Source organism: Mus caroli, unplaced genomic scaffold (genome assembly GCF_978045245.1).
Source record: "Mus caroli unplaced genomic scaffold, Mus_caroli_1 scaffold_3, whole genome shotgun sequence".
Taxonomy (NCBI): Eukaryota; Metazoa; Chordata; class Mammalia; order Rodentia; family Muridae; genus Mus; species Mus caroli.
Genome location: NW_028227258.1, coordinates 17566244 through 17827500, shown reverse-complemented (window position 1 = coordinate 17827500; position 261257 = coordinate 17566244). Strand labels below are relative to the sequence as shown.

The following is a 261257-nucleotide window of genomic DNA, read 5'->3' as shown; positions in this document are numbered from 1 at the left end:
CTCTGTGAATAGATTGGACTGAGAGCATTCTGAAACGTTCCTTTATGAAAACTGTAACTTTCAAGTCAATATCAAAATCTTTGTGAAGAAAAACTGATGCAGGAAAACTCTGAAAACCGTCCAGAACTTAAGGAGTGCAAGCTTTGGTCAAGGCTTCCTGCTCAAGGCGAGGCATCAACAACGGCTATATCTATTATCTGAAACGATTCACCAGGTACAAGCAGCGACATATTGCTGTCTATAAACTTCAAAACTCCGTGACGTGTGGAATAGTATCTTTGTCCGACAGATCATAAAAGTAAGGCTTCCGTGCATCAACCTTGCTAAGGTTGTATTTTTAGCGAGTGTAGATGGAACTAGAATTGGCTCTGAATCAATTCCCAAGGCCGCAATGGTCTTAAAAAACAAATGGGGTACATACCCTGGATAGTAGCTGGGCTACCTAACCATGAGTTTCCACAAGGTCAGCTTCCAAGTTCACAACCTTGAATGTGATATTGACCTAACAAGTTGGGTTTTGAAGATGTGATTACACTAAGGATCTTTTTTTCTTTTTTAAGTTGTGGCTTGATTTGGTCGGGCTTTTGGGTCTCAGTTTCATATTCTCCATGTTAGTCTCAAACTCACTGTGTAACCACGGATGACATGGGGCACCCGTTCTTGCTTGCAGCTCTCCATGTAGGTCCATGGTGTGGGACTGCAGACCATGCCTGGGTACACTAAGGCTCTTGAGACAGAGGGAATCTCCTTACTTCTCCCGGTAGCCCAGATCATCACAAGAGTCGTTTAAGAAGGAGGTGTAAGAGAGTCAGAGAAGCAGAGGGGTCAGTGCTGTCCTCGTTGGGAAAAGATCATGAACCAAGGGATGGTGCTCTGCTCCTGGAGCTGGAGAAGTACTAAATCCTTCCCTCAGAGCCCCAGAAGCATCAAGGAGCCCCACCAACACTTTGTTTCTAGTGATGAAAATTCTCTTTGGACTCCTGCTCTGATCACTAGGGCTAGAAGATAATGACATTTTTGTCCCTCAAATACGGAGTGACTGGATGGAGGTGGGGGTCTTGTCCTGCCCACTAGGGATGTCAGTGTCTATGTATTTATGTGGGGTGGGTCAAGGCCATTGTGGTAGGAAGAAAAAGAAACACTGTTATGGTCCTGTGGATGGATGTGAGAAATGGGGGTGGGGGGGGAGGTGTCTGCTTCACTGTGTTCATGAAAGAGTGGAAGGCCTTGCCTGTGGATCCCTGCTCTCCTAAATGGATAGCGTTGTCTGGCCTGAGCGGGAGAGGATGCACCTAGTCCTGCAGTGAACTGATGTTACAGAGTGTGTGTGGGGGGGCGGGGGGAGGTAAAGGGAGGGGTAGTGGAGGGTGATATCTAGAGGGAGGGAGGGATGGGGAGGTTCTGCAGGAGGGGGTACTGGAAGGATCAGGGCTGATATTAGAATGTAAAGTGAAGAAGGAAAGAAAGGAAGAAGCAAGGGAGGAAGAAAAGAAAGAGGAATGTCTGGGAGGTCACAGTCACAGCAGGGTCACATAGACCTTTACCACTGCATGGAGTTAGACTGCTAGCTCTCACTGACAGAGACTGGCCAAGGGCAGCTGGCACATCAAAGAGTGCTGTGAGTGGAAGATGCCTCTATATTCCTGCACTGACACCCTAACTCTCAGTATGGTCATAGTTCAAGGTATGATGTCTCATGGAGATGATCATGTCATGAACGACTGCATGGAAGGGTTCTTCATAAGACATGAGCTGATGCTCCTGTCCCAAGTGAAGACATCACCAGGAACAGTCCTTCAACGGGAACTAGATGGTGCATTGACCTTGACCTCTCTGACTCCAGGCCTGTGAGAAATAACTATGTGTTGTTTCAGCCATGTGTTGTATTTTTTGCTATCACGTCGTGAAAGAAGACAAATAAGAATCGGTGCTGAAACTCGGTCCACAACTTACCAAGCCTACAAGGACAGCTTCTGCCTCCAGGGAAAGACTGCTTTATCACTCTTCTTTTCTTACTATATTTGGGGTGTGTGTGTGTGTGTGTGTGTGTGTACATGCACAAACATGTGTATGCACACATGCCACAGTATGTGAAGATCAGAGAACAAGTTGCAGGAATAGATTCCCTTTTTCCACAGTGTGAGCTGAGCTCTAAGACTGGACTCACTCATTAGTCTTGGCAGCATGTGACCTGACCCATGCAGACACATCACCTGCCTATTTTTCTCTACATTTTACTCTGCACCACAGAGTTGTCATAAATCCTCCCCACCCACTCTATGGGGTGTCCACAACTATGTCCACAGAGAGGTCTTCACCTTTATAAGCATTATGAGCAGAGGATAACATCTGTAATTAGTCTACTCTTAGTAGGGAATATCTTTTTAAAATTGTATCATTTCCCTTTTTCCTCCTCCTCCTCCCCACTCTTCCTACCCACCACATGGCCTCCTTTTCTTTAATTTTTTTTCTTAAAAGGTGTGTGTGTGTAAATAAATCTATAAATGCAACCTGCTGTGTGTCTCTTTAGTATTGCTTGTATCGTATGTTCCTCGGGCTGACCTGAGCACTTGGTATTAGGTAAGCTTGTAGAGAGCACATCCACGGAGAAGACTGAGTCTCCCTCTCTCAGTAATTGTTGATTACCTGTAGCTCTTTATCTAGGGGTGGACCCACAAGACTTCCCCTTTCCATTTTGGTGTGCCACCTGGTATTGTCATCGCTCAGGATACACTTAGCCAAGCCTTCTGTCTGAGTCACTGGGTGAGTTCCCTAGCCAGTGTCTGCATCTTACAGGGCTCTTCTCAAGCTGACACATAGGATGACCCACACAGCCTACACAGAGAAAACACCCAAACCCAGGAGTAGTTCTGGGCTTAAAGCATTCAGGACCACACAACACCATTTTGTTTCTCAGAAAACAATCTGCCTTGGGAACCATGTCTGAGCCTCCCAGGAGGCGCCAGGAGGCGCCAAGATGCCTTTCTTTCTGCAGACCTGTTCTGCTCCCACCTCTGTTCATACTGGCCCTTTGTGCATTATGCCCTTCTACAGCCCACTTGTAAAACCACAGGATGCTGATTTCCTTGCACGTAATATAATTCTCACAATGGATATTTAAAATTTATGGCCAAATCTCCCACATGAAGGTGGTCTGGCAGGCATAATTTTTTCCTTCTGTACATAAATGACTGTGAACTTGTTGGCTTTTTTGCAGACAGGTTTGATGAACTATGATATTTTGCTTAAAATCCTTCCAAGAATAATGTCAGACTTCATAATTGCCTTACCCATGATTATGGGCACAAGTCACCTCCACTCATGCTAAGCAGAATCCATGGTGGCCAGAGATTGGGGGGCAGGCAGCCCCTCTCTGGAAGGCTTTGGGGATGGGCTTAAAGGTAGGCAGATCAGACTATAATAAATATTTCAAGTTGATTTCTGAAAGTGTAGAAAAATGCTGTGAGAATGGCTTTCAAAGTCTCTTTGAGATTTGGAAAATCTCTGTACAAAATTTACCATGAAAACAAAGGAACAGTCAAAGCCGGGTCAAGGTGAGAATAAAAATACATCAATTTGGATCCAGTGGGCGCTGTTTAAGAGCACAGGTAGCCAAATGCTAGACTGTTAAAATGTCCCTTCAGTCAGCACAAAGTCAGACACATCCCCAGCGTTTATGCATGCATGCATTTGTGTCCTGGTTAGATGGCCAACATTCCCACTCAGGAAACACTGTCATTCTGAGATGCTATGTTTCCGGGTGGTTTGGTGTTAGCATGTTCTTCCTTGTGAGTACATGCGTGTTATACGCATGTGGTTGGAGGTACATGAACTCATGCCTGTGTGCAGAAGTCAGAGGAGGATGCCCTGTGTTTTCCTTTATTACTCTCTACCTTATTTCTCTGAGACAGTGAACCTGAAGCTAAGCCAGTACCCAGCAATCCCTCGTCTCTGCCTCCCACATCATATTGGAGATAAAGGTACACAGTACCACATGCAGCTTTTATCATGTGGATGTGACATCAAGTCCCCATGCTTTCTCAGTCCTTATATCCCTGAGTCATCTCCCTAGACCTAAAGTGTCCTTTATGGAACGATTCCCACAGAAATGACAGCAATCAATGTGTGGGATCCTAAAAACTGTTCAACCTTTGAGTGTAGAGGTGTAGCACAAAGGAAAGACTTGTGCCACACAGGTGTGAGGCCCTGGATCTGAGCCCCAACACTGCAGACTTTTGTAAACTTGGGAACAAAAGCTAGTTGTATGTTCTAGGCCATTGTCCTGCGCTCCTGTCTACTACCCTGCCAAGGAGCGTGGAGAAAGCAATGCAAGGAGGAAGAAATTCAGACATGTTCCCAGCTCCAAGCTCAGTCAGTGCAAACTAACAGGTTTGTGTGGAGAACTGTGGGCCACTACAGAAAGGTTATTGTCCTTTCAAGAATCATTTTTAAAACGGAGCAAGAGAGGGAGAGAGGAAGGCAGAAAAGCATGGAGAGAGACAGACAGAGTCACAAAGACAGAGATGAGAATCAGCCATCATGCCTTTATCCCAAACCCTTCTGCTGCTCTGAATTCTTGGGTACCATCACGTATGGATGATTTATGACACATATTTGAAAGAGAGCAGACCTCCGGCTTTGCAACCTCGGGTGAAAATGCTTTTCCTAGATGGGTTTTCTGTCTTCAACTATAAAAACAAGTGTTGGCCTGAGCTGCTGCAGTACCTCCCAACACTAACATTACACACTTACTGGATGCTTTGGCTTACAAGGAATACTTTGCTCCCTAGAACAGCTTGTTAAGTGAGGAGACACGCATGGAGGTTGGTGAACACCAAGGAGCTCCAGCCGTAGACTGGGCTGTCATTATGTACTAGGTGTGAGGTCTGCTTCCGTTATTGCTTTTATTTTTCTTCCTTCTTAAAGCTCACATTTCATTCTGCTCCTTTTCTGTCACTCCTGAGCACCAACACACATACACACACACACACACACACACACACACACACACACACAAATACACACATACACACACACACTGACACACACAGACACAAACACATACATACATACATACACACACACAGACATGGACACACATGGACACAAACACACATACACACACACACAAGGACATGGACACACACCACACACATTCCATGAGTAAATCAAATCAAGGTGCTGACACAATAACAGTTACCTTAACCACAGAATAGGCCAGGAACTGAAACAGAGTGGAAAGGCCAGGGGCCCATAACAAACAGATCAGCGGTTTCTACCCACAATCAGGCAGAGTGGGGATTCTGCCTTGGACCCCTAAAGCCAAGCACAACAGTGCAAAGCTGTCAAGTCTGTCTATCCCCAGAAAAGATAGAACTCTGATCTTTGGAGGATTTAATCTTTAGCTGCTGCTATTTGTGTTTAAATAGTCTTGATGCGGAAGCCACAGGAACTCACATTGGTCGGACATGTGAACAGTTGGCTGGTTGTCATTTCTGAGATGATATATTGGCATTCTGAGAAATAAGGCACTATAATAGAGCCCTGACTTACTTGAAGGCCCAAATCACACATTCTGAGCCCCCCTTCCCCAATACTTTCCTGGAGTTGGCTGCAGAGCCTAACGATGCCTACAGAAAGGAGACAGAACATGGGTTTGGAAGTCGGAGCTCGATGGACCCAGTCCTGCCATTTGCTACTTTTGAAAGATTTGATGATTTGGGACCTCCATCTTTCAAATCCAAAAATAGTAATTCTGAGTTCCTGAGTGATCATTGGCTTCTCTCTGTCTTCAGGCTGGAGGCCGCACGGCCACACTTCTGCTTCTTACCTTCACTGTGCTCCCTCTTTTTTCTGCAGCCTTCCAGCAACTTCCCCATATCTAGAGCCGACTCCTGCCTACCCTGCCTTCCAGGCATACCCACCAGGGGTCACATCTTTAACTCATTTTTTCCCTGGAGCATTCATTCTTGTCCTTATCCAAACTCCTTTTCATCTACCATGCCTCTGTGTCATCCTGCCCTGCAAGTGACCAATTCTCATCACTAGAAGCTAATGTCAGTTAGAAAGAGTGAAATTATTCAGACAACTCTCTGAGAAATTGTGTACATTTCAAGTTATGCTTGGGTCCCAGATCATCTGACACATAAAGCCATATGGTCTCCCTGCAGGGAGATCAAATGTCCGTGCAAAATAATACAGACTTAGGAAAGGATATATACTTGATGGTCGCCAGTTTCAATAGACACAACCAGGAGTCTCTTCTACTCTGCGGTTTAAATATAACAGCTTCAATAATTAAGATATCACTAGATATCATATTACTGCTGCTTCCTCTTGTACCCAAAATATGGCCCCAGTTCCAGCTGCTAATTTGATTCTGCTCTAACTCTGCTTGAGGCGACATCTAGACTTGATTTTGAGGCACAAGGTACAAGGAAGGCTCAGGAGTGTTTCTTGTCAAAGCCTGCTTAAGTGACAAAGCCTGCTTTTGGAGGAGATAAGGAATGCCCTTCTGGGGCAATCCATTTCAATATCTGTCCAGCACAGGCTTCTCTAGAGATTATTCGCACTGAGTTCCCATGATGTCACTTAAAGGTGGTGATCTGGAGAGAAAATTGGAGGGAAGTGTGTGGGGGAATTAGCCTGACAAATGACTGGCCAAAGGATGGGGCTGGTATCTGGGAGACAGAGCTCTGGCCATCCTTTCTTCCATGGGATGACCTATCACCAATTGTTCATAACCCTTCAGGGCTCATAAATACTAGTCACACAAAGGCACAAGTGTACCTGATGTACCTGGACTCCAAAAGGAACAAACATTATCCTGAGTATAAAACGTCTTTGTGTGCTTAAAGAGCACTGTCTGTAAAGCTTTGAAAACTTTGTTATGTGGCCAGAAAGTAGTTTGAAGAACAACATGAGTGTTGTCTGCCTGGTCAAGACAACAAAAGCCAAGAGCAGGATGCAGGAGAGACACCATTTTGTCAGCCGGGTTAAACAAAGGCCAACAATCCCAGGCAGGCCTTCAGTCCACAGTCTTTATCTCTTTCCATAGGACAGCAAAACTGAGGGCAAAACCTTTACTATGCCCACTCTTATCAACAAAGGCATTCAAGATCCCCTCAGAGACAGTCTTTTGCCTTGAATCTGCTTTTGGAGAGTTATTTTTCTAAGGGAAAATAGTAGAAATGGGAATTAGGGTGTGATTTCCCCCAAACTTTACTGAACTCTGAAACAGGTGGGGTTGACTTCAACAAACAGAACACATGATTCACTTCAAGTTCACAATGGTTTTCTGGTAGGCAGCTCTGGGAGGAAGGCTGAGGCTATTCCCTTTACCTGCCTCTGAGCTCTCCTGTTCCCTTCCTTCAGTAAGGGGACATCTCATCCATTCTCCCACCTCCTAGCTAGCTTTCCCCCTTGCCCCGGGAGCCTCTTTCACCCACCTAAGAGCTGATTTTAGCAAGGGATCACCCAAGCCCATGTAGTAGCCTTGCCCTCCCTGGGAGAAACAGTTCCCTTCCATCAGCGAGACAGAAGAAACAAGCAAAGGAAAATTAAAGGCTCCTAAAATTTATATTACGGAAATTATCGAGAGTCCAGACTTGTGAAATTTCGTCAGGATGAGAACTACATAATTTTTCTTACAAGCCAAAAATAGAGTGTTCAGGAAGCCCTGCCCTGTGAGCAAATCACAGTAAAAGTCAGAGATGGTTAGTAATGCTACCCACACACTCAGGCCTCCGCTCATTCAGACATAGGAATGCGGTCTACCAGTTGCCAAAGACCTGCCTCAAAAATAAGAGGAGAAACAGACAGCATGGACGATGGGTACCGACATCATCAACCTTACTGTTCGTCATCACAGTCAAAGCCAGTCTGTATTCGACCTACAAGCCCCCATCGGTGGCCTCTCTAAGGCCTCCCTTTCCCAGTCTCCTCCCACTCTTGTAGCCTCTAGCTAACCTGGCTTTAGCTGTTCCTTGGCCATGCCAAGCTTTAATCTGGAATAACCTTCTCCCCAAAGCTCTTGTGGCTCACTTCCTCTGGCTCTGCAAGGCTTGTAGAGTCTGCCCCACACCCTTATTAGCCTTATACCTGAACTTTCTTTTTTGGATTCAGGTTCTTCTCCTGAATTGTGTTTCTGCTAACCCAGAAAGCAAGTGTCAGTGGCATATTAGTTGTTAATGTTCTTCTGACAGAGTGACGGGAACAGCAATCTGGGTGAATCCTAGGCTTTCTCCTCCCTTGCAGACATGCATTCTGGGATAAGAGCTGGTGACATTGTGCAAACGGTAGCCTTTCCTACCCATTCTGAGTGGGAAATCAAGTGAAGTGGTTTTGTTACCAGGCATTGCTCATGTAGGATGGATACAACTTTTACAGGATCCCAGGGTGTGGGGATTTCTCTGGGGGAACAATTATACATACACCATGTCTTAAACTGACGGCAGAACATGTAACACTTTTTCTCTCAGCTGCCTAGAACTAGAACCAGTGTAGTTCCCTAACCATGGGAACTGAATGCATACAAGCAAATGTGTGTGCTAGAGAGTTCTGCTGAGAATTACCTGTGTGGAACTCAATGGTTACACTTTGACTCAGCGGCGTGTATGAATTCTCTACCTCTTTAGCATGCTGTGTGAATTAAGGATAATTCCACTCTATCATTTTCTAGAAGACCTTTTAGGCCTTAAAATTGCTTTGAGTTCTCAATGATGAAGGGGGCCTCAAAAGCCAGGTGCTGATATCATTGCATTGGAAGAAACCAAGTAGACAGTCACCTCCCAGAATGGGGGTGGTCTCAGAGGGAAGTGGGAAATTATAGATTCAAGAGAGAAGCAATTTTGGAGTCCGTGGCTCAGCACTGAACAGCATCCTGGGATCTCCATCACTCTGCTGAATGCAGCATTCATGCTGGCCACCATCCAAGCAGGTTTAGTGGGAAAAGTATTAACGCCTGCAAGGTGGTCCCACAGCAAGGTCCCTGAGGACAGAGGCCCCAGTATAGCCAGGGAAGGCAGGAGGAACAGGGCTGATTCAACCTTGCCAGAGCTTGCTGCTAAGTGACAAGGCACTATATCATATAACAAGCTGCAGCGTTAGAATGGGACCTGGTGCGGGAATGACTGAAACCCAGAGGTCCCACAGACGGACATGGAATAAGTGAGCAGGCACGGGCTGTCCTCGGAGAACATAATCTACATACCAGAACAGGCATGGGTTTGTTTGGGTCTAAGCCCATGGCAACAAATTTTTAGCGTTTCTGGTCTCAGAACAGCTGTACTGAAGAGGCCTAGAGTAAGAGTGGCCATAGGGTTCCCAGACACCCCATTCTGAGCTCTGCTGCGTTACCTCTTCAAACAGTACCTAAGTGTTAAACCTTCAATTCATTTGCACAACGCAGCTAAGAAAACAAAAGCAACTCCGGGGGCACCCCCCCCCCCGCCCCCTACACACACACACACACACACACACACACACACACACACATTATGGCTGTGGTCAACTTTTCCTTTCACTGGGAGTAAATCAAGTTTCAGCAGTTTGGAGGTGGGGCAAGGGGAATCGGTTTTTTTAGCTTTAAGGCAGGGAAAGGCCAAAGATATACATATACATAACAATTCAAAGCAAAACCTAGCCACTTTTGGACCCACAACAAAGCCAGGGTCATTGTGGGGATTTGATTGGCCATGTATTGTACTGCCACTTGTCACGAAGACTCCACTGGAGTGGGTGTGGCATTGTACACCACAGACATGTGATTTTCATATTGGAATGGGAGACATTCACAAGGCCTCCTAGCAAAGTAAGCAGCCAGCTTTGGTTGTGAGGATCGGAGGAATTTGATGTTCATTCCATCGTTTTCCAAGTTAAAGCTACCTTTACCGAAAACAGTGGTTCTCTACCTGTGAGTCGTGACCCCTTTGGTGGCTGCATTTCAAATCTCTTCCATGTCAGATATTTACATTATGACTCATAATAGCAGCAAAATTACAGTTATAAAGTAGCAGTGAAATAACTTATGGTTGAGGGGGTCAACACAACATGGGAAACTGTATTAAAGGGTCTAACAGTTAGGACGGGTGAGAACCACTGAGCTAGACGATCAAAAAGTCCATGGCAGGTCCTCTCTGCCTGCCTCATCAGATGTTGGATTCTGAAAAGGATATTTCAAGAGTTCCTAAGCGGTGTGGGGACCACTGAGGGAGTTTATAGAGAGGCACCTTTGTTAGGGTATCTATTGCCATGATAAAATACCATGACCAAAAGCAACTTAGGGAGGAAAAGGGCTTATTGTAGTTTACAGTTTCAGGTCACAGTCCATCACTGAGGGAAGTCAAGGCAGGAACCCGCGTACAAGAACTGACACAGAGGCCATGGTGGAAAGCTACTTCCTGTCTTGCTTCTCATGGCTTGCCCAGTCTGCTTTCCTATGGTGTCCAGATATACTAACCCAGGGGTGGCACTAGCCATAGTGTGCTGGGCTTTTCCACATTGATCATCAATCAAGAAAAGTCACCACAGGTTTGCCCAGGAGCCAAACTCGTGGGGGCATTTTCTCAACTGAGATTCCCTCTTCCAAAATGACTCTGGTTTAGGTAGAATTAACATAAAATTAGCTGGCATAAGAAGAAAGCACTGGTGGGAACTGGTAGAGACACTTCTAGAGCAGCCTGAAGAATCCATCCCTTTGACTTTCACTAAAGATGCTGATATATGGTCCATGAAGTTTAAGAATAGGGTCCACCTAAAAATGGTGGGAAGAAACAATGTCATTTGAAATTTAACCAGATTCCAAACTCTTCTTTGGCTCATGGCATTGCAGGCATTTGGACTTCTGGTACAGGCACTCCTGATCTGCCAACCCTGTTCCACTCCCTGCTGCCCACATCGCCATTAAACTCTTCAAAGAAAACTGGTAGAATTTGCAATGTAGATTATATTTTTCTAAGCATCTAATTTTCAGAACTCTATGTATGATTTCTCTGATTTTAGAAAACACAGAGGAGAGAAATAGTAGTCATGACCAGTTGGCTAGGGAGGGACTCGTTGGGTTATTTCATGACGCCCAAGCCTTCTGTGCTTGTCAGAGCAGGTCACCTGGGCATTGTTAGAAATGCATATTCCCCCTTTGCTCCACACCCCATATCTACTGAAACAGGCTGTGTGGAGAGGTGCCTAGGCCTCTCACAAACAAGAGCTGCAAGGCACTTGCTGTTTTGGGCAGGGCTGGTCTGCCTGAAAGTGCTGGAGGCCTTCTCAAAAAACTAGTTGGCTGCTGACTGGCAGGATCTGCTTCACAAGGGAAGAGGCAGATCCTGTCTTGCTCCAGAACTCCTACTTCAGAAACTCTGGGGTTAAAGGCAGCAGTGTAGTGCATAGCCAAGCCTCTCAGCAGCTTTGAGTACTCTCCAGCTTGAGAACCACTCATCTAAAACACCAAGCTCGGCACAGCAAGGATCCGCTGCCTTACGAGAGAGGAAGGACCCCCGCTTTCCCCAGCTGCATTATGTAGAATAGGATTTCTTGAGGTTGTGTGATGAGTCACCCAGCAAAGAAACAATTTTAGACAGGACTGACAACTTGGGTGAAATTGAGATTCTCAGATCCGTAAGGTGGCAGGAGAGAAAGGACTCCAAAGAGTTGTCCTCTGACCTATACAATTGCACCATGGCACACACACACACACCAGACATACATACATACATACGAATACTCACTCATACATGCACATGTGCACTTGCACACACACTTACTTAACTAATTAAAGAAAAAGAAGAAAAGGTGTTCGTAGGGTAAAGTAACGCATGGTCAGATGTCTTTGGAAAATCCATATTACAACTATGATTTTAACCTAGAGGCAAAGCTGTGCAGCTAATGTGTGCACTGTAGATCTCTGTGATAGATGGTTGATGGTAACATGAAAGTTATGCAGGAATCACTAAAAGGAGTTACAGTGCTTTCATATACTCCATAACAAGTCGTATTTCCTGAATATAGGGTTAGATCTTTTGTTTTATGCGTGATGCCTCTTTGTCTCCCGAGTAGACAGGCTGTGTGGGTTCTTGGTGTTTCTGAGACACACTATGTCACTTAAATGTCATAACCTTTGTTGAACACTCAAGATCTCGCTTCCAAGAGCATCAAGGGAATGCAGGCTCAGCCACCTGTCAGTTTTCCAAGGTTCCAAGTTTCCTAAACACCAGCTTAAAAACAACAACAACAACTAACCAACCAACCAACCAACCAACCAACCAAAAACCAAAACCTCAACCAACTGTCGTTAGTCCTTGGGAAATCTCGACCAGCACTGGAAATGTTAGAGTGTAGAAATACTGATTATTTACTAGAGGAATCTAGGCTGAGCACTTCATGAGTTTGAACTAGAGACACCCTGAAGCAATTTGGTTGGGGTTGTCACTCCAAGGAAGACTGGAGAGGCCAGCAGGTAGTACTGGCTCAAAGGCTCTGTTGCTGAGGGCAGGACAGGGCCAATGTACAAGAACATTTGAAGAGGCCAATCTCTGCAGGCAGTTTTCTTCCACTGTGACCTTTCTATTCCCCATCTCCTTCCAAAGTGCTCAGCATCTCTGTCATGTAAAATTTGATTGGTAATTAAAAAAAATAATTGGTTTATATGTGATTCAAATTGTTAGTCAGCCTGTGGGAGACCTATGCATAAGTTTCACCTGAGTGTAGTCAACATTCACAATGCCCAGTCTCAAGTGCCAGGGCTGTGTTCTTCTAAATAAGACCTTCCAATAAGCATATGGCTTGTATATTTAGGTACCATTGCTGTATTCCATTATTACTAATGATTCCACTTTGGCAGTAGTTTAAGCTGATCTTGATCATATTCCTGTGATTCTCCATCATATGCAGTTTATTAGTTGAAAGAGTAAATGTTATTACAATCATTACCAAGAGACTCTTCAATGATTTTTATTTCATATAAAAAGGGAAAGGGGAAAGATAGCCCACAGTAGAATTGCTACTGAGAATTGTCCTTGTTCAAGTAAACCCACACATGATCATGTAGCACCTGAACTAAATGCAGTGGGCCATGCACACACACACACACACACACACACACACACACACACACACACACACACACACACACATGTGTGCACACATGCGCAGGATGTAAAAGTAGGAGGTGGTTATTGTGGGCGGGAAGGGAAAGGAATGAGAAGACAACAGGGGAATATTATCAAAGTACAGTGTGTGTGTGTGTGTGTGTGTGTGTATGTGAACTTTTGAAAAAACAACTTACAAAACAACTGATTTTGGCATAGGTTGGGGACACCTATAATCCCAGAACCCAGGAGGTAGAGGTAAGAGGATCAGATATTCAAGGCTATGTTTGTCTATATAACAAGTCTGAGACCAGGTGGAGCTACACAAATTCCTGTCTCAAAAGCCAAACTGAAAATATTACTTTGGAGCAAGTAACTAAACAGAATGCTTCATCACCACTTGGAGCTCAAGCAGGCACTCTCACCAAGTTGTAGATCTCAGGGCGAGCCGTTAAGGTCTCTAAAGCATAATGAACGCAATAGAAGTAAGACCCAACTGCACTTGATTCCAACAGTGTTATTTTAGCCCCAGCCAGATTAAGAGCCTAAACACTTAAGATTTAAGTCATAGCAGCCCGTTCACATATTTCACAATGTCTCATTTTCTGATTAACAAGTTGAATGTAAGAAGCAGGTGTGAGCATACTCAATAGGTCAAATCCTTAACACCACCCAGACAAGTCTATAATTTCTGGGCACGGGACACGGCATGCGTGAATTTTGTTTCAATGTCTTCCGGCGTGCTTGCTTAGAAAGTCACATAGCCAGCCATATCCTACCCAGGCATCCACTCGTATGGCAGAAGTGTCTACTGATGATTGAGGGCTCATGCAAAACAGATGTGTGGGCAGCTGGATTTTCCAGCTATGCCTCTGTGGACTTAGCAAGAGTGTAAGCTATTACTATGCAGCAGAGATTTCATTTCAGTTGAATAAAATCAGGATCTGTGCAACCTTGTCAGTGTAACTGCACATACATGTGGCTCCCCCACCCCCACCCCCCACTATTCTCCTCTCTCTGCCACCTTTTATTCTTCAGTCTCACACTGGGATCTAAATTCATCTCACACAGAAGGTAACATTAGTGGGTGTCAGCCATGCTGACTTGTTTCCTAACCATCTTACACTCAGCATTACAGACTTCAATGTGGCGAAGCAACATTCACTGCATCTCCTGTGGTTTTCTAATTAGTTAATAATCACATTTGGTGTTTCAAATGTGATTATTAAAAAACTTCAAACCAAGCCTCTCATGAGTCCTGTGAATTTTTAGCACCACACTGTGTGGACTGTGAAATGCCGTGACAATACAAAGGACAGCAACTGGCACATTGCAGAGAGGACTGTCGCATCACAAATACTCCTGAAGAACAGATGGTCCAATGCAAGACTCCCAAATATTGACATCTGTGCAGCAGGCAACTGCACGTCCGGTGGATACAGCATTCGTGGCTGCGTCTTCCATAAAAGCCGTGGCTTTCTTGACATAACATTACTACTAGCATAGAAATAACTCTCCTTATTAGTAAGAGGAACTCAAAGTAAATATATTTTCTCCCCAGTCTAGTAAAAGGTTTGACTCTCAGATTTTCCTCGTAACAGGTATATATTTTTAGAAAATAACTTCTCAGGGCTATTTCATTTCCTTATTTCTAAAAAATGGATTAAAAACACATGACTATCGGTGTTTTGGACTATAACATAAACTGGCCTTCAGAGAAAGTGTGTCTCCATCATATTTAGCTTACCATCCATCATATTGGTATGATAAAATTTATTGGTAAAGAAAGTGAACTTTATTAAAGGTAGTGAGTGCTTTTAACCACTAGTGTTCCCGAAGGTGACAGATAAGACATTTCACAAATTACAATGTGTCTACAGAAAAAAATCCAAATCCTGCCTAGACAAGGCTGCTACAGAGGGAAACTGTAAACCTCCCTTCTGGGAGAGGATTCTGTAAGTGATTTGTGTGCACATATAAAGTGAACTGAGGTTCACGGAGGTTAACTTCAGTACACTCAAATCCCAATTACGTAACAAATGTTTCACCCCTTCCCATACCTGAAAAGCATCATGGTAAAATATGAATGTGTGCAAAAAAAATCCTTTGGTAATGACCTAGTACATATCTAACTAGTTCCTTTTCTTTTTTAAAAAATACTTATTCATTTTATGTATGTGAGTACACTGTCACTGTCTTCAGACACACCAGAAGAGGGCATCAGATCCCATTCAGATGGTTGTGAGCACCATGTGGTTGCTGGGAATTGAACTTAGGACTTTTGGAAGAGCAGTCAGTGCTCTTAACTGCTGAGCCATCTCTCCAGCCCCTAACTAGTTTCTTAATATTTAGAACCATTCAGTTCTGCTAGACATTTGGCAATTACTCTGTACATTGAACATATATTTTCAAGACTTTTGGCAATAAAGAACAAGGTATTTTCCCTTTCGCTTCCCTTTCCCCCTCCTTTCTCTTTACGGTCCCTTCATTTTTCCTCATGAGACCCAGGCTGATCCCAGGCTATCTTATATAAGACAAAAGGTGACTTTGAGCCCCAGATTCCACTTCCCCAGTGTTGAGATTATACACATATGTACTACTATGCTGGGGTTTGAACCTAGGGTTTCAGAAAATTCTAGGCAGGTATTCTACCAATTGAGCCACATCTCTACCCCCATCCACTACTTTTTCTTAAATAAGGTCTTAATTCATAGCCCTGATTGGCCAAGAATAAGGACACACTATTATTTCAAGGCTGTCTCCTCTGTCAGTCTCCTGAGTGTATTACAAGTGTGAGCTCCCACACCATGCTGGAATTTCTTTTTCAAAACTGTTTGTTCTGTGATGTTAAGCCCAGGCCTTTAATATGCTTGGTAAGAGACTGAGTTTCAGCCTCAGTTTGCAGCTTTGCAATTCAACTGTATGCACGATTTTCCGTGTTACGGAAGTCAGTTTAGTAGAGAGAATTTGGTTTTCCTTTGAATCCAGTGTCAGTTACTAACTTTATTGACTTCCAGTTCCAAATTCCCCCTTCAGTGTTTGCTCTAGGATACTGGCCTGGACTCAAGGGAGTTAGTTCTCTTTTGTCAGAGCAAGTGTTAAGCTTTGTTATCTAAGAAACAAAGCTTATGCTGCTGCAGCTAGGGACACCTCTTTGGTTGGGGTGCTGCCTGTGGGGAGTCTGAAGGTGCACTGCTCAGCCTCGAGTCCAGGGTGCAGGCCTTTCAAGATGTCGCATCCCTGGCTTGGATTCCATCACAACCTGCAATGGCCTCTTGTCATTTCAGGCCTGGGTGCAAAGTAGCACGTCACTCCTCGTGCAGCCACCCAGTAACTTTGTGCTTGGAATCTGGCTTCAGCCACTCATTTGGTGGGCTGAAACCAGTGTCATCAACAAGGTGTGAGGTCATGGGGACTGAGCTGCCCCGAGAAGTCTCAAGCTACACGCTACTTGTTTGTTTATATTTACTTATTACGTCTGTTATATTCCTGCATGCATAATTTCAGACAGGGTCTCCCACTGGCCTGGAACTCATAGATTAGGCCAGGCTGTCTGGCCGGCAAGCCCCAGGATTTTTTTTTTTTGTCTTTCTCCTTGGTGTTAAGAGTTACACTGTCCCGACACTGTTTTGTTTTTTAACATGGATTTGGGGACTGAACTCGGGTCTTCCTTTAGTGCCAAGTTCTTGCTGAACTCTCCAGCCCTTTATGTTATCCTGTAGACTTGTCTGTACCTCCATCTTTATTTTGCTATCATGTATCTGCTTAATAATTCCTTAAGCCAAATTCTGTAAGTTCTATTAAATTACTATGTGACTTCTGTTTTGATTGGACGCAGACTAATGTAAGACAAGTAAGCAAAAGCACTTTGCTTTTAGCTTTAATTTACCCTATTATACTCTATGTTGGATTTGTTGAAGACATCAGTGTTTGCAAGATCAGGACTAAACAGTCTATGGTAGATGTGCATGGGTTGGAACCCTCTCAAGAACAAACCGCCTTTCAACTTCCTAATTCATTTTCTTAAAACTTCAAAAGACTTTTCAAGTGGTAGGAGCAAGCTTTTACACAGTAGCATAACACTTTAACAGAGAAGAATGAATTCCAAGTGTCAGGTGGATGAATCAGTTTAACTCAGTGAAGTTCATACTTGGAGTCTCTGCTCTCTACCTCAATCAGGTCAGGCACTGAGAACTCTCAAGCAAACAGGGACAATGCTTCTAGAGTCAAGGCGGTGCCAACACAGGGCCTCACATAAGAAAATTTCTATTTCTGCAAAACTAATACGCTATGACATCACTGGAGAGCCTTCCACTTTTCTCATTGACCTAGAGAAAAGTTAGGTTGTTGTTGATCTATTAGTCAGAAGCAAAAGGCACACACTGAAGGTAGAAGAGCTCATTTCAATACCAGAAACAAAGAGACTTTGGAGTAAATTAGGAGGGCACCAGGTGTGTAGAGACAAGCAAAGAGAAAAGCAGGGGAACGGGTGAGAGAAGAAAAATCTAAATTATATTTGAATTAGGGAACAAATGGAGTATGAAATGAAACACTAACTTGGAATCCAACTGGAATACATTGGACACAGAGACAAAAACTGTCTTTACAAACATGGATCCCGAAGAGAGGGTGTCAATCAACCCCTGGGCCTGGCACAGAAGTTGTTTTCCTTGGGTACTGCATCTACCATAACTGTGAAATTGAAAAATTAGACCCTCTGTGAATTCTAAATTGTTTTATTTTCCTCCCTGAGGTCAGTAATCAGCGGTTTTCTGACATGGAAATGTTTTATTCTTCTACACTAAACAACAGCTCCAAGCTTTATTGTGAGTAATTACATGTAGTTATAGACAGGGAAAAAGATTGCTTTCTTGGCAAGCTGTAATTTAAGGGGGCTTCCCCCTGCTCTGCCACTAGTGCCAATCATAATTAGACGTACCTCCTCCTCTTCCTACATGTTCAAGGGCAAAAACCACCCCTTTCCTGTTAAGCACCCACTACCTATACAGACAGCTTCTAAATCATGGAGCCAAGAGTAAGAACTCAATAACATAGAGTACAATAACATATAATATGGTGAGTGTCAAATCCTCTTTATAAAATGGTTAGGAAGCAGATACTCATCACATTAAAAATAATAATATACGTGAGTTTGGCATTATGATACAAGCAAGGACTCACAGGACTCAGGAGACTGAGAAGGGATTTTTAAGTTTCAGGCTTGTTTGGGCTACATAGTGAGATCTGGCCATGAAACAAAAAAGTGTATAAGCTTGTCTTACTCGCTGGTCACTGTGAAACTCGGCACTTACTGAGTTAAGCTCTTCCCCATTCATAGAGCCCAATGCTCCTGCAGCCTGCTATTCTGTTAGGTAGCCATGTGTCCGGTTCCTTTCCTCTGTTAAATTTTAAGTACTGCACAGGAACCATTTTCCCTGGGAGGCTCCCACACTTGGGATGAAACCTTCTCTGCGGAATTTTGGCACCCTATTAATTAGTGGTTATTGGTGGGAGCTGCTCTCTCTCAGCAACTCCTATTCTGCCATCAGTCAAGTGTGATTCTGTAATAAATTTCCACAAGGCAAACTATTTCTGGTAATTCTCCCTAATTAACACCAGGCCTGCTAATAATACATCAGCGCCTACGTGTTTCTGATATAACCAAGATCTTGTCTGAGAGGACTCAAAAAGGGAAACTGCCAACCTAAATTAAGCTTTGGCTGGCAAAAGGATTTTATATGTGGTTCAGTTAGAAAACCTTTGATAATCTTATATTGGGGACATGCAAGTAGAAAACACTGACTGGCGGGGAGGCTTGCTCTGGTTCCTGCACAGAAGGGGGGTTTATTGTGAACACACAGTTGAGACGTAAGCCTATAAATCTCGGACTGGATTACTGTTTCTTAACGAAGGAATGACAGATCTCTTATTCTGTCGGTGCATTTTAATGTGCAATGACGTGATTGACAGAAACCAAACAGCAGCTATTAAAATGTCAGATGCAGACTCGATGCCCTTAAAAGTTTGGCTTCTGGAGTTTAATATACTGTGAGCAAAATAGACTTGAGTTTCTTTCCCATTCCCAATGTGCAGTCTGAAACAGAGACATCCCTCTAAATTTACACAGTTAGAAAAATAAAGTTCCCCCAAGCCGAAAGACAAAAGAGTAAGAGATGAGTGAGCCTACCTAGTAATGCCCAGTCAGCTCATGAGACTGAGCTGAGACAAGATAGCCTGGTTAATGCCAAATGTGAAGAGCAAGAAATATGTCCTTTGATTATGACACTAATCATATGACACAACAAGGCATGATACTATGCCATTCCAATAACTAGTTTTAGCAATGAACATATTTAAAGACAGGTTATCCACTAATTTGCAAACAAGTTTTATACATATTGTACATGCAAAGAGTAGAAGGTAGATAGTACAGTAAAAGCAGTATTTTCAAATGTTTAGGGCACCAGGATTGGCTAACACCATGGCAGAGACTTGTCAGGGGTTGTTTCCAGGCCTGTGATGATGAAACACGACTTTTCCCCATGCTCACTTAAGTGAAAGCACAGAGCACCCAGAGAGGAAAAAAAAAAGGCCAGGCGTGCTGTCGACATCATTGCAGTTGTTTATTGAGTATGTGCTTATTAAAGTATCACTATACAGATTACATTTCTCATGTGATTTTTTTAATTAAAAATATATCCAAAAGCAAAAGAGCAGCTATACACAAACTTTAAAATGTGAAGAAGGAAAAAGACAGCAACTGACAGGTTCAACATATTACACATAAGCATCTACGTCCAATACCTTAGACAATGGAGGTGAGGGACAGACTGGAGTAAGGGTACATTTGTGTGAGTTGCCTCTGCTCCAATGGAGATGACTGAACTGCAAATGCACAAAAGCATTAACGTTACACTGAACTCGAACTGCGGTAATTACCTTTCCGTGGAAGTGCTTCTAACCTGGAGTTCCTTGGAAAGAGTACATTTTGTTGTAGATAATTTAAAACATAGTTTTATATCAATATTCAAAGGATTTTGTTTACAAATCTCTTGTAAACAAATGGTTACTTTTGTTTTAATACGATGGCCAAATAATTGGGCTTTAGTTTTACATGGGGAAGGTAACCTGACCCCTGGAAAACATGGAATCACAAGGAACAGAAGCACATTACTACTTCAACAGGCAGCAGTCAGACCGAACAATTAGAGAAACAGTATCAATCTAGGACCATCCAAGCCTGAACAATGAGAAATTGGAGGAGGGACTTAAAGTCATGCACTACGGTTTCCATCTGGGCTTTATCGAGTGCAGCATTCTAAACATACATCTAGCAGGAGGAAAGCTCAGGGTTCTATGGTGAAAACTTACTAGTGAAAAAACAATGCTACCGACACAGAAGACTTCTAATAAATACCCAGGGAGCTCGCCAGAAGGGTAAAGTGCCAGGTATCTTCAGACCCATGCTGGTAAACAAAACATAGCAATCCCCACTGCAGACAGAGCTTCTGGCTATGGTTAGAACTCATCTCCCAGAGGTACTGTTTTAGGTATGGATATACAACTTGCCATAAAACAGGCAAAGAATACAGGCACAACGCCAAATTACCAAGCCACACTAGCTCTTACAGATTAAATTTAGAGAAATCCAGCATTATAGAATTCAGCGTTATGCTCTACAAATAACACATAGAAGTAAAGGCTTAATAAAATTGATATCCTTGATAAAAGAAAATTTTATAAGAACTCCAAGTCAAAGAATAGCCTTTGAGTATGCAAATGCCAATGAGTTTTCAAATATTATCTTTGTACATCATCTAAAAGACAAAACAAAACTACCACATCAAAACAAAACCCCAACTTATTTTGTCGCATAAGCCAAAGCCTGACATTCAGATCTGAAATAACACTATAACTAACTTGATAACATGACTTATCAAGTCTGATACTGATCACTGCAGCAGCACAAAGACCTAATGTAAAAAGCCCCAGCACTGACTTCAGAAGACATTTCCTGCCTCCCTACAAGCACAGGTGAGGAGGCAACCTGGGCTGCAACTGGAGAAGCCTCCATTTTGCAATGTGGTATCACCCTTGCTGTTCACTGATCTCCCAGTTCATTACTATCTGCATATAATATAAATTCACTAGACCATAGATTAGCAGCTTTCAGGACAGATGCCTTGAAAGTTCTTAGGGAGGTTAAACAAATACTGTAGTTTAAGACGTCTTCTTTAACAGGCACGTGCACATGCACACATGCACTCGAGCTCGCACACACATACACAGACATACACACACATGATGCACAAGTACACTTGGGTGATGGGGCAGCAGGAAACCTGGGAACTCTATCTGGAATTTGAAAGCACCTTGTCCCCACAGATTTAAGCTGTAACTCAGCAGGATCACACGCTTTTATTCACTGTAGAAACGAAGAAAACATGAAACACCATCATTTCTTTTCTCCCTAGGTAGTGAGGCAAACTACACGGCTGTCCTGTCTCACAGTCACTTTCCTGACTACAGGCGGTGCCTGCATGACGCTGTGCTCACTCAGGAGGAACAGATGCTGGGACCATGGTAGAACTGCATTATGGTTCTCCCTTACTACCAAAGGCCCGAGACCCAAAGTTGTCTAAGGCAGCGATCACACAGCTGGAGGGGATTTACTTACTGATAGAAAAGAATCCCAAACAAAAAACAAGAAACAAAATCCCCAAACTCCAAATAAGCAAAAACACAGTAACAATATACAGTTGGCTCTTATCACAATCCTCAATCCAAAAGGAACCAAAAAAAAAAAAAAAAAAAAGAAAAGAAAGAAAAGAAAAAAGAACTGGGCAAGGAGGTTTTGAACCTTCAGTTAGAGACATAGATGTAAAAATCAGTCAGTTCATTATCTGAAAGTGGGAAGTGGTCCTTTTAACTTTCTACTTACAATTACTTTATTTCCATAATTCCTTTATCTTCTACCTACTCTTTTCTAAAAGGGAGACAAAACTATTAGAGTCTAACGCTATTGAAATATCTTCATGTCAGCATAAGAGATGAAAAGCATGGCAGTCTGGACCAGGCAGCCATACACAACCCAAACAAACTGCTCCATCTGAAGGCGGCCAGCATCTGGGAGAACGTAAGAAGAGATCACAACAATCTCTTACTGGCACGACACACTTTGATCAAGAATTTCCATGGCCCATCTTACTGAAAGGTAAGACCAATGATAAGACCAAAGCAAGCACACCCACTAAACAGAAAAGTTACCGCCTACTCATAAAATTTATTTAAATTTCTACTTACTATTTTAAAGATAAAATGGTTTTATTAAACAATTATTCTTATTAATAAGGTTTAAGGCACTTTTATTGCCTTCTGTGGATTCTCATAGCTACTACCCGCCCCACAAAGTATTATTTCAGCATAGAGGCTAGGGATTTTAATTCTAAAATGTAATACTTTGCTAATTTATTCTAAGATGAACTTAACAGCCAGGAAATTGATTTTTATAAAAGCTATTTCATGTGCAGAAAATACTGGCAATTCATAATAAACGCCAAACTGTCTGTGGCTTTCTAAACCAAACGTTTTCTCAGATTTGATTTTTAATGTTGGAGTCTGTGCCTTCAAGGGCTATTATTATTTGAGAACTCCATATAAATATTAAACTAAAAATTAAATGGTAATTTTAGTTTTCCTTTTTCTTCAAATTTCTTCTCTTTCCTGGAGCCAGTGATTTTCAAAAATTCACAGAATGAGCATGTTTTTTGCAAAGTGGCTTGTCCTTTTTGGAGAAAAATGTCTGCCCTTCCAAACTTTCACAACACACCTGGAAAAAAAAAAGAAGCATTAGTTAAAAGAATAACATTATTTAAATCAAATCTCCCAACAGGAAGTGACTGCTCCCAATGAGCAACATTACAAGTTCTTTAGATAGTTGTGTGAGACAAGCTGACACTTCATGATTACCATGACATTTTATGTCATTTTTGAAAAACCAAGATTGATTTTTTTCCTAGAACAGTCTGATTTATTTAAATAACAGATGATTGCTTTTCTTTACTAAGAAGAAAACACTTAGTCCCAATGAAAATTTTAGTACACTAAAAGTCACATTAAGAATACAAATTCTAACCAATTTTTTAAAAATCTGTTTCCTTTTATAGAGCATTCAAAAAGAAACATAGCTTAATTCCTTTGCCAAACCCAATGTCAGTCTGTCCTATAAAACACAAGCCATAGATTCTTGCTATTATTATTTGTTCATCTTTTATTATGTGTATGTATCTGAATATGGTATGTGCATGAGTCAGGTGTCTTCGGCACCCAGAGAGCCCTGGTGGTCAGCCACCTGATATGGATACGGAGCAATCCTGGATCCTCTGCAAGAGCAGTAAGTGTTCTTAATCACTGAGCCATCTCTCCAGCCCCAGTAGGCTGGTTTTTAATTTACTTCCTGAACAAACTATCCATTCATGAAGGAACTGATTTGACTTGACTTTCAGTGAGCGCCTTGGGCAGTGCCTGCCTGGTGAGTGGTTCTGTGGTCAGGTTACCCACACTTTCGCCTTCGTGTTCTTTCTGCTGTCTTGCAAGTGACAATGCTCATGAGAAGACCTTCTTGAGAAGGGAAATATGCAAAAGCTGCTTTTTATAAACTTTATGAAGTCTAAAAGATGAATGAAATAAAAATAAGAATGATCTGAAAGGTAATAGTTGGAGAAATCATTTGACTTCATCTTTTCCTAATTCTTTTATGTGCTGGGTATCAAATACTGTTAGATAAGGTTAAATCTAACAGAAATCAAATACTGGCATGGAACAGCTTTACTGAATATTATTTTTCTAAATTATAAAAATTATCTTATGCTAATGTTAATCTTAATCACTAAAAAACCCAGAACACTAGGTACAGTGATGCACGCCTTCCATTCCAGATCTTTGTAGGCAGAGGCAGGTGGATCTCTATGAGTTCAAGATCAACCTCATCCATATAGCAAGTTCAACGTCAGCCAGGGTACAAAGTGAGACCATGTCTCTACAAAAAGCTGTTGGGGATAGCTAAGTCAATAAAACACTTGAGTGTTATCCCCCAGAAACCATGTACACATGCTGGGCTTGGTGGTACATGCATGCTTGTAATCCCAGGACTGAGAAAGCGAGGAAAGGAGGGTCCCGGGATCTCTCGCCAGAAGCTCTAGCCTAACTGGGGGGTTCCAGGCCCATGAGAAACTCTGTCTCAAAGAACGTGGCCAGTGTGGTCAGAGTGACACTTGAGGTTGTCTTTCAGTCTCCACAAACATGTAAACATATGAACATAGGCATAAGCATTCAAACACATAAAAATAAATAAAATCAAACCCCAAAGCACTAAAAAAAAAGCAAGTGAATAGGGAATTTTTTCCATGTTCATAGTTTCAAAAAGAAAAGAAAATCCATGAGCTATCTCTCAGTCAGGAAGAAAACTGAGCCATCTTGCTGGCTCTCTAGTTTTTTTTTTGTTGTTGTTGTTTTTTGTTTTTTTTTTGTAATTTCTCTTTTATTTAAGAAATATCTAATATGTAAAAAAAATCCTTAAACTGTTTAATAAAAGAATTTAGGAAATTAACTCATATTAAAAAAAGAAAAAATATCTTCTCCTTAGAGACAAGAATGCATTAAAGGGTAAAATCCTATTATATGCCAAATAATTTCAAATCAACTTTTAAGAACATCAAAAACCACTGTTCCTTAGCTTTGAGGAATGGAAAAACCAAAGTGCTGATTATTCCCATTAAGCACTAAGCTTTTTAAAAAAAAAAAAAAATTAGTTATTTATTTACATCCCAAATGTTGCGCCCCCTTCCAGGCACCCCTTAACAGAGTTCTTCTCTCCCCTCACCTGAGAGCTGGCCCTGGTGTTCCCCCGACCCTGGCGTATCAAGCATTAAGCTTTGACCAGGACAGTGCAGTTTACTTACAGAGCACACAAAGCAAGTATCATGCCAAGTGTATCCCAGAGCTTCCAGGAACATGTCACCAGCCTCTATGGGGAATTCACATCCACGACATATTGTTCCAAAAAGGGCATAGTAGTCTGCATCAAGTAAAGAGAGAGATGTAATTTAAACACGGTGAGGCTTTGGAACTGCAGGTCACAGGAAACAGTGGTATGATGGAAGTTAAATGAGCTACAAAGGTTAAGACTGAGATGGATGTGAGGAACGCATTATCTCCCAGGGGTTGGGCAGCTTGGTCAGGATTTCCTCACTGGGTTGGATGGGAGACAGGACAACCTCTGCAGAGGGTCCTTGTCTTTTCTTTATTACTAAATAATAATGCTTAAGATGTATGGATTTTCTTTCCCACATTTTTATTCTCTTTGATGAAATTCCATCACTGTTGTGTTGGCCTTTGATCCAAGTTTTGGCCTTTAGTACTGTCAATATAGCTGAAGTTAGAGGGGAGGGATTCTATAATGTACAGCGTGATGCTAACATGCTTCAGCACCAAGTGTTGAAGTCACATCCACACACTCTACTGGGTAGTGCTGCAGGCCCCACAGAGGTACACTGGCAGAAAGGACAGGTATGGATGCTCATCTCAGGGGACTTCGGCTAAGACTGTGATCAGTGCGATGAGGCAAAACAAACAAACAAACAAGTGCTGTGATAGAGACTGATTAGGGAGTATATACTATATAAGAAGGTTAGGGAAATCTAACAGTCATGATGAAAGTGGGAGAATCACACTGAGATTAGTCAGGAGAAACTGTAAGCATGGAGGCACTGGAATCAGAAATAAAATCTTAGCCATGTTCAGAAATAACAAAGGGATAAAGTGTGGGTTAAATCTGAGGTCAAGATGAAAGGGGACAGCAGATGAAAGCCCACAAAGCAGGTTCTAGCAAGGAGGACGGTGTCATGCTCAGGTCACAAGCACAGTCTGACTGGCACTGTTCACAGCACCCTGATTTCTCCCCAGCTGCCAGTGGGAAGTCCAGGCACAGAGCAAGAGCAAGCTGGACATGGTGGTGACACTGCAGATGGATGGAGATGCTTGTCTGATACCCTCTGGAGGTGGAATGCCAGAGATTACTTGTTAGATTGGGTTCTGGAAGAACTGAGAAAGAGAAAAATCCTAGGCCTTTGGACAGTGGACTGCAGCCATCTACTGAGATGGGAACGTTGCTAAGACCGGTTGAAGGTTAAGGAAAAAGAGTAAAGATTAGATCATAATTCCCTCTCTGCAGGAAAGGCATTAGTTTTATGTCATGATTGCTTCTAAACTATATTAAACATCACAAGCTAGGTAGAGGCTTATGCTTTGGTACACCTACAGTTCTTACAAAGCTGCTAAAACTCATGATCAACTAAACAAAACCAAGTCTCTCTTCAGAAAAAAAAAAAAGTAACTGCAAAACATGGTATATTCTGAGAACGCTAAGCAGTTTACAGGCAACTTTACTGCTAACAACCCACGGGGTATTTTATTGGAGGTTCTGGGGTTTCCTGGTGGACAGCCTGGAGTAGAGCCAAACCCTCCCGAGCTAAGAGGCTGAAGGGAAGGTGAGAAACGGTAGCGTGAGCACACAGGCAAGTGATGCTGAAGCAGCTTCAGTCAAGAGCTGATGGCTTCCTGAGCTTCACCACTGTGCAAACGGCCCTTCTTCTAGGACCACACTTGTGATTTCAGTCTAAAATATCATTAAAACTCAACAGTGGGAATGCAGTGGATGGTAGTTAATAGAGGCAGAATAAAGGAACACACACTTCCTATTTTCAAATATGCACTGTGGAATCAATATCTGACTAAAGAGTAAAAGGTAAGAAAGCTCACTGCACATGTGCAAAGGAAAAGGAAGTGCTGGGTGTTGAGATGAGAAAACAAACAGAAGAGACAGGTGCTTGGAACCAAAATTATTAAGAACAGCTTTACCAGGGAGCAATCTAAGCCGGGATCACTCTTCTATTCGGTAAAGGTAGGAAAGGATTTCACATTTATTTTCACGGTTGTGGCTTTAGAAAGCGAAGCAGTAGCATCCGAATGTTGAACGTTACTTATGTTTACAAGCACTTGGTATTTATTACTATAGTTTGGGTATATTTTGGGTAGAACTTATATCTATAAACAATTGGAGATTTCAAACATAATATTTTTCCTACTAAGAAACGCTAAACTTCTTAATGTTCATAAGAAGTTGAAAATGTTTGTCTTGACAAAGTCACAAACAGTTGTTATTATTGTTGTTGTTTTGCTATATATTTAGAGTAATATGTAATACCTCTAGAAGAATTATGAAAGCTTGTTGGTCCCAACTTTTCTTCCATATTTTACAGCAACGGAAGTGTCTCAGCCTCATTCTTAACTGAGACGCTCACAGCTTACTGTCTCACCTGTCTCACAGTAGGGCTCGCCATCTTCCAAGTGGAAAACATTATTACGAATGGGTTTTCCACAGGCCACACACACAAAACAGGATACATGCCAGGTCTGCTTCAAAGCATTGATGACTTCCTGTTATAGAAAGGTGGGTGGATTTAAAGAAAGAGCACAATACACATACCAACATCCACTCTAATTGGTGTGACATGCTAACTCAAAGTAGACATACGGATTTCATAGTTGTCTTGAACTTTTCATCAAAGAATCAAGAGACGCCCAGTGGCAGATTTAGACGTCACTAGAAGCTATTATAATATGTGTGCTTTTCATAAATACAAACCCATAAACTTAAAGACTCATAATTATTACTAACCTTCATACACAGAGTGAATAGGGAAGTATCCCACAAGTAGTTGCTATAACACATTCTGCAGGCAGTGGTGGCGCACACCTTTAGTCCCAGCACTTGGGAAGCAGAGGCAGGCAGATTTCTGAGTTCGAGGCCAGCCTGGTCTACAAAGTGAGTTCCAGGACAGCCAGGGCTATACCGAAAAACCCTGTCTCGAAAAAAACCGAAAAAAAAAAAAACAAAAAAAAAACATATTCTGCTTTCTTTCAAAGGGTGTCTAGACGTAGTAACTCAAAAAATGTGCATGGAATTATCTTGAAAATGCCATGGAGGAGGGGGACACATTTAAAAACTAAAACAAACCTCAACTGCAGTGCATTATGGAAGCAATAATGTAATCAGTATAATCCAATCAGCTCACTGAGTGTTTAGCTTTGGGACTCAGCCATGACTGTACTACTTGCTTACTCCACTGAGTAACATGCGCATCACAAAAGCAAGGGTCCTAGTCCACAATGGCTTTCTGGCTAAATACTCCAAGATGCAAGATTTGGGGGGGGGGCAATTTTAATCATTAAGAGGTTTGGGGGTGTTAGCTTTCCAAGAATTGTTCCTTTGAGTCGAGAAGAGGTAAAGCAATTAAAAAAATAATTTCCAAAGAATCCTTAATACCATAGGATTTTTTTTCTTTTTCCTCCTAGAGTCTTATGGCTTTTAACTATTACAGACTTTTAGTAATTATTCTCTGATACAAAGAATGTTTTTATTCACTAACATGGTATATGAACATATCGTTTACTAACTGATTATCTGTAAGCATTTATGAAGAAACAGGTAGCTCTATACTACTTTATGACCAACAGTGTATAAAATGATACCATAGAAATAGGTCAGTCTTACAAGTGAAGCTATCTTTAAAGTTTCAGACCTACTTAAGCATGTCCTCAGTAAATCACATTTTTCTAGAGTTTCATTATTATATTTCACATTAAGAGGAATAGGTAGAATTAAAGCCAAGAACATTGGTTTCTTGTAAAAATCAAGTTCCCACTACTACCTACAATAGGTGCCCGACTCTAACAATGTCATTGATAACTGGATGTTACATGCAGGATGCATTAACTCAAAAAATATGCATGGTATTATCTTGAAAATGCCATGGAGGAGGGGAACACATTTAAAAACTAAAACAAATCTCAACTCCATTGCATTAAGGAAGCAATACTGTATACATTATTTATCATTATTTATTTATTATATACATTAATTACATACATTCATACATCATTATTTATTAAGTTCTTTTACCAAGGAAAGTACAGCATGAAATGCTTTTCCTATCACATTTTCACTTCTATAACTGAAGTCACACTTTAAACATTATATTCATTCAAATAAAAACATTATAAGGTTCACATTTAACATATTTTGTATATTTCATGAGATCAGTGTCCGGTGCTTGAACTCTGACAAGGAGGGAAAGCTGCTCTTATAAAAGCTATGGAATTTAAGCCAGCAAAGGTGTTGGTTCTCAGAGCTCCTGTGTGTGGTCCTGAGTGACCTCTTGATTCCTGAGCAAACATTGTCCTGCTGAGGTAGCACACCCACAGTCATTTTTTTTTTCCCATAGAGGTAGACTTTCAGCAGACAAGCCAGCGCTCGGTAAGACAAAACCAAGGACAACTAACCCACGAGTCTGATATATTTCGCTAGACGTCTGTTTAGTTTAGGTTTGTTTTTTTTTCAATAATAAACACTACTAATGAAAGCAAAGAGGGCTGATAAAGCAAGAAGAAAAAGTAAAAATAATGAAAAGGTTTTATGACAAGATCTGCATGGCTTTAAGAGGTACTAAAAAGAAAGAAGTAGTTTCAAATACTCACTCCAAGGATCTTCCTCTGGCACCGGCCACATTCAGGAGCAAAGAACTTCTCATAGCATAGCTCGCAGTACAGGGCTCCTTTCTCCTCTACAAAGCCTATGTAGGCCATTGTGTTTTTGCAATGAGCACAGTTAAATTCTTCTGGATGCCAGGACTTCCCCAGAGCCACAAGAAAAGGTCCCCTGCCAAAAAGAAAGAGACCAGTTTGACTCAAATATGAAAGCTTCTGGTGTTGCCCTGGGAGGAACCCCTTTTCACATATGTCTAGTTAGCTGTCTGCTCCATTTCCTTCTTAGGACCTAATGTGGTGGTACTGTTGACTGCATAGGACTGAATGTGGTGGCCCTCAGGGCCTGTCTGACTGAGCTGCAGTGAGTCCTTCTGTCTGTGTCACTATGACTGACAGGAAAATGCTGACTGGGATAGAGAAGAGGCCATCACAACAACATGTTATAAGACACAAGGAAAATGGAAATAAAATTCTCAATTTGGCAATGTTAGATCCTTAAAAATAATGATTTCCTGAGAAGAGTTAGTCTTTCCTCCTTACATACGATGCAATATACTTATTTCACAACTTTATTAAATGTTTCAAATTCACCTTCTAAATTGACCACAGAAACTGAGCTGTACATTATCAGTTGTTTGATGCCAGTTGGAAGGGTTTTATTTCATTCCATATTGACTAATTTAAAATTCATTGCATTAAGAACATTTAAAATGAGATCTACCCTCAAACTGTATTTAACTATGCATGCCAATGCTGCTATACACGCATGCTGTTCTACAGAAATCATTTTTAGCTTGCATAATTCAAGATTTATACCTAATGTCTACCAATCCCTCCTTCCCCTTCTCTAAATGGGACAGATTTTGGGGGTGGGGTAGGCGACAAGAGCCTATTTTGAATCCTAAGCTAGCCTGAAAATTAATTAATTGCCCTAGGTAGCTTCAAATTCATGATCCTCCTGCCTCAGTCTACCAAATGCTTGGGATTATAGGTATAAATGTCACCATGCACAGCTATGACTGATTTTAATGTGTATTTTTTTTTTATCAAGGTAACAAATGTTTGTATAGAGATCTTTCCCCCTAACTACTACAGTCATGAAATGATAAGGCATGTTTGGTTTACTTAAGAGGAACCCATTTTGAAGCCTTATCTAGTTAGAAGCCTTTGGAGATGAAGCAGACTAGCCTCCATAACACACATTTTGGTAGCTACATCATATTCATCGAATGGCTTTACCTCCAAGGCACTTTTACACTTATCTAATTTGTTCATACAACATTCTTGTGAGATACACCAGGGCAATTATTATAACTCAGTTCAACAGATGGAGTGGCAAGGCCACACAGTATTCAAAAGATACAGCAAACATCAAAAAATTACTGACTGAGCTAGGGGCTGATGCTTCTATTTCCCAGCGTTCTAGTCAACGGAGACTCTGCTTTCAATTTGACTACTGTAAACCAGCATCACAGAATGACCATAGACAATTATCGGCAATCATGTAGCACTGGACTTCTAGGCCAACTCCCAACAGTACTTCATGGCGAAAAGCATCATGCAGAACAGCTTCTAACCTGTGACAACACAAATCTGCTATTTAATAGCTATCTCACAGGGCATGGCTGCAGGTGCCCGTGACACCACATCTGGAGCTGCAAAGAGGGAACCTGAGAGTACCACAGCATGTCAGAGACGGGAGCTTCTGGTCCAATGAGAGATCGGGTCTCAAGGCAATAAAGCAGAGATTGGTTTAGCACATACAGTGCCTTTCTCTGGCCTCTGCATACGCACACATGGGTACATGCACTCATGTACTCACGTGCACTCTATAGAACACACACACACACACACACACACAAAGAAAAAACTCTCTCTGCTTGTTTGTTTTGGTAATTGCTCCCCACAAACAACAGTCTGGTGCCACCATATCCAAACCCACACACTAAGCTTCTTAACAAAAACACATTTACTCAGATTTAGCTCTCAATTCTGTGAAAGTCAGGCAGCAGAAAACCCTGATGGAAATGAAATTTTTTCTGTGAAGCATGTGAAGTATTTTCTAGTATTACTTTTTCTTAACCTGTTTATTAGAAGTTTGATGGTATTTTTGTTCATGTGACTTTGCTATATTAGACGTAAGTAGTGTATTATTACTAAAGCTTAAGGGCAGGCAGGGTTGTATTTCATGACTAGTTTTGCCATGACTAACAAGGAGTTAACTAACTCTTTCTAAAAACAAAAGAAATGGCTGCATTGTGTCACCTACTGGAAATACATCTATTACCTCCAGTAAGCTATCCCCCACCCCATTTTTAACTGCTTTATAAACAGTCTCACTACACAAGTTATTTCATTAATTTTTCTCAGTATATATTTGGCAAGTACTTTACCAAAGATACATCAAGAAGCTACATTCTCAAAGCTGAACGAAATATCCTAAGTGTTCTAAGCTTTTCCACTAGCTAGATATCTGAATGTGTAAGTCTTAAAAGTTATAATGTAGAGTACAATAGGACTTTGGGGTTTACATTACATTCCATATGGCCTCTAGGACACATTCCAACATTGTTGCAATGCTAGGTTGAGTTCTTCATTAGGAAACATCCCCACAAACTGAACGGCCTTGAGGCCAGGGTCCTTAGTGGTTAATCAGTTTTCAAAACAAGTCAGTTCAGCTGCAGACTGCATTCTGTTCAAATGTGAATGCTGTGCAGGCTTGGATTAAAACTGAAGGCCCCTGGAGCATAACCCTAATCCCAAATAGCTGATGAGTTCCTCTGGGAGGAGAGGGTGGCAGACATCTAATACCTGGGACACTCTGTTTCCTAGATTTTCTTAAGTATGTCTTAGGGTTAATTCAGACCACTAAAGAATTAGGCTCTATGAATCACAGCACTGGACCAGACCTAACCCTCAGAGAGTCATTCCTTCTATGAGTCATGTTTGGTGTGATACATCAGCCAGTATCGACAGTCACTATAGGAAACAGCCTCATGACATGCATCCTTCTGGAAGTTTATGATGGTCTTACAGCACACAGGGTCAGGCTCACATGGGATACTTAAAAACAATCCCACCACATTTCTGCAGCAAGCACAGTTTAGACTCCCCTATTATTTATCACAATGAACAGTAGATTGCCAAACCAAACAAAAACAAACAAACAAACAAACAAACAACCCATAATCCGAATGGGGAGGCTACTTACAGGCCGCTGTGGGTCATGTCTCGACACTAGCTTCACTCTGAGTGGCCTTACCCATGATTTTACTTCTGTGTCCTCTTTGTAATTCAGAAGGCTAGCATTGCCGGTTTCCTTTTGTGTGTGTGTGTGTGTTTGTGCATGTGTGATCTCATGTGTTTTGATGCAGCTCTATGTGGTAACTGCACACTTATGCATACATGTGCAAAGCACAAAACTGATATTGCTATCTTCCTTGATCACTCTCCACTTTATTTATTGAGGCAGGCCCTCCTCCTGAGTTCTCAAGCAAGCCTCTACCAGCCAGTCCAGCTAGTTAGCTTATCGTGGGGATCCTGAGCTTTCACTTGGTTCTGGGAATCTGAACTCAGGCCTTCATGCTTTTGTGGCAAGTGTTTTATCCACTGAACCACATTGTATAGATTCTTAAAAAGCCATTTAAAAAAAACCTTTTAGACACAAAGATTTTCACTAACAATTAAAAATGTAGTCTAGTCTATTAAGAGAACTACTTCAAAATATTTCATTGTTTCTTTTATTTTTCAAACATGAACAGTAAAGGACATCCAGGACTGTAACGAACTTGACTCTGTACCTTTAAAACAGGAGGAGAAAATGAGTGTTGCTCTTGTCAGAGCTCCTTGCTCTAAAGCAGCACGAGAGGGAACATGCCCGCCTAACTGGCTCCTCTGTGCTGCACTGGAAGAACTCTTTCTCCAATGCCCCTGAGGTTATGTCTAGATTAAAGAGCAGCCTCCTAGGTAGAAGGAAGCACACTTTCTTCTGTGTGTCAGTAAAGTTAAATTATTAACAAATTCATTAACAGCAGATTAACACTGAAGGTGGCACTGGGTTTCCACCTGTGACCTGGGAAGACAAGCTTGGATAACTGCACGGTGGAAGTAAATATTCATCTCTGCTTATAGCACCCACCCTCAGCCCTTATGCAATGCATGCTGACTGGCAAAGGAAAGGAAGGGAAGAGGTAAGGCACCTGACTAGTTGAGATGAAAGACTACTTCATACAACTTTTAACTCTGCCTAGTTTCTGTCCAATGCCACCCCTGACCTCCAAAGAAAGAAATAAGCTGAGTTCAGAGAAAAAGAAAAACTTATAGACAGAAAGGGGAAAGAAACTGCTGTCTTCAAAGGGGCACAACCTAGCAGGGAGCAGTAGCTTAAATACAGGTGCTTGTTGCTTTTTCCCCTTATTTAATCCCCGATAGCAGCCTCAGCAACAGAAATGAACTTCATCACACAGAGAAAGAAAACATTAGATTCTGCCAACTCTGCCAAGATCATGTAGATAACAAACTACAATGCTAGAATCTTCCAAAGCCCAGATGGTACAGCTGGACCTATGGATGGCTGAATAACATTTATGTAACTATTACTTACACTATCTTGGTGGATTAAACATTTTGCAATTATAAAATGTATCTTCAAGTGCTGAAGACGATGTGTAGATACTCTGACACACACTAATAGTATATTTCAGTGAATGAAGAAAATATACTGCCATAACTGTTAGAGTAAGCCACACTTGTTTAAGCTATTTTTCTCCCGACTCAATAAAGATATATAATTGTATATTTATCTATTTACAGCATACATGTGTAATAACTTAGAAAGCTCAGAATGCTGTACAAAAGAAACTGAGCATTCATTACACTGAGTCAACTGAGTCAGGAATCTTAACTGTTAACTTTGGCCATGTTCCCTTTTGGTCTTTTCGTGAAGAGATCTGACTATAAGAGCTATTTACTATTATGTTTTCAGAAAAAGAAAACAGTGGTTAAGTAAACGTTTAACGAATTAATTAATAAATGTAGTTCATAACCAAACAGACATGGATTCTAGTCCCAGCACTCCCACCAGCTTTGTGAGTGTGTTCGTAAGACTCTGAGAGCCAGTTTGCTCAGCTAAAGTCTTCCTAGGAAAGTCTTTCATGGAGTCACTCTGAAGCCACTTTAGAGTTTTCCAATAATGCTTTCAATCATATTTACCACACAGCTGGCTTTATTATTATCTTGCTTAGCTTCCTTTGATTTTTATTTTATAGTTCTATATTCCTTTTGTCATTTTAATAATTGTAAGCATTCTCCTACATAGTGGTTGTTACAGATACAGAGCAAATGGAGTTAGATGGATCTGAACTAAACTCCCGTACTATTATTTACAATCTAAACAATTCTGACAATGGTGAGTCGTTTGTTCTTCAGTTTCTATACCTATATACTGATATGTAGCATCAATGTATCTATATATTGATATATATTTTACACAACATCTGGAATATTTAAGAATCCACTACATACTGTCATCCAACCAGGATCTCAATGGTGACATTGTATTGCAAATATAGATGTTAGACTCTTCTGTTCTCATTTTTTTCCCCTCTATCACAAACAGTAAAATCTTGGTTTGTATCTTACCTATAAATCTTAACCAATGTATTTAGTTGTTTTCTTACATTCAGCAGCTGATACATTAAGCCAGGAAACCTTTTATTTTCAAATAAAATCTGAACCAGAAGGGACAATAAAAAAGCCCTATAAATGCAGGAGTTGAAAGGAGTTCAGAAGCTGACAAGGGTGGTGCAGTAGGCAAAAGCTCTGCATGCTTTTCCTTGGGGCAACCCAGGACAGCTCTCCTTTTGAAAATCACCAAGCAAAGCATCGCAGTAATACAAAAATCTCTTTTCTCAGTGGAATAAACAATGAATTGCCTGAATGTTGTTCTCATGTGTTGCAGGCAAAGATAGAATGAATGACAGAAACATGACTACGGTCCAAACATTCTATACTTAGGAAGAAATCCAAGCACCGCAAATTCTTTCCTCTTTCAGAAAGATGCTAAGATCTTAAACATAAACAATTCTGTTAACCCTGTGCAATACAGATAGCAATTGATTTTAATGAGATGCTCAAGAAGCTGGCTCCTTCATATGCCTATTGCTCCACAAAGAAACAGCCTGGTCTGAATTACATTAGTCACCTTCTGTATGTGTTCCTACTGCACTTGCACTCAAACAGTAAAGCATTCACAACATCAAAGAAGGCAAAATGTTAGGTCCACTTTAGTTGAATTCAAAATATTTTATCACAGACTGAAAGCTTCAGGAAAAGTTTCTAAATATATAGCTTATGCATTTGTAACTAGTCAAAGAATTGCCTTTGAATATAAGTTAGGGGTAATAGTCATAAACTTCTCAAGATTCAAATAAACATGAAAAATTTAAACATTACGACAAAATGAAATCATCAATAATGTATGGGCAAGTATGCCCTATGAAGACAAAAACTTCAGTTGCTGTTATCACATATTTTACATTTCCTGAAAATAAGCAACTCTTCTAAAAATAAATAAATAAATAAATAACCTAATGGAAAAGTAACAACATAAACTCAACTTTACATTTCTCAGTTTGCCAGGGTATAATATTCTGTTGAAAGTAGCATGCCCACAACTGCAGCTCATTTTAAAAACAGGTGTCCCAGATAATGTCACTTGATCTAACACCTTCTTGCTTTGGTAAGTAATACTGTCACCGAGGGCAAGAACTGGATTTATGCTTTGAGCAGGGCTCTGAGCCGACTGCAGGACTTGCAAGCTGCTGGAGAACTTGAGCACCAGGCAAATGTGCTCTGCTAATTACTGTTACATGATCTTGACGTGAGCTGATCCTCATTCCTGCTAACTTCCTTCGTAAATGAAGCTTTAATGCTTCAATGATAACGCGAGCTGCATAATGCAAAACAATATAAAATTCAACAGCTGAGGGGACAGTTAGTGACAGCCATTCATCTCCTTAGCTGAATACGCATTTATTTCATAAGGCAGAAAGTGTGTACATCGAAGCATCTCAGTCTACGATTAAATCTGGAAATAAGGCCAGGAGAAATGGTGCATGTTTTTTCTGTTTTGAGCTTCCTATTTTCAAGCAAAATCAACTAAAGGTTGTGATTACAGGAGAGTACCAAAGTTGACAGTCAAAATGAGTTAGCAGCACACATGCTTTGATACTAACTTACCAAGCAGCAGCTTATAACAACACACAAAGCAATGATTCCATTTCCATGAAGAACATTATAATTCAGAATACAGTATCAGCACCCGTATGGGTAAACGGTAAGATAACTTACAGAAACCATGTTTATTTATTTGTATTCATTAAAGCTTATTTATAAATATTAAATCAAGAGATTTAACATATATAATAGTAATTAAAGTAGTATTTTACTAGCAAAGATAAAACAGTGCTACATTACATTTTATATCAGATTATTTATATAAAAATATAGCCCTATAGAAGTACTTGTAGAAAAATAACTAATGAATCAAAACCAGTTGACTGACCTAGGTCATGCCTCAGTTCACTGAACACTCACTCAATGCCTTCTGCTCAGTTTACACTGCTCTAGACTTGAGATCACAGCTACCAACATGGCTACTGGATAATTCTTTTTACAAGAAAATTAATTAAAATACAATTACATCATCTACCCACATCTCTTACCTAACTCTAATTGCTATACCCTGTCCCCTCTTGCGACACACACACACACACACACACACACACACACACACACCATGCTGAGCCCATTTAGTGTTGCTTACATGTACATGATTTCAGGGTTTAACACTTGGTATTGATAATCAATTAGGGGCTCATCTCTTAGCACTAATTCTCCCTCTTTCAGCAGTAATTAGTTTGCCACAATTCTTTGTCTAGGGTAGGGCCTTGCGAAATTTCCCTCTTGTATGTTAGCATGTCTATTGGTGTTGTCATTGATCAAATAATGTTTAGGCAGCCATATTCTTACGAAGAAGATATAATTAAGTTTACAAGAAAAATAATGATTAAAAATCTATTCCACTTCTATAAGACAATATTTGTTTTTCATGTACAAGTTTTAAACTTGTGAACTAGGCTGAGCAAGGTGGTTCACAGCGTCTGAGGCAGAAGGATCAGAGTGAGTCTAAGGATAGTCTAGAGTACATAATGAGTTCTTGGGTAAAGTGAAACCCTGCATGAACCCTTCGTCCCCTTGCCTTCCCCCAAGAATTATAAACTAGAAAACTAATAGTGGGTAACTTGGGGGGGGGGGGAGGATGTGTATAAATATGGGCTTTTGGCATATTTTTTCTACATTTTTAAATGGTCACATATGAACTCTTTAAAATAAAAATGCTAATCTATTTTTATCTTGTACTGTGCACCCTTGTTCTTGTCATGGTATCCAATTACTGGTAGGTTAAGAAGGGTATTTATTTATACTTGGTGTTTAAAGCATTGACTCACTGCACTCTCCATATTAATTGTGTAGAAATATCATGCTAAATAATATTAATGTAACAGAAAAAAGGGATATGCTAGTCTTAAGCTTATTTGCTTTATAGCCCCATTTCAACTGTTTCAAAACAGGACAGTTTAAAAAAGAAGACAGTATAAGGATTTCAAGCAACTGCTTTTACTGCCAACAAGGCAGCTCACAAAGGTCTCTCTGCTGAGATGTCTGCAACTAGCAGTCACATGCACACCTTATAACATTGAAAAGCCACTGAGAAGGATGCTGAGCTTCAGTAAGCTGTAGTACAATATGCTTAAAACTTCTCTGGGCACTTTCCCTTTTGGGAATTTAAGAGACAATAAAATAATTTTTGAAGAAAATGCTTGAAAGATGCATTCTAATACTTAAGGCACTTATGAACAGATACAAAGGCCTACTTTTATGGATTGAATGTTTAAAATCTAATCTTTTCTCCAGGGCTCAAAGTTCTTTCTTTTATGTTACAAGTTATTTTTCAAATAAATGAAACTCCTCAATTTGTATAATTTGTAAAATAATAACATTGAGATAAATGATCTCAGGTTCCCTTCAAGCCTCAAATTTTTAATATTTCTGAAGGGCTACTACATTAATGATTATTTTTCTATTTTTCTGGTAGAAATGAATTAACTGGCAATATTTTAGGGAATCCAGGGTTACTTTTCATCAAAATAGTTGGTTATGCATGGTAATCCTATTACACAGAGGATAGCAAGAGCATTTTTTACTAACAAAATTTTATATGTTACAGAACATTAAAAAGATCCACATTAGTATAAAGTACTTTGAAGAAAAATTCAAAACAAACCCACTGACCTGATAACTTGGTTGCAGTGGGCACACATGGGGGTCCGCTTGCCCGCTGGAATGTGTTCAGCTCTCTGCACAAGTGTGTCTTGGTCACTTGGCTGGGGAGGCCCCACAGATGCCCCTGTACCTGAAGAACGTGCATTGTTTGAAATTCTCCCAGTAGAAGGTGCTAGGAGTTAAATGCAAGAGAATCAGAATGAGACAAAGCCAAATATGAACTTTTCCTAATAGCAAAAGCACTGGTTAACTTATTCACATTCCCACTGACATTGTGGCAACATTACGATGCAAACACTAGGCAGTAGTTAAACAAGTGAGCAGAGAATAAACCAAGGATTAGCCACAATATGAGTGACAACAATGGCGTACAGCCACTCCTTTCTTACTTTCACAAGGAGATGTACTTAGGTGACTGTCATAGGTGATGTATTTCTTTCCATCCACTTATCTCTGCTCGTTTTATTTAACTAAACTCAGTTCCAAGCATATCACAGGCATGTAGGAAACTTAAGTGTATTGCTCTACTGTCTTCCAGTTTGTATTTTCCAAGGTGACGTCATCAGACGCCAGGCAGGTCAGCGCCATCCCTGCTCCTTCCTGAGCAGCTCTGGGAAGAGCAGGTTCAGGTTTCCACATATCTGCCTATCTACTCCATTCCCACAATGCTTCCTATTGAGGTCCTACATGTTTTCTTTCTGGACTAGCTGCCAAAATGTCTCCTCTCCCTTATAGTTATTCTCCCAGTGAGCAGATTGAGATGCTAGCATACCAGACTCTTTAGAGTGGATCTGGAGTCTCCCTGCTCTGACCAGGGAATGCAGCTCATGTGCACTGTGCATGAATCTGTCCAGTCATCTCCTGGTCAATGCCGTTTTTCACCTCTCTGCCTTCACTGGTGTGCTTTCATTTAAACTGTCCCCTTTACACCATGAAAATGTGCAGCTTTTCTATTCTGGTAGATTTGAATTGTTTGTGGGCTAAGAGAAGTCCTCTGCTGGATTCAGACCCATTTGTGTTTATGTTTATTCAGACTCATTTATGTTTCTGTTTATTGCTATGGCAATACCATACTGCCTCATTTTTAATTGCACACAGAATCTCCTATGCACATGCTGCCTTTGCTACCAGCAACATCATTTTTCTACCCTCTGTATGCATAGCAACCACCATGTATTATTTAAGACTCAACTCCTCAGTGAACTATTTCAGACCTTCTCCCTGACCTACACCTACCATGGTTCCTTCCACATAACAGGGATCAAATGTTTGTCTCCTATGCTACCAAAATTTTCCATGAATGTCTTACGTATTCCACTAATACCTCTGTGTATTTTCTTCTTCAACATAGCATGTTCCTGAGAACTCTTAATCCTATGCTCTGACAAATACAATCTCTGAGATGAATGAATATAACAGTATACTGGTGAGTAAACACAGATGGGTCTGAAACCAGCAAAGCCCACAAGCAATTCAAATCTACCAGAATAGAAAAGCTGAACATTTACATGGTGTAAAGGGGACAGTTTAAATGAAAGCACACACATGTAACACAGAGCAATAACATGCGGTACATACATTCTTCTATGCCCACCCAAGCGGACAGTGTCTATTAAAGGTGTGACTAGAACTGTATATAATTAATTAAGATAGCTACCGGGACACTTTATCAGAATAAAATATGTTCATAAGGATGTGCAATTACAGAGCCAGTATCCCTGCCCCTCTATGGTGCCGTGGGTGGTGTTCACTCTATGAAATGGGGCTTTCAACACCAGGGAACTTAACTGGGTTGGGAATGTGTTTCCACGCTCTTTGGTTCATATTCTCTTTAACAAGTGGGAAAGGATATTAGTGCCAGATCCACTTGGCATATCTCCCTTGGTGCTTGGTTTACTCTCACAATATGACCCTACCACAGCTCTTCAGCTCCTAAGCTCATGTGGGCTTTCTCCTGAAGTACTGGAAAGCATTTTCCATGCTCAATCTAGAAGGCTTTACATTTAAAGCATGTGAATAGGTCTCTTCTTGGACACACTACAGCTTCTCCCAAGATCCTCCCTTTTTAAGTTCTACCATGCATGATGGCACTCTGCCTCCCATATTCCTAATACTTCACGACTCCAGCAACTACATCATAACAAGTGTTCTTACGTCAACCCCTCCTTTCTTATCCAAACCTTACCCTACCTAGCATTTGACTCTTAGGACAGTTTCATCACTATCCCAGATGCAATCTGTGACTTCTCCCATTTCCCCATTTCTTGTGGGCACATGCAGCACGTGCATGGGCCCATGTACACACACACACACACACACACACACACGATTTTGTTCAGGATCCCTTTAGAAAATCCTAACGGACCCTCACCTCTGTGACCTTCAGCCAATGCAATGTCCAGTGCACGCTACTTACTTACTTACCCTTGCCCTATTCTGCAAGGACCATTCAAGTTTTGCTTTCTTCTCCAAAGTCTGCACTGACCATAGGATAAGTGATCTCTTTCTCTTTTAACATCTATAGCGTGCTGCCTGGATAATTTACATGGTACTTATCAAACTCCTATCAATATCTTTTCTTCTCCAAGTCAATTAATTCTTAAAATGGGTACAAAATATGTACTCCTTTTTGCCACTGGAGAACTACCTTAAGACTAGAAAGTGAAAGGCACTTAATCAAACATGAAAAAGAAGGTCCATTCACTTTGTTGTCTCTGCCCTTAGACTATACAGAAAGCCATTTCTTCAATGTGGATTAGGGTTAGGGTTTCAAATGCGAAAGTTACTAATTGGAAAGTCTGGAAATCAGACCTCAAAGAGAATGAAACCCTTTCATCTACCATATCACATTATCTATGCATAAGCCCTAAAGTACTGAGTCATCCAGACATTTCTAAGCAATAAATGAGTACAAAAATCCTTAAACAGTCACTGTAGAATAGGACATAATCCATCTGGCACAGGCCTCAAGAAGGTGCATGAGGAACTAACTTATTTATGTGAAGAGTTTTTAATCACAAACTGTGTGGCCGTATCTTAAACACAAATAAGAAGGCTCTAAGTGCCACCACACTTAGCTTCCTGTTAGCCTTACATGCCACCTTGGATGTGAAGGAAATTCTCACACTTGTTTGATGCTGTGCGCTAGCACACTGGCCAGCACACAAAGCTATGCAGTCCTGGTAACAACTGGGCCCTGAACAGTCACAAGACACGGTTACATATGATATGGTTTCTTTGGATGGAGTCTCATTCTTTTTTAGTATAGGAACGGCTAACATGTGAGTAGCTATGTCCCGCCCTAAAGCTCTTGGCAAGATGAGGTGTAAGAAAGTGAGGCACTGGGTGAATGAATAAAGTGAGTTCTGTTTCCATGATAATTACTGCACCATCTCAGAAAAAAACTCACCATGGAGACTAGATGCTTCAAATATATTGAACCCACTGTAAAAATTGACCGTCTTGATGACAATTTATTTATTGATAGCACTGTTTTTCTTTCCCTTTATTTTCTAGTAAGACCATCACATAAGAACACAGAATCACCCTACTTCATGCTGTGGAAATTTAAGCCACAAAACACTGTCATGAGTCAGTACAGTGGGAAGTGAGCCCCACTTGAGATTAGATTTCTTCTTCAACCTTAATCCTGAACAATTTTCATTAAACTTGGATTCTTCTGTGGATGATCTGTACTGGACGGGAACTTTGAAATGTTTTCCTTTTGTAATAAACCTATTTCAGCACCACAAAGCTCTCTAGAAATTCAAAGCCATTAGCTACTATTCAATAGACCGTGGGAATGTCCCTTTCATTAACTAATATTGTAGAGTTTTTCAATGGTTTTAATGACACCCATCTATACCTGGTCATTCCATTTGCTTTTCAACATTTAGTGTTTACAAACATTAACATCAAATAATTTAAACACGGATTAAACACTTTTATCAGTATACTAGATTGCTCAGCAAATAAAAAATTATTAAATTAATCAAGTAAAATGCACAGAATGGCGAACGGTTTAGTTACTAGTTTTAAAAATATGTGTCATGATGACATATCAAATCTGTTATGTCTTACATCTCTCCATTTCTTGCCACATGAGGTCTTGCTCACAGACACACACCCACACCCACACACATAAAAGCACACATACATCTACAAAACAACACATTCGAAGCCACCCACACATCTATGGATTAGTTGTTATACTAGAAATGAAAGGAAATAGAGAAGAAGGGATATGTTGCATCATTACAAGAATGCTCTTGCTACCACTGAACAGATGAAAAAATGCACGGCCAGAAAAGCACGGCCATGGACATGAAGCGACAACTGCTTTACGAACTACTCAGCACTGAGCTATGAGCTCAGCTCTACCTCTATGAATAAGAACGATTTATGCCTTCATGAAGTTTAAAAAAAGTTACAGACCAACAAATAATTGATTTTCTTACAGTACAATACAGTTCAGATATAAAATGTTTCTGAGAAGTACATAAGACATGGCTTTGTGTCCCCATCCAAGGTGCTAGGAGTTGGTGGAAGACCCTTTTAAAAAGTGGGGTCTAGTAGGAGTTTACACCCCAGCATGATCTCTTGATATGGGCTGTGAGGTGGATGGGCTTCCTCTGCCACACACTCCTGTCATGAGACTTCATTACAGATTCACAAGCCAAAAGGGACAAGGGACTAAAATCTATGTATTCACAGTGTGTCTTAGTCAAGGTTTCTATTCCTGCATAAAACATCATGACCAAGAAGCAAGTTGGGGAGGAAAAGGTCTATTCAGCTTACACTTCCTCATGGCTGTTCATCACCAAAGGTAGTCAAGACAGGAACTAATATAGGGTTAGGAACTTGGAGGCAGGACTGGATGCAGAGGCCATGGAGAAATGCCGCTTACTGGCTTGTTTCCCCTGGCTTGCTCAGTTTGCTTTCTTATAGAATCCAGGGCTACCAGCCCAGGGATGGTCGCACTCACAAGGGGTCTCCCACCCTTGATCACTGAGAAGATGCCTTACAGCTGGATCTCGTGGAGGCATTTCCCAGAGAGAGGCTCCTTTTTCTGTGATATCCCCAGCTTGTGTCAAGTTGACACACAAAACCAGCCAGTACATAGTGTGACTGTTGCTTTAAACATAGCTATCTATTCTTTAATCTTTAATAGGTGTAAAATTCTTCGAATAAGGCATATGTAAGATTGGATATATTATGTTTTGAAAAATAGTTAAAAGGAGTTATGTGTTTGTGTTTGTATAGTTTTTAAAAAGTAAGTAACAAAGAAAATTATGGGAATTAACCTAGAAATAACTATAAAAATTCTGATTCCTTATAAAAATCATGTATTACTTTACTTTCATTGTTAGAAGAATGAGCCGATATTTAAAATGTTAATGAATATGAATGCTACCAGAAAGATAAAAGACAAGTGTCCACTGCTCTAGCTCGGCTTTCAGAAGTCATATATGAGTTTATGATGTGAAAAACAACTGTCTGAACTGAGAGAGGTGCTCCTTTTGAAACACTGAAGCTAATCTTGGGCTTGTATAAATAACTGGTCCATATCAATGTGACACTTTTGAGTTGTAATTCAACAGCCGAGTATGTTCTTGAAGGTATGGTAGAAATTTTACACACACTAAATCGAGTAGCAGTATGACCACACGCACATAGTATTGTGGACAGTGAGTGCTTTCTTCTCTGCCCTTTCCCAACCATCTTAAACAGATGGTGGCCAAGAGAAAAACAGGGTCTGTGCATTTTTCTATCAAGCTCCTTATGTTGAAAGCATAAGCAACAGTCTACTTTTCATAATCCAGGCGTGAAATTATATGCAGCAAAAAATGGAAAGAGTTAAGCCAAGATCTAAGATCAGAGGACACTCTGAGGTTTGTGCAATTTTTATTAAGTGGCATCAAGGACTTGCTTAATTCAGTGATTAAAAGCAAAATTGGACAGATTAAACTATTATCATTTATGTAAGCAGTGGGGAATGCTGGCATGTCCGCCATGAAGAATTGGAACAGGTGCATCTAAGGCTAAGAATCAAATATCACTGCCACCTCACGAGAACAGTCTCTTCCATTAGCAGCCATCCTTTCAACATTAAGAACTCAGATTAAACTGGATCTAGAAAGTCTTAATTAAAGTGAATACAGGAACTTGCATTAAGCACCATTCTCTTTAATTTTTTTATATTGCATCTTACCAAATATTACTCAGTACCCAGACTTGTCTTTTTCTCCCTATCAACCTCACACAAAAATTTTCTTTGGGTTATAGTTGCAATTACATAGCAGATAAAAAAACACAAGATCTTAACACATAGGGTTTTGCTACGATTAATTAAAATCAGCAAATGATTTCATTTATCATAAATACGTACAGCGTCTTTTGAATAATGTCATTATTGTTCCTATGTATGACATAAAGTTCATGCTTTTATTGTGGAACGCCAGCATTATTCATAAAAATGAAAAAGAATAAAAAGCAAAAGAAACAAAAAAGGACTGAAACAAAATATTTATTTTTGAAAATCTAAAAATCTTATTTAACATGCATCTACATGTTTGTGTGTGTGCCACAGCACCAAGAAGGTCAGAGTACACTAGGCAGGAGTCAGTCCTCTCCTCATTTCATGAGGGTTCTAGGTATCAAATGAGGTGCAGCAAGGTTGATGGCAGGCACCTGTAACTGCTTAGATATTTTACCCAAACATTATATTAAAAAACAAAACTGAGGTGTAATTATAACCTGAGGAATATTGAAAAGGATTGTTAGCTTTATCTGCAGCCTGGGGAGGCAGCTCAGTTGTAAAATGCTGGCCATGCAAACATGAGGGCTGGAGCTTGGATCCCCAGTACCCACATAAAAGCTAGGCATGGGCACAAGCATGTAAACTCTCAGGCATGGGGACGGAAAGAGAATCCTTAAGGCTTGCTGGCCAGCCAGTCTAGATAAACTGTGAGGATTATCTAGACTTGACTACATCTGGAATTAACTAAAACCCAAGAGGCTGGGAACACTTGTGAAGAGTCTTTTTCTCCATTAAATCACTTGAAATGTGAAGACTCACTTTTAATCCAGATCTTTTGATGTGGGAAGATACACCTTTAGTCTGAGCCACACCAGATTTAACTTTAAATATTAAAATTAAAATTAATGGACATGGAAGAAGGCAGCTCTTTCTCTTTGCTTGCTTGTCCTCACTCTTGGGGACAAGTCCACTTCTTTATGGGCATTAGGGCCTACTTTTTCAGGATTCTGGCATATACTGTACTGAAGACCAGCTGAGAAACGCAGCCTTATGGACTGAACAACTACTGGGGTTTTGGACAGTCAGTTGGCAGACAGCCTGTAAGCCGTTCTAATAAATCATATATGTATTTCATTATATAAGTTCTGTTCCTCTAGAGAACCCGGACTAATACATCGAGTCTAAAAAATTAAAATGGACAGCAATTGAGGAAGACAGGACATTGACCTCCATCCTCAACACATAAAAACATGTACATATATACATGCATACAAAAATGGATATTAAATTTCTAGCTAGGCATGGTAGTTCTCTGCTCCAACTCTACTATGAGATGTTGAGGGTGGAGGGTCATGAGTTCAAGATCAACTTTAGCTACACAGTGAGTTTGAAAACAGATTGTACTATATGACTATAAAAATAATTGTAATTTTGAGTGTATTTGCAAAAGAAAACATGTAAATATATACATTATTTCATATTTTTCAAGATGAAATAAAAATAACTAGTTTACCACCTTAACAAAAACAAACAAACACAAACAGCCTAATCTTTAGAGAAAAGGAAGGAAGAGAAATAGGTCTCAAAGTACCCACATAAATAGAATCCTCATTAGGCAAAGACTGATATAGAAAGGGAAAAAATAAAAGACTTTATCATGTTAAGTGATACTGTTTTCTAAGCTGCAGCATTAGAAACGCCATCATTTGTGCTCAGCTTCCCAATATGGAAAACATAAGCACCACCAAGCGTAAAGAAAGAAAATGAAGCAGTGTGAAGAAGATGTACCTACATTCCAGAATGTGCACAGAATACCTCAGAAATGTCAGGGGTCAAACTCAACATGAGATCTGATCTGATTAACAAAGCATCTCATTATTAAACCACCCCTTATAGATTAGACTCATTATTTACACCAAAAACTTGACTTGAAAGATATACCCAGGGGAATAAGCCGATAGGTAATCACACGTGAAACAGGGTTAATACTACAACAAAAGGTGCTTCCAGCTCCCCAGTAAAGTTTGCATCTACTGTGCAGAATTAGGAAGTATGCTATCTTCCTTGTTCATCCAGCTTGACTCCAGAGTTTGGGTTTTCCTGTAAGGAAGCATGAAATTACTATTTCAGACTTTGTATGACTTTTTGCTTCTTTTGAAAATGTCTTTTGAATGAAAATGACCCCTATTGGGTCATAGGAAGTTGCACTCTTAAGAGATACGGGTTTGTTGGGGTAGGTGTGCCACTATGGTGGGCTTTGCGTTTCAGAAGCCCAGGCCAGGGCCAGTGGCTCACTCTTTTTTTCAGCATCAAGTCTGCCTGCCACCATGCTTTTTGGCCATGGTGATAATGGACTAAACCACTAAACTGTAAGTAACCTCCAATTAAATGTTTTCTGTAGTCATGGTGTCTCTTTGCAGCAATAAAACCCCAACTAAGACAGCAAATATTTAAATATATCACTGAAGCCTGAAAATAGCCATGGGTAATACATAAAGAAATGAGCATGGCCACGCTTCAACAAAACCTTATTTTAAAAAAGAAATTGACAGCAGGTAGGCCAGGTGTGACCAAATGTGTGAAATAAGAGTAGAAACTCTTTAAGGAAAGCATTTATAACAGATCTAGATACTTTTTCTATATGGAGGGTGAGTGTGCCAGCATGAGATGGCAAGTGGAAGAGCGGAGGGCTTCTACAGATGGGCCCCACAACACTAAACAGACTCCAACACCAAAGCAAAGCTCCCAAGGAAAACATTCGCAAGAAGAGAAAGTGGATACTTAAGGGCATCACTATTTCTTCCCTAAGAACCATGGTTTTACATTTGAATGGATTTGCTATATGAAGACTGCAAGCACAATCTCTGCATCACACCCCAATCCTGACAGTGGGCAGCTCCACGCAGGACTTTGCAGCGAGTGAACTATTTAATGATGTTAAAATGCAGGGACCAGATGGCAATAAAATATTATTAGAAGAGATGAAATACATGCAACTGGTTGCAATTTACTTACTCATACAAAAATTTAAAATAGAACCAATAAATCCATCCATCTAAGCTGAGCAAATCTAGTTACCTAGATTTATTAGCGTAGCACAAAGCCTACAATGAAATTTGGGGTGGCTGTAGTATCAGTAATTTCCTTTCTCACCCCTATCTACTTTAGCCTTCAAATAAAGATAGAATTTATATCCACTTATAACTGAGATGAACATCATTCAGGCTTGGATCTAATCAAATCTCACAAATAAATGAGTCTTTCTTGGAAACAAAAATAACATATCATATCTCTCCCTAGCTCTGTCTAACTCATAATAAAGCAAAAGGCTGTATTTTACTTCAGAACTGTACTCCACACAATAAGATATGCTCAGGCATCACACAATACAGTGGTGAAATAGCTAAATCATAGCTAAATGATCTGAATTTCAAATGGGAAGTTTAGATGCAAATAATACGCCACCCAAAACAGATTTAGCAGCTACCAGGCCCATGGAATCCTCTCCATGCTGTCCCTTTGAGATCTGGGCCTCCTGATGTAATCACTAATGCCATCTAGGGTCAAAGTATTGGGTCACGGTACTATAAACTGGATAGCTCCTTTTACTTTTCTCAGAGCCTGTTAACTTGTTAGTAATAGTCAACTTAACTGTAATGACTTGTGTAGTCTTGATAAAGGTATTTTTAAAGCTGAAATACCAATGAAATGATTACTGCTAATGAGCAATATCTACCATGTTACTGTTAGGAGATGCGGTTTGGTCCTTTCTAGGCTGCCTCTGTATTCAAGTAGGGGTGATGAGTCCTCCTTCAACAAAGAGTGTAAGAGGCACTACAGTCAACTAAGTGCTTTGTAAACTATGTTTGTCACTTTCCTTTACCTCTGACCCCCTCACATGTACTATTCCCTAAAATATTCCTAACTGATCACTCTTTTATGTAATATAATATAAATAAGCTTATTTATATTGTGCTTCTCCAAATCACAACTTATATTCTTTAGAAAGCACCAATTTTATACTTTGACATCACCATCAACTAAGAATCCCTGCTTTTATTAAAACACATTTGTGTCTAAAAGGAAAACCAAGTGGAGGCTGGGGACATAGCATAGAGAGTAAATACTTGCTGTGCAAACAGCAAGCAGGAGAGCTTAGCACATATGTGACAATAAAGCACGTGGCATGCTCCCCTAACACCAGCAGTGGGGAGAAGTGAGGAGACAATCTAGTTAAAATCGTGACCTTCAGGTTCAGTGAAAGACCCTGTCACAGAACCAAACTGGAGAATGTCAGGAAGACACTGGCAACCTCTGGTCCTAAAGGGGCATACGGAGGCAAGCATACCCACACGTGGGTGCACACACTCCTGAAACACATATACTCACATACCAAAAATGAAAAAAGCAAGTGATTAGTAAAACCTGTGTGTGTCACCTGATTTTTATAACGAGAACAATGACTTAGCAGGAATGCTGGGAAAGCTGGGTGTACAGGCACCTGTCTGTCTGTAATCTCAGCACCTGGGAGAAGAGCCATGCGGTGAGTTTGAGGCTAATAAAGGTTATAGAGCAAGTCTCTACCTAACTAGCATGGAAATTGGTGATTCTTTAATATAGAGTATCAGAAGTTAGGTATGCTAAACACTAAATGGCATGTGCTTACTGTGTTTAAGTATGCCACCATAATATCAGGTAGAATAGCTTATACTTGCATGGGAGCTTTTAATAGCCCAAAACTTAGGATACCCAAGATATAAGATACAATTTGCTAAACGCATGAAACTCAAGAAGAATGAAGACCAAAGTGTGGACACTGTGCACCTTCTTAGAATTGGGAACAAAACACCCAGGGAAGGAGTTACAGAGACAAAGTTCGTAGCTGTGATGAAAGGATGGACCATTTAGAGACTGCCGTATCCAGGGATCCATCCCATAATCAGCTTCTAAACGCTGACACCATTGCATACACTAGCAAGATTTTGCTGAAAGGACCCAAATATAGCTGTCTCTTGTGAGTCTATGCTGGGGCCTAGCAAACACAGGAGTGGATGTTCACAGACAGCTATTGGATGTATCACAGGGCTCCCAATGGAGAAGCTAGAGAAAGTACCCAAGGAGCTAAAGGGATCTGCAACCCTATTGTTGGAACAACATGATGTACTAACCAGAACCCCGGAGCTCTTGTCTTTAGCTGCATATGTATCGAAAGATGACCCAATGGAAAGAGAGGCCCATTGGACTTGCAAACTTTATATGCCCCAATATAGGGGAATGCCAGGGCCAAAAGAATGGGAATGGGTGGGTAGGGAAGTGGGGGGCGCTATGGGGGACTTTTGGGATAGCATTGGAAATGTAATTGAGGAAAATATGTAATAAAAATATTAAAAATTAAAAAAAAAAAAAGAAAACACTTTTTTAAAAAAATCCATTTATCTCTTACCACTGTCAGCCAGCACGACAGTAAACAAGGCTCACCTGGGAGCTCTGTGCACACACAATTAAAGAAGGCACGCAGGTGATGCTTCCTCACACTAAGAACTGTAAATGAAAACAGCTAACTGTAAAGATGCAACAAATCGAGCATTACGGTGAAAGAAGATGTGCTGGACAGTTTGATGTCAACTTGACACAAGCTAACGTCATCTGAGAGGACAGAACATATGAGGAAAATGCCTCCATAAGATTCCTGGATATGGGGTGTGGGGTCGGGAATAAGCTGAATGTCTGTTTTCTCTAAGCTACACACTTGACCATATACTTGATCTCTCTGACAGTGTTTTAGAGTGTGATGTCTAAGTTCTCTATCACAATTCCTTCCTTCCCTGGGAAAACAATGGTTAAGCAGCACCCGACTCAGGTTAAAGATGCTAAGGTCACAGGTCTGTTCTCCCCAGAACTATCTCCATTCCTATCACCAGTGCCTAAGGTGAGTGGTATCTGCCATCACTACCTCTATGGTAGAACACCTCTGGACTCCAGTCTCACTACAGAGAAATCAGCATGGTCTGTTTAAACACATTAAAGATATATTGATCTTTCAATAGAGCCAATCCAACTCTGCTACTACACAGATTACAGATCTATTAATAGCTTCTTTTCAGAAGCAAGCCCACACTATGAAATGCTCTAAGCACTCACTGGCCAGGCCCCCACTACTCCATTAATCCTACTTCCTCTCTGGTCACTAAAACATCCCGAACAACTTGCACTTCCTTTAAGAAATTAAAGTCTTGAGGTCCTTTGAGTGTTTTTATTTTTTGGTACATATGTGTGCATAAACATTAAAATCTCATTCCTGAGCAAAATAAAACTCCACCATAAACAAGTATGTTTTCTACCTCCAAGTTGTATTCTTTATTCAAGTGTTTTCTACTCCCTTTCTGCTGCTGCAGAGCTCCACATTTTCTGACCTGGGCCCTGTAATCAGAGGTAACTTTTCTTTGCACATCTGTTGCTGATTTCTATGCAATGTACTGGTGCTTTGTGCTCAAATTTACTATCCAAAGTAAGATGAGCCACATCCCTAATATTCCCACTGTGCTCCACTGTTTGGTCCCTTGGTTACAATGATTTCCTTATTTTTTTAGAGAAAGAAAATCAGGCCATGGTTACAGAATTGCTAATATTTTGAATTACTGGCTATAGAGAGCAGCAAGTAATTACAGTATTGCTTACATTCACCTCCTTTAACTCTTAATTTGATGCTTCAGGGGGCTGGTAGCATGGCCTTGTCCTCAGCGCTTTGGGATTTTTAAATAGCTGCTTTGTCAGATACTGCTTTCACCTTTGTTCAGTAACACTTAAAGAAACCTGAAGCCCAAGAAGACTGAACATCCTGATGACAAATGAATGTTGTTTCCCCCAAATTACATGAAAGGCTTCAAAATAAGGCATTTGGTCTATGGACTAACATTTACCAAAGAAACTGCCGCATACCAGGCAGGTGCTCTAAAGCAAGGTTGGTATGGTAAACCTTGGCCACACCCTTCAAGGTCTATAAAAACAATTAAAATGAACATAATGAATTCTATGGTAAAGACACTGCCACAGTTGTATGGACCATGGAGAAAAAATAGGTGCCCAGCCAGAGGCTCGGTGAAACTGTACTAAGCAGGTGATAAATGGTGTCTGACTAGAGGAGTTACAGGGTGGGAGAGCAAGTGAAGAAGTGCACTCAAGAGCAGCCTGTACAAGGCATGGAACTGTGTGAATAATGGATGCTGGCAATTTTGGCAGGACTGAACTAGAAACACAGGGAAAAACCTTATGAAATGAGGCTGCAGAAGATAGTGGAGGAGAGGAGGAAACTTACTGAAGGCCCCAGGAAGAAGGTACACTGCCTGCAGCAGGGAGCTCCAAACAGCTGCACACAGGGAAGTTCTGTGACATCCACTTTGCTGGTTCAAAACAGTATAAGTTCTTGATACTGTTATGACAGGGTCAAGGATGGACTCTGAACCCTTCCTGCTCTATCTTCTAAGCATGTCAATATGCCAGCTCATATGTTCACAACAGTGCTGCAGAGGCACTTTAAGATCCTTATTTTAACAAAGAAATTGTAGACTCAAAAGGTTAGCCTCAGAGTTGGGCACAGTGGGACAAACCCATCATCATAGCTGCTAGGGAGGTGGAAACAGAAGCATCATTAGTTTGAAGTCCTCCAGAGTCATACAGGACCCTTCTTGCAAAAAGCAGAAGCATATGACTGAAAAGGGTAGCCCCGTAGAACTCATACCTGGTGGGGGACACATTACATACACCAGAGCCACCCACACCACACCACACAACTAAGTACAATGGACAATACAGCCTGATGTAGCAAAGCACTGCTTATATTCCAGCAAATTCATCGTTTGCATTCTGTGTTTGATTAGGCTAATTAATGTATTTCAACACAAAATGGCCCTCTGTGCCTTCATGAAAAATATGTTTTACTATATTTGGTAAGACAGTAATATTTTTATACCCATGTTTGCATCTAGTGATTTACGTTTACCTAATCTGGTGATCATAACTTACTAGGAATGTAGAAAAACCATTACATAGCAAATTAGGTCACCTACAAAAACACAGGTATATATTTTTAAACTATTACTATTAAATTTACAAAGGTTTAAAAATACTCATCTAGCTACTTATTATTTATATATAATATGAAGCTTTCACGAATAAAATTTTAATACATAAATATTGAGGCTGTACGATGTAGCTCAGTGGTACGGCACATGCCTGGAATGTATGACACCCAGGGACTCATCCCTAGCTCTTCAAACAAACAAAAGTGAATTCAATACAGGTTTAAAAAAAATCCCAATTCTGATAAATAACAAGAAAAAACTCCATTTTTAAGTATGGCCCTAGGTTGTAGTCACTGTTTCTATTTGTGACAGTTATGTGACACAGGCATGAGGAAGTAGGCAGTAACACTGCTGACTTGTTCAAAACTCAACTTGAATTCTTACTACTTTTCTATCTTAGTATTTTCATCTAGTCTATGAATTTTAAACATTTTACATCTCAAAAGAGTTATCTTTTTAGATAACTGGCAAGTTATCTAAACCAGCTGGCAAGTGTTTAATGATAAAAGGAAGTGGCACTGACGATGCCTCATGAAAACAGTCCAGTCTAAACTCTAATGCTGCTACATGCACACTCAACCCCTGGTTGTCATCTATTCTAGCATCACTGTACTCTGAAAGGTACCGCAGTACTATACACCACTATATACTATACACTATGGTAAATACTCTATACAAGTTCTGCAACACCACAAGAGAAACATCTAATAAAGGCAGAACTTTAGGAGACTTACATAAGTGAAGCACAGGCTTAGAATACACTAGAATGTCTTATAATTTCAAAAAACCTTTTTGGTAAAGTCCTCCCTTTGTTTTCTTTTGAGCTTTTAAGCCTTTCATTTAAAAATACAATTACCAATTCAATTAACAAAAAGTACAATATATGTTTTTAAAATCAAGTCTTCTCACACTATTTTCTAAACTATACAGCATAGTAAACACACTTCCTCACCTTTTGTGTCAAAGCATATCTGTGTGCTAGCCTTTGAACATTCCCACTTTTTGTTATGTAGGTATATCATGAAACATGTTTATAAAAATCACAGTTCTCATAGTATTTTTAAATAGCACATCAAAATACTCTGAAATGTTCTGCACCATTCTATTTCATTTGGGGGAATGCTGGCTACATGCAAGAGTACCAAGTTCCCACACAGTGAAACAGTTTTTGTTTTTGGAAGAAAAGGAAGTACTAACTATTGACTCTATCATCAAACAATGTATACATGTGCCAAGTTATCAGAATGTACCCCATAAAGATTTACAAATATGCCCCAACAAAATAAAGCTAGATAAATGCCATCTCCCAGCTATTACACTGATTTCAGAATCAACTATGTTAATCACAGACTGGAACTTGCTCATTCTGACCATCTTTCTCAGACAACCACTGGAGTTATTTTAAAATACTTAGATCAAGTCTGTTTTTCTTTCCTTTGTGGATAGCAGAGCAAATATATGAACTAACTAGGAAATCAAGCTCTTAGTGGGACAGCAGCCACGTCCCTGGCTTTCATGCCATGTGAGTCATCATGGCCCACTGACCTGTGCTGTCAGGTTCTGCTGCCCTTTGACCTGCACCGCTGCTTTCACAGGTGAACTAAGAAGCCATCAAGAACCACCAACCATGCCCTAATTCCAAAGGACTTGAAAGTCTTCATCAGAAATCTCTTAGAAATGTCAAATACTAATACTATGTTCTAAAGGCGTGTCATTTTGCTCTTTTAAATGACATACTTCCAGGTACTGTATAATAGAAACATGAGAGCCTGGAAATTAAGTTTTATTTTTAAATTCTACAAAGTAATATAAACTATTAGAATCTGTCTAGTAAGAAAGCATTAAATACGTATTTTTGTGTCCTCAGACTAAAGTGATAGCATTGTCTCAAATGTATTTTTGATTTTGAGTGAAGTGTCATGATGTAATTGAATTACAATCTCACAATAGAAAAAAATTTTGTTTGACAATACTGTTTTATTATATGTATGCTACTAGGTTATAATATTTCTCATATTAAATTATCTATAGTTTCTACAAACATATCATGTTTTAAATGCTAGGTATAAGGGTCATGACTACAGTTGCTGCTTGTCTGATTTGATTAGTCTCTTAAGAATCAGAGAAGAAAGGACTCTATCACCCTCTTGTGGTGGTTTTAATGTAGTGTTTTTCCCGGGAATTATTTTACTTAGAAAAGAATATTTTATTATGAGTTTTTGAATTATCTAATCATCAGCTACATTTTCTGTCCGGATTTCAGCTTTGACCTTAGAAATTAAGCGCTTTGTATCTTGTAAGACACTGTCCTGTCACATTCCAATGACATCAAAGCCATTTTTTTTCTTAAAATTATTTTGGTACTAAAAACACATGCAAGATAACTACAGCGAGTCCCTGTCACAATATACGGGCTTGAAGTGAATGGAAATAGCTCAATACGGCTATGCTTGATCACTACTTTCCTCCCAAAGAAATAGGTCGTGCTATGGCAATGACCAACAAGTGTCAGAGGCTAGTCTGAACATTTTGTTTTTAGAAATAATTTAGCAGTCTAATTCTTGTAAAGATCTCTATATTATATATAATGGCCGATCTTCTTTCCCTGAAAACACAGATACAGTCAGCCGTCCATTCTGAAGTTTCTATATTGGATAAAAAGTATCTGAGGGGAAAAAGAAGTACTAACCATCTACACACTTCTATTTCACATCATATCTCCTAAACAATGCAGCATAGCAGTATGTCCACATCCCTTACATTATATTGAGTAGGTAGATAACCTCTGGACAGTTTAAAGTCAGCAGAGGATGTGCACATGCTTTGGTGACTCGCTGAGTGTTAACAATTGGCTGCATAAGCACGGATAGAGGACTAGCCACTGGATTTTGGTCCACTTCCTTAGATAGTATGCCCATCCCTGGTGGCCTGCTAAACAGCTTCCCAGTGGGGCTTCCTGAGCCTCTTTCAAAACCAGTATGGAATAGTAAAGGGCCCAGTCTAGCGTTAGTGCATGAAACTGTGGATACTGCTCTTGGTTAACTGGAAAAGGAGGGAGTACACTAAAGACAGGCATAGGTAAAGACTTTCTGAATAGGATCCTGGCTATTTAGAAAAGAAGGCAAACGAATGACAAGCATGACCCTAGGAACTTAAAATGGGTTTGCACAATAAAGAAAATGGTCGATCAAAAAAAGAGGTCCCTACAGAATTAAAAAACAAACAAAACAAAACCTTTTACCAGGATGCATCTAACAAGAGAACTCATATCTAGAGTAGACAATTCAAAAAGTGAACATCAAGAAAACAAAAGACCTAACCCCCCAAATGTGCTATGGAACTGATCAGGGTTCTTCATGAGAAGAAATACAAATGGCTAATAAGGTATTCAACATCTCTCAATCATCAGGGAACACAAATATTATGTCCTTTTCAATAAGGGATTTGTGCCTCTGCAAGTGAGCCTGAGTCAATCTTCCATGCATACTGAGGGACAACTGTTCTTGGAGCTTCTCCACAGAATCAACAGCATGTACAAACATCACTATGACATAAAATAAGCAACAACACACTGATGAGGGCCTGAGCCAAAGCAATGGTGCAAAGGAGAGAAGAGGCGTGATACATACTGTATCGGAGCGCCTGCTGGTATTGGATACTGTGAGAATGAGGAGTCTAGTCTAAAGTTCATAATCTGCTGCTGATCAGAGGGCATATACCCCAGGGTAGGAAATCACATTTTCAGGCACACTGCATTTGAAATGTTACCAGGACACAGCAAGCATTTCAAAGGCCTTGAGGATACTGGAGATCATCAGACAAGATAGCAAATAATCAATGGTTAGGTACTGTAAGGAACTTAATGACACAGTACCCAGGAGAAGGGAAAAGCTGAACTTGGGGTTGGAAAGTCTCAAGGTATAATCCCATCATTTTAACAGAGGTAGTGTGTGTGTGTGTGTGTGTGTATACATGTTCTGTGAAAGCCCAAGGCCAACCTTGTGGTTGATTCCCAGGTGCTATCTGTGTAGTTCTATGAGCCAGGGTCTCCCACTGGCCTGGGACTTGCTGAGTAGGCCAGGTTGGCAGGCTGTGGAGCACTAGGGATCCTCCTATTTCCGTCTCCCTGTGCTTGGATTACAAGCACGTACAGACGGCTATGCAGGCTTTTTAACATGAGTTCTGGGGACTGAACTCAGACCTTCTGGCTAATGTGTTAGGAATTGACCAACTAAGCTACCTCCCTACTCCTAGCACAGCTATTTCTGTCGTTTACCCATAGACATTGCTTATGTTGGAGAAACAGTAGATGGTTTAGAATTCCTGACTTTTATATATCAGAAGATGGAGGGTCAGAGCGATGAATATTTGTATCTGAAGGTCTTATCTAGAGAGGTGACTGAGAATTCAGCTTTCTTCACTGAGCCTGAAGTGTTACGTGTCAGTATTTAAATACCTCCTTTCCAGTACTGTGTGCTCTTTCCCCTCTTGATTGATATGTCTCCAGAACAAGCAAAGGGCACGCGTGAGGCACAGAGGATGCTGCTGAGACATTCTGAAGAGCAAAGCAGCTGCTGAGATTCTGTATAGTTGTTCCTAGATCTTAAATAGTTGAGAATGGCTTTCACTAGCACAGTACTATTGTACCTGCTAGAACACATTTCAAACTTTCGCTCTAGAAAAGTCAAGAGTGCGGGATTTCTTTGGAATACCTGCTTGGTTTGGACGCTGCCAGCTAGGTGACTTGCCGCCGGTGGATCCTACAGGCTTGAAAGCAGCAGCGGAGCGGAGGCCAGCCACCGCGGGTCTGCTGGAACCTGGGCTCTCTGGGCCCTCAGACGCACTCAGAGGTGAAGCTCCAGATGACACCGATTGCTGAGAAGGCTCCTGGGTGCTACTGTAAGGAAGGAAGGGAACAGCTGTGGTGAGGGGGATCTATCTAGTTCAGCCATGAGCCTGGCTTCTCCAAACCCATTAAAGCTTTAAGGAAAACAAGATACCGGTGGACTTTTATTTTTTAAAAAAGAAAACTCTGAAAGTGGGTTGGGAGAATAGAACACATGTGACATTAAGTCGGAAGTGGAACACTGGCGAGGAGAGGAGAGGTGGTGAGTTAGAGAAGTGCAAAGAAGGAAATCAGCAAAACAATTATAATTATAACAATTATAAGGAAGTCTGCTTCCTTACAGGCAAATAATACACAAATAATTCTGAAATCATGAAGGACTTCCCTTTGTTAAGAAGAAAAAGCAGTTAACTTTTTTTTCTGTATGATGGAAGTTATTTTCAAATAGTCTACAATATGTTATGTAACCAATCCTCAAATTGAATTTTCCTTCTCTATCCCTAGTTAACATTTCAAAAGAATCATCAGATCAAGGACATTAGTTGCTGGAGTATCCGTAATAACCTGTATGAAATAGCATCAATGTTGCTCTTTTTATATATTATAGTACATCACAAACTGTTTTCCTGACACCTTGCCAGTCACCATTTTCCACTGTATAGTCACTCACCCATTCTGTAGTATTTAGACATCACATATACCAGACAGTGTAACAAAGAGACAATATCTCCTGCCTTGTAGAATGTCCAGTGTTTTAGGTTTCATAACACCAGGAAAAAAGAGATTCAACTACCATTATCTTTTCTCAATTCCAATAGGCAATTATTTTGCTTCTAGAGCCTATTATCTAAACTTTAAATAAGGTCATTAATACTTTGATGATTAAAAACTCCACATAGTTTAAGCAGAATAATTAAATATAAGATGCTTAGTCTATTTAGGGTATAGAATGTGAGCTTAACATATGAAAGGCTAGTAAACATACTGAAATAATAAAATATCTATATTCAACATATTTATCCATTACAAATAAATTAGTTTTAACTCACAATATACAGGAACTTCTTATTCTGAGATTAAATTACTCATGTATATTACACAAAACAATGAGCTACATAATCATAACTCTAAAGTCCAAATCATTGCCATTTAATCATCTGAAGGAATTAAAATTGACTTCCAGGATATCTTCCAAATGTATGAGTCAGTAAACTGGATGACAGGAATCCAGTGCTAAGACCAGTGAATCTGGGTGCTGGAAGGAGCAGTAATAGATGACCAAGGTATGAAAAACGTTGGGTGGCCTTGGCAGCCTTGCACATCTACATGGCCTGGTTCTATATGGTTACCTGCTGTGTACTACTCATCAACCCAATCTGCAGCAAGATGGATGTGGTTCAGTAAAGAATGCAATCCCAATACGGAAAACCATTCAAAGGAAAAATCGTGTGCCCTACCCTCTGAAAATCCTGTCTCAACTGAGAGGCACTTAGGCAGAAGAGGGGAACTCTAAATGGGAGTGACCAATGAGAGAGAGCAAAACTGAGTTACAGTCCAGCATGTCGGCCAAAGCCTGTAATCTATAGGGCTAAGTCAGCTCTCCTGCTGTGTCAAAGAAACTATGGCTTCTGGACATCCTTATTCTCGGCGCTACATTTTACTGTTCTTTCCAGGCAGACTTTGTATGACAGGTACCCTTCAACACCTTCCTTTTGCAAGCATCCAAGTTCTACCTGTGCTTAACAGAAGAACTGAAAGTACCCACTTAGTGCTGTGCTCAGATAGGCAGTTATCACACACTGTTCTATTTAACTCCTCAAGCTGCTACAAATTAATTACTTGTAATTAGTTTATCTATTTATCATCACTTATTTAATATCTGGCATATAAATGTACATTCACTTGTGATGGCTGTACCTTGTCTTCAGTACATTAAGATTACTTAAGGTTGGGAACTCTGCCATGCTAGGAGTATATTACTTAACCTTAGTAAAGTTCTTTATCTTCAAACAGTACAAATATATTGCCTTTCTCCCAGGGTTATAACAAGCATGAACTAAAGTACTTATACAATCCTCAACACTGAGTTAAGTGTTGAAAATGGCACTAATAATTGTGTCTATATTCTAAGTGTGTAGTTCAATGGTAATGATATTATTAGTGAATATGGTTACTAAATTAAAATTTCATATAACAATTTACTTATAAGTATAGTTTCAGTCCTGGATTTTAATCTGAGGTACAATTTTAAATTACAATTATTTCAATTAAGTTAAAAGTCCTATGAAGATTATTGCAAGCTAACATGTTTTAATTTAGGTTGTATTTTTTTATACAAGGGTTTATATAAATTCTCTCCCCACTAACACATAATACTTAAATTTTAAACTTACTTTTCAAACATTAAGGATCTGAGGCACACAATAAAGAAGCTATAAAAACCTAAGTCATGTGTACTTATGTACATTATGGTTATTTTTCCAGTGATAGAAACAGAACCCAGATCCTCAGCTCTTAGACAAGCATTCCACTGAGGCATACTCCTAACTCTACACCCTGTCTCAAATATCAAAATATGTGCAAAGCACGGACTACTAATGTTCCCTCTCACAGGGCTCCCAGAGAGCTTCTTTCAGGCTGGAGCTGCAGGTATTACCTATGTGATGCTGACCAAGGAACTCTGAAGGAGTAGATTCACATAACATTCCATCCAGTTCTTAAAGTGTGGTCCAACTAGACTCAAGAACCCAAAATTTAAACAACTTCAGTGTTTCCCCTTAGAAATGGTCTGCTCTCCCTGACGCCAACTTTACTAACTACTGTAGAACTGCAGTGTAGCATAATGAGAAGCTCTGTAATGCTGGGTAGCCAGAGACTGACAGCTCATTATAGCCGACCACCACTAGCTACAGTGGTAGACATTTACTTTACTACTGATTTTACACTTGACACAACATATGTTCTCTGGCTGACTCACTGAGATTACACATTTAGCCAACCATGGGCTATTTTTATCTCTGTATTATGCTTAGTAACTTCTGGGTTAACCATTAATTTTCTGTAATTGTTTCTGATTTTCTATAATTTGGCTCTGGAAAGGCTTAAGTGGTTGCCTATGGCACTATGGGAAGTGGTGAACCCTTGAGGAGGTGACCCTTGAGGAGGTGAGCACCATTGGGAGGCAGTCAGGTGATAAGCAGTGTGCCCTTACAGATAGCATGGGGACCCAGCCCCTCCCCTTTCCTTCCTTTCCTGCCACTGTGAGGTTAAACAGCTCAGCTCTAACACATGGTCCTGATCACAGGCACAAAAGCAATGGAGCCAGGCAAGCACACACCGAAACCCCAAACCACAAGCCACAATAATCCTTACCTCTGCACAAACTGCTTATCCCATGTATATTATCACAGCAATATAAAGCTGAACACATGCATTTAGCACATACAGTAAAAATTAAATAACTTTTCAAGTAAAATTCTCATGCATATGGACCATAAGATAGTAGTCAGCCATAATAACTATACTGCTTTCCATCTTTTAAAAATGCATGGATTATTAATCATTTGACTATGCTACTGCAGCTGTAGCCATGTAATAAAAGCCCAGATTCCACTACAGTTTAAATATTGGCAAAATTATTCATGACTTCATACCAAACATCAAAAGTGCTATTAAAGACATCGTAATGGATTAGAAGGTGAGCGGACAGGCAAATGAGAGAGCATACATGGGCTTGGGCACTGCATTGAACCTGCAGCTAATTCAACACCGCTTAGTTCTGCAACCTTTTCATCTGGCCTGTTACATCATAGTATGCTGTTAGAGGAAACAAACTTCCACACGCCATGATCCCTCCCATAGTACCTGCTCTTCTTAACATGGACAGAGCCACTTGACTCCTCAGAGGACTGAAGACAGGAAAGAGCTAGAGGCTTGGGAACAGTGCTGATGCAGAGTGCATCCAGAAGAGACTGGGAGTTTTCAGGGCTGAAGAGCCTGGCAAGCATTCAGAGAGGAGCGTCAGTGAAAACTTGCAGTGTCCACAAAAGAATGCCTGTCTTCAGTCTATGATCTGAGACATTTCCTTTAGGAGTGAGAAGGAGATAGGGAGGAGGAAGACAAAGACAAGTGCAAAGCAGTGGGGAGGGTGAATAGAAGCACAGAGGTTTCACTGTATTATTTGGCTTGGCCGGATGGCACACACCTTTAACCCCAGTACTTGAGAGACAGAGTCAGGCCAATCTTTCTTTCTGTGAGTTTGATTTAAAACAGTCTGGTCTACAAAGTGAGTTCCTTGGACAGCTAGGGCTATGCAGAGAGACCTTTTCTCAAATAAAAAAACAACTAAGGAAATTTTTATTACAGTCATGCAAGGCTAGCTTTCAAAAGCATTTAAGCCAGGCATGGTGGTGCACACCTTTAATCCCAGCACTCAGGAGGCAGAGGCAGGTGGATTTCTGAGTTCGAGGCCAGTCTGGTCTACAAAGTGAGTTCCAGGACAGCCAGGGCTATACAGAGGAATCCTGTCTCGAAAAAGCAAAAAAAAAAAAAAAAAAAAAAAAAAAAAAAAGCAAGCATTTACACCTATAAATGTGATAGAAATAATATAGAAACAAGGCACATAGAAGGACTGTTTCAGGGAATAACTAGGCTTTAATTCACCAATGTTGTGGAATACGATAGCATCATCAGAAATTTAATTTCTACCTGACTCAGCCTCAGCGACAACTGAAAGCTATAAACTCTAAAGTCTGTAGGAACGTAATACATGATAGTGAGCACAACTGAGAGATACGAATAGTGGGAGCTGTGAAAATGGAGCCATGGCTGCTTTTCAAGAACATTTTCCAATCCTGTGGACTTACTCACAGCCTGTGTGACACACATACAACACAAGGGGGAGCTCACTAAAGAACCCAGCCTCTGAACACTGGAAGACACTGGGACCACAGACATATACTGCACACATAATTCTACCTGGTTTTCGCAGCAAGAGCAGCAGACACAGTGGCAGCCGCATCACTGAGAACTACAGCACTGTATCTAGTAGGAGGGGAGAAGGCAGGAAAGTTTCCAAAACCTTCCAAAGCACCTTCTACAGTTCTTATAGAGCTGCTTACACTTGATAGGGAAAAAAAGACAGGGGGAAGAAAAAAATGAAAGTAAGAAAAGACAGCAGAATAAACACAAGTCGGCACCTATTCTAGATCAGTATTTAGACATGACGGTGAGCCACGTAAAGTGATGACAGTTATTTACGTCACTTACTAATTATATCCGAAATTTCAGACATTTAAATTTAATGCGTAAGCCTATGACTGTTTTTCATCAAGCACAATGTAATGTCAACCAAATCATATATCCCATATCATATATATACATAGACAACCAAGAAGAAAATGAATCTGAAAATAAAAGCTGCGTTTCTGTAAGCAGGGATAAGGGAATTTTCCTTAAAAAGTTTGTTTTTACATAAGACGTGCTGTCTGGGAGTAGACATATACCTAGTTCATGGCATTTTCATGAGATGTTTTAGAAGCAGAACTGCCTACATGTTTAGAAGCAACAGCGTTTATTAACATGAACAGGAAATAACTTTAAGATAATATAGGGTTGAGCTATTCTGGATGGTAAGAATCTATGGAAAAGTTAAACAGCATTCAAGAATATAAATAATCAAATCATCTTCTCGGCAAAATCCCACAGTTCTATTTTGACTTAGCTGTGTAAGGTTTTTAAATGAGATAAAATTTCATATTCAGAAGTGTCCTTATGACTTAAAAATAATTATTTTTTTCTTTCTTTACAAATAGTAAACTATCTGGGAAATAATTTACAGTCCATCATTATGAATGCAAGACTCTCAAAACTGGTGGTCAAGATTTATTGAATTTTTTTTCTAATTAAATAGGATAGTCTAAAAAACATGGTGTGGGATTTTCTTCTTATCTTCCTCTATGGGTTTAAGTTACTAATAATAACATGGCTATAGCACTGTAACTACTTTTTGGTTTAAAAAGTTGTGACAATGGCCACCTCCAACCCGTGATGAGGCCAAGTCCACAAAGGTTAAGAACTTGACTCCACTGATGTGATTACATGAATCACAGGAAAGAAAACTGAAGAAACTACAGGAAGTCACTTTTAACATATCTAGAAACAAAGGTGATCTGCATATCTGTAATCGGAACGGTATGGCTATGTATGCCGCTTTCAGTGCAGTGAGGACATGTGAGTGAGCGCTAGGGTGAAGAGCAGGTACCAAGAGAGTCAATGTGTGGGTCTCTCAGTCTCTCCTGTCTTTGAGTCAACGGTTACTATTGAGGGAAAGTGAATAAGAAATAGAAACAAGGTTTAAAATAATCAGCTAAAAATGTAACAGTAAGCCATTCTGTAGTCCAGGAAAAGAGGAAATTAATAAAGTTCTTCCCTCCAATGGTTAAAAAACTAATAATAAATATGAAAGAACTATCAATGCCGTGCAGGTCCTTCTCTACCATCTAAGAGCATGTCTGTCTGCAGCATGAGCTTGCTCTCTGCTTCTCTTCTTTCAGAGGTGAATGACTGAACTGAAGAGACTTAAGGCAAACTCGGGAAGTTAATTTAACATCTCAAAGTGAATAAACAAAAGACACAGGCTTCTTCATTCTGTATAAGAAGTTAAAAAGTAAACCAAAGCATACATAGAATATAAAAGCAGACTAAAGCAGTGTTCTGAGGCTAAGCATGTTTGTTAATGACATTAGCTCCTCAATCCACAACTGTGCTCCCATTTTCAGTGAGTTTAGTAGTTAGATTCATCACCGCATTGAAATGGAAAGAGAACTCTACCTAGAGCAAGTGGCTGCTTCCTTAGAAACTATGGCTACTTGACTATGAACTGTTAACAGCTGGGAAGCTGCAGGTGGGTGTGGTCCATTCTTAAGGAGGTCTTCCAGAGAACTGTAAAACCTAAGTTTTCAGAAGTAAAAAACAAGGCAAAGGTAAGATTAATGTAAAGTTGAGACTATGTTCACCATGCATACTGTCATTTAAGTGTCAGTAATTCACATCTAGGAATACTCTAATTGGTTCTTATTTCTAATTGGTAGCTACAAACTTAACCCTCAGCACCAAATATAGGCTATTCTCCCAAATCACTCAACATGGCTAAACCCATGTGATAACAGATGATGCTTAAAGGGAAAGGTGGCTGGGAAGTCCCATTCACTGATTACATGGCTTTGAATAACTTTTGAAAAAAATGTAAACTCCAAGAACGTAATAAGGTGTCAACATTTCGCATATGATACAAGGAATACATGGAATACAATACATGGGATTTGGACCACCTCTGTCTCCTCTTACTGTGTGCACTGGTTTGGGTAGGTACTACATTGTTGTAGATCTGAAAGCATAGGGATGGTATACATTGTGATGTATATAAAGGAAGTAGTATGTCTAGTCATACAGCCAACAGTTGCAAGCAGCTGTGGGGAATTTTTTTATGTAATTAAATTTTTTATAATAACACTTGCATACAATGTATTGTATTGATATTCTCAATTGCTACACATCCCCTTTTAACACTCTACAATTTATATAATACTTGTTATAAAGATGTTCTTTGATCGAAGTCCCCCAAGTATCTCCTGTACTCCTCTTTCCCAAATCTCTCTCCTGTTTCCATGTTCTGTTGTCATTGACTTTTCATTCTTTTTAAAATATATCTATGCCAATTTTTCCTTAGCCTGCAACATTAAATTCAGAAGAAATATTAGCAGGTAAAGAAAAGATGAAAACACAAAATGTTGGTTTCAAAGCAAGCAAGCACCAAATATAACATTGGGAAGATTTACAAGAAAAATACAAAATTGCCCATTTTCTTAAAAAGCCCGTATATGGAAAAATAGAATTGGTCAGCCATATTTCACTGATTCTTATATGGAAAATGTAAATGTAAGGTAAATAAACAGAAGAGGGGCACTTGTATTGCTCCTTATTAAAAATTGATCATCTCAGTAAAAATTGCAACAACTTGAGAAACTGCCATATAAAGTACCATGAGAGGTACAGACAAAGCTAAACAAAATTATACAGCACAAGTTAGTTAACTAGAGCCCAACGACCATGACCAGCCACCAACTTATTTTACAAAGATTACAAACTAAAAATACTTTCCATATTTTTACAAAACTAAGAATATTTCCCATGATTTCCCTCATGCAAAGTACATAGCATATTTCGGTACATATGCATAAAGTTTTATTGGGACACTATTAAGCTCATTCATTTATGTATGTATGTCTATTAATAGTATGTGGAGAGTTGAGTAATTATGGCACACTAAATTACCCACAAAATTCAATGTGTTTGTGATCTAGACATTTAGTAAGCCAGAAAGGAATAAAAGAAAAAGAAAAAGAAAAAAGAAAAAAAGAAAGAAAAGGGGTGTAAAGGTGTTGAGTTGGTGAGCTTTGTCCCAAAGAAAGAGAATAGTGCATACCTTTTGTACTGTTTGGTTTTGTGTGTCATCTAGACACAGCTGGAGTTATCAGAAAGAAAGGAGCCTCCTTTGAGGAAATGCCTCCATGAGATCCAACTGTAAGGCATTTTCTCAGTGATCAAGGGTGAGAGGGCCCATTGTGGGCAGTGCCATCTCTGGGCTGGAAGTCTTGGGTTCTATAAGAAGCAGGCTGAGCAAGCCAGGGGAAGCAAGCCAGTAAGTAACATCCCTCCATGGCCTCTGCATCAGCTCCTGCTTCCTGACCTGCTTGAGTTCCAGTCCTGACTTCTTTTGGTGATGAACAGAAATGTGGAAGTTTCCTCCCCAACTTGCTTCTTGGTCATGATGTTTGTGCAGGAATAGAACCCCTGCCTAAGACAGCTATCATACTGCTCTTTAAAGTACAAGCCTTGAGACATGTGTTGCTTAGTCCTTCCAGCACCAATGTATGGATAGCTGACTCTTCTAGCTGTTCCCCAGCATTCTCACTGAGTGCTTCCTCTCTCTAGCTTCTTGAAACAGATCAAACTCTGCTACTTCTGTGTTTCATTACATCTCTGTATCATACCTCACTTGATTGATTTCTAAGCATTCCTCTCACCTCAGTTTAAAGGAACCTCCTCTGTGATATTGTCACTGCTACATGTGTTCATAACACTTGTGTCTTCTCGCATGCAATGTGTTATTATTATAGTGTACTATTTGTGATTAATTTGTTTAAAGTCAAGACTTTCACTAAACAAAAAATTTCCTGAAATCAGAAACCATGATATAGATGGATACAAAATTAAATATAATACTTATCGTAAGTTAAACATTTACTGACTGAATTAGTGGAACTTCCTGTTTTCAAATACAGAGCTCATGATAATGTGTATACGTCTGTCTTAGAGCATTTGTAGCTAAGCAAACGTTATTATCTAGGAAAGGACACATGATCAAAGAAATTACTAGCGTTTAAAAACACATGCATAGAATGTGTTTTGTATTTAACAAGCCTTTGTATTTTAAGAGAACTATAGAGCATCTTAATTATTTACATGCTAACTAGTAATCAGAGTTTATTTGTAAACGACTGGGTTAAAGAAGTCTTCTGATGTGCCTAGAAGCTATGCTGACTGGAAATACTTGAGGATTAAAATTTAAATAACATATAATACTTTTAAAAGCTAGATTCCTCAAGTTTTGAACAATGCACTTGAGAAGTTTTCCACATGTCATACATGATTACCTATTTGTTATTTAGCCAGTTTGTAAAGACAGAAGGTTTATGACAGACTTTAGACTTCTAATATGGTGGAGACATCAACATGTATTCTCATCCTGGCAGTCCCTGATTCAATCCTCTTAGCGCTGAGAGTTCTGATTAACAGCACATCCAGAGCAGTCAAACTCTCTGCCTTGACTGCTGCTTAACTGTGCCTTCCATTTCCACAAGAAAGGTCGGAAGTCTTTGCTTGTCAGATATATCTGCAGAACCGGGCTTTCAGCCTTTGGCTGCTTTTCTCAGGAAAGATGAAGAAAGAGCAATTTGTGAACTGTGTGTTTCTCTGCAACTATGCCTAAGTGTTTTTTGCACCCATATTAATTATCTATCTAGGCAACTCAGTCACTATCCTCTTCACCATTCTGCAGGAGCAAATGAGAAGAATGCTTTCTGGCCTCCAGCCTGCACAGCTGTCGGGTATCCTTAAGCTGTCTCTCCAGCTCCTTCCTCAAGCACCTCAGAGCTCTCCTGCACCAGGCATTACAGATATGTGCCCTTCAAAATGCAGGAGTTCTTTTGAAAACATCATCAATAACAACAAAATACTTTCCACTTCTATTTCCTATGCCTCTTTCAGCCAAACTGAATAACAGTGTACTCACCACCTGTCACACTTCAGTCACAATATACTCATATTTTTGTCAAGGTCACTCATGACTTCTTATGATTAAATTGGATTGACAATTTGCATCTATCATGTTTTCACTGTGGTTAAAAACTACAAAACACAAAATGTGCTATCGATATTTTAATGTATAGTTAAATAACATTATGAACCAACTTTAAGTGTTTTCATTTTGCAAGTCCACAATACTCACCCACTCTACAATTCTACTCTGTTTACGTGAGTTTGGCACTGTTGATAGCTTACACGGGGAACCATCTATTCCCTGGTCTCAGTATCTGATTTAACTGACCATCTCTTGTTTTCAATACCACAACCCCACTACTTGTCAGATCAGTATTTCACTGCTATCCCTTCTTTCAGGTCACTGCCAGAGCAATATAATTTGTAGAAGGACATTATTCTCTTTTGTATCTTTAAGGAAAAATGTCTCACTGTCTCTCTCTCAGTGATCTGTCAACAACGGCCTATGCTGGGAATATACTTTTAGATTATTTTTTTCTGTGTGTCTCATATCAAAATTAACTTTATTTTAAAATGATCTCTTAATATTTTCCCCAAAGTATGTTATTCTATTTGATGACCATACTATTAACAGGAACTAGAAGAAACCCTTTACCTACATTACCTCTACCATGAATCTCCGATTCTATCACCATGCCCCTGAGTCCACCTTGAACCCATCATTTTTGCTCCATAACACAGTCACCATCCTTTGTCCACCTAGACTAAGTACTTTTACCAGTAGTGTGATAAGTATCTATTTTCTTTCTTACTTCACTATTACCAAATTTTGTCTAGTCTAGTCCTGTCTTCTTTTAATCAAAGTGCCTTAGAATATTTTTTCCATATCATCCTTTGTATTAAAAACTTCAGTGGGTATTTGCTGCACTTAGAACATCTAAAGTCCTTAGCAGGCTTTACAATTCACCAAGTGAACTATGAAACCTCTCAAGTTATCTCTGCAAACCACTTTTCTCTGTGAAAGCTCTCCTCAAAGGGTCACCTGCTAGAGCCTTTTTTCTTCAAGAAGCCTAAATGAAAAACTCCCTTGTGCTTCTCTTCTTGCCCATCCATCATTTCCTAGGCTCATACTCACCCTTTTCTGTCTTTCCTAATCCAGCTAACCCCCCTCACTGGCAGCACTCACAAATGCTATTCCTTCTGCTCTAACCCCCATGCCTTTTTGTTGTGGAGCTAGTGTTGTGCTTTAGAGAAGGAGTTGGACTGTAGAAATACTGGAGGATGAGAGAGAGATTGGAAATGATATTATATCTAGGAAGAATCCAAGTTCGTTCTGTGAAAAAGCTGATAGAAATCAGGAGGTAAGAGTGAGTAAGAGTGTTTAAAAAAAAATCTAGATTTTGTGCACATTACATGGAAATTTGGATTGCATGGCTGTCAAATTCCAAGACTTAAGCTTAGTTTTGGAAAAGCATATCCCAGAAGTGATATGAGTCAAAGAATTTAATCACCCAGTGCTACGCACACTCTAGTGAAGTCTGCTTGGCAGGCCAAGAGGCCTGGAAGTACTCATGAGGCAAAGAGTTTCAAGGAAACTCAACCTCCTGGAACCTTGGCATTCTCATAACCCGTATACTCATACCCTATCCCCACGTTCGTCTGGTGTATGGATCCACGTGCTCTCTTTTAGTATTATTTTATTTTAAGTGCCTTTAAAGATTGAATTCTGAAATAGCTAAGCTTTCACCAGTGTTGCAATGTCCTAGAAAATTCAGCAAGAATGATATCTATTCAGTAACATTCAAATTTACTTCTAGTAGAGATGTGAAACTAATTAGGGATTACAAAGAACGGAGCTATTCTAGCTCCGGCCTAGTCTGCAGTGGTTATTTAGGACAGTAGGCAGTCTCACCCAAACAAGGGAATACACAATGGCCTAGCTAATAGGTGGGTTTACCATGTAAGAGTTAGGGAATCCCACTGAGACAGGAATCTTCACTACAGCCAGGCATAGCAGGCTACATTGTATATTAGAAGTTGGTGAATTCTTCTGACAAATGGAGATTCTCCATAGATACTTAAAAGAACAGCCAAGTTACACTCATACAAGAATTTATCAAGGCCTAGGAAATAGGAGGTTTGAGGTATTGCAATTTTCATGAGAAGGTATGCTAGAGCAGAACCCCCTGGTGTTAGCTTTCACAAAGCTCAAAGGAGTAGCACAAATTGTGACTATATGTGTGAAATCCTTACCTGTCACTAGCTGACCTTAAGCAGAGCTGTTTTATCTTTACTATAAATATTACCTGGTTCCTGTAAGTTGTTTTGTGTCAGGTAACTTCAATGTACTTTGCCTGCCTTGACATCCTACCCCTTTGCTTTCTGTATTATATAAGACTGGTGTACACTTTGTGACAATACATTCAGGTATTTGGTGATTTGAAATACTGTCAGTGAGGTAACTGATAACAACTGTAGAATGAAGCAAAGAGGAGGCACTGAGACAGGTGACCCAGAGATGAGACTCTGAGACAGTCAGAAGACTGTTAACCATGAACCTTAGTGAGGAAAGAGATCGATGAATTGCCTTAAGTGGTTTATGCTCAGGAATTTAAATAAATGGGAATCCCTAACTAGTGTCTACTGACCTCAGCCTTCTCTTTCATATGGCACATCAGTAAAGTAAAACCCCCTTTGCATTTTTTGTCACACTGTATGTTCTTCTATGCTTCCCCAGCATTCTCGTTCTCCTATGATCTAGCCGCTGGAAAGTGAGTGGCACAAAGTAAGGACTTCATAGAGCTTTTGCTGGACTTTTTCTATTCCATGCCAAGGTCTTCTTCTGCCATCCAAGCTCACCCTGAACTATCCATTCTCCTCTCTCACCACCTTATGTAACTACAACTACAGGTGCACAGCATTGGTATTTGTTCTAGATTACTACTTATAAAGCCCAACACAATGTAAATGCTATAGAAATAGGTGTGATATTGTGTAGAGAATGGCTAGGAATAAAAGTCTATAGAATCTAGATGGAAAAAAGTTTAGATCCATAGTTGGGTGGATTTATGGATGAGGACCCACAGATATGGAGGGTCAAATAAACTAAGCGTGGGCTGGGGCCATTGCTAATCTATGAGGTCTGCAAGAAAAACAAAATGTTCAATGCATAATTTAACAATCTCCCATCCAAAAGTATATCAATGCACAGTAACTTCTTGGCTGCTTGTTTGTTTGTTTTTCAGGATTGTTATTTATGAAGCTCTTAGAAACCAATGTCAAGAACTAAAAGGTAATATATCCGGTGATATTTACTAGTACTGCACTTGTGTGCCATCAGATTTAGGAGCTACAAGAAATCCCAGTGGGGGCAGGGGGAGGTGATGGATGAGAAGTTCTATGAAACACTGTCTTTTGGGTATGACTGTATTTCATAAGGTTTACTTCCAAACATCTTGCTCTTAAAACACAAAGGAAGAATCTTCCTCTGGATCAGGTATTACAGAAGAGTCAAATATGTTGGTTTCAGCTGCACATAGATACATTAAACTTCGTATTTCTTATTCTCTAGAATTGGTCCAATTTCATAGATTCCCAATATATGTTTGAAGGATGGACTGGCAATAGATGCATATCTTCACAATACATGCTAAATTAGGGGGCAAGGTTGTGGAGCTCTCCACCCAGGTCAATGGTTGATCCTTTAAGCAGTATGATTTGCTTAAATTACAATAAATACAGGTCAATCGTTATTACTGTACAGAGGTCTTAAGACCTTTTCTTTGATGATTTGTTGAAATTACTATTCCCATCAACCATTTGAAATCCATGCTATGGTTAAATGTGATCTAACTCTTGAGAACTCATCCTGGGTCTTTTCAATTCTGCTCACTTGTCTTATCTCTCATTAGCCATGTGCTTAGGAATACCAGCTACAGGCTAAATAAATGGCTTAAAGGGTAAAAGTGCTCGCCACAGAAGTTTGAGTAACTATTAGAATCCCAAGACTGCAAAAGCTAACATGCCAAGAGTCATAGTCTCTGCTCTCTTTAGGGAGATGGGAGACAAAGACAGGGGAACTCCTAGAAACCCACAAGACCATTTGTAGTAAAAAAATAAGCAAAAGAAATTGTCTCAAACAAGATGTAAAGAAAAGAGCAGTACCAAAGGTTGTCACCTGATCTATGCACGTACACCATGGCACGAAAGTCACCAAATTCACACACATATGTGAACGTATACCTATACACACCACGTGCTCTTTCCTCCCCCACCTCCCACTATCAGAATGTCATCTAGATTTTCATGCCAAGTGCGCTCAAATTTAAACTAGTTTATTTAAAAGTAAACCTTTCCTTTAAAAAAAAAAGGGAAAAAGAATATTTTCCTCTTCTTATTCGTTTCTTTCCCATTCTTCAGCTAAAAAAAATGTAGACAATGCTTCTTAGCAATCACTGAGAAAAATATGAGTGGAGACAAAAATGAAACTGATTCAAAGAGTTTAGAATCGGTTTATATGTGAGCACCAGTTCCTTCCAGAGGCAAGTAAATCAAAACCCTTTCAGTGTGTGCTTCTGAAGTCCAGTTATTTTTGCTTCATTATATCTTTCAACAATAACAAAAAAAAAATCTCACAATAACCACTGAAAACACTGCTTCTTTCTTCCGCCTTTTTAACGCCCCAAATTAATGCTGCTTGGTAGTTTTATTTATTTAGATAGACGTGTGTTCTTGTTAGTCTGTATCAGAAACTTGACACAGCCACGTGTAACCTGGGAAGACAGAGCCTCAATTAAAGAAGCGGCCTGTGGCAATGCCTATGATGCACTATCTTTACTGAGATTCGTGGAGGACAGCCCAGTCAACTGTAGGCTGTATCAGCCCCGGGCAGGTGCATCTGTGCAGAGTTCCTCTTTGTTTTCTGCTTCAACTTCTTCCTTGACTTCCTGCCTAGAATTCCCTCAGAGATGCACTGAGCCCTGGAAAGCATAAGCCAAATCAACCCTTTCCTCCCCAAGTTGCCCTTGGTCAGGGTGTTTACCACAGCAACAGAAAGCAATCTAGATCAAGGTTCATTTTCTTAACATCATGTGATATGCTTACAATTTCCTTTATAGTTAAGAGCTACTAACATTTGCCTCCTTTCATGCGGCTTGATACCCTGATTTTTACTCTGTCTAACATGTTCCTTTTCCATAATAAAATTTCAAATTGCCTACTGTCTAACCAATGCATACAAGGATCTGAAGTTGTAAAATCTTCCAAAAGTTCACTCTCAGTTTCCTTCTTATGAATTGCTAGACACTACCGGGATAAAAAATCAAGTACATGAAAAAACAAAGTTACCTCAAATTTTCCCCAGGATTATCCACCTTTATTTAGTGTGTTCTGTCCAAAGCAGTAAGGTCAGCCACCAACAGAACAATTAATTACACACATGGGACCAGTGAGATGAGCGCCCAGCACTAAGGCAGACACGGGGGAGCTCAACAAACACCTTCCAATAGATACCGAAATGGAGGTACGGAAGAGAATGCTGGGACAAGGTGAGACAGGCTTTGAGATACTTGTAATTTATCAAGTTCTTTAAGAAAATAGAAATTAAGTTGTTATAATATCCTTCCCATCCTTTACTTTTAATCATGCAATGTATAAACTTTATTTCTTTGATAAGATTAAATAAGAAAAACATCTTTATATAAACATAAAAGCAGAATAACAGTTTTCTAAAATATCAATGTAGTTGAAATATATGAAATTAACTAGACTAAAAAGAGGTCAAACAAAACCTTCATCATGGTGAAACTGCCTATTATCAATGCTAAGTATTACAAGTTGTCATTTGTTTTATGGTAGAAAAAATTAGCCTGCAGGAGTCTTGTTTGATACTGCATTTTTGAACAGACAATAACAACATTGTGTTTATTCTGTGAAGGGAGGTGTGGAAGAAGTTAACTCGAGCAGCATCATAACATTTACCAATCTGACAAGTGTGCCCAAGTTCTAGGGCACTTGGCATATATTATGTGTGGACTCTATAAATAAATCGAGTCTACATATTAAAATGCTGATTCTTCTAATAAAGAACTTTATAAAATGTAATAAGCCACAAATAATTCGACAAAGTCATAAAGCAGTTTTTAAAGTATACAGAGAACAACGTACATATACATAAAAATACAGAGTAACTATGAACTGCCAGAACGACTCAAGTGTAATAATTACTTATGTTCAGTAGATGGCGACAGCTGCATTAGTCACAAACACACTGTTGATAAACCATAGAATAATGTACCAACAGAACTTTAAGGGAGGTCACGTACAAATACTCTGTATGCATTAGACACAAATGACTTGCTCATGTACTCGTATTTGACCTGTGACTCTTTTCCAGATTGTCATACGTACTACATAGGAATGCTTGAGGCAGTAGTAACTAGGGGATTCTAGCTATTTTCAGAACTATTTTATAAATTTAGACTGATGTTGGGGGTTCTGGTATTCTATCCTTTAGATTTAAGTGTGAGTGTCAACTGATCTCATAACAAATATCGGATGGGGAACAATCCTCACTTCCTCTGCAGAGCTTATGAAATAGCAGTTCAGGGTAACAAACATGCTTAACTAGCATGCACCCTTGTGTATGTGTAGGATGTGCACATATGCGTACATGCATGAGCATGTGGAGTCCAAAAGTCAGCAATGGTGTCTTGTTCTATCACCTTCCACTTTAATCTTAGGATGAGCTCTCCCTGAGCCCACAGCTCACCCACTGGGCAAGCCTAGCAGACCAGCAAGCAACTGGGACTCTTGTCTCCACCTCACTAGCACACTGGACGGGCTTGTTACATGTATTTGGAGTTAAACTCAGGTCCTCATGCTTGCAAGGGCAAGGACTTTATTGATAGAACCATCTCCCCAGGTCCTGTGTGTGTCTTGATAAATATGTTTCTGAAGTAGAACAATAAAAAAGACATGAAATCGGCCAGAAAGTTTTTTTCTAACTTTTATGGGCTCATATTTATTCGCCTATGAAAAATTTAAAAAAATAACATGCAAAAGAATATATTAGGGAAATCTCCTGCAGTTTGTCTCTAAATTGTTGATGAATATGTAAATATGACAGGTCTCTATTCAGAAGTAACTTAGATGCATTCTTCCAGTGGAAAATCCCACTCTTATAAGGCAGGAATCATATTGGCATCACTTGGTGCCACTGGCAGCCCTGAAGAGATTCTTCACTCCATGAGTATTTTACCTTCATGAGGTATAACTGGAGATTCCAGTTTGAAACTTCACAAACATTTTCATCTGCTAACCATTTTAATTCTTTGAAAACTAGAAAACCACATCTTGTGTTATAATTCTCTGTGTTTTTACGTGTGATATGTACATGTGTGTGTATGATTTCTGTGCATTGATTGCATCATGTAAATGTATGGGTATGTGCACCTATGCACATCATGTGAAGGCCCGAGGAGGATGCAGACTGTCTTCCACATACCACTCTCCTCACTGCCATGAGAAGCATCTCTCACTGAATTAGAAGTTCACCATTTTGTTAGCCCAGCTGTCCACGGAGCTCCCAGAATCCATCTTTCCTTGCCCCAGTGCTGGAGTTACAGGCATGGACAACCATGCCTGAATTTCTCTTTACTTTGAGTGCTGGAGACCAAGCTCAGGTCCTCACACTTACAGAGCAAGTGGTCTCACCTGCTGAGCCACCTTCTCAGCACCATGTTATAATTCTTCTCATCACAAAATACTAAAACTCCATCCTCTGCTGTGGACAAAGGATAAAAGACTGATGGACTATGCTTGATCCTAACAAGTTTAAGCAATTTCTCTTGCTCAAGTAAAATGCTAGATTATATTTATTTACATATAAACTGCATACTATTAATACTCCTTTTAGTAGAAAAAAATGATATCATGAAGAGCACCCCTTAATTTTAAATAAGTGGTATCATGTTTGCCAAAATTATATATTTTACATATAAATGTTTTAAGGAAGTAATTTTTAAAATGTTTCAATGGCTTGTCATAATTTTCTATCCTGGTACATACTCATTCACCACCATGATCATCACCATCACCATCATCACCATCCTTTCTGTTTATACTGTGTTACTAACATGATGGTTCTTAGTTTATTTTTGTATTTGTAGTTCTAGAGACCAAACCCAGGACTTAACACATACAAAACAAGGACTCTAAGTACATCTTGGCCCTGCTGTTGCCTTTTTAAGTCCATGATATAAAGTAGATTCTCTAACATGAATGGCAAATGATTTGTTTTTTTCCCAATCAGAGCTCTAAGTGTCTCATGTATTTGTTTCAAAGCTTAGTTGTTTTCTCGACCCATGAGACACCAGGATGCCTATAGAAGCATCTCACATACACACACACACACACACACACACACACACACACACACACACACATACACACACACACTAAAAAGCAAAGGCTGCTTTAATGACACAAACAAACAGAACACTTTCATACCTGTTTAGTGAACAGATAAATTTAGTAGAAAAGTATCAACTACAGACAAATGTGTGGTCGAAAGTACTGCAATTTTCCTTTCAAAAACTGGAAATAGATTTACCTGAAGACCCAGCAATATTACTCTTGGGAATATACCCAAAAGATGCCCCACCACGCCACAGGGGCTCATGTTTGACTATGTTCATAGTGGCCTTATTTGTGATAGCCAGAAGCTGAAACAACCCAGATGTCCCACAACAGAAGAATGGATACAGAAAATGTAGTTCATTTACACAATGGAATACTACTCAGCTATTAAGAATGAGGACACCCTGACTTTTGTAGGCAAATGGATGGAACTAGAAAATATCATCCTGAGTGAGGTAGCTCAGACCCAAAAGGACAAGCATAGTATGTACTCACTAATAAGTGGATATTAGCCTAAATAAATAAATAAGTAAAGAGAGAGAGAGAGAGAGAGAGAGAGAGAGAGAGAGAGAGAGAGAAGGAAAGGAAAGGAAAGGAAAGGAAAGGAAAGGAAAGGAAAGGAAAGGAAAGGAAAGGAAAGGAAAGGAAAGGAAAGGAAAGGAAAGGAAAGGAAAGGAAAGGAAAGGAAAGGAAAGGAAAGGAAAGGAAAGGAAAGGAAAGGAAAGATGGAGGGAGGTAGGGAGGGAGGGAGGGAGGGAGGGAAGGAAGAAAGGAAGAAAGAAAAGTACAGAATACCCAAGATACAGTCCACAGAACTCAAAAAAGTCAACAAGCTGAAGGGCCCATGTGAGGACGCCTCAGCCCCACTTGGGAGAAAGAAGAAAGCAATCACAAGTGGGGAGGGAGGGAGGGACTTGGGAAGGAAAGTGGACGCAAGGCGGGGGGGGGGGGGGCAGTGAGGGGTAGTGAAGAACCTGATCTGGTATTGGGTGAGGAAAAAGGACTGAAGCCCTGAGGGCCAGCAAAAAAAAAAAAAAAAAAGGAAACAGGCAACTTCGGGAGGTAGGAGTTTGGGGGTAACCTCCAGAATGCACCAGAGACCTGGGAGGTGAGAGACTCTCAGAACTCAAAGTGAGAGATCTTAAATAAAATGCCCCACAGTAGGGAGAGGGAACTTATAGAGCCCACCTCCAGCAGGAAGACAGGACATCAAGTGAGGGAGGGGGTTGCCATCCCACAGTCAATACTCTGGCCCATATTTGTTCCTGTCTGAAAGAACTGCAGGGATGAAAATGGAGAGGAACCTGAAGAAAAGAAGGTCCAGCCACAGACTCAAAATGGGATCCAGCTCAAGGGGAGACCCCAAGGCCAGACACTATTACTGAGGCTACAGAACACTCACAGAAAGGGACCTAGCATGACCACATTCCAGAAGACCCAAGAAGCAGCTGAAAGAAAGAAGCAGATGCAGATATTTGTACCCAACCAACTGACTGAAGCTGCTGAGCCCTGTGGTTGAATTAGGGAAAGGCTGGAAGAAGCTGAGGAGGAAGTCAACCCTGTAGGAGGACCAGCAGTCTCAATTGACCTGGACCCCCAAGAGCTCTCAAGCACTCGACCAGGCAGCATACACCAGCTGATATGAGGCCCCCAACACATATACAGCTGAGGATTGCCTGGTCTGGGTTCAATCAGAGAAGGTGTACCTTAACCCTCAAGAGACTGGAGGCCCCAGGAAATTTAGAGGTCTAGGATGGGTAGGGGCTGGGGTGGGGACAACCTTGTGGAGACAGGAGGGTGGGAAGGAGGTATGGGATGTGGAACAGTCAGAGGGTGAACAGGGGCAGGAGGAAAAATCTGGACTGTAAATACATAACCCAAAAAATAAAAAATAAAAAAAAAGGAAGCAGCTATCCAATGACTTCTCTGAGAAGCACCTCCTAACCCTGTGTGCCTGCATAGTACCCTACGCATCACTATGAGCCTGGGGACAGTAGCATCCTAAGAGATAGGAGGTAAGGGTAACAATGTACAGAGAACAGATGCACCAGATAAAATTTATTAAATGTCTCATCAAAAGACAAATACATAGAATTCTAAAATGCTCAATATTAAATTTACAACATTCAACATGTAATATTTTAGGTATGTTCTACACATACACAGTTATTTTCGTCTTCCTTCATTGCTTCATTGACATAGTTATCATTTACTTCTAAATACCTTTACCCATTCATTAAGTCTAGGTGGCCTATAATGTGATGAACAAAGAAATACTTTTGATTCAAGGCAAAGAAAAGTAAATGAATCTTCCTTTTAACTTCCATGCACTATAACTAATCTTTTACTTCAAAGACTTCCTTTAATCTTGTGGCTGTGGTCTGTGCTGAAGATCAAGGAGTAAGGATGGGAAACTGCAGACAAAAGTGATGAGAAGATTAGGAAGAGGACCACACTGCAGAACCTGTGTAACCAAGTCTGCTGACCAGGTTTCAGAGTTTAGCATGGAAGGTGCCTACTAGGAAGTGCTATGAGTCAGGAGCTATAAAAGAGAGCAGTCAGGTAGCAGGGCTGAACAGAGGTGAACTGCCATTCAGGACTGGAGCAGCCTCAGCTGACCTGTCATGGCAGTCCTAGGGATGCAGGAGATGTTATATGTCTCTAAGTGTGCTGAAATGATCAGGCCTTTTTACCTCCTCATCCCCATACCAAGATACTCAGCTCACTGGTGAATCACAGAGTAAGGCTTCCTGGCCAACATGCATCCAGAAACAGCTATCAGGTCCTTCACTGAAGTGTAAACTCAGTCGGCAACAAACCTGAGTGAAAACCCAGCATTGATGGCTCTGTTTCTCACTATTTCTAACAGCAATAAAAGCTGGGATGGACGTTTTTCAAGGAATCATCAAGGAAATACTTAGTCACATTATGAAATTGCATGAGAGGAACAAAAAGGATAAATCAAGCCAGCTTTTTCGGGAGAAGACAGAATCATTGACCCCACCAACTAATTATGGGTCCTGGATTATTGGCCAAGTTTTAGACATTCAAACTTTGTTGTTATATGTTATATGTGTTCCATAGCATATTTTGTTCCACACATATGACAAGGACAGTGCACTTAAGCCTTTTCCTTCTCTAAATCTTCACTGAATATCAATAGAAAAATATTACATTGACTGTCAGTGTTGAACACACTACTAGGTATGTATTTATATAAAAAGCTGTCAACACTCTAACATGCCCTGGTTCTTTACCTCGAATTTTAATAAAATAGTTAAATTTAGAATGAGCATTTTTGCTTACATACCTAAGAATTATGTTTTTATACCTGTTTGCTCTGTAGGTTTTCCTGAACTGTACTCCCTAATCCACAGACTGGCCACCTGATTTGTCACCTGTCTCCTTTTCCTTGGGGACTGTCTGGGATCACACAGCCTACCTACTCTCTCCAAAGAGTCAGCACTAGGCTGAGCCCACAGAGAGCCACATAATCTACAGCAATCTGCCTCAGCCAAGTCTGTTTCATATTAGCCTACTCTATGAGCTGGTAATAAAATGACCTTGAACCATCCTGTGTATTTATTTATCCATTATTTACTATGGTATCCACAGCAGAGATTGGTGCCTGATATTCAAATAATTACTCAACTGAAAGAATGAGCACAGAATGAATGAGTCAATAGGGGAATGGTCATAAATCATATCAAAAATTAAACAAGTATAAAATTACTTGTCTGGAGAAACTCAACCCATTGTATATTTTAAAAAAGGACTGTTATTCTGTATCCTAATTTAATGGCATTATTCATACAAGCTAGTGTACACACACAAACACACACACACACACACACACACACACACACACTCTTACACCCTTTCCTAAAGGGCATAACGATAACAAAGTAAGTATGTCTTTATTTGCAAAAGTAATATACTTGGGAGCACAGACTCTGACTAGTAAAACACTATATGAAAAATTTGTTGCAAATTATTTGAGAGTAACTTCCTAATTCATATTAAAAAGAAGCCCGTGATAAAATCTGCGTAACAGAGACAACAACAAGTCATAAATCAGGTGACTACCCTTACAAAATACTTTTTATAAACTTTTACAACGTCTGGCTAGAGTTTTAAACTAGGGATGTACACTGTCCCAGAAGAGTCACTGGGCTCAGGAACTCAAGTTCTGGTGAGAGGAAATGGAACATCTTCTTGCTGCTGCTGGGCACCATTCATGCTTCTATGCAGATTATTTGGTCATCTGCCCTTCTGATGATATATATTGAACACTACTGGAATTAGACAAGGCACTTTTTTTCAACACCATCTACTTCAAATTAAAAAAAAAATGTTCTACGCATGTTCTTCGTATTAGGGAAAATATTTATCTAAAATTTTAATAGTTCTTTGACCTCTATATTTTCTCAAGAAAACTGGGTTTTGCTGAGAGAAAAACCATCTTTACTTTGATATATCATTTTTAAGTGACTCTAATTCAATCTTCTTTCAGAGACTATTTTTTGTTTTTCCAAATCAGCAAAGAATTATTAGGCACAAAGAGACTGGCCAAAGAACGAGTTTCTTTCAGAGGACAGAGATGTAGTAAAAACTGGGAATAACATCAAGATCATAGAAACACAAGTAGGCAAGCGTTCATAGATCTGAGAAAATGCTTCAATAAAGAAAGACACCCTTAACATCATGGGGAACACACGTAAATCCTACAACCATTTTTAAATGCATCTGACAGCCAAATACGCATATTATCAAGTCTTTAATTGAAATCAATATTAGTTGCTTCATTATCTACAATAGCTCCAGTTTATGGTGACATAAAAATCAGGAACACAGGGAAAAGCAAAAACTGGTATCTGAATGTAGATAAGAACCTCAGTAATTACTGTTAAAGAAAGAAAGACTCTTGGCCTGTCACAGGATGACAGATCATATATTGTTCACATAAGAACTGCTTTAAACAATTAGCAACTCCAGAGGACAAAAGGGGAAAGTAGGTCTTTGTCATGTTTTACATTCACAGTTTGGAAATTTCATGAAGTATATGTTCCCAAATAAAAGACAAGGTAGTTACTTATTTTACTGGATAGCATTGTAACAAATCCTGGAGAGCAGGTCACTGTCCTCAAAGAAAGAAAACAAGTATAGCGCAACAGTACAGACAACTTTATTACAACTCTTTCCAAGCTTCAAAATGCATTTATTACTGAGGTTAGATCTAATATATAATAAGCTATATTAATTACAAGGCAGAAGGCATTTATAATCAGATATATTGCATTTCTCTGTACTGGTCAAATATATCTTTGTAAGAACAGGAGCAACAACATACAGTAGTTTATAACTCCAAGTATATTTCTCCAATATCAGAAACATTAAATTAAAACTTATTTTATGCCATTTCCCTCCAACATAAAGATGCAGCAAAGCTATCTTCTACATGTCTTAGTGTTGACACCTAAAAGTTATGTATTCCATGAAAACACCCACTGCCTTATATATATATTTCCTTTAGTAGGTAACAGGATCTTTAAAATTAACTAAAGTAAAAGAATACTGTTTCCCCCACTGCAAGCAAGGGTAAAATATCTCGTTTTGTTTTGTTTTGTTTTGTTTTGTAGCCACCTAAACAGTGCCAGCTTTTCAGGACACCTACATCTACAATGAGCTCTACTAGTCTCTGCTGAATCTGCCTCCTCATGTTTGCTCTATGGGAGAATTTACAATCAACTTTGAACATTCCTTAATGATGAACCTGAAAGTAAACTTAGGAACTGTGATAACATAAGGGGCTCACTTCCCTAATTAGACAGGGACATTATTTGTTCATCCACCTCTGCTTCAATCAATCAACCTTACAAAAAGACTTCCTGTACCACGACCATGACTAAAGCAGTGAGAATAGATGTAAATACTTTGAAGGGGTCAGGTCATTTCCTTTCCATCCTTTGGCTTTGCATTTGTGAGCTACCAATTAGGACACAACATGTTCAGTCTTCTCATGTTCACAACCGGAAATTGTTAGGAAAACACACCAATTGTTCTAGTTTTCACGAGTCAAATGTAAAACAGATTTTGCAATGGATGGAAGAAAGAAAACGTGAATGAAAGGTATGTGCTAGCTGCTTAGGTGGGGGAGCAAGGCTCAGAGTCACTGTACGTTAAGAGCACGTGCTGAAACTTCATGGTGCCAGTCACGTAATTTTGTGTATTTGGGACTAAAGACGTGAAGGGGTATCTTTTCCCTGTGGAAATAAAAAGAACAGTGATAGAAGAGTCATAAGAAGGTGGAAGGAAAAGGTTCTATACTCATTCCAACATGCAGAAAACATGCTTTTGTAAAAGCTTCATTTCAGACAGCTGTTTTGTTAAAAATAGCAAAAGTTTGGAAGTAGAGAACTTTTGGAAATACAGAAATTAGTCTGCAGAGTCCTCCTGGAAATATTCTTTTATGCACCAAATAAAGGAAATCCAAGACAACACAGAAACCCATTCACTGAGATCTGAACTGTTAGTAAAATACCCTTTGCCAACTCATTATTTCAATATTACAGAGAAAATGCTTTAGACATAAAAGCCAGACAATCTCAACTAATTTGCAAGTCTGTTGCTACACATTTAGGTCACACTAAAGGGACTATGGGTTAAACCCTTAGTTTCTATTTACAAAAACAACAAAACTGCAATATTACACTTGAAAGTTTGAAGACACCAAACCGAGACCATTCACGAAAAGAAAGCATTCAATTCGTAAAGAGAGAACTTACTTTGCCTTCTTCGTATTGTCATTTTCAGATTCTGTCACTGCAACATAAATAAGATCCAAAATTAACCTTTAAAATTTTTAACTTCAAAATCCCTTACATAATTATCTGTATGAATGTCAAATGTTATATCCTTATAGACAACTAAAACAAATCCATATCATCATTACACTGGCTAGTATGCCCCTCTTTTCAGTGCGATTCCCTGGACTGGAATCTACTTTTGTACAACATAATTTAAAAGCAGCCTTTGCCAGGACTGTTCTCTGTAACTGCTGATAAGTCTAAATATTACTTTGAGAGCCTAAGCGTTCCCCTCCAACAATCTCTAGAAGCTCACTCACGATGCTCAGTCCCAGTGATCTGGGCAAGGATCCGGAAAGAACGAGACTGAGTCGTTCCAGTCCGGGGGCGCCAGTCCTCAGTGTCCTCAATCAGCCGTTTCTTGCTGGCATCACTGTGAGTGGGTATGTGATAAAACTCCGTGTTGCGCTCCACAATATGTTTTCTTGGTGGGCTAAAAAAAAGGGGAAAACCGTAATTACAATTTAAGTTGCACTGATGATAAAACATATTCTTTGATAAACTATCAATTATATATTTTATTCTGAATATTTTATATACATAATTTGTTTGTGTAATATACTTAATTAAAATACCCTTCTAAATAAACATAGTAGTAAATACATGTATAGGTTAGAGTAAACTGTGCTAAAGGGTTATACTAAAAACAAAGATTACCGTTTAGGTGGAATTTTCCTTTTAAGTGACAGAAGGAGGCAGCAGAAGAAAGAATCCCAACATGAAGAAAAGGAAAGAAAAAGAATAAGGAAAACAGAAAATGGAAAGCCTACAGCAATAAAAATCCAACAATTTGAAATTACTTGTGATATTCACACTGGGTCATATAAAATAATATGAACTATGATTTAGCCATTATAAATGAATATTTCTTCTAGAATGTTATAATGGATTGGCTTTCACAAATTAGATTATTGTATATTTACTAGGCTCCAGAACCAAGAATGGTTTATATGGATAAACTAGTAATTTCAACTATAATTTTGAAAAGGGACATAAATGTTATTTCTACAACTTTCTCAGTTGTATTTACAGCATCTTCCGTCCTAAACAGAGCTGTGGTCTAGGTCAGCACAGTGAAGATGTACAATTTCTCTAAGGAACCAAGGTGGAAACACTGCCACCATCACTCGTTGGAACTGCAATTCTAGACAGGTCCATCTCACTGGGCAGCAGATTTTACATTAACAAAGAAAACCATACTACATAAAGTGGTACTGTGAGAATTAAGTTTGATCCTATATGCCAAAGACAAGAAAAGTATGACATTTAAATACTGAGTTTGCCAAGAACATTTATGTTTTTATTAATATAGCATAAAAATTAAGGGAGTGGTGAATAAGTATAAGTTCTTTTATTAGATAGGTTCTCAGGTTGCCCAGGCTGATCTCAATACTTGACAGGTGACTCAGGCTGATCCTCTAACCCTGATCCACTTGCTCCCATTTCTCCAGCACTAGAATTATACGTAGTGAATTATAGGTGTTTGCCATCATACCCAGCCTACGCACTGATGGGGATGGAATATAGAATCTTGTAAATATGACTTGCTATAGCCTCTGTATGAGTTCCATCTATAAAGACATGATACAATGGCTTCAAGGTAAGATACAAAGAATAATAACATAATACCATGAAGTCACCATGACATGTTTACAGAAACTAAATCACATATCATATATCACATGGCAATTACCACTGCAGCATCAAAGTCTCGGTCTAAATAACAAAGCATTTCTAAACATTTATCTAGTACTTCCTCACTATGAAAATTTAATAGGATGATTATGATAAAAATATTAATGATTTTACATTTAAAGAATTTTAAAATTAAGATACTTTAAATATTTGAAAATAGAAGAAAAATTGAACTTTACAGAGCAAGTAATTTATTTCAGAATATAGACCTTCAAAATTAGGAAGGTCATCCCTAGTTCTTTCTTAAAACAACACTAAAAAAGGGATGCCTAAATTACATCTCTAACTCTAGGGCATGCTGCTTGGAGTGCTGCCACTCCGCTCCCTTCAGTGAGTTTTACTAACATTTTCTACTGCGGGGATGAGGGCATCCCAAACATTACTATGGATTCACATAAAGGCTTCTAGTGTGAAAAGTTGCCCCCGCCAAATACTCCTCAACACATTTAAAAATTCTTGCAATGCAATGATCCTAAGAATATTTAGTGGGACGGTAAGTTGAGAGTTAGAGAGAAAATGGTAAAAATTACAAGACAAACCATCAGGTAGGTACTTACACAGTGCCAGGGTTACTGGAAGAGAGAGAGTACACACAATAAAGATGTGACAGGGAAGACACTCCCAGGGTGACGGAAAGCACAGATGAGGAGATAGGAAACAAACAAACAAAGGAGAGAAAGAAAGATAAAAAAAAATGAAACAGCAGAATCCAAAACAATTTAAGAGATAGCACACAAACACCATGCTTCAAAATAATTATGGAAACACAGACAAGTAGGCACCATGTTAGCCAAAACTCTTTCACTGCTACTAAAAGGACAACAGTTTAACAGATGTGTTTTTCCCCACAAAACACTGACAACAACTTTATGAATTAATGTTAGTTCAAGTCCTAATTCCTAAATACCAAGGAAGAACCATGTAATGTGTTTTTAATGCCTAGGTTTTTAGAAAAATTATTTTGGTTGGTATGAACTCACTCTTATTTTCTATAAACACACATAATAAAGTACAATCTGAAGTATCATTTAGAAATCAGCTAAAGAATGGATTTTAAAATCAGAAATGAAACTGTTCAGTGTCACATTATAGAAATAAACAATAGCAACTAAAATCTCTTTCCATAAATCATCCTGATTTCATAAGAGAATGTTACCCTAAAATTTTCTCACATAGCCATTGATGAAAATGTAAAAAGGACAGCAGACTAGGAGTAGTGGGTTCTTTATCAATGTTAACACTTCTCCCTTGTACACATGACCACCACCAGGAAGATCAGAAGTAATATGTGGGAATTACATAGTTCTGTATTACAGGGGATAGAATTACTGCTCAAAAAGAAATATCTGATTTGATGTGGTAAATGAACTCGGTTAATACCTGAAAAGGGAAAATGTTAAAATACAGTTTATTCACATAGCCTAACATGGGCAAAATTATGAAATACAAATGGATCTGTGTTCCATTAGAGATAGAGAACCAAGTGTAAATCCTATATTGCTATGTCAACGAACATGCTGGTTCTTCGACTATGCAATAACATTTAGTCAGAGTAGAAATGCATTATAAACAAACTACATAGCAGCTTTAATGTTAAAACTGGGCAGAGCTATGTATTTCTACATGCTGATTCAGCATAAACAGATTAGAGGGCTCCATCCCACTAAATGAGTGAACACAGCAATAAGGTGATCCCCTGTACTCGCCCTTCTTTTCTCACAGGGTTAGTAGTAGTTCTCAACCTTGCTAATGCTGTGACCCTATTAACACAGTTCCTCCTGTTGTGGTGACCCCAACCATAAAACTATTTTCATAGCTACTTCATAACTATAATTTATCCTCTGTTATGAACCATAATATAGGTATTTGTATTTTTCTATGGTCTTAGACAACCCTGGGGAAATGGTCGTTTGACCCCAGCCCACCCCCAAAAGTTGCAATCCACAGGTTGAGAACTGCTACAGTAAAGCATTCTCAGCACCACCCTGCAGCAGTATCACTTGCAACATCATCTCCTACACATAATTGTTTACTCCAACAGTTAAGAGTTAGAGGAAATGTTTTGTGTTAGCAGGAAGTTATGGAGGCAATGTTCTGTGGTGAAGGCCATGAGCAGGTAGTTGACTGATTTAAACCTAAAGAGATCAATTGGAATAGTCAACAAATACTTTTATATATTTTATAAAATGTGCTCAAACAGACATGCTTCATATGTAGCAATGACCATGGGAAAGTCAGATAACATGTATTAGCTAAGAGGTCCATTTCTAATGTTATGGGAAGCGTACGTCTACAAAAGGCTCATTTTCTTCAACAGTAAGATCTGCCTGCCCTTGAGACTTTTTACAAGTACTTATGTGTAAAGTATTTGAAAGCAGTACAAAAACTTTTTGGTAGGAGCAAATATTCCACAAGTACTCAAGAAGAGTGCTTTCGAAGTGTAGCCGAAGCATATTAACTCGCAGGTAGAATCACAACTTGAGTCTGCGGTCTCCAGAAGTAGACACCAAATCAAAATGACAGAAAGACATCTGAGTAACAACAGGTGACATAAGGTGTGTGTGTGGGGGTGGGGGGGCACAGCCAAAGTTGGCTCAGGATCAATCAAATCAAATCTTCTATGTCCCATAGAAGACATGTGACAAGAAAATATATTCCTGGTTACTCAGCTAAAATTGGATTGTTATCAAGTATTTAGAAACACTGTAAAATACAGAGTAATAGCCCACAACTTAATGGATCTGAATTGTGAGCTCTGAGCCTATCTATTTAATATAAATGTTTCCATTCTTTTTATTTCAAGTGACATGTTTCTTTTTTTTTTTCAAACAAATTATGTGCTACACTACAGCCTACTAACTAGCCAGTTTTTATGTATAATCAGTTAATTTAAAATTGACAATAATTCACCTTATCTGAGGAGCTTACTAATTAATATGCTGAGGTTAATAAGTAGATTATAGGCAATTAGAAAGAAGGTGTTCTAACAATTCAACAGCTAACTCTCTTTAATATGTCTTACGATAGACATTTTCTGTTTCCAAAGAGACTTTACTGTGGTGTATTAATAAAAGAAATTTCTCTATATATTCAGAATAATCACAGCACAATTAATACAAAAATACTAAGCTGTTGTTACAACAACTCAATTCTAATCTAGTTTTTAAGATAGTCATCACTAGTCAGTTTCCTGTCAGTATGAATTAAGAAAAACAAAAATGCCATGTTTTTCAATGTCTATACCTACTGACTGAAACATTTAGCAAATTGTTAACTATGTCTTTTGAGTAATTTTAAAATATATCAACCCTCCAAAACTGACATATAAACAAACACACTACACAGAGATATATAAACCTGACATAATACTCCAAAAAATCAAAAAGGTTTTTATTTTATATAGGAAATAACTGGCTTTTGATATCAATTTGGAAATACTTCCGCTTTAGTATACTATTTACTACTGGTAAAATTTTTGGTTTATCTTTGTCTTGTAACACTGTTGACTGACTGATCAGGATTAATTTCTCCAAGCATTTCAATGTTTAGCCACTGCACAGCAAGCCTAACCCATCTTACACAGCTTACAAAGCTTTAGCAATGCAACAACTACTATAAGGCAATTCACTAAAACAGCAATGCAAACCAAATTTACTGACAACACTGTTTTTCTAAATTACAAATCTTTTGCAAAATTAAGTTAATTTTTGCAAAAACTGAGCACTCATGCTGTTTATTCATATATAAATCACCATATCTGCTTTCCAGTAATGTAGATACTAACTTTGTCACGTGTGTTTTCTGTAAAGAGAAAAGCATTTTAAACCATTATTTGAATACACCATTAATGTTTGCATCTTTTGAGGCTGATTCTTCAAAACACCACATACAAACTGTTAATGTTGCAGCCAAAGAAAATTGAAATTAATGGAGGATACACAAAAGAACTTACCTCCTGAGAGCAGTGGCACATTATAATGCAGGACATGTGGACAGTGAATCGCAAATCAGTTAATCTATTTCGTGTAAGGCAGCTTGTTTCCAGTCAGGAATGTAAACCCTGTTCTGTTCTTCATGGAGTAAAAGTGTAGCAGAGAGGAGCAGCATGCCAAGGGCAATAATTTATCCACAGAAGGAATATTTAAATTTCTTTTAAAATGCCTTGATCATTGTTAGTTACAAGAACAGTTATGTAGCTGCTAACAGTTACTCTCACAACTATCACTATGCTAGCCAGACTTCTTACTATACAGGGAATAGCTAGTTTCTATCTTAATAATGATGCAATAAGCCCTTGCTTTTGTCTTTAGTTTGTTGATTCAACACAAATGTGGGTGGGATACTCAGAGAACTGGCAAATTAGCCAGTCATTTCAAATCACTTAAAAAATAGCAGTCTAGATGCTTTGAGGGAAAGACAACTCAGCCATTTACTAACTGTCTCCTCTTAAACTTTTAAACGTTTGGTCATTGGTGTGTGCTATTTTAAAAGTAATTAATAAAGAGTAATAGCTCTGAAGTTTACAAGAGGTTTGTTTTACTGATGTCATAAAAATCTGGGATACCTACCAGTAAAACATCTGACAGAAACAGGACAACACACGTGCTATGGAGAAAGTGCTCATCAATGCCACAAAACACTAACTCTTCAGGAAATCCCATGACTGACTAGTCAAGTATGTGGCTGTTTACTTCTCCAATCGAAATGCAGTAACAAAAAACCCCACTTCATGTCCACCTTAGAATTAGTCAGACACCAAACTGTGTTCTTACTGTCCTAACATCTGGACAGCATTTGAAATCAAGCTATTTTTAAACACTTTCAGTTTGCCAATGCAAAGCAGTAGCTTGCTTGTTAATGATGCAAAACATGTAATAATCCCCTTTATCCTCAGTTTTATACTGTGCTGAACACCAGGCATGTGCTGCATGAATACTTGCAGACTCATTAAGAAGCTGCCACCAAGGTCCTGGAACTATAGCACCGCCAGATCTGCCTGAAATAAGCTCTAATTCATCTCGACCTCAATTACTAAGGAAATGTCCAGCAAGCACAAATTGAAGCCCACTGTAAGCTCAATACTTTTCTAAAACTTCACTTTTCGTTTACCTCAAAAATACTGGGTTATAAAATTTCCAGAAGTATGAAAAGGTTTTAGTTAAGACATGTCAACTTCAATCAACTTTCTGTCTACTCAAACTAGAATTTAATAAATACAGTAAATGTGTGCTTCCATTTGCTGTGGAAAAGCATTCGAGAGGCAACATCTGATTGCCTAGTTTTATTATTCTAGTATCTATTGTCAAAAAACAGACATACAACAAAAATACAGCCAAACATACAAACATATTCTCTTCCTTGGATAAAGGAGACATAACATTCTTCAAAGGGCACTAATTAACTTCATTGTCTATATCAATACTTAAAAAGCAAACAAACAAAAAACTACAACCACAGAGCCACACATAACCGACCAGTGGCTCTTCTTGCTCCCTGTACAGCAGCCTGGAGCCTTGCCACCTCCTCTTTGAAAGCCCAGGAGCTGTCATGGCAACAACATTACAGAAAGCACATCCTCTTCATTACGAGAGTTAACATTCCAGAGGGGTTAGATCTCTCAGAATGGGTCTATACACAATTATTTTAATTATAAATATCCTGGAGACTTGCATTGGCAAAGCCCATCACAAGTGCATAGTATTTCCCTTTAAAAGTACATTTTGTCACAACAAATCCAACCAAAATTGTACATAGATCATTTTGCCTGCAAATAACTTCACCTAAAAGAAATAAATTAGCTACCTAGAAATAATGGCTACGAAAACATATATGCAACAATAAAACTTGGGGCTTTGAATAGTTTAATATGCTCAAAACAGTTTTTAAAATGTAATCCCTAAATGCTCTAAGCTGCCTTATACAGATACTTGAATCAGAAGTGATTTGTTTTCAGTTTTCTAGACTACTTCCTGGAGGGAAAAGATCAATACAAACTCATTTCCTCTCTCCTTAAGGAGGTGTGGGTATACTAAGAACAATTACAATCATACTGCTTAAACCTTTGGTGATAAAAAAAAAAAAAGGAAATTTTGAGAAACAAAAATAGAAGATTTGCCTTGCATTATAAGTGCCAACTGCTCAACACTGTAGGACCATGGAGGGCAGAGTTGTAGAGTATGTTACATGCTCAGAACATACCAAAATGCATAATCAAGTTCTGATTAACTTGTAACTGCTTTGTACAGTAATTTGTAAATAAATGAAAGCCACTGTTAGTGCAGCAAATAGAACTTCGTCTTCCTTCAAAGAAAGGCTGAAGAGAAAGGACATTGTTTCCTAAAAATTACCTGAAAGAAGAGTTTTGAAAAGAACAGAAACCACCCTGGACCACCTACCCATTTTGCTGCTTAATGTCACCCTGGGATCCTCTTCTCTGTCCCTCTGCTAGCTCCTGAGCAGACTCGGAACACACGCTGGTGACTGTGGGCTGCCGTGGGACATTAACTGCAGGTTTACCAGTGTTTGGTGGAGATGAACACTGGTCAGCACTAAGATTGGCACTAACATGCAGTCCGGATGCAGAGAGGTGGAGGGGAGTGGCAGTGGCCACGGGTGTGGGGGAAGCATGTGATGAAGTGGCGGCATGGGCTGGGGTGAACGCAGACGATGGTGATGGGATGGATGTGACTTTTGGTGAAGACACAGAACCAAAGGGCCGTGGTGCTTTATTGTAGGCCATGTTGGTAGTGGAAGTGACTTTGGATACAGCAGGAGATGTAATGGGCACAGGCTTAACTACTTCCTTAGGTTCACCCTATGTGAAATAAAAATAAAAATATACAAAAACACACCAAACACATGCAAATATATATTAAGTGCATAAACATATAGCCGATTTTAAAAGGACAAACACTATGTTAGCAGCTCAAATATGTCTTCAAGAAAAACAATGAGTTGAGATAGCATAGCATGCATTCTAACTGATCTCATCATGCATACACTACCTACTGCATACAAGAAACACATTTTCATTTATAAAAATTAACATTCCAAAATACTTAAAAACAGCAGAAAAAAAACAGCAAAAATATCCTACAGGCCTTCGTTAAATGTCAACTTAGATATATTTTAAATGAATAATTTTACTCCATATAAACAAACTACTACTAACTGAAAGATTTTATTTTTAAAATACCCAAAGCCTCAATTATAATTCCATCTTTCCAACATATTTTGTTTCTCTCCACAGTGTAATTACTTGAGTCATGAAATGTACTAAGTTTTAAACTCTTCAATTAAGAAAACTCACCTAACTCAAGAGTATGTGTCAGACAGCTATTATGAGTAAAACAGACAAGCAAAGAACAATCAACCTGTGTTGTTCCTACGATCCACTCTGTTTTCCTCCCTGGGTGTGTTAAGATATTATTCAGAGATAAAATAAAATTCTTTCCTCTTTTCCAAAATAAAATGTTTAAGCCTCATTAGAAAAAACATGATCTTATATATTTCCTCATTGCCAGGAGCCAAAGACTAATAGGAAAGACCAGTTCCTCTAAAAATCACCAGAATTAGTAAAACTATCTGGACTCATATTCAATGTTTGCTCCTTCAAAATAAGATTATATTTCTATAACACAAAACAAAAAAACCACTTTCACTCTACCATTCCAAAAGAAAATCAGATCAGATCTTTAAGAAAATATATGCTGGTAAGCCCAGTGCTTAATTACAAGAAAATAGGCGATAACAAGTTAGGACTGAAAGAAGTCAATCAAGTGAACAGCTGAATGCTCTGCCAAAAAATAAGAAAAAAAAAAAAAAAAACTTCAAAGAGTATGAATCAATCACTGAAAAACTGGCTTGCGATAATATGAGGATATAGGATGAAAAAGAGGGCATTTGCCAATAACCTAATCTAAGAACACAATGGAACAGGCTGATATTCATTTTGGGTACTTATAATGGTTTTTAGAAAATAGGTGGGTAAATATAAAAACATTAAAAATAAATACAAAAGGAATTTGGACATGCATCATTGACAGTGTAGGGGCTTGGAAATAATGTCTCATAAAAATTAAAATAGTAACGTGATGGGTACTCTTGGTTGTCAACTTGACTACATCTAGAGTTAACTAAAACAGAAGCAGAAGCGCTTTTAGTCCAGATCTTTTGAGGTGGAGAGAGCCCTTTATTCTGGGCCACACCTTCTGATGGTATAAAGAACATGGAAGAAGGAAACTTTTTCTCTTTGCCTGTTTTGCTTTGGCCTTGCTAGAAAGTCCATTCCTTTTCTGGCATTAGAGCCTCTTTCTTCCAGATTCTAGTGTACATTAAAGACGACTGAGAAATGCAGCCTTATGGACTGAACAACTACTGGATTCTTGGATCCACTATTTGGTAGCTACCTATTGCTGGACTAGCTGAGCTATAGCCTGTAAGCTATTCTAACAAATCTCCTTTGGAACATATGCATTTACATATACATATACATCTGTTCTGTAAGTACTATCCCTTTGAAGAACCCTGACTAATATTGTAACTTTGTAAGTTCTGGTTTCTACTTCCCTCTTTGTTCCTTATGGGAAAGAACAAGTAAAACTGTATTGAGACTGTAAACTAAACATTTTATGACCTGGGACAAGAACAGCAAGAACAATGGCTCCAGGTGTACTGAGTCTAGGGATGCTGAACGAAACATACCTTCTGGACGGTAACCGGCTCAGTCTTGGCTGCAGCTGAAGCTCTGGAGGGGAAAGAAGAAAAGAAATCCTGACCCTCTTGCAATTTACAAATGTCATCCTCAGAATTTTACTATTTACGTACTTTAAGATATTAAATAACCAGAATTAATACCTTTATAAATCAGTTTTCATTATTCACAATTTTTTGGCTCTTTTTTGAAACAGTGTTTCTCTGTGTAACCCTGGCTATCCTGGAGACCACTCTGTAGATCAGGCTGGCCTCTAACTCAGAGATCCTACCTCTGGAATGTTTGGATTGATCTAATTAGCTCATGTAATTAGAAGTCAGTGTTACAAAATCCAATATTTGTTCGTATACACTGAAAAGTTTACCACTCTTTCTAGTTCTACAAGCTCAGATGAAGAGAAAAAAAAAAAAAATACAAGTTCTGTTTGCTTTGTACCTATGCTTTTAACTTAAGTTAAGGCAATCCCACATTAAAAGTAAATGAGCACAACTTCCCGATCCTGAATCTTGATTTCCAGTAGTAGCTGTGTTTTTCTCCTAACATTCACGAGAACATCTACAGATGGTGGTCTCTCTCTGAAAGTTAACAATTATATTTAGACGGAACTAAGGCCCTTAATAAAGTAATTTACTTTATATTCGTAAACACCATACAAGTTGATGCCTATCACCTGTGAACTTTAGAGTAGAATCCCCTAGGAGACATGCCTCTGAGCACATCTGTGAGAGATTACCTAGCTTAGGACAAATGAGGGTGGGAAGAGACCTTGTGACTATGGGAAGCATCATCCCATGGGCAGAAGTCCTAGACCCAACAAAAACAGAAAATAAGCCAAGTGCAGGAAGCCATCACCTGTGATTCCTGGTTAGATGTAATGAGACCAGCTTTTCAAGCTCTGGCCACCTTACCTTCCCCTACCTTTAAACTGTGAGCCACAATACACTCTTCCTTCCTAAACTGGTTTTTGCTAATGTAGTGTGTCAGAGCACTGAGAAAAGTAACTACTATATCATACAAAAGTCTAAGTTCAATTAATTCACCAGGTTAACACTTTGACTAAAAGCAACACCGTGTCCTGTTTTCATCCATATGTCAGTGCAACACCATCAGGTAATACATTACTAGCAATGAATGTACAAGGGAAAGATCAAGGAAAGTCTGACAAAACTCCAGGCATGTGACGACTACTTGTATTTCAAGTGGATTGTTACTTTTAACCCGTTCTTATTTTTGTCTGGGTGCCTTTTTTGGTATGGTGCTCTATACAGTAACAATAATTGGTTTAGAGCAACTATCTCTTACAAAATAAAGCTATGATTATCTTTACCTTTCAAAACAGGAGCTACAGAGATCAAGTAAATTGCTTAGGATTAGAGCTGCGCTCCATGCTGTGATACTTTATAGTATGGTATCTGTCTCTACTGACAATTGAGAATTGTTATTTGGTATTGGTCTACGGTAGTTCCTTGATTTTCAGGTGTTCTTTTATGCGTTTAAAGGACCGGACCAGTTGAGAACAGTATCCATGTATAGAGTGTTTTGATCAAACTGACCTCCCTTTCCTCCCCTCCTACCCCTTCTCTATTTCTTCACTGTGTGTTATTTTTCAGTTTGCCAAGAGCTAGCTAATGCCTCATCAGAGTGGAATTTGAAGAATGTAAGAATGGTAGGTAAATAGTAATTTATAATAATTTTATTATATAAAACATGAAGTTGTTTTATATAGACAACAGATCACAAATAACCTAGGACAGTAGGTCTCTGAATAAACATATCCTAGCAATGAACCCTAATTAACATTTTAGCTGCAACTAAATTTTCCAGTAACAAATAATCTCACTACAAGCACCAACAGAATAGTTGACTAGCCTAAAGAAAGGCCACAGTGGATACTAACACTCAGCTACTCTAGTACAGGTTATACCCTGTAGCGTTGCATAACTTTCCATGTGTTCTCCCAAACAACTTCTCTTTAGCTTGCAGGGTTATTTCAACAAAGAACAAGTTCAAGTCCAGAGCAATGGAATCTTCCTTGGAATTTCATGGTCCACTTTAATCGCAAAGGATCTACTCATTAAAACCACCCAAGACATTACTGAAAGGTTGCCAAAATAGAGAAACCAATATCCTTTTTCATCCGGATGCATTAAGATTCCTGGAGCATGTCTAGCAATGTAAACAAAGGTCATGCTATATGACTGGGGTGTAGTTCAGCTCGCCCACCATGAGCAAGGGCCTGGGTCCAATCCTTAGCATCACAGTGAGCAAGCAAATATCTATGAACATATCTATGAACAGTTACCAGGCTGCCACACTCAAAATGAATATAGATACCCTACATATATGAAAGCAAATCCCTTCATTTTTATAGAGTTCCCTCTACTCTAAGTAGTGTTAGCAACACAAAGGCACAGAACTATATTTTCACTAATTTTGTTGTCCCACAACTTATTATGTTAACAATGAATCTAAACACTTTATTAAAGTATGTTCTATAAATGTAGTGTTTGAAAAAAATTGAACTTACAGAAAAAAATCAGAACACAGCCTATTTGCCTTGTGACAAGGCTTCACAAGAAGATAAGCATGTTAGGAAGGCTGGCAACATGTACTCAAAGATCCCAGGGTGGGTCCATTACACAAACATCTTACTGTGTGGAAAAATAGATCGGCATATAATTACCAGCCAAATGAAACAGCTGATACACCACAAAGTGCAATAAAAGTCAGCTCCCTTGTTTTAAACACAAAATGAACCACAGAATTATTATATTCCAAGGAAAGTTTTCTTATCTGCCAATATATTCTAATAGTGCTTATATCCTTAGCATCATGTGACAGCTGAGTATTTATTGACATTCAAATTTTCATCAAAAATTTGGAATATTCTGTTAAAATGGCTCTGTTAATATGCTTTACTTTGCCTTCCAAGTAAATTTGTAGGTTAGGTCAATAAAGTTTCCCTTTTTTACCCCTAAAATCCTTCTCAAAACAATTTTTCATTTTGGTACTGTATGATAAAATGCTTCCTATAATGTTAGTGATGTACCTAAAAAACACCAATACTGTTAGCAATATTTTAGGAAAGGTTCTATTTAAATGATACTTTTTTTTCTCTTTCCAGTACCTACTATATACAATGAATATGTGTTTTTTATAATAAGAAAAACTTTCTCAAAGCTTATTTCATAGAACTACCTTGTAGTAATTTAAATAAAGCCTTCTATTATAAAAGATATATGGAAAAACTTGAAGGTCCAAGTTATACATCATCTCAATCACAAGCCTTAAAATCCCTAAAGAAAATTCTATAGATTGCCATACGCACATATGTGAAAGGCAGATTGTTATTTGGGAATAATTCTCTAGAGCTGAGGGTAAGACTTGGGAATCATCACTTAAAATAAATATCTAAAGAATGAATAGATCTTTGCAATGTCTGAAATGTTTACTTAAATTTCCCAGGAGTAGCAGATAAAATTAAGGGAAAGAAATATAATATGCAACCATAAAACTTTATAGTGAATAATCTAAAAAAATTTGGTTATACAAATTATCTTTCTTGTCTCACTAGTACTCTCTTAAACTTTATGTTTAATAAGATACCCAGGGTGCCTTGTAAGAAGCATAATTTGATTACGCCAAAAGAAGGAAATTCTATTTCCTTTATCAAATATATCGATGAATATATGTATTCAGTATTGTCTGTGGAGAAAGCCCTAACATATGAATATGAAAAATAACTTTAAGTTTGACAAACAGTAAGCATTTCCTCTTTTAGCACTGTCACAGATTACCTGGAAAAGAGTAAATTTAAGGCATTTAAACAAATGACTATTTAGAAACTGTAGTATAAGGATTAAAAAACAAATCATAAAATACTGCCTCTCCCTTTGGACAGCAGGGCCCGTGAGTCCCTCCTGTGCAGGGTTAGTCTGCACAGTCTTCCAGTCTGCTGAGGCCCTGACAATGGCACAGTGCCATGGCCCAACAATTAGCTTATTGTTCTCTCTCCTTAGTGGGAAGGCCTGATGAGAGTGAGCCTGGATAGTGAGATACCACTGCCTTAGCTGAGTCTATCCCTGGTATATGGAATGCAAAGAACAAAGCTGTCCCTGTGGCTACAACAAGCTTTTGAAAGTTGTATTTATTAGGTTTTTTTTTTTTTTTTAAATAAAAGCAGTATCTGAAACAGAAATCCCTGAATCAGTATAACCAGTTTCAGAGCTTCCAGATTAACAGTTGAAAGGAGTTTGCAGTTATAAGAGACCTATTAAAAATCTAGAACTAAAAAAAATAAAATCTAGAACTGTGGTGTTCTAGTTAGAATAAAGAATATAAAGGAATGATCATAAACTAGCAATAGCTCAGTCATGGATTAGACTCAAAAGAATCTCACAAAACTGCAACTCTCAACACCCAATGGCAGATATTTAAGTCATATTTTTACCTAGAGCATTTTCCAATATTGCTTTTATCTTTAAAAAGTAGCCAATAAGCTAGGCATGGTGGCACACGCCTTTAATCCCAGCTCTCAGGAGGCAGAGGCAGGCAGATTTCTGAGTTCTTCGAGGCCAGCCTGGTCTACGGAGTGAGTTCCAGGATAGCCAGGGCTATACAGAGAAACCCTGTCTCGAAAAAAAAAAAAAAATAGCCAATAAACTTCCATGATAATTCCTTTAAGAACAAGGAATCAGGCAACAGAACTATGTGGATAAAGATTAATTTACATTACTTTTGATTGTTGTGTGTCTCCTTAACCCCATCTAACTAAATTTAACTCATAAAAACCATACAGAAAAGATGAGAGAGCTGGTTCATCTTCTATGAAGTAAGCTCTAAATTTCCCACAGTATGGCCATCTTTAGACCTCCTGACCTTAGGACCCATAAACACTAAGGCACATCATTAATCACTCTAATTACAAAGATGTCATTTTATAATAACAAAGCAAGTCCAAACTTGAAGAAAGCAAACATGCAAGAGTGAAAATGGCATCCACTCTTATAGAGTCATCTGTACTTCACTGTCCTCAGACCCTGAGCATTGAACACTTATGGTCATGCCTCCCTGGCCTTTTATAAATTACTTGAGATTATCTCCTATAAATAAAAGCACAACATAGTTATGTATCAACCATAAAAACTTCAGTTCGTCAAAAGCTCACCTTATATATGCTATGCAAATGCCTTCTCTCCCTCTTCACATCTTTCTTGACTACAGAAACTATTAAAACACATTGCGGGGGGCTAATGAGATGGCTCAGTGGTTAAGAGCACCGACTGCTCTTCCAAAGGTCCTGAGTTCAAATCCCAGAAACCACATGGCAGTTCACAACCATCCGTAACAAAAATCTGATGCCCTCTTCTGGTGTGTCTGAAGACAGCTACAGTGTACACACATATAACTAATTAATTAATTAATTAATCTTAAAAAAATTGCTTGGCCTAGAAGGAGCACAAACGTGGATGGACTACATTTATCATATAGGTATATGCACTGCTAAAGAAAGAGGGAACAGGGACAGCAGTTGCCATGTCCCTGTTGGAGAGCAGGGCCCATGAGTCCCTCCTGTAGTTGAAGTGTGTGGGTGTATGTAGAAGACAAGGGTATACAAAATGAACTGAGGTGCAGGATAGCAAGGTTGAAAGTAGACTGAAATTAAATGTATCTAGGGTCCTGTCCTTGTGCCTGCACATAGCTGGAAATAAGTATGGCTCTGAGATAGCAAGGACAGGAAGCTATAGCAGTTGATAAAAGATTTGAGACCAATTTTAGCCAACTAGTTATAAATCAGGCTAGAGAGCTGATGGGTGGGTAAGTGGATGGATGGATGGATGCATGGATGGGAGGAAGGTAAGGGCAAGGGAGGAAGGAAGTTAATTCAGCTAAGCTCTCAAGCCTAATGATTTTGTTATTTCAACAAGAATAAAAGAAGCCAGGGTTAGTGGTTAGCAGGTTACAATTTAAAAGGCTAAATGTGAATATTAAGGTCAGTATTACTGTGAGCTCAAGAGTGACTTAAGGACCTCTGACACACGGTAGCACTCAGATTTTCACAAAGAAAGCCTAGATATACCAAAATAATTTGGGCCAGTGATAACTTTATCACCAATGTTCTCATTTCCCGCCCTCTGATATGTCAGTCTCGGAACTACCTCTGGACCAAGCCTTTCTTCCTTTCTATATGTGAGGTTCAGTTTACACAATCTTGGGAAATTCAACCCTATTCGCGGATGAATTTAACTAGCTTCAGTAGCTTTTACATGTCACTTGATAACTCTTACTCTCACACCTTTTACTATTCATGTATATATTAAAGCTATTTTTAATTTATGTGCAAATTTTCACAATATTCTCTACTTCAGAGGAATAAAAATTATACTTCATATTTCTATAATATTTTCCAAAGGAAAAAGTTTACCTGCCCACTGTGCCATTGATCCACACTGAAAAACATCCTCAAGGTAACTTAAGGAAAAAGTGAAGTTTCCCAGTTGGGCTTTACAAAAATGTTTATATCTAAAGGAATATAAGATATATAGATGATAGATAGATAGATAGATAGATAGATCATAGATGTGCTAAAAGTTAAATAAGAAAATTTTAAAAGTTCATAATCATCCATTTTTCCTATGAAATTTCACCATGTAAAAGCACCATTTCAATAAATGGTTTTATCTAAAGGGTAAAATACAGGTCCAGTTGAATTAAGAAATAGAAAATTTTATTGACAAAGACAAGACAGCAAACAGTAGAGGCTCTGTTGGTCATATGCACTCTAATTCAACTATTTGTCATTATAGAAAGAAAAAACCTGGACCAATAAGAATAAGTATATTTCAATAAAACTTTATTCATACAAGCAGAGTGTGGACTATTCTCAGATTTTAAGGAACAGTCTGTCAGCTTCTATTTAGACTCGGTGTGTGTGTGTGTGTGTGTGTGTGTGTGTGTGTGTGTGTGTGTGTGTATGCAAACACATGTTTTACACATGGTTTCACAGGTTGACCTTAAATGCTCAATCTCCATGCTTCATGTTCTTAAGTTCTGGGATTACTGATGTGTGGCCACAGGTAGTTTACTTTGAAGTTTTGACTTTAACGAACATTTTTGGAGCTAGTCCTACATAACCATGGCTGTTGGGTTTCTAAGATCAGAATCATTCTGCAAATGATAAAAATCACTTTAGAAGGTCCAGTAACTGAAATGCATAGGAAATGATAAACTTTCATGATTCTTCTGTAGGTGGCAGGTACTAGCACGTTAATCCTCTTACCACTCTACTGCAAACTTTCACAGGGCTGGTAAATGAATCCATACTTGCAAACCACCATTCATGTGAAATGCACACAAGCAGGCAGTGACTCCAGAAGTCTGGTGAAAGGAAAGTTTAATTTCAGCCTACTTTCAACCTTGCTATCCTGCACCTCAGTTCATTTTGTATACCCTTGTCTTCTACATACACCCACACACTTCAACTACTAACAACAGTTTAAAGATATGCTCAGATAACAAATGGGAGAATGTACTGTGTTCTTTCATAGAAATGGTTGCCATCATGACTCCCATGCTTACCACCCAAGTCTACGCTTTATTTGGTATAGCCATAGGCAATAATGCCTTTATAGTTTATTAAAAACACAATGGAGAAAAACCCTCCCTTACAGTTTTACAAAGCAGAGAAAACAATTTTATCTTCACATGAAAATAATGTGAAAATAATATTCAACATTAAAAGAAAGAGCTTGCAAAGCAAACAATCTGCTTGTACCAAAGGAAGAGTTCAATTTGAGTTTCTCCATCTTCACATCTATTGTCATGTGCTAGAATACTCACATGAAGGGGATGGTTCATATTACAACAGAAAGCATCAATAAAAATATCCATAATGACTTTTACAGACTTAAGCAAGGGATAAAGTTAACTAGATGCTCAGAAAAACCTCGATGAAATCAGATGCTAGCTGAGGGTCATGAGGTGGCACAGGCAGTCACAATTATAACTTGAATTCTAGCTTGCTTTTTGTAGGAAAACTCAGCATCGCAAAAGGATACCAATATTAGTTCTTTGTCCAAACTCTTCTGCATTAAGGGCTCTTCTGAGAAGCAGAACAAATCATTAACCAAAGCTGCAAGTTAGATCAGCAACAAAGCTCCAGTCCGCTCATTGCTTTGCTAGTGTCTTGGTCACCTGGAGTGTGGCCAAGCTTGCTGGGAGCCTGTACGCCCTGCCCAGCACTAAGGTCAGGACTGTCTGCCGCTTGCTTTCTCCACACACATCCTCTTTGCTATTCTTATCCAGGCAAAACACATTCATTACAAACGTTCATAAAGAAGGTATTTTTAGGTATTTCAGTAATAATTTAAAGGGATAAGCATTCCAGTATTCAACATAGCCTTATTAGGTATACATTCGGTCTGCTGTTTTTGTAAAGAATATGCCAACATAAATTTTTTTTTATTTGTTAGAGCTCAGCTTTTTCTACTGAATTAACAGTTAAAAAATAATGGGTGAGTTAAAATTTTTGTTTTTAATCTAGAGGTAGACACTCCCATTAAAGGCACTTGAAATGGCAGAATGCAGTGTTTGTAGGCACAGGTAGGCAAGACCTATCTTTGCTTAAGTTTCAAGGTCAGTTCTTAATTTTCATTTATTGGTTAAGAAGTAGAATCTTGTCCAACAGCCTCATTATTGAATCTCAAATTAATCCAAGTGATAATAAAATCTAAACCAAACAAAAGAAAACTTAGCTGAAATAACAAACACTTTTGAAAATTACTTAGTCTTTTTTGTGACCTAGTCATAGTTCTTTGATTACAGAAAAAACTAAACTCATTTTGGTTTTTTACTTATTAGGAAACTTTCTGCTTATAAAAACAGGGTTGTTTGTAAAACAACATAGATCTGCTCATACATAATTTAAAATTTTTAGTTGTAAAATTTAGGACAAATCAAAATGCCAAAGCTTTTCAATATTAATGAAGTATTAAATTTTCTTTTTAACATAGCAACCATATGAAACACAAAATTTCTTCTTGACGCCCTTTCCACATTATAGAGAGAACGAGAGACAACTGCTAATTAATCACAAAGGACACAAATTAAATGACAAGGTCATCATCCAAATTAACTATGTTTCTCCATCTTGAGTCTACATTATCAGGAAGCAATCTAGACTAGTGCTCAACCAGACACTGCTTACAATATAACCATAGAAGCTCAAAACCCAAACTGGCCTATACCGGTTCAGAGAACAATTCCTTTCATCATACCTGAAAGCTCAGGCTATGAACAGTCACTCCAACTTCACCATCTATCAAGACCAGTGACAAAAATGTCCCAATGCAACTAATCCAGGGCTCACAAATAATTGAGTAGTCTGAATTAAACAACTATTTCCAATTTTATCACAATGTATATTCAAATGTATATTTAATGTCATGATCTACCCAGTGAAAGTAAAAACCAATAAAATACACATTTTCATGCGTGAACCACAGTGCAGGACTATTGGTTTTGGGCCTATGAACTGAATGATAAGCATTAATCCAGATACAAAGGCAGAGAGCTGAGAAAAGGCAGAGATCTGAGACAGCTTTATGAAACTGGAACTCTGGCTAACAGCAGTCACACACTGAGTTGTTCTGTGTACAGCAAGGTAGTTTTAACTTTACCCTGATACTCTTTAACAAGGTCACTACAATCTCTGAAAAGACTTGCAGAAGGATGAGACTAGGAGATGCCTACCATGTTAATTTCCTCTCCTTATGGACTCTCAAAGAGTGATGACAGAACAAGACAAACACAATGTGCTCCAACCTGTAATCTCTAATGAAGCATTTATAAAAACACCAACATGCTTATTTAACTTTACCAAAGTTCCCTACTTCTCTCAAGATAACCATTCTTTTTTCAAAACCATCTTGTTTTTTATTATTTTCACTATATTAAAAAAAAACAAGCAAAAATGTTCTTCTTAGGGCAAGACAGGTAGTTCCTAGGTTAAGAGCAGGGGCTGCTCTTGTTTTACGTTTTATACTTATTTTTAAGACAGGATAAGCAGGAAGAACTAGAACAGACTACTGAATAAACCAGACACTTACAATGTCCTCAAAGATAACCAACTATTCTTTTTTAATTATCCATCCATACCTGGTTGGTTTGAAAAAGAATTATCATAGCCCTTTAGCTGCTCAGGATAGCACCTGGTTTAAAAGCAGATTGCCTAGATTCTAACCCTAAATCCTTCATTTACTGATTGTTCAATCAGAATAGAATATTAACAATGGTAAATTAAAAGAAAACGACTCTGAAGTTATTTGTCACAAAGTAGACTGTCATAGTGTCAGCTGTATATATCATCTTTTATTATTTGAGAACTGAATACAAACGTCAACTACAACTTTATTTTAGAACCTTTTCTTTTATGAGAAAAGACTTTAACAATACAATCATGTAAAAGCCACCCCCCCACACACACACAAGTAGTACTATTTTAGAAAATACCAGTTCTTGCTGACATAACAATAAAAGAAGTATGGTAGTGATGGAAGATGACAGAGCTCAGTTCAAAAATCATCCAAACATGAAGAATGATCCCCAAGTTTCAGATAAAACTTACATCCTGTCTTCTAAGCAACCAGAGTTGTGGTGGCTGTGCTTCTGTCTATAGCACTATATAAGAGAAAACAGTTCTTCTGAACAATGTGAACTCACTGACTCTCTTCTATACTCTTGGGTCCATATAGACAAGAGACTCTTCCCAAGGAAGAGGACACCAATTGGTTAACAATTCAAAATGGCCAGCACTGAAAGCAACCTACAACATTATACAGACTAGGTAGGCTGTATTCATGTATTTAGGAGAGAGAGAGAGAGAGAGAGAGAGAGAGAGAGAGAGAGAGAGAGAGAGAGAGAGAGAGAGAGAGAAAGGAAGGTAGGTAGGTAGAAAGAAAGAAGACAGACACATGCAGAGAGAGAGAGAGAATGATCAAAGGGAAAAGAAGTCATGAACTTGAAAGAGAACAAGAAGGAAGGGTATATAGGAAAGTTTAGAGGGAGGAAAGGGGAGTAGGAATAATGTATTATATTATTATTTCAAAAAATAAAAGAAATAATAAAAAAGAAGCTACCACAGGACTGATGAGAAAACATGCACTACTACTGATCCCTACAAAGACAGCCACAAGGTTAAACCTTTCTCCAAAAGTACTTCCAACTGGTTTAAGTTTTATGAACAAAAAAGTTATGATGGCACAAACAACAAAAGCCAAAACCATCTATGTCTCTGTACACCAACATGCCCTTCTCTTTCATTTGCATAACTAGTAATAACCCAGAGGCCCCTTCATACATGGCAATAAAATGTAATAATTAGAGATCAAAGCAGCAGCTGTGTTCGTGGACCACACCCAGGGCTGTGGTGAGCTACATAACTCAATTAATGATGGAATCCATATTTACAGAAAACTGAACTTGCATTATAATCTTTGTTCCCGTTTTGACATGCACAACATCTAAGAGTTTGGCTGCTTTCACCCAGGGCCTTGTTTCCAGCTCTCTGTCAAATAAAACTGCACTTCAGCATCCCACTGATGTCTTGTTTTGAGGGAGAACTGCCCCAAAGCAAACACTGGCATATGCTTATACTCTGCGTCTCTATGAAAACAAGATGTTTTCATACTCACTGCTCTTGGGGAGCTGTATGAACTATGAAGGAGACCAGCAGTTCAGTGTATTAGGATATTCCTGAGTATATCTAAAAGCAGCTACTTACTTATAAGAGACATTTATGAAGATAGCATGGATAAACAGCAGTGGCAGATCTGGTTAAAAAAAATCACAATTTCAGAAGCACGCTCAATGATTTGTACTCTCAATACTGTCTGTGCCTGATAAAGCTAGACAGTAAGACAGATATGACAGTTTCTGAAATCTGAATAATTTCTTCAGCAATGGAGAGGGAAGCAAAAAATAACCCAGCCCTTGCTTAACAGGCCATCCAGACTTCCTTTACACAGTATAAACATCAAAATCAGAATTATCATTTTTATTTGGTTTTCATAATAGAAAAAAATTAAGGTGGTCTATACAAAACTAACACAGTTCACCACTACTAAATTAAAATCATAATTATATAGTAAGAATTATTTTATTTAATTTATAAAAACAACAGAAATTTAGACTCAAAATGTCACTGTGACAACTGAAATGCTCTAGACAAAAAGCAACTTATGAATCATAACTATTTGTGTAAGTTCTGAAGTAAACACCCACAATCACCATCCACTTATATAATAACTCCTTTTTTTTAACTATCCCTCAGAAAAATGATACATCATTTTATAGAAAACAATAGAAGTGAGAACTGACATTTCATAATCTTACCTAGAACAAAACTAAAAAGCAACAACCAAGACCCAAAACTATATCAAGGTTGATTACACTTGAAATATTTAAAGCCATGCTATAGAAAACAGATAAAATAACAGCATCTCTGGGTGGTATCCAAGGAAAGAGCAGAAAACCAACTAGCTCCTGGCAGCTCTGTGAGCAGATCCTACAGGACAGCAGCAGTCTTACAGAAGCTGAGGAAAATCAAAGTTCAGAGAGAACAACTGTAAGTGTCTGTTTTGTTGCCCTTTCTACTGAACATAAATGCTAGCAATCTATTTTATTCAAATAGGTGCCTCTATTTTCAAATTCAAAACAAGCATAATAATTGTGTCTCATTTTACAACATAGAAAGAAAACAACCGAATGTCAAGAACATAAAAATATAAACTGTATTTAGAGCTAAGCAAGACATCAATTCCATTGTTAAAACAACAGTCCGCATTAATTAATTTCTAAGTTTCTTCTATTTTTTTTTAAAAAAGATGTTACTATCAGAGAATTAAATTATGCACAGCAAAAAAAAATTATGTGAGAAAAATTAAAGGGCTGGGAGATCTCTCAATTGGCAAAAGCAGCCATTTAGCAACCACGCAGACCTATGTTTGATATCCCTAACACCTACATAAAAAGCAGGGCACTTCCATGACAGCCTAGAATTTCTGGTGTCAGGGAGCCATGACAGGGACGTCCCGAGAGTCTGCTAGTCAGCAAGCCTAGATGAAGTGACAAGCTTGGATAGAAGAGAGACCGTATTTCAACACAATAACATGGACAGCATCAGAAGAAAACCCCAATGTCCTATTCTGGGCTTCATATGTATGAGCACATGTTTGCAAACCCACACGCTCACATGCATGTACCATACATGTGTACTCCAACCCCAACACAAATTATGTACCAAGTATAAATTATCTTATACTATATACATAGCTTATATGGTTGCAAAGCAGCTGAGTTTTGTATGTTATTCCCACGTGTTTCTGGGATGGAGCACTTAACATAATAACCACCACATGGAGCACTCGTGAGCAAATTCATCATGAACTCTGGCACTTCCACACTAACTGAAAGGAAAAAATCCATATCAGAGCCAAGTAGCTAAAGGTAAGATGAAAAGTAGAAAGGTTTTCACACAAATGTTTGCTTCTACTAGGCCAAAATTATATAATAAAGTAACAGTTGGCAAGCTTGAACACATTTTTCTCTCTCTCAATGAACAGGGGCCTTTATCAAAAATGCTTAGAAGCAGAGATGCTGCTGACTTCAAGGGTGTTTATATTTATAGAATATTTGCAAAACTCTACCACTTAAGCAATTCTAATCCCAAAATATGAAATCAGAAATGTTCCAAAATCTGAGCCTATTCAAGCATTTTGAATTTCAAGTTGTTTGGACTACAGAAGCTCTAACTGCTGTTGGCATGTGACAAAGGCATTTTACTGCATAGCAAGATGGCGAGTAAGCTTTTTACCAATGACAAAATATGCTCAAATTTTATAATGATATTCCTTCTTTAAAATTGTTTATGCTCTTAAACAATATGCTTTTATACAAAATTAAAGTATGTGTCTAACACTGTCTCTGTCATGAGCTAGTGTAGAGCCAGACTATAAAATGTGCAGATAGTGAGTACCAGCTATGTATGGTCAGCTCTGTGATCGTGAGCACAGGCTATGTATGGTCAGCTCTGTGATCATGAGCACAGGCTATGTATGGTCAGCTCTGTGATCGTGAGCACAGGCTATGTATGGTCAGCTCTGTGATAGTTGAGTACCAGCTATGTATGGTCAGCTCTGTGATAGTTGAGTACCAGCTATGTATGGTCAGCTCTGTGATAGTGAGCACAGGCTATGTATGGTCAGCTCTGTGATGGAGCATGAAGCACAGAAGGCTAAGGACGTCCACAAGTTGAGGATGGATGAACTTACATACTCCTTTGGCCACACAGCAGCTCTTTGTGGACCTGTGTAATGATATGCTGAAACTGCTCAGGATTTGCCATGAGAATTGATAAGGACTTTCTGGAAATTATTGCTAAATAACCAACCATCCTCAAATAAAAGCCTGAGAAGATGAAAAGGGAAATAGATCTTCAAGTTCAGTTTTGTTTTGTTTGAAATCCGGTGCTGGGGACAGAACCAAAGGCCTGTCACAGATTAGGCAAAGTACTCTACTGCTGAGCTGTATCCCCACAAGGTGAGATCTTCATCTATCTAAAGAGGGTATCAGACAAGAAATAAAACTGATCATTTAGGAGTTAGTTATTTCTTAGAAATGTAGAAATAAATGCCAAGGGAAATTACTGGTCACTTTGGCTAAGACAAAGATATCTTTAAAAACAAAAAACCCTCCTTATTTCCTGTCCTCCCAAATTCTGTGACCATGTCATACATGTGCCTGATGGTCCTCTGTTGTGTGCCTTCATTCTACAGACATTCTATATAGATCTCTATGCTTTAGCCAATCTTTGTACTCTATTTTGTTTGTTGAGACAGTTTCTCTGTGTAGCTCTGGTTGTCCTAGAACTCATCCTGTAGACCAGGTTGGCCTTGAACTCACAGAGATCTGCCTCCCTCTGCCTCCTGAGTATTGAGATTAAAGGCCACCACTTCTCTGCTACCTTTTTAGACAAATTCAAATACCACTATTTTATAAACAAAATCTAAAACAAAAAGTCCTTTCCTTCATGGTTCATTCTCTTATTTATATATATATTTTTTTCTTGAGGAAAAATTTCATATGATTGCTACATGTTTATATGAAAATTATATATTAAAATATTTTCACCTAGAACAGGCAGCTAATTTAAGATAGTTTTACTTCTATTTGTATTCAACTGATAAAAAAATGTTATGCTGCAGTCATACTATACATAGTCAGAGGTTAAAAACAGCACTATTTCTTCAGAGCATTTAAATGTGAGTAGTTGGTATCTGTGAGGTAGAATTTTGCTGGGTGAGGTGGCAAATGCCTATAATCCCAGAATTTGGGAGGGTAACTGAGAAAGGACGATTAAGAGCTCAACCCACTCTTAGCTACAAAGCAGGGCACTGCTTCAAGCACAAAAGCAAGCAAAAGAGTTGGAATTTAGTCTATTTTTTAGAGACGCTAAGTCTGAGATATAATCTATTTCATCATACAGGCTTTTAAACAATACATTCATTTCCCCCTAGTTTTCCAACCACAAGAATGTTGAGCACATTGCTTTGAACAAATCTCTCAGTCGTTCTATGCGAAGACCTGTAGATAGCTTAAAATTATTTCGGAATATATATTACACTGTCAAGAAACCGTGTCACCAAACACAATATATGGCTGTTGCTGGGAGTGGAGTTTCCCAAAGTCTGAAAACAGTTAACTGCAGTAACACATAAAAAACAGTCATCAAAACGTCTGTTTTACAACCAAAGTAGTCAGAGTGTGTGTATATATCCACAGGTCATCTCAGCTGCAAATTCTCTTGTCAGAAATTAGGTAGCAGCTAAGAACAAAGATTTAATCTTCAAAATCTTTAGGCAGAGTCAAAGCTCCTTGCCTTCTTATCTAAAACTTGACTTCGAATTCCCTTTGCCTATTTAACATCTAAATAACCATGAGTACACACAGAGGGAAAACAACATCCATCAGGCTCCCAGAATGCTACAGCAAAGAAATTTCTTCCAGCCATGCATTTCCTTCCAGGGAATAACTTGGGCTCTGCTGCAGTGCAGGGAAGACTTTCCTCTGAGAGCTAACTTCAACCTTTACTGTGCCTTTCTACACAGCCCATACATGGACAGGTGACTAAGTACATAACCAGGGCACTCATATCCATGCAGACTTAGCATCATCAGAACATTGCTGTAAATGCTAGGAAGGTGTAAGACAGCTGAGTATGAAGTGAGTCTTTTCAAGTACCTTACCAGTTCAGAACACATGAGCTATAGAGAGAAGAAAGACTTCTGAGTCACCTGAGGGATAGATGCTAGTCATCTACTTCAAACTTTGTAAACTCAGTCAAGTTTTGAGGTCTTGTTTGGGAGAGGCTAAGGGAAGTCTACTGACTTACTGATCATTTATATACTGTTATAGTTCAGTTTTGACAGACATGGCAACCTAAGTGGAAATGTTATGGTTGAGATTTTATGACGAGTACATGTAGCACACTTCGGGTGATTCCCTTTTCTGCATGTAGCTCTTGCCAGATCACTGGCAGAAAACAAGCAGGCAGTAAGCATACTCAGTGAATGGCAAAACTTAAATAGCTTCACTACAAAACAACAAAGCCCTTTACATCTCCTTAACCTACTGAAAACCAACACAGAAATGATCATTTCCACCTTAGCATAAGATGATGTGAGGCTGCCTGTCCCACCCTGTTCTGATCTGAGGGGAGCCCTCTCTCCTGTCCTTTAATGTTTCTAAACTGCTCTCATGCCTGAGTTTGTTCCTGGAAAGTCTTAAATCAGAATGTATAATTCAAGCTGTCTCTTCTCTTAATGACTTCCTATTCTTTTAGATATTTCTGCACATATTTAATTTTATGCTAATAAGTACCCTCATCTCATTCTGGGCAGTGGTTTTCCAAGAAATGTTACATGCAATTTTCATAAATGGCTTTCTAGTTTGTACAGAGTATGCCAGCATATGATGAATAATTTTAGAGAGAAATAATTAGAATGCCATTAATTGTAAATGTGGTATTCTGTTGGACACAGCTGCCTTTCACAATGACAGTTTTTAGTATTGAATGTGTTTTTAGAATTTCAAAATAGATGATTATGGACATACAAGTCATTGAAGCTTTATCACCCTGTGGTGTCTTTGAGGGACACTTTGAATTGCATCAATTAAACTAGCATGCCACTGGAGATAATACACCGAAGTTATTCTGAGAAGTAACCATAAGGTCTAGGACAGCCACAGCCACATTGTTTTCCTGGTACATGCATGGTGTGTGGCGGTGGAGCTTATAAGCAAGTTATCAGCCATACGGCGCTTCCTGATTTTCCATCACTGATTCACTTACTCTTCATAGACACTGGAAGCCGTTTGCTGTTTAATTCTATGTGATCTGACATTTTTATATAGATAATTTTGAAAGTGGAAGTTTGATTCTAACAGTAAGAAGATTTATTTGCTACCAGAAAGGCAGAAATGTGATGGACCAATACTCCACTCCACCTCACTCATTTGGACAGCCACTGTAGAAAACGGGAGATCTGAGATAGGTTTGGGTGGTTTCCATAGAAATGGCTCATATGCCTTCTGATTTTCAATATGGGGGAAAAAAACGAACTGTTTTTTATGACATTTTCCTAAGTCAAAGGTAAAAGAAATAATAAAGGCGAACTAAGAGACATCAAATATAAAGTGCCTGTTTATTCCCTAACAGTGACTCACAGGATTTAGAAACACGTTAGGAATTCATCTAATCTTCAGGGCACACCCACTTCCTGTAAGTCTTGAGGGTTTAGAGATAAATAGGTATTTCTCAACTCACCACTTTCCCTACGCAGTTTCCTTTGGATGGTGATTCCATGTCCTTCATCTGGCCATGTTCTTTGTTGTTTGAATTTCATCATGTAAATCCTAAACTAATTACCTACATAACATCAGTCTGCCTGCCCATATTCCTGTTGGTTACTCCTCTTAGCCTCCTACACTCTTGACTGCTGTAAGTAAATATTGGCACAAAGGATCAGTCATGTTCTTATTTGCCCTTGATCAAGTTTGTAACACTATGTGAATTTAATTGATCCCTATTTGTACTCTGTGGTGACAATGATTGTAAGCTTCATACTCATAGGCAGTAAAGAACTTCTCTAGGAGAGTATCTGGCTATTTGCTGAAGAATACCTTTACTTTAAAAATAAATAAATTAATAATAATAATACTATATCTTCCTTTTCTATGGATATACCTTTTAATCTACCAGTTTCATTTCTAGAAGTTTACCCCCACAGGGATACTCACAAAGGATAAAAGAGGCACATTTTGATATTCATTAAGCATGGTTAACTGATAATAAACTCTCATCCCTCAGATACAAAGCATATTTGGGCTCATCCATTCACTATGTATCTATCAGAATTTTTTTTTTTCTGCTATTGAACAATCCCAAATATAAGCCCAACTTCACATATTAAATAAAAAGAACACCAGCTGCTCTTCCAGTTGATCTGGGCTCAATTCCCAGCACTCATGTGGCAGCTCACAGAATCTGATGCCCAATTATAGTCTCTACAGGCACTGCACACACATGATGCACAGACATGCAGACATACCATACACATTAAATAAGACTTAAAAACGTTTTAAATTATATGTTTAATTCAAGCAAAGTAGTCACCAAATTCTCAACCTTTACTTTTTGTCCTGTAAAACTAGATTCACTGTGATTTGATTCATTTTAAATTTTACATTAATCCTTTACAAATTCCAGACAATATATTTTCATAATATTCACCCTCCCTCAAATTCCTCTCAGAACCAATCCCCACTTCCCTAGTCAGTAAGCTACCTGTTGCTGTTGTTATCATCATTGCTGACAAAAACTTACCCTTTTCAAATTTACGCTGCCCCCATAAGCCTTGGGCAAGCCTTGGCTGTCTACTGGAACCTAAGGGGCAACCCCTGACCAAAACTGACCCTGTGTCTCCCAGAGGCTATCAACTGCTAACAGCTCTTCAGCTAGACTGCACTGCACATCTCCATGTTTCATACTGGGATTCTGTCGGGCTTCAGCTTGCACAGGTCTTACGCATGCTGCCACAGTCATTGTGAATTCATGGTTCTCTACCCTATTGTGTCTAGAAAACTCCAGTTCCTTAAACATACCCATTGCCCCTGACTCTTACAATCCTTCCGCTCCCTTTTCTGCACTGATTCCTGAGCCTTGGGAGAAAGGGGTATAATATAAATGTCCCATTTAAGGCTCAGTACTTATTCCTGTTCTCGGCATCTTGACTAGTTGGGAGTCTCTGTGCTAACTGCCATCTACTACAAGATGCTTCATTGATGAGGACTGAGAAATGCACTAATTTCTGAGTACAGAGATAAGGCATTAGGAGGTTTGTTTAATAGTTACTACATCCATTTAGCAGAACAATAGCAGGTTTTGCTGTAGGGCCTGTGACCTGTCTAGCCAGAATTTCTTGACCCCAATAATGGTGCCAGTTATGGGTTTTAACATGTAGAGGGAGCTTTAAATCCAATCAGAAACTTGCCAGTGCCAGCTTAATTTCTCCATGTACTATCTATCAGTCAAGTGCATCGCATGATGGATAATCTCAGCTGTCAAACTGTATATATCTAGAGTCAACCCAGGGCAGGGAGCTGCGAACACCTATGAGGGATTTCTTCATATGTCTTTTTCATTCTGTAAGTTCTGTTCCTTTAAAGAAACATGACTAATGTAGGTATCTTCAGCAATAGAGTCTTAACATCAAGTTTAAACTAGGCTAATGGCCTGGGACAATAGCTTGGTGATAGCTTGCCTAGCAGGTATCAGGCTTTGAGTTCAACCACCAGCACTACAAACAATGAAAAGAGGGGGAAAAAAAAAAAAGAAGTAATGCCTATACACCAGAGATTCCTAACTTCTGAGTAAACAAACAAATTATAAAAACTGGGGAAGTCTGTTCATTGAGGCCAGAAAGTAATGAAGTCGGGATTAGAGGACTGATGCTTCTGATTAGTTTCACGAAACAAGAAAAACAAGTCTGCTGCTGTCAGAGAGATGCCTGTTCTCCTGTGAGAGTTAACCATGACAAATGTCAGTTCACTTCATTTGTCACATGTCATCCTAGTCACCTGGGAAGAAGGGGCTCCAACTGAAGAACGGCTTGCATTGGGCTGACCTATAGACATATCTGTGAGGCATTTTCTTAATTAATAAATAATATAAAAGTGCCCAGCCCACTGTGGGTGAGGCCATCCCTAGACTGGTGGACCTGAACTGTACAGGGTAGTTGAGAAAGCAGTGTTTCTTCGTGCTTTAATTCCTCCTTCCACGATCCTCCCTTGAGCTGCTACCTCAGCTTCTCTTGATGAACTGTAAGCTGAAGTTAGTTTTAGTAAACATCAGAGGAACAAAGAAGCAAACTAGGAGAAAATATAACACTTGTCTTGACATTGCAGTATTCACCAGTACATCTTAGGCATGTACCTTCCAAAAGAGAATCCATACAATCAGTAACAAGAACTGTCCAGCTACGTAAAAGAACTCAAAATCATACAGGTAAGGCCATCTACAAGTAAGGGTAGAATAAGAAAGCATGTCACCACGCTGAGGGGGTGAAGAGGGACAGCTCCTGCTCATGTCTGGCCAGTGCCAGGACTTTCTCACTCAGTTTCTCCCTGTAAAATGAGGAGGACATGACTATCTAACTATACACATTGAATGGTCCCAAGTATTAACTGTCTGGAAAAGGAGCCTTTCCAGATGTAACTGAGTTAAAACTTCTGAATAAAATTACCCTGGATTGACTGCATAGGCCCTAAATTCAAGAACAATTGTCCTTATAACATAGAAAAGACACAGATATTGAAAAGGAAAAGGCAAAGTGACCTCAGAGACAGAAACTGGATCCAGCAACCACAAGGAATGCTACATTAAAAGTATTGGTTAGGTTAAAGAGGAAAGGGATATGATATACATGTGAATGGTAATGTAAATTACTTAAATACTGAACAGTGGTTTTACAACAAATTTAAAACTATTAATTGATCTAACATTCTTACTAGTGAATAGATATATGTGTGTATGAGTATACATGTACATATCTGTATGTATCTATCCCCCAAGGAAATGATCTCAGTATGCTGACGCAGTATCTGCATCCCCATGTTCATTGCATCATTATTTACAGTAGTCACAATAGGAAATTAATTATTCTAACTGTTAATCAATGGATGAAAGCATCAATAAAAAGTGGTACAGGAACATCAAAGACATCCCCACCATTACTACTGTTGTCATTTTTCTGGTGCTAGAAATAGAGCCCAGCATCTCAAGTATGGCATATACTCTACCACTAAGGTACCTTTTAAAATGGAGAAAATATATAATTTGTGCTAACAAATTGTAAGCCTATAGAAATGGTTTTAGGTACATAAAGACAAGCATTGCTAATTCTCAATATAGGCAGAATGCAATAAAGCTGAACTCCCAGAAGTAGAAAGTGGTGACACATGCCTTTAATCCCAGCACTTGGGAGGCAGAGACAGGTGAATTTCTGTGTTTGAAACCAGCCTGGTCTACAGTGAGTTCCAGGACAGCCAGGGGAACACAGAGAAACCCTGTCTTGACAAATTTTAAAAAAGAAAAGAAAAGAAAAGAAAAGAAAAGAAAAGAAAAGAAAAGAAAAGAAAAGAAAAGAAAAGAAAAGAAAAGAAAAGAAAAGAACCTGGTGATTATTAGGGGTTGGAAAGATGAGGAGTCTTTTCAAAAGAACTGGACAGAGGATACAAAGTTTCAGAGGAATGAGTTCAAGAGGTCTACTGTGTAAGATAGTAATTATAGCTAATGACAGTGTATCATGTTCCTAAAAACCCCCAAGAATAAAAACATTTTATAACATGGTGATTACAATGTACTCTTCTCTTGAAAACTGCTTTTAGGAAACATCTTAGTATTCACTTGTTTACTTTAGTGTGCATGTGTGTGCGCGCGCGCGCGGGTGCATGTACCTATGCAGAACAGAAGTCAATGGCATTAGCCCAAAACTTAGGATACCCAAGATATAAGATACAATTTGCTAAACGCATGAAACTCAAGAAGAATGAAGACCAAAATGTGGACACTGTGCCCCTTCTTAGAATTGGGAACAAAACACCCATGGAAGGAGTTACAGAGATAAAGTTTGGAGCTGTGATGAAAGGATGGACCATCTAGAGACTGCCGTATCCAGGGATCCATCCCATAATCAGCTTCTAAACTCGGACACCATTGCATACACTAGCAAGATTTTGCTGAAAGGACCCAAATATAGCTGTCTCTTGTGAGACTATGCAGGGGCCTAGCAAACACAGGAGTGGATGCTCACAGTCAGCTATTGGATGTATCACAGGGCTCCCAATGGAGAAGCTAGAGAAAGTACCCAAGGAGCTAAAGGGATCTGCAACCCTATAGTTGGAACAACATGATGAACTAACCAGTACCCCGGAGCTCTTGTCTCTAGCTGCATATGTATTGAAAGATGGCCTAGTCAGCCATCAATGGAAAGAGAGGCCCATTGGACTTGCAAACTTTATATGCCCCAATATAGGGGAATGCCAGGGCCAAAAGAATGGGAATGGGTGGGTAGGGAAGTAGGGGGCGCTATGGGGGACTTTTGGGATAGCATTGGAAATGTAATTGAGGAAAATATGTAATAAAAAATATTAAAAATTAAAAAAAAAAGTCAATGGCAGGTGTTTTTCTCCAGTGCTCTCCCCTTTACTTTCTTGGCCAGGGTCTCTCAATGAACCTGGAGCATGCTGCTAGGGACAGACCTGCTGGACAGTAAGCCCCAAAGACCTACATGTTTCCATTATGCCAATGCTGGAGTTAAGGGAAGGCTCTGCCATACCTGACTTGTTATAATAGGTGCTGGGGATCCACAGTGGTCTTCATACTTGCACAACAAGCACTTTACTCACTGTGACATCTTAGCAACCAAAAACATAGATTTTAAATGTTCTTGCCATCTGGACTCTTGACATGTAACAGGATAAACTTCTGTTGTTTCAACCCCTCAGCTTCTGGTAATTTATACCAGGACCACCGGAAAACTACTCTAGTAACTAAAAACTATTGAAAGGATTTGATCAAGAAGCATGGTCAAAGGCCCTAATATATATAATAAATAGTAGTAACTTTGCCACACAGGAACAAGGCTATTTAAGACGCCAGCCATTCTATCTATATACAAATGTAGTCTCTTATATTCCTCCAAGGTGGAATACTGTAGTTCCGAGTTCCACCTCACCAGTGGGGTGTAGGAACTCCACTTTGGCAGACGAAACAGGAGATGCTAAACTGCATTTAACCTACACCTGCTGTTGGGCACTGGGCTTGCATGAAGCACCAATGCACTACTCTGGAGGTGGGTAGGGGTGTCAGCCCGAGTGAGGAACAGCATAGGCCGAGGCTAAAGCTGGGGTTCCCTGACTCCCAGACATCCAGATGCTGCTGGAAGTCACACGGAGTTGGGAACAGAGGAGGTGGGGAACTCCGGCTTAGCTCATCTGTGACTTTCCTCAGTTTAGCTGAAACTGTCTGGGGAGTGCAGAGGGGCCTTCTGCAGGAGATTTAAACAGAGCAGCTCTGTAGATGCTGACTGTCCATCATGGAAAATGGGTGCAAATGACAGCAAGGTCCAGAGATTAAATACCTTTTGCAGGAAGGAATGCCTGGGAAGAGAAGCTTATTGGCTTAAACTCTCAGGGCCCATCTAGATACATCATTAGCATGGAGAACTCTGTTCTGAGCCACACTCCCTGTGGGGAGTACAATCACATGTTCCAGGTCAAGAATCTGGTAGAGAGCAGGGAGACGCCTACCATCCTAGGATAGGTTCCAGGGTCTCTGAACCCACTCAACCTTATCAATTTTCCTGGCACAGGTCCACTGCCCCACAGAAAATACTGTGTTTCTCTCTTCTCTATAAAACAAATTTAAAAATATATACTTCATACCCCTGTAACTATATTTTTAGTTAACAAATGGTAATGGTTATGTTGTATTTTTAGGAATGATAAATAATTTCACTTTCTGTGATTTTATTTATTTTACTGACTTATGCTAAAGGTAAGCGTACAAAGATTCATTCCAAATTATTAAGTAAACAAAATAATTATTTAAGAGGTCGGAATAAAAAATGGAAATTAGTAAAAATACAGTGAATAGGTTACTATATAGTAAAGACACATTTCCCAAAAGAACAGGCATGCATTCAAGAACAGTAACTTCTAACCATAACCATGAGCTGTTCAACCAGCATGTGAAGAACACAGACTAGCCATGAGCCCAAATCCCTTCTCCCAAAGGAGGTACCAAGTGTTTCTGTGGGACTATGCTCTTAAAGAAACTGTTAGCAAATGAGAACTAAATGTAACTCTGTAACAAATTCAAGTTCCCTTTTAGCCCTAATTAAGGGTTTCTGATTTATACTAGAAGAAAGGGACATCTTGCTTAAGTTCCCATTCATCCCCCCCTACTCCAGGCATTGTCGAAAACAACAGATTAAAAATGGAAAGAAAAGAGTCCGTGTATACCTTCTGCCTAGAGCACCCCGACATGAGAACAGAAGGTGAGAAAGTAGAACTTGGAGACTATCCCTACTGTGGCATGGTTTACTCCACACTTTGCAAACTGTGACCCTCCCTGTCTGAGGATCAAGTGAAGCCCAGTGAGCTATACAGGCCCAGGGTAAGATGGAAGAAACTGTATTCTCCATTAACCAACAGGTGGGTAGAAATGGGTCAAAAGTTCTGTTCTCATGATGGGTAGGTGAGGATGTCTCCTCAGTTGACAATGAAAACAAGGAACTAGGGACACAATCCAGGTATTAAAATGGGGATCTTAAGTTACTGTTCTTCCCAGCAGGTAAAAAGTGTTGTTTTTTTTCAGTGGTGGACACAACTTAGTGTCTGATTTAGCATCAACCATGCTCATTAGCCTTAGTCACTCCTGTGCTTTGACTTCCTGCTTCTTGGTAAGAAGTACTTGGAGGTTTTCACCAGAGATCAGTCCTCAGTTCAGTGACTATTTCAGCTCACAGTAAGCTTGTAAGGAATGTCAAGCAGGCCACTGAGATGATAAGGAAGACCTTTGTCTCCACAGGCACTAAGTCCAGGGCAGGTGTTAGGAAGGTTTTACATAATATCCTTTCTTTCCTTTTAAGGATAAGATTCTGGAACACTGAGGAAGGAGGGGTCTCCAGTACAGTCAGCAGTGGTAAAGAGAGGCCAAGTTCTAACCTTAGGGAAACCAGGGAGCCCACAGAGTAGCCCATATGGACTACCTCAAATATTTTCTAATACAGTGAGGCGACGAAACATAAAGGCAAATGATACACAGCTCCCCACAAGCTGCTGTCACTGAGGGTCTTTCTCAAACTTGAAATCATCCCTGTTGGTCCACAGGGAACACTCCTGGAAAGCCAGACTGCTTTCCTTCCTCTGTATCGGAACAGCAACTAAATAAAGCAGGGCCACACCAACGACAACCTGGCAAGTGTTTGTTAAATGAATGTTTCTAGTAAGAGGTAAAGAGAGAAAGGCAAACAAAAGAGCAGAGCAGAGTTTTAAATGGAAGATAAGGAACAGAAGAAGGCAAAGAGACAAAGATCAGCAGAGCTGCTCAGCTGAAAGTCACTCGACCTGTTCCAGGCCCAGCCTGCCAACTGCAGGGCTCGCACTCCACCCTCATGCAAGCCTTTGGCAGTTCCTACCTACTCTTGGGAAACTGGCTCCTAACCAAGTCTCTTCTTTCTCCACCCTACTCATTGTACCAGGTGAGGTACCTGGGCTTTGAATCTTGGCTCCAATCATCAGCAGGTTACCGAGGCACCATCCTCTTCCCTTTGTCATCTCAGAAAGTGAATATAATAATAATAATTTTAGCAGTTATATCTCAAATAATTCTTGAAAAGATTAAATGAGAAGCACAGAGAAGGATTTCTGAATTACTCATAGCTACCAATAAAAATTACTAGTTACTGTTATTAATTCTTTGCTTTACTTATTATTTATTCATTCATTCATTCATTTATTATTTGTGTGTCAGGAATTGAACCCGGGGCCTTTCTGTAAGTCAATTACAAATGGTTTATTCAAATTTCAGACATGTATATAGTATTGAGAGGACATTTTGATATCTTAGAGGCCAGTGGAGGAATGTAGACACTAAACAAAAAATAATTCAGAAAGATGAACAATTCAAAATAAGATAGGAGGAAAAGATACGATGGGAAACACTGACCAGTGTGTGTAATAGTTACAGAATTTCATGATACTAAGGAGATGGCTTTAAAAATACTCTCTAAGTGGACCACAATAGAAAAAGCAATAGATGAAGGTCAATTGGCAGGCATAGCAGAAAGGCCAGGAATTCAAGGCCTGTCTGCTATTGTCGCGACTCCTGTGCCTAACTCCAGTTCCAAGGCTTCTACTGAGTCGGAGTTGAGTCAGAACTAGGAGAGTGCTCCAACTTTTCCTCAAGGTGTAAGTAGAAACCAATGATGCTGGCAGGAGCTGTTTCTTCCAACTCCAAACTGCTCCACATCTATGAAGACTTTAAAATTGAAAGTGGTCGTGCCTTTTCATTCAACTGAAAAGCACTTCATAAAAGAGAGCATTAAAGCTGCTTTAACTCATTCAAAAGTCCTTTCACTGAGGCTGTTGAGTGAATGACGATGTAATGCTGCTACTAGAATATTGTGTGAGCTTCTAAGAAATTAAAAATTTTCAAACAGCGTTAACTCCTTGCTACGATTACCCACATGACTAAAACTTAGTCAAACTACTGTAAAACATCATTTCCTATGAACTATACTTAATGTCAAAACTACTTATTGTATATTTTGAAGAACATGAACTTTTAGGCAAGAGGCATCATTTAAAATGATTGCATTTTTCAATTTCTATATTTAAAGAAACAGTGTAGTAATATAGAAAACTAATTTACATTAGAAAAAGAGACTTAGATTAACTTCTCATTTGTATATGTATGAATTGTACAACTCTAGAGTATTTTTGCTAGGCAATATCTGGTATGAATATGTTAAAACTAAGATTAAGTGATTAATGCACATAGAGTTCTTGCTCTGTATCTTAGAGAGACAACTTACTTCTTTAGTAATCTTATTAAGTTCTTATGCTGCACTAAAAACAATGCTGAGACAGCTGCCAAACATTAACATATTCTCCCTCACATTTCAGAAGAAAAACCATGACCAAAAGTTCTTGGAAACACAAATATTGTTACAATTAATATAAGCATCTTCAAATGAATAAACAAAAAAGAAAAGAGTTTCTGCATACTATTAAAATAACATCAACTGTAAACATCACACAGCAATGGAATTTACAAGCAAAAATAAAAAATGTCACAGCACAATTCCACAATTTATTTTTGATGCCTTGGAGCAATTCTTTGACACACTACAGGGAACCATGTTTCACATTAGAAAATGAAATATGGCCAGGCATAGTGGCCCACGCCTTTAATCCCAGCACTTGGGAAGCAGAGGCAGGCAGATTTCTGAGTTCGAAGTCAGCCTGGTCTACAAAGTGAGTTCCAGGACAGCCAGGGCTACACAGAGAAACCCTGTCTCGAAAAACAACAACAACAACAAAAAAAAAAAAAAAAAAAAAGAAAAAGAAAAAAAGAAAAGAAAAAAAGAAAAGAAAAAGAAAAAGAAAAAAAAAAGAAAATGAATATACCAACATTAGACAGTATTATACAGTATTTGAAATCTGGAGAAGAGCTATTATTCTTTATTTTAGTAGGTTGGAGATTTAAGTTCTACTTTAAGAGATGATGTGAACTCTACCTTATCTTTCAAATACAAAAATCCTTAGTTTTTAGAATAAATGTTATAACCGAAAATATTCTCAGATAACAAAAACACATGGGACTAATAAGTAATTCATTATTTCAAACCTGGCATATATAACATAGTTCCAGTAAAGCTAAAGGCTCTGGAAAGTCCCTTGCATTCATTGTAACAGGATGAATTTCACAGGAAAACACTGCTAGAAATGTCAGCCAAACGAGCCAAGATAAAGGGAACTCAATAGTAAAACAGGAATTTAAATAAGGATGGTCAACTGAATGCTTAATGTAATCTGAAAATAGATCGTTAGTGAATTACTAAAAAAAAAAAAAGTTTCTATTGATTTCTGAAAAATTGTTAATAGGGATCACTGGAAAAACAAAAGTAATTATGGAAAAGAACCACAGCCATTAAGCCACAAATCTGTAAAGCTGGCTTTTTTGAAAATGGAGGTAGGATACCCAAGATATAAGATACAATTTGTTAAACGCATGAAACTCAAGAAGAACGAAGACCAAAGTGTGGACACTGTGCCCCTTCTTGGAATTGGGAACAAAACACCCATGGAATGAGTTACAGAGATAAAGTTTGGAGCTGTGAAGAAAGGATGGACCATCTAAAGACTGCCATATCCAGGGATCCATCCCATAATCAGCTTCCAAACGCTGACACCATTGCATACACTAGCAAGATTTTGCTGAAAGGACCCAGATATAGCTGTCTCTTGTGAGACAATGCCGGGGCCTAGCAAACACAGAAGTGGATGCTCACAGTCAGCTATTGGATGGATCACAGAGCCCCCAATGGAGGAGCTAGAGAAAGTACCCAAGGAGCTAAAGGGAACTGCAACCCCATAGGTGGATCATTATTATGAACTAACCAGTACCCCAGAGCTCTTGACTCTAGCTGCATTTGTATCAAAAGATGGCCTAGTCGGCCATCACTGGAAAGAGAGGCCCATTGGACTTGCCAACTTTATATGCCCCAGTACAGGGGAATGCCAGGGCCAAGGGGTGGGGGTGGGTGGGTAGGGGACTGGGGGGGAGGGGGAGTGTATTGGGGACTTTTTGGATAGCATTGGAAATGTAATTGAGGAAAATACCTAATAAAAAAAAAGGAAAAAAAAAAAGAAAGAAAGAAAATGGAGGTACTTTTAGACAACAAATTTGACATTAAAAATACTCTGCCCCACATGTGTTTAACACAGCCAATCACTGCCATTTGCTTTTCAACTTCTCTAAAGCCTGAGCTATTGCACTCTTGAGAGTAGAATAGCAACAGCAGCCCCTGGGGAACAGTTGGGAAGAGCTCGAATCTCAACCCTATCAAGGTTCCTAAGCTATGGGCAAGCATGTTGATTTGGAACTCAGATGAGACTGCTGCCATTAAACACAGAAGAATGGCCAGTCTGTCTCACTACTAAGTTCCCATGAACTGTCCTTAAGTTTATCAGGCAATAGCAGCAAAAACTACTATTATTTTAAAGCATGACGTGCTCTGCAACTCAAGGCAGTAAGTATGTAGTGCAGACCTTCTGTTTAATCCAGGATGGCAGGCATGAAACGCTCCTTTCCACACAGTAAAGATGGAAACTCTCGTTTCACCTTAAAACTCCAATGAGATTTTTCTCAATTTTAAATTATAACAAGAACTAAGTTAATTTGGTAGAATCCAATGTTATGGAATACCCCTTTTAATCTGCTGATAAGTACTTCAGCCAGGGGAGTATTTCCATGTTACTCTCCTCCAAGTGCCCTCTGTCTTCCTAGCACACTCTTCTCCACCCTCCTGCTACATGCACCTCCTCTCCCTCTCTGACATTCTGATGGCCTAAGATATATTTGGTGACTCATCCTAACCATGCTCATAATGCTTGTTTGTTTTTACAAGTGATCCATGAATTAAGTCTATTTAAATCATATATATACATAATTTAAATCATTTATATATATGTATATGCATTTATACTCATAATTGTAAATAAAGTAGAAACCCTTTTTCTCCATTTAAAAATACACAATAGTATTTATAAAATCTACTGTTAACTATCTTAATGAAGTGGGAAGAGCTGTCCACCCAAATGTTCATACAAAAAAGAGAACTTCTTAGGGAAAGTTGAAATCTCCTAAGAGCAAACACGGGGACTGTTTTTCTACACTCAATGACCAGCACACAGGGACTGGCCCTCTCTCCACACTGTGATGCCTGCCACTGATCATTTTACTCTAGTCTCAAACAGTCTGTTTGGGTACATGTAGAAAGGCTTACAACCAGATGCCTACAGATGAATGATAGGTTGGCAAGGAAAGAGTTCTTGTCTCTGGGTAATGAATAAGCTGTTGAGTGCTTCATCAAGGTACTCCTGAGTAAGAGATGCAAAACTGTGAGGCAAGGTGCAGGATGCAGTTCTGACCATACTACCCTAGAGGAGCCTATGAGATATACAAGTGAGAGTCAGTTTAGTAACACAAAGAAACAGAGATCATACTAAAATAAACTGGGGAGGAAGGGAAGGAGAAAGGGCCAGAAATCACATCCTAAGCTCGGTTGACTACATATTCTTTCCTGAATCTTCCTACTCACCTATGCTATGGCTTATAAAATTAGGACTCACAAGCCCTCAATCATTGCCATCATGTTGACTTGTCTAAGCCTGGATTCTTGTCATCTACCTCCAGGTTCCCCCGCACTAAATTCTGTCATGTCTTGACCAAGCATTTAATAGTTCTAGGACCCTACGAAGGTCTTTTCATTTTTCTCTAGTTGGTCAACAAGTCCATCCAACGCATCCTGATGGGCTTTTATCATCACCGCCCTACTTCAGTCCACATTGCTACCAGTTATCTTCTTCATCCTTTGAGACCTGGTCCAGGTTTGAGCACCTTCAGGAAGAGGTTCATTTAAATGGGATCGTGTGCTCCTTTGAAATGGAGCACATTCTAAGACTTATCCCAGTGAAAAATTCTAGGGGCTGGAGAGATGGCGTAATGGTTAGCACTGACTGCTGTTCCAGAAGTCCTGAGTTCAACTCCCAGCAACCATTTGGTGGCTCACAACCATCTGTAATAGGATCCGATGCCATCTTCTGGTATGTGTGAAGACAGCTACTGTGTACTCATATAAAAATAAATGAAGAGATAAAAATAAATAAATAATTTTTAAAAAAATTTTGGTTTTTAACAAATCCTAAGTTTCTTAAAGGAAAAGATTATAAATCACTATCTACCCCTTAAGGTGCTACTCGTCATAAGGTAAAGCTAATGAAAAAGTGCATTCTTATGATCACCGATATTTCCCAACTAAACGTTAGTATTAATAGTACTGCTGATGAGCACTGGATTTTAAAACAAAATCTTTCTAAACATTTCATAAAATCATAGTTCAAAAGTTAGAACGTTACTTGATTTCAATGTTACCTAGAAAATTACTTTAAAGGAAACACAAATGAATTAGAAGGAATTAAGTCATTTTCTTTTTGTTGCTCTTTCTGACTTGACCGCAGTGAAACAGAACTGTAACTCCACTGTTCTTCTAATGAGAACAAGGTCTTTGCAGAATAAACAAGTGTGTACTGGTTCCTCTTTGCATCACAATTTTTCCTACCAGATGGCACATAAATCACTGGTGAAGACAATTATGAATCAGAGCAGTAGTGAATAAGAAGTAGACAGGATGCTGTAACCATTACACTCTTTGGGAAAAGTTTTAATTACAAAAGCCATTTATAGGGATTTTTGGAGAGGAAACTAGGATAGGGGACAGCATTTGAAATGTAAATAAAGAAAATACCTAATAAAGTCATTTATTTGAAAATTAAAGAATCCTATCATCTAATGCTTGTGTCTTTCTTCCTCAGCCAAGTTCTCTTTCATTTTCTGTTTTCCTGCAGTCACACCCAGTACTGTTTCCAAGGGACAAAACAAATATGACTTCCTTGTAATTTTACAATGGATACCACATTAACACTGTTCTATTGAAGCCAGAGAAAAGCAGAGAAAAATACCTGAATTTCTTTATAAGTCTTTTATATACATTTCGTTATAATACATTATTATAACCCTTCACAGCAGGCACTGTGTTGCTCATTTACAAATGAAAAACAAGTCTTAAAACACATTATTTCCTAGGGTTTTCCCCTAGAAGTTTATAATAACATTGAAATATTTTCTCCCCTTTCTGAAGAATAAATGACTACAGGTTTAGAACAACTGCACATTTTCAAGATGTGAAGTTCATGTTTACCAGGTTTATTCATGATCAAAGTATTATTGACAATTCAACAAAAGAAATATATTGAACTTTAATTTCTGACAATATTTACCACTACTGAATTAAAGAGAGAGAGATGCAAGACAGATGCTACTTTTCTAGTCATATTAAGCAAAATATTGTTTTTAATTTTTGAATAAAGAGCTACTTATAACTACATACAAGAAGCTTAATTTAAAAAAAAACTAAGTTAAAACTTTAATTCAGAAATAATAATTTAGCAGAACAGTCAACCTGGGAAAGAAAAGTAAGTAGTATTCAAATTTAAAATGGACAACCAAATAATTACCCAGCAGCCACCACCAAGCACTCCCTTCAGTGGCTCACTAGCCTATTTGTAGTGTCTTTCTTTCATTCTTTCTTTCTTTTTAATTTATGTATGTATGTATGTATGTATGTATTTGGTTTTTCGAGACAGGGTTTCTCTGTATAGCCCTGGCTATCCTGGAATTCACTTTGTAGACCAGGCTGGCCTCGAACCCTGAAATCCACCTGCCTCTGCCTCCCAAGTGCAGGGATTAAAGGCATGTGCCACCATGCCCAGTTTGTAGTGTCTTTCTAAGCACAAAGAAAATGAATCTCTTAAGAGAATACAGAGAGGTGAGAGAAACTGAAAAGTACTCTTTTCAGAGAGCCACGAGCTTTCAAGTCCAGGCTGTTCCTACCGTGCTTCTACACCATCTTTTAAAAAAGTATACTTGCAGAAGTCATCTAGTCACCAAGCTCTCTGCTATAACAGGAAAAGTAGACAGCCAGACGTGGCTACATGCCTGCAGTCCCAGAAGACTAAGGCAGGCAGGGCTGAGGCACAGCCTTTTGCTCGGCCAATCATATGAACTCTAAACTATGAGAAGTAGGCATTCTAACCCCATCCTCTATTGGACTGACTTAGTATTAAGTGGTGTATGTAAAGTTATTCACAAAACAAACATGCTTAAACCCTAATTCTAACCCACACATGCTTACACAGCACTTCCAGTGAGGGCAGTGGTAGGTGGGGATATAATCAGAAAGGCCTTCTGAAAGATAGCTATCTTTCAAGTTAAGAATTAAAACCCAGAGCCAACAAGGGCCACGTTTTAGAACAGGTATAAAAAGACAAGTGAAAGGACAAGAGGGAAGCAAGGTGCTCAGTATGATGTGCAGCTCCAGTTACTGGAAGAAAAAAAAAAAAGATATCTTTAATTCAATTACTGCAGATACAGAACTGAGAACATCTGATCTTAAAAACAAACCCGTCTCCATGCTCTTAGTGAAAGAACTGTAGAGCTGAGCCCAGATGGCTTTCAGTACTAGGGCATTAAGCAATCCGGTAAAACAAAACAGAAGATGACTAATAGCTTCGGTCTGGTTCAAGACCACTTTCTCTTTTTTTTCAATGTGCCTGTTAAATTATTCCAGTCTGCCATTCATTAATAGTAGTTACTGGACCTCTGGCAATTTTGGGTTTGTATTGTTTTGTTTTTCGAAGAATATAGACAGAGGAGGCAGAAAAAGAAAAGTACATCAATATTTTTCAAAACTCTGGCCTTCTCAACCTTTCATTTCTAATCACATCAAGTGATTCACATAAACTAAGTGAAACTTGAAGAAGAAAAACAGGAGGAAAAAAAAAAAAAAAAACAGAAATGCCACCACTAATGAAAGACCAGAAAGAACAAAAAAGCCATACATAAATGTTCCGTGACTCCAACAGGCCTAATTTAAAAATAGCAAACAAGGATAAAAGTGTTTGCTACTCCGATGATGAAGCACACTATCTGCATATCTATCTGACGTACCTTTCACCTGAAAGTCACTTTGCTAACCTGGCACAGTGTAGGATGGCGCCAATGAAAAACGTCCAATTTCCTGATTCTCGAAGCCAAGATAAGCAAACGAAGTTGGTTTGATCTAGTGGCAAGCTGAGGGAACTTACCCTTTACAGCTGAAAAACCTGAACAAGAACCAGACTTTACACTGAAAAGATTGGATTTTGAAATCAAATATGATCTCATGTTATAGTCAAGAAAAGTAAGGCACAGAAATTTAGTGACCTTCCCTAAATCATATAAGTTAGTAGCAAGTTTGTTAATAATGCCCATGTGGAGAATTTAGTCAATAATTACTAAAAAGCACTAGAGAGTAATTTTCTTCATTCATTGGCTGAAATGATGTAATTTCTAAAATTAAGCATTTTGACTTAGATAAAAATCATAAGCAAAATGGATTTGGTATTTAAAAATAATCACCTCTATTTACCTGATTATCCTAATTGGAGAAGTAATTAGAATTTCTCATAGTACAGTTGTAGCAATCTTAGAAATAGTTTAAGTCACACAAATAAATGAATGAATAAATAACCCAATTCTGGAAAAGAATATAATAGAAAAGAAAATTTCTCACTATTTTATTCATTTCTACCTATAGTAGAACAAGAATTGAGTCTGACTATTTTAAGTTATTAGAAGTAAAACTAATGTGTTACTTACTATGTGTTGCAAAACGAGACAAGATATGGATTAACAGCCACAGAACAATCTTACCAAACAAAAAACCTTATCTTACTTATCTAAATTTTATTATATAATTGAGTTTGAATTTTATAATGAAATTACATTTTAAAAATACACTTTGAAAATTAGTGGATTTATAAATATGTATGGCAAAAATTGCATTTTTTATTGTGATCTCTCTCTTAGATACTTCACAAACACACACACACACACACACACACACACACACACTTGGAATGTGTACACGGCTAAACAGAGAGGCATGGTCCATCCTCAGTTTACTAGGCTCTCTTTCTAATAAGAAAGCCATTGATCTCCCAAACTCTGTTCTAGCAATATAACTTTCCAAAGGTTTCTTTTCCCATACAGGATAAGGAAATTTAAATTACATTAGTAAACTCATAATGACCCCCAAAGCTCTACAGGTGCTATCCACCTCTGCCCCTCTATGCGCTCTGACTCTGCCTTGGACCACCCTGCTTCAGAAGCAGTGCTCTTGTCCCTCTGCCTCAAGTGCCCAGGAAGCTGATAAAGCATTCCTTGCCTCTCTGCTTTAGAAAAACGATGCTGGCATCTGACTCCCTATGTCCCCTAAATGCTTTCTTTTCTCTGGTGGCACTTACTGCCATCAACACATCTACACTCAGTTTCTGTCTGTCTACCCACTGACAGAAATGTGAGGGAGGAGATGGGTTTGGTCTGCTCTGTTCACTGTTTTGTTTTCAGCATAGAAACAATGCTTGTCTCACAGCAAAGTTCAATAAATATTTCTGAAATACAAATTCTAAATTCGATAAGTAATGTTGACATACCAAATGATTACTCTGCATATTAAAAGCATAAATCTATACAATAGATTCTATGAAATGCAAATAGTACCGAAAGCTTGGTCTTGCTTTCACAAAGCCTAGGTCAATGGTTCTTAGTATGTAGGTTACAACCCCTTTAGGGGCTGCATATCAGATATTTGCATTACAGTTCATAATAATAGCAAAGTAACAGTTAGGAAGTAGCAACAAATAATTTTATGGTCGGGGAGTCACCACAACATGAGGAACTGTATTAAAGGATCATAGCATAGGAAGGCTGAGGACCACGCCTAGGCAAAGAAAGAATACTAAAATACATGAGATAATTATCTTAATAACAGGCAGCACTAGGTGTGATTATTAACTAATTAGGTATATTTGTAAGTGACTCATGAAATTAGCCTGGATATTTTACATTATACCTAGCATGTAATTAAGTGCTGCAATGAGTATCATATACTGTCTCCTTCAAGTTCAGAGGGGGAAAGTGAATAGCGTGCAGCAAGAGAAAGAACCTAAGGACAAAGTGTGTAACTTAGTGTTTTGAAAACTTGACACAAACTGGGAAGAGAAAAATTTCAGCTAAGGAACTGCTTCTGGGTTAGTTTGAATGAAACTGGTCCCCATAATCTCTAAAGGAGAGGCACTATTTGGGATAAGTGTGGCCTTGTTTGAGGAAGTATGTCACTGGGGGCGGGTTTTTAGATTTCAAATGTTCAAGCCAGGCCCAAGGTCAGTCACTCTCTTCCTGCTGCCTGCTGATTCAGATGTAGAACTCTCAGCTCCTTCTTGGGCATCATGCCGGCCTGTGTGCTGCCATGCTTCCTTCCATGATGATAATGGAATAAACCTCTGAATTGGAAGTCAGCCTCAATCAAATGTTTTCCTTTATAAGAGTTGTCATGGTTAAAGCATCTCTTCACAGCAATAAAAAAGTAAGTCATTCTCCATCAGAGTGCCTGATTAATGATTGAAGTGGGAGGATCCAGCAATTGTGGGCGTGCTACCCTGGCAGGTGGCTCTGTTTGCATAAGAAAGCAAACTGAGAGAGCCTTAGAGAGAAAGTCCAGAGCAGCATTCCTCCTGGGTTTTGTTTCTTGGTTGAGGGAGGCCTAGAGTCTCTGTCCTGACTTCCCTCAGTGACAGACTAACCTGTGAGCCTTCCCTCTCCAAATTTGTTTTTGGTCAATGATTTGTCACAGCAACAGAAAAGCAAACTAGGACAGCGGGAGATGAGGCTCCAAGAGTGTCCTGTAGCGTGCACTGGCAGCAAACAGACAAAAGGAATCTGATGAGGCAGCTCAGAGACAAGTGAGAAACCTCAGTCCAACAGAATGAAGGGCATGAGTGATGAGTAAGGGTAACCTGAGAGACCAGGACAGCCCAGGAGATCTAGAGCACAACCTTCTAAGTAGAGGCCTCAGGTGGGGGCAAAAATCTCACAATAGGCTGCTGCCAGGCCTGGACCCCAGCATACCAAACCCCTGGGGTTCTCTGAACTGCTGCTCAAAGTCCAGGCCAGAACCAACAGAAACTAATCATGCCCTCTTCTCCTCTCCCAGTCCCTCCAAGATAGCTAGTCACCAAGGGCTAACACAAGCAAAACAGGGAAGCAAGTCCAGTTCCCGGCTCAATGCAAGAAGAATGCTGAGCAGCCATTTTTTCCCAAGTTTCCTGCTAGATCCAAGAAGATTGCTATCCCCAAGAAATCACATCTTTGCACAAGCTCACATCCTCCCCTCCACACCCCCCACCCCCGGGCTTCCTAATACTGCTTCATTCAGTCGTGTAAGTAACATTAAAATAAAGACCTTTAATAAGTACTTACAGAAGAATACCATGTATTCTCACATTCTGGTTCTAGGAAAATAGGACTAAGGCAAATCTACATAGAATATCCCATATCCACAAAGAAGACTGTTTATAAGAAAATGATTCCATAGGAAAAGTGCTGCTGTGGGCAATTCAACCTAGAAGGAGAGTGAAGAACAGTCTGATTGGTGAGGAGCAAGAAAACGCAATCAATTACACTACTCAAATTCAGAGTATTTGTTGTGATACAAGGGAAAGAACTGACAAAGACAAGAGTCTGTAGGAAGAATCAATAATTCTTCAGTGTAGCATTTTTCTCTTTAAAAAGCAAAAGTGCTTTTCAGTAGTGTTGTCAATGTTACGCCATAAACTAAAAAATATCCATACATAGTAGGGCTGGAGATAGTTTTGTGAAGAAAGTTATTAACACGCAATCCAAAGGACCTGTTAGACTCTCAGAACTCTAGAAGGAAAACAACAACAACAAACAAAACAAAACAGGAGTGATTTATAGTCACAGAAATTGGTAGAAACTGGCAGCTCAGTTCCTAGGGCTGCTCCCTGACAGGACAGCTTGGTCTAACAAGCGAGGAACAAACCAATGAAAATAACATCTTAGGTGGACTCTAACTTACACACACACACACACAACCTCAAATTTACACATAGTACCACAAAGGGCACTTATTATCCAATGCAAGACATCTTTAGAAACGTGAAGGGAATTACAGTTGATTACAACAGAATTCTAAAACTCTTTTTCATATTCTGGGTTCCTAAACATCAATGTTGGGAAAAGAAAGATAAGATTCAACAGAATTCCAAAAGGTTTATAATATTGAGTCGGCTTCATAAGTTAGTCAGATTCTGCTCTTCAGTAGCTTTATTGGAGTGGGTAGCAGACTGCTGGAGTTGGCAATGCATCCAAAAAGGGTAACATCTGGTTCTCATCTACTCTTATGAGACTCGGGGTTTTCAAAAGAAAGTAAGACACTGAGTACTGGTTTATAAAAATGAGGACTACAGCGTCTGGATTATAAAATAAAGAGGACAATGTGCAGACAAGAAGGTAGTTATGGAAGAAATAATCACAGCCCAGGAAGGAGCATTTAAAACTATATGGAGTCAGTTTTAGGCTGTGTGAAACAGCTATTATCATACGTGTTTGTTTTACATCCTTAATTATCTCAGGCAAGCTTCTTAAGTACTTGTTGCCTTTCAAAGTCAAACTTGGCAAAAACACCTATAAATAAGACTGAACATCTTCATTTAATCAGTAACAATGTTTATGTTGTCTGCCTGTATAGATAGACAGGCACCATGGAAGCATTAGCAATAGACCGGTTTTCTTTTTCACTGGTTGTCTTTCCATGCATTAAAATGTATAGCTATCAAAAATTTAAATATGTATAACTGCTGATTCTGTGGTCCCACTGGAAGAAAAATTTTCAGCTTACAAAAATGGAAAGATTCAACTGGTTAGATAATCATAATACTACACACTATACATCCACAAATAAATTTTAAAGCTTTCTCCTACTCAGTTTTACACTGATCCTCATCTAAACAAGCAAATGTATCTGCCCTGCCTTAATGTTTTAAGTATTAGTCCTTGGAACATCAGCAGCAAAGAGGAGAGAAGCATCCAAAGTGCTCTCCATAAAGCACTAGTCTTAGGAGAGAATCTGAAAGGAAAGTTGCTACTATCAAATATACTTAGAAGATACTCTGTATTTTATTCCTTTGAGAGTGACAATTTGCATGACAGTTTACAGGAAAATATGGGTTCTTAGGAGACTGGGGGGAAGGGTGAGGTATGTTATCTTCCATATATGATAAAATCAAGAACACTTAGGGAGGGCTGGGTGAATAATCAAAATACATTGTATACATGTATGAAATTCTCCAAGAACAAAAATATATTGTTTCTTTTTTTATTTTTTTATTTATTTATTTATTTATTTATTTATTTATTTATTTTGGTTTTTCAAGACAGGGTTTCTCTAAACATAGAAATCATTAAATGTGGACTTAAGATCCTGGCCAATGATCAGGCTCCTTATAAATGAAGGTTCAGAACTGATTCTCTTTCTTGACACTAAGTCAGAGATACTGTACTGAATCTATGCTCAAATGCATATACCTCTGACCTTCACATGCAGAAGGTCTGAACCAGCATGGCCAACACTGCTTTGAACAAGCACTGAGCTACTGCAATGCTGGTCCAGTGTTAGAATGCTCAAAACATCTGTCTACCGTCAGCAAGAGAACCATTTAATACTGGGGACAGAAGAACTTAAAAAAAGAAAGAAAGAAATTAAAAGTTTACTCTTCAAATACATATATCTATTCAAAATAAGAAAGGTAAAAAAGAAACTAGGGAAAGTCAAACTATATGATAGAAGGCTGTACTCTAATATATTGTTCCAAATAGGAAGCAATGATTTATCCTATAATAAGAATTCTTGGGGGCTGACTGCTCTTCCGGAGGTCCTCAGTTCAAATCCCAGCAATCACATGGTGGCTCACAATCATCTGTAATGAGATCGGATGGATCCCCTCTTCTGGTGTGTCTGAAGACAGCTACAGTGTACTTACATATAATAAATAAATCTTAAAAAAAAAAAAAAGCCGGCAGTGGTGGCGCACACCTTTAGTCCCAGCACTCGGGAGGCAGAGGCAGGCGCATTTCTGAGTTCAAGGCCAGCCTGGTCTACAAAGTGAGTTCCAGGACAGCCAGGGCTACACAGAGAAACCCTATCTCGATAAAGAAAAAAAAAAAAAAAAGAATTCTTAGCCTGAGCTCTAGTGAGAAACTTCAGGAATTCTTCAATTCTCAAAAAACATACAACCAATGTTTACGAAGACATGGATAACATGAAAAATACCCCACATCTTTCATCAGTTCTCATGGCACATACATATCCAACTGAAGAGCCATCCTACTCTGAATGCGTCTACCTGAAACAGCAGTAGGGAATCTGTGTCATCAAACACAGCATGAAGTAAACACAGAAACATATTCCCAGGGCTGGTTTCTCTCTTACCTTTGTAGAGTCATATTCAAGGAGCCCGTACAAGCCTTAATCTTGTTCTGGGCTTCAAGATGCGTCATTCCCTGTGCACTGATCCCATCGATGCTGAGAACCACGTCGCCTATTCTGACATGTGCCTGAGATGCCTTGCCACCATCCTTCAGCTGCAATAAACAGATCTCATTAGAAACCTCACTGTTTAAAATACAAGAACGCTAATGCAGATAAAATTACACTTTTTCGTACAAAAAAACTGCATTAATATATTATTGGAGCATCATAAACTTATCTTGCTTGATAAAAGAGGTCACAATTGAAGTGATTTTCATGCTTTTTTCTTAAATTCTGTTACAAAACAATATTAGAAAATGGTCTCCGACATTTCATCATTTATTTACTATACTGCAGTAGTGTGTGATTGCTAAAGAAGAGAAAGAGAAGTAAAGTATCCGTATTCGTGAACAATTCTCATTTTAGCAAAAGAAAAAGAATAGAATCTAAAACAAAGTATATTACTTTTAAAAATACACTTTTAAAACTCTAAACTGTTGTCTTTCTGTCTGTAGAAAACATGAAGGGAGGATCTTGGCACCCTCCTCTGGAGTCCAGCTTACATCCGCATTTGGGGATTAACTTCTTTTAGATCACAGGCCCAAGTATCTTTCATACTGGGTGTGCTTCCTGCTCAAGGCATCTAACAGGAAGGAAAGGAAATGCTGATTTGAGACTGCCAGACGGGTTTTTTTTTGTGTGTGTGTGTATCAGTCCTCAACTCCCAGTGTTTCTTTGGTTACTCAATATATTTATCTGATGGCTTACATCATTTAGTTTGACTTCTTACAAGCTGCAAATATGTTTCATGGCCTCAGGAAAGCGAATACAAAATGACAATATATAGAAAAACAATGCAGTTTTCATAAATATTTAGAAATATAAAACAAATGCAAACAAAAGAAACCATTTTAAGCCAATGGCAAGCTTAGCATCCAACTAGGCTAAGCAGATTGAGACAGATGAGACCAGGCCAAAACCAGGAGACAATCAGTAAGATATCACAGAGATTCTACTGGGACAACGAACACTTTCAATAAACAGGGATGATGACTATATAACACTGGGAATATATTCAGTTAATACAGCCTAATTGCATACTTAAAAATACATAGGTAACTAAATAAGTTACAAACAGTTTTCCACTACCACAGTAATTTTTAAAAAGCTTAAAGGAAAAACTTAGTAAAAAATACCAATTAAAACAAAGAAAGAAAAAATTAGAACTGCTATATAATAATGGGCAAAGGAATAAATACAATATATTATGTTCATTTAGGTTTTCCGTATTATCAGTTGTTAAATTCCTTCCTTAAAGCAGACCAATCCCAATACACAAAAAATAATCATTTATATTTAAAATTCAGGAAAACAGTGTCAAGTGGTAAACTGACATACTTATGTTTCATCCCATCACAGACTTTGACAGAACATGCATTCTACTCAGTAACTAACATGATTTCATTGTACTAAGTAATAAGTAAGCTGCTGTAATAGTATTTCTCCTTGTTAACTTAAATATCAAAGAAAACATTTACTCTAATAGAAAATATATTTACTGTTCATCTCTACTGCACAAAACTACATTATTGAAACTGTGAAGCTCATTTAGAAGAGAAATAGTTGCTCATTCAATCATGCCATTATTTTGTATGTGACTTGGAGGTCAATTTTCTCACTTAAAGGACTGTTACAATAGATAACATGAGATACTATATAACTCAATAAATGCTGTTACTATTCCCTGGACCTCGGATTGCTATCATGAGAAATGTAGAAGGTATCCAGATGATCTTAAAAATCTTCTCTATCCTACACAATTTTTAAAGTTCATCTATATGGAAACTATATTACAAAGTTACAGGTGTCATCAGAAAATAAGAATATAGCCCAGAAGACAAAGGACAGATATTATCTATTAAAATAATCAAACACATTGAAATTCAGAGTCTGGATGAGGACAACTATAAATTAAACAAGTCATCCTAGACTTTATACTGGTCAAGGGGGCAAGCTTACAACTAAAATGAACCAGAAACAGAAACAGCTCAATTACCTTAAATTTTCTTATACAGAAGCCTTAAAACACAGAAACGGAATCCTGTGGCATTTGTCCTAAATACAGTCAGAAGCCATTTAAATACTGTCTTTCTAACACATATAAAAGCAATACAAGATGCAGAAAGAATATAATTACACCAAAGACAGGATCAAAATATGAACTGCTGTACTCTCTGACTGCTTATGCCTACTATATGCTGAGACCCTACCATAGTCTCAAAATGTTTACAGCTGATTTCTCTGCATTTCCTCTCAGAACTGTCTTTATGTTGTCCTTACCTTCAGATCACAGAACACAGAAATCTCATGCAGCTTCATGAATTCTGCCCCTTTCCTGAGTACCACAAGTAAGAAATATCTAAATGTTATCTATTCTACTAGTCCGACCCCACGATGACCATCTTCCGCCTCCATCTTACCTACTTGTCTACTAGCCTACCACGAAAGTTTTCACCTTACTCTTCCTGGGCTTTCATCTCCAGTCACATTTCCAAAACAGTGCTTGCTAAAGTTTAAATATGGTGCTCCCAAGGCCTTAGTTGCTGTGGTTTAATCTCCATTGTAAGGTACTGAAGAAATTTAATCTATGCCGTTTAGAATTTAGCCCTTTGTGATTAGTATCCAATGTGGTAATTAGGAGCAGGCTCCCAAGATGAAATCCTGATGGCTTATAGTTATAAAAAGAACAGAAATGGAACCTGCTCCACCACCCCTGTCTTCTCAAGTGACATCCTCTCAGTACCCATGAGGCTCCGTCAGAAAGAACGCCATCACCAGGCATGGTCCTTCAACTCTGAACCTCCAGAATGGCAACCCAGAGTAAAACCGTCCTCTGTATAGCTCACACATTCTCACCACACTACTTATCAGGAGAAAAGGAGCTGTCAAACTCTGCAGGGTAACTAAGATCTCTGGCAATAGCCTGCAATGTTTGGAGGTCTTGGCAACCTCAATGGCCAGCAACTCAAAAACCAGGGCTTTAATTGTTAGCCTCAGTTGTTCTAGTAGGCTTCGGTTTAGTGTAACTTCATAATGGGTTTTCATATGTGTTCTTTGAAAAATCTTTAGTGTTCTTCATCCCTCCCAGTTTCCTCCTTCTCCTGCCCTTCCCTCCCCAGCCCTAATTTATCTCTCCTTGTTCTATACTTTCAATTAAACCTTTATAATAGTGCCTTCTATTCCCCCTTCTCTTAAATGAACTTCCTCTATGGTCCCTTAGTAATTTTCTGATGCTTGTGAGTATTCCAAATGAAAAATCACATATCTAAAGAGTCAAAGCCAACACCCCATAAATGAAAGAAAACATACAATGTTTGTTTTTATTAGCCTGGTTTATCTCAATCAGGATTTCTGGAGCTCTACTTATTTACCTGCTAACTTTAATTTTCTTAATAGCCGAGTAATAAGTGTAAATATACCATAGTTTTATTTTCTATTTATCAGTTGATGAACAGCTAGGCTGTGTGACAGTAAGACCCTCTGACAACACCACATATTCAAGTCATAGAACATGGAGAAATAAAACTGGAACTAATCTAAAAGCTTCATTCCTACTGGCCAGCATTCACAGTGCTGTAACTGCTATCCCAACAACTCTAAAAGTTACCCATTTCTGGGACAAGGTCTTTATTTCTGGTCTCTAGTGTCTAGTAAGAACACTGTTGCTCCGTTATACCAATAAGAAAAGGAGTCATCCATCTTCCCCAGCTGTGAACCTTGTAAGTTATAACGATGACCAGCCTGGCAAGACAGACCTACAGTGCAATAGTGTAACTTCCTAATTTACTTAACAATTTTATCAAGAACTTAAATACAATTAGTAACTGTGAGTCACTAAAGTCTTTAGTTTCCTTAGGAATACATGGTTCCAGCAGGGTTTCCTCCTAGAACCTTTTAATTAAAAAGAAAAAGCCTTGCTGCATCTTTATAAGACTGAAATGAAAACACCCGAGACAGGCAAACTACCAAGGCAACTGTCTCCAAGAGATGCTGGTTAGAAAACCATCTTACTAACTGCGGGGACCAAAAGGGAGAGACTCTGAGCTCTACAAGAGTATATATATAATAAAATGTTTGAATAATATTAAATTAAAAAAAAAAAGAAAACCATCTTACCCACTAAAAAGTTCCTTATGACTCCTGAAGGTGACCACATCCTGTCACATCTGTGCACAGATACACAGCAGCCTACCTCCTTAGAGTCTCTGTTAAAGTGACCGCCTACTCCAGCTGCTAACTCTGCAAAGCTTGGTTACAGTAGTGACTGTCCTAGAATCCACTAATGAAATTCACCTTTCCAAATTATAAGAAATGCTCAATAAAAAGTAGAAACTGGTTTTTTATTTCACTGAAAATTGGCTAGCAGTTTAAAAAGTCAAAAAATACCACACAGACACAATTTACTAAAATATGGAAATCAAAATTCATAAGAAATCAGCTTTTAAATATGTATAAAACAACATTTTGATTTCACTAAACACAGCACTTGCTGTTAGTTTAGGAAAAAAAAAAAAAGTTTTTGAAAGTGCCCTATAATAAATATGTAGGGTAGGAGACATTACCAAGTCATAGCTTTCTGCTTTCTGCATATTTTCAAAAAGTACGGAATGCTTTAAAACACATGACCCTAGCACCACCAGTATGGCAGGAATGCCACAGACATAGTCAGTGTAAAAAAGAAACAATAAATATGATTGCTTCAGAAAGGAACGCTAACAGAAGTTTCCCATGTCAAAAACCATGAGAACCAAACCATGGGAAAATAAAAGCTATTGGTTTTTTTGTTTTGTTTTGTTTTGTTTTTAAACAGCAATCACCAAAACATGGGAGGAAGGGGCTGCGGGGGGGGGGGGGGGGGGGGCGGAATGCTAAAAAGTTTCATTTATCTGATGAACAGGATTTTCTTGAGGCAAAGAACTAGAAAAGGTAGTGTTTTTTAATCTAATTAATGAATAATGTTTAATTTGTTTTAAAATGTATTTTCCAGTATCTATTATCTCTATTACAGAATTTAAAAACTAAATTAAAAAACATGAGTCTATAGTGAAAATTTTGTAAGAGCCTATCTCCAGTGTATTTCTCAGGGCACTATAATGTAGCTTGTTCCATTGACTCTCAGAAACATGTAAGAATGTAAAAAAGCCACACCTACAACAGAGAACTTGTTTTCTTGCCAATGCTGAGTGAATGCCACCAAATCATTATTAGTATCATAAATAAAATGCAAGAGGGGTTCTATTAGCAGCTAGAGCAGTAATTCTCAACCTGTGGGTCACAACTCCTTTGGGGATCAAACAACCCTTTCACCAGGGTCACCTAAGATCACTGAAAAACACAAACATTTACATTATGATTCATAACAGTAGCAAAATTACAGTCATGAAGTAGCAACAAAAAAAGTTTTATGGTTTGGGGTCACCACAACATAAGGAACTGTAATAAGGCATTAGAAAGGTTGGAAACCACTGAACTGGCAGATCATAAACCAAACAAACAAACAAACAAACAATGAAACAGTCATGAAGTATTATTAAAAAAAAAAAATGTAGCTAAGGGTTCTCAAATCCCGATTGGATTGCTATCACTCTAATCATTTTTTATCTATTTTACAATATTACAGTAGAGCATGTAGTGTTCCGTCTTACGTTATAGTATATTGTCTGTACAGGAACTAGTCCTCAAATGATGCTAAAGATCAGTTTTAAATGGTTGTCACTGCTTTGGAAACTGCTATGCTGTGGCTGTGGTTCACACACTAGAAGTACTGCTGGGTGCACTGTCCTCTCAGAAGGGATTAATTACTGTGAAGTAATCCACAGGAATGGGTTTTTAATAGAAGAGCAAGACTGGGTGCAGCCCTTCTCTCTGGCTTCCCATCTTGCCACGTGACTTGTGCCTACAGAGTCACCAGATGATGCTAATCCATCACATGTCTACCCAAGCTAGAAGGCCTTCATCAAGGTGTAACCTAATCCTGAACTTGCATTCTCTAAAACTGAAAGTTTGCTAATGCTGTTTTAGTTCAATGCCTACATTTTGCTTCATTTGTTGAAATAGCTAGTTATTCTATCAAACCCTAGAAAAATGTTTACAACCATGCCCAGAGATTAAATGTGTTCTAAGACTATGAGCTAAATCAAATTCTTACCTCCATAAAGTACCCCAAATCAAATATCTTGTTACAGCAACAGAAAGTAGACTAACAGAGATGCCTAACAGAGTATCCCTTTAAATTTTGAGCTTGCTTTGCATTGAAAGCCTTTTTCTTTGAAATAAAATGATTTGGCTTTTTGTAGGTTGGAACAGTGGAGTGGCAAAGTTGGCAAACAATCACTGACATCCTTTCTGAATAAAACAACTAGACTCTGACTCATTCAAGCACTTTAAGTGTGGGTTCTATTTTTTAGTGTGTGAGTCAAACTGTAAGCAATTTAACACAAAAAGTTAGGGGGAAATTACCTTATATGGCAACAGTACAGAGAATACCTCAAAGTGTGTGTCATTATGAATAAAAAAAAAAAAAAAGCAAACAGGTGAGCCAGTGTTAACATCACCATCCTTAAAGTCAGGAACCACTGATTCAAACACAGGACCAGGTTACTAGACAACAATTCTCATTCTATTCAACAAAGTCCAAATAAAACACATCTTCTTAAGCCCTGCTTCACTACTGCGATGCTGTATTAACACTTGCATTTTACAGTCAATTTGTCATCTGTAACCAAAGAGTTCATGAATTTTGCAGTTAGCATATAAATACCAGTCTACCAGAAATGTGAATGTTTGTTTTTTTGTAAAAAGAACACATCCAATAACATTTCAAAACCAAGTAAACTTGTCATAAGTAGGAAAATCAGTGTTCTTATCTGGAATACTTAGTGGAATAGCTTTATAAACAAAGTCACAATTAATTATAAAAATTTTAAAAAAGAAAGTGAATTCTAGTTTGCCCTGGAACAGATTAACAAGGGTAAGCATATATCGCTAATCTCCTCTCCTCTTCCTCCGCCAGGTTCTAGTCAAGCCAAGACAGGTCATCTAAAATTGCACGTAAGCATGCACACATTTTCCATCTAGTAAAACTTTCTCCAGACTCTCAAAGGCATCTATAACCAAAAACCAATGAACTTATGATTTAGCAAAACCTTAGAGCAGAGCTTTTCAAAACATGGCTCCTGACCACCAGCACCACCAGAATACTTCCACAGTGAGGAGAAAACCTTCCATAGCCCACAAGCAAACCATTGTCAGATGTCCTAAGATAAAAACTCCATAAACATCAAGAAAACTTGGGAATTCCCAAATGAGAATGGATATGTGCTTTTAATGGGGGAGGGGGTGAAGATCTGCACACAAATAGGAAATAAGCATAGCTTTAAAATATCTAAACTTTTGAAACTCTGATCTTCATAGCATAAACCATATTTAGTAATTATTCCAATTAAGCAATGCCCTCAATCCCAAGAATAAACGTAAAAGGCCAGGGCCCTTTGTCTTGTCTGCAGTTCACACTCTCACTTTTCACAGGGATAGTCTTCTCTCCACAAAGCAAAGCCCCTCAGACTTCTTGGGACCAAAGTCCTCCATTCACCCAGTCTACCACACAGCAATGACTCTAAAAATCTAACACATCTCTATAAAAGTAAAAGAAAGCAAAGGACTCATTCTAGGTGTCTATGCCACACACACACACACACTAATCCTGCCCAACTACTAAACAAGCTTTTTAAAAGTTACTCTCCATTTTGGTATTTCATGTTTGTCCACACTATGGCAGGTCCGCAGACCATGCTGGAAGCATGTTGCTTCTAAGAAATGACTGTACCACATATTTCTTTGTGGTCTATCACTCATGAATTAAACAGAAAATAACACAGACATATAATAAAATACTACAGTGTAAATCAAAGGCGTTTTTGTTCCCATTAAATACAGAGTGGAAAAATATTGTACTTTTGTCAAGGTATGCTTCATACATTTCAATTTTTGCTCCATGACACCAAAATGAAATCCAGAGTCTTTGTGGACAATTAAAATTCTGCAAGCTGCATGCACTTGCATGATAACCAGCATCTGCCCACCATTTCATTACAAGGAAACCTGAAGAAAGTTCTAGCTAAGCTGTCAGTAACTCCTGTGCTCTGAGCAAGCCACTGCATCCGTCTTCATTCTGCTAAGGTGGACAGAATGGTAGGATACAATTATTCTAGAGTCTCTTTCAACTCCAAGGTAAGAAATTCTTTATACACTTCATAACCTTTCATTTACCTAATTGCCATTACCATTAGTAGCCATTTCCACTGCCATAAATTTTTACTATTGCCCAAATGCTTAATATATATTATTCATGTTTCTCTGTTGTAAAGCATTATACTTCGTAAATTCTTGAGATTGGCATGAAATTGTTAAAACCTGTTGTACAACCAAAATCAAGATTTTATGAAATTGTTCAAAACAGCAACAAAATTAATAGTATATGTAAGTAAGAATCAAGATAAACTGGGTGGGGTGCTGCATACCTTAACCCTAGCACTGGAGAGGTAGAGACAATAAGATCTCTGTGACATGAAGATCAGCAGGATCTACATGATAGGTTGTAGGACAGCCAACCCGGGCTATGTGGAGGGCTAAGCCAACCAGGGCTATGTAGAAGGCTAAGCCAACCAGGGCTATGTAAAGGGCTAAGCCAACCAGAGCTATGTAGAGGGCTATGTTTTTGTCTCAAAAAAAAAAAAAAAAAAACCAAACAAACAAACAAACAAAAACAAGATTATTTCAATGCCCAGAAATCAAAGTAAGTTACTGAAAGACCTGGGCTGCTTATTTTAATTAAAGCAGACTATAGATAAAATGAGTAAATATGGGAACCACTTCAAACAAGTGAAGGCAGAATTAAATCTACAATGTTACTAAACAAAGATATTTTTTAAATAGTGCACATATGCTTAGGTGTGAACCATACAAAGTATTCTCTCTTCTCTTCAGGTAAACACACAGATACTTCTCTAAAGGAAAACCTACAGCAACATTAGAAACCAAAAGCAAGGGGCATTTCAGAGTTCACTCAGACAGGCACATCTAGAACTGCCACCTGTTCAGATAGCAAAACAAATTTAAGTAATAATTAATTTAATAATTTAATCTAAAAGACAGAAACATTTTCAGTAGTAGCAGCTGAGCCATCTAACATTTAATACTGCATTATATATGCATTCATTCACTATATATGCAGTAAGTATATAAGAACTAGGCAGTGATAAAGAATGAGCTACTAGACTAGCAGGAGAAGCAAGCATTTATTAAGTGACTACTATGTGTTAGGCTGTCCCAGACTTGATGATACAACAATAATATAATCTACTTACCCTCAGTCCAGGGAAAGAAGAAAGAAGCAAAAGTGAATAAACATAAAGATATATAATAAAAAGATGGGATGAATCATATAAAAGAGAAACAGAACAGAGAAAAGGGTTTAGAAAGATATCCAAAGAGTGAGCCTTTAGGGCTAGGAAGATGTCCCAATTGGCACAGGAGTTAATGCAGGACATCTGAGTTCAGATCCCCACCCCACCCCCCAGGTGGGAAACCAGGCATGGTGACAGGCACGATAATGCCAGGCAGCAGGTGGGGGCCACACAGCAAATCCCTGCAGCTTGTCAGCCTGGCAGTCTAGCCAAAGCAGTGAGCTCCTGGTTCAGTGAGAGGCTGCGATAATCTAAAAGGGCAGGGTTAGTGGCGAGACAAGGGCTCCATTCTTTCAGCAAATGGTTGATGTGAGCATTAACATTAACCATAACGGTAGACAAAGTATCTTGGAGGAGTAAGTTATACACAGTTACAATATTTAAAGGTTGAGAGAAAGTAAGGGTAATGGACATATAAAATATATATGTACCTACTCACTGACAAAAAAAAAATCACCTCATACCAATACAATATTTTTTTCATTTCTATGCCTTCCATTTCTGCATAAAATTGACAAAGATCAGACAGAAAGAGTCATTCAAAAAATGACTCACTTTAAAAACGTTAACTTACCCTTCTAGTTCATGAGTTAACATTATGATAATTTTTCTTTAACAAACATCAAAAAAAGCTAAACATCAAGACTGTATTTCTAAGAAAATCCACACAGTAGCCCACTAGTTACGTATTATTCCCATCTGGTCATTTTAATTAAGTCCATTCCTGGATTTCCAAGCAAGGTATAAAGAAGCCAGAATATCAACTATCATTTGAGTTTAGAAACTCTCATCCCAGGAACGAATGACTCTACTCTATGATTTCTCTGGCTATATACTACCCAATATTACAGGACCAAAACACAGACTATATGCTGGCACAAACATCTTATTACTCAGAAGTATTCGGATGGGAAATATTCCTCAGAATGTTTTTAAGTCAAGAACACATTTTATGGACTGAGATGTTTCCAGTCCAAAACCGCTGCAATAATAACAAATGTTCACTGACTGTTGTCTCAAGAGTTAGGGCACGTTTCAAATTGGGGGAGGGGTACCCTCCCTTAGGCATGTTCCACTCCTAGATTTCAGAGCGAGGGAGTGTGATATTTTCTTTTTTCAAATAAGCATTATGTTCCTTGTGTTTTGTTTTAGTTGGAAAACTCAAAGAAGGAAAGTACTGGGTATCTTATCTTCCATCAAAACCATCTGCAAACCAAAGCCATCTCCTTGAGTGGATTCAAAAACAAAAGACCTGGCACTGCGCCCAACTCTAACACAAATCAATTTTTGGTATATTCCTTTTTTTCATTCATAAGTCTAAAACTATACCGTGATGGTTGATTTTTATTGATAGTCTGACTAAATTGACCTATCACTAACCTATCTAGATATATCTGTGAGAGCTCCGGCACACAAGACAGGGAGGGCTCATCTGGAATGAAAAGGGGAAAGAAACCACCTAGAACAGGCAGATTCAGTCTCTGGCCCTTTGCCTTTGTTCCTGTATCCATGAGGTTCTGCCTCACCACAGGCCCAGAAACAACAAAACAAGGCACTATGTACTGATACCTCTGAAGCTGAGGAAAAATAAATTCTATTTTTGAATAACAAGTGGTTGGTCCAAGGAATGAAAAAGCTGACTAACATATATATCTAAATATCTAAAAGTCCAAGGTGAGAGAAGTCAGCAACAGCAACTACAATTACTGAAGCTGATTCAACACTGGTTTCTAAGATCTTTGATCCCATTCAACTTGTTAAATTTAGAAGGAATGCATACCAACTGGAAGACATGGAAAAGATAGTGTAGAAAGAATGTGTGCTTTATTCTGGAAGAAAAATGCAAAAGTTCTTCACATCTTCAAGATAATACAAAATGCAATGGTAAATGTAAACACAGCATTTGGATCCAAATGTCAAGCCAACTGTAGTCACCTATAACAACAACTCAATCAAAACTGCTGCAGGAATGGAAGAAAGACTAATGAGGCTTTACCCCTGAGGAGCTATTGGCAGCTGAGAGCTGGTGGAGGAGGGGTCATTTTTCTTTGGAAGTGTGGCTGCTATAGGACCTACAATATAATGTGCAGAAAAGCAGCCATACTTGGAATTGGTATTGGTGGGTTATTAAAAAAAAAAAAAAAAAAAAAAAAAAAAAAGCTAGGCAGTGGTGGCACTCGCCTTTAGTCCCAGCACTTGGGAGGCAGAGGCAGGCGGATTTCTGAGTTCAAGGCCAGCCTGGTCTACAGAGTGAGCTCCAGGACAGCCAAGGCTACACAGAGAAACCCTGTCTCAGGGAAAAAAAACAAAAAAAGCCCAAAAAACAAAAAAAACAAAAACATGAGGTAGGAGATTTGAGGAGTACTCTGGGAAGAGTTAGAAGGAGTAGGGAATGGATATAATCAAAATTCATTGCATACATAACGATAAATTTTTCAAACAGTGAACTATAAATATAAAAACTGCTTTTAGGAATATAATAATGGACTAAAGTCACTATATTGAGCACAGTAATGGTTTTCACACACTTGATTAAACTGTGATACTATGAAATCGGTATTTTGTCTTCATCCATGCTTTCTGACACACAGCTTTTAAAATCCAATCCTTGAACTTCTAAGTTGGTAGAAATGACTTCTGTCAGTTTCTGAGGTGACTAATGGTTCAATGTCCCTAGACACAGACAGTGAGAGGTAATCACTGGAAAAATCAAAGCATGAATAAAAAGCTAAAAATTCAGCCCAATACTCAAGAGGCAAGGAAAAGGTGGAAGGGAAACATATGAGTTGGTCAACAATAAGCAAAGATATTACTGATCATTCCTATAAAATGAGATTTCCATAAAAATGTTACAAAGAACTTCCAAATAACTGAACAAGGTAATGTCTGGAAAGTGGCACACCTAGAGACAGCATGGATACTGTCTCTTCTCATACATTCTGCTATATTGGTACAATGCACAAGAGTAAGTATTAGAGAAACCTGGATTGTCAATTACATGGGCCAATTTTCTTCAATGGAAGGAAATGAATGATACCTGGTCACCTAGAATGCCAACATGAAAGTGGTCAACCAACTTGTTGATCATTTCCGATGCTATTCATTAAGAGCCAGCTTCCACCTGAACCCCTCAGTATCCTGAGCATTATTTAGGCTATGATCTTGAGCTTTGTCTCTCAGAGAACAGAACCCATTACTATGAAAGAGGCCCCATGTACTCTGAGTCCTCCACCAACAGAATCTATTCTTACATTTATCACAGATTCTTCTCCTAGGCCCTAGCCCCAAGCTCTGTTTAGGAGCCAATAGAATGCATTCTTATTGTAAAGGTCACAGGGCTACCTTGCTGCAGAGCGCCTATGAAGTTATGCCAAAAGCTTTGTTGTGATCACTGTTCAGTGGAAACTCCTTCCCAAAGTTTTACTAAGCTTAATTGTGTAAGAAGAATAAACCGCAAGGTCAGACTCTGGAAGTTTTTGACCCAGTACCTGCAAAGATGGTAGGTAATGACTCAACTTTCATCCTTTATTTCATGTGGATCATCAGTCCACTGGCTGTGAGGCTCGCAAAGTACACAGTAGGCACTCTCTTCCACCGGACTGTCCATCTATCTACACCTTTTCTAATATTCTTTATGGTAAATAAAGTCACTCCACCAAATTAATCAAACCCAAAGGAGAATATGGGAACCTTAGTAACAGCCTAGTGCTCATAAAGGGCATCTCAAATAGAAGCAGTCCTATGGGATTACATCCTCAATGTGTAGACTACGATGCTGTCTACAGGTATATAGTATCAGAACTGAAGACTTGGAAGATATCCAGACATCATCACCCTCTAGAAACTTCCTGCTCGGTATTTGAAGAAGTAGCTCTACACAACAACTGTCAGATGGGTTATACTACATGGTGTAAAAACACTCTGTGTGAGTGGGCTCTTCCCTCTGTATCGTTAATATCTCCCAGAGATTTTTGTAAGGTATACACTAAAGAGACTCACTGGAAGAAGTTTAGAAAGTCTAAAGAGGAACTAGAGTTCATGAGTACAAGTTTGAAAAAGAAATGATTTCTATTTTTATCACAGTTCAAGGATTCAGTAGTCCAGTGAAGAACTTGGAGGCATTTAGAACATTCTAGAAATAAAGTAGGATTCTTAACAAAGCACACAAAGGGATAAGATTTCTTTCCTAAAAGGGTAGCAAACAACTATATCATGGATATTGAAGAATAAATATATGAATCTGAAAAGGATAAAGTGAAGACATAATCAATAAATAGAATATAAGCATTTGGAAAAAGAGAATCATTAAACAATTTTAATTAACGGTTTAATTAACCATCAAGTCCCGAGTCTCATTACATATCACACAGTCTCTTCAGTCAGATTGCAAATACTGTCACTTTTTTAGTGTAATTTGACTATGGTTCAGAGTATATGAATTTATATTATTAAAATAAATAATAAACAGAGCTTCAAAAGGAAACACTAAAATAACTTTGCACTAGACTGTGATTACAGAGAAAATGAAAGAAGTAAAGCCAGATGAAATTCTGACTATTTGGGATATTATAAAATATTTCAACACAGGAAATTAAAATGGCTCATACAGATAAAAAGGCAGTGATTCCAAAATAGAAAATTTAAACCAGTTTTCTATAATTCTACATACAATAGATATAAACTTGCATATTAAACTTGTCTTTGCCAAAATCACAGCCTTGCTATTCAGTAGCTAATGGAAACAGACTGCTCAAAATGAACTAACAAAGAAATAGAACTGAGTAGTCTACCGTTAGAAACTTTCTTGGTTGTTTGAGAAAAAAGGTCTAAGGTTTCAAGCTAAAAATGGATATATCAAGATAAATAGAAGACAATTATTAAGAGTCTGTGTGACGTGGGGGAAGGGTATAGGGAGCTTTGGGGATAGCATTTGGAATGTAAATGAAGAAAAGATCTAATAAAAAAATGCCTCAAAAAATAAAATGAAATGAAATAAGAGAAAAGAAAAAAGAAAAGAAATTCCCCTTTAAATGCAAAAATAAAAGAGTCTGTGTGACTTATCTGGTAAGAGAAGAAATCCTGGAGTAAGAGATGGCCCTAGGTAGGCAAGCACAAGGATCTGAACCCAGAGCCTCAGACCTATGAAAAAGTCAGATAGAACCTGGATTTTCAACATTACAAAAAAGCATTCCTGTAACCATCCTAGACTTAAAACCCAAGTTCCCGTTTCAATGAGAGAACCTCCCTCCAAGGAACAAGGCAGAGAAATAGAGAACACCCTCCTCTGTCCTAATGCATGCACGTACACACACCCACAGGCCCACAAGGCCACACAGCCCCCACACATGCAAATACGTCACAACATTTGACTTTCGTAAGATTTTCCTTGGTCTACTTCATACATAATAGAAAGAATCCCTCTGAGAAGGTAAGAGAGGGATATAAAGAGCTCAAAAATAAATAAATAAATAAATAAATAAATAAATAAATAAATAAATAAATGAAATAAAAAAAATAGAGCTCAAATGCTCAACTATTATGAAGAATTACTCCTTTATAATCTCCAATGTGTTTCCTTCCCTATATGTGAAGTTGTTTATAGGGTAAATTCCCAAAGGAAAAATTGGTGCACTTGTAATTTTAACATATTATTAACAAACTATAGTAATATATCAGAATGTCTCTTCCTCTATATCTTGGTAATGTGCTATCACATTGATAGCTTAGCTTCCAAGACAGGTGAAAAATAGTATTTTAGTGTTTAAATACTTTTTCTATATAAAAATTTTTCTATAGAAAATTTCCTTTTGTAGGAAAAATTTTAATATAAAACCTTTGTAAATGCTCAAACATTATTAAAAAGTGGTCATTATACATGCCTTAATAAGTAAAAATAGACTTTTCTTCTGGATAAGTTACTGTGCCTTTTGGAACAAGTAGTCTCTTTTAGAGCCTCTGAAACCTTGTAAAACTATTTGAAACGCTGTGAACTTTATTAGCATCTGAATTCTTTCAATAATTTTTTTGCCAAATGCATATGGGCCTATCTTGTTAACATTTTAGTAGAGCTTACAGACGAGGGGATCTATATTCAATATCTAGGAAATTTATGTGAATTACGGATACATGCATATTTTAAAACACTAGAGAACTGAAGGTTGAGCAAAGACTAATAAGAAAACCAAAGACATCATGCACAGGAAGACGCCGGCTGGGAAGGTGGCTCATAGCGTGAAGTACTCCCTATGTGATTTTGAGGAGCAATGTTCAGATCCCTGCACTCTGTCGAGAACTGGGTGTGGCGGCACAGGCCTGTAATTCCAGTGTTAAAGGCAGGGCCAGGAAGATCCCTGGGGCTAGCTGACTAGTCCTTCTAGCCAGTTGGTGATTTTGTGTCCATCATTTAGAGACCGTATCTCAAAAAATAAGGTAGAGATCCATCAATGAAAAGACTCGGTGCCTACCTCTTCCTCTGGCCTTCACAGATACCTGCACAGGCAAGCATATTCACACACATGCAGACATTGTACACAGGAAGACAGAGAAGTTGTCTACAACAATTATGAAAAATGAAACTATAGCAATTAAGAGTGTTTACTTTTATAACTTTAATTTGCTCTTAGCTTTTATATTTACTTCTACTAATTTTTCATATATGATTGATGCAAATTGTGTTTTTTAAAAAAAATACTATACCAAGTACTGGAGAGATAATTCAGAATTCTTGCAATTCTTACAGAGGACCATCCGGTTCTCAGCACCCACATGGTGGCACTTGGAACGTAACCTTCAGTAACTCAAGGTCCAGGGCCTCTTATGGCCTCCTGTGATCTCTACAAGCACAAGGCACACATAATGATACAGCTACATAGATGCAGGTAAAACACCCATACATTTCAAATAATTAAGTAAATCATGTGCTGACACAGACTCACACACACACACACACACAAACACACATACACACACATGTAATAAAGAAATAAAATTAGATTTAAGAGAAAAAGTACCAGAAGTTTCTTGTGGAAATTGGTAACAGTTTGGGAGTTACTGTGATGTGGTGAAAGGAAAGTTATTTAAAATTGTAAGGAATGCTAGGCATGGCGCCCCTCACCTATCAGTCCAGCAATTGTGAAGGGTGAGGCAGAATAACAAGTGCGAGGTCAAGCCTGAGAGAGACTCTGCCTCACAAAGACAAAGATGGCCCACTGGAGAATTGCAGAACTCAGTGATGAATACAGAAATGTGGCATGTGCTAAGGGCAATCTTGTTCTCTGGGGCTTTCATAAGAAATAAAAAAAAAAAAAAAAAAAAGGACAAAAAACTCCTAAGATTACGAATATGTAAGGTTAAATCAACCAATCTATGTCGTTTACACACATCAGAATATCATGTTATATCCCATAAGTATACGTAATTATAATCTATCAAATCAAGGTAAATACTTAAAATATTTTAAAGTAGGTTACATATATCTCTCATAACAAATGTGATAGTCTTCTGATTCTGATATTTATAGATGATAAAAATGGGAATTCATCTCACTGATGTTTTCAGTGAAGAACAGCTGATGCTCCCTAGTCATAAGGGTTATAAACCTTGGTTGTTATTGATAAATATTCCATGAAAGAATAGCAACATAACACGCCAGTGTTATATTCAACAAGTTAACTGGCACTGAAGATACATTCCTAAGAGATTATTTAATATCTAATTTGTTCTTGGTCCAAAAGAAGAACAGGAAACTGTTCCAGGATTTAAGTAGGAACAAGAAATAGGAAACAGTTCTGCAATGGGATAATGTTAATGCTCTATCAGCTAAGGATAATCAATGTCAAAGTTAAGAAGTGCCTGAGGGGGAATGATTTAATCAAACACCAGAGTGAACACCTCAGAAAGTTGGAAAAGTCTACTTTCCTGTCTCAAGCACCGTCATGGCTTGGATATAATATGACCCTTAACTGTTCATGTGTTTGAAACTTAGTCCCCAGCTGGTGGCACTATTTTGGAAAGTTATGGGAAGTAGGAGGTGCACTTAGAAAGAGGAGGTGAACCTCTGACAGTTATACCAGTCCTCTAATCCAATTCCTCCTCTGCTTGCTGTCTACCATGAAGAACAGCCCCCTTCCCCCACTCTCTCGCTCCACCAGGACATTTTCTTTGTGAGAAGCCAAGCAGCCATGAACCAAACCCTTTAAAATCATGAGCCAAAACAAAGGTTTCCACCTTTCCATTGTTTATCTCAGGAGTTTGTTTCCAGTAAGTAAATACAATAACCAACATCAGCACAAATACATTGCCAGCTAAACGTATGATCTAGAGGTCATTCAATCCCTTGCTTTGTCTGTTTTTTGGGGTTTTTTGTTTGTTTGTTTTTGTTTGTTTTTTGGGGGTTTTGGTTGGTTTTTTTTTTTTTTTTTTTTTGGTTTTTGGTTTTTGAGACAGGGTTTCTCTATATAGCCCTGGCTGTCCTGGAACTCACTTTGTAGACCAGGCTGGCCTCGAACTCAGAAATCCACCTGCCTCTGCCTCCCAGGATCAAAGGCGTGCGCCACCACGCCCAGCCCCTTGCTTTTCTGAATGAAGTGAAGACCACTACAATGCTTCCAAACAGCAAAAGAGACCACATCCCTAAATCAAAGTTGAGAATCTGTGTTAATGAACACAAGCAAAAGTTATATGCTGGGACATAAAACTTCCCAGTCAGTATAGACACACTGATTTATGACAAAGATGAAAATAAAGGTTTCCGGGGGCTGGTGAGATGGCTCAGTTGGTAAGAGCACCCGACTGCTCTTCCGAAGGTCCAGAGTTCAAATCCCAGCAACCACATGGTGGCTCACAACCATCCGTAACGAGATCTGGTGCCCTCTTCTGGAGTGTCTGAGGACAGCTACAGTGTACTTACATATAATAATAAAATAAATCTTTAAAAAAAAAAAAAAGAAAAAAAGAAAATAAAGGTTTCCTAATGGCTTTTGCCAATTAAAATATTCTTTAAATGACATACAGTCATGTATGGTATAAATTTCACATTCAGACAGTGGCACAAAAAGAACTGGGCATAAGGCTTATTAAGAATTCATTCCTACCTTCTTCAAATCAATTTTTTTAATTATTTCTTAGTGCATCATTAGTAACAATAAAAGCAATGGCCTATTAATATAATGTTTTATCAGGAACTATCACTTCTTGGATAGCCTATCAATTTTCGTATTTAGATTACATGATTAGCAAACAAGCCTTAACTGTTCCTGCTACTATTTCCTATCTGTACAATCATTACAAATCCTGAGCAGTGAGCTGAATACACCCTTATCTTTGCTGACGTGGTCTTCTCCCAGGAGGCAGAAAATGTCGGCCTCAAGGTACTCCACAGAGAAGAATTGTTTTAAGAAGGAATTTGGTTAAAAAAAAAAAATCAGAATGCTATTTTACATTGGAGTAAATAAAGAGATATCCATAAGCAAAATGTATAATATTTTATTCACTGTTCATAAAACTGTACAGGCCATTTTTAAAATGTTTACCAATTTTAACTAAAATTGCAAATAACACTCAGCAGTAAAAGAATGATGCTTTGCATCTGATTTTTTGTTTACACACAAAGATATATATGTATGCATTTATGTATGTGTATTAGGCAAAGGTAAGCAATCACATTTAAATCTCTATGCTAACAATTACTACCAATAAAATGTTGATGCACAAATAGATGCTTTTATGTACTAATCTGAAAACAAACTGATGCTATATATCACATGATAAAGGATAGTTGCAGACTATACATTTACAAAAGACAGTGGCACATATTACAGCACAGAAACGAAAAATAAGCCAGGCAGTGCTGGTGCACGCCTTTAGTCCCAGCACTTTGGGAGGCAGAGGCAGGCGGATTTCTGAGTTCAAGGCCAGTCTGGTCTACAAAGTGAGTGCCAGGACAGCCAGGGCTACACAGAGAAACCCTGTCTTGGGAAAAAAAAAAAAAAAAGAAAGAAAGAAAGAAAAAAAGAAAGAAAGAAAAGAAAAGAAAAGAAAAGAAAAGAAAAGAAAAGAAAAGAAAAGAAAAACATTAGCTAAGTAATTCTTATTTTATACATTTGTATTGTACACATTATTGAACTTTATTGAATTTTTAGATTATGTTTTTATGTGTGTTAAAAGAGATGTTACAAGATACCAGTACACATTCTGGACATTCTGCACCTAACTAGGAAGTACTAGACTGTAAGTCAAACCATAAAGCAAGAAATTTTAGAATTATTTTGATGCACGCCCTACTTTACACTCCTTTGCAACTCTGTCCAAGGTATGTATCACAGATACACACATGCATTCCAGTGGACAGCTTATTGTGTAACCTACAGACAGACACTGCCAGGGGCCGAAGAGTTCCCAAACCAGGAACAGAATGTCCCAGACTGATACAGGCCTGATTTAGAGTGGCTTAGGTAGATACTTGTCTCATTTGACTATATTCCCTGAAGACCAAAGACGGCCCACAAAGCCCAAGAGTTAGATAGAGACTGCCAAACCTTCAAGTTCTATTTTTATGTCATCAACCGATGAAAAGACACCCTTAGTAGTATTCCACATGGCCATTTTATGACAATAAGGATGACAAGGTGGTTCTTCCTGTAGAATTACTTCCCATAAAAGGAGATGAAGTATTCTGTTTACCTTCATAAGACTCTTCCTGTATGTTACTCATAGAAAAGTAATTGCCCTTAGGGCTGATCCTTCATAGCGTGTGCTTTAGTAAAGAGTAAAGTATTTGAGGATGAATAAAAGCCTAGTGAACAAAGAGGGTAGGGAGGAAGACTGCAAACCACAGGCTCAGCAAGACACCCTCCAAACCACCTCCCAGCCAGCTTACACAACAGGTGGGGACAGTTCAAACTGCGCACAGTTTTACTTTACTATGGGCAGCTTCCCATGCGCATACAAAGCTGTGTCCTCCTTATGTGTTTTATGGAAGTAAAATTTTATTTCAGAAAAAAAAAAAAAAAAGGAAAAAGAAAAAGTGTCTGTTCCACAGCTATCTGTGAGACTCATTTAAAGCCAAAGATGGGGTCTAGAAATAATGCTACATTTTAAAAATCATCCAAAGTGTAAGTAAGCTATACTTTTTTTTAACTTAATAACTTCCATCTGTAAGTGCTTGAGGGAAAGAATGACTAAAAAGTTAACACCTATAAATAGGGAGAGAGAGAGAGATTGGATATTTCTCCAATTAAATGAAGGAAATAGGAGTTTCTGGACAAGTTGAAAATAAATCCTACAAATTGGGCAAGCACCATTAATGGAAAACCAATTCCTTAGCCATCTGTAGAAAACTAGGCTGTTTCCATTCAAGAATAGTTTTGATTACTCCAAGAAAAATATTTCTTCAAATTCTAAGGAGTCACATTAAAAAAAAACAAGCTAAAAATTGATTTCACATTACAGAGCCACTATTCAGCAAGCTAGCACTACTGTCTGTAACAACAGGACAGTACACTTGTCTAGAGGGATTAGCTGACTTGACACTATAATATAAAATTGCAAATTAAAGGACCTGTGTTGGGCCTGTAGAATCAACAAAACTCAGTATTTCTTGAACATTTCTGCACTTAACATCATTTATACTGCTTAAGAATACAATTTCCCAGAGGTTAGGAAGATAGAATAATTCAGATTGCTAAAAATCCATATATAAAAATATGCCTGCAATCTCAGCACAGGAAAGTAGGCACAGGAGGATTGCTGAGGAAGACCCAATCTTAAAAACTAAGATGGAGAGCAATAGCAGGAACACCCGACATCACCCTCTGACCTCCACATGTGTGCCACAGTCAGTGCACATACACAAACATTCCCCCATATACAGAACAGTGATGATTTAAAAAAAAAAAAAAAAAGACTAACACACACATGAGAGTTTAGTAAGTGTTGAGTGGGCCACAACTATCTGCTAGTATCTGAACTACTAGTAATACCAATTTCCAGAGCTATGCTCTTCTATGCTTTGTCAAGTTTTGTTTATACTTTTTTCTGAGTAGGAAAGAAGTGATTTATTGAGGTTGTCTTCCTATTGGCATTTAATTTGCCTGGCTCCCATCATATTTCTTAAGAAACATAGATAATCCATTTTCAGGAAAATATAAATATTCCCATCACCACACAAAATACAAATGATTTTGTTATGTAAAATAGATAAGGCAACTTGTGGATGTTATGACCCAAAAAACACAACTAAGACTCTACCCCTAATGAATATTTCAAATGGAAGAGAGGCAAGCTAACATCAGAAAGAATATACTGAATTTCCCCATGTAAGCAATGTACCCCACAGCTCAGAACTACACATTTTTTAAGAAAAGCCCAGATGCATAAAACCTCAAAACAATACACAGACATCAAACCACCAAAACATAAGACCCAAATTTTAGGGAGGCATGAATCATATGATCTTTGGTGATATATTTACATTCAAATTATACTGAAATTTTGCTTTTTAACATAGTTCTCTACCCAAGTTAGGGTCTTCAATGGATCCAAATACATTACCATAAAATCTGAAGTGACTCTTATACAGCAAATTAAGGATTACATTCAGCTACAAAGAGAATCTTCTGCTTTCCTTTCAAAAGAAATAAATGCATTCTCTTTCTATAAACAGGGTAAAGAGAGCTTCAAAACAATGTCCCTGTGACCAGGCGCGGTGGTATACACCTTAAATCCCAGTACTCAAGAGACAGAGGCTAGCAGATCTCTGTGAGTTCAAGGGCAGTCTGGCCTATACTTTATGATTACCAGACCAGCCAGGCCTATAAAGGGAGAGCCTGTCTCAAACAATAACAACAACAAAGACATCTCTGGTTTAAATTCATTCTTTCTCTCCAGCTGCACAGGTTCCATCTAGCTAATTATCAAACAAAGCAAGAAGGAATTCCAAGCCCTGTGTCCACTTTTCCAGACAGAGAAGGAAATCCCACAGGGAATGAGGAGAAAGGGCACCTGACTCAGCAAAAATAGAACTCCCTACCTCCTCTTCTAAGAGGACACTGCAAAGCCTCTGTAAATTAATCTCTTAGGCCAGCACCCTAACAGCCAAAAGGAAGACAGCGCTTCTACTCAAAAGGGATGAAAAGACTTAATTGGCAAAGGCAATATGTGTCAAACTGTAAACCAAACCCAGCCCTCCAGGTTTCACACTTTCTCACAGTCTCAGACATCAATTCACCTGGCTTACAAAGGGTCTTCCTTTTATCTCCTAGCCTAGAGCCTTACTCTGTAGGCTACTTAGAAAACTTTGCTAGTTCATCTCAAATTGATACTTGGCCATGTTATCAAGTGTAAAAATAAAGGTAAAGACTATTTAAAGAAAGAATGCTAGGTCTAACTAGCTCGTCACAACACGGCCTACAATTCAGTTCTACTCACTTGGAGCATCGGAAATGTAACTGATGTCCTGGCTGGAAAACACAGATGGAAAGGATTATCTAGGTGATGAACTAAGAAACATACTGGGCTTCCCTGTTCCTGAGGAGGGCGTAGGGCCATCTGTCCATCCTTGATCCTAACTCAGAATCAATTGTCCTTTACCCACACACATGTCACATGATTTAATGTTTGGGAGCTAAAAAGCCCACTGGAGGCTAAGCTTTTCTTTAAACACAAGGCTTATAAACTACACAGAACTCACTGTGGTCACTCAATTTCAACCTCATAATTTCCTAAAATCCTATTATCCAGACCCATGATGTGTGAAATGAATACAATCTGAACTATGTTATCAGACAGGATGACAGCACAACAATAACATATATCTAAGTGAAGATAGTGTGTAGCCAAAATTCTAAACTGCTAACATTTGTAAATGGTGACGCCTAAGAGAAATAAGCTTGAAGGCTAAAAGGATACCTAAGAGAGACTGACTCTGGCTATAATCAAATGGAATCTGTATTCGCATTCATCTTTACAACATTACTGCTACAATTATTATCAGGTAACAAGCAACTTGTCTTTACCCTTCCCTTCCTGTCCTCTACAAGTTCATCTGCAGAGTTTAAAAACAAGGATAATTCCCTGAACATGAGAACTTTAAGAACTTATTTATATAATACTCACTTTTAAATGCAAACAATGACAATCCATTTATATATGACATAGTTACATATAAAAATCTATGTAAGGCATATCAAGAAATACTATTTTCCTACAGAGTTCATTATTTTCAAACAAATTATTTAGCAGACTGAATTGCCTTTCTAACAATTTTCAGGTACTTTTTAAAAATCACATGTATTTTAATTTTATAATCTTCAAACAACTTTTCCTAAAAAAAAAAAAAACTAAATCCTATTCAACAGAAAAATGTTTCCAGTCATTGCCTAGATAACTCTATTTATTAATAACAAGCTTAAGATTTTAATAGCAATCCAAAAGAAGGCACCTGTTTCTAGTTTACCTTCTGTAAAGTAGCATGTCACATGTAATAGAATTTGAACCTGAAAGATAAAAAATGCTGAGGTGGATAAACCAGGATATCATATTGGTAACAAGCTCCACTAGCAGTGTGCTAGTAAAATCATACTTTGTACAAAATGTACCTTGTTTCTGGACACATCCGAGAAATGTTTCTAAGGTTTCAAGTTGGTCCCTCCTAGGGTACCTGATTAGATTTCAGCACAGGAGGTAAGTGGAAGGAATAGGAGACACAGCACTAATATTACAGCAATGTTTCCCCATGTGTGTGTGCTACTCAAGGTGACTTCAGGTGGTAAATGAATAAAAAGCTTATTTTTATGGTTAAATATTTAAGATAAACAGACCAACTCATGATTTTAAATATATGAGTAAGAGTGATTCTTCAGCTGGGCGTGGTGGCGCATACCTTTAGTCCCAGCACTTGGGAGACAGAGGCAGGTGGATTTCTGAGTTCGAGGCCAGCCTGATCTACAGAGTAAGTTCCAGGACAGCCAGGGCTATACAGAGAAACCTGTCTCAAAAAAAAAAAACAAAAAATAAAAATAAAAAATAATGATTTTTCAGTGTACAGTTTTATTTTAAAAACAGGGCATTAATCATAACAGCAGTAGACAAATGACAAATTCAAAATAAATCCATAATTATGACCATAGCAACAATTAGCCAAATTGTCAAATACTGATATCAAGTCACTTAACTTTTCTATAAGTTATCCATCAAAGAATGTATTAGTCAACATATGGCCTAATTTAATATAAAATCCCAAGAAATAACTATTAAAAAGCAACTTCCATGGGGAAAAAAAATGGACTTAACTTTACAGAACAATACCAAACTATGAACTTATCTAAATCCTGAATCAAATGCTGAAAAAAAAAATACATGTGTGTGTTGTGTATGTGTGTGAGTGTGTGTGTACACATATATATGTGACAATCTAAAATCTGAAAAATACTGTGGCCCTAGAAAAATATCACCATCTGAAACATGCTAATAGTAGTATGATTTTTAAGTTTTCACTATTCTTCTTTTATGTGTATGAGTCTTTTGTGTGCAAGTATGTCTGTGTACCACATGCATGCCTGCTGCCTCAAAGATCAGAAGAGGACATTAGATCCACTGGAGCTGGAGTTACAGATAAATGGCTGTGAGCAATGTCGGTGCTGGGAACTGAACACACAACTTCTGGAGGAGCAGTCAGTGCTCTTAACCATTAAGCCATTCTCCAGGCCCTGATTAGGATTTTTATTTGGTTGGTTGGTTTTTTGGTTTTTGGTTTTTGGTTTCTGGTTTTTGAGACAGGGTTTCTCTGTGCCATACTGGCTGTCCTGGAACTCACTCTGTAGACCAGGCTGGCCTCAAACTCAGAAATCCACCTGCCTCTGCCTCCCAAGTGCTTGGATTACAGGCATGTACCACATGTAAAGCATGTAAACATTATTACTTTTTGAGGTATATCATTAAATGCATGGCTAACATTATATACTTGCTAGAAATTACTTGAAAGAAGAGTAATGAGAAAAAATAAATTGGCTATGTGCTGTTGAATATCAGGAATTGTACAAAGGATTCATCATATCATTCTCCTTTTATAAATGTTGAAAAGTTCATTAAAGACTTTACCTTTTAGGCCCTCAAGGAGATGGCAAAACCACAGGAAGACCAACAGTGTTAACTAACCTGGACCCCTGGGATCTCCCAGAGACTAAGCCACCACCAACCAAAAAGCATACAGGGACTGGCCCAAGGCCCCTGCAGAGGGCTATTTTCACCTCAGTGGGAAAGGCACAGAGACTGCATTGAGGTATGGGGATACTGTGGTCGGGGACTGCCCTCTCAGAGGTAAAGGGGAAGAGGGATTGGGGAAGGAACTCTGCAAGGGGGGACCAACAGTTGGGAGGGGGGAACAACCTTTGGGATGTAAATGAATAAACAAATAAAGATTTTTGCTTTTTCATTAGATTGTTAATTAGTACCAAATAATGCCAAAATGTATGATTGTGAACATAAATACATTTTTTAAAAAATGGCTCACTCTGAGGTGCTGGAGCAATAGCTCAGGGGTTAAAAGCATTGACTACTCTTCCAGAGGACCTGGGTTCAATTCCCAGCAACCACCTGCACTGTACCTGTGTCACCTGGAGCCATTTCTTCTCACCCACACTGGTCATCCCAGATTCCATGTCTTTTCCCTATGTATTAGGCCTTCCTTTTACTTTCTACAAAGTTATAACACTCATTCCACTGCCATTCCCCTTATTCCAGTTTAACTTCACTGCACTCTATTATCAACTACCTCTATTCTGTCTTCCCTGCGTTCCCAGACACAGTTGTAAGAGGGCAAACTTTTGTTTAACTTAGACAATTATGCCCAGTTTCCTAGGATAATATCTAGCGCATTGCAAAATTAACAAATATTTGTAGGATGAATAAATAAATTAATGAAAGAGCAACAATTATTTACATTTATTTGCATGACTAAAGTTCAGACTGGCTGAACTTTGTATCTCATAAACTTTGTGAAGCCTGCAACTAGTGTGATCACATACCAGTCTCCTAATTTTGTCTATAAATAGTTACATCTTGGTCAGGCACCTATCCCACATACAGCTAGCTGGCTGTGGTTGGAACAAGAAACAAGGGCCACAGAAGTTTACACACAAAAGGTTGAGAACATGAACACTCCTGGAAAGCAATAGAAGAAATGGCAGGCATGTTGCTTATTTTTTCCTAGTCTGAACTCAGTAACATATTTTCTTTTATAACTAAACTTATTCTTTAACACAGTGAAAACTAATCCCTAAAGCAGCTGCTTTTTTTTTTTTTTTTGTCTTTCAAGACAGGGTTTCTTTCTCTGTGTAGCCCTGGCTGTCCTGGAGCTCACTCTGTAGACCAGGCTGGCCCAGAACTCAGAAATCCTCCTGCCTCTGCTTCCCAAGTGCTGGGATTAAAGGCATGCGCCACCACTGCCCAGCTAAATAATTTTTTTTTGGTTTGGTTGTTTTTCGAGACAGGGTTTCTCTATATAGCTCTGGCTGTCCTGGAACTCACTTTGTAGACCAGGCTGGCCTCAAACTCAGAAATCCACCTGCCTTTGCCTCCTGAGTGCTAGGATTAAAGGCGTGCGCCACCATGTCCCACTAAACAGCTGCTTCTTATTGGAATATAGTTTATCATGTGACTTTAAAGTGAAAAACAAAACAAAACAAACCTACAGTGACTGCCAATCACTGTGTATATAGACTTATACACAGTGATTCAACTAGATATAGTTGGATGCACCAGGGGTATCAAGGTTCCTTTCAAATGCCTTTGATAGTTTATGAGAGGAAAGATGAAATAGGAAAATGAACCACTGTCTTAGCTCGGGTTTCTATTGCTGTGATGAAACACCATGACCAAAAGAAGCTTGAAAGGGAAAGGGTTTATTTTGACTACAATCCATTGGAATTCATTCATTGATGAATTCTAATTCATCAGTGAAGGGAATCAAAGAAGGAACTAAAACAGGGCAGAAACCTGGAGCTAATGCAGAGATCATGGACGGATGCTGGCTAAACCTTCTTTCTTATAGAACCCAGGACCACCAGTCTAGGGGTATCCATACCAACAATGGACCAGGCCCTCTGCTAGAAATCACTAATTAAGAAGATGTGCTTGACTATAGCCCAATCAAATGGAAGCATTTTCTCAATTGTGGTTCGCTCCTCTCAGATGACTCTAGCTTTGGGTTAACATGGAAACTGCTGGCAGAGAAAAGAGCCAACACAACCAGGCATTCGGTAAACTACACAGACAAACCTTCATGAGGCAATTCAATTCAAGCTGGGTATTCATGTATATATGTGCATGCATGGACTTATATTAGGATGAGTGATTCTTCTACACCTACTCTCCCCAAAAGAAAACTAGAACTGAATTTCAAAGATATTAACTGAGAACTAGGAGATACTGTCTCAAAATTGCTTCAACTAGGTTACTACTAATAAATATTTGGTATATAAGATATATTAATTATTAGGTATCCTTAACAGGGTTCTTACCCTATGCCAGGCATTAATTCTAAGAAATTTATGTAGGTTTATTCAATCCTTCCCCCTCTCTCTCTCCTAGGCCTACCTCTTTCCCTCTTTCTCTCTCTTCCTCTCTTTCTCTGCCCCCTTCCTTTCTCTGCCTTTACTCCCTTTTCCAAACTGCCCGCCAGGTCTCAAGTAAACTTCCTTTTATACTAAAAAAAAAAAAGAAAATTAAAAATTTCAATGATGTAAATACCATTTTTAACCTCATTTACCAAGTCAGACACTGGGGACACAGCTCAGTAATTTATAGTTGTCCGAATATATATACATATATATATATATATATATATATATATATATATATATATATATGTATATATATACACACACACACACATATATATATATATATGTATATAAATTATAGAGCCAATTTTCACACATACATATTCTGTTTTGAGTTGATACTTGTAGTAACTACACATAAAGCCTATAGAATATAATCCAGCAAAAATATTCCAGGCTTGGCAAGATGACTTGGCTAAAGGCACTTGCCTAGTCTGACACCGCTGAGTTCCATCCCAGAACCCACACGGTGGAATTAGAGAAACAACCTTCCCTCGCTGTCCTCTGATGTGCACATACACATACACATAACAACAACCACCAAATAAAAAGAACTTCTAGTAAGTGGCATTTTGGGAGAAAATATAAATGCGGTAAGAGCAAGCCCCACGAACAAACTAAATGAAGAAATAACACTAGTATAGAAGTATAATCTTGACTGGAAAGCAGATGGAGAGTACCAAATCGCAGTTTTATTCAGTGTGTCTGTGAAGGTGGTCCTAGAAACAATTGATGTACGGCTTAAGTTTGAATTGCTCCCCACAAGAGGTTGTGGTGATTGTATGGCCACCTCCTGGTGGTATTTTGGGCCCAGCCAAAGGAAGTACTTCCTGAAGAAGATGATCCTGGGTGTCCTGTCCCTGGCCCTACTGTCTCAGCTCTATGCTTTCTAACTATAATGAGATTAAAGAACCCACACACACCAGACTTCTTCTACTATGGTTGTCAGTAAAGTCACTGCTGTTCAGTAACTAGAAGGAATGTTTTCCCTTTTTAGGCTTTTAGGCTCTAAGGGAGCGTACAGCACTGCCTGTTTCTGTGAACTAAGGCTACTGAGTGCTCTAGCTCCCAGTTCTGGTGTAGGTAACCAGTATTGGACTGCCCATCCTTCAATCATATAAGCCAATCTAATAAGTCACGGTATATGTGAGGGGGTGTGGGGGTGTATAGAGAGAAAGAGAAAAATTTTGTGTGTTTTGTTCCCTCAAAAAATCCTAATACAATTAGCTAATTATAAAATGCTCATAAACATTTGACTATTCATCATTTTATGTTATCTTAAATTCTTGTTGTGTAGCCTCCCCTCCCCCAGCCTTAAGGGTTCCACTGTTTACACCTGGATGGAGCTTGCCAGCTCAATCGTTCTGCCACGCCCACTGCTGGAGCCCCACCGCTTTGCTATTCCGAAGCCATCACGTGTTCACCTGCAACCTTACTCCAAGATTATTTGGCGGGAACCGGGTCCATCCCCCTCCTTCATAACTGAGTGTCGGAAATAAAAAATAGAGCTTTGATCAGAATCTGCCTGTCTTAGCTACATTTCTTTCTCTCGTCGCCTAGCCCCTCTTCTCTTCCAGGTTTCCAAAATGCCTTTCCAAGCTAGAACCCAGGCTGTGATCTGCTGGCCGGACACAACATTGTTGTATACAAAAATTAATTATAATTTAATTGCTTTCAATTGTAGGATAAAATCATTAAGAAAAGTAATGTTCTATACATGGTATATTGATTTATCTATTCAATGTAACTCAGAAAATTATTGGGTAGGTTTTCTAAGCATTATTTTGTAAATATATCTCAAAGCTCATAAACAATATTCTCTTGAATTTATAAAAAGCTAATCTTAAATATAAATATAAAGTGAGGAATTGAACTGTTTGTTATTCTAAATACAGGCATTATGATTTGTATAGTACTTCTACCATTATATAACACCATTAATTCTTATCCAATTATAACGTTCCTAAGGTATTAAAATTCCTTAGGTTGTCAAAGTATTAACAATCAACCAGCTTCTTCCTAGAAAATATTAACCCTGAATGATCTCTCTGAAATTTCATAAATGTAAAAGACTACTAAATTATTTAAACCCTCATGGGAAATAAGGAAACAGTCTGGCAAACAACTCTTGGCGTTATCCTGATCAGCCAACAGACTAAAATCACTCTTAAAAATAGACAGGTTTAGAGCTCCCATGGAAGAACACAACTGGAGTAACAAGCATTTGGGAGGAGGCATAATCATCAGAAAAATCCAAAATCATCCTCCTATACATAGCAAGTTCAAGGCCAACCTGGGCAACGTGAAATCCTGACTCACAACAAAAAAATAATAATATTTTAAAACCATTTTCAAATCAACAGATCTCATGTAGGATAAACGCACTACCATCCACTGTGTCTTTGAGCCAGGCTCTTAGCTACACTACCATAAAAACTTGTAAACAACTCCTGAAGGTGTATGCAACAGTTCTTTTAGAATAGAAAATGTCGTAATATCACAAGGAAGTGAAAACAGAAGCCATCTGAGTAACAGTAAAAAGTTAAGGCAAGGAAAAATGTGCAATTAGTGTATAAATAACCATTAAAAAACTCATGAGTGCATTAGAACTATAAATACCTTCTCAAAACAAATACATAATAAACTGTATTTATACTTCCAAAGTAGCTACCTGGGAAGGTTACAGAGTCTTCAGGGTTTAAAAATATTTCTGAATGCTTCCCCTGGAATTTCTTTCAAAAGCAATTTACACAGCACAGTATCCCATAGGTATGGTGAGATCATAGTTAATCATCTACTCTGTCCAGCTCAGCTCTAATTCAAAGGAATCAGAACCAATCTCAAATTGTGCCTACTGGCACCCCTAATGCCATCCTTATTACTATCATGAACTTTTTTATCTCTCAGTCTGGCATTAGACATATCCTACAATCCCCTCATCTAAGTATGCTTTCCTCTTGCTAACTCCAAGGCCATAATACAGGCCTTGCTATTCCTTGAGCTTATTAAGCTATTTCCCCCGTGAAGAAATATAACTCACTGAACTATGTGCAACACCACAATATGTATCATGAATATCTTCTGTGCATAACACTAGAAAACAAAGTTAGAACTGCTGGGTGGTTAAATACATACAAAATAATTCTGAACTGCCCCAAAGATCACAGGATTGCCATCTAGCCAGAAGCTATCTGGTAAGCAAGGACCTACCAGTCTCTCCTTATGAGACTATCCAAGTGGACCTGTCAATCAAAAGGTCAGGAAAACACCCCGGGAAAGCTAAATGTTCTACAGATTTTGGATACAATGAAAACCTTCCTAGAATAGAGGCTGTCCATTACTCACAGCCATTGAGAGAGCACCAAATGACTCTGTAATAAACTCTATCTTTAACACTGAAAACAAAATTGTCAAAGTCAACAATGACTGACCACAAAGGAAGACTATACTTTGTGAGATAAAGGGATCTACTATAATTTCTAAGGCATATCCTAGAAATTTTAACCTCGATCAATATTAAAAACAAAGAAAATCAAAATGCTTCATTGGTTGACATATGGAACTCTGAATCCCAAGCATCCAAATGCAATCTGTAGCAATCACAGAATCCACACTTCTAAAGTCTCACTGAGGATTTGGAACAACGACTCTCAATTTTTAATTACTAATTTCAATTATTCCCATAAGTATAAGTCTTTGACTCTATAGCATCTTTTCCTTTCCCCTTTGTTGTTGTTGTTGCTGCTGCTGCTGCTGCTGCTGGGAGTGGTGGTGGTTTATTTTTTTTTGTTTTGTTTTCCTGTTTTATGTCTTTTGTTTCTTGTTTGAGTCAGTGTCTCACTATGTATAGTACTAGCTGGGCTGAAGCTTTCCATATAGAACAAGATAGTCTAAAACTCACAGAGATCCACCTGCCTCTATCTCCAGAGTACTAGGACTATAGGTGTGTACTACCACACCCAGCACTACAGTATCTATTCTTTGTGAAATGTACACATATACTTAACTGTCCCTGGTGATAGAGCATAATGATTAAAAAAATCACTACTAGTTAAACTGGTTTCAAGTCCTAGGTCTGATTATACTATGTGACTTAGGATATATTATTTAACTTCCATGTTTCTTCATCTATACGTTAAGAGATTTAAAATTAAGATAGTCTCCACTGGAAATGTGATGAGGATTAAATATTCTGTTACACATGAACAAACATCTTCAACAGGACCTAGACAAAAACAAGGGTTCAATAAGTGTTAGCACATTCCCATCATTATAGTCCAATACAAGCACAGAAGGAGTCCAAAGTGAGGTTGACTAGTGCTCACATTTATAAGAGCATCTAACATATGAACATGACACAGAAAATAGGTAGGCCTTTAACAATAATGAGGAACAATAAAGTTAGTATACATGAAGAATAGAGAACAAGGACTTTTTAAGAGTTCAAAGTTGATATTTTCTATTACAAACTCAGTTGTATTAAATGGAATCGTTTATATGAAACATAGAGGAGTCATAATAGTAGAGGAGTCAAGCAAGAATTTAATAAGACATTCTTAGAGTTCTAAAATAGGACAGTATTAAATATAAGATTCAATAATTCTTGCCTGGGCAAGATGTCCTCCTGAGAACAAAGAATCAGACTATGATAGGGTAAGCTCCAATTTTGGGAATACCCTAGTCTGCTAAAATATCAAAATTATCACTCTGGAAACTAGAGGCTAGGCAATTAGAATCACCTAAAATGGATAGAGGCATATATAAAAAGAACAGCATAAAAAGATTGGATGAGGCACTTATAAAACATGTGAATATCAGTAGCACAGAGAAACTTCAAGGTAAAGACTAAAGCCAGGCAATCATGGAACAATGCTTATACTACATACAGACATAAAACATTTGTTTTCCAAGGACAGTTGTCCTACAGGAAAAATACTTTCAGAACATAGCCACAAACATCTTCTGCCTACATTTCTTAATGTAATGCCTCAGAAACTGAAAAAATACTGGATTATCAACTGAGCCGGCTTTCGTTTGGATCTTTTATGTCCCACAAAGGCCCGTGTCTTAAAGACTTAGCACCCCACTTAGAATGCCTAGGAGGCAGAAGGAACTCTAAAAGGTGGGTGTCTAGTCACTGCAGACACACTCTGAAAGGGATTAGTCTCTCCTGTGGCCTCTTATTTCTTTGTCCTAGCCATAAAGTTAACCATTGCTATAAAGGGTGTTCTTACATGATGTGTTGGCTCCCAACCACAGGCCTAAAGCAAATATGTATGCTCAGTTGTCAAAAGAAATGTCTAGAAAGGAGAAGCCAAAATGAGCCCCTTTTTCTAGAAGCTGTTACTGTGTTGTTACTATAACAGAAATGTGAACAGCACAGGTTCCCATCAGAATTCAATCACAACATTTAGATTCTACGTCTAATTAATGGTAAATGGTGTTCAATTTTTAATGTCATTAAAATAAATATTTCCACTTTTGGTAAATTAAAATGTATCTGTGGCAATGATAGCTACTTATAAATAAACTATAGGATCATTAGCAGGGGTAGTGTGTGTGTGTGTGTGTGTGTGTGTGTGTGTATTTATAAGTGTGTGTTTATGTATGTGTGTTCAAGAGTGCATGTGTGAGCATGTGTATATGTATCTGAGTTCCTGTGAGTTCATGTGTGCAAGTGAGTGTATATGCAGGTGAGTGTGTGTATGCATGTGTGTGTGTGTGTGTGTGATAACTCACAGAAATAAGGAATTCTTCTTTAATTCAACCCTTTGCATTTAAAATTTTGCAGCAGAACATTAAAGGGTGAATTTCCTACACCACAACCTGATGAAGCACTTCAGAATGGCCAGCGCCTAACATATCATACAAAGAGAACTACAGAAAAGTGGGATTCAGAACCATGCAGTTCATCAGGCAGATAGAGAAACTCCAAAGACAACAAGTTTGAAACTCTTAAATATGGTTGCTTAACTGCTTAGACAGCTATGACAGAGCGGTGTCAAAAACTATTCCATAAAAGCAGGGAATAGATGAGTGGAGAAATGACTACCAGTAAAGTGCTTGCCCAGCCAGCATGAAGACATAAGGCCAGAAGCCACATTTTCAAAAGGAAGCATGGACCTGTAATCCCAGAGCTAGCAGAGACAAGTGGATCCCTGGGGTTCCCTAGACAGCCATCCTAGCCAAATCCAAGCTCACCACATTCAGTGGAAGACCTTGTCACAAAAAATAACATGCAAGGTGGCTGAGGAAGAAGACATCAGTTGTTTACTTCCGGCCTCCACAAGCACACGCACACACACAATCTTTTGCCATGTATCCAGAGAGTTGTGAAAACAGAGAGGAGACCTTAGAAAAAAAAAAAAAAAGGAAGAAGAAAGAAATAACTATTAATAAAATCTCTGGTTGAAGGGACTTTTTAGGTATCCCTAAAAAAATTAACAAATATCATTTCTAAAGGCAGAACAGTTTTCTTTCATATGCTCAATTGCAAGTATAAAATAATGAGCCATTTTAAGATGGAGAAATCCTAGTATATCATTTATAATTAAACCCTGTAGAAAGTGGAAGCAGCTGGAACTTGGCCCATCTGATTGAAAGAAAAAGATCAAAGTCTGCTTAGACTCATGCTAGCACAGGTATGGGAAAAGAACACAACCCGTATCACCAGTAGGCGGGTCTCTACAAAGATATTTTGCAACACCAACCAAAATTACAAACATATACAAGTCTTGGACTTGATGTTCCATTTCTAGGAATTCATCTAATAAACATACTGGGGGTGGGGGGCTATTGATGTGTGTGTATGTGTGTACTCTTGCATATAAAATGATACCAGTGTCAGTAAATACAGAAGACTGAGGGAGAACCTTACAATTCACTAATATAAACTGCTTATATAAATTATGACATATCCAAAAGCAGTGTAGCAGTTTTGTTTTTTTAAGAAAGACATGTTAACTGACATTAAGAGAAAATGAAACTGCCAAGCTTTTCCTTCTTAAAGATACTAATTCTCGTATTAATGAGGTATATGTTCATTTACAGGTATGTATACAGATTATCTCTAGAAGTATATGCAAGAAAATGTTAAAATTGAGTATTTCAGAAAGAAACTAGTATCAGGGCAAAAGCATTCATGTCTTTAAATTAAGTAGATGAAGTATTTGACTGAATACTTCCTTCATATCAGGGAGGGTAAAGGATTAAGCAAAATTTCTTAAAGACCAAGTTTGACTAAGGTTGTAGACTTTGAAAATTATTTCTTTCTCCTTTTTTAAATTTTTTTTCTTTTTCATTCCTTCATGTTAATGTTCAACATGGATTTTACGCTCCTATATCGAGGCCTCTCAGGGACATGTGCTGCGACTGTGTAGCCCTCCTGAGTACTAAATGCCTAAATGCCTATATCACTGTGAACTCTGCCCCAGCAACTGACAGATAAATAGGTAACAACATATCTATGGGCTATAAAAGAAACTAGAGCATCTGCTGAAAGGGCAGGTTACTCCATTTACTCAACAAGAAAGACAGTTACGGAAATGGGCAAAGTGAACATAAAACCTAAGAAATTCAATTTAGGGGTGGGACAGATGGCTCTGGGATTAGCTGCTCTTTCAGAGGACTAGGTTTGGTTCCCAACACCCACACAATGGCTTATAACAGACCATATCTCTAGTTCCAGGGGTCTGTTTTCTTCTGCCTTCGGTGGGCTCCATATACATACGCAGTACACTTACATACCAGCGAAATACTCATACATATGAAATAAAAATAAATAAATACATCTTTAAGGAGGAAAAAAAACGATATTGTGCTTAAACAGCAGCATAAGAAAATTGTTCCAAACCTAACATTTAAATTATATATATATATATATATATATATATATATATATATATTGCTTTGTTCATTTGATTCATCACCTAAAGAACTATGATTTTTCTCTCTCTGTTACTATAAATCAGCCCTGCCTTCACAGTGTGCCTGGGCAGTTGTTCTACATCTGGAATCACTGAGGATCAGTGAACTGCCTGTCCTTCAGTTACTCATATTAATGTTTTCCTTTTTCATTTCCCCTCTGCCACTTACTTACATGCAGACAAACACTGATAGTTCTCATGGCAGTGCTTCACTCTGTCAAGTTTTACAGCACATACTCACTCTTTGTTTTCACCTCAGACACTGGAATAAGGGCCTAGAGTCTCACTTGCCGAAGCCAAAGCACAAAAATACAATTGAAGACACCAAAAGAATAAACTCTTTAAAAACAACAACAACAAAAAAAAAAAAAACAAACAAAAAACAAAACAAAACCAGTATTAGCCTCTAGATTAGTGAAATCTTATCAAGATTTCTCCTCCAATCATAAGACTGGAGGAAGAACAGGCTCTGACTCACCCTGAGGAAATGGGAATCTGGGCAAGAACAACTACAAAAAGGATGTCAGGCACAAAGGCAACAGGTCAACTTCATATCCACACGCACCACGCCCAACACCACCAAAGGTCTCAACTAACCGAAGCAAGACCACAAGCTTCAATCAGCCCTCTCCATTTACAGGGGAAACACTAACTCCTAAGTGAACAGGTTACCACAAAACCCTTCTCTACTTAGGTCTGAAGTGTGCTAGTCTCACATCAAGCCCTGCAGTACTGCTTCCTCCATGAGATACCAGAGTCCTTCTTACCAAGAAGATTCCTCTTAAAAATAACTTCCCTACAAAACCAGGATTTGTGAAGAGCATATAAATCTAAAATCTTTAAGCTTACTCATTTGTAATAAGATAAATTCATTTTTATTTCTTTACAAAAGAAAACTATTTTTAGAATTATCTTAGGGTGACTTGACATCTGTGACCATAAAAGAGAAAAACACATCTGAAAAGTAAGAGTTTTGAAACAACCCTCCCCCCAGAAAGGCAATTAGTATCTTAAAAGCAGCAAGTGAGCATACATGTGAAATATATGTTACATAGTTACATAAACTAGGTTAACTTTGTAACTAGGCACCATGACTCAACAGCTTTAAACTAACAATGGGCCCATTTATTCAAAGTAAAAGAGTTCTCTCTCATCTCAGCTTAAAGGGACTGCAGGGTGATTCAGTCTGCTCTCCAGGAGAGAAATTGCAGCTGGCATGTCTGCAGAAGCACTCAACTGCATTCATAGCTTAACTAGGAGTCAAGCAACGACAGGGAAAAGTATTCAATATCGTAGTACAATAAAAAAAGTACAGGAAAACTAGAGGTATTCAAATTCCATCCTTTGAGGACCATTTCAATTAATGCCTTTTAAAGAAGCAAATCCCTCCAAATACAGAAGATTTACACCCACTAAAACTGAAAAAACGTGAGCAGCATGTCTGTCATTTCATCAAATCCTGTCAGGTGATAAATGTAACACACTACTCAATACTACAGTACTGTCCTTTCTTCATAACCATATAATTTTGTATTTCCCAAAACAGTATCTTCAGCAGCTTCTAAAAGGACTGCTGTAACTTCCAAGCAAATGAATTCCCAGCCAAGTCTTCCCGTATTCCATCTTGAGAAATTGGTCTATTTCTTAATATTGGTCTTTTTAAATCCAATTGAAATGTGTCTAAGCTTATAACAATTTATTCTCCTCTAACTCTTGAAAATCAGTCAATTTTTTGACAGGGTATAAAAAAAAAAATCTAACCTCATTCTAATCTGCTAAAGCAACTTCTAAAAAATAAGTTTACTGGAGAACTGGGAGCTTACTAGAGAAATCCAAATACTGGTCATAAAGAAAAGACCTTCTGGGGTCAAACATCAGATAATGACACACAGCCAAGTACTTCAACTTTGAGATCTCAAATCGAAAAGATGCTTCTACACAAAAAGTTCTTAAAACTTCACCGAGAAACAACAGCTTGACAAAATATAGCCCTGAATTGTTCAACTAGTCTCCTATTTCTTCTTATAAAATATACTGGCAAAGACCAACAAACCAACATGGCTACAATGAAACCCATCCCTACATTCCATGGCTTCAGGGCTATTCCCATAAACACAGGGTCATAAAAAGCGGCCTACAAACTCCAGCAACAACACTGCATTTTAGAGAGAAAACCGGGAAACAATGGCATGCTCATACTGTGTCCCAGTCTGAGCCCCGCTTAGAAACACTGGCAGGAGCTGCTAAGCCTACCTTAGAAGCCCACCCACAAGACATTACACAATACAAGGTAGAATGTTAATGTAGTATGCATTCTTCACAAGCCAAGTCAGAACAGCATATTTATACACTACTACCACAAAATCTCAGGGAAATACAACTTTTAAGTCCTTGACATGGCTTATCTTTACCTCAAATACAGCTTAAAACCCCAAAGTGCCAGGGTTCTATGGAATGGAAATGACTCTTTTAGAGTTCAACACACCTCACAAAGAAAAACTGTGTACTTCTGAATTCTAAAAATAAAGACATACAAGCTTCTGGGTTTCTTTTGGTTTTCTCTTTCTTTTTTCTTTCTTCTTTTCTTTCTTTCTTTTTTTTTTTTTTTTTTTTTTTTACAATTTTAGCATTCATTAAGTAAAAATAGTAACAATACAATAATGATTGCCATATTCCCTAAAACTGAGGGATTAAATGTTTCAGGCCTTTCATTCTCATTATATATTATTATAAAAGATAAATAATTGAGAGATTTTAATATATCAAACTTTGCTAAAATTTTCACAGGTATCATTACATAAGAGAACCATTAAATTACACATTTTAAGGCATGCCATCAGGTTTTAACTACTTCTTAGTACTAGTAATTAATGAACCTGATGATCACTGAAAATTATTCCAACCATTCTATATAAAAAAGCAGAATAAGAATGATCATAGAGGTAATTAAAATAAGTATGACATTGGTTACAGTAATAATCTTGACATAATATGAGGCACAAATTTTCATTAGACACTGTTATTGCACGTTTAAACTAAACCAATTAAGGGGTTAAAAATAAGGCTACTGACAGGCCAAGAGCCTAGCTGCCCAGTTGAGCCAACATTCCCTTCTCTCCTCCCCTCCCAACCCTGTCCAGTCCAGAATGAATTGCATGCCCCACTGCACAGGCCCAAAAAGGTCACAGGAGATGGCAGACACTTTTGTAAGAGAACAGAAATAACTGAGCAGCTTAGTTAGGATGGCCGCTTTTAATCAGTATGTTCAAAATCCTTTAATTAGCACTCTGTCGACACAAGGAAAGCATTTCTGTGTGCCAGGGAAGGGCATGCCTGTATGTACACAGTGTTCCCTCTTATCAGAATCACAACCCAAGGCTAGCACCTCAAACTGTCTGCCAGGTTACACACACACACACACACACACACACACACACACAGAGGAAGTTATACAAATAAATAATAGTAATAATCACCTCCTGGTGAATGAAACTGGACCTGATTGTAATTATCCCCTTCTCAAAATCATCAAGACATCTAAGCCCAGACATGAGGATACACACCTCTACTCTCAGCACTGGGGAGGTAGAAGCAGGATGTCTCTGTGAGTTCAAAGCCAGCCTGGTTTACATAGCAAGTTCCAGATCATCCAGAGCTACACAGTGTCAGTCTTGCCCGACTCCCCTCTCTGCTTTTCCTTCTCCCTCTCTCTGTGTCTACACACACACACACACAGACACACACACAGACACACAGAGACAGACACACACACACACACACACACACACTATTCAACTAAATCCCCAACCTGGTAAAAAGTCAAATCTCAATTACTCATAGGCTGACCATCTGGCTGCAGAGCCTCACCCTTCTCCTCTCCACAGACCTATGTAGCTTGTTCTCATCTTACTCCTGACTATTACCTCCACAGAATGTGAGTTGAGGAAATAATGTCCAAGCCAGTCATGGTCACTAGTGTTAACAGACAGTTTTTGGAACTGAAAAAAAGGGTCATTAAAACATGATAGTAAAATTCCATAAAAGTACTCATGACGAAATTAGAGCTCAAAGATTTTTCTCAAATTAGGGGCTATTCCAAACCATAGGACTGGCTCCTCAGTTGGATGTTTTCTATTTTACTCTTGTTACTAGTGGAGAAACTGAAAACAAGCTGAACTAAACAAGCTCTCCTTGTCAAGTGCCTTCCCTCTGCATCTCTATTAGACAGCCAAACCTGGTAAGAGGGAAAAAACAAGAACCCCACATGGTAACAAGTTAACACAGGTCAAAAGAGAATACAAAAACCCCACATGGTAACAAGTTAACACAGGTCAAAAGAGAATTCAAGGATCCACTCCTGCGGTTCCCAGGGCCAGACAGTGAATGAGCATTTGTAGTTACGTCTGTCAAGGTTGCTTACACTAGAGATTGTCAGAGGCATGTTGAAATCCTTGCCACCTTGGAGCCGGAAACCCCAAGGAGCTGGGCCGACCAATGACACATTGTAGTTGCTCATGGTTCCCAGGGTTCAACGTGCAGTTCAAGAAAATGAAAGAAACTGCAAAAGAAAAATCAGATAGTTAATAAAAATGGTTATTAAAAACCCCAATTTCATATATCAATGTATTTTCTATAAAGTCAACAAAACTGTTCAGGTTTTTGGAACTGCTAAGGTTTTTGGAGTGGGGTGAAAAGACATACAGGTCATACCTAGCAAACTCTTTATTCATTTCAGTGGAGGAAAAGGAGTTGATGAGCTAATTAGCACTCAGTTTCAAACTTATGCCAATTTCCTATCAGGATGGACATTTAGACATCTACCCAGCTCCTACATTGATTGCAAAAACAAATTTGGTGGATTCTCACATAAGAATTTTTATTGGAGGAAATACATACCAGATCAGAATAAGATTTGAATTGTAATTAAGGCGATTTTCCTATTCCCCCCCCCCATTTCATGCTTCCTACAGCTAACAAGATCCCTTCCATCTCACTTCCTTCAATCATGTCAACATATAAAAGGGACTGCAGATCTGCTGGCTCTGTTCATGAATTCTAAACAATAAATTATTTTAAACTGAGATTAATTACTCTAATTCTAATTTAGAACCCTAACTCCTAGCCTCCTCTATAGGAACATGGTGTTTTCCACAGTTAAGGGAACTTCATACTCAGCACATTATCCCTGAAATCACTTTTCTTTAGGAACTAGATTTCCTAAGCTAGCGTTGCTTCATCCTCAGTGGATCAGGTGTCTACATACTCTGGTGTGGTGGAACAGAAGTTTAGGTGGAGTTTAAAGGTGGAAAAGTATGTCAAGGAAGGAAAGATAAGGTTGCTGACGTAATAGTTCAGAATTTCTAAGTATGAAGTATGTCTGAAACTAGGTTTTTGTTTATGTAGTTGTTTGTTTATGGGGCTGGAAAGTGAACCTAAAGCCTTATTTTTCTTTCATATAGGCAATGATGGGCTAAATTCTAGAACAGGTGGTATTTTAGTCTAAATTCTTGTTTTCCAGCAAAGCAAAGACTAAGCCTTCCCAAGACAGTAAATGAGGCTCTACTAACCATAACTGAAGTACAAGGTTAACCTTAATGAAACTAAATTGGAGCCTTAGAAAATTAACATGATGCATTGTTTTGCTTTTTTATTTTTCTTTTTTGTCCTGTCTTGCTGTCTAGGCTCATAATGACTTTAGGATAGTTTTGGGGGGTTTTGTTTTGTTTTGCCTTGTCTTTAATGTATTTTCTTTCTTTTTTATTTATTAATTAATTTATTAATTTATTTTTACACGCCAGATTTTATAACCAACCCCCTTTCCCCCATCTGTCGTCCACCCTCCAACTCTTAACTGTTCCACATCCCTTACCTCTTCCCCATCCCCCCACCCCTCCACCCCCACACACACAAGGATGTCCCCACCCCCCTCCACCTCCCACCCCACCTGATCTCTAACTCCCTCGGGCCTCAAGACTCTTGATGGTTAGGTGCATGAACTCTGATTGAACATAAACCTGGCAGTTCTCTGCTATATATGTGTTGGGGACCTCATATAAGCTGGTGGTGTATGCTGCCTGTTTGGTGGTCCAGTGTGTAGCTCTTTTAAAAGCTCAAATTGAATTAAGAGTATCCTACTTGTAATTAGGAGGCATTGGGAATAATGAACATTGTTCTCTCTTTAAAAAGAATATTAAGGATATATAGTACTTCCATCTAAAAATATGGCAGGTATATCACTGTAATACTTTAAAGACACTTGTCAAAACAAAGCTTTAGAGATAGAAATATATCTCAGTGGTAGAGAGTCTGTGTAGCATTCACGAGGTCTTGGGTCTAATTCTCAGCTTATATATATAGTTCTCTGAGAAATATATATATATATAGCATATATAGTGTATTAACGCAGCTGACTTAAAAGATGAAAAAATCAGACTTCATCTTTTAAATCATCTACTCCAACATCGATCCTGACACGTCAAGTTATCAAGTTCAGCAGTACATGTACCACTGAGGAGAATGCAAATGAATGCCTTCTTCTCAAGAAAGGAAAATGAGGCAACACTTCAAAGGAAATCTAGTTCCTACAGAAAAATTAGTTTCGGGATAATGTACACTGCAAAGCTTTTAAGACGGCATAATAGTACTAACCTACTGTTTAGTAACGTATCTTTGGCACCGCAGTAGTAAGCAGTGGCCATACAAAAAGACCCATAGGAAGCCAAATGGCAGGTGAGAACCAAATGGTAGGGAGCTAATAAGAAACCACACACCACTGCCTTCCCGATAGAGGAGGATCGCCTCAAGACCAATAGAGGCAGTCTTGATAGTGCCATACAGCACAAAGAAATCAGTAAACCCCCTGACAGTCCACAGGCCACTCTCCTTTTTTAATCTTTAACTGTGCCAAGGGAAGTATGTGAAAGTTACGGTAACGGTACTCTGGCTCCATTTTTCCCTAGGAGAGAATGTATTGTACTTGTGTGTCATCCCACATCCATGTCACTTCCCTTTTCTTAGGGACTCCCTTCCTGATTTCTCCGATGTTATTAACATTTCTAGCACTAGCCAAGTCAGCCAAACCACAACACGGGTCTGTTCTCTAAATTCCCTTTCTGCTAGCTTCACTTGCAATTCATTTGTCTTCAAATATTCGGATCCTTAAGCAACGGCGATATTTTTATTGGCTTTTTCCAAGTCTCCCCCATGTGGTTATTAGTGCCCAAATGCTAAAATACCAACCAGGCAGGCAGGAAATAACAGCTTATTCTGCTTTCAAACATGTAAAAACGTTGGAATTTCTGTAGAGTTTTGGATTTTCTTTTAGGGACAGCATAAATAATGCCTTCCATCTACTGCTAGTGAGGGAGCCTAAAAGTGGTTTCCCACACTTGTGTGTTAGTTTCCTTGGTGTGCGTAACCGGGAGAGACCTACAAGTGAGGAGCCCTTCAATTAAGACTACCTAGAGATTCTTTCTCCCCTTCCTGAGATAGAATGGTGGGAGGACTAAAGCACTAAGGCTGAGGGATGAGACGTTTCCCAGCTTGGGTTCACGCCTAGCCCTGTTGGCCAAATAAGGTTCCCCAGCTAGCAGTTTCCGTAGCAGGCGGGTTCAGACGTCCTCGGGTCAAGAAGGCGGACCTGGGATAGGATCTGGCGATCACACCCTAGACCTGCCCAGCCCAGTCACGAATTTTCTTTCCAAGTTCTGCCCAGTCCATACGCCCTTCCTCTTTCCACTCATTGTCAAACGGGGCTGAAGCTCAGTCTGACCAAAGCCCCATGTATACACCAGTTTCATAAAAACTGGCGACCGCGACCGATCTAAGTGGGCTTTCCTTCTGGACGCACCGACGTGTAACCCTCACAGGTTACACAACTGCACATATTTCAGGGAGGAGGAAATAAACGCTTCTCCGTAGCCTGGGAGCCAGCAAACAAAACTGCACCGCTTTCCCGTGCAGGCGCACACTCTCGGCTCGCCGGAGCTTCCCTGGGGGGCTGGCGCGCCCCAGGCCGAGGTGCTGCCCTTCGCCGCCTGCCCTCGGGCTCGGCGGGCGCCCCCTGGTGCGCCCGGCTCTCCGGAGCGCCGGTCCCCGAGAGCCCCGGCTCCCGGCGCTCGGTCCCGCCGCGCGCCGCCCTGCCCCGGGCGCTTCTCACACCTCGGCGCGCACCGGGAGCACCTGAGGAGCCGCGGCTCCCGGGGAGACGCTCGCCCCGTCCTCCTCTCGTCCCGCGCCCCTCCACGCGCCGCACTCCGTCACCCGCTTCTCCTCCTGTCCCCTGGCGGACCAGGACGTGCTCCTCCGCCTCCCGCGGCCACTCACCTCCTGACCGGCGCGGCGCACCCTCCGCCTCAGACCAGAGCTGACAAGTGGCTCGCAGTGCCTGCGCCGTCCCTCTCAAGCCGGTGGGGAACTTCCGCCTCCGCGCTCGCCCCGCCTCGCCCCAAGGCTGGCCACGCCCCTCCACTAATGATCACGCCCCCATGGTCCGGGCTGGGCGGGGCCACGTCGCTCAGGGCTTAGAGGGCAGTGGAGTCTCCCTGTTGTGCGCTGTGACTTGCTGGGACCGGCTGCCGCCGCCACAGAAACAATTGCCCCTGTGGAGTTTCGGTGGGCGTAGGCTCCGGGGTGTAGTCTTGGACTAGTACCTGGCATAGATCTAGCCTTCCGCTTCTCTGTTTTGTATTTCGGCGCTTTTCACTCTGCAGAAACTTGAATTGACCCGCAGTTGGTCTGGCTGAAAATAGAAAAGGGCTTTAGCTAAATCTCTGTCGTCGGTGCAAATTCAGCGACTACCGCCTGCTTTTGTGAAAGACCTCTGTATACTCTCTCGAGAAGTGCAAACTCTGAAGTTTGCTTGTCAGGAAGGTGAAAATCGCTAACCCTAATATGCAGAAGTTAAATCTGTCGTCAAGCTAAAGGACAGCCATACAAAGCAGTGGCCAAAAGTGATTCAGCCACTGTATCCTCGGCTTATTTTTCTAATTCCAAATTAACAGCACATTTACCTACTTCTGTAAAGTTGTTTGATTTTGCCCAGAGAATTTATTCACAAGCAAACGTTAGTAATGTTTAGTGAATACTCGAAAAGAAACTTTTAAAATATTAAAAGCACAAGTGCTAACCAAGTAGTGTATCAAACAAAAATAAACCTCAACCGAAGTCCCTGAGTCTGGAGTCTGCTCTAGAGGTACAAGCAAACTTCTAAAGTCGGTCCAAAGTTGTTCAAATAGTAGCCACTGGCCACATATGTCTATTTAACTCTTTGTAAAAAATGTTTTATATCATTCTTATGAATCTAAATTTACACATGAGTAGGATAGGATTTCCATTAAATATAAGCTTCAGTAAGACTACATTTCACTGTACAGTTGGATGTTTAGTGGCCAAGTTGACATATATGGACCAGGTTTTTAAAACGTTGTAAATTTAAAAAATAGGTATGTTGATCACATGTTGATATTATCTGCTTATTTAAAACATTATTACAATTTATTTTCATTTGTTAACGTATATACTCGAAAGTTTAACATGGATGTGACTTGCATATTTTGTTGGCCAGTTGTTGATTGTATTACATTCTAACAGGAAAACTAGTTTGCAGGGAAGAATTTTTCTAGTGTGAGATTTGTCTAGTGCGTTTTAGGGTTCTGTTTCATAGATGATTCAAAAGTAAACGGTTAAGAATGGTTACATGTAAACAGATACCCTCTGCAAAGCAAAAAGTCAGCCTAACAGTTGCCTTCACAGGATGAATACCAGCCTTAGTCACAATGTTTACAAATGAAAGTTGCAACAGATTCTATAACACATGATAGACAGTTCCACTTGTGACAAGTCAGTTGCCTGTGTTACCTTATAAACCATCTTCTCTTCACGCCCCGCCCCCATCTGCTTGGTGCTGATACAGTAAAAATCAAACTAGATCAATGCTATTTCATTACCAAGGTTCTGAACCATAGCATCAGAGAATCAGCATCCCGAGATGATGAGGAAAGAGCTGAGAGTAGATAGGGTGGCCCAAACGTACCTTAAGTGTTAGTCCTAATTGCAAACCAGGCCTTCAACCTTCTCCCCTCCCACTCCAGTCCAAAGCCTGGGAACTATCAGCAGGTTAAGTAACTGCTTAACTCTTGCATGAATTGTTACTTATCCAGTTGCCCTCTTGGAAAGTAGCCTTTTCCTGGGTCCCATCCAAACTTAGAATCCTTAGATATGCATCCCAAATTCATACTTTAAACAAACACTACCTGTTCCATTTCCAGGAAATTGTCAAACTTTAGCTCCAATATTATTCCCCCATCTGGGTCTATCTTGGTATCACAGAGGGCCCATCTGGCATGTGTGAGGGCCTCATTCTCTCCTCAATGCCACCACTAACATTACCTCAGCCTCTATCACCGTCACTATTACTACCACCTCTACCAACATCAACATCACCTTTACCACCACCGCTGTCTCTGCCTCGGCCACCGCCAACACCACCATCACCATCATCACCACCATCACCACCATAACCACCAAAGGCACCACACACACACAAAAAGAAAAACTCACAAAGCTATTTCCCTAGACATGTTCTTGGACTCCAGTTAACGGCATACAGTTTTTAGGTGAGAAGCACTGTTGATTCACCTTGAAGAGAATCATAATTACTAATAACTGTGAGGTTATCAAATGATCTATATTGCTTCATACCAACTATATTACTTTATTGGTTCCAGGCTGCCTTCCAATACCAGAAAGCACCGTGAAAAATTCCCAAGGAGGAGAGCAACCTGCAACCCTAGCCAGCTATGATGCCAATGAGCAACAACCAGCATGTTATGTTGCCCTTAAGGTTATGACACACATACCTTGGTGGTAACCAACAGCTCCCTAATCATACTTAAGACCCAATAAGTCTGGTACCAGAAACCTACCTAACTACCCAAGGCTAGTGAAGTCATGGATCTTGGAGGAGAACCTACCACCCCCACTTGACTAAAACAGCACAATACCTAACTGAGCTATAAATATTAACCCTTATACCCATAGACAATGTTTCTTACCCCATCAAGGAAAGTTTCCTTTGCAACAGATGAAGACCATTACAGAAAACCACAACTGATCAAAACTCAGAGTTGTGGAGCCCATTCTAATTGATAAAATTACAACATAACCCCTGCACTTTAGACTTGGGGATCACTGAGGAAGGGAGCAGAAATATGTAAGAGCCCAAAGAAGAGGAAGTTTGCTTTAAGACTTTGTCTCCTAGAAATGTCAAAGAAGCTGCATTCATGAAGACTCACTAACATGGTTGCCTAAACATGACCTAAATAAGGATGGCAACAATAGACACACTAACATGAAAGTGGAAAAGCACCCAAGGCCCCTTAACCTAAAACAAGGAAGTATAGGCAACTAAGGAATCCTCAGACCAGGAGAAATAATTTTCCCCAGGGAAGAGCACCCTGATTGATTAACCAATACCAAATGGTCAGCTCTTAAAGCATATTAAAAGACACTATAAATTTGAATGAGACCAAGTTGGAGTATTTTGGGAAGGTCTGGGAGATGATGTAAGAGTATTATAATTCAAAAAGAATTAAAAATAATTTTTAAAAGTATACAAAGTTTGGAAGGCGTAAGGAAAGAAAGATTGGAGAGAAGGCATGGATAAGATCAAAATGCATCATGCATGTATGAGGTTCTCAAAATATTAACCAAAATATGTTTTAAAATACCCATACTCATAAAAATAAAGCAATAGCAATATTTTTTAATTTAATGAGAAATAACCACAATTTAATTAGGCTAGATAGTCTTACAAACCAGAGAACGAAAAAAACACTACAGAATCTAACATTCGGGGAATCATTCCTGTACAATTTGTTGCAAATCAAAAATAAATGTTCAGTTACTTGTCTGTGAGGGAGAATGCACTCCATGACCCACATCCTGGAGGACATGTGCCTTGACTTGCCTTGTTGTGAGCTGCCACTGAGCCATTTTGGCTCCTCTTCATCTATCGCCTTCATGACTAACATTTATAAAATGGTTAGTCATGATTTGACGGACAGTCTTTGACTTCACACTAGCAGGAGGAGAGCTGAGCCATTGGAAAACCAAACCAACATCCCTGGACCTGTTAATTCTCATAGAAAAAGCAATGAGGCACTATACAAAAATGAAACCATATTCAAAACTCCACCAAACCAGCTGGAACCAAAAAGGGAGTGGGACCAAAAGATTAATCAACGTGGAGAAAGAGTTTGTAGACCATTTCATCTAAATATAGTATTTACCTAAGTGTATAAATGTTTGCTTTACAATTTTATGATCCAACATATGACTCAGAACCCCTTGCAGTCCTTCAGAAATAACAGAAACCTTTAATTGCAAGATGGCATGGCCATGATGAGCTTTTATAAGCCACCAATCGCCTAAAAGTTTTTACATTACTCTATGCCAATGAATATCTCAAATCTCCAAAGCACTGTCAGGGGATGCCTATTTAATAGTTAAAATCTATAACAGAGAAATAGCATTATCTCGTCTCACACGTTAATATTCAGTATTGAGGAGAAACAGAAGACTGTGCTATTTATTCTGAAGGAAATCAAATGCACGCATAGGGCTTAGGGTGGGTACAAAGAGAATAGAAAGCAATAAGAGGATGAGCATGAATATATTCAGACCTAGGCAACCGAGGAAACGTACACCCGAATAAGAAGGCAGGGTTTCAATTAGCTTCAGGGATTCAAGTCTTTCCTTTTGAATGATATTAGTAATTGCTACTGACAGAAGAAGGGCACTCTTAAAGAGACAGTACATCTTGCTGGAAGTTTCCAGTGAACAAAAAGGCTTGATAAGTAGGTTATGACTAAACACCGAGAATCAGAGGGACATTGAAAACGGTGCAGGAGCTCTGTGTCTGAGATAGCAGGAGAGGAGTACTCCTCATACGATTGCACTGAGGACTCACAGCAGTCAAGAGGTTCAAAACCATGGATGATTTGGGAGGTGATGTGTGGGTAGTAATTGAAAACGTTTGGCACAGGAAGATGTTTGGGGAGGAAGTCATGAAAGAAAGAGACCTGGAGCAGACCTTACTAATTGGTAATTGGTTATGGCAAGAAATTAATCTGCCAACTCAATAAATAGTCTTTCTTAGATTTATGGAGAGTGGGTCTAGAATGTCACACCTTTCCACACATTTCTCCATCAAGAGTAGAGTTATAAGGACATAATTAACAAGCTAACAGACAAATGAGGTCTTAAGTAGTATTTTTGGATTAAAAGATCCTTGGGGAAATATAATCTTACCATGATTTATTTACAGTAAAACCTCTCCATCCAAAGAATAGTAGCTCTGCTAAGGGTGTTTAGATTCCCTTTATATGTGCTGGAAAAGCAATGGAACTGTTGTTTTCATTGGAAGGTATTCGTGTTGTAGGCACAGTGGAAAGCATGCAGGCATACCATTCGTAGCCAAATCTAATGGATGGAGTGCTGACAGTGATCTAATAATTAATCAAAAATATAGTCCTAACAGGGCCCCCAATGGAGGAGCTAGAGAAAGTACCCAAGGAGCTGAAGAGGTCTGCAACCCTATAGGTGGAACAACAATATGAAATAAACAGAACCCCTAGAGCTTGTGTCTCTAGCTGCATATGTAGCAGAAGATGGCCTAGTCGGCCATCACTGGGAAGAGAGGCCCCTTGGTTTTGCAAACTTTATATGCCTCAGTACAGGGGAACACCAGGGCCAAGAAGTAGGAGTGGGTGGGTAGGGGAGTTGTGGGGGGGAGGGTATGGGGGACTTTTGGGGTAGCATTTGAAATGTAAATGAAGAAAATACCTAATTAAAAATGTAATATATATATATATATATATATATATATATATATATATATAATTTCTAGAGTCCTACTGTAGGCTGCATGCAGAAGCCTCTCCTCCTACCTCCACTACATTCCCTGGGTAATATGCCCCTTAATCCAGATCCAGGGGCCTTCTGGCCCATTTCACCCACAGACTCACAGAATCACTCTCTAAGAGAAACCTTCAATAGCCATATAGGCTGGACATTAGTAGGTGACCTTTATTACCCTTCCTACTCCACTCCAGTCTCTCCAGCCTTACTCTTAGTTCTGCTGCAGTCTGCCTACAGGAACCTCTCCTCCCATCCCCCATCTGCATTCTCAGGGGACTATGCCTCCTACAGTTGAACAAGGGTTCCCCAGTTCTTTCCAATGCCCCATTTAGCCTTTTCTTTCACTCCAGCTTATTAATTTGTGTTACCAGCAACCATCAGGAGCACCCTCTACAAGGAACCCCAGAGTCACCAGAGTTTGTTAGTATACAGAATGGACAACAGCAACCAAAGAGTAGAATATCCAGCCATATCTTGGTGATATTATCACATACTTTTAATCCCAAATAAAGTCACAAATAAAGGCAGGTTCAAACACTCGCCTTTCAGTTGAAAGCCAGAAGGAACTGAATAGTTCTTCTAGAAGCTCTCAGAGAGAATAGATCCCCACCTTCCACAGTATTATAGCATGCAAAACTATCAAATAGAAGCAATTAAAAGGAAAAAATCCCAGAATTAAAACAAATATAACTAATTCTATATACCAATCCAGCTCTACAGAAGAGACTAGCAAAAAAGTTCAGTCTGAAGAGAACTAAATAAGACACGAAGAATAATGTAGGAGGCTGTAGCCTCCCCTTAGGCTGCCCCAGCAGCACCTTAAAGATGGCGCCTGCGGGATGCAGAGCCGGTGGTGTAAACAAGTCCATATTTGGTGGAGACTCGCCCCTGCCGTCCTGATTGGCTGAAGCCTCATGCCTGGTGAGGTAACATGGCCTGCCGTGAGTGGATGGGGGCTGAGAGTATATAAGAGTGAGAGGCCTGGCGTTCCAGGGAGAGAGAGATGAAGAGAGAGAGATGAAGACTGAAGCTTGCTGAATAAACTGCTGTTAGAAGAACTGGTGGTCGTGTCGTTCTTGCTGGTCAAGAGCAGATGCGACAGAATAAATCATTCCAGAATAGTAAGTAAAAGGTAGGAAAACTCACAGCACAACAACAAAATTACAGGAATCAATAAACACTGCTAATAATACTCACTGTTAATAACTCTCAGTATCAAAGGTCTCAATTCCCCAGTAAAAAGACATAGACTAACAGATTGAATTAGAAAAAGGATCTGACCAAGAAGATGGAACACACCTTTAATCCTAGCACTTGGGAGGCAGAGGCAGGCAGATCTCTGTGAGCTCAAGGCCAGCCTGCTCTGCATAGTGAGTTCCATGATATACGGAATATAGTAGGAATATAGAGGAATATTTTAAGACTTATTTTGAAAAACATCAAACAAACAATCAAACAAAATGAAAGAAAACAAGATCTGTTTTGTTGTTGTTGTTGTTGTTGTTGTTGCATCAAAACCATACTCACCATCAAGGTTAGATATCACTTTAGGGTAAAGGGATAGAAAAAGCTGTCCCAAGCAAATGGACTCCAGAACCAAGAAAGTATAGTTGTTTTAATATCTGACGGAATAGACTTCAAGCCAAAACTAAACAGAAGGAATAGCGAAGGACACTACATATTCATCAAAGAAAAAATCCACCAAGATGATGTTATGATTATTTGTGTACCAAACACAAGAGCACCCAAGTTCATAAAAGAAACAGTGCTCCAGCTAAACCCCATGTTGATCCTTACGCAGTGGTAGTAATGACTGTACTATTCTACTCTTGACAATTGACATGTCTTCCAGTCAGAAACTGAAGAAAGAAATGCTAGCGCTAAATAATGTCATAAATCAAATGGACATAGCAGACATCTATGGAACATTTCACCCAAACACTAAAAATTAGACTTTTGTTTAAGCAGATCATGGAAATTTCCAAAATTGGCCACACGTTAAGACACAAAGCAAGTAACACTATGCATGCTATGTGGCCACCAGGGATCAAAGCTGGCCACCAGCAAACACTGAAACAGTAAAAAGTATTCAAATGCATGAAAACTGAAGAAATTCACTGTTGGGCAAATGGAGTCGAGACAGAAACAAAGAATTAAATTAGAACCTTTTAGGAACTGAACATTAAAACACAACATACCTAAAATGGGACACAATAAGGGCAGTCCTAAAGGGGCAAGTTCATAGACTTAAGGTTCTACATTCAACAATGGGGAGAGATTTCATATTATTAACTCAATGGAACACCTGGTAGGTCTAGAAAAGTAAGAAATAGCACCCGAATATAATCATACTGAGGGCTGAAGTCTATGAAATAAGAACAAAAAGTACCAAATATCAATGAAATGAAAAGTTAGTTCTTTGAGAAAAATCAACAAACTCTTAGCTATATATATATATATATATATATATATATATATATATATATAGCTTGAAAAATTGTTTTCCAGCCTTTAACTCTGAGGTATGTATACACACACACACACACACACACACACACACACACACACACACACATATATATATATATATATATATATATATATATATATAGAGAGAGAGAGAGAGAGAGAGAGAGAGAGAGAGAGAGAGAAGTTCCAAATGAGTAAAGTCAGTGATAACAGGGGAAAAGACACTGAGAAAATTCAAGATATAATAAGAGCACACTACCAAACAGGTGAAAGAATTGAACAAAACCATCCACTATCTAAGAAGTAGAAACAATAAAGAAATCACAAAGGGAGACAACTCTGGGGGTAGAAATCCAAGAAAAGAAATCAGGAAACCTAGATGCGAGCATCAGCAACAAAATACAAGAGATGGAAGAGAAAATCTCAGGTGCAGAAGATTCCATAGAAAACATGGACACAACAATCAAAGAAAATGCAAAATCCAAAAAGATCCTAACTCAAAACATCCAGGAAATCCAGGACCCAATAAGACCAAAGCTAAGGATAATAGGTATAGATCAGAAAGAAGACTTTCAACTTAAAGGGCCAGTAAATATCAACAAAATTATAGAAGAAAACTTCCCTAACCTAAACAGAGAGCCCATGAACATACAAGAAGCCTACAGAACTCCAAATAGACTGGACCAGAAAAGAAATTCCTCCCAACACATAATAATCAGAACAACAAATGCACTAAATAAGGATAGAATATTAAAAGCAGTAAGGGAAAAAGGTCAAGTAACATATAAAGGCAAGCCTATCAGAATTACACCAGACTTCTCACCAGAGACTATGAAAGCCAGAAGATCCTGGACAGAGGTTATACAGACCCTAAGAGAACACAAATGCCAGCCCAGACTACTATACTCAGCAAAACTCTCAATTACCATAGATGGAGAAAATAAAGTATTCCATGACAAAACCAAATTCACACAATATCTTTTAATGAATACAGCCCTTCAAAGGATAATAAAGGGAAAACTCCAACACAAGGATGGAAATGACACCCTAGAAAGAGCAAGAAACTAATCCTTCAAAAAACCTAAAAGAAAATAGCCACAAGAAGAGAATCCCAACACTAACAACAAAAATAACAAGAAGTAAAAATTACTTTTTCTTAATATCTCTTAATATCAATGGACTCAATTCCCCAATAAAAAGACATAGACTAACAGACTGGCTATGTAAACAGGACCCAACATTTTGGTGCATACAGGAAACCCATCTCATGGACAAACACAGAAACTACCTCAGAGTTAAAGGCTGGAAAACAATTTTCCAAGCAAACAGTCCGAAGAAAGAAGCTGGAGTAGCCATTCTAATATGGAATAAAATCGACTTCCAACCCAAAGTTATCAAAAAAGACAAGGAGGGGCAATTCATACTCATCAAAGGTAATATCTACCAAGATGAACTCTCAATTCTGCATATCTATGCTCCAAATGCAAGGGCAGCCACATTCATTAAAGAAACTTTAGTAAAGCTCAAAGCACATATTGCACCTCACACAATAATAGTGGGAGACTTTAACACCCCACTCTCTTCAATAGACAGATCCCGGAAACAAACTAAACAGAGACACAGTGAAACTAACAGAAGTTATAAAAGAAATTGATTTAACAGATATCTACAAAACATTTTATACTAAAAAAAAAAAAAAAGGATATAACTTCTTCTCAGAACCTCATGGTTCTTCTCCAATATTGAACATATAATCAGTCACAAAACAGGCCTCAACAGATACAAAAATATTGAAATTATCCCATGCATCCTATCAGATCACCACAGACTAAGGCTGATCTTCAATAACAACATAAATAGCAGAAAGCCAACATTCACATGGAAGTTGAACAACACTCTACTTAATGGATAACTTGGTCAAGGAAGAAAGAAATTAAAAACTTTTTAGAGTTTAATGAAAATGAAGCCACAACATACCCAAACTTATGGGTAGCTCTGAGTGCCTCCAAAGAGAAACTAGAGAGAGCACACACTAGCAGCTTGAGAGCACAACAGTTCTAGAACAAAAGGAAGCAAATTCACCAAAGAGGAGTAGATGGCAGGAAATAATCAACTTCAGAGCTGAAATCAACCAAGTGGAAACAAGAAGAACTATTCAAAGAATCAACCAAACCAGGAGCTGGTTCTTTGAGAAAATCAACAAGATAGATAAACCCTTAGCCAGACTAACTAGAAGGCACAGGGACAGTATCCTAATTAACAAAATCAGAAATGAAAAGGGAGACATAACAACAGAATATGAGGAAATCTAAAACATCATCAGATCCTACTACAAAAGGCTATACTCAACAAAACTGGAAAACCTGGGAGAAAAGGGCAATTTTCTAGACAGATACCAGGTACCAAAATTAAATCAGGATCAGATTAACGATCTAAACAGCCCCATGTCACCTAAAGAAATAGAAGGATTCATTGATAGTCTCCCAAACAAACAAACAAAAAAAAGCCCAGGACCAGATGGGTTTAGTGCAGAGTTCTATCAGAGCTTCAAAGAAGACCTAATTCCAATTCTCCTCAAACTATTCCACAAAATAGAAACAGAAGGTACTCTACCCAATTCATTCTATGAAGCCACAATTACTCTGATACCTAAACCACACAAAGACACAATAAAGAAAGAGAACTTCCTACCAATTTCCCTCATGAATATCAATGCATTAATGCTCAATAAAATTCTCACAAACCGAATCCAAAAAACACGTCAAAACAAACATCCATCATGATCAAGTAGTCTTCATCCCAAGGGATGCAGTGATGGGTTAATATATGGAAATCCATCAACATAATCCACTATATAAACGAACTCAAAGACAAAAACAACATGATTATCTCTTTAGATGCAGAGAAAGCATTTGTCAAAATCCAACATCCATTCATGATAAAGTCTTGGAAAGTTCAGGAATTCAAGCCCCATATGTAAACAAAATAAAAGCAATATACTGCAAACCAATAGCTAACATCAAGCTAAATGGAGAGAAACTTGAAGCAATCCCTCGAAAATCAGGGACTAGACAAGGCTGCCCACTTTCTCTCTACCTATTCAATATAGTACTCAAAGTCCTAGCCAGAGCAACTAGACAACAAAAGGATATCAAGGGGATACAAATTGGAAAGGAAGATGTCAAAATATCACTATTTGCAGATGATATGATAGTATATATAAGTAATACTAAAATTTCCACCAGAGAACTCCTAAACCTAATAAACAGCTTCAGTGCAGTAGCTGGATATAAAATTAACTCAAACAAATCAGTAGCCTTTCTTTACACAAAGAATAAACAGGCTGAGAAAGAAATTAGGGACACAACACCCTTCACAATAGTTACAAATAATATAAAATATCTTGCTGTGTCTAAGGAAGTGAAAGATCTGTATGATAAGAACTTCAAGTCTCTGAAGAAAGAAATCAAAGAAGATCTCAGAAGATGGAAAGATCTCCCATGCTCATGGATTGGCAGGATTAATATAGTAAAAATGGCTATCTTGCCAAAAGCAATGTACAGATTCAATGCAATCCCCATCAAAATTCCAACTCAATTCTTCAACGAATTAGAAAGTGCAATCTGCAAATTCTTCTGGAATAACAAAAGACCTAGGATAGCAAAAACTCTTCTCAAGGATAAAAGAACTTCTGGTGGAATCACCATGCCTGACCTCAAGCTGTACTACAGAGCAATTGTGATAAAAAACTGCATGGTACTGGTACAATGTTAGACAGGTAGATCAATGGGATAGAATTGAAGACCCACAAATGAACCCACACACCTATGGAGCTAAAACCATCCAGTGGAAAAAGGACAGCATTTTCAACAAATGGTGCTGGCACAACTGGCGGTTATCATGTAGAAGAATGCGAATTGATCCATTATCTCCTTGTACAAAGCTCAAGTCTAAGTGGATCAAGGAAGTCCACATAAAACCAGAGGCACTGAAATTTATAGAGAAGAAAGTGGGGAAGAGCCTCAAAGATATGGGCACAGGGGAAAAATTCCTGAACAGAACAGCAATGGATTGTGCTGTAAGATCGAGAATTGACAAATGGGACCTCATAAAATTGCAAAGGCAAAAGACACTGTCAATAAGCCAAAAATGTCATCAACAGATTGGAAAGGGCCTTTACCAATCCTAAATCTGATAGGGGAGTAATATCCAATATATACAAAGAATTCAAAAAGCTGGACTCCAGAAAATCAAATACCCCTATTAAAAATGGGGTACAGAGTTAAACAAAGAATTCTCAACTGCGGAATACTGAATGGCTGAGAAGCACCTAAAAAAATGTTTAACATCCTTAATCATCAGAGAAATGCAAATCAAAACAACCCTGAGATTCTACATCGCACCAGTCAGAATGGCTAAGATAAAAAATTCAGGTGACAGTAGATGCTGGCAAGGATGTGGAGAAAGAGGAACACTCCTCCATTGCTGGTGGGATTGCAAGCTGGTATAAACACTCTGGAAATCAGTTTGGCGGTTCTTCAGGAAATTGGACATAGTACTACTGGAAGATTCAGCAATACCTCTCCTGGGCATATAACCAGAAGATGTTCCAACTTGTAATAAGGACACATGCTCCACTATGTTCATAGCAGCCTTATTTATAATAGCCAGAAGCTGGAAAGAACCCAGATGTCCCTCAACAGAGGAATGGATACAGAAAATGTGGTACATTTACACAATGGAGTACTACTCAGCTATTAAAAACAATGAATTTATGAAATTCTTTGGCAAATGGATGGATCTGGTGGATAACATCCTGAGTGAGGTAACCCAATCACAAAAGATGATATGCACTCACTGATAAGTGGATATTAGCCCAGAAACTTAAAATACCCAAGATACAATTTGCAAACCACATGAAACTCAAGAAGAAGGAATACCAAAGTGTGGATACTTCGTTCCTTCTTAGAATGGGGAACTAAATACCCATGGAAGGAGTTACAGAGAAAAAGTTTGGAGCAGAGCCTGAAGGAATGACCATCCAGATACTGCCCCACTTGGGGATCCACCCCATAAACAACCACCAAACCTAGTCACTAGGCAGATGCCAACAAGAGCCTGATGACAGTAGCCTGATATAGCTGTCTCCTGTGAGGCTCTGCCAGTGCCTGGCAAATACAGAAGTGGATGCTCACAGTCATCCATTCGACAGAGTACAGGGTCCTCAATCTTCATTTTTTTTCTGCCAGAAAAATACCCAGGGAGCTAAAGGGGTCTGAAGCCCCATAGGAGAAACATTAATATGAACTAACCAGTACCCCTCCCCCCCCAGAGCTCCTTGGAACTATACCTCCAATAAAAAAAACAAAACAAAAAAACAAAAAACACATGATGGAACTTGTGGCTCTAGCTATATATTTAGCAGAGAATGGCCAAGTCAGTCATCAATGGGTGGAGAGGCCCTTGATCCTGTGAAGGCTCCATGCCCCAGTACAGGGGAATACCAGGACCAGGAATGGGAGAAGATGGGTTGAGGAGCAGGGAGAGGGGGGAGGGGATAGGGAATTTTCAGTAGGGAAAATAGGAAAGGGGATTACATTTGAAATGTAAATAAAGAAAATATCTAGTAAAAATCTGTATTCTATTAAACTGGAAACCTGAAAGAAATGGACAAATTTCTTGATATATACAGCCTACCAAGGTTAAATCAAGATGAAATAAATAATTTAAAGAAACACATAGCTCCTAGTGAAATAGAAGCAGTAATTAATGATCTTCCAACCAACCAATCAACCAACCAACCAACCAAACAAACAAACAAACAAATCCCATGGCCAGAAGAAATCAGTACAGAATTCTGCCAGACCCTCAAAGAAGAATTTATTTCAATATTTTTCAAATTATTCCACAAAATAAAAGCAGAAAATAACATTAACAAATTCTTCTTACAAAGCCTCTATTATTTTGATATTAATACCATACAGAAACCCAACAAAAGAATAACATTATCCATTAAGATCTCTTATGAGCCAGGCGGTGGTGGTGCATGCCTTTAAACCCTGCACTCTGGAGGCAGAGGCAGGTGGATTTCTGAGTTCAAGGCAGCCTGATCTACAAAGTGAGTTCCAGGACAGCCAGGGCTATACAGAGAAACCCTGTCTCGAAAAAAAAAAAATCCCTTATGAACAAAGATACAATAATTACTTGCAAACAGAATCTAAGAATATATGAGAAAGATCATCCACTATGATCAAGTTGGCTTTGTTCCAGAGATGCAGGGATGCTCAATATACATAAATGGATAAATGTAATAGATCAACAGATTGGAAGACAAGAACCACAGGATCATCTCATTAGATGTAGAAAAATCTTTGACAAAACTCAACATCCCTTCATGATAGAAGTCCTGAAAGGTCTACGAACACAAGATGCATACCTCTACATAATAAAGGCAATTTACAGCAAGTTCATGGCCAAGGCCAATCTAAAAAAGAGAGAACCCCAGTGCATTTACACTAAAATCAGGAACAAGACAAAGATGTCCACTCTCAATGTAATATTTGGTGTCTTCAGTAGAGCAACAAGCAACTGTAAGAGATCAAGAGGATAAACAGAAAAGGATGAAGTCAAATTATCTGCTTTTGGGATTATAAGATTTTATACATAAAAGAACCTAAAATTTCCACCAGGAAACTTCTTATAAACACTTTCAGAAAAATAGGATACAAAATTAGCACACAAAAATCAGTATCCCTCTTATATGTAAAGGACAGACTGAGAAAGAAATTAGAAAACCATCTCAATAAAATAAAATAAATATTTTGGGGTAACTCTAGCCAAGCAAGTAAAATACTTCAATAATAAATCTTTAAGATATTAAAGAAATTGAAGATGACACAAAAAATGTAAAATCTCCCATGCTCATGGATTAGTAGGATTAATTTAGCAAAAATGGCCATTCTATCAAAAGCAATCTTCAATTCCACCCAACCCTCCATCAAAATTCCAACATAATTTTTTACAAACCTTGAAAGGATAATTTTTAGCTTCATGTGGAAACACACAAAAAATCCAGGATAGATAAAATACTCCTAAATAATGGCAGAATTTCTGGAGGTATCACTATTCCCCATCTCAAACAGTAATAAAAAGTGTGGTATTGGCACAACAGACACATTGACTAGTGGAACCAAAATGAAGACTCAGACATAAATTCACATACCTATGGAACCTGAGTTTTTCATAAAGAAGCCAGAGATATACAGTAGAGGAAAGACAGCATCTCTCCAAAACCAGTGCTGGTCAAACGAGAAGGCTAATTACATCAGTGTTATTTAAGAAGTTACACTGTAACCCTGAGTGTTTCTAGCCAGAAGAAATGTGTGTGTGTGTGTGTCTATGTGTGTGTGTGTGTGTATTTGTGTGTCTGTGTGTTTTGAATAAGAGATCCCCTTGGCATAAAGGAGAATATAGACATTGACATTCTTGGAAAGATCTGTCCCTTTGTGCAACAGTGGCACAAACATTTTGTGTGTAAAGAAACCAACAGCTCTAGGATTGGATTTAAGGCCCCACTGCCAGGCAGGAACTCATCCCAGGTAATATTAATCTGACCAAGAACCTATGGCTAGAGAGGTTGTGGACACTAAGGGAGGACTTACTACTATAATTTTGCTGAATTGATAGAGTATCCAACTGCTTTCTAAATATTTTTCTATAGGAGAGCCCAGCCCTCCCCTCTCCACAGAGGTTTCTTTTTGTGGTGGACAGAGGTTAACACAGAGAACCATAAACATTTAAAGTTCAGAAAATAAATGACTGAGAAATTATCTGAAAATGGAATACTTATATGCTCCATGCCCCCACAAAAGTCAAGGAACACCATAGAAGAAGGGTCAGATACATTGTAAGAGCCAAAAGTCAAGTAGGACTGCAATGCAACAGTGTCTTCTGGACATGACAGGCAGTTGCACTCATAAAACTTCAACTGACGACAAAAGACCTGCACGAGGTCTACATACTCAGTATTCCAGTATGGAATGGTGAGCATGCTCACAAGGACCTAATACTAGTTGAGACTCTGCAGGTAGTAAATTGGTCATGGAGGAGGTAGGTATCCAGGAGTATGTCTGATTGTGTATGCTGCAGTGGACAGTCTTATGGCCACAAGTATGCATCCAACTCCATCCAGTTGCACTCAATAAAGATTTTTGGTTTGGTGTTAGATGGGTGGAGAAGGAGGGAGGAAGAGAGGGAGGTAGGCAGAGGGAGAAGGAGAAGGAGAAGGAGAAGGAGAAGGAGAAGGAGAAGGAGAAGGAGAAGGAGAAGGAGAAGGAGAAGGAGAAGGAGAAGGAGAAGGAGAGGGAGAGGGAGAGGGAGAGGGAGAGGGAGAGGGAGAGGGAGAGGGAGAGGGAGAGGGAGAGGGAGAGGGAGAGGGAGAGGGAGAGGGAGAGGGAGAGGGAGAGGGAGAGGGAGAGGGAGAGGGAGAGGGAGAGGGAGAGGGAGAGTGGGACAGAGAGAAGGAGGGAGGGGAGATATATATGAGGTTCTGGTGGGAATGGGAGAGGAGAGACCCAAGTGAACTGAGAAGGGAGAACAAGTGATGAAATAAAATGATTTGATTGAAATAAAATGTATTAGTATATTAAGGGAGAAAGGGTGCTTCTAAGATAATTTCTAGTTATTTTATCAAGAAGGCAGAAACATCACCTACAAAAATGTAAATACTCTACAATAGATATTTCAAAATCATTAGCAACAACAACAGACAAGAATCAATCCCACCTACAAAAAAAAAAAAAAAAAAAAAAAAACAAGTTGACTCTTTACAGCTTGAAGCAGAGTGTTGACAGTTACACACAGATCCAAATATAGCGCCTTCTGGCAAAGGGATAGCACAGAGCAGGAGGCAGAGTACAGACACTTGATACCCTTGCCCATGTAACTGGAGCTAAAGTTTTCCTTGTTGTGGAGACAAATACAGGGAGAGTCCAGGCATGGAACAAACCACATTGCCTCAGTTGTACAATTATTTTTTGAAGATGGCTTTTAAATCTCCTGGTTGCCTTTTTGTTTGTTTCTCATTCTGGTTTCACTTTTCGTTATGGACTTGTCAAATATGCACAAAATAGAAGACTATAATGAACTTCAATGCATCCATTATCTAGACTCACTAATTACTATCATTGAGGTAACACAAAATATACTTTTGTACATAATTTTAATTAAATAAATGTTAGGCCTGGCAAGACCTCACAGGTTATTTCTTATGTTACATAAAACAATAAAGATTTTAGCTCATTTCTGTTGTATTTAAGATTTCGTAAAGAGAGTGATTGACAGGTTCTTTTCAGATTGAAATTCTTAGGTTAATACATTGTGTGTATGTGTGTGTGAGGGGGGAGGGGAGGGGAACAGAGACAGAGATGCAAACACAGAGAAATAGACACAGAGCGGTCCTTCAATTAAAACTAAGTATGTTCAGAAATTTGCTTTTGTTTCTGCTATATAAGTGAAAGGTATGCCAAGACCCATTCGTGCTAGTAAACACGCTTGCTAGAAGGTAATGAAAATCTTTGTTAATTCACACTTAAAAAAGATGTCTATAAGGTGGTCTTCAATCTCTTAGGTACTTTATACAAAGAATTGTGTAATTCGAAATTATAATTTTGATTAGAACTTTGCTGATGTGTGAATTGAGCTAAAGAGAGAAGCAAACATTTCAGGAAGTCTCATGCTGTTAGGGCAAGAGACATATTCTTTCCATGAGTAATTACTGTTCTAAGGGATGGACTCTTCCCACAGGTGATAACTGCTGTAAGGCACGGACTCTTCCCATGGGTAATAACTATTGTAAGAAATGGACTCTTCCCATGGGTGGTTACTACTGTAAGGGATGGACTCTTTTCGTGGGTGGTTACTGTTGTAAGAGTTAGACTCTTCTCATGGGTAATTACTGTTGTGAAGGATGGATTCTTCTTATGGGTGATCACTCCAGTAAGGAGTGGAGGATAGTCATAATGCCTTCTCCTAGCACATGCCTGGACAACACCAAAGGGCTGAGTTTCAAATCTTCCCTTTCAACATTCTGGTTTCCATTTCTTTTTACTACTGAAACACTTAGAGTCGTGGCACTTCAATGGCTACAAGCTTATCTACAGGAGCACCATTTTATATTAAAGTCCTTTATCTTTAGTAAAACTCCAAGGCACATTGTTTAACTTTAGGAAGAAACCTGATCAACTACTATCGGCCCCTGGGTATTCAACCCATTACCTTTGTGTCATTTAGACTTGAATGCTAGCAAAGTATGAACTCAGAATTTTTCTACTTTTCCAGGCATCATCAGACAAAAAAAGAATGCTAGCATTTCTTCTTCTTCTTCTTCTTCTTCTTCTTCTTCTTCTTCTTCTTCTTCTTCTTCTTCTTCTTCTTCTTCTTCTTCTTCTTCTTCTTCTTCTTCTTCTTCTCCTTCTCCTTCTCCTTCTCCTTCTCCTTCTCCTTCTCCTTCTCCTTCTCCTTCTCCTTCTCCTTCTCCTTCTCCTTCTCCTTTTCTCCTCCTCCTCCCTTCTCCTTCTCCTTCTCTTTCTTCTCCTTCTCTTCTCCTTCTCCTTCTCCTTTTCTCCTTCTCCTTCTCCTCCTCCTCCTCCTCCCTTCTCCTTCTCCTTCTCTTTCTTCTCCTTCTCCTCTCCTTCTTCTTCCTCCTCCTTTGTCTTCCTCCTCCTCCTCCTCCTTTACCTCCTCTTTTTCCAAAAATGGTTAAAGAGAAGCTGGGGAAATGGCTCATGGGAAAAATGAGAGCATATGACCTTGCATACCCAGAACCAACAGACACTATAATTTATCTTTAATCCCAGCTCTCCTACAGCAAGATGGAAGGTAAAGACCAGATTATCTCTGGAAGTTCAAAAGCCAACTACCTGACATACTCAGGGGAAAACAGAATTGAAACAAGGTAGAAGGCAAGGATTAACATCTGAAATTGTCTACATACCTCTTTATGTGTTATGGTATATGTGCACTAGCACTCATGCAGAAAAAGTGAGAGCACGCATGTGCACGTGCACACACACACACACACACACACACACACACACACACACCATCATATTGAAAGCAAACAAAGAAGGACAGAATAGCAACTCTATCTCAATAAGACAGCTTATCAAAGAATCCAAGTCCTTGTTTTCAGGTTGATCATCATAGAAAAAAATATCTTTTTGTTTATTCATGATTCAATTAATACTTATTTGTATAGTAAATAAAATGGATTCTTTTCCCTTCATGTATGCACATGATATCAATATAAGATTACTAAATTAACTTTATTTACCAACAACTTGAAGCTTAAAATGTTTTAAGAGAAACCAGCAAAACCAAGAACTCACAATCCTCCAGCCTTAGCCCCTGCACTGTCACACTTGGAGAACATTGCAGTAACTTCAACAGTGTTTGATTTCAGTTTCTCTTTGATCAGCTCTCTCTAACACTAAATCAAAAGTGGACCCCTAAGAAGATGGCCAGCACAGCTAGAGAACTTATGACTTCTTTCATTGCTCTGCCTGGCTTCCTTCCCAACCCAACTCTTGCCAAGTCATTGGAACTTGATCTGATCCACCATGTAGGGAAGATAAGATTGTCACCATTCTGCACAGAACACCCACAACAGAAGACAGATTGCCAAGGAAACAGAGCACACAACCACAATCTGTACTTTGTGTGATACAGTCTTTAGAAATGGTGGGGAAATATTGATGCCTCTGTGGTTTTCTTTGACATTTGGTGGAGACGTAGATAATTATAGAGGAACAATGGGGGAAATTGATCTACTTGCAATAAGCTGAGAGGAGCTTGGCAGGAATTGTATTTTCAGACACACTTTATGCTATATTTTAAAGAAGGTGCCTCTCATTAGGGTGTCCCTGCTTCCCAGGGAAGTCAGAGAATTCTTTTATGACCTACTTCTCTGGGGCACAGAGAAAGAAATTCCCATCTCTCTGCTTCTAAAACTTCATGGTTTTGGAGAAGGAGGTTCCACGTTCCATTAATGTGGGTTGATGCAAATTCTTAAAAGTTAAGCCCAAACAAAAGAAAAACATGAGGGGAAAAAGTTCATCATAGCCCACTGACTGCTAACACAAGTGGCTGTGATGCTTGTCAAAAATGGATTTCCTCCTCCACCAAGGCGGTTGGCTAGAGGACCATCTAGTCCCGACTACAGAGTATCAACATGGTATGATACTAAGAAATTGTCTTGCTATACCATTTCTATATTAAGAACATCTTTGAAATTATCACAGTTTATTATCTTATGTACAAATAAGATGTTGCATATAAGTATTCCGGCCAAAGGTAATTCTCTTTTTAGTTTTAAATTAAAAAAAAAATCCTATCCTAGAAAATCTAAATCAAACTTTTTGGTTCATGTGTATTTCCCTATATTTGTTTTCTTGTTTATGTAATTGAAAATATTATAGTTGACAACCTCCTTGAAGTGCCTATTACACAATGACATACAAATATCTTACTATATAGAAGAGCATGGTGTATTTAGCTCAAATTTGCCTATCAGTGAATATAAATATAACTCTTATTAATCTTCATACTTTTTTCCCCTCAAAACTTCAAGTAGCAACATGTGGCAGAGTAGTATTTCATGTAGGAGAGAGTCCTGTGAGTACTTCGGGGGACATGAGCAATGGTCTGCAGTCTTATTTGTTGGCAGTGTTACTGTCCTAGCACATTGTTATAATACTGATTAGAAAATGTGAGGTTTTTATCATGACAGTTCTTGCTTTGACTGTTTAATTAATGGTCATTAGTTAATACACTCTTGCGGAGTAAAGCAATCCATTCAAGAATGGAAAAGGAAGCAGTAGATAAAGAAGAGAAGGAAGATACAAGGGTTGAGTGGGGTAAAGGCAGGCATCTAGCTTCCTGATGAAGAACAGGATGGAGAAAATGACGTTCTGAGGCAAGAATGGGGTTCAGAGCAGAATTATTGTTGGTGGGAGGCCCCCCAGAGTCATTGTGGAGGTGAAAGTTTCCAAGTGGCTTGAAGGAGCAGTAAGTCTCCAATCATCATCTCTTTCTCTCGAGATAATTATTTATATTAATTATTATTCAGAATAATAATTTAATTAGTAACCAATTATTATCAACATCGCTAGGGCCTTTTTTCCATTTCCTTTCAATATTAATGTAATAATACCCCTACACCTCCCTCCAAAGGTCCTTAAGCCAAAAAGGAAGAGCTACGTGATGCTGACGTAAGAGTAGACAGAGTTCTGAGGAACCCTCTGCTATGAACACTGTCCTCCACTGAGCTGGTAGCCCTCTGCTACGCTCTGTGACTCAAGTAAGTAATGCTCTCTTTAATAAAGTGCCTCCCCCATGGCTTCCCAGAAGATCAACAGTCAGAAATAGAACCCAGAGCTCCTGACGTCAGGTCCAGTGTTCTTTCCACTCCGGAGCGATGCCTAAAAATACAAGCACGTAAAGAAACTCTCCAAAGAAAAGAAAGCCAACTTCGTCTTCACCTAAACATGCCATAGAACCTTGGTTTTGTAAACTTCATTTTAAAAATTCTTAAGCCACAATATTTGAGTTTGTGTGAGTGAATTCATTTTAATATATTTCACTAAATAAAATTTTCTTATGTTGACTGTTGAGTATGAAAATCTAATGATACCTACACTAATGGTTTAGACTGTGGAGATGAAGAGAATTTTTCTTCTATCAATTTTAAATAAAAGTATCTTCAGTGGAAATGAAGGGTTTTTTTGGTTTGTTTGTTTGTTTCTTCATTATGTTCCCTCAGTACCATCTCTATAAATCTATTTTCCTGACTGTAGATTTTAATTTAAACGGTACTTTTTGGTGTCAGTCTTCTCAGGCTTCCCAAGAGAAGACTGTACAGGTATACGAAATGTATTTAGATTTACTTTTCACAGGAAAATTTAGGTTACATTTCTGTGTATACACGTGTGTGTGTGTGTGTGTGTGTGTGTGTGTGTGTGTGTGTGTGTACACCATCTCCACATGCAGGTCAAAGGACAACTTGTGGGAATTGATTCTCTTCTTCTGTGTGGATCTTTCAGATCCAAGTCATGTTGGCAGGCTTAACAGTAAGTGCCTTTACTGGGTGAGCCATCATCTTGCTAGCCCTAGATTTAGGTTTTATAGCACTTGTACTCTCTTCCCATAACCTATAATTGGAATGATTGTCACCTAATGTCACTCTTGCTCGTAAGGCCCTAAGCATCATGAGGTGTTTTTCTTGTTCATCAAAATGTCCCTGGAAGTTAGCAAGTGGTAGACATCATGATATATGTTGATTAAATATATATGTTTATTAAATATATATAAATGTTTCTGTGTGGGTATGTAAGATTTTTTGCACATTTGGTTTAAGAAAAGTTGCAAATAATAATGATGTTTTTCAATAATGATGCTTTTCAGACCATGTTCAGGATATTAGGCAGAGTGTGTCACATACTTGTTCCTTTTCTAAATCATTTTTATTTATTCTTAGACAGTTCCATACATATATATCTTGAGCATATCCACCCCTAACTCTCTAACTCCTCCCATTTCTACTGACAACCCGGACACACATACAGGTGCCCTTCCCAACTTTCTTGTCCTCTCTTTCTTTTAAAATAACTCATTGAGTCCATTTAACCCTGTCTGAAAGTACATGGACAACTCACCAGTGGCCACATACCCCTCCGAGAAAAATGACTTCCACTCCACTGGCAGCCATCAGTGCCAATCACTCCTAACCTAGGCTGGAGCCTCATGAGTCCCTCCCCACAATCATGTGGAATTATTGACTGGCTTGATCTGGTCCTGTCTGGTGTGTAGCTGCTGTGAGTTCATAAGTGTAAGAGCTACATCATGTCCGGGAGGCAGCAGTTCTCAGCACTCTTTCCATGTTCTAGCTCTGGAACCCTTCTACTTCATCTTCGATGATGCACCCTGAGCACTGCAGGACTTGACAGAGATGTACCACTTAGGGCCGAGGACTCAACAGTTACTAACTCTCGGAGCTTCGACCTGTTATGAATCTCTGCATTGACAGCTGCCCACTGCATAAGGAAGCTTCTCTAACCAAAGTTGAGAGTGGGCAGTAACATATGGATACAAACATAAACATTGAACAGGCAGTCTGACTACGTGTCCATTTGGTAAAATAACGGTAGTGGGTTGTCTCATAGTGTTTATGACTTCCCCGGACTTGGGCTTGGCTTACAGAACCAGACATGACTTTCCATTGGTGGAGCATGCCCCAGATCTAATCAGAAAGCAGTTGATTATCCTGTAACTATACTGTCACTATTACACCCATGCAATATCGATAGTAGAGCATGCAATGTCCACTATTGGATAAACTCACTGATGAATATTCTCTCCTGGTGGCCTGCTTAGCCCTTTGAGAGCAAGCCAGTAAGGAAGACGTTTCCAGGTCATTTCCACCTCTTTCTATGTCGTGGAGACCTCCATGTCCTGCAATGATAGTGTGCTGTGTCTTCAGCAACAGGATCTGAACATCTAATAATGGCAGCCAATCAAGAGCAATGGCGACAGCATTGCTTGGGGAGCCTCTGGGGCATATTTGTAATCTTACAATAATGCTATGAAGAAGCTATCATTTTTATTTTTTTATTATTTTTTTTTATTTATTATATATAAGTACACTGTAGCTGTCTTCAGACACACCAGAAGAGGGAGTCAGATTTCGTTACGGATGGTTGTGAGCCACCATGTGGTTGCTGGGATTTGAACTCTGGACCTTCAGAAGAGCAGTCGGGTGCTCTTACCCACTGAGCCATCTCACCAGCCCGTATCATTTTTATTTACAGTACAAATGATGACACCACAGTTTAGAATGGTTCATCATTGTCTCCAACATCTGAAGACATTTAGAACATTTTTTAAATGTAAGGGAAATGTGCTGTTTATTTTTCTTGCAGTAATTTTTATTCCTGCCTTTTCAAACTAGGGAGGAAGTGGAGGAATGAATCACCATTTTTTCTTAATGAATGTTCAGCTTCATTCCACATTGGCCTCTGTGTACAAGATCTCAACCATATTACATTGGTATTTATGCCTATTGATAAAAGTCAATAATTTCAAGCTTCTCATTCTGATTTCTATGTCATTGGCCATCAACTAAAATAAAATGATACTTGGATTTTTTTCCTTTCCCATATGTGTGTGTGTGCGTGTGTGTGTGTGATGCATGCAGGTGTGCAGGTATGCACATCCATATGTGTGCATTTGGGAGGCCACAGGAGGACATTGTGTGTTTTTCTCTATTGTTCTTTGTCTTACTGCCCTGTGACAAGGCCTGGCACTTAACCAGGAGTTTGTCATTTCAGCTGGATTGGCTGGTCAGAGATCTCTCCAGATCTGCCTGCCTTCACCTTCAATGCTGGTGTTACAGGCATATCCAGCCAAGACTGCTGGTGTCTTAATTACTGTGGGCTCAAAAGGTAAATATTTCTGTCATTTGTTTTTCTTTACAATGCCAAAGAGGGTAAAGTACTAACATGAAGTCTAGTATTATGGACAGCAGGGACAAGTCTAGGAAATATGAAATTTTTTCACAGTAACATATCTAATACACTTCTGTCTGCCATGTCAGTTTGCACCTTGCATTCTTGGGAAGATGATCCACAGTACACATACTGTGTGTGTGTGTGTGTGTGTGTGTGTGCTGGCAATTAAACACAGAGCCTCACATATGCTAAGCATATGGCTTACCACTAAGCCAAATCCCCAAACCCCTAGTGTTGTAATTCAAAACAGTGTGAATCAAAATTCCTAATTCTTCTGTTTGTTTTGAAAACAGTTTAATTTAAAAAACAGTTTTTAAAAACAGTCTCATCATAGAAGACTCTGAGGTCTTCTATGGATATATTATGAAGGTGCCCATGGTTTATAACTGTGAAGTCACTAATATGCTATTTTGCGGAGGGGTCTACCTTAAATCCTTTAGAGATATTTAGTTTAATTTTATGTATATATGTTTGTTTGCTTGAATGCATGTGAACCTCCTACATGCCTAGTATCCAAGGATATCAGAAGTGGCCATTGAGTAGCGTGGAACTGAAGTTATGAACAACTGTGAGTTGCTCGTGAGTGCTAGGAATCTAACTTGGGTCTTCCGAAAGAACATCCAATGCTCTTAACTGCCAAGGCATCCATCATCCAGCCCCGTCTCATGTCCTTGGTCCTCAGTTATAACTCTCATTGCAGACAAAGATTCACAGTTTCTTACCACTAAGCTTCCTTTGTTTCTAGAATCTTTGTGATGAGGAGATGATTGTAAGGAAGTGTATTGCATCATCACATCTCTTAAATGAAGCTGCATCTACCAATTAGTGGGAATCTCACCACTGCCTTCCAGGCATCTAGAAGCCAGGCACAGCTAATGAGATAAAGGTTACGGAAATCCTCCAGGTTGTGGTCTTCTGAGTGGGGCTCAAGAAGAATCTTCCTTCACAAGTGTTGGCTCCACGAGGGCCAGGACTTTGGCTCTTTCTTCCTGTATGTCCAAGTCTTAGAAGGATGTTGGCCACATAATGGTATTCAGTTGACTAAACTGCATTGTTTAAAATGTACACTTCCATGTTGACTCATCATTGAAGGTGATATTTTTCCCTTATTCAATAAAATTTGTTTTAAAGTAAATTGCACATGCTTCATGTATTCAATCTGGTGATGTTGGACATGTGTATATACCTGTGAGAGGCTCTCATAGTCAAGGACACAGACATAGTCATCATGTCCCAACACTGAGTCCCTCTGGGATTTTCTAATGGGGAACATACAGTTAACATGAGACTTTAAATGTATAACACAAGAAGTGTGGTTAACTACTAGCACTTTACTGTACAGGTTATAGAGCATTCTAGATCTTTTCAACTTATTATCTTATAATTAAAACTTTATACCAGTTAGACAACTCCTTATGTCTTCTTCCCTTGCTGTTTTGAAAAGCTTGGTGGTGGCTGGTTTATAAAAATTACTGTGTAATACAGTTTCATTCTCTCATTAAAGAATCCATTTTGATCACCTTGGAAAAACCAGGAGGACTCAATAGTGAACAAATTAAACTGAAGTTTCCTTTTCGTTCAGAGAGTATACTTTGTTTCTGTTGTTGCTGTTGTCTAAGAATGTCAAGAGGTACCCACTGCTTAAACCTTGAAAACTGAGAGCCCTTGAGAAATAAACAAAAAACAAACCAACAAGACAGAAGAATCTCCTTATAAGTTGAGTAAAGTGCTATATAGTAGACATCACTTAATGGGAATTTTAATATGGACTTATTACCGTTATTTACACGTGCATTGCCAAAGACCTTACCTCAGTTCTACCACGGACTGAGTCACTTTTTCTTTTTTAGTCTACTTCAAGTTATAATTTTTGTCTGAGACAAAGTCTCACTATGTAGCTCAGACTGGCCCGGAACTCCCTGTGTAGACCCACTTGGCCTCAAATCCATCTGCCTCTGTCTCAAGTGATGGGGTTAACATGTGTACCACAATGTCTGACCAGAAAAAAAAATTGATGAAAGCTATAAGCTCATGCTCCTTGACTAACTTCAGGCTATATCCAAACACACTCATTTAAGAAAACATTTAAGTTAGCAATGCACATGATAGTGTGTATGTCTGTCTGTCTATCTATCTATCTATCTATCTATCTATCTATCTATCTATCTATCTATCTATCTATCTATCTACCTATCTATCTATCTACCTACCTATCTATCTATCTAACTGCATTACAGTTTGGCAGTAGAGTAGATCTTGCAGTGTCCCAGCTGATCATCTTCGTGAGCAGGTTTATGACAGAACCAACCATGGTTCATTGCTGCTGAGAATCTCATGTCATGTTTCTCTAGCCCAGATTTTTCTAAAAGAGTTTCTACTGAATTCATAGCACTTCAATCCAACCATTAAGTTGGAAAATTGCTAATTAAACACGCGAAGGTTATCTATCTATGGTAAAACAAACAAGCAGACCTAGAAATAAAAACCTGTGTTTTACTTCATAGTACTTTCTAACAAGTGATAAAGATTTAAAAAAAAAAACATTATATAAGAACTAAACTAATATGTATATATGTATGTATGTATCTATCCATCTGTCTGTCTATGTATCTATCTATCTATCTATCTATCTATCTATCTATCTATCTATCTATCTATCTATCTATAATGGTTCTCAACCCATGGATCATGACCCCTTTGACAAACCCCCATCTTCAAAGCTATTTACATTATGATTCATAATAGTAGCAAAATTACAATTGTGGACTAGCAACAAAATGATTTTATGATTGGGGGTTACCGCAGCATGCAGAAGTATATTAAAGGGGTCACAGCCTTAGGAAAGTTGAGAACCACTGATCAAAACCAAAACTGTAAGCATCATTTCTAAAATAAGGCAATATGCGAAGGGGAGCTTGTATTGTTGGTCATTGTGTGCTAGCTGTTACAGTTTCAGGGTGATCTTCCAAACCTTTTCCTGGTTAAGGTGTGGTCCATATCCACAGGACACCCGGAGGAAAGGAAAGAACCAAACAGACACACTCCCAAACTGGCCTCACACACGTTGGACTAAATAAGTACCAGAGCACTTAACTCCGGTAAATCTTGCTATTGCTCGAGTTTGGCATGAATCAGTTGTCATATCTCCAAATATAACAGTGACCTCCAGAAACCCTTGGTGTCTTTTGTTGGCTTTCAAGCCTGTTGGGAGCAGTTGCCAGGGATTCTTGGCAATGCTACCTTTGCTTCCTTCAATTACCAACTTAGAAGACAGACTTTACAATGTCATATGCTGCAGGCAAAAGCTTGCAAGTCAGGTGTCTTCACTCCTGATGTCCAATACCTTCATAGGTGCAGGTTCAGAAATGGTATTACTGCACATCAAGAGGTGATTCCTAAAGCTATCGGTGTGCTGCGTGTTCTTTTGCTTAATTGGTAAAAAGAGAACCACGTGACCATGTAATCTTTTCAAAGAACATCCAAGTGTAAGGAGATTTTGATTATTCCATTCTCAAAGATGTTTTAGACTGAAATCCTAAATTCCTTGGGAAAACATGTATTTCTTTGGAAATCATAAACAGAGAAAACATTCTTCTTCCACCAGCTGTCTTTCTTTGTTATTAGGTACCATCTTGCCATACACACGGTACAGCAGAATCCTGGATTACATTGCTACAAATGCTCAGAGAGAGGTTAATGGGGGAGTTTTTACTCCAGTGTCTCCTTTGCCTGGACAGAGTGCCGGGAAGGATTCACCTTTCAGTGCTATGGAGTGAGTTCTTGTGGCTGTAAATAGATTGAAGCCATCTTTGTGTGATGGCTGGAGTTGGGAAAAGGTCACCATGCACATCTAGAAGAACACACATAAGCTCCCAGAGAACACAGCTCTGCCCTGCAATTTGAAAAAGGCCTTTGAAGACATCCATGGCTTTGGCAGAGTTCCAGAACCAGCTGGGCTGGAGTGTCCAGCCCAATATAGAATGGCATTGGCAAAGCCTGAAGAAAGCCAGGAGACTGTTCCTAGCAAACACGTGTGCGGTCGGCACACATGAACCCTGCTGTCTTTTGGAGACATTTAGAACTATCTAAACAGAATCAATAGAATAAATGGCATTGCAAGAACACAAACATTAATGTCATGTTCATTAGAATTTTTTCCCTTTACCTACTTTGGGACTCAGTTTTCAACACATAATTAATCACTAATTCTAGTGTGCTGGATTGTTGGCAGTATTTTAATAACCAGGAATGGCATTGGCTCAGTTATTTTTGATTAGTGCTTTCTTTGCTTCCTTTCCAAAGAAAAATAATATTCATATCCAGTTTTGTGCCTAGTACACAGAAAAGTAGAAACATAGGCAGTAAATAATAGGAACCATTTCATTAAATTATGTATTCATCATTTCTGAGAGTCATTCACCCATCCATCCATTCATTGAGTACTTGATCAAATGTGACTGAAGTGATAAACACAGTCCACAATTCCAAGAAGCTGTGATTTTGGTGTATGTTCTGGATACACAGACTCCATTCAATCGACACTAAATGCTATACAAGCTACTATAGAAGACTGAGATCAAGATCATAGTGTGGCCCATAAGGGCTATTTGGGCAAGGGCTTTCTAAACAGCTGATGTATAAGCAAACAGGCTACTGGGTGATATAGTAGAATGGGGTATGCAAACATTTATGAACATCTCAGGAAAGAATAAAAGGCCTCTAATGTTATGTGCATGTAATGCTTTCAGCAGCACAGGGAAGTCAAGAGCAGAGTGAGGCAGAGAAAGGAGGTAAATGTGTGGTCAAAGATGTAGAGACCAGTTAAGGCTTGAACTATAGGCTCTGGGGGATTTCACTGCACTGTGACAACCACTGAGGGCTTTCTTCTTTATACATTTTATAAAATCTGTGTTCATTCAGATTTTACATTCTTGCTCCTGACTTACTTGTAGTGAAAACCTCCTAAATATACTAGTAACAATGTAACAAGAATTAAGTCGTCAAGTGGCAAATAAGTAACCAGACGGTAAATAAAGCACCAGAATGAAATACTTAGCAGGGCATTAAAGCCACTCAAGCATTTAGTGGGCCCTAAAACAGACAGGTGCAACCCCAGCTCCTTCTTTCTTTCTGGCAGGGACTCGACCTGTTCCCTACTCTAAAGCCCCCTCTCTTTCCCCAGCCCTGCCTCCCTTGGCTGCACTTGTAGCATGATACGCTCTGCCTCAGGCTCTAAAATTGTTCTCACATATCCATCTCAAAAGTATTTGTCATCTGTCCTTTATCCAGTGAAGCCCAAGACCAGGACCAGTTGGCCTTCATTAGATCCACCAGGCCTGTTTGTTTGCTCTTTGGAGCTAGGTAGCAATTACCAGTGTTCCAGCTTGCCGTATTACCTGATGCCTTCAGCATGAAGTCAGTTAGCGGACAAGAGTGGTGAATCACTCTTTCTGTTTAGGTAAGAGAGTAGCCAAAGCTGTCGGGAACAGTTTAGAGGATTCCTATAGTGAAAAGATCAAGCTTCTATTAGTAATCACAGCCCTGGAATTCCTGGAACATGGGCTAGTCTTCAGGAAGATCTATAGCTTTTGTGTTCTCCCAGAGAGCTACCCTATCCCCATACTGGACTCTCATTTCAAGGTTTGCCACCAGCTCACCATGCCAACTCAGTATTTGTGAAAATGTGATTTTTTTTAAAAATCATTAACTGTTTTCCTTTTGTTTTTTGGTATGTGTATGTATACACTGTATTTGTTTCTGTGGGGGATGGGGAGATGGGTTGGCCCATTTGTGCTCCCACTCACAAGTAGAGGCCAGGAAACAACCTTGACCCTAGTTTCCTGCCTTTAGTCAGCCTCTGCTGTTGCTTTTTTGCTGTGTAGTCTAGAGAGCTGGCCCTTAAGATTTTCAGGGGCTTTTTTGACTTTGCTGCTCATCTCTCTGTAGGAGTGCTGTGGTTACAGATACTGTTGCTATGTAACCAGCTCTAATATGGGTTCTTGTGACTTGAACTTAGAACGTCACACTTGCAAACCATGCATCTTTACCCACTAAGCTATCCTATAACATCGATGAGCTTTAAAACGGGAGAGTCTTTGTTGCTCTTGTCTTTTTTTTAAATTTTTAATATATTTTTATTATGTATTTTCCTCAATTACATTTCCAATGCTATCCCAAAAGTCCCCCATACCCCCCACCACCACTCCCCTACCCACCCATTCCCATTTTTTTTTTTTTGGCCCTGGCGTTCCCCTGTACTGGGGCATATAAAGTTTGGTGTCCAATGGGCCTCTCTTTCCAGTGATGGCCGACTAGGCCATCTTTTGATACATATGCAGCTAGAGTCAAGAGCTCCGGGGTACTGGTTAGTTCATAATGTTGTTCCACCTATAGGGTTGCAGATCCCTTTAGCTCCTTGGGTACTTTCTCTAGCTCCTCCATTGGGAGCCCTGTGATCCATCCACTAGCTGACTGTGAGCATCCACTTCTGTGTTTGCTAGCCCCAGCATAGTCTCACAAGAGACAGCTATATCTGGGTCCTTTCAGCAAAATCTTGCTAGTGAATGCAATGGTGTCAGCATTTGGAAGCTGATTATGGGATGGATCCCTGGATATGGCAGTCTCTAGATGGGCTCTTGTCTTTATTGCTTTTCCCACTCTGACCATATCCTGGGGCAGGGGACTTTTCTTTTCGGGTCCTTATTTGGTATCATTGTAGTTTTTCTGTCTATGACCTTCCTTTAATTTCTTTTTTCATGGTAAGTCTGCTGGCAATGAATCCGCTTGGCTTGTATTTGCTAGGAAAATGTCATTAGTTGACTTTCATTCTTGAACTAAATTTCATTGCCTGTCAATCCTGGGTTGAACGGTTTGCTTTGTTTTCCCTTTGTAAAAAGATGATTGTTCTATGGTCCCAGCACTCAGGAGGATGAAACAAGACAGTCACCTAGGCAACATCCCTCTGCATCACACAAACAAACAAAACAAATTAAAATTATGTTTCAAGATGTTTCCCTTGGATATTCACTGACAAGAAGTATTGTTATTTCTAATTTTGTGTTTTCTTTTTTTTTCCCCCTTCAGGCTGCCTTTAATATACATGTGTGTGTAATGTCTTTTTTTTTTTTTTTGGACTGGGTACTTTTTACTTTGTACCCAGGTTGGCCTGAAACCCATGATCCTCTGCCTCAGCCTCTTGAGTACTAGCATTATAGCCATGCACTACTTGCACCTGCAAACAAAAGCAAAACCCTGTCCTCCCGAGGACTGCCCCCCTTGCAGGATTTTCTCATTGGCCTATGCCTCCAGCTAAGCACCAGCTGCCCCCATCAATGAGTTTGTGATGTGGACCTGTTGACAGGTCCTGCTTGGGGTCTATTGCCATTCTGTGATCCACTGGTTTGTGTTTCTTGGTACATTTAGAATTAGTACTGAAAATCGTTTCCCATGCTTTTCTCCCAGATTCTACTTATATGCATGTCAGAGCACCTAATACCAGGAGTTAGGGATGCTGGCACAACCCTAACACTAGCACTCTTCAGCAGGGAAGATAGCAAATTAAAGACTCAAGGCCATCCCAGCCTATAGAGTGAGTTTGCCTCCAGCCTGGGTTACATGAGACACTTTTTAAAATACAAGACAGAAACAAAACACAACAAAAACAGCAAAGACCATTTCATACTATATTTCATCACAGACACTGTTCACTGTCAAAAAATTTCTATTTTCAAGTCAAGAAGAAGGGAAAACCAACGTGTGGATAGTTCATTCCTCCTTAGAATAGGGAACAAAATACCCATGGAAGGAGTTACAGAGACAAAGTTTGGAGCTAAGGCGAAAGAATGAACCATCCAGAGACTACCCCACCAGGGGATCCATCCCATAATCAGCCACCAAACCCAGACACTATTGCATATGCCAGCAAGATTTTGCTGAAAGGACCCTGATATAGCTGTCTTGTGTGAGGCTATGCCAGTGTCTGGCAAATACAGAAGTGGATGCTCACAGTTATCTATAGGATGGAACACAGGGCCCCCAATGGAGGAGCTAGAGAAAATACCCAAGGAGCTGAAGGGATCTGCAACCCGATAGGTGGAACAATATGAACTAACCAGTTACCTCCCCCCCCCCCACCCCCGGAGCTCGTGTTTCTAGTTGGATATGTAGCAGAAGATGGCCTAGTTGGCCATCATTGGGAAGAGAGGCCCCTTGGTCTTGCAAACTTTATATGCTCCAGTACAGGGGAATGCCAGGGCCAAGAAGTGGGAGTGGGTGGGTAAGGGAGCAGGGCTGGGGGAGGGTACAGGGAACTTTCGGGATAACATTTGAAATGTAAATAAAGAAAATATCTAATAAAAAATTTCTATTTTCATTTTGGATCATTTCTGTAGATGTGTATTTATGTTAACTTCATTGGCCTTACTGCAACGTCCAATGTACTGTAATTACCTAATTAATCAAGTGTACTTTTCATTGTATAAACTGTACTATTATTCTAAACAAATTTCTAATCTTTTTATGTCTTCTACATTTCTGTATCATTTATCTCTTTCTTTCTATTTTGAGCAAGAAAGTCATATTTATCATGAGTTTTTATCTCATTTCACAACCTTGTCATATCTGTGGATAGTATACGTTCCTGAGTTTTCTTTGTGTATGTGAGCACATGCAAGTATATGTGTGTATGCATTCCTCTGTCTTTGAATACCATAGTGTTTTTTTTATTAGGAAGCTTGTAATATTTTTCTATATACCTTTAAATAATCTAGGCTTTGAAAAATGAGATAAACTACTTGGAATTGGTTTGATGCTTGAAGCTAACTTAGCTTTGGTAGTATGTGTCCAGAAAAGCTTTCAGACTAGACTTCAGTTATCTTATTCCCTAATTAGGATATATCTTTCTGAGGATTGGACCCAATGCCTGTGATGTAAAGGCTTTTCCACTCTGGCTGGTGGGAACACAAAATTGCCAGCTTCTTGTTTGCTAGACGTGTCTTTCTTTCCTAAGCTCTGAATGGTGATCTTGTCTCATACATATGCATATCAGAACTCAGCCAAATCCTTCAGTTGACCCCTGCAGATCTTGGCATGTTCTACCCTCTTCAACTGGCTTCTATTCTATAAGAGGAAATGCTTTAGCTTCCCGGGATTCTGAGCTCTGTCTTCCCAATGTGTTGTTTTTGTTTGTTAGACTCATGTTAGTTATCTTCTCACTGTGACACAAAATACCTGAAACCATCATCTTGGAAACACTGGTTCACTTAGCATTATGGCTTCAGCTCCTGGAAGCAAATGGGTACAGGACAGGGTACCTGTCCTGTTATATATGTTTTATAATCCTGTTACATACCCCAGGGATCTCTTATCTCCTACTAACCTCACCAAGTACAAGGTCCCATCACCTTCCCATAGCACCATGCTGAAGAACAAGCATTTAAGATGTGGCCTCTGGAGAACTCTCCAGATCCGAAGCACAGGATAGGACAACAGCACTAGGGAAAAGATGTTCAGCATCTGGAAAGTCTCAGTTTAGATTTACTGCTCAAAGCTTAATTGTTTAATCCGGAAGGCAAATTTCTCCCTTGTTACTTTATTCTGGCAGAAGCACACATTTTATTAATTCTTTCATTGCAATAAAAAAGCCACTTGACATATTTATCATTAATATATGCAAGTCACATGAAAAAAACTATAATAATAAAAGCACAAATAAGGGCTAGGAAGATTGTTTGGTGAGTAAAGCACTTGCTAAGCAAACATGAGAACTAAGTTCAGCCCACACAACATGTAAGATCTGTCCATTTACAATCTGAGCAGCCCCAAGATGACACCCAATGCCAGGAAACTTGTGGGTCAGCTACAAGAAACCCTGTCCAGTGGAACCTGAAGACTGCCAACAGCCAAGGTTGTCCTCTGACCTCCCTGTGTATGTCATGGCCTGTGCACACAGACACACAGAAAGACAGACAGACAGATACACACACACACACACACACACACACACACACACACACACACACACACACCAAGTCTTTATTATGTCTGTGCAACTCTAAAAAGTCCAAGCTCATACACACGTACACATATGTACAACCGTTGTAATTTGAAATAGCTGTTAGAGAAAAATTTCTTGGTAGACAGAACACAAAACATGTGGACTGGAAAGGAAAGCACTGGCCAAAATACCTAAAGAAATGAGAATCAAAAATGGTGGTTGCTTAGCTATACAAAGAGGCGACAATTATCCCTTATCAGTATTAAGTCAGTTTTATACTTCTGCAGCTCTATCTTTAAGACAGCAAGCCGGGGCCTCAAACTCAACCCCTCTTACAGACAATGCACTATTGTAGTGCATTCACACTTCTACAATGAAATATCTTGAGCTATACATTTCTTTTAATATTAATTTTTTTACACAATATATTTTGATCATATTTATCCCTCCCCCAATTCCTCCCAAATTTTCTCTACCTTCTTATGTATCCAACTTCATGTTCTTCTCTCAAAAACAAACAAAAAACACTAACATAAAACTAAACCAACCAACCAAAAACTAATGAAACCAAAAAATGCACAAACAGAACAAAACAAAAAGTCCACAACACACACACACACACACACAGAGAGAGAGAGAGAGAGAGAGAGAGAGAGAGAGAGAGAGAGAGAGAGAGAGAGAGAGAGGGAGGGAGGGAGAGAGAGAGAGAGAGAGAGAGAGAGAGGGAGGGAGGGAGGGAGGGAGGGAGGGAGGGAGGGAGGGAGGGAGGGAGGGAGGGAGAGAGAGAGGGAGGGAGGGAGGGAGTCTGTTTTGTATTGGTTAACTATTCCTGGGCCTAGGGCCTGCCCCAGCTTGTGGTTGATACACCCAGTGGTCCTTCCTCTCAGAAAGCTGGTTTCCAGTTTCCTCGAAGGAATCAATTGCAAACAGCTTCTTGGTTGGGGTTGGGATTTAATGGCCATTTTTCCTTTTCAGTGCTGGGATTTTGTCTTGCTTGAACCTGTACAGTCCTAGTGCACATGGCCACTGTCTCTGTGAGTTCCTATGTGCATCAGTCCTGCTGTATCTGGGAGAGTCTGTTTCCTTGAACCTATAGCCACCTATGCCTCTCATAATCTGTCTGCCTCTTCTTCCACATAGATCCCCCAGCTTTGCAGGAAGGGGTTGATGAGGACATTTAGTTAGGACTGAGTGCCCCCAAATCTCTCTTTCAGTACATGGTCCAGTTGTGGATCTCTGTGCTAATTCCTACCTACTGCAAGAAGAATCTCCTGATGGGGCTGGTATATGCTATATAGTTTTTACACACCACAGACATGTGTCTCTTACATTCTATAAGCTGAAAAATTCAGAATCAAAGCACCAGCTGACTCACATTCAATGAGAGCGCGCATCCTCTGGCATGTCCAATCTTCATTCAGCACCAAGTTCAAGATGGATGGATGAACAGCTCCATCGGCCTTCCTCCAGGAAGCCATTATTCCCATGGGGGAGGACTCTTCAAAAGGTCCCATCTCTAACACTTGGCCGTTTTGGAATCAGAAGAATTATGTGACTCGCTGTTTGGGTGAGGACAGGCAGAAGTCATAGATGTTATCACCAAGTTTGGCCCACAAACACCTATTATCAATTCATTTGTGCTCTCCAGTCCGACAGCCATAGCCATAGGCAAGAAGGTGCTGAATTGCCACTTCTCAGAAATCTGTGAGCAAGAAAAGAAAAAACCCAACTTAAAAAAACTGGTCTCAGTCACCCCTAACCCCCGACAACCCCTGTGCTTTAGCCAATCCTACCTCAGAGTAGTTCGTCCATCCTGTGGTATCTAGTGTTTCCCTAACCACTCATACAACCAAGACACCTTCCTAAGTCAAACAGGCTCTTATTCTCTCAGCAGCACACATTTGTCTTTGAGGATCGGGGACTGGGCAAATTTGTAGGCAGAGAGGAAGGAGTCAGTGCGACTGTGGCTGGACACCAGATGATGTGCTATGTAACCAACAGCCAGCTTTTGTACCTGTCAAGTCAGAGTACTGCTTTTTACCTGAGAAATTGTTTCAAGGCTTGTTCATGGTTCCATATAGACTCTTCTGCTTTGTCCTTGAAACACTGAGAAGGAATCATAGCAAGAGCGCTTCCTCTCCTGTGTATTTTGTCTCTGGAAGCCATTTGACAGTTTTAAAAGTGTTCTGGTATACCTCAGATGCTCTGCCGCTAACGTACAGTGGCAGTTGCAAATACTTGAATTAACCCTTCGTTCTTGAGTCTCTGACAGACAGCAATGGTTTGTTTTACTCGAATCACTCATAGCATAAGAATAAACCCCTCCTTCCTGTTCAAATCTGTATATACCATTAGCTTTTTTAAGAGGGAGGCAGTAGTTCTGTGTGCTCTCAATCCCATGGTTTGCAATCTGACTTGTGGCTCAATACAGAGAAATACCAAGGCCCCAGAGGCCCCCTAATCTTGTCAGAGTAGATAACTGGTGGGAAGCAATGTGTTCTGAGCATTCCTCCTAGCGTTTCTAGGGGATCCTATCTTGTGAACAGTCGATCACTCACTGCACTTAACACTAACCTTTCATGAAGTGTGTGAAAACCTCAAGCTAGACTCAAACCATGCTAATATTTTCTGCAAACTCCTTTTCCCTCTGGACTCTAAAACGTGGCTGAATCAGGTCCTCCATTCCTACTTTTTAATGTTTTCAGTAGTGAAGCTTACCCTTGTCCTATTAAACAGAAAGCACAGTTCTTGTTTTCCCCTCAATACCAGATCTAGACCATTGCAACTTATGGAGTACCGTGTCTCTAGGCTAATAAATTGGTGCAACTATTAAATCTATTCCCCTATTTTGATAGAACTCTATACCAAACAACTCAGCAAACACACACACACAGATATGGTTTTAAATAATTTTGTAGCATTTTACTCAGTTATTACATGGGACTTGAAAATGAAAGGAAAAAAAACTAAACAAAAAACTAAAACATACAAATGAAATCAAACAAACTGCATGGGGTGGGGGCGGGGGAGACAACATGTTGGATTAAAAACGCTGGTCTCCACAGTGGCTTCATTTTGCTCCCAGAGAAGAAAGTAAAAAGAGGCTAAAGGCTAATAAAGAAAAATCATGTCCTGGAAATTTGTGACCTGGGAAATGAGAGTGCACTGAAGAGGGAAGCCTTGACTTTGAACGCAGAATTCCCTGTAACTCCCATGAAGGGGGGACAAAAGAAAAGTTTATAATTTAAATTCACTCAAGGAACACAATAATCGGCACAGCTGCTTAAGGGATCCTATTTTGTTCAGTTGCCCCCTTCCCCAAATCATTCCAACTGAGTCGGCAACTTAAAGGGAAAGTTTTAGTAGTAATTGGTACTTGTTTTAAAGACTAGATATCTACATTCAATCATCAATTAAGCATTTACATATGCTTATAATTTTAGAAAGGTGATTACCAATTCAGAAAAGAAATCTTAGAAATCCATTGCGGATCCAACCAACTGGATGGAGGCATCTATTTAATGACACAGAGGAACACTCTCCCCCACTTTTATCTTTCCAGAAATTACAATGATTAAAACTGTTCTGACAATTGGCTCCAATTATTACTCTCTCTTTTATGTGAAGCAATCCTTTTGTACTGAGTGTGTGTTAGTGGGAGGAAGGAACGAAAATGTTTTAAAATCTAAGAAGACGCTTTAATTTGGCTTAATTTTTTGGTGTGTGGAGAGTGAATTGAAGCATCCACATGTGTGTAAGGAGGCATGTGCCCCTGTGTGCACCTGTGGAGGTCAGAGAAGGACATGGAGTGTCTGCTTTCATGGCTCTCTACCTCATTATTTTCAGATGGTGGGGGTGGGCTCTGGGTGGGGGAGATGTCTCTCAGAACCAGAAGCTCACAGTGTTTTCTAGCCTGGCTGGCCAGTGGGCTTTCAAGATCTGTCTGTCTCTTGTTAAGGGGAATCTCAGTGCTGGGGTTAGAGTTGAACGGGAAAACTCAGGTTTTTATGCTGGCAAAGCAAGCACCTTACCCACTGGAGCATCTCACCAGCTCCCCTGATGCAATTAACAAAACAGAAAACCGAATGCAATTATACCAAATGAGGCTCTAGTTTGTAAATATTATTGTATTAGAGGATTAACTACATTAGGGAGCCATAGACATATTAGTTTGCATTCTAAAGAGTACTATTTTTAATGTTTTGATTGAGATTTATCTAATCTTCATGTTCCAAAAGGCAATTGTTACAAGGCCATAAAGTAAAGGAAATAGCTAGACATTCATCTAATTAAGACCTCAGAACACTGAGTAGGAATGGACATGCTCTGTGTCAAAACTTGTTTATCAACAGGAGGAATAAATTATCCTGAATTAACCATAAAAGGAACTGAACCACAGGCTGTTGGCATTTCTGATGCTATTTCAACACGAGATTATGTATTTGATCAATTATGTGAGTGAACAGATCCCAAGAATAAAGATTTCTCAGTTGAAAATCAAGTCCCCTGAGCATGGGGACTGCAATGGAGGGGTTAGGGAAAGGACTGAAGGACCTGAAGGGGTTTGCATGGCTCCAGCTGCATATGTAGCAGAAGATGGCCTTATCTGGCATCAATTGGAGGAGAGGCCCTTGGTTTTGTAAAGGTTTGATGCCCCAGTGTAGGACAATGCCAGGGCAGTGAGGTGGGAGTGGATGGGTGGGTGGGGGAGCACCCTCATAGAAGCAGGAGGAGGGGGATAGGATAGGGGGTTTGTGGAGAGGAAACTGGGAAAGGGAGATAACATTTAAAATGTAAATAAAGAAAATATAAATAAAAAGGAAATAAAACATAGATCTATAACTTAAAAGCGAAAGAAAGAAAGAAAGAAAGAAACAAAGAAAGAAAAGAAATCAAGTCCCAAAGCTCACATGGGAATCCGGCCTGAAATAAAACTTGGAAGCCTGAGGGAGCCCAGACTTTGCTTCAGAAGGAAGCGGCAGAGCAGTCCTGCTACTTGAGTAGAAAAGCAAAATCAAGTTACAGACCAGTAGAGAGTGTTTCAGAGAAAGAACACAGTCAAAGGCAGAAAACAAAAACAAAAACGAACCATTTTATCCCTTAAAATGAGGTACTGATGGACCAGCAAGAAGGCTTAACATGTAAAGGTGTTTGTTGCTGGGCTTATGACCTGAGTTTGATCCCTGAGACCTACAAGGTGGGAAAGAACTGACTTCTGCAAGCTGTCCTCTGACCTCCACATGAGCAGCATGGTGCAGGCTCTCTCTCTCTCTCTCTCTCTCTCTCTCTCTCTCTCTCTCTCTCTCTCTCTCTCTCTCTCTCTCTCTCCCCATTCCCTTCTTCCTTCCCTCCCTCTCCTTCTACCCCTCCCCCTCCCTCCTTCTCCCTCTCTCCTCCTCTCTCTCTGCCTCTCTCCTCCCTCTTTCTCTCCTACTGCTCCCTTTTCTAAAAATAAGTAAATAATGTAAAGAAGAATGACAAACAAAAATCCCACATTTTAACAAGTTCTCATGGACCACAGCAGATCTTTATTTTACTGCTAGGGTGTTTGTTACAGGACTAAATTGAGATATGAATGCTAACTGCTGAACTCTCAAAAATTTAGGTTGATCATTTAGAAACTAAATTTCAAATCAATTTTTATGTGAATATCAAAAAACTTCCAGAATTGTAAGTTGTAACACAAGGCAGTCTGTTTTTACATTTTGAAAAGATAACGGTGAAATAGTCATTTTCCTTTTGGCCAACTCCAAGAATCTCAGTAAAGAACCAGCACTCTCCATGGCATACGTAGACAGAGTTTTGTGTTCCTAAAGATTCTTCATAGAAATGGAACCATCTGGGTCTATTTCTCATAACAACTAGTTAGCCTTGTCCACTGAGTGCAATTTAGAGTCACCTGGGAAGAATCTCGCTGAGGAATGGTCTAGATTAGGCTGGCCTGTGGTCATACCTGTGAGAATGTTTTTAACTGGGCAACTGAGGTGGGAAGTCCCACCCTGAGTGCTGGTACCATTTCATGGACTGGGATATGGAGGGAATAAGATGGAGAAAAGAAGCAGAGTCCCAGAAGGTTCACATCTAATCGCCTTCTGCATACAGAATGAGACTGCATCTATAAAGTGACTAGCTCTCTCCAGCTCCTACCACTGTGCTTCCCTGCCCTGATGGAGTATAACCTGGACTTGTTTACTAAGGTAAAACCTTTCTCCTCTAAGTTTTTTCCCCCTCAAAATAGTTTATCAAAGCAACAGGAAATGAAAACAAACACATACAGAAAGAGACGCTTTATCAAGGGTAGTCCCAGAAGTCTGTAGACGCTGGCAAATCCAGAGGCTCAGAGGACATGGCAAGCTTGGACCTAGTAGAGTTGATGGTGTGCCTCCAGCGTAGTCTGAAGCCTTCCTTGGTTTCCAGAAAGCTGGCCCAGCAGCTGGCAGGCCTGAGAGCAAGGCAGAGCTTCTATCTCAGTGTAGAGACAGACAGTCAGGCCAAAGGAATTCTGTTGCTAGGTAAAGGATCAGCCCTTTTGTTCTGTTGAGGCCCTTGACACACTGGATTAGGACCGCTCACGCTTAGGAGACAGTCTGCTTTGCTTAATATACCAATTTAAATGTCATTTTCAAGGAAAGCACCCTCACAAAACACCCAGAATATTGCTAGACTGACTATGTGGGCACTCACTGGTATACAACGGCTAGGATTGTTGGCTCTACTTTCTCCACCCAAGTGTTGTCTGTGTTAAGGCTGTAGCAGTGAAATTCCACCTTGGGCTGCGGTGCCGAGCTGCCTGTGTTGGAATCCTGTCTCCCTAACTTTACTCTCAAGGTAACCTTGGATAGGGTAGTCTCTGTTTCTGATGGTCCTCCCTCAGTTTTTATTGTTTTATTCGAGCATAAAGTAAACCCGAATGTGACCCTTTCTACTCCCTTTCGTTCCTGACAGCCTAAGGTGGGATTGTGATTGGTAGCCAGTTTGTGGGGGTGGGGGCTCTTTCCTGGTGGCTTTGTGTCTCTTGGAAGAACCATTGAGAGTAATCTTTGACCAGTAAGGTCATGCAGATCAATAACATTGGACCACTTGACTGTGTGGGACAGGGACGTGTGTGACAGGGATGTTGGGAGGCCAATGAGTGCTGTTTTGTTTGCTTTCTGTTACTCCAGTAACCAGGGCTGGGATCAAGGTCTGGCCCTTGAATAATTGCCTTAGCTCGATTGTCAGTCCCTCTAAAGGTTTCCAGCTTTTACACCTCGTTTTAGTACCCAGCTCTGAACAATACCAGAGGAGCTGCTGGGTCTTCTAGTGCGGGTTTGTTTGGGTTTTGTTTGTGCTTTTGAGATAGGGCCTCACTATGCAGCCTAGGCTTGTCTTGAGCTATCGATCCCCTGGTGCTATCTTGATCCTTTTGCTTCCAAGTGCTGAGATGATAAGGATGTAGCTGCACACCTGGCTTTCAGTCCCCATTCTGATGATCCGGAGCTTCATGGAGAGTCTGAGAATCACTTTGCTGGGGACAATGGGGTTGACACCATGGAGACTAGGAAAATGGCTTAGCTAAATGCTGCAAATTCACCAAGGAGGACAAGGCTCTTTGAATCGGGCTGGAGCAGGGCAGGGCACAGGAACTACTAGGGTTTGAACCCAGAACCTTACTATTGATTAACACTTGATTAGTAAATTATGAATAAATAGATAATAATAGTTCTCATCTCATAGTTACATTAGCATTTTTGAAGAATAAATGAGCTGTTTACATGTAAAGCACCTAAGGGAATGAGGGGGTGTACAGGTTGGAGTCCCCCAGTTAATACATTAGATTATATAAAGGTCATTGACATAAGATTTATTTATTTATTTATTTACTCACTTACTTATGTATTTATTTTGAGAGAGTATCTCACCATGCCTGGCCTGGAACTTGCTCAGTAGACTAGGCTGGCCTTGAGTCTGCAGAGACCTGCCAAGCTGTGTCTGCCTCCCAAGTGCTAATTAGCTATAAGATTCTTCGTTAAAGCACTGCTCCATGTGTTCGCTGTTTACACTTGACTTTAACATTTCCCAATGAGCCCCCAGCTCTTCACTTCTCCCTAAGGGTTTTCTTTATCTAATAAGTGATCAATAGTCCAAATGAAAAACTCATCTAAGCCATTTGAACACAGTCATAACACAAATGTATTTTAATGGGATTACTGGTCTACACTTTTATATCACTGGAATGTGTCTGCCATCAAGAGAAAAACAAGAAAAACAAGAGAATCCCAGATATAACTTCATAGTAGAGGCACATGCAAAGGTTCCATCCCCATCACCCACACAACTAGAAAAGAAAAAACACAGTGAAAGAAAGACATTTCCCCCCTCTCTCATAGAAATTTCAGCTGAACTGTGACCATAAATTAATGTAGGATATGAAAAAAGGCATTTTGTGCTATATGGGAGGGGGTCTAGGCTTTTATTTCTGTCTGTAAAATTGTGCTTGAGGTCTTGTTATTCAGAGTAAGGAGAATGGAGAATAGTAGAAAAGGCTAAAGAACTAAATAAACAAGTCGGGGTCAGGGAGAGAGAGGGAGGCAGATAGCTCCATTCAAGGTGATTGGGTCTTGTGCACATGCATGTATGACTGTGTGTGTGTGTGTGTGTGTGTTTGTGTGTGTGTGTGTGTGTGTGGTAAGTTTGTTTGGAGGAGCTGCAATCAGTGCGTAGACAGCAGGCAGGCCTGTCCCTTTATACTTTGTCCCATCTTCTCCAGTTTTGTGGCTCACCTTCTGCTTCATCCAGTCTGATTCTGCTGAAGCCTGAGAGTTCAAGGTTTCTTCCTTTCTCTGCTTGTTTTGACCCCCTGACTTTGAGCAGATTTAGAAAGCTCCTTTACCCTACCCAGTGCGGTCACCCATCTGTGTCATTGAGTGAGCCTTCCTGGTGTGACCAACAGGGGTAATTTCCTCATGCAATTCCTTTTAGACAGCAGCAGAGAGCTGGGAGCTAAGAACCCAGACCCGATCTTGCTACTCTGTCCTGAATTACTGGGTGTCAAAGAATGTGAACGAGTTTAGTTCGTGTTAATTACTTAGTCAAATTGTATAGTAACGATACCTTACATTTATTGTTCACTGCGGCTTACAGTTATGATTGCTTTCTTATGGAATGATTAAAGGGGAGAGAAGCTTAAGGGCAAAAGGATTATGCGAAGGGGTGAATTACAAGGACTTGTAAAAGCCTCTGCATAGAAGCTGGTGTGACCACAGAGGTGCCTGTAAGTAAGCGGAGCTTCACACTCCAGCCCCAGTAACCACAAAAGCAACAGAGGCAAAAAGTAGCTTTGAGCAGTTGACAGTAGCTTTGAAATTTTCTAACAGGTAATAGCAAGGCAGAGGCATGGCTGCCAAGTGTGTTGAGGGAGAGTAAGGATCAGGCAGAAATTAACATTCAACAACAACATCCGTGCTTGCTACTGTGATGTGGACTCAGTCTTCGCCATATCTAGCAGAATTGGGGATGTGCTAGAGACAGAAAAACATCACCAGCAGATTCATTCAAATGTCCTTCATTCTAGCATTCACCGAAACCATGCTGTGAGCATTGGTCCCCCAGAAGAGCAGAGCAAAACGCCGTGCACCAGAACAGAAGCCCCCACAGTTCCCAAGGTACCAAACTACATGAAATCTTCTTTTAAAAAGATAACAGTGATTTCAAAAATTCCCACAGAGGGAAGAAAGTAAAACAAACTTAAGCCAGTTGACCTTTGACAGGGTAGGAGCCATTAAAGATATTTCTGGGCATCTTGGCTGTAGGCAGTTTGTTTATCTAAGGGAAATGGCCAAGGAGCTTCACCTACTGTGTTAGGAGATGTTTATTTTTTTGTTAAGAAATCAGAAGCAAACTCCTGCTCATATTTAACAGTGTCTTCGATGAAGCTCTGAAATCTAAGTTACAGGGAGAATCAACTTTGCAAGATAAAACAAAACAAGGCCTGGGACTCCTGAAGTCTCTCTCCGTGTCCATTCTGTGGGTGAGAAGGCTGGGAGTTAGTGTACCATCCACAGAGTTAGTGTAACATCCACAAAAAATTTGGATCCTTATTCAGGTTTCGGCACACTTAATGGAAATATGTTTATAGCAGCCAAGTGGGTAGAATTGTTTTTCTTTGCACCATGTGTGGGGTTTGTAAAGCGATAGCTACTTTCAAAGGTTTTCAAATAAAAGGTATTGTGTATGCTACTGTGAAGACTTTATGTTGGGCTCATTTGCTAAGGAGGACAGGTCTATAAATACCATTCTTTTACAGTGTAAACAGGAAAGATTTTGTGTGGGTGGATTAGTCAGAGGGAAGCCTTTGGGTACTGAGACTATTGTGGAAGTCATGAAGTCATGAAATGACAGCTCTCTGCTCCTTCCCAGTTTGTCTACTGAGCATTTTGTGTGTGAAACAAGTGCCATTGTTTCATACCTGATAGTGCCATGTTCTAATCGGCTGGTATGTTTAATGACCTATGTATATGCACAAGAATGTTTTAGAAATTAAAATTCCAGAGGGCTTTATTAACCTTAATTCCACTTGTTCCAGGCACACAAAGCTGGCAGGCTACACTCAAGAGACCATATGCACCCTTGTCATGAGACCACAATGCTCTGCCAAACTTGGAGCAGAACTTTTCCTTTCACTCCTAGTTTGCAAATACGTCACATTCAAATTGTCAGAGAGTCACAGAACCAACCTTCTGAACCAGGATAATTTCCCGTGTTCCAAACCTCAGTCTTATTAAGTTAGAGAATAAAGGAGGGATCTATCCTGAGATAGACGACATCTATCTCTGGTTACTCTGCATACCTCTGCACTACCCTAGAGATGTCTCTGAAGCTCAGAGGTTTGTGGGGAAACGTGGTCTGAAAATCATGGCAGCCTTGCCTTCACTTGCTTCCACTGACTTCTGACTCACTTTGAAATTCTTGGTAGAATTTTGAGCCTCAGTGAAGGAGGAAAACAGGAAAACAGCTTTCGCTGACTGAAGCGCCTTTGTTGCTTTCAGTGACAGAGGATGATAAGAAAGGAAGCCAGGATGGTTTTGTTGTTGTTGTTTGGCTTTTTTCCCCCCTTTTTGTGTATTTTAAAGTTGTTAGCTGAGATTCCTTCTACTGTTTAACTAGTAAAGACCCATGAAAGTAGGGGCAAAGAGAGAATCAAAATATGAGAGAACTTATGTGTTTAATGTATTAAAATATTTTTTGACATTAAACTCGAGGATAAGACAAGGAAGACTACTATCTGTGTTTGAAGATACAGAGAAGATCCCTTCCACAGAGGGAAAGGCTGGAAAGAGGACTCAGCCAGCGGTGGTCCGGCTCCTGCCCCTGAGCCCTTTCTGTTCCTTTCTTCTCTAATGCCCGAGTAAAAGGAGATCTTAAATGGCTCATAAAGTCATCAGAGGAAGAAGCTGCAACACACAAGCCTTTGATGTAGGAAGCGTCTCAGATTAAATGTATAACCAGTTAAACTATGTCCAATTAATTGGGTTCACAAGCGAATACGCATTTATTGTTCTGAAGAAATTAGAAGGTATCACACATAGGCCATCTCTCTGAAGTGTCCCTGGCTAGCACCTCAGTTTCTGTTAAGCCCTCTTTCTCAATCTAGTGTGGGAGAAAGCCCTCAGAGATTGGCTGCAAAGCCTCTGCCGCATCATCATGGCTGCTGTGTGCTCAGAGGAGCCGGGCATTCCTCAGCTGCCAGGGGCCAAGTATCCTGTTCCTTATATGGACTCTGGCTATTCACAGATCTGGGCTCCGTGGGATTGCACGAACTCAGCACTGGCTGTTCTCAAGGGGGAAACAAAATCGTGAAACTTCACAAACCTGAAGGTAGATTAGAGACTACAGCTGCCAAGTCCTAGTTTATGGTTGAGTGCCTGCGGTTAACACCCAAGGAAGTGTCTATCAGGATGAAGGACTTCTTATTGATACAGATCCTGTGTCACAGAGTGGACATTTCCTCTTGTGACCTCACACCCACCCCACCCACATGGATTGTTTTTCCATAAAAGGAGTTGACTGTTAAGAGATGACTTGGAATGCAGCGGGAAAGTTGACAGGGCTCTATACACACACACACACACACACAGACACACACACACACTCAGAACAAAAACAATAAAAGAGCGTGCATGATAAATAAAAACTAAACTCTGGGTGAAGGTTCATAGGATGTGAAAACAGGGAGAGAATGAATGAGAACCTAGCAAGCACTGATTTCCCTCCACACTTCAATGTCACCATGGTTCAGTGTCTCCATATTTTTCCCCTTCAAAATACTAAATGAATTTGAAATATTTCTAATGACGGTGAATTTAATATTTTCACTGGCAACGTGAGTTCCTGGCTGGTCTTCCTAGGGCTATTTATGGACATTTTCCCTTGGCTTGCTACAGAAATACATCACTGGAATATTTTTAACAGCAAAGTCTGCAGGAGGCAGTCTGCTCTCTCGACCTCTCAGATATTTGTGGTTCATTTTAAGTGTGCCCTATGGTTTTTTTTTTTCTCCAGTTGGCATTCACTGCTCTTTTATTTAGAAAATAGTTTTAGATTCATTAAGCCTGTACTATATATGGTTAAAGCATTCCTTTGCAAATTTCCAAATTACAGCAGTCATTTTGGTTATGGTCTGGAATCATTGTTAGATCTGAGTGATCCTCATGGAACAAGCTGCTCTCTCTTTCATGGGACCACAGCTAGTCACCTGTTCTCTCCTTCAGGCTTCACCGTGGAGAATAAAAGACATATGTCATATGTATGCAAAGATATATTTAGATCTCTACCTCCAAACAACAACATATTCACATATTAAACCAGAAAAGCCAATTGTTTCCCTGCATGTAGTGTCAGATGCTAATTAATCAATTGTTGATGGCTACTTAAATAATATTGAGAAGGGTCCAACCATTTAGTTCAGAAAGAATGCTATAGTTTCAGATATGCTGCGATTACAAAATTGCCTATGAATTTAGAAGAGTTTTAGCTATGCTTGGCAGGAGGCAGTAGCCTAGGTGATAAACAATTCAAGGTTCCTATTTGTACCTATGAGATGGATTATTTTCAATAAACTTACTTTAAAAATCTAGACTCTCTAGGACCTGTAGAAGAGCAATTACATTTGTTACATTAGTCAGTTACCAACTCCGGAATGAAATCCGTTGAGCTGTGCGAATGACCTGAAGCTTGGTTGCGGGAGGAGAAATTAGAGTGGGCATTGTGGGCTGGACACAGCAAGGCGTTTACAAAATCATGTTCTTCTGAGACTTTGCTCCTGTAGATTGCCATGTCCTTATCTAGGTCACCGATGAAAATATCAGACAGAAGCAGGCCTCGGTTTGACACCTGCTAAACATTATTTAAGTCTTAAGACTGACATCAAACCACTTGTATCCACTCTATTTATAACTTTCCTAATCAGCTTCCTGAGTTTCCAGATGGAGTGTAGGAATGTAATCACATTCAGCAGATAACTTTGCCTGAAGATAAAGTTCCCTGAGTGACCAGAGGAATTTCCTATCAATGATTTCATTTCAATGTACTGTCATCTACAGTTTTGTGACAGGGAAAGTTATATGGGACAAACCTGGAAGAGGCATGTTGTTTAGCTGGTTTAGATTCTTACATTTTGGCTAACTTGAGCTAATGGTATAATTATGCACAAATCACCCACCTATTCTAAGACCTTGAAGGAGATCAGCCGAATTAGCATTTCTCAGCCTAGGAGACACAAATTTATAGAATTGTGTCTACTGAGGTCAGAGGGCCACACATGTAACTATGATCCAGAATTGTCTGTCCATATGAAAGTCATGGAGAGATGATGTTTGAGAGGACCCTGGACTGTTTGGGTGGCTGATAATTCATTCATAACCTTTTCCTCTCTCTTCTAAATTTATTAAGAGTATTTGACAAGAATAAAACCAATCATTTCTCATTTCTACTTGGCAGTAAAATATCCTTGAATGCTGGGAACGTATAATTTATTGCTTCTCTCTACGTTGGATGACAATTTTATTGATGTTCAATTGTTTTCTTAGGGTTGTACTGGATGTGGGCTTTCTTACTTTTTGAACCTTATCTTAAAAGTCACCCAGCTGAGTGAGCATTTTACTTAATCGAACTGTCGTCGTCCCCTGTTTGATACATAGCAATGGGAGCCAGGCACAAGGTGTACAGGAAGTTTCTGCACTTTGACTTTTCCCAAAACTGAGTGGCAGAGCCTCTCCGTCAGCCATCACAAGCTCTGGAATCTTGGCCGCCTTCACTGCTCCATGATGCCAGATATCCCTTTAATAGGGCCAGGAGATAGTTCATCTATGATGTCAAAACTTGCAGGAAACTTGAGCTAAGAATGCTTGTTACGTCCTTTTAGTAGGACACCAGAGAGCCATGTTCAGGTCAAGCAGACACACTGCTTGATGGTGACATCTTTGAGAGATCAAATTTCCACTGATATTTAAAAGATCTTTAACCTTGGTATGCCTTCAGGAGGGAAAACAAACAAACAAACAAACAAACACGTGTGGGCAGTTACAAGCAAATTATATCAGGCGTGCTAATAAATGAACGGCAGGGAAAGAACGCTGGCCTTTCTTAACGGTAGGCAGACAGGTACACAATTTAACATTTCTGAGAGTTGGAGAGTTTTCAAAAGAGATTTATCCAAACAGGAAGATGTTCCCATATCAAAAACATCATTTGTGATATAAAGCTAATGACTGTCTTCTTACAGACCCCAGGACTTGTACTGTAACAGTAAGGTTATACAGTTACATCTGTGGTTCATGGTCCTATTTAAGAAAAAAACCTTACTGTTGTCTAAGTGATTTGCATGTCAGATTTCCCACCTTTTCAATACACACTAATGTGTGGAGTTCCTTGGGTGACAGTATTTTAAACAGTATATTTTAGATATTACACATATTCACACTATATATCTTCAGAATCTGAGAATTATCAGGGAGGAGTCTTGGCTTGTAGGAGCCCTCACTCTGGAAAACGTAGGCAGCGCTGCCCTGATGGATTTCAGGCTGAGTGACAGGCTGATGGTGAGCTATTTTGGGCAAAGGGGCTCTCATTGCAGCTGCCTGTTTAAGATGAAGGGCAAAGTTCGCTTGTACAAGTCTAGTGTTGCCAGCCCACATGTTTACTTTCACTTGTAAACACAGTACTTTGTGTCAGACGTTATTTCCTTTGCAAATCATAGGTGGCACCGTTCTTAGTTATTTGACAACTAATAAAGTATAATGAATCCTAAATGTTTAACCAAGCTCACTTGGGAGTTACCTCTCTAAACCACTGAGTTTCTAAAGCTAATGATACGACACACAACAGACGTTTTCTGCGGGAGAAAAAGATAATCAAGTATTAGTAGGAAGAAACATTTCAAAACCGATAGAGGTCCTAGAAATTTGGCAGAGGTGAAACCGGTTACTGCAAGTGAGAGGCATACCGCCCCCTAGTGGTGCCTTCTCCACTCCAGTTCCACTTCTGACAGGTCTGTGGGAAGGTGACTTTCTTCAGAATATCGCTTTTATTTTTTAAATTTGTATTTCAGAGCAATGTTTCAAGATCATCCCCCACTATCACTGCTGCAGCACAGAGAAGGGCACCCTGCTGTTACACTCTCTACAAGAGACTTTTTTTTCTTTTTTAAAATTTTACTTATTTACATTTCAAATGTTATCCCCTTTCCACTCTGCAAATCCCCTATCCCACCCTCCCCCTTACCCTGATTCTATGAGGGTGCTCCCTCACCCACCTAACCACTCCCACCTTACCACCCTGGCATTCCTCTACACTGGGGCATCAAGCCTTCACAGGACCAAGGGCCTCCCCTCCCACTGACGCCAGATAAGGCCCCTTCAGCTCCTTCAGTCCTTTCCCTAACTCCTCCATCAGGAGTCCGATGGTTGGCTGCGAGGCTCCGAATCTGTATTGGTCAGGATCTGGCAGAGCCTCTCAGGAGACAGCTGTATCAGGCTCCTGTCAGCAAGCACTTCTTGGCATCAGCAATAGTGTCTGGGTTTGGTGGCTGCATGTGGGATGGATCTCCAGGTGAGGCAGTCTCTGAATGGCCTTTCTATAGTCTCTGCTCTACTCTTTGTCCCTGTATTTCCTTTAGACAGGAGCAATTCTGGGTTAAAATATTGGAGATGGGTGGATGGCCCCATCCCTCAATGGGGGTGAGGGGATGCCTAACCTCTAGGTATGGTCTTGACAGGTTCTCCCTTCCCTCTGTGGGATATTTCAGCTTATGCCATTCTGTGGGGTCCTGGTAGACTCTTGCTTTCCTGGCACCTGGGACTTTCCACTTGCTACCCCCAGTTCCACATCCCACATTGCCACACTCTGACCCTGAGATTCTACCTCACACCAGACATAATGGCTAAGATCAAAAACTCAGGTGACAGTAGATGCTGGTGAGGATGTGGAGAAAGAGGAACACTCCTCCATTGTTGGTGGAATTGCAAGCTAGTACAACCACTCTGGACATCAGTCTGGTGGTTCCTCAGAAAACTGGACATATTACTACTTGAGGACCCAGATATACCACTCCTGGGCATATACCCAGAAGATGCTCCAAGTTGTAATAAGGACACATGCTCTACTATGTTCATAGCAGCCTTATTTATAATAGCCAGAAGCTGGAAAAACCCCAGATGTCCCTCAGCAGAGGAATGGATACATTTACACAATGGAGTACTATGTAACTATTAAAAACAATGAATTTATGAAATTTTTAGACAAATGGTTGGATCTGGAGGATACCATCCTAAGTGAGGTAACCCAATCACAAAAGAGCACACATGGTATGCACTCATTGATAAGTGAATATTAGCTCAGAAGCTCAGAGTACCCAAGATACAATTTGCAAAACACATGAAACTCAAGAAGAAGGAAGACCAAAGTGTGGATACTTCGATCCTTCTTAGGAGGGGGAACAGTTGAAAAATCACAACCACAACTGTATTATGGGTTTGTTTGCTTGTGTAATAAGGATTTATGTTTAACAAAGTGTGAAAAATAGTAAGATAGTTCTTACTCCTAAAACTCTTTTAACACAGAGCATGGTAATGTATGCTCATGAGATCTGTGGGGACTCTTTTACCATTTATGTCTCAGGACATGCACAGGTTAGCTCCCAAAACAAAAGCTCTTGGATCTTACATGATTATAATGGCTATTCTTGGTTGTCATTTTGACTACTTCTGGAATTAACTCAAACTCCAAAAATGGAGAGCATGCTTATGAGGGATTTCTGCTTAATTTAAAGTAGGAAGACCTACTTCTAATCTGCATTTTTGGGGGCAGGAAGAGACACTTTTATCGAGATCTAGTCTGGGCCATGCCTTCTGCTGAAGCCTACATGAGGACACGGAGAAGGAAGCTCTTGCTCTTGCGTCAGGAGCAAGTTCATTCCTTCACCTGAGTCTTCATTCGACTTCTTCAGGATTCGAGCATATACTGAAGACCAGCTGAGACACCTAGCCACGCGGAGTGAGAAACTACTGGGTTCGGAGCCAGCCATTTTTGGTTTAGTTGGACTGTAGCATACTTTGAAGAGTGACCAAGCTCAGGATTTTGGAATGAGATGGTGCTCCCGGTTCTTGCCCTGTTTGAGTTCCTGTCCTGACTTACCTCAGTGATGAACTACAATTTGGAAGCAAGAGCCAAATAAACCCTTTCCTCCTCAGCTTGCTTTTTGGTCATGGTGTTTATATGGCAATAGTAACCCTAACAAGATCAATGGTCAAACAGATGGAACGATTTTCAGTATTTAGAAAATTGTTTAAAAGGAAGTTATAGTGCTAAAGGACTCAAGATGTCCAGTAAAACTTGCATAACTTGTGACAAGGGTGGATGGAAATGAGGGAGGAGACCTTGTCTGAGCCACATTGACACTTGCTTTGTGTGGAGATTTCCTTGCTTGAGGGATGTCAAGCCATCACTGACAGTTGTCACTTATTGTAAGGGGCCATGACAGGAATATCTGTCACTGGGCTGCCATATTCACTACAATCATCTTGTTACATACAGGGGTGTCCAAAAAAATGTCTTAACATCTGGTGAATTTATATCTCATGACTCCAGATTCCTTGCTGTCTACAGATCAAGTTTACATAAAAAGTAGAGAGAGCAGTTGTAGAATTCTGTAACCATACTCAATGACATCTTGTTACACAAGTCAAAGAGCAAACTGACCACCGAACACGGCATTTGTCCATCAGGGTACCACAGGACCATACACCGGCAGCTGATAATACTAAAGCAAGCTCCTATAAAAGACTTTAAACAATACCCTAGTCCAGAGAGAGGATTTTAAATTTTAATAGGAATAAATGGTAGAAATAAAATACATTTTAAAGTGGCTTAAAAAGTATTTGAAAGTAAACCCAGGTTTGAGGACTGCCTGACTTTGAACTTCACCATAAAATTACTAATGAGTTCTGTTGTGAAATCTACACTGACCAGTGGTATCACAGGAAGATAAACAAATGTAGAACTGACTTTGTTGGTGAAAGTCTGATGCTCATATCGATGTTGACCTGCTCTGGTTTAGGGGAGGGAGATACCATGCATAGTTCCGGTATCAGATTGAATGATGCTGAGAAACCATGGGATGTCCAGAGGTGGGAAATGTGGGGTGCTTATGAGAAACACCTAACAAACGAATGGAACTGCTTTTAAGATACCAATGATGTCAGAACAGCGCTTCTCAATCATATGCCAGACTATGATGTACAAAGGAAGGTAGTGGGGAGGGAGAGCTAGTGTGCGTACAAACCTACAGCTTCAAAACTCTTCCATAGTGTCTCAATGTTATCCATTTATGGCCTTCCCATTTGATGTGTTAATTACCTTGCTGCTCTATAGTCTCAATGTTAGTTAATGTAGAATACTATAACAAATGTATGTATGTATACATGCATGTATGTGTGTAAATATGTATGCGTGCATATATGCATGTATGCATGTATATATACATGCATTATGTATATAAATGTATGCATGCGTGTATGGAGATTGTTGTATACATATATGCATTTATGTATATATGTATGGATCTATGTATGCATACATGTATGCATGTGTATATGCATATATGTATATATGTATGTATATATGCATGCATGTATGTGTATCTGCCAGTTGCTGTGTACATCTGCCCTCATCCATCTTTATTTCTGCAACTAAATGATTTCTTTGTTTAAAAAGGGAGCGTGTGTCTCAGGGCACTTGTGGTTCTAGCCTGTGCTTGATTTTCAACTGGACATGATTAGTAATTTATGCGGCTTACATCTGCTTAATGTTCTTTTCTAGTATTCCTCATAGACACTCTACTCTACTCAAGCTTATTCTTTGCTGCCCCGCATCTATGGCATGGCATGTCAGTCTGTGGCTTTTCTCAGTGTCTTCCTTGTTTGCCTGTCCTTAACCCTCTCTCCAAAGATTCGTCCGTAGCCCCCACCTTCAGTCCTTTCTCTGACAGTGGTTACAAACTGCAACGACCTGAGCTTCTTCCTAAGCTATTATCACCAGAACAGCTTTGTCTCAAGAACTCACCGCTCACCAATGTCACTCGCATGACACTTTATACTGTTGAGGTGGAATCCAGTGCCCCCCCTCCCCGCTTCTGCATGCTTTCTAGAATCCTTGTTTATGCCTTTGCATAAACCCTTCCACAGTGACTTCAGACTTGGCCAAAGAATTGACAAGCACATAGAATAGGAGGGAAAAAGACAGAGGCTTGGAGAGTGTTGTAAAGAGATCTGTAAACTTGCCAGGGCTCACTTCCTCTTGCTGGCTGAAATCTTGCAGCACCAGATTTTTAAAAGTGTAGCATATACTGATGGAGATGATGAGACCATTAATAACTGTTGTCTGCCCAGGGCCAACACCAACTCACAGCAAACATCAGCCACCAGAGAAGTGAGTATGTCTCTCTTAGACCCGCTCCACCATCACCACCCAGCAATCAAATTGCAGCCACATGTCGGAAACCACATCAAAAGAAAAATCACCCAACTGGCACTGTCACCTCACAGAGTAGCTAGGTAAGGAAGATTGTTATCTTAAGTCACTAAATTTGAAGGACATGTTTTGCAGCAAAAGCTAGCTTTAACGGCTATTTGTTTGATAGTTGTCACTTGGGTCTTAGCACAACTTGAACACCCACATTGTAAGATACTCCAGAGCAAATGTAACATCTTTTCTGAACTCTTCAAAACTTTAGATTTTTTTTTTAGACAGGGATCCATCCCATAATCAGCTTCCAATCGCTGACACCATTGCATACACTAGCAAGATTTTGCTGAAAGGACCCAGATATAGCTGTCTCTTGTGAGACTATGCCGGGGCCTAGCAAACACAGAAGTGGATGCTCACAGTCAGCTATTGGATGGATCACAGGGCTCCCAATGGAGAAGCTAGAGAAAGTACCCAAGGAGTTAAAGAGATCTGCAACCCTATAGGGGGAACAACATGATGAACTAACCAGTACCCCGGAGCTCTTGTCTCTAGCTGCATATGTATCGAAAGATGGCCTAGTCGGCCATCACTGGAAAGAGAGGCCCATTGGACTTGCAAACTTTATATGCCCCAATACAGGGGAATGCCAGGGCCAAAAGAATGGGAATGGGTGGGTAGGGAAGTGGGCGGGGGGGTATGGGGGACTTTTGGGATAGCATTGGAAATGTAATTGAGGAAAATACGTAATAAAAAATATTAAAAATTAAAAAAATAAAATAAAAACAAAACTTTAGATAGTATCAGGTACTTAATTGACATGGCATAGGCAATTTGCTAAAACAATTTCTCTCTAAACAATTTACATTGTTATTATTTGTTTGAGATGAGATCTCACCATGTAGCCCTGGCTGGCCTGGAACTGTCTATGTAGAACAGTCTAAGTCTCCAACTCATGAGACCTGTGTGCCTCTGCCTCCCAAGTACTGCTATTAAAGACATAAGTACCCCTGCCCAGTTTAATTTTTTTTTTTTGAGGTTATGGTTAATCATTTTTGCACACAACAACATGGCCTGTATTAAAATCTAAAGTAAGAGATCCATTAGGTTAGGTATTTCAAATGCATTTTTGGTTTCTAACAATCTTAGCTTATAGTGAATTTATAAGGATGAGTGTAACCTTGTTATAGGTTATAATGTAAATATGGTCCTGGAGGGGTGGTTTAGTGGTAAAGAGCACTGACTGCTCTTCCAAAGGACCTGGTTTTGTTGCCAATGTCCACATGAAGGCTCACAACTTTCTATAGCTCCAGTTTCTAATGCTCTCTTCTGGTTTTCTCAGGACCACATACATATGATGCCCTTACCTACCTGCAGGCAAAAATACCCATAGACCCCTTTAAATAAAGGGGATGAAAATGTGTTAAAAGGATGGGACTTTACAAGAATGGTATGGTAAAGTAGGAGTTCTCCGGGGAAACGACGCCGAAGCAGTGCTGGTGTAGGATGATGCAGCAGAGTGAATATCTTCTAATAGAAGCTGAATCTGCAAGTCATTATAAAGACAAATGATTCCCAGTTAGTCCTGAGAGCAGCTTAGCACCGACCTCTATTTCACTCTAGGAGTCTCACTGTGGGAATCGCTCCTGCTCCTTACTTTGCATTTAATTAGTGGTGGTTGAGAGATATTGCTGCAATTTTGTTATTTGAGTAGGAGACCCAGAATTTCAACCTAAACCATTGAATGACCCCATAAACTTTCAGTTCAGCAAGCTTATCTCTGCAGACAGAGCTTTGGCATCCTCAGGAATTTGGCACAGTGACCCCTATTAAATTTTTTCTGAACTCTTCTTGTTAACTATGATATTTGTGCACAAACAAGGAAACCCACCATTTCCTGGAAAACCCTTGGACTGTTACTAACTAATTAGAGATATGTTCTACTTCAGGGAAATATTTCTGAAGGAGGTTCTCTAATTACAAGCTGTTAAGGATATTTATTTTATTAAAATACACAGACGGCAAAGCAAGCAAAATAGCTCAGAATTAAATTACAACTGTTTAGTTACAAATTGTGTAAAAGGGAAGTTACAATGGGTATTTTAAATTGATTTAGACATTTAGACATTTTGGTAAGGAGTAAAATGCATTGAAAAGTAAGCTAATTTTGAGGGGTTTTGGGGGGTAGAGTTACTAATTAGTATTATTTTTGTTATAGATAATTTTAGCTGCTGGAGCGATGACTCGACAGTTAAGAGTTCCTGCTGTTCTTGCAGAGGACCCGAGCTCACTTTCTAGCACCCCACATTAGGTGGCAATAACTCCCCACGGCTCCACCCTCAAGGAATCCAAGGCCATCTTCTGCCTCCACCGGCCCCCCCCCCCCCCCACACACACACATGGCATGCATTTACCTAAACACATATGCATACACTAAATAGTTAGAAATTTTAAAAGGTATTTGTACCTATTCTTTGACAATTTCATACACTTACACAGTGTACCACGATTTCTACCACCAAGTCCCTCCAATCACGGCCCCCTGCGCCCTAACACATTTCCCTCCTACACTTGTGTCTTTATTTTTCTGTGACTCTCTGTGTCCAGTTCGTGCTGTCTAGGTGTGGTGCCATCCACCAGAGCATTGGCAGCCTCCTAGCAACCACATTTACAAAGAAAGATCACTTCTCCCCTAGCAGCTAGCAGCAGAACGTATCTCCTCAGCCGGTTTGTGCTGTGATGTGAGACCTCACCTTCCTTTCTTTCAAGATGGAACGCCGACCACTGGGGTCTTGTGCAGGTAGCCACGGCAGCAGCGAGTTCCTGGGTGCAATGGCCACGTCGTGCCCAGCAGGCAGGGTCTCCCGCTGCTTCTTCGTACCTCCTAGCTCTTACAGTGTTGCTCCTCTTCCTCCTGTGATCTCCCCTGAGCCTTGTTGGAGGTGAGTACTGATGGCCCATTTAGGGGTGAGCACTAAACAGTGACTTCAGTCCTTTGACGATTTATGCGTCTCTGCATTCACTGCTGCTGACTGCAGAAGAAACTTCTCTGACCAAGGTTGAAAACAGCAGTGCATGGGTATTAAAAAAAAAAAAATAGAATGTCGTTCGACAACATGCCCATTAGCAAAACCATACACTATCCCCTAAGACTTGTAACCTCTCCAGGGCACTCTTGACCAGATTCCTCCCGTGGAGCAAGGCTTTAATTAGAAAGTGGTTGATAACCACTATAAGTCATGTCCATTACTGCATCAGTGGGTACATCTTGTTTGGTAGGATGCTACTGAGGCACATAGAAGCAACCCACTGCTGGGTAAAACTTTTGATGACTTGTCTCCCTGGTGACCTTCATAGCATCTTCTTCCACTTGGCAAGCTATCTAGCTGTGAGGGTATTTCCAGGTCAGTTTGAACTTGAGTTCTCCATACGCTGTAACCAAAGTGTGCTGTCTTTTCACAAATAAGGTCTTACCATGAAGATCAACTGAGAACAAAAGCAGTAGCCTATGATGTTTGCGAGGCCTCCCTGACCAGTAACTCATAGGTATCCTCTGCCGAACACTGATATTTTTGTTTACTGACTATGTGTTTTGGGGGAAGCATTGCCTACCCATTCAGGATAGTTTTCATTCGTACTTCTTTAAAATATTATACTTATTAAAATTTGTTATACATTTATTTACTGTATGTGTGTGTGCATGCTTGCACACACACACATATGCATATGTATATACCCATGTGTGTTTGTGTGTGGAGGCCAATGAACAGCTTTTAGGAGTTAGTTCTCTTTCCACCATAGGGATCCTTAGGATCAAACTCAGCAGTCACTTTACACGAAGGCCTTGCCAGCCTAGTTGTATTTTTTTAATTACTTTGCAAAGTAGTGGTTCCCATAGGTCTTTTTCATATATATTCTTAGCTTTGCTTAACCCATATCTACCCTTTCTTATCACTCCAACCCCATCCTCACTTAAACTTTTAACCCCCAGTATTTCCCAGCTCCTATGTTTTCATAGTTTAAAGGGACAACTGGTTTTGTATTTGTGATAGAGACTGGACTTAGAAATGGTAGGCTTTCTGCCACAGAGTGTTACATGAAGTCTAGAATTCAAATGTAGGAAGGGCAAGCTTTGTGGCAATTGACACAGTTCGTAGTGTGTCAAGAGGGAGGCGGATTCGTATACAACCTAAAAATGAGACAAATCATTCACATTTCCAGAACGTTTTCCAGTTAAAATAGGACTGTCATTCACCGTGGTGCGTTTTCAATTGCTGATGGAAAACATGATCTCAGGCAAGATTAAGCCTTCTTTCTCCTTATCTATTTGTGCAGTGTACTTAGCAAAGAGACAAACAGCTTTAAGGGTGTTGGGATTGGGTTGAGCATCGGTTAACAAAATCATAATCAGACCACACTCCTAACACAGACAAGTCCAAAGCATGTTCTCTAGCAAGAAAAAAGATTAGCTAGACAAAGCTTAAAGCTCCAAAAGTAAAAAAACACAGCTTCCTGTGTCAACGTTAACAAATATCTTGTAATTTGAACTAGGATAGAGGTGGCACAATGTTTTCTTTGAACCACTAAAACCAACACTCTAATTTTCTGGTGTCTGTGCAATTTTCCCCGTTTGTATAAATGAGATAATTGGATTGCAATGCTTGTTATTTAAGGCCAGGCTGCACACATGTAGCTCTGACTAGTTCAGCTTTATCCCGTTGCACTCTACCGTTTCATTGGTTGGAAGTGAGGAGCTGTGCTCTGCTTCCTTTCTATTTATAGAGCAGGAGCAATGACCAGACACAAGTGGGGCTTATATTACTTAGTGTTGAGGGGAGTGTCTCAAGCATTGGACTTGTGAGAACTTAAAAAATTCCTCTCCTTTGACAATCAATTTCTATTAATTAAGCATATAACTACTTAGAACAGACAACAGCAAATTATCTTCTGTTAGTAAGAAAGAACATGGAAATAATTGCAAACCTCTAGATAAATGAATTTCACTACACCCTTGTATTTATTCAAAGGTTCCTCTGCCCATACATACTCAGTATATGTTGAATTTCAATGTCTTATAATTATGTAAGAAGTAATAGATGATCTATTATTAAGTTTAAATGCATTCGTATTTTTCAGGCTGAGAATGCCATCCTTTATATGAATGGATATTGGTTCTGTTTATCGAAATTGATTATAAAGTTTTGAAAGATCATGTAGATTTCTAAGCTATGCCATGAATTCATTCATAGAAGAAATATTTATTATGTCCAAAGAACATTCAAAAGAGGTAATAATGAAGACAATTCTTACTTGTATCCAATTTATATCCTAGGTAGAACATAGACATGAGGACTAAAGAAGAGAAGGCTCACAGGTTAAGCGTGTGTACTGCTCTCCCAGAGAAGCTAAATTTAGTTCACACAACCTACCTTGGCTGGGTTACAACCACCTGTAACTCCACCTCCAAGGGATCTGACATCCTCTCCTGCCATATACACACAAGTGCACATACACACAGAGAATATACACAGACACTTAAATAAATAAGTCTTTAAACAACGACAATGACTGGCATGACAAGGCATGCCCTCCAGTGTATGAGTGGCACAAATGTTATGGAAGTAACCAGCCACTTTCTCAATGGATTTAAATCCCACTACACAATTTGAAACCCATACCTGGAATGGTTTCTGTGACCAAGAACCTGCGGCCAAAACAGGACCTAATATAAACAGCCCCAGAGAAGAATCTGCTATTGTTATTAAATGGATGTAGTGTTAATTTGACTCCTAATGGCTCAGTGTTGTACCCGTAGATTAATGCATGGCTCAACCCTCAGCAGAAAAGATTCACTTTTTCAGTAGATGGCAGTTAACGCAGAGATCCCCAACAGACCAAGGTACAAAGAATGAGAGATTTCAGAATATTCATCCTAAACAGAACACCTATACCATACCCCTTACCCAAGGCTCAGGGATAATGGTAAATTAGGGGGTGGAAAGAGTGTAAGAGCTGACCACAAGGAAAGAGTGTTTCTGGACACAGCAGAGCAGTTGAAAATAAGAATTCAAAGCAGTTGAGACATTATGCAGAAGATTTACTGTGGCTCAAGCAAGACAAAATTTCCAGCATGGGGAGGTGGACATGAAGTTCTAGTTTTTATCTAAGGAGCTATTGGTAGTTGATAGAATCTGGGGTAGAGAGTTCCCATGGGCTGTTGCTAAGATTCTGCTTGAGAAAGAAAAAAATAAGATCATATAGGTAGATAGGTTACTATATCTTCAATGTCTTTATACCCCCCCCTTTTTTTTAAAAGCAGTGTCTTGTGCATGCTAGGCAGGTACTGTACACTAAGCTAAATCCCAGTCCTTCTATCTTCATAAGGTACCACATCAACATTTCAATTAGAGAAATCCACCTATGCCAACAACAAATCTTTCCCTCTACTACATGGTATTTCAACATTAGTATTTCTGGTGTCACTACAGTGTCACCCAGGGTAAATTGTATAAGCCATTTTAGGTACAAGTTCATTAATATATTCTGTAGGCAGTTGAATCTGATTGTACTCTGAAATGCTTCTAAGGTCAGCCCCTCTGCCAGTGGATGGCTCTGGGTTAGGAAGGGAAAGAAGTACAGTCTAGACTGAGGACCAGCCTGGCACTATTTACTGTATCGATTCTTTCACAAACACTACAGGAAAAGGATCTCCAGGAGGGACAAACATAGAAAACAATAAAATCAACGCCCAGTTCCTTCCAGGAGAGGATGTGTGCCAAGATGAGGCTTTGCTTGCGTTGTTTTGTGTTTATTAATGAAATAAGAGGAAAAAGAAAGTGGTAAGTGAGCCGGGCGGTGGTGGTGCATGCCATCAATCCCAGCACTTGGGAGGCAGAGGCAGGTGGATTTCTGAGTTCAAGGCCAGCCTGGTCTACAAAGTGAGTTACAGGACAGCCAGGGCTATACAGAGAAACCTTGTCTCAAAATAAAACAAAACAAAACAAACAAACAAACAAACAAAAAAAGAAAGAAAGTGGTAAGTGCTATGAAAATAACTAATATTTTACACCAATTTTCTATGACTAGGGAAGAAAGATTATTATTTTTATATATTTATTTATAAATAAATATATATTATTTAGTATCAATGCAATAAGCATTAATGTACACCATCCATTAGAGCAAACAGATTATCTAATTTTCAAAGGCTGTATAAACATATTAGTTTTCCTTCCAGTGAGGTACTGATACTATTCTGCTTTTCATGTTTACAATATTTTCCACTCCCTTTCTTGTCATTGTAGCTTTGCCATGTACACATATCTCCCTGAATATAGTGTAAGTGTTATATCATGTTTACTATCCTCTTGCTTACTTAATCCAACATTTATATCCATCAGTTCCATTCATTTATTTTTATATTTTGAATCTTTAGCATATTTGAGTTTACTGTGTAAATATTGGAGGACTTGGTATGTGTGGAGGTTGGAAAACAACTTGTGTGAGTGGGTTCTACCTTCTACCCCATGGGTCCCTAGAATTGAACTCAGGTCATCAGGCTTGGTGGTAGGTGCCTTTACGCACAGAGCCATCTTGACAGCACCTTATTCCCTATTTCCACCAGCTTACGAGTCTCTCTGTGGCATCTTTATACACTTTCATGTTGGTTGATTGTCCTCCCCTGTGTCACTGCCTTTTCTTCTCTTTGGTACTTTAGTCTCCAGGATTCTCCCTCCACTCAGCTAGACTCATTATGGAGCAGGTGACCACTGTCTAAATATATCGTTATATATCCATGTGTCATAATACTAGATCAGTGAAAAGCTCAAACCAAGTGAATTGTAACCAAGGGCAAAGAGAATGTAACACGGACATCGGGGGAAATAACGTTACAAAGATAGACTTTGACCTTTGTTCAGTTGTAGCAAAGAAGATTGTAGCAGTTATCTATAAATCGTTTTGCATTTTCCTGTGTGTTACATGTATGTATAGTCTAATAAGTTCCTTCTTTTGTCTTTTGATCTACATGGTGTGGTTGGTAGTGCTCAACTCTGAATGAGTCTGTGTGGCACAGGTATCAGTAGTAGGTTATGAGTGGAATCAGACAAGGGATGAAGTGTCAGAAAGCACAAGGGTATGAGATTTACCTACCTGCTAGTAAACAAGTCAGGTAGCCATATTTCAAGGCTGCTGGAGGGAGGTACCAACTCCTGGGCCAGAGAGGAAAGATGATTCATTACTCATGCCATAGCCATTAATGAGAATGGTGATTTTGTACCAGTTCCTTGAATCTTGTTTCTTACAGGGTCACTCAAAGTGGGTTAGGTGTGATATTGTGCTTGCAATGGATTATCCACACAATGGCTCACAATGGCTTGCGAGCTTCAGGTGACTTAACATGCATGGAATGTGGAGCAGAAAGCATGCCTGCTCTAGACTCCAGGAAGAAACATTGTATATTCTATGGTCACTCACTGTATCAACACTCTCAAAAGCAGTGGACACCAGAGATTACACACAGGTGAATTCTGACTCCCAGTATTGTATATGACAAAGGTATCATTAGGTACTTCAAAAAAGTATTACTAATATATTCCAGGGTAGAGAAGTGTTCCAGAGACAAGGATTTCTTGAAAAATGTCAGTCTATAAAGTCTCTGAAATCTAGCTCCAACTTTAATTGCTAACCACTTTGGGCCAACATACTTTTTTATTGTGATGATAATATATCTAAGTTCGAGCCGGAACTTAGAAAGTTCTAAATATTATTACAAGGTAACAAGTATGAAAAGTTCTTACACTCAATATTTAACATGGTGTTGTTGTTTTATCAAGTTCCCCTGTTATGTTATATATATATTATGTAAGGACCCATTTGATAAAAATAGTAAAACTATACCCAATATAACTGTGTCTTTAGAAAATTCAGAAATTGTGGTGGTTTGAGATGAGCTCAGAGTTCTGAATACTTGATCTCCAGTTGGGAGCATTGTTTCGAGAAGTTACAGAACTTCTAGGAGACAGTCTTGCCAGAGGAAGCCTATCAGTGGGGCAGGCTTGGAGTCTACAGTCCCATCCACTTCCGGTTTTTATGCTTGTCACTGGGATGTGATCTCTTGGCTTCCTGCTCCTACCATTGTGCTTGGTGCTACCACCACGATGGACTTGTATTCCTCTGGCACTGTCAGCCAAAAAAGTATGAAAAGTGGCTTCCCCTTCTGCCACTTGCTGCGGTCATGGCATTTTGTGACAGCAACAGAAAAGTAGCAAACCCAGATCTTACATGTTAATTTTCACTGCACACACTAAGCCTTGTACTTGTCTATCTTCCCTGATTTATTCTGATAATCAGAACAGAAGCACAGACCCAGATTCTTACACCCAGAAACATGGTTAGGTTGTATCTCTTCTTTCAAGAGAACTGTAAAAAAATATAAATGCTTGATATATATGACAAGTTAATACAAAATACCATGATGCTTATTGCTAGAACTCAGATTCTAGCCTTGGTTTCACTGAAAGTTGAAATATATAAATATATATTTATAAATATATATATATATAACAATATACTGATATAAAGTATATCAGGTGACTCAGGGGGTAAGAGTACTTGCTACCAAGTACTTTTGGTCAATCCCTAGAACCCACATCTTGGAAGAAGAGAGTCAACGCTCACAGGTTGTTTCTGATCTCTGCACATGTGCTGCTGCAGACCAGGCCCAGTGGGTCTCCCTCAATCCGCCGAAGAAATTAGGGGGTTCCGGTTACAGGCAGGCAAGGAGTTGGCGATGAAAAGGGTGACAAACAGACATGGACACAGAGTGTATAATTGTCTCAAGCAAGCACCAGTTTTATAAGTGACTTTTACACAAAATAGAGGAATGCATAAAAAAAGCTAAGAGGAACCAACTGGGATAAAATTCAATGTTAAAAATTGGGATCAAAAGCAGCCCCACCTAAGGCCAGTTTAATCTTAGAAGCCAGGGGCAAGGGCTTCACACCCTTGCCATAGTTCCAATTCTAGTCTATTGTATAGCCCACCTTCCCTCTAGGCTATTGTAAATTCCTGTGTATGGGTGTAAGTCAGCTATCTATAGTTCTAAGTATTTACTCTAGTTCCTTCTTAGACCACAACCTTCCTTCTTCCTAGGTAACTGTAAATAATAATTCTTCTTCTTTTTTAGTTTTTCTGAAACAGGGTTTCTCTGTATAGTCCTGGCTGTCCTGGAACTCACTCTGTAGACCAGGCTGGCCTCGAACTCAGAAATTCACCTGCCTCTGCCTACCAAGTGCTGGGATCAAAGGCATGTGCCACCACACCCGGCATATAAATTCTTGCATATGGGAGTAGCTCAGCTATTATTCTAAGTGATTATGTGTGTGGGACTTTCTACTAATAAGTAATGTAGTCTGCCATATATAACTATAAGAATTCTAAACTTACTTTGCTAAGCTTGAACTGAGATTTCTAACTATGTAGTAAATAGTAATGCCTGACTTCTTTCACTATCTCTCTTACAATACTAGAGGCAATTCTGAATGTCACTGAATAGGCAACATTCTTACTGTATTCAAAACCCATGGTTGGCTCAAGGACTGCCTAGGGCATTGGTGAAGGCCAGGAAGCAAAGTTCAATTTTGCTTAGGTATTTGGCAAGTCATTGCTTGGAGACACCTATAATAAAACAATACTGAGGGAAAGTGCACAGATCCATTCGCAAGGACAAGTTTGGAGCATTCATTATACGGGATGCCACAGTTCCAGGAGACTAAGTTTCCATGAACTTTTCACCTCGGGACTACGTCCAGGTTTCTAGGCCTGTCACTCAGCTCACTACTGGAGTAGATGTAGCAATGTGCTGTGGTAGGCAAGATACACACCCCACCCCTCAATAAAAATGCAATTAAAAATACTGATCTGTTTTCCAAGAAATTGTGATTGAGATACAGGATGATCAAACAGCAATATGCGTTCTTGAACAGTGAATGAGTCAATATTTAATTTACTATGCAGTTTTTACAGAGCTGACCCACTTTTAAAGACCAGTAAAAATGAGCCACAAATATTCAAAGTGAGGTAGAGGATAATGTTTTAACATTCTATAAAAATGCATTAGTACCAGTAAAATTCCCAACCACTGGATCGGGACTTCCCAAAAAATAAAAGACAAAAAAAAAAAAAAGCCCAACTATGCAAATCCCTGTGGGTAAAAATACCAACTTTGATTGGGTTGACTCCTAACGATGGGAATTATACCATACACTGAGTTCTCCCTTTTCATACTCTGCAGCTCTATGGTGTGCTCATGTTCCCATAGATGGAAAAGCACATTATGTTCTCAAACGATAAGCAGGGAAAGACTGTCTACAGTGTCGCTCAGGGATTTGCTCAGTAATTTACAACTTGCTCCGAGGAAGCTGTTCTTCATATCTAACCCAAATCTCCCAGGCTGAAGGTTGCTGGAGGTTGGAGCCATTTCCTCTGGCTCATCTCACATTTGGAGATGGAGGACAGCTGGTCCCCATCTGCATACTGTCCCTTTGCGAGTTAGCAGGCTGTGGTTATCCCCTCTTTTATCTTCTACTGGACGACAGTCACATCTACTTAGCCTGTGTTTGTGTCACCTAGTTTCAAACTCTTCATCATTTTTATTCAGCCTCATGAATTCTAAACGTTTCATGTTTCTCATAAATTACATACAAGACTAATATTCCCAGCAAGTTGACAGCAATTTCTCCACTATGTCCTTGTCTGAAACCCATTTCTCATATAAATGAGGCTCATTTCTACCTTTAAACAATAGTATGCAATTCTAATATATCACCATCTGCGTTCCCTATGATGACCATCTTCTTAGCCAGGCTACATATTCTTCAACTTAATAGTGTGAACTTCTCTTTATTTATGTTTGGGTCGCTTTATAAATGTAAATCCTATTGCTAAGTTGAATGAAAACGGATTCTACTTTTCTTGTTAGCTAATCCAACATTGGTCTTCTTCCCTATGGAAATATCAAATACCCATCAATCTGACCACCAGATATTGGGGAAATCACCTATATTCAACAGAAAACCTATATAATATTTGGCTTTCAGATCCATAATGTTTTTAATGATCTTTTCCCTGGGGGACTGTCTCACCGATCACTCTCATCCTGAAGCAGCTTCTGAGGGTGGAGCATGCATGTGTAGGGTGTGTGCAGGTCTTGATGAACGATGTTCCTGTACTGGGTTTGTTATTAGAGCAACATTTTCTTTGCCCATGTAGACATATCACAAATGGTTCTATGTGAGCTGTGCCATTTGGCTTTGTAGACAGTGGCTGTCACCCTCCCTGTTTGGTATGTCACCAAATTGTGGCTGTGAGCTGTCTCCAATAATCTTTCCATAATGACAAGTGGTATGTTTAGAAAGTGGGGAAACAGCCTGACCAGGAGCTGGCTGAAGAAGGGGCTGACACAGCACACCAGACTATACTTTTCTGGAGTCATGGTTTCAATTCCTACCATGGCTCTGTTCAAGTCAAGATAAATTATACCCATTTCAAGCAGCTCTGTCATTCTGGTCTGCTCACATGTTAAATTACCCTCACAGGATTTTCCATAGTCACGTAGCCCATTATTCTATGGTCCTGAAGTGTTTGCCAGTTGGCTTTATAATTTAGTTCTCTGGAGGATGAAGAAGTAGAGCTTTTCCTTTTTAAAATGAAAGTGTTGATTGGTAATTCAAGATTAATCTCCATCAAACTACATTTCTCAAGACAAGACTTTTTTTTGTTTCTATTTTCATATTATAAGTGAGTGATTTTTTTATTTTATATAAAATATATAATAAAATATATCTAATATAAATTATCTAATATAAATTCTATACAAATCTTGTATCTTTATTGAAAATACAGTGGGGTTTTTTTTGTACAATAAAGAATTCTGATAGCAGTCCTGTTATTTGTATAGTGGGATGTAACCAAACAACCATAAGAAAAAATTGGCTTTTTAAAAAGTAACTACATACTCACGGGGTTAGGGAGCCCAAAAAGATAAAAGATGTTTTAGGATGCAGTTCTGCATAAGTAGAAGTTTATATTCACATTTGTCTTTAAATCTAGTATACATCCATTTGCATGCAAAATTCATGATGTCCTTATTTTTAAAAGCTGAATAGTATGAGTGAGGTAACCCAGATCCCAAAGGACATGCATAGCATGTACTCACTGATAAGTAGATATTAGCTAAAATGTACAGAGTATCCATGATGCACCCCACAGATCCCCAAGGAATTAAACAAGATGGAAGGACCAAGGGAGGATGCTTAAATGCCACTTAGAAGGGGGAACAAAATAATCCCAGGGGACAGAGGAAGGAGGGAGAGGTGGGGGAGGGGGGAAGGGAACAGAATCAGGTCTGGGGGTTGGGACAGGAGAAAGGCCACCAGTGTGAGGAGAGTGAATGAAAATAATCAGCTGCCAGGGATGGGAGTTTGGAGGAAAGTCTCAGAGAATTGGGAAAGGGGAGTCTCCCCAGACTCAATGTGGGTGACCTTAGCCAAAATGCCCAACAGTGGGGATATGGAAGCTGAAGAGACTGCCTCCAGTAGTCAGACAGGACCCCCAGTGGAGTGATGGGGACACCAACTCACCTACAAAACTTTCAGCCTAAAATTGCTCTAAAAGAAATTCAGGGACAAAAAATGGAGCAGAGACTGAAGGAAAGACCATCCAGTGGCCAGCCCAACTTCAGATTCATTCCATGAACTGGCACCAATCCCTGACACTATTACTGATGCTATGTTGTGCTTGCAGACAGGAGTCTATCTTGGCTGTCCTCTGAGAGGGTCTACCAGCAGCTTACTGAAACAGATGCAGATACTCACAGCCAAGCATTGGACAGAGGTCAGGTACCCCTATGTAAGAGTTAGGGCAAAGATTGAAGGAACTGACAGGGATGGCCACCCCATTGGAAGACCAATAGTGTCAAGTAACTTGGACTCCTGGGAGCTCCCAGAGAATGAGCCACCAATCAAAGAGCATACATGGGCTGGTCCGAAGTCCCGGGCACATGTAGCAGAGGCTGCCTTGTCTGGCCTCCGTAACAAAGGATGTGCCTAATTCTTTAGAGACTTGATGCCCCAGGATGGGGGGATGTTGTGGGGGCTTTCTCAGAAGCAAAAGGGAGGGGAGAGGGGGGGAAACTCTGTGAGGGGGGACTAGGAGGAGGGAGCAACATTTGAGACTTAAATAAATAAAATAATTAATAGAAAAATAAATCTAGCAATTTTTGTGTTTTAAATTGGCAAATTGAATGGTGACTTGCTGCTACATGCCTTTAATTCTGTCAGTCAGGAGGCAGGTGGATCTCCATGAGTTCAAAGCCAGCCTAATCCAAGTATTGAATTGTAGGCTACTCGGGGCTACATAGTGAAACCCTGTCTCAAAAATCTTGAGAAAATAGAAAGATGTCTTGAAAATGGTTTTCTTTCCCTGCAAGAGCATTGCTGGTGATCAAGAAAGGCTCTCCTGGATGCAATGGAAACCTCTGCATCTCCACCACCCGTCTCTCACTCTTGAGAAGGTGGAGGGAAAGAGTCCAAGGGTCCTCTGATCTCCACGCCTGTTCCTGGAGGAACAGGATCCAGTTAAGATGAGAGAACAATAGGGGTGGTGGTTTTCAGAGGAACTTAGGGTAAAGAGATGGAAAGAGCAGAATGTTTGCATATTGTCTCCCAAAGGTCCATGTATTGAAAGACTGTGTCCCCAGGGTGGTGCTACTGGGAGGTTGTAGAACCACTAGGAGAAAGGCCTGATGTTAGGTCACTGTGGCTTTCCTCTAAAGGAGGATGTACAACTCTAGTCTTTTCTCCTTCCCTGTTGTTTTTGTGTTGGAAAGGTGAGTATTTCTACTCTACCACACACTTCCGCCAAGATGTGTTCTGTTGGTGAAGACCCAAGTCTGCGCGGCCAAAAGTCTTCAAGGTAAGCTTTTCCTCTGTGCATCTGCCCATGTGGAAAGGACAGGCACTGTCCTCAATTTGTGAGGGGAAGAATAGAGTGTGCCCAAGTCTGGCAGCTGGCTGCCATTCGTGGCGTGATAATAACTTTTACCAAAGGGGCATATGGTTCCATAACTGGACAGGTGCCTGTGGTGTTGCAAGACTGTGGAGTTATTGTAGTTGTGACAAAAGGCAAAGTCCAGCCTGAGATCTTAGGTACTCATTCCCCATCACCGCCTGAAGGGAAGTGACCCTTAGATGTCACCACTGTTGCTGGTTCTTCTTGGCAGGTGTGAATTTAGGAAACCACAACAGGGGTTTGTGTGCACTGTTTCTAACACCAGGCACAGAACCGTATACTGCAGAGAGAACTGAACAGAGTCCTGTGGTGGATTTACAGTTTCGTTTAATGAGGCTTCCCTGACAGCAATGGCTCTGACGATGCTTGGCACTCACAGGTATTTTCACACCCTGGCACAATGTACGTATTAAAGACGGAATGGCTGAGCCACTCAGCACACGTCTGTGCAGTGGAAGGAAAGGTGGGAGAGGAAAGTTGGCAAGCCTTCTTGGACATAGTTAATTCTTGGGAGGAGCTGCGTCAAAGGAGGCTACGTGTGAAACTTAGGAGTAAGGAAATGGAATCCCTGAAGACTTTCCATATTCACACGGAAAACACTTTCGATGCCCAGGTTGTAGATGACTGAGACAAGTAACTGCAAATTTAAAACTACCTTTTTACTAAAATATTGTCTGAAAAAAGAAAAGCTTACGTCATCAATATGCATGTTTACTTCAATTAATAAAGAAGGAAAACGGAAGCCAGAGCACTCAAAAAAATAAAGGGACGCTCCTTTCTGAATGAACTGTTATACTGAACATTTCCATTTAGCACCAATCTCTGCCGTTTTCTTGTGACATTGTATAACATTTAACTGCTTATACAGTGACTCTTGGGGTGGCCATAAATCCATCCACCAGTGCTGAGAGGCTCAGGGAAACCTGCTCTAGCCAGAATAGCTGAAGACATAGATTCCGTAAGGCAGGGGAGCTCGGCAGGAAAGAGTTTCCATCGGCTTAAATGCGGTTCAGCCAACACCATCAAATGCATTTGCACAGACCAAAGAAAATGGATGTTCCAGCTAGCTGGTGGAGGCTGTGGCAGAGGCTGCAATGGGGTTATTTATAGTTTGAGTCACAAGCAGTCTAAAGTGATATGTACATAAGGAAATGTCATAATGAAACGCTTTATATACTAAACTAAAATGAAAAATTATGTTGACAAAGAAAGAAAAAGAAATAGGTGAGCAAATAACTGTCAACAGAGAAGTCTCTAGATAGCAGGGGTTCTAGAGTAAACAAAATTAGAAACCTATAATTAAGAACGTACATTTGCTGCTAGTACCTATATACATTGCTGCTCAGAGGGGCAGGAAAACTGTCATGATAATCTGGGCAACAATCAGCTTCAATCAAAATAGTTGTTCTTAGTCAAACTGGCCCCTCCTTTTGTTTGCCTCTGATAACAGGCATAATGGCCATTTTCTTTAATGTTGTAAAAAAAAAAACACTTTTACTGGGTAACTTACAAGTAATATTATTGTTTTTCATGCTTTTAGAAGTTAAGAAGCTGAAAATCAAGGCCCTCAGGTTTTTTATGCAACGAGTGCTGGCTTTCTGGTCTCTCCCTTGCTACATTCTCAGATGACAGAGGAAACAGAAGGCCAGACAGTACACCGGAGACTTTAATAGGGAATCAATTTCATTCACGAGGTGAAGCCCGATGACTTAAGGGTTTTCAGAAAGGCTGTGCCTACTTCATACTACCACGAAGAGGATTGTATTTCAACATGAACTTTGGAGAGACACATTTAAACTGGGGTAACGTTCCACTTGAGAGTAACTGATGGGGTGTGTGAGGCAGGAGCTACCAGAAGGTCAGTAAATGCTGACATTTTACTAATGTGCACATACCACATACACACACACACACACACACACACACACACACACATATACACAGAGAGAGACAGAGACAGAGACAGAGACAGACAGAGACACAGACACAGACACACACACACACAGAGACACACACAGACAGAGAGACACAGACACAGAGAGAGACACAGACACAAACAGACACACACAGAGAGAGAGAGACAGAGAGAGAGAGACAGAGACAGACAGACAGACAGACAGACAGACACACACACACACACACACACACAGAGAGAGAGAGAGAGAGAGAGAGAGAGAGAGAGAGAGAGAAGGCTACTTCTCTCCATCTCCTCAGGGTTGAGATTGTAGGTGAGCCATCTCACCCAGGCTTAACATGGATGCTGGGGATTTGAACTCAGACTTTTATGCTTGTGAGGCAAGCTGTTTGCCAACAGAACCATTTCTTCAGCCCTCATCTTGTCATTTTAAAGAAGCATTTAGGTAGAGTGTTGAGATGTCAGGGGTGCAGCCTCCCTGTCGCGTCTAGAAGGTAATCTCATGTAGCATGAGTCCTGGTCCTCTGGCTCTTACAAATTTCCTGGTCTTCCCTTCCATGATTTCTCTCAAGCCTTAGGTGAAGGGGTTGCATTGTATCAATGAGGTTAAAAAACATCTACAATCATCTGACAATTATTCATAAATAAATGCATAAACTTACTTTATTAATTTTGATTAATGTACATAAAGATTCGATTCAAAACATTTTATAGTTAGTGTTAGAGATTAAAAACGACTATTCAAACTCAAATCTTTTCTTATCCATGTTACCTTGAATAAAGAAATAGTCACCCCACAGTGGCCATGTCATCTAGCTTCATGATGCTGCAATTGGGACCCTGGTAGGGTTTGAATGAAGCCATCACCACAAAGCCTGAAACACAGCAACACACACAGGGTCTTTACATGCTGGTCATCCCCAGGCTTATGTGGAATGTGCTTTGTTACTCCAATTCATTTCAGACAGAGGTAGTACGAAATTTATGACAGCACAAACAATTCGAGGTGTTTAAGATTCTATGAATTAGAATGCAGTTTGTCAAGAGTTCCGAGGAGAATTGTCCCCATCACTCTGACATTGCACACTTGGGCCATGAAAACAGGTTGGATTAGTATCGCACCTACAAATAAGCCTCCCTTCGGTTTCAGCTACGGTCTCATTAAAATGCTCTTTTATAGAAAGGAGGAAAGGTCATAAATAAAGCACAAGAGAAATGACTACTAACGTTTTCCCATCTTAAATAAAATCACCACCAGAGCGCTATAAATGCTTCTTCTGTACTTTACCGAGGGTGACTCAGAATGTTTATGACTGGAAAAATTCGTTTCCAAATGCTTTTATGTATTTGCTTTGCCATATGTTTGAAACTGCGCTTCAAACTACCTCCCGGGATATATAAGTAAGCATACAACACTGCTTATTTCCAAAGGAATCCTGAAGAAATACAAGAGAAATAGTAATAACGAAACAATTCGAGTGTGCTGTCCAAATGTACAGAGAGTTCATGGAATCAAATGTTTGGCTTATTCCCCTTTACTTAAAATCGTAAGAATAATTTATTTATAAAAATGAAACAGACGGCTGGCAAGATGGCTCAGTGCGTAGAGATGCTTTCCACAGGCTTGGCCTCTATCCGACCTTCAGAACCCACAAGCTAGAAGGAAAGGGCAAACTCTTATATGCTGTCCTCTAGCCTCCATAGGCACATTTTATGTAAATGTAAAATATTTACATGTCAGACTTTAGATAGCTATAAAACATCTACTTTTATGGGATACAATCTATATTTCCATGCTTACATGTTTACTGTTCCAGTGCAAGTGATTCTTGAAACCATTTGGAACCATTACTGTAATCAACTGGATTCGCTATCTGTAGACCATGAGGAGTAACTAGAGTTTTAAGCAAAACAGTAATGTGATTATATTGCTATTTAGAAAGATGAATTCAATTGTGAAATTCACAGGATGCATCTGAAGAAGTAAGGCTGTAGGTAGTAAGGCCAATCTCTCTTTCTTTCTTTCTTTCTTTCTTTCTTTCTTTCTTTCTTTCTTTCTTTCTTTCTTTCTTTCTTTCTTTCTTTCTTTCTTTCTTTCTTTCTCTCTCTCTCTCTCTCTCTCTCTCTCTCTCTCTCTCTCTCTCTCTCTCTCTCTCATATTGGATATTTTATTTATTTACATTTCAAATGTTATCCCCATGCTCGGCTTCCCCTCCAAAACCCCACCCATCCCATCTTCTATGGGGGTGCTTCTATGAGGGTGCTTCCCCCCCACACCCACTCCCACCTCACCTCTCTGGCATTCCCTTCCACTGGGGAATCAAGCCTTCATAGGACCAAGGGCCTCTCCTCCCATTGATGCCAGATAAGGCCATCTTCTGCTACATATGCAGCTGGAGCCATGCAAACCCCTTCAGCTCCCTTCAGAAAGGCTAGTTTCTAATGATGTAACTTAATGTTTAGGACAGGGTCCTCTTTCTATGTCCTCAATTATAGTCTGGTGGCAACTTCTATAAATTCCATAAAAGTCTAATTGACAGCTCAACTGGAATAGTCAGTTATGGCATGCTAATGGATCGGTTTTCTTATCAATTGTGAGAAAATGAACTGTGTTTTGTAATCATTACCTCCAACAATGGATCAATACCCTAAGCATATCTCTTAGAACCATGTCCCAGTAGGCTCTACACACAGTACATTCTAATAAACAAGAGCTCATTTTCCTATCAGACTGTAATAGCTGCCCTTTTCATGCTGTGGTCTACAGTAAGCAAATATGCGTTCTACAGGAAGCATAAATACTTTTTAGTTGTTGGCATGTTGTGTATTTCACAAAATTAGGATTTTTAACCATTTATTTCAAGGAGAGTAAAGTCAAGGGATACAGACCAATTTACATCTGCCTTCCCAGCATTCCAGTTAAGCAAATAAACACACGATCAATACCTCACTCCTGGGTCTTCCTTTATGTTATCACTGTCGAGTCCTTGTTCTCAGAGAAGCTCTTAAGAAGCATCAGTTTCCACGGCTTTCATCACCACAGCTGGCAGAAGACTCGGGGTCAGCCAGACATACAGAGAGGTGTGCAGGCTGTGAGATGGCTCAGCTGGTGAAAGCATTGTGGCACAAATCTGACCACCTGACCTCCATCCTGCATCCTCCCTTTTGTCATCTAAGGTGGTAACTGACTCCTGAAACTTGTCCTCTGCACAACACATGCATCTCAATGCTCTCTCTCTCTCTCTCTCTCTCTCTCTCACACACACACACACACCATCAACAAATGATATCATATTTAAAAAAAGAAAGATTAAAAAAGAACGAGTATAGGATTGATTTATGTGATTTGAAATGATCAGGGGAGAGCATGCTCCCAGGGTGGTTGAAGTCCTTGTTGCTCAGACAAAGAATCTAATATTAGCACACACACACACACACACACACAACCTTTTTAGCAAAAGAAGAAAGATGGAAGAGAGGGCAGTAAAAGAGGTATGCTAGCCTCAGCCTCACAATACATCTTCCTTGGTTGCAGACACTTCTTAGACAAAGAATCATCCTTTTGAGTTAGAAAAGCAGATCAAAAACACCTTCAAAACACTGACTAAGATAAATATTCTGGCATATATAAAAAGTGGTCATATCCATGGAGTAACAATGAAATTATTATAAATAAAGAAAATAACATCAGACCCAGGAGCCTCCAAGTAGAGAATGTTTGGTGTAATAGAATCCATCCTGTCGGGCCTCTAGGGTACAAAATCTATGTTTATCAGAGATGAGACTGTATACCATACACTGAAAGAAGTAAATTTTCTCATTACTTTATAAAGAGGATTCAGCAAGTAACTTTCTTCCTGGGTGTTTCTCCCCTCTTGACTGAGCCTTCACGGCTCATCCTTGAAACTCGGTGCACACCGAGGGAATCAAAGTCAGCGTCCTAGAAATGGCATCCGTATTTTCCCAGCTCAATTCTCAGTAGACACACTATGGAATCAGCCAAAGCCAACTGGTGAATTCATAAAGATGAGGAGGAGTGCACACCAATAAACTAGTGTTCCCCAGCACCGAAGGAAAGTGCATGTCATTGGTGTGTCATGTCATTGGGTGGAGCTGAGACAATCCTGCTATGTAAGGCAGGCCACTCTTGGAAAGGCAAATATGGAATGGCTCCACTCGATGTGGGACTTAAATAGAGAAACAAGCAGACGACATAAAAGTAGAGGAGGGACTATTAGAGAAGAGAAGGAAAGTAGGGAAAGAGGAGGGCTAGTAAGGAAGGTGAAGGGGGCAGGACCAAGGATATTTCATGTGTGAATGAATGTGGCAGAAGGAAGTCTGTTTTCCTCTAAATTTAATATGCTTTAAGAAACAAAAGACAATCAGAGTTACCAAGATGGCTCAGTGATGCTTGCTACAAAAGCCTGATTTGAGCTCAGAATACACGTTAGAAGAAGGAGACAACCACTAACATAATGTCCTCTGACCCCCACAGGCACACCCCCTACATGCTCACACATACACAGTCGTCGTCATCATCATCATCATCAAATATAGAGTTCTGAATTAATCCCCTGGGTCTTATTTTTTTTTTGGGGGGGGGGGTTCGAGACAGGGTTTCTCTGTGTAGCCCTGGCTGTCCTGGAACTCACTTTGTAGACCAGGCTGGCCTCGAACTCAGAAATCCTCCTGCCTCTGCCTCCCGAGTGCTGGGATTAAAGGCATGCGCCACCACGCCCGGCTTGGGTCTTATTTTTAAATGTACAGTGCCGATCTTTACCATCACCCCTGAGGACTTTCCTTGAGAACTTTCCATTTAAGAGTTTGAGGAAGTGAAATGATTCACTTAATAATTCTGTCTGTCTACTATAGAAAAATGTGCACTCACAATTTGATGGTATCCAAAGCTCTCGGTCACGGCTGGAGAGATAGCTCAGTGGTTAAGAGCACTTGCTCTTTTTCCAGAGGACCTGGGTTTGATTCCCAGAGCCTACATTAAGGTTTACAGCAGCCTGTAACCCCTGTTCCAGGGATTCTTTTTTTTTTTTTTTTTTTTTATTCTTTACTTTGGATCTTGTATCATAATCTTTTTTTTAATGTTTTTATTAGGTATTTTCCTCATTTACATTTCCAATGCTATCCCAAAAGTCCCCCATACCCTCACCCCCCACTCCCCTACCCACCCACTCCCACATTTTGGCCCTGGCATTCCCCTGTACTGGGGCATATAAAGTTTGCAAGTCCAATGGGCCTCTCTTTCCAGTGATGGCCGACTAGACTATCTTTTGATACATATGCAGCTAGAGTCAAGAGACAGTCAGCTATTGGATGGATCACAGGGCCCCCAATGGAGGAGCTAGAGAAAGTAACCAAGGAGCTAAAGGGATCTGCAACCCTATAGATGGAACAACATTATGAACTAACCAGTACCCCGGAGCTCTTGACTCTAGCTGCATATGTTCCAGGGATTCTGATGTCTTCTTTTGGCCTCTGAGGGCATCGGGCATGCACATAACACACAGACATACATGCAGGGAAAGCACATATCACATTTAGTTAAGAATTAGACATTAGCATCTCTTCCACTGCAGGACAGGTGGCCACATTTACATGCTGAGACTCTAGAACCCACACAGGCTCCAACAAGGATCAAGTTAAGATGAGGACGATGGCAAATGAAAACTCTTTTTCTTCATTGAAATCCTCATGTTACTTTTTATTTTATTATTTGTGTGTGTGTCTTTATGTTGGTAGGTAGGTATGCATGCATGTATGCAAGAATGTTTGCATGTGTGTGTGCATATATGTGGAGGTCAGGGACCAATGTCATATTTTTTTTTTTTTAGACAAACTCTCACACTTGGTTTGCTACTCACTGATTTGACAGGCTGATGGACCAGTAATTCCCAGGGAGCTGTTTATCTCCACCATTCAGGTTTTATAGTGTGCGTTATCTGACCCAGTTTGCTGTAGGTACTAACATTTTAGACATCTCTGTCTCTGTTGCCCGAGAACTGGTTGGTAAACAGATGAATATGAGCTGCTAAGACAAGCTACTGGGTCTGTCTCCCCAGTGTCTCTCAGTGATCACGGTGCCACCTGGCAAAACCTAAGGAGGAACTTCAGTACCATTTCTGAGTCATGATCATCAGCAGGCACCTGGGGCTTCATCAGAGCTCTGACTTGTAGTGTGACTGTACCCTAATAGCGTGTGCCACCTGGGAGTGGGGAACTCAGGGGCGGAGTCGCAGCTTGACCGCTGAAGACATGGTCATGGAGAATGTCTCTCTGGTCACCCTTACAATAGCTCAAGGTAAGAGTTAGAAAAATTGGGTACTGCCTGGGAATGTTTGGACAGGCCTGTAATCCAGCACTCAGGAGGTTGGGACAGGATGAGCAGGAGTTCCAGGCTACATAGTAAGTCTGAGGCTAGCTCCAAGTCCTGTGTTAAAAGGAGCAAAGTGAAGTGAAGTGAAGCAAAGCAAAACAAAACAAAAACAAACCAAAGACAGACTAAAACAAATAACAAACAACAACAACAACAATTTCACAGGTTTTTTTTTTTTTTTTTTTTCTGGGAAGGCTTAAGATTAGGATGAAGATGAGCCAGACTTAAAGTGCTTTTCAAAAATATAATATTTCAATGTCCTAAGTCTATTCTCCAAATTTCTTTCTCCTCCCAAGCCTATGGTTTCCACCCTTCTTTCCCTGTTAGTCTGGATCCTTGGCTCCCGTCCAACCAGCAGTATGGAGGGCTTTCTGGTGCATTTTGAGAACTTCATGTGCAGATATCTACCTAGGACCAGGAGGCTGTGTGTTTGTCATGCATACTTGACTACACAGGGCAGGTGACTGTAGGTACCGAACAGCCAATAAACGTCTCCCAGGCTCTAGTTCACAGGGGTATTTTCCCTAAGGCCAGCAATGGAGGTGGCTGTTTCCTCTTTAGTTATTGAAAATCCAGAAAAATACCAGCTTTACTGTAAACTGTAATCACTCCCCAGTGGCTACCCCCTTTGGTAGATCTCTTAATTTAAAAGCAAAAATGAAAATACATAGGTAAAATTATCATTGCGACCTGATAAGACAAAAAGTATGGGGTCTCAGGCTCTGCATTGCCAAGGCCACTGTTCCTGGGAACAGTCCGACTCGGGACCACAGGACTTGAGGCTCCTGGTGAAAAAGTAAAGCTGAAAGGGACACAAGTTCAGCGAGTGTCACCGATCAGCACCTATGTGTTTTTTATACAACACGGAGAGAGTGTCTTGAAGATGTTTCATGAAGGAGAGGGTGTGACACACCTGTGAATAGGGTCTGTCACAGACAAGTGGGTGTGTAACTTCCTCTCACTAATGAGAGGGTGTGAAGCATTAGAATAGGTGCCAGAGATGAGGGAAGTGTGCTCATGTTTAGCAGAGACCAGAAAAAGAGGTAGGAGAAAATACAGTAACTGTATAACCTGGTTGAAGTCTTTACCTTTGCTGCAAATCTGATTTTACTAAATTTGTGTCTTACAGACTCTGGAACTCCATAAACAGAAAGGATATAAAACGAGAGAAAGCTTGACACCCCTAAAATAATAATAATAATAATAATTATTATTATTATTAATTATTACCTTTTTTGAGGTAGAGGTTCTCACTCAGGTTATTCTGGAACTATATAGCTCTGGCTGGCTTTGAACTTATGGTAATCTTTTTAAACTTAGGTTCCACCCAGGTAGGATGCTACATCCTTGCGTAACTTTCAGGGATTTGGCCTGACTGGGTGGGCAGAGGGAATAAAGACTCATGCATTCACACACACACACACACACACACACACACACACACACAAAAATATAGTGGGGTTGGGTGGTCTAGGGAAACCTTAGTCCCTTGGATCTCAGCATGTTTATCATACAGAGTTGAATAGGGGGGTGGGTTATTGCATACAGCTGGACATGAAGGCAGGGTTATTGCATACATATAAAACAAGGTGGCAGGGCTTAGGGCTATGGCTGGATCAAGGAGGTAGGTTTAGCTTCTCTCTATAGGAGTAGTCTCTGTAGGTGAGAAGTCTTCAGGTTGTGCTATGGTAGGAGAAGAGAAAGCGGTAGTGGACATTTTCTGTACAAACTATCAACATCTGCACATGGCCAGAGGAACTCTGCCATCCCTCCAAGACTCATTCTGGGGTGGAGGAAGGCTTTGCCACTTCCCATGGGTCTGTGGCTAGGGTCATTGATGTAGTCCACACCAAACAATACACATTCACTCAGGATTTCATTAACACAGGGCTTCCTATAGTGGGATTTTAAGCGTGAGCCATCAGGCCTGGCTCTAAAGGCATCTTCTAATGACTGAAGTTTTTGGAAAATGAGTGAATGGTAGTAGGAAGTTAGAGAATGAATGAATGAATGAATGAATGAATGAATGAATGAATGAGTGAATGAGTGAATGAATGAATGTTTGTATGAATGGATGGATGATTGAATGTGACTAGATGGTCATCACTCATGACACAGTTTCCATACCTGGTCTGAATGGAACTCTGTTCTCGGTACTTACAGAGCGGTACGTCTTTATTTTCATCTCTCAAGTCTTGTGCCAAGGATCGGGATCTGTTTCTGGTTTTCACTTAGCATAGACCGATTGGCACTCGGTTGTGAACTTCTGTTTAGCTGCTGAACTGCACCTGCCAGGACAGCCCTTCTAGGAAGGGCTCCGGTGGATCAAAAGCAAAGGAGCATTTATTGCTCACAGGTCCTGAGCTCAGCGGCTGTCTTGCTTCTGCCTGGAGTACTTGTACTCAGTAACTCTTTGAGCAAAAAACGTCATTAAGGATGGGTGTAGTCAGACGTTTAGATTTGGATCTTACTCTGACACTTGCAAGCTCTGGACCTTGATTAGGTTCATCTGAGCCAGACTCCACGTCTAGAAAATTCATCTTTTCCGTGGTCTGAGCACCTGTGGCGGGCCAATGCTTAATACTCAGCAACAGACTGTGATCTAGGAACAAAGGCACTGCGGCTGGGGAGCTGCATAAACCTCCCACGAACAGCTCCGCCTTTCCGTATTTAGACAGCATCCTATGTGATCGTGGTTATGAAGTTGAGTAGAGAACAAGGAGAAGATGGATTGGCAGTCAGGTATTCAAGGGCTCTTCTTGTGTCTGGCTACAAAAGGAGCCCTTATCTTCTCCTCACACCTCTATAGCTTGGAGTTTATTGTTATGGAAATCCCCATGAGAAGTCACTTTTCAGTCTGGAAGAGTTTTGATTCTAGGGAAGGCAGAGGCGTCTATCTCGGAGATGGTAACTTTGAAGAACCCTTAGTAGCTCTTAATGCACAGCACGGTGGTAATTAGTAACAGCATTGTCACAACAAACAAATGAACACAATTTCAGTGAGTTTTGAGTTACTTGTAAAAGTTTCCATAAACCCTCCATTGTGGGAAAAAAGAGTTTGAAAGTTAGTTTCCCTCTGTGGGTACTAAGATGTCTAGGCAGCCTTGTGACAACGTATTTATGGAGTAGCACGCACTGGAACATGTTATTCCAAAGGTGACTGCCACACGGAAGAATTCAAGTAGCCACAAAGAGGAAACCTGCACGCACATTTGCACAGCTAGCGCCCTCTAGTGGTTTCTAGATGTAATAACATTGGCTCATAGGAAATGTAGAGAAATGCCTTTACTTACCTTCTGGAACTTCTGATATACCTCTTCAATTTTGTTTCCATGGCCTTTTGGCTCACTCCCTGTGTACTGGTCAGTTCATGTCAACTTGACACAAACTAGAGTCATCATAGAGGAGGGAGCCTCAGTTGAGAACATACCTGTAAGGCATTCTCTTAATTAGTGATTAAAAGGGAAGGAGCCAGCCCATTGTGGGTGGTGCCATCCCTGGGCTGTTGGTACTGCGTAAGTCACATGAGCAAGTCAGAAAGCAGCGCCTCTCCAATGTCCGTTTGAGTTCCTCTCCTGACTCCCTTCGATGGTGGGCTACTATGCAGAAGTGTAAGCTGAATAAACCCTTTCTTCTCTGATTCGCTTTTGGTCACGGTGTTTCATCATAGCAATAGAAACCCTAACTAGGACAGGTTCAGAATTTTCATTCTTGCTCACTGAACAGGCATTCAAAACAAGAATGGACCTATGTATGGTATTGTTGTGTATAACTATGTAAGTATTTTTAATCTTGTCTTTAAAATGTGTTTTCTATCTTTTATTATGTTTATCATTCTTGAGGTCCAATGTTGACTTTTGCTGTAGAAAATTTCACTTTTTTTTGAAAATATACTCAGTATTTGTTAATACAAAATACATTGAACCAAAAAAAAAAAAAAATCATCTTCTAAATTGTATGTCCACAACCATTTCCTAAATCCTTTGGATTGAACCTAAGACTGCACTATACTACTGAGTTGCAATTACAGGTTTCTCTGTCTCTCTCTCTCTCTGTGTCTCATATATAATTTTTAAACAGGTTTACATCTTTACTGGTTTGCACAGCTTCTTTCAGATGGAAGCCAGCTTCCTTTGGTTGTGTAGCGCCCTCTGCTGGACATCCACAAAAACAGTTCTTTTAGATTTGCAGGATGATTGTTTAATCAATTCCCTCAATTAACAGACAT

General features: G+C 39.4%; 1 protein-coding gene across 15 annotated transcripts; it reads right to left on the bottom strand.

Moving 5' to 3' along the window:
* Positions 1-19689: 19689 nt before the first annotated feature.
* Pdlim5 (PDZ and LIM domain 5) lies at positions 19690-179142 on the bottom strand. Of its 15 annotated transcripts, none has more exons than XM_085835471.1 (18): positions 179040-179142; positions 175135-175272; positions 134610-134761; positions 94245-94287; positions 91937-92355; positions 86099-86113; positions 84504-84521; positions 84107-84279; positions 83766-83802; positions 65053-65172; positions 63199-63342; positions 62086-62217; positions 58088-58272; positions 39045-39207; positions 29682-29862; positions 27461-27581; positions 25046-25161; positions 19690-22914 (listed from the first exon to the last, which is right to left on the bottom strand). In XM_085835471.1, exons 2-18 carry the CDS (start codon positions 175228-175230, stop codon positions 22825-22827), a joined length of 2205 nt encoding a protein of 734 aa, XP_085691597.1. In that variant the 5' UTR covers positions 175231-175272; positions 179040-179142; the 3' UTR covers positions 19690-22824. The 15 variants fall into 15 exon arrangements, with proteins under 15 accessions (XP_085691597.1, XP_029330965.1, XP_085691600.1 ...); XM_029475105.2 differs by having other exon boundaries at positions 91937-92028; XM_085835474.1 differs by lacking the exon at positions 86099-86113 and having other exon boundaries at positions 91937-92028.
* Between the last annotated feature and the right edge of the window lie 82115 nt (positions 179143-261257).

Excerpts from the sequence above, each read along its gene's own strand:
- Pdlim5 (XM_085835471.1), bottom strand. The coding sequence starts at position 175,230 with ATGAGCAACTACAATGTGTCATTGGTCGGCCCAGCTCCTTGGGGTTTC. Across the intron at positions 62,218-63,198 it reads GCTCTTGCTGCGAAAACCAG|GCTCTTCAGCCCTGAAAACT; the intron begins GTAGAATTATGT and ends AATGCTTGCCAG. Across the intron at positions 29,863-39,044 it reads CACTGCAACCAAGTTATCAG|GGGACCTTTTCTTGTGGCTC; the intron begins GTCAGTGGGTTT and ends TCTTTTTGGCAG.